The sequence below is a fragment of the Oncorhynchus masou genome, chromosome 18, assembly GCF_036934945.1.
Source record: "Oncorhynchus masou masou isolate Uvic2021 chromosome 18, UVic_Omas_1.1, whole genome shotgun sequence".
Lineage (NCBI taxonomy): Eukaryota > Metazoa > Chordata > Actinopteri > Salmoniformes > Salmonidae > Oncorhynchus > Oncorhynchus masou.
This window is the reverse complement of record NC_088229.1, coordinates 60,676,519-60,916,520: the sequence shown is the minus strand read 5'-3', so window position 1 is coordinate 60,916,520 and position 240,002 is coordinate 60,676,519. Positions and strand designations below refer to the sequence as shown.

General features: G+C 43.5%; 2 protein-coding genes and 1 long non-coding RNA gene across 6 annotated transcripts; all 3 read right to left on the bottom strand.

Annotated features, from left to right (window-relative positions):
- Positions 1 to 14,075: 14,075 nt before the first annotated feature.
- LOC135505036 (ATP-dependent RNA helicase DHX8-like) lies at positions 14,076 to 23,603 on the bottom strand. Its single transcript, XM_064924056.1, has 22 exons — positions 23,431 to 23,603; positions 22,971 to 23,056; positions 21,501 to 21,573; positions 20,738 to 20,829; positions 20,510 to 20,613; positions 20,042 to 20,404; positions 19,767 to 19,911; positions 19,367 to 19,570; positions 19,179 to 19,266; positions 18,982 to 19,079; positions 18,319 to 18,466; positions 17,519 to 17,700; positions 17,212 to 17,406; positions 16,905 to 17,090; positions 16,599 to 16,809; positions 16,113 to 16,435; positions 15,805 to 15,960; positions 15,553 to 15,690; positions 15,318 to 15,446; positions 14,916 to 15,112; positions 14,628 to 14,807; positions 14,076 to 14,511 (listed from the first exon to the last, which is right to left on the bottom strand). The coding sequence occupies exons 1-22, from the start codon at positions 23,579 to 23,581 to the stop codon at positions 14,292 to 14,294; spliced, it is 3,669 nt and encodes a 1,222-aa protein (XP_064780128.1). The 5' UTR covers positions 23,582 to 23,603; the 3' UTR covers positions 14,076 to 14,291.
- Positions 23,604 to 38,502: 14,899 nt separating this feature from the next.
- Positions 38,503 to 194,355, bottom strand: LOC135505040 (thyroid hormone receptor alpha-like). Of its 4 annotated transcripts, XM_064924062.1 has the most exons (12): positions 194,033 to 194,355; positions 164,685 to 164,742; positions 125,356 to 125,431; positions 76,114 to 76,364; positions 68,910 to 68,971; positions 67,713 to 67,751; positions 64,543 to 64,643; positions 57,687 to 57,834; positions 57,330 to 57,535; positions 48,209 to 48,355; positions 46,800 to 47,058; positions 38,503 to 46,525 (listed from the first exon to the last, which is right to left on the bottom strand). In XM_064924062.1, the coding sequence occupies exons 4-12, from the start codon at positions 76,167 to 76,169 to the stop codon at positions 46,275 to 46,277; spliced, it is 1,269 nt and encodes a 422-aa protein (XP_064780134.1). In that variant the 5' UTR covers positions 76,170 to 76,364; positions 125,356 to 125,431; positions 164,685 to 164,742; positions 194,033 to 194,355; the 3' UTR covers positions 38,503 to 46,274. The 4 variants fall into 4 exon arrangements, with proteins under 4 accessions (XP_064780134.1, XP_064780135.1, XP_064780132.1 ...); XM_064924063.1 differs by lacking the exon at positions 164,685 to 164,742; XM_064924060.1 differs by lacking the exons at positions 76,114 to 76,364; positions 125,356 to 125,431; positions 164,685 to 164,742; positions 194,033 to 194,355 and adding an exon at positions 72,680 to 72,844.
- On the bottom strand, positions 50,609 to 57,313 carry LOC135505042 (uncharacterized). Its single transcript, XR_010450202.1, has 4 exons — positions 54,353 to 57,313; positions 54,054 to 54,107; positions 53,582 to 53,722; positions 50,609 to 52,672 (listed from the first exon to the last, which is right to left on the bottom strand). It is a non-coding gene; the product is annotated as an uncharacterized LOC135505042 (long non-coding RNA).
- Positions 194,356 to 240,002: the final 45,647 nt, after the last annotated feature.

Sequence of the window (240,002 nt, the reverse complement as noted above, 5' to 3'; positions counted from 1 at the left end):
GAAACGACAGATCTGGCAATTGCTGACCTACAATCAAAGTCCCATCCATTTCCCTTGATATAAACTATTTACATGAGATCACTAGACTAATCGAACTCTGTGCATTGTGTCCTCAAAAACAGACAGACTTCCACTGGCTGATCAGATTACTGCCCTTCCTATTCACTTAATAGTTATTTATTTAAGGGAATCCCTGATGTTCGGTTTTAAGGTGATTTATACATTCAACTTCTTAAGTAAATCTAACTTTTGATTTCTATCTGAGGGGAGTAAGTTAACTGACATTGAACCATAAAACCGAATGACTCAAGGAACACAGAGAAGAACAATGGCCTGGTATGTATCAACCAATCAATGACTGTCTCCCTCTCTCTCTCTTGCTGTGGTGTGAGCCTGTGTGTAAGGGTAAAGGGATACACATCTATTTCCTGCAGAAGGTGCGGAAGATTCTCTATACGCTGGGCTCTTCGTAGCGGTTATAGAGGGGCTCGAGGCACTGCTGCGTCTTCTGTTTGATGCATTGTCAGCAGCATCTCATACACCAACCTGTCGATATTTAACCTTTATTTAACTAGGGAAGTCAGTTAAGAACAAATTCTCATTTACAATGACGGCCTACCCCGGCCAAAACCGGACAACGCTCGGCCAATTGTGTGCCATCCTATGGGACTCCCAATCACGGCCGGATGTGATACAGCCTGGATTCGAACCAGGGACTGTAGTGACGCCTCTTGCACTGAGATGCAGTGCCTTAGACTGCGATAAAGGGATGAAAGGAGTGGGGAAAATTAGGGTATAGAAGAGTATGTTTTGAATCTTTCTGGAGCTCTGTTCCCTGAGTATATATATTAAAAAGTAGCACAGTCTATACACTTACACTCTTTACTTCCAAAAATGGGTGGCCAACACGGAACAGTGGTGCCTTTCAAGACATATATGGTATATGCAAGGATTCCATTACATAGAGGCAACACTAGCCCCAGTAAAAATGTATGAAGGTTGCTCGTGACTATGCTAAGAGCCCCAATCGTTATAGACTCATAAATCAGGCTGATGTTGAACAGAGATCTGGAGAGTTGGATTTACACCACCTGCTGGTCAATGAGGGTACAGTAGCCTTCCCAGGGTTCCTTTCCAGCTGCATTCCGGAAGAAACCACTGCAGATTACCTTTTGTTTGAGCACTGTGGCCTTTCCACGTGGCACAGGTCAAAGTAACACTCCAATAATTCACCCTATGCCCAAATAATTGATACAAGTAGGCATATAGATTTTCTATGAAATCCATAAATGGGAATTAGATTAAGTTACATTTAGGCCCCAGAGATTGTGTCTTTGAGTCACAAGATTAATAAGATGCACAAGTAATAATACCAGTAGAGAACGTAACTGTTAACGGATGTAGAATGAATTTGAAGTTCTTATGATGAATGTCCAACCTGTCCATGATGCCCAGCATCTGTTTAAATAAACTGTTTGCATAAATGCAGGGCTCTGAGCAAGGAGCGAGTCTGGATAAAGTTCTCGAAGCACCAAGGGTTGGTGAACTTGTTCTTCCATCCAGGAGCTATAGACATTCAGCAGGGTAAGGTGGGATCCCTCGGCTTGGTGGAACGTGGCCTTCTTCTGGTCAGCCAGGGCCTGCTTGTCCCGGGGTGGCACAGAATAAAATTACAAAAGCGATGACTGGCCATCAACTGATCAACACCAATCACATTAGGCTACAACTGTCTCATTATGGTCTGAGGCTTCCACCAATATATGACAAGTTAGGGAAGTCAGTCAACCATCAACAAATGTGAAAGCTACGATAGCAGATGATTTTGGAAGTAAACCCATCATAACCCACCATGCACAAGGGTATCCAAATCCTACAGAGGGTACATGTACAGAGGGTACATGTGCACAAGGACTCGAGCATTTGCACGCAAAGTTGTACACTTCACCATGCATTTCAATAGAGAAAACAATCCAAATTTTAGTAAGCTAGTTAAACTACAGTTGAAGTCAGAAGTTTACATACACTTGTGTTGGAGTCATTAAAACTCGTTTTTCAACCACTCCACAAATATCTTGTAAAGAAACTATAGTTTTGGCAAATCGGTAAGGACATCTACTTTGTGCATGACACAAGTAATTTTTTCAACAATTGTTTACAAACAGATAATTTCACTTATAATTCACTGTTTCACAATTCCAGTGGGTCAGAAGTTTACATACACTAAGTTGACTGTGCCTTTAAACAGCTTGTAAAATTCCAGAAAATGATGGCATGGCTTTTGAAGCTTTTGATAGGCTAATTGACATCATTTGAGTCAACTGGAGGTGTACCTGTGGATGTATTTCAAGGCCTGCCTTCAAACTTAATGCCTCTTTGCTTGACATCATGGGGAAATCAAAAGAAATCAGCCAAGACCTCAGAAAAAAAATTGTAGACCCCCACAAGTCTGGTTCATCCTTGGGAACAATTTCCAAATGCCAAAAAGGTACCATGTTCATCTGTACAAACAATAGTACGCAAGTATAAACACCATGGGACCACACAGCCATCATACCGCTCAGGACGGAGACACGTTCTGAGATGAACGTACTTTAGTGCGAAAAGTGCAAATCAATCCCAGAACAACAGCAAAGGACCTTGTGAAGATGCTGGAGGAAACAGGTACAAAAGTATCTATATCCACAGTAAAACGAGTCCTATATCGACATAACCTGAAAGGCCGCTCAGCAAGGAGAAGCCACTGCTCCAAAACCGCCATAAAAAAGCCTGACTATAGTTTACAACTGCACATGGGGACAAAGATTGTACTTTTTGGAGAAATGTCCTCTGGTCTGATGAAACAAAAAAAAACTGTTTGGCCATAATGACCATCGTTATGTTTGGAGGAAAAGGGTGAAGGCTTGCAACCCGAAGAACACCATCCCAACCATGAAGTACGGGGGTGCTTTTACTGCAGGAAGGACTGGTGCAGTTCACAAAATAGATGGCATCATGAGGGAGTAAAATTATGCGGATATATTGAAGCAACATCTCAAGACATCAGTCAGGAAGTTAAAGCTTGGTCGCAAATGGGTCTTCCAAATGGACAATGACACCAAGTATACTTCCAAAGTTGTGACAAAATGGCTTAAATTCAAAATTTACCCAACTTATTGTGGGAAGTTTGTGGAAGGCTACCCGAAACGTTTGACCCAAGTTAAACAATTTAAAGGCAATGCTACCAAATACAATTGAGTGTATGTAAACTTCTGACCCACTGGGAATGAGATGAAAAAAATAAAAGCTTAAATAAATCATGCTCTCTACTATTACTCTGACATTTCATATTCTTAAAATAAAGTGGTGATCCTAACTGACCTAAAACAGGGAATTTTTACTAGGATTAAACGATAGGAATTGTGAAAAACAGAGTTTAAATATATTTCGCTAAGGTGTATGTAAACTTCCGACTTCAACTGTATGTCAACAAGTAGTAATATTATATTTTGTTAGCCAGCGAGACAAAAAATAACAGTTTTGTCCAACTGCAGTGAGTTACATTTTAATTTGATGCTAGCTTGTCATCTGCAAGCTAGCTCCCTAACATCAGTAGATATTAGCTAATATGTGTGCTGTATAACGAAGTTGGGATGTGCACATTTGAAACCAATTCGAGAGACATCAGGCAATTTAAGTAATGTATCAATACATTTATTATCAGCCAAAGCTAGCAGAATGTGGGGCTGACATTCAGGTCATTTTGATCGCTAGCTAACTCGAAAGCTAACAACATTAAACATGATGTTGACCCCGATGTTTTATGACAAAATAGTATTTGCAGACACAGCAGATACATTTATTGTAATTTGAATAGCTTTCACCATTGTAAAGCTCCAGAAGTTGATTTATTTTAACCGTGCATGTTCTTTCTGTGATTTTCACTTACACCACTCACTGGCCTGGAGGACATTAATAACAGCCATGGTTACACAGTATTTATGGACCTATGATCGGAGGTTTCTTGGGCCTGGAGAAGACGTTCTGCACAGGCAGCATGGACACAACGGTGAGCATCTCCTTACTGCAGCCCAGGTGGACGGACATGATCGGCTTCTTACACAGCATGGGCTCCAGAGGGATCTCAGCCCTCTGACACAAACAAAGAGACAGACAGAGGGAGAGGAGTGGGGAAGAGTGTAATATTATGGTTGGGGTCAAGGCAATTTTAACTCAGACTAGTCACTGACCATAAACTGACCAATTTTAAGTTAGCTTGTTGTTCCATACTCCATTTTATCCAGCGTACAAGGTGAGCGAGTAAACCTTTGTCAATCAAATGAAATTGTATTTGTCACACACACTGAATTCAACAGACCTTACAGTGAAATGCACCGGTTAGTCGAGGTAATTGAGGTAATATGTACATGTGGGTAGAGTTATTAGAGTGACTATGCAGTGACTATGCAGCGATAATAACAGAGAGTAGAAGCAGCGTTGAAGAAGAGGGCGGGGGGCAGTCTGGGTAGCCATTTGATTAGATGTTCAGGAGTCTTATGGCTTGGGGGTAGAAGCTATTTAGAAGCCTCTTGGACCTAGACTTGGCTCTCCGGTACCGCTTGCCGTGCGGTAGCAGAGAGAACAGTCGATGATTAGGGTGGCTGGAGTCTTTGACAATTTTCAGGGCCTTCCTCTGACACCTCCTGGTATAGAGTTCCTGGATGTCAGGAAGCTTGGCCCCGGTGATGTACTGGGCCGTACACACTACACTCTGTAGTGCCTTGCGGTCGGAGGCCAAACAGTTGCAATAGCAGGCAGTGATGCAACCCATCAGGATGCTCTCGATGGTGCAGCTGTAGAACCTCTTGAGGATCTGAGGACCCATGCCAAATATTTTCAGTCTCCTGAAGGGGAATAGGTTTTGTTTTGCCCTCTTCACGACTGTCTTGGTGTGCTTGGACCATGTTAGTTTGTTGGTGATGTGGACGCCAAGGAATTTGAAGCTCTCAACCTGCTCCACTACAGCCCCTTAGATGAGAATGGGGGTGTGCTCGGCCCTCCTTTTCCTTTATTCCACGATCAACTCCTTTATCTTGATCCCGTTGAAGGAAAGGTTGTTATCCTGGCACCACACGGCCAGGTCTCTGACCTCCTCGCTATAGGCTGTCTCATCGTTGTCGGTGATCAGGCCTACCGCTGTTGTGTCATCAGCAAACTTAAAGATGGTGTTGGAGTTGTGTTTGGCCAAGCAATTATGAGTGAACAGGGAGTACAGGAGGAGACTATAAGCACACACCACTGAGGGGCCCCTGCGTTGAGGATCAGCGTGGCGGATGTGTTGTTACCTACCCTTACCACCAGGGGCGGCCCGTCAGGAAGTCCAGGATCCAGTTGCAGAGAGAGGTGTTTAGTCCTAGGGTCCTTAGCTTAGTGATGAGCTTTGAGGGCAATATGGTGTTGAATTCTGAGCTGTCGTCAATAAATAGCATTCTCACATAGGTGTTTCTTTTGTCCAGGTGTGAAAGGGTAGTGTGGAGTGCAATAGAGATTGCACCATCTGTGGATCTGTTGGGGCAGTATGCAAATTGGAGTGGGTCTAGGGTTTCTGGGATAATGGTGTTGATGTGAGCCATGATCAGCATTTCAAAGCACTTCATGGTTACAGACATGAGTGCTATGGGTCGGTAGTCATTTACCTTAGTTTTCTTGGGCATAGGGACTATGGTGGTCTGCTTGAAACATTTTGATATTACAGACTCAGACAGGGAGAGGTTGAAAATGTCAGTGAAGACACTTGCCAGTTGGTCAGAGCATAGTCAGAGTACACGTCCTGGTAATCTATCTGGCCCTGTGGCCTTGTGAATGTTGACCTGTTTAAAGGTCTTGATCACATCGGCTGCGGAGAGCGTGATCACACAGTCATCCGGAACAGCTGGGTCCTGTAGTTTAGCATCTGCTTCATCTGACCACTTTGTTATTGACTGAGTCATGGGTGCTTCCTGCTTTAATTTTTGCTTGTAAGCAGGAATCAGGAAGATAGAGTTATGGTCAGATTTGCCAAATGGAGGACGAGGGAGAGCTTTGTACGTGGAGTAAAGGTGGTCTATAGTTTTTTTCCCATCTGGTTGCACATTTAACATACTGATAGAAATTTTGTATAACGGATTTAAGTTTCCCTGCAATAAAGTCCACGGCCACTAGGAGTGGCCTCTGGATAAGCGTTTTCCTGTTTGCCTATGGCGGTATACAGCTCATTGAGTGTGGTCTTAGTGCCAGCATCGGTCTGTGGTGGTATGTAGACAGCTACGAAAAATACAGATGAAAACTCTCTATGTAGATATTAATAGGTGCTGGCTAGCGGAGTAGAAAACTTGAAAATAAAAGAGAGCCACACGCTCGAGGAGCTCAGATGCAAAAATGTAATTATCAACGTTTCGACAGCCAAGCTGTCTTCATCAGGATAAGATAGTGTGGTCTACAGCTTATCATGAGATACTCTGCCTCAGGCGGGAAAAACCTTGAGACTTCCTTAGATATCGTGAACCAGCTGTTGTTTACAAATATACACAGACCGCCACCCCTTGTCTTACCAGAGGCTGCTGTTCTATGCTGCCGATAGAGTGTCCAACCTGCCAGCTGTATGTTATTCATGTAGTTGTTCAGCCACGATTTGGCGAAACATAAGATGTTACATTTTTAATGTCCCGTTTGTAGGATATACGTGCTTTTAACTCGTCCCATTTATTTTCCAGTGATTGTACGTTGGCTAATAATACGGATGGCAAAGGCAGATTAGCCACTCGTCACCCGATCCTCCTTCCGCGAAATATCAGTCTCTCACTTCTGCAAATGACGGGGATGAGGGCCTGTTCGGGTGTCTGGAGTAAATCGCTCTCGTCCGACTCATTAATGAAAAATTCTTCCTAAATTCAATGTGTGTAATCGCTGTTCTGATGTCCAGATGCTCTTTTCGTTCACAAGAGGCGGAAGCAGCAACATTATGTACAAAATAAGTTGCAACAAATGCAACAAAAAAAACTACAAAATAGCACGGTTGGATAAGAGCCAATAAAACATCAACCATCCTCTCCGGCACCATTACTCCAGATCCCCTAAAATGTAGAGCATCTCCGATCAAAAATGTCAGTGTTCCTTCTCCATGCATTATAAGGATATCTGCATGTACTGTAATAATTGTATCCATGGGAGGAAGTCAAATGAAGTCAACGATAGCAGGTCATTGATGCCCGTGGCCTTAAGGAAGTAAGGAGAGAGGGAAGTGAGTGGATGGCATTGGAAGAACAGGTCTGAGCAAATAAACCTGTACTAACGCAGGGTACTCTGGTGTTTTGCAGTGCTAATATGAGCATATAATCAGTAACTTTAGTGTCTGTATGTGTTAGGACATGCCAATTAGTGTCTGTATGTGTTAGGACATGCCAATTAGTGTCTGTATGTGTTAGGACATGCCAATTAGTGTCTGTATGTGTTAGGACATGCCAATTAGTGTCTGTATGTGTTAGGACATGCCAATTAGTGTATGTATGTGTTAGGACATGCCAATTAGTGTCTGTATGTGTTAGGACATGCCAATTAGTGTCTGTATGTGTTAGGACATGCCAATTAGTGTCTGTATGTGTTAGGACATGCCAATTAGTGTCTGTATGTGTTAGGACATGCCAATTAGTGTCTGTATGTGTTAGGACATGCCAATTAGTGTCTGTATGTGTTATGTATCTTGAGAGACAGCATGGTGCTGGACAGGTTAGTTATCTGGATCTCAGGCACATTGCTGGTGAACAACTCATCTCTGTATGCTCGCTCTGTAAACAGACGGTAGCATTAGTTCTTCCTGCTCTACCAGACTGCTGCTTAGCTTGGGCCTGAGAAAGATAAAGACAGTGATTCATTTTGATTGGATTTCAGTTTAATACTTTGGACAACACAAAGTATATTCATTATTAAAAATATATCCTTCTCCATGCATGATAAGGATATCTGCATATATCTATTCAGCCTACCTGGGATATGGGGGTCACCACTAGTTGGTCGCTGCCAGTTTTGGAATTGTAGACATTCTTCTTCACAAAGCCTGGGTCCACCATATAGTAAATCTCATCAATGGTTAGAGATGTCTCAGCAATGTTAGTGCCAATTATTACCTGCATAATCAAATAACACAAAATGATTAGGCTTAGGCCTTCCTCTGATATCGGGCATGTGTGGCAAAAGAAGAGTGTGTATGTGTTTTTGGGACCGTTCTGGTTTGTGTTAGGGTGGGCCCTTCTGGTACCTTCCTGCTGCCGGGGGGAGCAGGGTCAAAGATACGGGTCTGCATCTCGCTGGGCAGGGCGGAGTAGACCGGTAGGATGATGAGTTCAGGCACTTCAGGTCCCAGTGACTTCATCCGTTCATACAAGATCTCACAAGCGGTGTCGATCTCCTCCTGGCCCGTCAGAAACACCAGGACATCACCTGCAAAGAAGAAGCGAGAGAGGACAAAGAGTCACTGATGGCCGAATCCTAAACTTTTTGGGGGCGGCAGGGTAGCCTAGTGGTTAGAGTGTTGGTCTAGTAACTGGAAGGTTGCAAGTTCAAACCCCTGAGCTGACAAGGTACAAATCTATCGTTCTGCCCTTGAACAGGCAGTTAACCCACTGTTCCTAGGCTGTCATTGAAAATAAGAATTTGTTCTTAACTTGCCTAGTTAAACAAAGATAAAATAAAATAGTTGGTCTTGGGAGTTAGTCTGGGAGAAGTTATAGGAGAGCTGGGTGAGACAAACCCCCTCACTATGGTCATTGGTGGCAGTGTTTGTCTACATAACCTGGTTCAAGTATTCATGACATTACCCTGAAGAAAGGCACAGTGATGCCCAAACATTGGGGATTAACCCAGTAAATTGCTGGGAGTTTATATATGGAGTGTGTGCCTCTTTATTTTGATAGTTTATTCGCTGTTAGTCAGCACCTCCACACACAATCGTTTTTCCAGGTGTGCGCCAGCTCGTGTTTTTTATGAGACAAAAATAAAACAATGGAAACTGATGACCTGGAATAAAATAAAATAAACGTTTAGGCACGGGCCATTGTCTCTTCTACTTCATCTCGTTTTTATAATGTTAGTATAATATCAATATGAATGTTATGTAAAAAATTATGGAATTATTTATGACATTATGAGAATTATGAGAATTATGCCTTAATCAATTGACTTGATGGATCATCTTCTCACATAAGCTTTTATCGAGGGGTTAGTGGTTAGAAACATGTATCTTTATGATTCTGGGGGCCAATTACCTTCTGTCAAGCTATGGGAATGTGACGAGCATGATGAGTTTGCCGTTTGTGAAGAGAATAAAGACGTCCATTCTATCAAGACACGAGGAGAGCGCATGACAAGGACAGCTGGAGTGTGCCTGATTGGTAGGGCGAAGTATGAAGAGTAAAGTATGGTTAGTTTAGCTATTATGTCATCCAGTTTAGTCCGATTTTAATATTGCAAGGCTATATATTGTGGTTTGCGTAACATTGTGATGTTCTAACCTACAGCATTAGTTATTCAAATCGACAAAAACATGAAATGAGGTCTGATGGTATATTTGTTGAAAGTGACGAGCATTACAAGGCAGAAACATGGAGATAAGACAGATATTGTGCACTCCTCGCCAGCTGTTACTTCCATCCCAAGGCTGTGTTACTCCCGCCCCGCCGGCAGGTACAAAAGTAACGTTACGGTAGTTCTGTTCTCAGTCTATTTCATTTCAACTCACTGACCCTAGAAATGAAATGACAGTTGCTAATGGCAGAGGCCATATATAAGTTGATTGTCATAAAATAGGTTCTCTCTAGCTCTATCGATCTCAGGGGGAAAAAGAAGGGGAAAAAAGAGAAAGGAAGGAGATAGAGGCTGGGTAGCGAATGTTTTTTTTTTGGGGGGTTCTACTCAGCAGCGAGGCAGACTTTATTGCTTTGGAGTGGCTCTCACAGTGAAGGGTACTTGTTGGAGTCTCTCTGCCGAAGTACAATTGCTCAAACGAGGAGATATGTATTTAATTGCCTGGTTAAATAAAGGTTAAATAAACAAAGGTTAAATCAAGGTTAAATAAAATAAATAAATAAATAAATAAAGGTTAAATAAATAAATAAATAATTAAAGGTTAAATAAAGGTTGCATCTTATCGCAGGCGCTGAAGTGTAGACATTGTGGATGTATGCATTGTAACTATTTTTAACCGTACCTGGGGGCTCACTCATGAGGACCTGCATGACGGTGATGAGACTGGTATCCAGGTAGTCTGTCTCCGGCTCTTTGCAGTAGAGCACCTCCACTGGGAAAGTGCGTCCTGGGATGGTGAAGATGGGCGCCTCAAAGTAGTACTGGGAAAACTCAAGTCAAATCATAGGTTATTTGTCACATGCTTCAGAAGCAACAGGTGTAGACTAACATTGAAATGCTTACTTATGGACCCTTCCCAAAAACGAATAGAATTTTTTAAAACTTGTTTTTATATTTTTAACTTGAGAGCATCTGGTGTTGACGACGACACAATCAACATCATGTCTGGGCGTTTCTTGACAGAGAATTTAAAGCAATTAACACACCACTCATTATACTATTCTCAAAATGGAAGGAGTCAAGGAAATATTCAGACTGTTTTGCTGTTACGAACAAGACTATGTGCACCTTCTTGAGTAGATCAAAGAGCATGTCAGTATGGAGTCCTCTCGTGGGCCTCGTCAAGCATGATGAGGGTGTACTGACCCATGTCTGGGTCTCTTGGACATTCCCTCGGCAGCATACCATATGTCATGTACTTACTTGATCACCGTCTCAGGGCTGGTGCAGAACAGATGGTGTAGTCCACCTGGTGTGGAAAATAATTGAGAGGTGAGAAGTCCCTCATACACAAAGTCACTGACTAAAAGCAAATCCAAAAGGTTTACCAAGGTTAAACTGCTCACTCAACTCCTGGCCCAGACAGCAACCGTACTCTGCAGAGACTCTCTTGGCCACGGACATGGCTGCCACACGACGGGACTGAGTGCAGCCGATCTTCCCCCGAGTGGTGTAGCCTGCCTCGGCCAGGTACTGGGTGATCTGGGTGGTTTTCCCAGAGCCAGTCTCTCCAACCACAATCAATGGTCTGATTATTGTGGACAGCCTGTCACAATGAAAAATAGAGGTGACCAAAGCTGGATACCATGTATCATTTAAACCGTTGAAGTAATATTGAAGTCAGGTAACCTTACAAATAAAGCAATGTCTGACAAACAACTTTATTTCTCTCTATAGGGCAAGGACTATTGTTGACTTGTGTGAGCTTCTCCTTTAGTTTGTAGATGGGCAGGCTCTCTCTCTCTGCTCCAGGATGGTAAGCTGTCTTCTTGCCATAAGAGGCCTGGTTACCGCCAAAGGCATGTTTCTTCCACTCCGGGAAGCCATCTGGCATCATGCCAATGCCTCTGATGTTGGCTGCAATCTGCCTTCCATCAACTGTGTAAGAGGGAAGTGTGTTTAATTGAGATGAACTGGCATGATATTTAACCTCCACCCCTTCAGATGACTGGTCTCGGGCCCTGGCAGGAACCTTCCACCCACACAACCTCTCCTACCACCCTGGGCCATATAGGACACAGCACACTATAGCAGGCCACTCTATCCGGCCTGTTAGGATGCTAAAGGAAAGCAGATAACCATCTCCAGCCCTGCTAACCCTGAGGGCTACTGCTGCTACACTGGAGGAAGCCTGACGTCATCGGTCGTGCCTCAGACTGGGTTGTCTCCAGTTACCACAGCCACAAAGTCATAAACCCCGCCTATTTCTACAATTGAGCTTCATAAATTTGAATTTACACGTAACTCTAACCTTTACCACACAGCTAAACTTATGCCTAAACCTAACCTTAAAAAAAAGGTTAGGTTTAAAATGTGCTTTTAATCATAACTCTAACCATAACCTCACTGCTAACCTTATGCATTAACCTAACCTTAAATTAAGAACAATTTTGTGGCTGCAGTAACTAGTGGAAACCATCAGACTGGGCTTTGTTTTACTACGTGGTAGTTACCATTTAGAGGGCAGAAAGGACGCATGAGGTAGAAGCCCAGGCATAAATCACATGGTGGGAAAGCATACTGTATGTCTACATCTCTAACACAATGTTTGTGTGTGGCCAAGGCCCTTGCTTGTCGAGGTCAACAGGAATGCATCCATCTCATTTGATGAGCGTGGTTCTCCTTAGCCTTAGCACTCTGCATCATGGCTGTCTGGGACAGCGAGCCGTCTGGATTTTGACAGAGGGAAAGAGAGATTTAGTTGTTCACACTACTAAACAGGATGAAAACAGTAACTAAAATGTATGGTGAAAGTAGGGTGGGGAAAAGGGTAAAACATGTTCAAATCATCCTGATTGCGAAGCTCAACAACATCAGTTATAGATTTGAACATGATGCATGAAAAATGCTAATATCGCTACCGTGACCCGAATGGGATTTGTGCCTGAAATGCTAAAATGTTAGCATTTGGAAACAGTGCCAGGGAAACTAAACAAAAGTATGGATTGCTGTCATCCTTTGTCAATAGACTGCTTACAGGACAAGCAAACCAATGTGTAGTTTTGTAATTTGTGTGAACTATCCCTTTAAGTACCTTACTGTGATCATTTTCAATTAAAATGAGCTACTTAGCAAAGAGCAATTTCTCAATAAATAATTTTGATAGGACTGTCTGGGAGTGGTCTGAGTGGGGAGGGAAAAACAGAAAACTAGCTGTTAATGGCAGAGAAGTTCAGAAGTATCTTTCTTATTGGTCTATTATTAACTAATTTACCACCTGGTGATGGCACTAGGGATGCCAAAAGTCCCATCTCACCAAAACAGGATGACATTTCTGGCAGTCGTTTCAAACAGATCTTACACTAAAAGGACATTATCACTTTCACAGTATTATCCCAACATCATAGTGTGGAAATATAAAACACAGCAAAATCACATTTTTGACTGCACTGGGCCTTTAGGTTCTTCAACTCTGAAGTCTGCCATTCACGACAGCACAGGTGTCAAACTCATTCTACGGAGGGCAAAGTATGTGCGGGTTTTCGCTCCTCCCTCGAATAAAGGTCACTAATTAGTAAGGAACTTCCCACACCTGGTTATCTAGGACTTAATTGAAAGGAGAAATCTAAAACTTGCAGAAACTAGGCTCTCCATGGAATGAGTTTGACACCACTGCTCAACAGCATTTGTTTTGTTTTCAGAAAAAAACGCAGTTTTTAGTCAAGGTCCCCTTCTCTGATTTTACATGCATCAACTAATGGTCCAGAGCCACATCGACTATGCCGGCAGGCACCAGATTGCAATAAAACATGTGGTTAGCTAATATGTAAAATACCTATCCAGGCGTTCTAAGATCGGGCATGTGTCAGCAACACCTGGGCAGAGGAACGCTCCCATTGACAACAAGCACATTACATAATAAACTGAACTCCGTTCACACTTCTGGGTTCTGTGTGTAATACTTCAATTGTGTCACCAGGTGGGGCTAAAATCATTGTCAATATGACCAATTTAACCTACACCAGTGTGCCTGCCAATTACATTTTCTAAATTAAACATTGACAACAAAGAGAGCAATACAATATTTAATGAGGGCAGAAAGAGTAACGAGTACATTAGCACAGTGAAACAATCACTCAAAGCTAAATAAAGACAATGTCCGAGTACATAGTTCCATCTATTTCCCTTCGTTTTATAAAAGATAGCCTACTATAAAAGATAAACTCTGTTTTAGGAGAACAGTGCTCAGAGACAAACACATTCACCCACTTTTCAAATTCCTACCCAGCAACCTTCCTACTCAATTGGTCATTTTCTGAAGTTTTCACCACAGGTCAGATGTGACATTCAAATAAAACAGCTTCGTTGTCCTTGATGCTCAGATAGAAGATTGATTCTCCTCATGGGGATGAGACATTGACTCATATTACCCAAATAAGCCTGTAAGGACAGGGGAAGCAATGACCTGGCCCCTTAACCGTCTCACTTTGCTAGTCGTCTTCTATACAGATCAAGAGAGAATTAGGCCTATCAATACCTCAGTTCAAAATGAGTGGTTGAATAAAATCAGCTGAGCAGACACAAAACACATAATTTACACGTCCAAAACAAGTAGACAATGCCCCAGCTTGACCAATAAGTAAGAGTTAGTGAGACCTGTTGGCACAGGCACAATGTCTCTCCACAGTATTTCTCTACCAACTGATACAGGGACTGTGTCCATCGCTTCCTTTGTGTGGAGATACAGGATAGACATTCTAGCGCCGACGGAAGGCGCGGGAGATTCTCCATGCGTTGGGCTCTTCGTAGCGGTTGTAGAGGGGCTCGAGGCGCTGCTGCTTCTTCTGTTTGCTGAGGCGTGTTGGGTCGGACACTTTGAAGAAGGCCGGCGAGAACTCCACCAGCCAGCGTGGGTCAATGGTGGTCACTTCCCTCATGTACTCTTTCGTGGTCAGCACCAGCTCGTGGTACACCACCCTATGGGGCAAGAGGATAAGGATGTCCAAGATGTCTCAGTAACAGTTGACATTCAATGTAAAACTAGTGACTAATCCTTTAGTCCCCATGGTTATCAGAAAAGAGTGTTGACTCACCACTCAGGCTGGCGGTTGAACAGGGCACTGGAGGGGTGGATGTACACCACCTGCTGGTCAATGAGGGTACGGTAGCCTTCCTGGGGATCCTTTTTGGCTGCATTCCGGAAGAAACCACTGCAGATGGCCTTCTGTACACGCACTGTGGCCTTTCCACAAGTCACCACGTCCAGTTTATGTCTGAAAACAGATCAAAAAGTGTTCTGGGTTTGTGTGAGAAGATGTCCTGTGAGATGTCTTTGTCAGACGTACAATTCACTCCATTGTCGAATGGATAGAGGGTACTACCTGTCCATGATGCCCAACATCTGTTTGCGGATGTCCTGGGCTCTGCGCAAGGAGCGGGCCTGGATGAAGTTCTCGTAGCACCAAGGGTTGGAGAACTTGTTGTTCTTCCAGGAGTTATACACAGCCAGCAGGGTAAGGTGGTCTCCTTCGGCCTGGTGGAACTTGGCCTTCTTCTGGTCAGCCAGGGCCTGCTTGTCCTGAGACACAGAGAATAAAAAAGGACTGTTAGTCACCAAATGGTAAACAACGGCACACCGTAGAACTGCCTCAGTGAGTTCTCCACCCATAATGGTAAACCTCAACAGTAACCAGTGCTGCAAAGAAAAACAACATCTAATCAGGATTCCCAGAGGCGCGATATAACCATATTTCAGTGTTTACGAGTCCCGTGATTTGCTGTACCTTGGGCCTGTAGAAGACGTTCTGCACAGACAGCATGGAGACGATGGTGAGCATCTCTTCACTGCAGCCCAGGTGGACGGACATGATCAGCATCTTACACAGCATGGGCTCCAGAGGGAACTCTGCCATCTGACAGAGCGAGATGGGAAGGATTCATTAGTTGGTCGTGATTCCTCACTGTCACATTTCTTAACAATCGTCTCCTTTTTTTTTGGGGCTCTAAACTCAATCTTACCCTGCGTCCAAGGCGAGTGAGCAACCCTTCATCGTCCAGAGACCCCAGAGTGTAGAGCTGCTCCATGGCCGTGATCAGCGTCTCCATGGGTGGCGCGTCCATGAAGTCAAACGACAGCAGGTCATTGATGCCCATAGCCTGAAGAAAGTAAGGAGAGAGGGAGGTGAGCGGGTGACACAGGATGAGTAGGTCTGCACAGACAAGTACATATAATCACAGTGATGATTGCCACTTTTGTTACTGTGTGCATACCTTGAGAGACAGCACCGTGCTGGCCAAGTTAGTTCTCTGGATCTCAGGCACGTTGGTGGTGAGCATCTCGTCTCTGTAGGCTCTCTCTGTGTACAGCCTGTAGGTCTTCCCTGGACCAGTTCTTCCAGCTCTTCCAGCCCGCTGCTTGGCTTGGGCCTAACAGAGAAGATACATTGAACAGAGAGGTTACATTGAAGCCCTTAGTATACTAAATCCTAATTGCAAAGTACGCAAAGGGATTTAGACAGGCAGAGGGGTTACAATGTGGGAAACATTTAGAATATGAATTGAGTAATTAACCAGCCTACCTGTGAGATGGGGGTCACCACCAGCTGGTCAATACCAGTCTTGGAGTTGTACACCTTTTGCTTCACAAAGCCTGGGTCCACCACATAGTAGATACCGTCGATGGTCAGAGACGTCTCAGCAATGTTAGTGGCAATGACAACCTTCCTGCTGCCGGGGGGAGCAGGGTCAAAGATACGGGTCTGCATCTCGCTGGGCAGGGCGGAGTAGACCGGTAGGATGATGAGTTCAGGCACTTCAGGTCCCAGTGACTTCATCCGTTCATACAAGATCTCACAAGCGGTGTCGATCTCCTCCTGGCCCGTCAGAAACACCAGGACATCACCTGCAAAGAAGGAGCGAGAGAGGACAAAGTGAAGGTTGATATCCGTCGACAGTCAAGGTTGAATCTCAACCTGACATTTTAGAGCAATGGATTTTCATTTAGGTCAACGACTTTGAATTACAGTTTGACTATAGACTAGATATAAAAAACGTTAAAAACATACCTGGGGGCTCAGTCAGGTGGATCTGCATGACGGTGATGAGACTGGCATCCAGGTAGTCCGTCTCCGGCTCTTTGGTGTAGAGCACCTCCACTGGGTAGGTACGCCCTGGGATGGTGAAGATGGGCGCTTCGTAGAAGTACTGAGAGAACTTGACGGCATCAAGTGTGGCCGAAGTCACAATGAGTTTCATGTCCGTGCGTTTCTGCACCGTCTGAAAGAGGGAGAGGAGAAGGGTGTTTGTGTCTCCTTGACATTGTAGAGATGTTTAGAGCCTCAAGTCAAGGTGAAAACGAGGCCCTGGTATACCTTCTTGAGCAGACCGAAGAGTACGTCGGTATGGATGGTCCTCTCGTGGGCCTCATCCAACATGATAATGGCGTACTGGCCAAGGTCCGGATCTATCAGACACTCTCTCAGCAACATACCATCCGTCATGTACTTAATCACTGTCTCAGGGCTGGTGCAGTCCTCAAAACGAATGGTGTATCCAACCTGGAGTGGATGAACGAAGATAGAAATCACTAAATTCAGCATTGTTCTGCGATCAGATGTGTTAGACATCGCCTCATGGTCACGTGTGTTAAGATATATGCAGTGTGGAGCGATCACTCACCTCCTGGCCCAGACAGCAACCGTACTCTTCAGAGACTCTCTTGGCCACGGACATGGCTGCCACACGACGGGGCTGAGTGCAGCCGATCTTCCCCCGAGTGGTGTAGCCTGCCTCGGCCAGGTACTGGGTGATCTGGGTGGTTTTCCCAGAGCCAGTCTCTCCAATAACAATCAGGATCTGGTTATCGTGGACAGCCTGTAATAGTGGAGTACAGCTGTGAGCAAAATCAGATGGCAGGAAATGATTAAAAACGGTTGATGTTGTAAAAATAACCAGCAAGGTAACAGATGCTAACTGTTGCACAAACCTGTATGAGCTGCTCTTTCAGCTTGTAGATGGGCAGGCTCTCTCTCTGCTCCAGGATGGACATCGCTGTCTTTTTGCCATAAGAGGCCTTGTTGCCCCCAAAGGCATGTTTCTTCCACTCCGGGATGTCAGTTGGCATCATGCCGATGCCTCTCATGTTGGCTGCAATCTGTCTCCCATCAACTGTGTAAGAGGTTGTGTGTTTAATAGATATTTAAAGTAACTATCCAGTGAAAATTGTACTTTTAAAAGTTAATATTCTGTTAACTCATAACAACATTTATGTGGGTAACTCCTCCTACACAAAACTCCCACATCAAACAGACCGCTTCAAAATTGCTTGCCATTTCATTAAAGAGTATATCTTACTCCTTAGGAGGATGAGCTGGCCAATCAGCGGTCTACTCAACTGAATATTTCTAATGACCGGTATACACCCACACCATTCCAACACAGGAAAGCTGATTTTTAACATACGTAATAAAAACTGAGAAGGAAAACTATTTCACTCATATTGTAAGTAATTCCAGGTCATATTTCATTCACTTTAACATCCATCCCTTCAGATGACCAGTCTAGGGCCCTGGCAGGTACCCTCCACCCTGGGTCATTTAGGACACAGCACACTACAGCAGGCCACTCTATCCGGCCTGTTAGGATGCTAAAGGAAAGCAGATAACCATCTCCAGCCCTGCTAACCCTGAGGGCTACTGCTGCTACACTGGAGGAAGCCTGACGTAGGCGGTCGTGGCTCAGACCGGGCTGGGTTTTGGATTACTGTATGCTTCCACACTGACTTACCGTCAGGCAGGGGGTCTACCCAGTGTTTGTTCAGGCCCATGGGGATGGAGTCCATCTCAGCCTCTCGCTGACACTGCTTCACTTCCCTCCTCTCCTTAGCCAAAGCACTCTGCATCATGGCTGCCTGGGACAGCGAGCCGTCTGGATTCTGACAAAGGGAAACAGAGAGATTTAGTTGTTCACACTACTAAACAGGATGAAAACAGTAACTAAAATGTACGGTGAAAGTAGGGTGGGGAAAAGGGTAAAACATGTTCAAATCATCCTGATTGCGAAGCTCAACAACATCAGTTATAGATTTGAACATGATGCGTGAAAAATGCTAATATCGCTACCGTGACCTGAATGGGATTTGTGCCTGAAATGCTAAAATGTTAGCATTTGGAAACAGTGCCAGGGAAACTAAACAAAAGTATGGATTGCTGTCATCCTTTGTCAATAGACTGCTTACAGGGCAAGCAAACCAATGTGTAGTTTTGTAATTTGTGTGAACTATCCCTTTAAGTACCTTACTGTGACCGTTTTCAATTAAAATGAGCTACTTAGCAAAGAGCAATTTCTCAATAAATAATTTTGATTGGTTCACACTACTAAAAAAAGGATGAAAACAGTCAAACAAAATTGCCTTGAAAGTAGGATGGTCAAGGCCACACGGGAACATACCTTGACAATCTTGACAGGGCTCATGTCCATACTCTGTTTAGTATGTCCTCTCAGGAACGGAGGCTCCTCCTCCACCAGCTCAATCTCCAGGTCCTCGTCTGAAAGAAAGACACAAAGCTATTCAGAACCCAACGCACTGATGTGAATCTCAGCCGACACCCGTTTTATATACACAATAACAAAAGACATGTTTTTACCTTCTTCGTCATCTACTTTGGGGAGGATACCGGTCTCCTCATCAAAGTCAGGGAACTCCTCTTTAGAAAGAACATTAGCAGCAATCATCTGAGGGCAGATAATTTAAAAAAAAAAAGAGCATGATTAGATCAAAATTACATTAAAACAACAGCCACGATGTCTTGATAAGCTACGCGTGCACACATACCTGTTTGATCTCCCACTTCTCGGGGTCAGATATCTTGGTCAGCCTCTTGCGCTCCAGTGTGTCGTCTTCCAACTCAGGGGCGTGGCCCAAGTTGAGGTTGGTTGGGCGGTCGGGGTTCCTCATGATTTTCTCCTCCTCACCATCAGGGCCCTGGTTCCTCCTCCGGTTGGGGTTCAGGTCCTCCCCTGTTTCCTGGTCTACATCCTGGAAACCAAGAGGGGAACAAGTGTTTCAATAATTCAGAAATGTCTTTCATAGTTCTTTCCAAAAGTTTCAAAATCCTTTTTTTTTTTTTGCCAACATGATTATCAGAGCTTGTTGAGAGATGAAATGAAACCACATTTGCTCCATATAGTATAACACACCCAAAGGACCGTAGGCCTTGACATTCCCGCCTCACCTTCATACTGAGACTGGTCTTGGAGCCAGTGAAGGACAGCACCTTGATCTTGACCCTTTGACCTTTCTGGACCACATCAGCCACATTGGCAACGCGTCCCTCTCTGCGCAGCTCGGAGATGTGGACTAAGCCCTCCCAGCGTTTCCTACAATGCGAAACAAATAGGGATTTCAACACTGGCCACTCAAAAGCAAACCAAGTTCAAACACAAACTAGATCCATTACTATTGAACTAATGACCTTCGACATAGCATTAACCCAACTGATTTACTGACCTCAGCCCTTCCAGTTGCACGAAGCAGCCAAACTGCATGATGCTGGTGATTTTGCCATTGAAGATGTCCCCTACTGTAGGCTCCTCTGGTGGTGGACGGTCCACGTGTTTGTCCTTCCACCGGTCAGAGCCTTCCTTTGTGTCCCTGTCTCGGTCTCTGTGGGGGCTGGGGGTACGACTGCGCTCACTCCAGCGAGACGCACGTTTCTTACCACGGTCGCGGTCCCGCTCACGGTCTCTCTCTCTCTGACGGTCCCGGTCCCTAGAGCGAGACCTCGAGCGTGAGCGGGACCGAGAACGGTGACGCCGCCTCCTGTCCCGGTCTCGGCTCCGACTTCTGCTGTGCCTCCTCTTTTTGTCCGACCTGAGAAATACAAAACAGGTCACATAAGAGCTTCAACCGATGTAACAACTGAGAAAAACGTTGCACTTGAAACCAATAAGAATTTTACTGGTGAAAGCCCTTTACCTGCTCTTGCTCTTTGAGTCTGATCTGCTCACACTGGGCATGAACATCTCCAACTCCTTCATGGCAGCGTCGGCGATCTTCACATCGTCTTCATCCAATATGGCCTTGGGGGAGGGGGTCCGAAACGGTAGGCCAAATGTCAGCAGGTCAAAGTCAACCACAAAGTATAGCCCTATAATATACATTTCACCTGCGAATTAACCAGGTTATAACAACAGCAAAACGTACCTTGGGAGCAGGATCGTCTGGCCTGCATAATGCAGGAAACAATTCCTTCAGCTTGTCCTTGTCACTCTTCTGCTTGACCACAGGTTCAAAGGCTAAAGTCACAGAGTAAAGGGTCAGCAACTCAGCATATCATCAAGCCCACAACATTGTAACAATAGCACATGCACTGAGTGTACAACACATTAAGGACACCTGCCCTTTCCATGACAGACTGACCAGGTGAAAGCTAGGATCCTTTTTGATGTCACTTGTTAATCCACTTCAGTCAGTGTAGATGAAGGGGAGGAGACGGGTTAAAGAAGGATTTTTAAGTCATGAGACAATTGAGACATGGATTGTGTATGTGTGCAGTTCAGAGGGTGAATGGGCAAAGACAAAATATTCAAGTGTATTTGAACAGGGTTTGGTAGTAGGTGTGAGATGTACCGGTTTGTGTCAACTGCAACACTGCTGGGTTTTTCACAAACGGTTTCCCGTGTGTATTAAGAATGGTCCATCACCCAAAGGTCATCCAGCCACCTTGACAACTCTTTGAAGAATTGGAGTCAACATGGGCCAGCATCCCTGTGGAATGCTTGACACCTTGAAGACTCCACACCCTGACTAATTGAGGCTGTTCTGAGGGTGAGGTGTAACTCAATATTAGGAAGGTGCTCTTAATGTATTGTACACCGAGTCCACATAGCCCATACCTTCAAAAATGTGCGCTAAGTGAAAAGCACACATCACATCAGAGGATACAGGTGGAATACAGCTCACATACCTTTGCTTGTAGATGCCTTTGGTGGAGGCCGCATCGTTTGAATAAGTCTGAGCAAATTGCCGACGAGTGAATCCTGAAAGATGGAAAATAAATGTTACGTCTACATATCAGTTCCATAAACATCCATCTAGATCAGGGGTCTCCAACAGGTCGATCGATCGCGAACAACCAGTAGCCCACAGCCCAACTATGAGTAGCTCGCCAAACAATTCCGAAAGTAGAAGCAATTTCACGTGTTCCACCGCACAACTGTCATAAACAAATCTCACAAGTATCAGACCCCGTAAGCTCCCAGCTACTATCTAATCAACGTTGACATTATCCCAACCCTGGTTAGCCACTACTGGCTTAAAAAGCCAAATCTAACACAATATCTACCAATTAATATCCAGCCATATTGCCCGCGTCTGTCTGTGTGGTGCATGTGTTTGTGTGTAGCCAGTTGATGTGGGTTGACAGAAATACTTTCACCAAAGTCTTGTCAATTAACTGTTAACTGCAAAGTCGGCTTACCTGGCAGATGTATACTACTACTGTCCTTGTTTTTGAAAGAAAAGCACATTCTGTCCATTAAAATAACATCAAATTGTTCAGAAATACAGTGTAGACATTGTTAAAGTTGTAAATGACTATTGTGGCTGGATATTTTTTATGGAATATCTACATAGGCGTACAGAGGCCCATTATCGCAACCATCACCCCTGTGTTCCAATGGCAAAATGGTTTTCTAATGATCAATTAGCCTGACAACGTGCCATTGGAACACAGGAGTGATGTTTGCTGATAATGGGCCGCTGTACGCCTATTTAGATTATTCCATTAAAAACCAGCTGTTTCCAGCTACAATAGTCATTTATAACATTAACAATGTCTACACTGAATTTCTGATCAATTTGATGTTATTTCAAATGGACACCATTTTTTTTTTGCTTTTCTTTCAAAAACAAGGACATTTCTAAGGGATCCCAAACTTTTGAACGGTAGTGTATATAATTTGTATGGCAGAAGTATATCATGAGTAAGCATATTGTTTTATATCGATTTCTTGTTATTTGCAAACTTTGCCATGAAATGAGCAGCAGCTGTACAGAACCATCACTAGACCGGCACAGCCAGCACATTCCTTACTTGCTAGATGCACAATTAAAGGGCCAGATGCTCAATTAAAGGGCTAGATGCGCAATTAAAGGGCCAGATGCTCAATTAAAGTGGAATTACACACAATAATCAGACCTAAAACAATATTTAAGCATTGACATGGACTCAGAACATTCCAGTTTCTTGATTCTCAATTGTACTTTTCAGATTTAAAAAAATAAAATCACAGATTTTATAGAACCCCTCCTTAGAGTTGTTTATGAATCATTAATTTACCAGGTATATTGACAGACAACAGTGCACTACTTTCTCCTTTACACTAAGGATCAGGGGAGAGAAGAATGTGTCGATTTGAAAGCTGGAGAAACTTACTGTGAATTCTGCTCCATTTTTCAGCAGAAGTGATTTGAAGCCATCAAATGTTGGTTGCTTTTCAGCAAGGCTGATGACAAACTCAGCTGTAAAACAGCAAAGAAAATAACCACATTAGCCAAGTAACGTTAACTAGTCCTAAACATTTCGAGTGCAGCTTTGATTTGCTCGCTAAGATGGCTACTATAGCATGTCAGCTAGGGGCAGCGAGAAAGTTCGCATCGTTGTTAGTAACGTTATTAGCTGACTAAACTCAACTCCACGGTTTACTAGTTAGTTACCTAACTTTGCTACGCTGGTGAGAATCATTAGCTAGTTTAATAGCTAGCTGGTTTACCCGGGAAGATAACAACCTAACTGGACAGATGATCTCGAGTTGCTGCTAGCAAACGCGTCGCTAGCTGTTAGCCATTGTATTGCCAACTAACAAATATTATATTGAAAGTTCAGTTTTACATACCTAGATCTTTATCACTTATCCCCAAATGGTTGTCGAGTTCTGTACACACTTTGGATACCAACGAGAGGTATTCCAGTTGTTCTAGCTCGTTATCGCCGATGTGTGACATTATCCAAGAGACTGTTTTGTATTCAGAAGAAAACAGCAGCATTCATTTTTTTGGTAAGTGTCTCGTCAGCAACACCCAAAAAGTACTTCCGGGTCACTGAAGTTTGTAAATGTGTCAAATAAGAGTCCCCACGTAATAGTATAGCAGTGTCAATAACCTGTATTTATTCATGAAATCTGAAAAATACTTCTCTGAACATGAACAATTATTCATATTTGCTCATTTTTAAGTGACATTTGATTTAATGTGTTTTAAAACATGTCCCAGGGTTAAATAAATGCCTCCAATGCAAATTACTGTGCATGAAATATAATAATATATTATATTCCCTACGAAACTTTTACATAGCCACCTAGAATATTTTTTTTGCTCTATTAGGCTAAATGTATTCCATGATTTGGTGGAATAAAAGCCAGCAACACTCCATTCAGTGCCCCATGAAATGACACCATATATGGATTCTACTGACCCTACTGAGTATTCTACAATACTTTTACTGCGGCACCTATAATCGTTTTTTCAAATTATTATAAGCCCATGTGTAATGCATATACAATGATTTGCATTGTACCACATTGTCCAGGCACCCCACTGTAAGCTGTTTGTTCAAACTCTTGTATTCTAGGGACTTTAGAGAGTAGACTGGACCCTGGTTTTATGGACAAAAAATATATTGTTTTTCCTGTACAGTGCAAGTTGTTTGTGCTATACAACCAAAATACAATTCTCTTTAGTTTACATTTTCCCCCCATGTAGTTATAATTTCTTTAACATAATTTTAACATTATGCTCTGCAAAGCTGCAAAAAAATATTGATATTGTATCACATGTATAGCGTTTTACCGTGGACTTTTATTTTGAAGTCAACATCCGATCACCAGTCTTAGTGTGGATAGCTGGTGCTGCTGCCATGCCGCTATTACTTTTGTTGATGAAGGAGTATGACACCATTTCCGATTCTGCCGGAAATTACTATGTGTGGTGTAGTTCTTCAATTTTGTCGCCTGGTGGTGCTAAAACCATTCCCATCTGGACGCTCGTGGAGCATTTAAGCCCTGAACAGCGCCTGACAGGTGACATTGTCTCCAAGGCTGCGTGCCGCCTTCAAGACCAGAACCAAACGAATGAAGGAACGACGAGCCATGTTCAAACATATCCAGAAAGCTGAAGCATAGAGTAAAACATGTAATATAGCTAGCATCTTTCAAAATTAAGTCAACTTTATACTGATATTACACGGACTGTTTGTTAGCTAGAAGCTCACTTGGCTAGCTAGTCTTGTGAGCTAGCAGTTAGCTAGGTAGTCGTGTTAGTTAGCCACTGTAGTTAGTTTTTTGCTGGTTGTGAGCTTGCATAACTGATATGTGTATAATTATAATGGGCACTTCCTGTTTTATGGGTAATATTTACATGTACAGAACTCCATTCCTGGCAGGCTGATTAGATTAGCTTTCAGCCTCAGAGTTTGAGCAGGCTCAATAGCAGCTTTAGAGGCTGATAAGTCACAATGCTGCCTTGTAGGCTGTTTCATGGGAAAAGCTCCTTGCAGGCATATTAGCCGTTAAAAGTGCCTTATAGGCTGATGCCTATGATCCAGTGGGTAAGCTCTATTCCTGCCAGGCTGATCAGATGCAATAGCAGCCTCAGTGACTTATACATTAGGATGCTGCCTTTTTGGCTGTTTCATGAGCGCATTTTTTTCTGAATGGGGTCAACACTGCTACCTGACCTTAATTGTAGTCATTCTTCAAATCGGTGATTGGATGTACTACTTCAAAATGTAATTTGTCACATACACATGGTTAGCAGATGTTATTGCGAGTGTAACGAAATGCATGTGCTTCTAGTTCCAACAGTGCAGCAACATCAAGTAATCTAACAATTCCACAACAACTACCTAATACACACAATTCTAAGTAAAGGGATGGAATAAGATCTGCACTAAACAATGAATCAAGATGTTTATCTGTAATAACAAAATAACATCACAACGAAGTTGACTACAAATACAAAGTTGCCAATGTCTTTTCAATTGTTAAGCAAGTGAAGAACAAATTAATGCTTAAAATGGAAACAGAGATAACTGCATTAAAATATAAATAGTCTACAGTATAGGCCACACATACAGTAGGCCTATATAATTAAATATTATTGAACTCAATTTCACGTTCATTCAATTGAGTTCTATTTTGATAATTGTAGGCTACTGTCTGTTTTTTTTTTGCCTCAATACATTTCATCATGTGTCACAACAAGTGTACAATGGTGTGCCAAATCTTGATTTAGTGCATTGTTATAGGGTAAGCATTAGAATTAGCCGCCTCAGTATTTGTTTCTAGGAGCGGATCTGTCATCAGCATTGTGGAATAATTCTAATGTTAAGGTCAGATTTGTATGGAGAAAGCTGATCTGAGAACAGCGTTGCCTTTCTTTCGATCCTATCAGTATTGACACATGCCTCAACGACGCACTTAGCAAACTTTCTCTCTGCGTGGTGTTTTGGGAAACGTATGTATTTCATTGGCTGTTGTAGGAAAGATGCATCATTAAAACACTCTTAAGCCTAAGTGCCATTGCTATCGGGAAACCGGGCCTTGAGCAGTTTATTTTTAAGTGAACATTCCTGGCAAGTGAACATTCCTGGCAACGGTTTTTGACGATTATTTTTTATTTAAACAAAATACAGACAAGACAACCCTAAAAAATCGTAACACCTCTCTTTCTAGAAGCATGAAATAAATCTGTACTATAATCCTACAGTGCATTCGAAATGTATTCAGACCCCATGACCTTTTCCACATTTTATTAGATTACAGCCTTATTCTAAAGTGGATTAAATGTAAAAAATCTACACACAATACCCCATAATGACGAAGTGAAAACAGGTTTTTTTAAATAGAGAAATACCTTATTTACATAAGTATTCAGACCCTTTGCTATGAGACTCGAAATTGAGCTCAGGTGCATCCTGTTTCCATTGATCATCCTTGAGGTGTTTCAACAACTTGATTGGAGTCAACCTGTGGCAAATTCAATTGATTGGACATGATTTGGAAAGGCACACAACTGTCTATATAAGGTCCCACAGTTGACAGTTCATGTCAGAGCAAAAACCAAGCCATGAGATTGAAGGAATTGTCTGTAGAGCTACAGATCTGGGGAAGGGTACCAAAAAATGTCTGCAGCATTGAATGTCCCCAAGAACAGTGGCCTCCATCATTCTTAAATGGAAGAATTTTGGAACCACCAAGACTCTTCCTAGAGCTGGCCGCCCTGCCAAACAGCAATTGGGGGAGAAGGGCCTTGGTCAGTGAGGTGACCAAGAACCTGATAGTCACCCTGACAGCTACAGAGTTCCTCTGTGGAGATGAGAGAACCTTCCAGAAGGACAACCAACTCTACAGCACTCCACCAGTCAGGCCTTTATGGTAGATTGGATAGACTGAACCACTCAGTATAAGGCACATGACAGCCTGCTTGGAGTTTGCCAAAAGGCATCTAAAGGACTCTCAGACCATGAAACGAGATTCTCTGGTCTGATGAAACCACGATTGAACTCATTATCCTGAATGCCAAGCGTCACATCTGTAGGAAACCTGGCACCATCCCTACAGTGAAGCATGGTGGTGGCAGCATCATGCTGTGGGAATGTTTTTCAGCAGCAGGGATTGGGAGACTAATCAGGATTGAGGGAAAGATGAATGAAACAAAATACAGAGAGATCCTTGATGAAAACCTGTTCCAGAGCACTCAGGACCTCAGACTGGGGCAAAGGTTCACCTTCCAAGAGGACAACGACCCTAAGCACACAGCCAAGACAATGCAGGAGTGGCTTCGGGACAGGTCTCTGAATGTCCTTGAGTGGCCCAGCCAGAGCCTTGACGTGAACTCAATGGAACATCTCTGGAGAGACCTGAAAATAGCTGGGCAGCAATGCTCTCCATCCAACCTGACAGAGCTTGAGAGGATCTGATGAGAAGAATGGGATAAACTCCCCAACTACAGGGGTGCCAAGCTTGTAGCGCCATACCCAAGAAGACTCGAAGCTGTAATCGCTGCCAAAGGTGCTTCAACAAAGTATTGAGTAAAGGGTCTGAATAAACATGATATTTCAGTTTTTTTCCAAAATATATTTGCACACACTTCTGAAAACTTGTTTTTTCTTTGTCATTAGGGGTACTGTGTGTAGATTGAGGGGGGGAAATGATTTAATCCGTTTTAGAATAAGGCTGTAACGTAACAATGTGGAGAAAGTCAAGGGGTCTAAATACTTTCCGAATTCACCATGTCATTTTAAGACACAAAAACCTTTTGTGTTATACTTTTGTTATATTATATTAACAGTGAAATATAAAAAATAAGTGTCTTATGATTTTTAAAAAAGGTTGTGAAATGAATTCCAAACTAACCGAACATAGTTCACATCTTAATCATATCTAATAACTCGTTCTTCCCATTCACATTTAGAGACATCAGATTTCCTCATCAACATCCTCCCTTAATCAACAATTGACTAGACTCGACTGGTTCAAGTAAAATAAATGCTTTTAAGAAATGAAAACAAAATCTCCATATGCATGAGCTGTAGGTAGACTGGACTCCTGTAGGACTCCTTTAGAATTCTGGAACCCCAGGCTCAGGGCAGTAGAGGATCTCTAGCTTTGGGTATGGAAGGAAGAGAAATGGGACACACGGATCATATACAGCAAAACCTCAACAATACTATATTGTCTTCTTTTCAAGAAAGACACAATATGCAAGAGTTTACTATGCATGCAAATCTGTCCATTCTAATCTCAATAAAGGCCATATAGGCAACTAAGACAAGAGGTTGAGTAGAGACAAACACAACAGCATAGAACAGAGCAGTGAGACATACAATGAATGAGGAGAGAGAAGGGAAATTAGATACCATAATCTGCTAAGGGACAGATCAAAATTTACTGGGGGGAGGTGCCGGTCAAACTAAAGTTATCATTTAAAAAAATGCACCCCCCTCCCCAAAGTTACAAATATTTTCACATGACCCTCCCCTTGTACTGTAAAATCAATTAAAATAAATCCCCCCCCTCATATAATTAACTCTAAATAATGTTTACGACCACAAATAACAATAAATGTAGCGACTGTGTTTATAAATATGGATGTCGACTTTGCAACTTCAGCATGCTTTTGTGGCACAGTTGATGGGCCAGACGGATGATGCAAAACTGCTAATTTACTGCAATTCTACACATTTTGTCATAGGGGAACGAGCTCACCTTAAATGCAGAAGAATACTCTGATATCTCAGGTAAGCTTCATCAGTTGCACTGTCCTTTTAGAGATCAATAGACTGTCATGGAACTGAAAGTAGGAGTCTCATAATTTACTACCTAGCATATTTAAACAGTGCTTGTTTATAGCCATAGCAGTGTTGGATGACACAGGGAATCACCGCGCTATGGCAAAATGAGTAGAATTGCATGAATTATAAAATTGCAAAATCTTCTCTCCGGCCCATGACAAAATATGTAGGATTGCAGGAAATTTACTTTAGAAAGTCATTTAAAAATATATTTTCCGTCAAGAGGGGGGCCGCTATTACGAGGGGGGATACATTTGTGGGTGGCCCCCACACACATCAAAGTTGCCCATCCCATAGCTACATCACCATGGTTCAGAAGAGGGTGAGTAAAGAGAGAAACGTAAAGGGAGGTGGAGTGTGAGCAGTAGCTACATAGTGTGTGTAAAATAACACATGTGCAGAACGTGATCCGGATTCTAAGCTTTGAGAAAGAGGTTTCTGTAAGGGTGGGGCGGAGGGTGAAAACTCCATATTCGTAGCCAGGGCCTAGAGTTTACACCATAGAGTCAAATGAAAGAGGCCTCTAGTGGCCAGACAGCAGTATTATCATGGGCAGCGGGATTGAAGACTTCCACCATTTTAGTGTAGTCAACAGGGTGGGACTTCCAACTTCATTGGCTGAGGCCTCCTGGTGACTCTGTTGGAGTCCTGTCCAACTGGGTCATCAGGAGGGATCAGCCAATCATGAAGAAGAAAACTGACTACTTCAAAATGGAGATTGCCTCAATGGAGATTGCCTCAATGGCGCTGCCCATGCTGTCACAGACGCTATAATGGCACATATAGAAAGATCAGTCCTCTATCTATCTCTATGGTTTACACAATGTGTTGACCTACACACTCACATACACTTTGCTTTACACAGCAGTTCACACAGGGCCAGGGACCCGGTGAACTATGTGCGATTCATTGTAGAATTTGACAGTAGTTTTTTTTGTTGTTGCGGCATCTCATGTCCTGATAACAAGAAAGAGCCACAGAACATAGTCAATAGGAGAGACCTGCACTTTTTCTCTCGCTCTCCATCTTTCTCTCCCTCTCCCTGTTATGTAATAGATGGCCAGGAGAGGTTGTAGGCGTGATGTAACCTGACAGACGCGGCATCCTTCCTGCTCATCCCGGCATTACCCGCCCTTTTCCTCCCATTCCTCTCTCTGCACGTCCGCACTCACTGACCCAGTCCCAGGACCGCCTGCTTCCTCTCATCGTTCTGTCTGCTTACCCTCTCTCTCCCTGGGACATCGATGCAAGCAGAGTATAGCCTCACTGGCTGCCCCCTGCTGAGGCCTCCTGGATCTAAGCTCCTTATGCCCCGGCTAGCATATTCCCATAACCCACTCATAAACACACAGCAGCACTGAATCACTGCTATCTAAGATGAGCTGCAGCCACAAGTGCATCATCTCTCTTTCTCTGCACTCTCTTTTCAATGTGAGTTTTTACAACTCTAGGGAGTTGAATTGGTTTCCTTGTCTTACTTTGTTATGCTGAGTTACCCAGCTGCCCTGTTTTTCAAACCTTTTCTTTGCACTACCATCTCTGAGAACTCTCTCCTTCCCCTCAGGAGGCCTACTTGCTCCACCTCCTTTTCTAAAGTCTCTTCCCTTGTTAAGATTTTGTTGCGTCCTTTATCCCCCCTAATTCTCTACTAGTTCTCGCCCACTGCTCAGGCCCCAGCCAAAGGCTTTTATAAGGATCCCCACTCCCCTCTTCTCTATTCCAGTGTGGTGTAGCCTACATGTTCCTATATGTCACCTGACCCGGCAGAGTGGAGCTGAGGACAAGGGATGAAGTGGAGACTCTTGCGTAATGGACTTATACGTGTGCAGACGTGTGTGTTTAGCCTATGTGTATGAGAGCGAGAGGGATGGAGGGGGAGTAGAATGGGAGAGGGAGGGAGAGATGGAAAGTGACAAAGAGCGGGAGAGGAGTGTGGGAGAGAGAGAGCGGGCAAAGAGAGGGTACCACTGTCAGAGTCAATTCCTTGTTGCTTGTTTACAAGTGACCGGGAGAGGAAGGGGTGCGGGCTACAGGTAGTCATGCCCCTGTGTTTGGCTTTACGTTCCCCTGTTTAACCGTCATGGGGGAATTATCCACAGAATGCAGGGCTTTTTCCATGTTTATTTCTTGTCACTTCATCTGAGCGGTTTGCTGCATTAATGAGCCTGGGGCAAAACAGAGAGAGGAAGGATAGAGATCCAAATACATCTGTATGGTTGACTGACAGGCAGGAAGTAAATTCACAATGCCGTTACATGTTCAGTATGACAATGGCCGTGTTCGACAGCATCAAATCCACGATGCATCGTGGGTAAATGTTGACTGATCTACAAATAATAATGAGGAGTTATTTATGGTGCTAAAGGATTCGTAGATCAGTCAGGCAGTCGCCTGCGCCTACAATGTTGAACAAGCTCAAAATGTGTTTGGCAGGAAGCCCAATTCAGATTTTTTTTTTTTTTTTTAATTGGTCTTTTGACCCATAACATCAGATCTTTTCAAACCGGATTTGTTTCAGAGCTGATCTGATTGGTCAAAAGACCATTTAGTGAAAAAAGATCAGAATAAACACAGCCATAGTGTTGGAGAAAGAGTGCGTAAAGAGAGAGAGGGAAAGTTTCTGAATGCCCGTACATGTGAGTATATACTTGAATTGACAGCACAGCTGGCTGCAATGTTTGCTGCTGAGTGGAAAATTCCTACAACGGAGTATGAAGAGAGGGAAAATAGGGAAGAGGAGAGGAGGGGGCCACTAAGGGGGCAGGCAGGTCGAGGGTCGGAGAAGCAGCGGAGGGATTGGTTGGTAGGAAAGCTGCCATTGTGAGATCACAGCCCCCACAACAGCTTCCACCTACATGGTGATTGAGCGGGCTCCTTGCAAAAGATTCATAGCCAAGACAAGAAAAGTATCAATGAGAAAATGCTGCGTGTCTGCTATAATCTGTCAATTATGTGACTCTTTCAAATTGACTGGCTTTTGGGCTGACTTTCACATTGAAGAAAGTATAGGTTTTAGTAGAGCTAGGTTTTGTATATTGTTTATCCCACTTCTGATTCTTGTTAAATCATGGCAGGTATACATCTAGGTACAAAGCTTGCCCATACTGACCTGAAGCTGTGAAACCTGGGTAATGCAGTCCTTTTGCTGCCAGGCGGTGAACAGTCAGCCTGGCCATGTCCTCACCTGAGGGACCCCTCACACCGTGCTCTCTGGGAGTGTGAACACTTGGGATGATACCCTCCACATCAATTGTTTATAGGAAAGCACACCTGCAATCTAGTGCATTTAAATCATCCCTGTTTGTAAAAAAACAACATGAGACCTTTTTTAAAACCATATATGACACTTTGAAATCAAACATAGAGACATCCGAGTTGATCAGCCACCAAAGTGGAGAGAATTCAGTGTGACATGTAGCCCACTGATGTGACTTGTACTGAACAGTGTTAACAGCCCCATCCATTCAATCCCATAGCGATGTGACATGACAGGTTCTGTTTACTCATAATTTGCCGCAATTTCTGCATGACGCATTTCCATCCTTGGCTGACTGCAAACATAACTGAGCAAGTGTACATTTCCTACATCATTTTCCCCCCGAAAAAGCCTCCACTTTTCCACAAAACATTTTTTGAGATCGTGAACATTTCAAAACATAAAGGGCAGTGAAAATGTTTGTTTATACGTGTTCTTATTGCAGTGGAAAGATATGGAGTATGGAAATACAGAGATGCGTGCCAATCTGTTTTGGGTATATACAGTACGTGTTTCAGTAAAGCAGTGCAGTGTCTGGGAGGGATGGAGAGAGACGTTAGGGGTTCTGGTGGGGGGAGGGGACACTGACAAACACTACTTGCTTTTGTTTCCAGGCCTTTCTTTGTGTGTTAGACAAACAATCAGTCCGCTCCAGAATTCCCCTGTTTACGTTCCCTTGGCGGTGTCTTTTCCTCAGGACGGCGATGGGGGGTCACTGAATTGGGAAATGCAGACTGTTTCGATGTGTATATGTCAGGTAAACATGGTGAAGTCAGTGAAGTCCACACAACCCATCTCCCTTCCTTCCCAAGCATTCCTTCATAGTGGTGCCTGTCAACAGCTGTATCAGGTAAGGCCTGGATATAGCCTACTCAGTGTATCTAGCCGTGCTGCAGTAGACTACATTAACCACTGGATGGAACGTTTCACTTGTCCCCTACTCTCACAACTACTAATCATTAATTAAAGATAATAATCTGTTGTTTCTCTCCCCCCTTTCATTACCTGCCAATTACCATAGTTGGCTAAACTGAGACTAAGCATTTTGTTTTCCTGACACATTCGCTTACCCCGATGCTCAGGTAACACATTGTTAACAAAGGGATGGAGGAGGAGGCAATAACAGACCAGGGAGCAGGAGAATTTAAATTTAGTCACATATTTATTACATAAATATATAGTAAAATAGACCAGCAACAATTACCATAAAAATATCTTCCTTTAAAATCCTGACAAACAAAGATTTGAAAATCACACACTGACAATTACAAACACGCTGATTGTCTGGACCGGTCATAAGCAGCCCACCACAAAAACCTGACATCACACCACCCACTGGACTCTTATTGGAGAGGGAGGGTTCAGATGCTAGGGCGAGAAGGGGATAGGACGAAGGTACAGGTTCAGGAGGAAGGGGGTGGAGTTTGGTTTGGGGTTAGTTGGTTGGTGGTGGTGGTAGGTGTGATGACGGTGTGGGTGGTGTGAGAGGAAATCACAGTATATATATTCAGAGGTTTTGTGTGTGTATAAGAGAGTCTTTTGCCCAGAGCTTGCCTACTGCCTGCCTGTGTTTGACTACCTTGTGTTTGTCCCTGTGCTTTGTGGGAATTGATCCTGAATACTGTTTGTCATGTCCTTGTAACAGTGACTGCATCTGAGATAGAGGGAGAATCTCAATTGCATACTACTCGCGTCCGCTCTCCTTCTCTAAACCCATTGGATGGGAAATCCAGAGGTCCTTCCCCTCTGACCTTTTCCTCCAATAGGTTTTGAGGAGAGGACTCGAGGGGTATGCAATTGAGATTCTCCCAGAGAAACTGAGAGGAAGAGAAAGATGGAAAGAGAGAAAGTATCAGGTCCCAACTGGTGACAGTCTTTAGCCTGTTGAAGGCCACATGTTTGTCTGTGTACTTTGTCCCCGCTCTGACCACCACAAGTTACGGCAGTCTCAGATCAAGACCACAGCCTTGCAATATCCTTTCTTCAAAGTGTCTGTTGTACACTGCAATCACACATATCCAGACTGAACCTCAAGGTAAGAACTACAGGGTCATCTGGCTTTTTCCATTGGCTGCAGTCGCTTAAGAACCCCCCCGCAAAAAAAAAATCTAATTCTAGAGGCTCTGTTTAAAGTTGAGGTGCCACAGGGAACGTGTTCTGCAGTGTGTTCAAAGACAGGTATACTGTACAGACACAGGGTGTCATTACATAGACCTATGTGTTACGTGGCTGCCACAGACTGACCTCTGAACTGACCTTGCGAAATGTCATGGCCCCAGAGTGTCTGTGAAGCGCCCACCCTCATATCCTCCCTGCAGCCCTCAGCAATCGCAGTGAAGCAAGGAACCTAGATAAAGGTCAGTGATAGAAAAGTATACCAAAAAGTCTTAGTTGTAGTAGACAGCATTTTTTGTATGTTTTCTTTCATAAATTTTGACAGATTTGCATGTACTGCTGGCTGAAGGTTTTGAAGTCTGTTTTATGTATCAATAACCACAAATACACTGAGCAGTTGAACAATGGACTGGTTGAATTTGTTTTGTGTGTGTGTGAAACAAAAATGACTCAAAACAGAGAAAATAATTTCTAACCCATCGGTTTTGAGGCTCACAACTTTCCATTGGTCAAATTTGGTAAGACAAGTAAAACCCATAGCTTTGAATCAGGTGTCATACTTGAAGTGCATCGTCGAGATCTTTTGAATAAAATTGGCACGCGGCCCCTCTCTGGATCGCAAAAGTTCAGGTAATATACAGCGACACAAAGATCATACACAAACGTCTGCACAGCAATAACCTCACACAGAGTGCAGTCCCTATTCCAGGACTGGAGAACAGTTGTGATGCAGAGGCAGTTTGACATGGAGCCTTAGACTGAATTTAGTAGTGGGTAAGGTACTGTAGTACAGTACCATCCCACTGGGCACAGATGTCACTTCAACGTCTGTTCCACGTTGGTTCAATGTCATTTCATTGGGGGGAGAAAAAAAAAACCCGGAAAAAGAATGGAAACAACATTGATTCAACCAGTGTGTTCCTCGTTGAATGGGTCTTGTTGAATCTATGGGCTCAATTAGACCAGTCTGTTACTGTGAGAACATTTGGTCCCTTCGCTGGATTTCAAAACTAGCTTAACAGAGCATTTCTCGGGCTTTGCATACAATACAAGGCTTTAGTGGAGCGTTGGCCGATGGACTTGCAGGGTAATCTGCGCTAGGAGTGTACATGTCGGATCAGTGCCACGGGAAAGACAGGAGACAGCATGGGAAAAGGAGGGGTTAAGAAAAGAACCCTTTGAGGCCTCACTTTCAAACCTGAGCAGTCCTGACCGATCAAACCCGTTTTCTACCTGACAAACATTGCATATGTATTCATACAGATGGCTAATTATCTAATATATATATATATATATTTTGTGTTAATTAATTGTACATTCCTTGCTGCCTAGGGATATATTTTCCACCACACCTTTTACAAAAATATCTCCACGATTAGTCACCTCAATAGACATTGTACACACATAGGTAGCCCAAGCAGCATAATGCAGACCAATCAATTCACCAACTGTAATCACCTGCCGTCAAAAGCTCCTAAAGGTGTTACCTATTAGTGCTATTAATTCATTGGCAACAATTTGGTCCAGTAGTTAACAGACACAATACAGGCCAATCTGATGAGATCGCCAGAGCGATCGCTTCACCCCCGTTCATAGATCTTCACGGTTATAATATTTACAGCTCTCCATGTCTGAGGTAGTGACCAGGTCACAGCGCAGGTCAAGGAGCGGAGCTCCAAGGGCCATAGAAGCGTTATAGTGCTTTTCAATGACCATAGGTCAACATACTACTGTATACAAGCACATCAAGAGGAGGGTTTACCGATAGACACCTGACAGTCATGACTTTTAAAAGTCAATGCACTTCACAAAATGAAGTCGCACACAAGTACGTGCCCAACCTCTTTCTCTAGACCAAACACACACACACACACACACACACACACATACACACACACACACACTCCTTTTCCTGTAGTATAGTTATCATTGTATCATTGGCAGGATTAAAATGTCATAATATGTTTTTCAATAGATCCCTCTGAACTCAAGTTTTTCTTGCCTCTGTTGCATCAGAGTAGCCTTCACGTGGGTGTTGGCTCTAGTCAGTTCTAATCCTCTGTAACGATATCCTCATAAGGTTATTCTCCAAAAACGTAAGCTGGGAAAACATATTTCCCCCAAGTTCCCAACTCTATTACCTGCATTTTCTCAAAGCAAGCCAATGAACGCCCACACCAATCATCAATCTCTATACAAAATACCACAGTACAGTGTCACAGAGCAGCAATACAAAACGCAATCAACAAGGCAGCCGTTTCAGCACCTGCCATGCCCCTAGCGGCCAAAACAAGACAAACGGAACACTATTAACAGTCTGTTTTCCACTTGCAAGCTGAACGTCATTTCAGCCGAGCGCCTTAAGTATCACCCTGCTCGCATTCTGCACTCACGAGGTACAAGCCCCGCACACACCTCCTAACGGTTCCCAAGCCCCCCCCCCCCCCCCTAACCCTCTCCGCCCAGCTTATTGAACACTCTTGGTTACATTCTTCAAGGAAAATAATAATGGAAGTCTATGACAAGGCTCTGTTTTATAGAAACCTGTCTTGTACCGCGGCCTCAAAAGATGCTTAGGGAGTTGGGGAGAACAAAGAAGGTCCGTGCTTGGTCAGCACGGCAACCATTCACAACACACACAGAGGCACGTGCACACCCAAACAGACACAGAGGGACATACGCAACACACAACGTACATACACACACAACCTGCTGGGACAAAAACTGCTGGGACAAAAAACTGGTTGAATCAAAATCCAATGACATGGTGAATTTTGTTGGTTGATTTCACGTTGAATTCACGTTCTTTGACAACTCAACCAAATGTAAATCAAAACTAGAAGTTGAACTGATGTCTGTGCCCAGTGGTACACACATCCAACATAAACAAATTTGAGCCGTACCATGCTTCCAATGGATCACAAAGTATTGGACATTAAGCACACATCAATAGAACAGGTCATGACACAGGAGCAAAGCTTTTCCTCAGATGGTGAATTGCTGCCATATTGGATGGAAGCCATTCATGTGGACCATTAGCCAACTGTGTGGGGGAGCTGGGAAATGCTGCTTACTCTTTAGCTGTAAATTCATACACCAGAATATCAAGCAGGAATCCACTGTCTGTCATGGTTACAATTCATTTTATACACTGCATGTGTTTCTGTGTGTAGTAAGCAAAGGTGGGACATGTTCCTTCTGGACCATAGGGCATAATTGGTTTTGGGGCAAGGAACTGTCCCAAATACAGAAGACTCCTGTCTGAGTGCTCACCGTGTTGTCAGTGTTTATCACCAAACACGTGAACACATGCACCCACATTCAGCCACCCACCCACACTGAAACAGACAGATAGAGAGACAGACAGTAACACACACGGAAATATTCTCTCGTTTGGGTCTAACAAAGCTATGAGGGTACGGTGGTGTTTCTTTGCAGTAGGAGAAAGGATATGAGGAAATAAAATGGAAAAGGGTCGTTCCACCAATTCGGTGCCTTTTGTGAAGTGTACAAAAAAAATTGGGGGGGGATTTCACAAAATGTTTACCTTCTGTCATAAAGATCACATGTTCAACTTCATCATTTTTTTTTTATCCCATCTCAAAAGGTTGAATAAAAATGACCATAGTTAGTGCCTATTAAGTGCCAAATAAAGTAACAGGGTTGACAAATTCATCTTGAATCAGCCATGAATCCCCTTGAGACAGGGGGGATGGAAGCTTGTTCTGTGCAACAGGGAGGGGCAATTGAATTCAAGTATTTAATTATTTTTGTCAAAACATGCCCAGTCTATGTATTGGCAACAGGGTTGATGTGTTATGCTCATCCCAGACAGTTTTCCACCACAAATCACCAGAAAATGGCAAAGAGTAAAACCAGCTGACCTGCTTTTACACTATGATTTGACTGTTAATGTTCAATATTTATTCATATATATATATATACATACAGAATAGTTATTAAATTGAGAGTTCAGCTCACATCTTGCAGAATTTTGGCACTCAAGCAAGACTTTAAAATGGAAAATCTGATTTATTTAATTATCCATGTGATCTATATTAAAGGGCACTTAATTCAATATAACAGGCTTTTAAAAATGCAATATTGGAGCACAATTTCTACTTAAAATAGCAAAGGAATTGCATGGAACGATCCAAAACCAAAGAGCAGGAGAACAGGACTCAAACAGTACATACCATGACATTCTCCATCCAGAGAGCAAAAAAAGATGAGCTAACAATGGTGGTTCATCTAATGTTTATCATCATTTATTTAGAAAATGTTATTTTTTCCTGAGAGAATCCTTCAATAGCTTTCTTATCCAGTCCGGGAAACAAGTGTGTGTTTGCGATTGTGTGTGTGTGTGTGTGTGTGTAGAATGGGTCACTGTGTTCTAGCCAACACTCTCATGGGTGGGTGCATGTTAAAACTAATCATGCAAATTCATATTGTCTCACAGATAACAACCTAATAGGGTCTGACAAGACCAGCACCACTCACTCAGATATTTCACTTCATTAAAAGCTTACCCAGAAACATTGGTTAAACATTTTTTTTTTGTCAACAGCTGTGGCTTCCAGGCTACACCAACACTTATATAACGGTTCAACTAGTTCAAAGTAACAGTTCAAATGTAAGCGCTGTTTGGCCATTATCGGGTGCAATCAGTGTATTTAAAGTCTTCATGCTAACACAATCAACGACTACTTTTCTAGAATATTCTCCAGACAGCCTTTAGAATCTAGGCTATTGAGAGTGCATCACAACTACGTACATGCTGCTATGTCAGTGCACGGCCAGTTAAAGCGGTCTTGTTGATGTGGTAACTTGGCTCGTTCATCAGTGCATTCGCCTGTGTCTCGTGAGTTGCAGGTGTCTGACCATCATGAGGAGAGGTTAGAGGTCATCCTGCCAATCGCATCTCACCAACGTACGTAACTCACCTCCCACTGAGCACCATAATGTATTGAAGTACATTAATTTGGCCACTACCCACTAAGCACGGACTTACGCTGACGTCTTTTGGATTACTGGACTATACTTTACTTTACCCTCGGACCTCTTTTTTTGGTGCGGTTTTAACGTCCACGGACCAGAGCGAGTCTGAGCCAATCATAGACGTTTATGTTTGGTTTAGATTTGGTCTGGTCTGGACCGGCCTTTATTTGGCCCAAACAGACATCTATAATTGGTTCAGATTTGGTCCGGACCGGCGTTAATTTGGCTCAAACATATACGTCAGATTTGGTCTGAGCCAGACCAAATCTGAACCAATCAAAGACATCTATGATTCACAAGTTTGGAGAGCAAGTACAGCAGTGCACAGTACATTACAGTACAGTACAGTAGAGTACATTAAAGTAAAGAAGGGTAAAGTATAGTTTAGTACAGCACAGTAAAGTATAGTACAGTATAATATACTGTATTTTACCCTACATTACTCTAATATACTCTACTGAACTAAACTGTACTCTACCGTACTGTAGCTACTGTACTGTGCTGTAACGTACTGTTATGTTCCAACTTGTGAAACATAGCCTTGACATCTATGATTTGTTCAGATTAGGTGTGGTCCGGACCAACCAAATTTGTACTTGTTTGGGGGCGGAGCTCATTAGGGCTCCCGAGTAGTGCAGCGGTCTAAGGCACTGCATCTCAGTGCAAGAGGCGTCACTGCATTCCCAGGGTCGATTCCAGGCTGCATCACATCCGGCCGTGATCGGGAATCCCATAGTGCGGTGCACAATTGGCCCAGCGTCGTCCGGGTTTGGTCGGGGTAGGCTGTCATTGCAAATAATAATTTGTTCTTAACTTACTTGCCTAATTAAATAAAGGTTCAATTTTATATTTACAAATAACACACAGAATGCTTTGCAAGTGTCTGTTTTTACATTTAACATGTACATTTTGGTCATTCCACAGACTTACAGTCAACTAAGGTAGATAAACAACAACATATCACAGTCATAGCAAGAAAATAATATTTCTGTAACCGTGGTCTGCTGGTTTATTCTGTAGGTTGGAATGCTTGGAACATCAAGCTCACATAAACGCATGTGACCGGTGGAGGAAATAATAAATAATATTTGCTGCAATCTTCTGATGGCTCCTCTTTCCAATATTCAATTGATTTAATGTTATATAATTTATATAAAATGTTACATATTTTCAACTTCCATTCAGAATGGAAAATGAACCTTACTTCCACGTCTGGAAAATACGTACTTTCGACATCTCTTCAACGTAATTTTGCTTACTGGGTAGATTCAATATTTTAACGCTCAACCATGCAAGTGATGAATTTTTTCACTCTAATTTCTAAAAGAAAAACACAAAGACACAATTCACGTCTGAGGCTGCATGGGCCTTGTTTGGTAGCACTGAATTGATCCACCGAACCATGAGAGTGTTGTATCGTGTAGACAAATACTGTAACACAGATACAGCCATGCACGTACTCACGCACACGCACAGAGATTCTGGAGCAGTTTACAACAGCACAACTCTATCCAATCTTCTATGATATCAACATTGTCCTTCCAACTCCACTTGTCCTTTTGCCATCTCAACGAGTGGGCTTGCTGGTCCCCAGGCACCAACCGGTGAGCTAGGTCATGGTTGGAGAATGAAGACAAGGCCTTTGGGCATCCCGTCAAACCTGGGTCCATTCACTTGAAAGCCCTGAGCCTCGGCAAACACAGAGTAGCAAGGGTCTTTGCTCCCAGATCAAATAAGAATCACTGGGATTTATGCAGTTGAGTTGGGGGAATCCAGACAAGGTTGACACCGCTTTAATATAAGCATGGCTGGCAGGCTGGCTCGCCAGTAAAGGGAGCACGCTTTTGGAAGGGTTGGAGGGGAATTGCATAGACATCTTGCTACTTGCGTTTCTTTTTTTGTTTGGTAAAGGTGGAGCAAACAAAACCCCAAAAAACAAAACATCACAGACAATCCTGTCCCTCTTCCCATGTGTCAACCTGTTGGACTGAACCATGATAAGACAGCTGATGAATGAACAGGGGTGTTGGGGGATTCCATTTAATGGGCTTTCCTAAATGAATGTAGTGGGCAGTAGCCAGGCAAACTGATATATTGGGAATATTAGTGAAGTCTTGACATTCCCCTACCCTTTGTTATTTAAGGACTTTAGATCAATGATTCTCACTGTTTTTTTAATAAAAATAAATAAATACTCCAGGCTGACTTAAACGACTTAAACCAGGTAGAAAGTGTGATAATGAATTTAAATGTGTAAATGATTTAATCTCTGAAAATGTTTTCTTCAATATAGAGCTGTTAGCAGCACTATTTTGGTTGATTTTGTGGGTCTCAAGCCAGTGAGTTTATTAACATTCTTCATCAAGAATATGAGCAAAATTGTATTATTGACAATGAAAGAGGCGGGGGATGTGGTTCTCGTCATATAATAGTTTTCCAGATTGTATGTTGGCAATTATTTTTCGCGATGCAAATATTGGGTCGCGAGTGAGACAACCGGATTCATTTTGGGTCCCGGGACAAAACCAGTTGAGAACCACTGTTTAAGGTCAATACCCCCCCCCCCCCCACTCTCTACCCACTCTCATCATTAACCATGGAGAGACCAGTCTGTTGTAGGTAGACACACATTGTAGCCATGAAAGCATTAAGATTTGCTGCCTGGACATACTGTAGGGATGGCTAGCTATCTCCTTTCTGAGAACAAGAGGCACAGGGTCAGCTTAATAAAGTCATGGGGTAATTGTGAATATGGGTCGACATGTGAGAGTGCACACACAAGCACACACACAGATGTATGAAGCATTAATAGACGTTGCATTTTTTCTTACTTTACAAGATGGCGGGATGCAGGAGCTGGCAAGGAAGTGCTCAAGCCTCAACATCCAGTTTGTGAGTGTTGCATATGATTGTACATATACTGGTTTTTCATATTTCATTTTCTGAATTTACGTCCTTGGTTATGGCCAAAATCAAACAAAATAAAAATCAAACATAGTTTTTTTTGGGGGGGTGAAAAAGTATTGCACCTTGCAGATGGGCAATATTCTCAGTTTGTTTGTGTGTAACATCGATGTGACACCACCATCCGTTCTGCTGGTGAGCGGAAGTGAGGTTGTGGGTGCCGGGCTCAAATCCAGCCCCGTCCTGTCAGCTACATTCAATACCATAGAGCACTCAGCCATTACAAAAGACTTCCCCCAAGCTCTGGGCCATTCACATTTGGCTTCACTATCTATGGTCATGGAAATATCTGGGAGTGGCCAACTGCCAGCCAGCAATCCATTTCAGCATCTGATGATGATGCAAGACTTTACTAATGTTAGGTGTCCTATCCACGATCCTCCTAGAACCAATTTAATAGGTAGCAAGCGCAAAGGCTTGAGGGTAAGTCTTCTGTAATCACTGCATATGCGCACGGGCCACAAGCACATATCGTTTTGCGCACTTCCACATGCGCCCGTGAATCATCACTCCTCCCAAGTTCATTTGAGTTTTGTGTTGTGTGAGGTATGAGAAGATTGTGTTTCATTTTTTAAAACTTTTTTTTTTTTGGGTTGCATTATTTTTCCTGTTTGTGTTTTTTTTTTCAAAGTCGTCTTTCATTAAAAAAAAAAGGAAACAAAATATATATAAAAAGAAAATATTCCTGTTTTTGTTTGTTGTAAATTCCTCTTGATAAAAGGGACGGACAATCGGACAAATACACAGACAACAGAGAAGTCAACACAAACTATAGGTGATGTGAAAAATAAGTGACATTTCTGTCTACGTTACACTGCACGCATCGTCAAAAAGTGACTACGGCTGCTCTTTTTCCCCGTTTTACACAGAGCAGTCTAAGCGTCATAAACAAACATCAACAAAAAATAACATTGAGATAAAATGTAGAGAGAAAGAAACTGCTTATTCTCCAAGCGTTGAACTTTTGTTCAGGAGTCTTTTTAAAGTCATCTTTTTCCTCATTTCGCTTTTCTGGGTTCATAATCATATACTTCCCCCCCCCAAAAAACAAATTCCTCAGAAGGTAAAGCAGCATTTCAACCCCTATTGTCACACACATACCCAATCGGCTCACGAGAATGAAGGACATCACTATTGCGATAACTTTTTTTCTGTTATTGATTCTTTTTCAAAGAAGCTTGGAATTTAATCCATTGAGTGCCGATTCTGTTTCTCTTGCCGATCGTCTCCATTTGAAAGTTGGTGGTTCTCCTTATGGAAAGCTGAAGGGGGTATTTGTGGAAATTATGAGGGGGGGGATTAAATGTTACAATGCAGAAGTGAAGGGGGAGACCATCTGATATACTGCCATCTCCCCCTTCTCCAAGTTCACAAACGGTGCTTCGACAACGGGCGACGATCCCCCTCTAACCCATGCCAGATGAAGGATGGAAGGAAGTCTCTCTGTCCCGCTCCCTTCGCTCTCTCCTACTCTCTCGTTCACTCGCTCCCACTGCTGCTTCGCTGTTCACATTCATTCAGCGACGCCACCCTAAGTGAGCTGCTATGGCCATCCTTGTCTCACAAGGGAGAGGCCTAGATTCCGTTTGGTGTCCAGGGACGTCTCCTGCCCAGTGGGTAACGGTTGGAGGAAGGCTGTTGATTTAATACTGACAATGTGACGGGGTTGGTTGGGAGCCCCGTCCCAGTGGGCCTCCATTAGAGTAGGCCAGGACTCCCAGAGGAAGGTTCATGACTGACAGATGAGTTGGGGCTAGGTTGTGTAGTTGCTGATGAGGGTGGGGAGAGGGGTTTGGACCACTGCAGTAGTGCAAAACCCAGACCAGCGTTGCTTGGGCCAGGGCCGGGGGTGGGGAGACTAGTGGAGTGGGAGGGTGGGGCACTATGGAAGGGGATTCTGGCTGCTCCACCAGAGCGGTCTGAGGTCTGCTTGCAGTGGATTTCTTGGTTGACTCCTCCTCCAGTGGTTGAGGTTGAGTTTGGACTCCTCCTACGGCGGTTGAGGTCGAGGCAGCGACGCTTGGCCATCTGCTATGAGTACCCGCCATCCCGATTCCGCCCGTGTCTTCAGGCGTTCATCCACATGCTCCCGGGGTGCTGAAACCCATCCATCCATTCATCCCTCCCTCCCTCCCTCCGCCTCGTGCACTCGTTCAAAAACTACTGCTTGGCATTCAATAAAAATATGTTGTATTTGAACTTTTTCCCCCTCAAAAACAGTGGTAAACACAGCCAGTTACGGCCTGGCCACCTTGGGGTTCTACGCTTCCTCACGGTGTATCGCTCCTCTTCCAGGGCGACAGCTGGACTGTCCATTGTACTCCGTCACGTGATTGATTTGCTTCAGTTTCAACAGAAGAAAAAAAAGGAGAGTGATTCCAAATTCCAAATTGAGAAACTTGGTCCCACATAACAAAAAAGAGAAAAGCTGAACATAATGGTTACCATCCTCCCCTCCCCCAAAAAAGAGATAAGTGACCGTAGGGAAAGGCAGGCCCTCCTGTCTTCAGTGGTATTTCCTTTTGTCTGAGTGATAACACTGACATTGTGTATCCTGTGTTTGTGTGATTTGTCTTAATGTATGTGTGCCTACGAGTTCACACGTGCCTATGTGTGTTTGTTGAGTATCCTTAAAAGTGTGTGTGTGTGTATGTGTGTGTGTGTGTGTGTGTGTGGGAGGAGGCTGGGGGCAGCTGCCCTGTGTCCAGAGGTGAGGTAGAGCCTGGCGGCGCCCCAGCCTTGAGGGTGTGCCCACTTTGAGGTAAATGGCAGCCGTCATTGGCCTTGCCCTTTCTCAGTGACCCCTACAGTAACGACGACTGAGTATGGAGGCCTGAAGGGGCCATACTGAGCTGAGTCACACAGGCGCGGATTCAGACTTACTTACCCTGCAGGTCAGGGCTACAGCACAGCAGTATATACAGTAAATAAGGCTTTGAGTTTCTGAGGGTAGGTGTGTGTGTGTGTGTGTGTGTGTGTGTGTGTGTGTGTGTGTGTGTGTGTGTGTGTGTGTGTGTGTGTGTGTGTGTGTGTTTCAGGATGCTGTTCAGTCTCCAGGCACTGAATCTGCTTGCCAGCTATTAAATCTATATTTTCCCTCTCTCCCCTACTCCTCCCCTCTTCCCTCTCTCCCCCCTCTCATCTGAGAACTCCTGCCAGTGGCGCTTCTCCTTCTTTCTCTCTTTTGTTCACTGTTATGACCTTCCGTGGAGAGAAAAGGGCTCAATTGTCATTCATGAGAGGGTCTACTGTTGGCACCAGAAGCACAGGCAATGACAAGGCAGGTCTGCCCAGTGTGTGTGTGTGTGTGTTTGAGAGAGTGCCAGTCACAGGCGCTTGCCTAATGACAGAACCAAAGGTAGATACGGAGCCGTGGTCTGTAGTTTTACACATTTACACATTTCAGACAACTGGAGTAGCCTTATAATACAGCACCTGACTTGGTTAAAAACATGCTCACGGTCCAGTCTGAAAATGGCTCAGTTGTGTTCAGCCATGATTGTAGGTACTAGTAGCTTTGCTCTACGGTAGGAGTTATATGGCACACTCAGTACCTCTGTGTGTCCCGGTGTGTTGTCAGTGACGCATCTCCTGAATCATTGTCTTACACTAATTCGGGGAGTATAATTAACTGACCGGTTTTAAAAGATGGGTGCCATAAATTCAAACAGGTGCAAACCTGCAAAGAACACCATCTAGTGGCAATGTGTGACAACTGAGGTGCCTTCAATAGGGCTCTGAGAGGGGAGCCAGAGTGTGTGTGTCTGTGTGTGTTGGCCTTGGCAAAGGGCTGCAACTCCCACTGGATAAAACACCGTGCTCAGACAGGGAGGGCCGCCAAACTGATTCCCAAAAACAGGTATGAAGAGGTGGTTGGTCAAAAAAAATTAAATCCTGTTTGTTTGACTCCTGTTGCTGGTTGCGTTGTTTGTTGTTTACCACGTAAATGTCGGAAAAACACAAGTCCTGCCAAAATCCTTCCCAGCTTCAGAAAAACATCCCTTCCTTTCCCAAGATGCCTCAAGTTGCTCCACTACTTCCTCCGGGGGTGCCACTCACACTTCCTGGTCCTCGAAGACCTCTAGGAAGAGAGGGGGGAAAAGTTCCGTCGGACACTCCACCTTCATGTGGAGGAAGCGGCTGGCGTGGCACGCCCCGATCATGCGCAGGTCTGTCACCTTCATCAGCAGCTTGGGCCAGAAGTGGGGAATGTTGTGCTTGCGGTAGTTGATGTAGTGTTCAAACGCCAGCAGGTAGGTTTCCTGGCATTTCTCGATCTTGTCAATGTTCGTCAGGCCCGAGCGGTCTGTGGCCGGGGGCAACGGGAGGGAGGGAAAAAAAGTGTCAGTAAACGGAGAGGGTAAAATTCCACCTAGCCTTTCAGAGGGAAAGATGTAGGCCAAGTTGTTTTCAGCTAATAGTACAGCAGATTTTATTTATACTTACTTATAGTTCCTTCAGATCCACACAAAGTGCCTAGGTAGTAGTGGCTAGGGGGTGGATTTGGAACTCGGCCTGAATCCTCTGACCTGAATGACCTCAGTTGACCTCTGGCCATTGACCCTTGACCCCGTCCTCACCTGAGCTCATGAGCAGCACGGCCTGCAGCAGCGCCACCTCCGTGTCGTCCAGGTTGAACTGCGCCAGGCTCTTGCCCAGGTCGAAGATGGCGTCCGACACCACGCCCAGGCCGCCGTTCTTCAACTGCTCCCGCTTGACCGCCATCTCGCCACTAAGGGTCAGTGTCTCGCTCTCTGGGTCGTAGCGCACGGCGGCGCGCAGCGACATGATCTCCATACAACAGCCTTTCAATAGGATGATCTGGTCCTCACAAGGCAGCTGGACAGAGGAGAGGAGAGAGGGAGGGGGGAAACGACATGAGAGTAACAGCAGAGTTTATTGGTCGGTCACAGTAATAGGCTGAATTGTACACCAATATAAAAAACTAGATTTTCATCAAATAGTAAGATAGCACAGAGGTGTGTGTGTGTGTCTGTTTGGTTTTACTACTTTTACTAAAAAGGCTATTTTATGCTTAGGGGTGAGGTTAAGATTAAAATTAGGGTTAGAATTAAGGTTATGGTAAAGGGTTAGGTTTAGGAGTTAGGTTTGAAGTCAGAAGTCCCCACAATAATAGTAAACAAACAACAATTTCACCAACTGGGGACATTTTGTTGGTCCCCAAAAGGTCAAATGCTATTTCTAAAGGGGTTTAGGGTTAAGGTTAGAATTAGTGTTAGAATTAGGTTTATGGTTAGGAGCTAGGGTTAGTTTTAGGGTTAGGTTTGCGGGAAAGGTTAGGTTTTGGGGTTAAGGTTAGAGTTAAGGAAAATAGGATTTTGAATGGGAATTAATTGTATGTCCCCACAAGGTTAGCCGCGCAAGACTGTGTTTGTGTGTGTGTAATAGTAGGGTGCGTGCATTGATCAGTTCGATAGTGAATAGGATGGGTAAGATCTGGCAGCAGCCTGTTCATGTCATGTTCAGTTCAGAGAGAGAAAGGAGGAGAAAGGGAGGGCAAGAGAGACGGTTAAGGAATGTAAACAACATTAACTTGAAGGCCCTTTTCCATTCTTCGATTGAAATTTCAAAGGACATTTACGTAAGTCTACATACTTTCCAGCTGCAGTGGTGTAGGCTTCGTGTGTAATGTATGTAAAATAATGTTAATGTATGTAAAATTTAATGGTAAATGTTCAGCAGCAGTCACCAATTTGTAAGTCGCTCTGGATACCCATTAAAGCCATTTTGTTTGCCCTATGACCTTGTTCCTCAGGGTGTTGTCAGAGAAAATGTACATCATGCACATTATACACATTTCAACATGCACTTTCTGCATGCATAAACGTAGTGTATTCAAGATGCCAATATTCCCTCAAAGTTCCTATAGCAGGTCATTGTGGTGTGTATATTCCTTAGATGTGCTGTGATTCATACAGTGTGCTGAGGGGGCTTTACATTCCACGCCCACACACACACAGGGCTTTACCTCCGAGAACATGGGCAGTTTTTTGGCAAAGTCGACGACGCGGGTGATGGCAGGGGTGATAATCTTGGTAAACTCACTGAAGGCCTCCAGGTCCACCTTGTCTCCGTCCGATGTGGGGGCCACCGGAGACTGACCTATGTCCTCCGGCTAGGGGACAGGACAGGGGACACAGGGACACAAGTCAAGAAACTTGAGTTAAGTCCTTTGTTATGCCATGAGAGTGTGTTCACTTGGTTGCTAGTAAGATGCCATGAATTAAGCACATCCAATAAAAGTGTGAAATTAGATATAGCAGACATTACGACTGCATAGTAAAAAAAAACAAATGGTTGACATATTTGAGGAAGATGAGTAAACAACTTCTTAAAGTGCTAAAGAAAATCCACTTAAGAGATACAAAGCTCATGGTCATATGCAGAATACGTGGTTGGTTTACATGCACCACTAGCAGATGGGATTCTATGAGGCTCTATAAAAAGACACATCTGACTTAAACTCTTAACCTTAGTCCATCCCATTTCATTGTGAGTTGAGAAAAGGCTGAAATGTAAAATAACATAAGGCTTTGTCTTATTTTATATAATTAAGGACGCACAATCTATACAAAGCTTATGGATGGCGTGACTGTCAGGATTATGCGCCTGAGAGTCAGGTAATTACCTAAAATTGGAATAATACAATAATGCTTTGATTACAGCATATACGTTTTCCTCAGCCTAACTAAAGCTGGGTTTCAGTTGTTCAAGGACAGCTGTGTTTATGTTTCAGAATTGAGAAATAGTTCTATCTTGACAGAACAGAAAAACAAACTAATTTCAACTGAAAACATGCCACATTCTACAGCTCTGTAGTGAACTAACTCAAACCAACTGCAAAATGAACCTGTCTTGGTTTCAAAGGTTGACAAAGTCATTCAGGGGTTAAAGACGGTAAACCAAAGTATGTTAACCCTGTCTAAGCCGCTTGTTAAAATAGGTCAAAGATCATGCATTTACTGTCTTTTAAACCACTCTATTAGCACACTGAGGTTTGAAGCTAGGTTGGGTGACCAGACTGGCATTGCAGGGGGCACTGGTACACAAAAGTAATGTCAACAATCCATTGTAACCAATGCCCTCAAACAACCTCATCATCACTCAAGCAATTCAATTTGCAGAGGGGCTCTTTCCATCTTGACCTTCAATCAAATAGGTTAGACATAATATAATGGGTCCTCTGCAGGACACAAGGCTGGAGTTGGAGTGGACTGGAGCTTTTTGATTTGGCCGGTGATTTTGATTCCAAGTGGCTGGGCAGTAAAAGATAGTCTATGGCTTGTTAGCTACTGTTAAATGTAAGTTATTTACTAGTATACATTCTTGTCCAGAGCGACTTACAGCAAGTGCTAACAAAATGCATTACATACTGTAGAAAAGTTACATTAAAGAGAAAATTCACCACTAGACACTATCTGGGGTGTTTTTCCCAGTCTCCCTACATAATTATGAGTGATAAGAGGGTGTTTCAGACATAATTATGCATTATAGCTGTATTATTTTTTCCTTGCCAGGAGACGTCATTGGTTGATTGAGCCTGTTCATTAAATTACTTCACCAATCAGTGCGTATACAGCAGGCAAGCTAGTTGTTTACGTGCATGATGGACAGACAAGTGGGTTTGAGGAGGCTTGGAGCACTGGGCATTTGTTATGACATGCATTATATGGATTAGGTCCACAGAATTATACCTAGGAGCGGCTTCTATGGAGAAACGTTGACTGTCCTTTGAGCTAGCTCGTTATTAACGCGTCTTACCTTTCTGTAGTTAATCAATCCAACGTGAAAACTAGGCCTATGATATCCTTAACTAGCATTGAAAAAGTTAATTAGTTATTCTCAAGCTAATTAAAAATATATATATTCTGAATAAAGCTTCAATGTGACATCAGTAACCTATGGTTCGGGGGCAGGTAGTTTAAACACGCACAGGCAAAAGATTTTCAGCTTGCAGGCAGACAATGGAATAATACGTTTCTGGGTGGCAAGAGTGGGGACTTTGCATAGGTGCTTTGTTGCGTTTTGTTCTGGTAGTAGAAAAAAAATGCCTGGAACATAAAATAACGTTATTAACCGTTTTTTTGTCACAAACTGAAATTGGTCTTAGAATTTTAGCATCCAGGAAATGGCAGAGCGATTTCTGCATAGTGCATCTTATTTAGGCTTGCCATAACGTGTTTGAATTCTTATTGACTTTTTTAGACATTTGTAAAAATCTTGAAAAACATAATTCCACAATGGGATATTGTGTGTAAGGTGTGTGACAAAAAATATATATAAATGTAGTACATTTTCAATTCAGGCTGTAACAACAAAATGTGGAAAGTCAAGGGTGGAAATACTTTGAAGCCACTGTATGCAAGTATTCCGATTGTAGAACTAGTATTTATTATAAACATTAGTATATATTTTTCTACTGTATATACAGTATGTCATACATTGCCATAACTTCCTGCATGTAAACTCACCCCGGTCTCCAGAGCAAATAAACTTGGTCTTGAAGACAAATCGGTTTTATTTTAACATGTTTACTTGCCATCAAATTAAAGTTTAAATGATACACCAATGACCTTCATCATTTCTTTTAGCAGTAAGATTGAAGCTAGTTTACCCAAGTACATTTCATGAATATCACAATTAATTTAAAAAGTCAGCACTATTGGTTTCTGATGCAGCTGGAATCATTTAGTCACTTGTCAGTACACTTGTATAAAAAATATATATTAAAAAATGTATAAAACACCATTATATACAATGCTCAAAAAATAAAGGGAACACTTAAACAACACAATGTAACTCCAAGTCAATCAAACTTCTGTGAAATCAAACTGTCCACTTAGGAAGCAACACTGATTGACAATAAATTTCACATGCTGTTATGCAAATTGAATAGACAACAGGTGGAAATTATAGGCAATTAGCAAGACACCATAAATAAAGGAGTGGTTCTGCAGGTGGTGACCAGACCACTTCTCAGTTCCTATGCTTCATGGCTGATGTTTTGGTCACTTTTGAATGCTGGCGGTGCTTTCACTCTAGTGGTAGCATGAGACGGAGTCTACAACCCACACAAGTGGCTCAGGTCGTGCAGCTCATCCAGGATGGCACATCAATGCGAGCTGTGGCAAGAAGGTTTGCTGTGTCTGTCAGCGTAGTGTCCAGAGCATGGAGGTGCTACCAGGAGACAGGCCAGTACATCAGGAGATGTGGAGGAGGCCGTAGGAGGGCAACAACCCAGCAGCAGGACCGCTACCTCCGCCTTTGTGCAAGGAGGAGCACTGCCAGAGCCCTGCAAAATGACCTCCAGCAGGCCACAAATGTGCATGTGTCTGCTCAAACGGTCAGAAACAGTCTCCATGAGGGTGGTATGAGGGCCCAACGTCCACAGGAGGGGGTTGTGCTTACAGCCCAACACTGTGCAGGACGTTTGGCATTTGCCAGAGAACACCAAGATTGGCAAATTCGCCACTGGCGCCCTGTGCTCTTCACAGATGAAAGCAGGTTCACACTGAGCACATGACAGACGTGACAGTCTGGAGACGCCGTGGAGAACATTCTGCTGCCTGCAACATCCTCCAGCATGACTGGTTTGGTGGTGGGTCAGTCATGGTGTGGGGTGGCATTTCTTTGGGGGGCCTCACAGCCTTCCATGTGCTCGCCAGAGGTAGCCTGACTGCCATTAGGTACTGAGATGAGATCCTCAGACCCCTTGTGAGACCATATGCTGGTGCGGTTGGCCCTGGGTTCCTCCTAATGCAAGACAATGCTAGACCTCATGTTACTGGAGCGTGTCAGCAGTTCCTGCAAGAGGAAGGCATTGATGCTATGGACTGGCCCGCCTGTTCCCCAGGCCTGCCCAGGCATTGTAGGGAAGCCATACAGGCATGTGGAGGCCACACACACTACTGAGCCTCATTTTGCCTTGTTTTAAGGACATTACATCAAAGTTGGATCAGCCTGTAGTGTGGTTTTCCACTTTAATTTTGAGTGTTACTCCAAATCCAGACCTCCATGGGTTGATAAATTTGATTTCCATTGATAATGTGTGATTTTGTTGTCAGCACATTCAACTATGTAAAGAAAAAAGTATTTAATAAGATTATTATATTTCATTCAGATCTAGGATGTGTTATTTTAGTTTTCTCTTTATTTTTTGAGCAGTGTACATATGTTCAACAGCTAGCAATAACTATACCACAATGCAGTTCAGCATACTAGGCATTCTATATTATACTACAGCATCAGTCAAACTGTATATGGATGATTCGTTGGTTGAATGGTCCTGGCAGGTTCCAGAATATTCGTGTGCTGAACGTCTTCTTGTGTTGGGTAATGGCAGCTGGTTTAGCAGGCTTTGGCGCTGTGGTGATGTTCTCCACCACCCACTGCTTCGACCTCTTGCAGATGATTTCTATGTACTGCAAGTCTCCTTGAAAAGACATGAAGACTGATCATGAGAATGTGTAACCATACAATAAACCATGTTCATCTATAAACAAAAAAGGGTACAGTAGACTGGTATGTGTTTTTTTTTACACTTAAAGTCAATTGGGCATTGAGATGGGCTGTTAGCAAAGATGTGAAAAGTTTGAGGGGGGTATGACTTGTAGACCGTCTAGTCATTTATCGTTGAGTAGACAAGCACTGCCAACAATAGTGTGAATAGGCTAGAAGAGTATACTGACAGCCCCTCTCCCCATGACTTAGTTCCATTATTTATAAAAGTAATTGGACGAAGGTGTCTTCTGTAAGGGGGAGTTTTAAGAGCCTCGACGCTCCGTCTGAACATTAACACGCATCGCTTGCAGTACGGTTTTGGAAGCATAAGGACATCTTTCATATCAGCGAGAAATAATGTTAAAAAAACAATAGGTTAAATTGATTCACACCTTTATAGGGTTAGGTCTTCCTGTGCTAATTAGCTATCAGCGTCTTCGAACAGCTGTGTGTAAATGGAAGACAGACACCACAAAACGTCACCGAAAAAATAATGTTGGCTGGAGCTGTTTTAAAACAGGTTATGTGTATTTTGCATTTGTGATATGAAAGTATAGGGATATGTTTCTAGAACCGTACCACAATTGAGAATCGATTCACGTATAGATGGCGTATTTGGCTGTTTTAGCTTCCAGAGCCAATTCACCCTTTTAACAGAACATGTAAGGTCCTTGGACTAAAGAGTAACGCTAGCCTCCTTTGGTCCAATATTGGGCTACTCTCCCCATGCCAAATAACTGATTGCAAGGGTGTGAAACATTTGAGGGGCACTTGTCTTGTAGACAGTTTAGTGTATTGGTGATTTTGTTTTCTCAAGATGATATTGTGCTTTCATAAATACCATTGGCTGTCGTGGCATGGTTCAAAGTCAGATGATGTTGGCCTTGAGCTTATTCCAGGCTTAAAGTTGTCATCCAATGGGTCTAAAGCTGGTGTCATGGTCATGGTCGGCAGGATTAATTATCAGCAGCAGGATTAGTCTCTATGACACACAGTAGTCAGTGATTAGCCAACATTTTACTACTTTGTCCCCATCAATACACGCTCAAACAAGGTACTATATTCACCCCCCCTAACGTTAATGTATCATGCATACTAACCTTCACACACACGCAATAACCACCCCCAACAGACAATCAACACAAATTCCATAATACAGAGAACTTCAGTAGAGGTTGTAGCCTACTTGTAAAACACACCAACTATAACAAGACACGGACCATGTTTATGCCTAGCTCCAGTAGATTTATTTGCTCATCATGGAGTCATGGAAAGATTTGGTAGATTTTCGTATGGTATTTTAGGTGACTTACATTCGTTCCTGGTGCTGAGCTTGATGCCACTGCAGATGTTGTTGGAATTGGACTCTAAATTGAACACAACGTTAGTCTCTGCGGTAGTTAGTTAGCATTAGCTTCTTTAGGTTACGTTTTAGCTAGCTAACTTGCAAAGTTACAAATCACATTACCAGATAGCAGCTGGCTAATTACACATGGCATGCTTTGGAATGTCTAGCCAACGTTTTGTGATAGCCAGTTATCAAAATGTTGGTTTAGATAAAACATGTAGTTTGCTAGCTAGTTAGTTAGCTAGGTAATGTTAGCAACGTTACCTCAGCTTTACTTTTTTTTCTGCAGCGTTGATGTTGGCTGATCGGATCCCTTCCTCTTCGAAGTGAAGTAGGAAATTGATGGAATAGCATCACTTTTCAACAGTCGACGACATGGAAAAAAATCATCAGTTGAGACTTCAGTTCCGTTTTGAAACACTCTGGCTGAAAGTGCTGGTTACAAACACAGGCATTTGTATATTTCTCACATCAACTGGATACACCTCCACAGAGCGGTACCTACGTCCTGAAATCACTATGAAATCTGGATATTGTCGTTTGCTTTACAACCACGAAATGTAGCTTGCCCGTTTCTACCGGTGAGATGCAGAAACGCTCGTATTTGCGTGTAGTGAGGATTTTTCAAATATTTTTTATGACACATAGGATAAATTAACATATTAATGGACATATATAGTGAAATAGAGCAGCGGTGAAATGTCCCTTTAAGGACTAAACTAGGTTGTTATAAAACTGTTAGTTCTAATAGTGTTATGTATACTGTATGTATACTGTATACTGTGATACTGTAGCTAATAGTGTTATGTATTATTAGATACTGCAGCTAATAGTGTTATTCAAGGGGGGGGGGGGGGACTTTTTAAGCCTCATGTACATATTCTTCTGCTTATAATTTCTGACATTTGGAAGGCTATTTGTTAGCCAACTTGTCTATAATTAGATATGTGCAGCTTCTCTTCTGTCATTACTTAATGCTCGTCTAGAACTCCAAATAAGCACTTGCTCGCTAGAATGTCATAAATCGACAGAATGATCAATGAATCATCAACAATCTAGTTGAGATTGGTTAAATTTGAGGACATTTAGGGACCTGGGAGATTTCCAAATGACATCAGTTTAAAGGAAATGAAAAGCTGTGAAAACGATCAAACAACTGATAGTATTTCATTTAGTCTTGAATGTCAACTTTTATTCTCTCAAGATGCGGAAAGAAATAAATCATATTTCTCAACTCCTGTTCCCATTTGTATGCCATTTGATAAATGCAAAGAGACATCACTTACAAAACACCAAAATGTATGCATACACTGCTGTCCACTCGAGTCTCAGTCACACCACATTTTGGAGCGTATTCCACAAGTTCTCAAGTCTATTTGTTAATTTTTCATGCGACTGACATGCGGTAATGACAAATTAGAATCTTTGTTTTAATTATTGTGATATGTCCACATGTTTTACCAGTATGGCATACCCCTACTATTTATTTACTGGTACTCCATACCAGACCTGTTTCTATTTCAGTGTTAGAGGTGAAGTACTATATTCATCTGTTAGGTTAATCATATGACTTCAGGCTAGACGTGTGTTATCTTGGTAGTAGGTGTGGTTCAGGAATGCTCTCAGCATTCTTCTAATGCCCGGCATTTGAGTCCCATTAAATTAGCACTGCTGTGCCCAGAGCCACATGTGATTTGTATCGCTGTGCATTTCTGATGGGCCGTGTTGTAGGCTATTTTGGGAGTATATAAGTTGATAGGACATTTCTGTTATGGTGTGATGTCATTGCGTCATCACTTTTGCTGAGCTTTAAACACACACACACACACACACACACACACACACACACACACACACACACACACACACACACACACACACACACACACACACACACACACACACACACACACACACACACACACACACACACACACACACACACACACACACACCACAGCGCCAGAGAGAGACACACTATGTCACTGCTGTGGCCAACATGCAAGTACATATACATTTCACACACATACTTCTCACTCTCTCTGTCACTCACTCCCTCTCTCCACATTGAACCATTAGTACTTAGTTCTCCACAGTAAAACCATTGCTCCACCCTTGTAACACGCTATCCCAAACCTACAGTGTCTATAAGGTCCCTAGTCTAGAAACTCTAGGTTTATGGATGAGACATGTTTTAAATGTTATATGTGTTCAGGTATTTATAGAAGAGCTAAAGTTTCTCCGTGCACCAGTTTAAAGGCGTTATTTTATATATTGGCTGGTATAACCTGCAGCTTGCTCAAATCCAATGTTTGGTTTTGGGTTGGCAGTGCTTGGACACACCTCGTAATGGTTAGGGCTATTTAAACAAGCAAATTGACTGTGGCTTTGCGGGTTAATTGTTTGTGGTATGGGTGATTCTCTCAATCTAGAGCCTTTATGGGAGAATTGGGGCCTTACACTGGTGTGTATGTGTGTGTGCGTGCATGCACATGTGGGTGTACGAGAGGGACATTGTATCGTAAGTGTGTGTGAAAAAGAGTACATAGAAACATAATGTATCTTTAAGTGTGTGTACATGTGTGAAGAGGTAGCTTTATCGGTGTTTGTGTGTTGACTCCAAACGTCCCATTTCCTCCCCCTCACACCCCGCCACTTCCTGAACACGGTTGCCTAGCAACACCGACCACGACACCTGCTATACACAGTGAGCCTCTGGGACCCCTGCCCTTTTCCTCCCAGATAGATCACCCGTTCCTGGGGCACGTTGCTAATAAAACCCCCTGCTTATTTCCAGGGCTTAGTGTCAGCCATACTGTGAGTGAAGAAGCCAGCTGATAAGCCAGCACCCGCTAGGCCTAATCCCTGGCTAACACTTCCTGCCGCTGTGCGCCCAGAGCCACCTGGCCCATGGAAAACATATGGAAATCAGTAGTCCTACCAGTACTGCCACAGGGTATCCTGACAGGAATAGCCTGGACAACATGGGAACATACTGTAGTAGTAACAGTAGTAACTGATCGGCAGTCGAGATGATGGATGGCACTCAACATAAATGCTAACGGTGCTATTTAGCGTAAAGCCCAATTCATCACAAAGGAGTCTAAAACAGCCAGCCAGTCAACAAAACAGAGAACCAAACAAACACTTATGTAACCAGCCATTTAGCCAGCCAGTCAACCAGAATCTGGCAAAATTATCAGCCCTATTGGGGCGAGGCGAATGGTGCTCATCCTCTTACCAGGAACTTGCGTTTCTGTTTCCAGTGGGAGCCCTGTGCGTTGGTGTGGCGGTGGGCCTCGGTCAGCATGCGGATCAGCTCCCACTCCGAGCCGGTGGGCTCTGGCCGGTTCTGCAGGGTCTTCACCATCTCCTCCTTCTTCCTCTTCTCCCGGTTCTCCTCGATCAGACGCCGCTTGGCCACCCGCTTGGAGTCGTCCAGCACAACTGAGAGAGAAAAAGAGGGAAAGAAAAAAAACGAGGGAGAAATAAAATGATTTCAGTTACATCAAGGAGTCACAAGTCCAAGCATCCACATGACTTGTAAAATGTGTGTAATTGTGTAATGTGTGAGTGTGAATGTGTGAGAGACACTCACGGTCCATGGCCATGCCCACTGCGATGCACTTCTTGAAGCGGCACAGCTGGCACTGGTTGCGGGTGATCTTGTCGATGATGCAGCAGCCATCGTACTTACAGGAGTAGGCGGGGTGGAGGTTCTTCTGAATCGTCCGCCGAAAGAAACCCTGGGAGAGCGAGAGGGAAGAGATGAAGAGAGAGGGGGTGAGGGAGAGAGAGGGTGGAGACAAAATGGAGAGACAGAAAGGGAAGAAGGAAGAAAGATAGAGGGGAGGAAGGAGAGAGAAAAAAACGTGTTCAGCATAACACTGTTCAGTGCCACCTGTCATACAAGGAAATAAAGTGATGAAGAGAGCATCTTTGAATTCTCAACTTTCTCAGCTTGATAAAACACATCTAAAAAAACACAATCTTCCTTGTTATTTGCTTGAGCTGTTATGGATCCAGGCAGTGTGTGTATATGTGTGTGTGTGTGTGTGTGTGCGTGTGTGTGCACGTGTCTTTGTGGGTGTGTGTGGGTGTGTGTGTGTGTAAGGGGGAGGATTTGACAGGGACGGTGGGAGTTCACACAAGGCAAAAAGACAATGATGCAGGAGCGAGAGAGACAGACATCCTGGAATATACAAGGTCTGAGGTCATCTGCCTTTGGCCTAAAGAGCAGGAACCCAAGACTTCATCAAATCATTTTGAAATACAGACATTGTCATCCTACAAGAAACATGGTATAGAGATGGACCCACTGGTTGCCCTCAAGGTTACAGAGAGCTGGTAGTCCCATCCACCAAACTACTAGGTGTGAAACAGGGAAGAGACTCAGGGGTTATGCTAATTTGGTATAGAGCAGACCTAACCCGCTCTATTAAATTAGTCAAATCAGGAACATTTTACATTTGGCTAGAAATGAATAAGGAAATTATCTCAACAGAGAAAAATGTCCTCGTGTGCTACCCGGCAGGTAGCCTAGTGGTTAGAGCGTTGGGTCAAAACAACCAACAAAAACGGGTCACAACTCCTGCAGCTCAAGCATGCCGTGTCTGGTAGGCTTCAAGGGGACTCTTATGGTAGGTACACCTACAGCTCATTCCTTGGCAGTAGTACTGTAGATTACTTTATCACTGACCTTATCCCAGTCTCTCAGAGCGTTCACAGTCAGCCCACTGACACCCCTTTCAGATCACAGCAAAATCACAGTCTACTTGAACGGAGCAATACTCAATCATGAGGCATCAAAGCCAAAGGAACTGCATGAATCAAATCCAATTTTATTTGTCACATACACATAGTTAGCAGATGTTAATGCGAGTGTAGCGAAATGCTTGTGCTTCTAGCTCCCACCATGCAGTAATATCTAACAAGTACTCTAACACTTTCAAAACAATTACCTCATACACACAAGTGTAAAGGAATTAATAAGAATATGTACATAAAAATATATATGGATGAGCGATGGCCGAACGGCATAGGCAAGATGCAGTATAGAGTACAGTTTATACATATGAGCTGAGTAGTGTAGGGTATGTAAACATTATATAAATTGGCATAGTTTAAAGTGACTAGTGATACATGTATTTGTAATTATTAAAGTGGCTAGAGATTGAGTCACTATGTTGGCAGCAGCCACTCCATGTTAGTGATGGCTGTTTAACAGTCTGATGGCCTTGAGAATGAAGCTGTTTTTCAGTCTCTCGGTCCCAGGTTTGATGCATCTGTACTGACCTCGCCTTCTGAATGATAGCGGGGTGAACAGGTAGTGGCGAACAGGTAGTGGCTTGGGTGGTTGTTGTTCTTCATGATCCTTTTGGCCTTCCTGTTACATCGGGTGGTGTAGGTGTCATGGAGGGCAGGTAGTTTGCCCCTGGTGATGCGTTGTGCAGACCTCACTACACTCTGGAGAGCCTTACGGTTGTGGGCTGAGCAGTTGCCGTACCAGGCGGTGATACAGCCCGCCAGGATGCTCTCGATTGTGCATCTGTAAAAATTTGTGAGTGTTTTTGGTGACAAGCCGATTTTCTTCAGCCTCCTGAGGTTGAAGAGGTGCTTCTGCGCCTTCTTCACCACGCTGTCTGTGTGGGTGGACCATTTCAGTTTGTCCGTGATGTGTACGCCAAGGAACTTAAAACTTTCCACCTTCTCCACTACTGTCCTGTTGATGTGGATAGGGGGGTGCTCCCGCTGCTGTTTCCTGAAATCCACGATCTCCTCCATTGTTTTTTTGATGTTGAGTGTGAGGTTATTCTCCTGACACCACACTCCGAGCGCCTTCGCCTCCTCCCCGTAAGCCGTCTCGTAGTTTTTGGTAATCAAGCCTACCACTGTAGTGTCGTCTGCAAACTTGATGATTGAGTTGGAAGCGTGCATGGCCATGCAGTCATGGGTGAACAGGGAGTACAGGAGAGGGCTGAGAACGCACCATTGTGTGGCCCCAGTGTTGAGGATCAGCGGGGTGGAGATGTTGTTTCCTACCCTCACCACCTGGGGGCAGCCCGTCAGGAAGTCGAGGACTGGGCGGGGTCGAGAGCCTGATGACGAGTTTGGAGGGTACGGTGTGGTGTTAAATGCTGAGCTGTAGTCGATGAACAGCATTCTTACATAAGTATTCCTCTTGTCCAGATGGGATAGGGCAGTGTGCAGTGTGATTGTGATTGCGTCATCTGTGGACCTATTGGGGTGGTAAGCAAATTGGAGTGGGTCTAGGGTGTCAGGTAGGGGGGAGGTGTTATGATCCTTGACTAGTCTCTCAAAGCACTTCATGATGACGGAGGTGAGTGCTACGGGGCGATAGTCATTTAGTTCAGTTACCTTAGCTTTCTTGGGAACAGGAACAATGGTGGCCCTCTTGAAGCATGTGGGAACAGCAGACTGGTATAGGGATTGATTGAATATGTCCGTAAACACACCAGCCAGCTTGTCTGCGCTCTGAGGATGCGGCTAGGGATGCCGTCTGGGCCGGCAGCCTTGCGAGGGTTAACACGTTTAAATGTTTTACTCATGTTGGCCATGGTGAAGGAGAGCATGCAGGTTTTGGTAGCGGGCCGTGTTGTTGGCACTGTATTGTCCTCAAAGTGAGCAAAGAAGTTGTTTAGTTTGTCTGTGAGTAGGACATTGTGATCCACGACGGGGTTGGATTTCTTTTTGTAGTACGTGATTGACTGTAGACCCTGCCACATACCTCTCATGTCTGAGCTGTTGATTTGCGACTCTACTTTGTCTCTATACTGACGCTTAGCTTGTTTGATTGCCTTGCGGAGGGAATAGCTACACGGTTTGTATTCGGTATTTGGTTTCCAGTAGCCTTGCCCTGATTAAAAGCAGTGGTTCGCGCTTTCAGTTTTGCACGAATGCTGCCATCAATCCACGGTTTCTGGTTGGGAAGGTTTTAATAGTTGCTGTGGGTACAACATCACCGATGCACTTGCTAATAAACTCGCTCACCGAATCAGCGTATTCATCAATGTTATTGTCCGACGCTATGCGGACCCTATCCCAGTCCACGTGATCTAAGCAATCTTGAAGCGTGGAATCAGATTGGTTGCACCAGCGTAGAACAGACCTGACCACGGGCGTTTCCTGTTTTAGTTTCGGTCTATAGGCTGGGTGCAACAAAATGGAGTCTATTTTCCAAAAGGAGGGCGGGGCAGGGCTTTGTATGTGTCGCGGAAGTTAGAGTAACAATGGTCCAGGATTTTCTCCGCCCGGGTCGCGCATTCGATATGCTGATTCAATTTAGGGAGTCATGGTTTCAGATTAGCCTTGTTAAAATCCCCAGCTACAATGAATGCAGCCTCAGGATATGTGGTTTCCAGTTTATATAGAGTCCAATGAAGTTCATTCAGGGCCATCGATGTGTCTGCTTGGGGGGGATATATACGGCTGTGATTATAATCGAAGAGAATTCTCTTGGTAGATAATGCGGTCGACATTTGATTGTAAGGAATTCTAGGTCAGCTGAGCAAAAGGACTTGAGTTCCTGTATGTTGTCATGATCACAGCCCGTCTCGTCAATCATAGGGCATACCACCCCACCCTTCTTCTTAACAGAGAGATGATTGTTTCTGTCGGCGCGATGCGTGAAGAAACCAGGTGGCTGTACCGACTCCAATAGAATGTCTCGAGTGAGCCACGTTTCCGTGAAACAAAGAACGTTACAATCTCGGATGTCTCTCTGGAAGGCAACCCTTGCTCGGATTTCGTCTAACTTGTTCTCAAGAGACTGGATGTTGGTGAGTAGTAAACTCGGGAGCGGTGAGCGATGTTCCTGTCTACGGAGCCTGACCAGAAGACCGCTTCTTCTGCCCCTCCTGCAGCGCCGTTGTTTTGGGTCGCCGGCTGGGATCCAATCCATTGTCCTGGGTGGTGGACCAAAGAGAGGATCCGCTTCGGGAAAGTCGTATTCCTGGTCGTAATGTTGACGTTGCTCTTATATCCAATAGTTCCTCCCGACTGTATGTAATAAAACTTAAGATTTCCTTGGGTAACAATGTAACAATGTAAGAAATAATAAATAAATAAACTAAATAGTGCATAGTTTCCTGAGGATGTGAAGCGAGGCGGCCATCTCTGTTGGTCTGGATGGACGGATATTAACAAATGCTACAGATGGAAGGAAAGTAGTGTAAAAACCTACACATTTTTTGGGGGGCAACAACAATCTCTCCTAGACAACTTCCTGAACAAAACATTTCACTGCAATAGTGAAGGTGTAAACTTGGCAGTAGAAAAACTAAACAGTTTATTTGACCTCTCAGCTTCCCTATCAAATCAAAAAAACATTTCAAGCAGACAACCTAAGAAAATTATGACAAATGGACAATGACAAATGGTTTGATGAAGAATGCAAAAACCTAAGAAAGAAATTGAGAAACCTATTCAACCAAAAACATAAGAGACCCAGAAAACCTGAGCCTACGCCTTCACTATGGTGAATCACTAAAACAATACAGAAATACACTACGGAAAAAGAAGTTACAGCATGTCAGAAATCAGCTCAATGTAATTGAAGAATCCATAGAATCTAACCACTTCTGGGAAAATTGGAAAACACCAAACAAACAACATGTTATCTATCCAAAACAGAGCTGTATGGATAAACCACTTCTCCAATCTTTTTGGCTCTATAACAAAGAACAAACAGCGAAAACATATACATGATCAAACACAAATCTTAAAATCCCTATCAAAGACTACCAGAACCCACTGGATTCTCCAATTACATTGAATGAACTACAGGACAAAATACAAACCCTTCAACCCAAAAAGGCCTGTGGTGTTGATGAAATGTTAAAATATACTGACTGCAAATTCAAATAGGCTATTAGGTGTTGGGAGAAAAACAAACAACATTATGAAATCCATGAACACAAACAACAAGTGTGCAGTTAACACTGGTTAAAAAAAAACACACACAGGACAGCAACACAATTCGACCTAACCAAATCTTGAGAAAACAAAAAGGTAACAAAAAAAATAGAGCAAACAAGAATGCTATTTGGCCCTAAACAGAGAGTACACAGTGGCAGAGTGACTGACACAAAATTAAGCATAGCCTTGCTATTGAGAGATCCCGCCATCTTCTCTTGAGAGCCAGGTCGGCCTATGTGCAGACTGCCTACAAAATTAAGTGGAAACTGAGCTGCACTTCCTAACCTCTTGCCAAATGTATTACCATAATAGAGACACATATTTCCCCTGTTCCCACAAGAAAAGGGCAACCAATGAAGAAAAAACATAATTGTAAATAAATACAGCCCATATTTATGTTGATTTATTTACCCTTCTGTACTTTAACTATTTGCACATCGTTACAACACTGTATATATCCATAATATGATATTTGAAATGTCTCTATTCCTTTGGACTTTTGTGAGTGAAATGTTAACTGTTAATTTTTTATTTAACTTTTGTTTATTACCTATTTCACTTGCTTTGGCAATGTAAACACATGTTTCCTATGCCAATAAAGCCCTTTGAATTGAGTTGAAAGTTGAGAGAGACAGATAGACAGAGCGGGAGAATAGAGAGATAGAGAAGGATCTGAAGTTGGAAAGCAGAGGGAGGTTGTCAGGCTGTCACTTGGACTACAGTGAGGCAAACAGATGACATACTGTCAATATTGTGGAAGCTGTTACACTGCGTATGTGTGTGTCTGTCACACACCCACTTGCTCACTAAGGCACTTACTTAAATTTGCCTGTCAAAGGGAGTTAGCGAGTGAGTGAGGTAGAGAGTGAGTAAGGTAGCGAGTGAGTGACGTATCGTGTGAGTGAGTTGGTGAGTGAATGGGGTCGCATGTGAGTGAGGTACAGCGTAAGTGAGTTAGCGAGTGAGTGAGGTGGCGTGTGAGTGAGGTGGCATGTGAGTGAGGTAGCGAGTGAGAGAGTGAGGTACAGCGTAAGTAGGTTAGCGGGTGAGTGAGGGAGCGAGTGAGTGAGGTGGCGCGTGAGTGAGTGAGGTACAGCGTAAGTGAGTTAGCGAGTGAGAGAGTGAGGTAGCGAGTGAGAGCGTGAGGTAGCGAGTGAGAGCGTGAGAGAGTGAGGTAGTGAGTGAGAGAGATAGCGAGTGAGGTAGAGCGTGAGTGAGGTAGCGAGTGAGGTAGAGCATGAGTGAGGTAGAGCGTGAGTGAGGTAGAGCGTGAGTGTGTGCACAGTACAAAAGTATCCTTACTTGCCCGAATTCAAGGCAAATGCAGGTGAATACCCTTGTTAATTTGTGGTTAATGTTGAGATGAACTCTTCCCACACCTGAGCTTTGTATTTAGTGTCTCCTGACCTTGTCCCAACTTTCCCCACAAGTGACCCAGTGCTTGAAGTAAAAAGAAAAGGTGCAGGATCCATCCAAAAGTGGTGGCCTATAGGAAACGCATGCCCTGTGTGTCTCACCTTGCAGCCCTCACAGGTGATGCAGCGGTAATGGTAGCCAGTGGCCTTGTCTCCACACACCACACACGGTTCATCCTTCTCCAGGTAGCTGGGGATGTACCCTGCAACACACAGAGGTGGAGAAGGAGAGAGTATGACGTCAGGTCCTGAAGTCCACTCTATTGCCACGTAGTACTGATGCTGTACACATCAGAGGTCTCAAGATATGTGTAATAGATATCTCCCAATATATAAACCAGGTTTGCGTCAATTCTATTTCAATTCCAGATAGTTCAGGAAGTACACTGAAATTACAATTCCACTTCTTTTCAATTAGGAAAATGTGGAATTGGAATTTGGTTAACTTTCTGAAATGACTGGCTTTGAAATGGAATTGACCCCAAGCCTGGTCCAAACAGATACAATAGAAGACAGTCAAAGAAAAAAAGTAATGATCTTATCCTAAGACCTTGGCCTACGGACCCCATCACATGAGAGTCAGGAAACAAACCACTAGAGATGAGTGTGTGACTGTGTGTGTGTGTGTGTGTGTGTGTGTGTGTGTGTGTGTGTGTGTGTGTGTGTGTGTGTGTGTGTGTGTGTGTGTGTGTGTGTAAATGTGTGTGTGCGTCTGTTCGCCTGAGAGAGAGGTTATCCTATTCTGTACTGTCTGTCTTTTCCTGGCCTGTAATGGAGGTGTAGGTCCGTAAATACATCTCCTCGTTTGAGCAATTGTACTTGGGCAGAGAGACTCCAACAAGTACCCTTCATTTTGAGAGCCACTCCAAAGCAATAAAGTCTGCCTCGCTGCTGAGTAGAAATCCCCCCACAAAAAAACATTCACTACCCAGCCTCTATCTCCTTCCTCTTTCTTTCTCCTTCCTCTCTCTTTCTCCTCCCTTATTCAGCCCAGTGCTTTCTAGTCTTCACCAGCCACCTCGGGGAAAAAGTAATTTTTCCATACAGAACATTGAGATTTAGTGAGGGAGCGCATAGACACGCATTAAATAAAATCTATAGTTGTGAGACTGGGGGAGAAGGTTTACGCGTTACACAAACACATACACTGCCAATGAAAGATCCTTGGACGCAGTTTAGGGAGCCAAGAAGCGCTGTCTGTCTGTGTGGGTTCCTCTCTCTGCATTGCTGCATGGTGTAGGAATGTGTGTGTGTGTGTGTGGGACGAAAGTAACACTTTTTCCCCCTTCTTTTTCCCCCTGAGATCGATAGAGCTAGAGGGAACCTATTTTATGACAAACAACTTATATATGTCCTCTGCCATTAGCAACTGTCATTTCATTTCTAGGGTCAGTGAGTTGAAATGAAATAGACAGAGAACAGAACTACCGCAACGTTACTTTTGTACCTGCCGGCGGGGCGGGAGTAACACAGCCTTGGGATGGAAGTAACAACTGGCGAGGAGTGCACAATATCTGTCTTATCTCCATGTTTCTGCCTTGTAATGCTCGTCACTTTCAACAAATATACCATCAGACCTCATTTCATGTTTTTGTCGATTTGAATAACTAATGCTGTAGGTTAGAACATCGCAATGTTACGCAAACCACAATATTTAGCCTTACAATATTAAAATCGGACTAAACTGGATGACATAATAGCTAAATTAACCATACTTTACTCTTCATACTTCTCCCTACCAATCAGGCACGCTCCAGCTGTCCTTGTCATGCGCTCTCCTCGTGTCTTGATAGAATGGACGTCTTTATTCTCTTCACAAACGGCAAACTCATCATGCTCGTCACATTCCCATAGCTTGACAGAAGGTAATTGGCCCCCAGAATCATAAAGATACATGTTTCTAACCACTAACCCCTCAATAAAAGCTTATGTGAGAAGATGATCCATCAAGTCAATTGATTAAGGCATAATTCTCATAATTCTCATAATGTCATATATAATTCCATAATTTTTTACATAACATTCATATTGATATTATACTAACATTATAAAAACGAGATGAAGTAGGAGAGACAATGGCCCGTGCCTAAACGTTTATTTTATTTTATTTCAGGTCATCAGTTTCCATTCTTTTATTTTTGTCTCATAAAAAACATGAGCTGGCGCACACCTGGAAAAACGATTGTGTGTGGAGGTGCTGACTAACAGCGAATAAACTGTCAAAATAAAGAGGCACACACTCCATATATAAACTCCCAGCAATTTACTGGGTTAATCCCCAACGTTTGGGCATCACTGTGCCTTTCTTCAGGGTAATGTCATGAATACTTGAACCAGGTTATGTAGACAAACACTGCAATTAGTGCCACCAATGACCATAGTGAGGGGTTTTGTCTCACCCAGCTCTCCTATAACTTCTCCCAGGCTAACTCCCAAGACCAACTATTTTATGTTACCTTTGTTTAACTAGGCAAGTCGGTTAAGAACAAATTCTTATTTACAATGACAGCCTGGGAACAGTGGGTTAACTGCCTTGTTCAGGGGCAGAACGACATATATTTACCAGATTGTTACCTCTGCTCAGGGATTTGATCTAGCAACCTTTTGGTTACTGGCTCACCACTCTAACCACTGGGCTACCTGCCGCCCCAACTAGCATGATACTTGAAACCTATGCTGTCATTTAGTCACTAGATGGGTTAAGAAAAAATAAGTTTGGAGCCTAAAAACAACTAAACACAACTGTACAACCAAAAAACACTTCCGGGTCAGTTATTTTTACTTACATCGCTCAAAACCACTTTTTGTTGATAACTCTGCGAAACATGATTGGATTGGGCAGGGAGGGGGGAGGGGTCATCCTCCACATTAGGACTGTGCTGACTTCACTAAGTCATTCTAGCGTCTGTGTTATCTGAGAAAATGGGTGTGTTAATTTCGCCCCGTGTTACTTTAGTCCCGGCTCTCCCTAGAGAAAGTAAAAAGGTGTTTTATGTGTGTGTGTGTCGGGACCACACTGAGTACAGTCTTACAAGTGTCAGTCTGGCTCTCTCAGAGGCAGAGGAGTGGACACTGGACAGGGACAAGGCAGTACCGGACAGGGTAGGGATGCCCAGTCTCACAAGCCAGTCTGTGGGGGTTTTGATAGGAACCAGAGCCAAAATCAATTGTGCTGCTGAAGCCCACACCCCCTGCTATTGCTCCAATAGCTCAATTGATGTACAGTCCCATCTGTTGAAATGCTCTGACCCAAAAGGATGTATGTAACTGACCTGTATTCTCTGATCCAGTCTGTCCGTATCCCTTCATTTCTGTTTAGAAAAGAAAAGTGACATTTAAATCTATTTTCAATGAATGCAAAATGGAAGAGTCAATGCTCTCTTCATAGAAAAACACTCCACTTTATTTAAATACATTTAGATGAAATAAAGTCTTTCAAAATCAAATTCAGGCAAAATGACATACTGTATTTACTGACATACTGTTTTGGGGACAAACCACTTCTCTAAATCCTTTAAAAATATACTTTTACATGTTTCCTTCGTGGGTTCTTCAGATGATAAAACCCTATTGAAAAAGGTTGAGGGTGCCATGCCATGTGCCAATAGCACTTAGGCAATAAGAACCTGCACTATGCCCCACCACCCCTCAAAGTCCGGCTCAGACATAGTTTCCCAGCGGAGATGGACCATGGTGGGTCACATGATTCAGGTCTAGCTGGCTGAGAGCAAGGTGGGTTGTTGGGGGCTACGGGCTTCCTCATTGGTCTGTCCGTCCATAGGCCCGGGATGAGTATCGTGGCAAGGAAACAAAACAAGAGGCGGATTTCACTTCTTTAGGAAAACAGCCCTAATGTTGGAAACATTTATTTTCCAAGCTATAGCACACAATATTTTACATACAGCAGGTTTTCAAAAGGACCAAAAAGATTGGTACTGTATGCTTCGTGTTTGCTTTTTTTTTTCTTCATGGAAAAAATATTGCAATACTAGTATCGTCACAGCCCTATCTGCCCAGTTGGCGTTCAGGAGATGACAAGCGCAGATGTTTTCTAGCATCTCGGCAGATGACACAGATTCCTCTAAACTGTTTTTCTTGCTCTCTCTTTCAACTCCTGGCACTTTAAGATGTCAATCAGAGACTGTAGTCTACTGCAGGAAGAAAGATAGCAGAGCGGCCGGCTCTTGTTTACCGCTGAAAGATGTGGCTCAGGCTCCCTTGTTTCTCCTCATAGGTGATAAATACATACTCAAAATGTAAAAGGTGCCAGTGAATTATGAGCTGTGACATCTGTGTTTCCCACACAAGCACACAACGTACAAACCAGGCGACAGGTTGGGAACACAATTCAGGTTTGAGTTTTTGCAGAGTTGGAGACTCTGAGGCTGGAAAAATCGAACCTAACAGTACATTGCTTACATAGTGTCTTTGTTTGCAAATGGCTGTAAGTCTACCGTAACTGTACCTACCAGACATGCTCTTCACCGAACATGAGCTGCTCTTTCTTTTCCTTTTCGGGCCATCGATCCACCTGCAGAATGAGAAGAGAGAGAGAGAGAGAGAGAGAGAGAGAGAGAGAGGGGGAGAGAGAGTGTATGTGTAAAGGAGGAAGCAGGAATTTAAAACACAGGCAGAGTGGAGGGCATGTCTGCACATTTTATCCTTGAAACGGAAAAGGCGCAACGCTCGCTCACCATAAAAATGTATCGTTTTATTTAAGCAAGGTTAAAAGATTAACGTTTCAGCCCTTCAATGGGGATTTCATTTTTGGGTTGCACCTCGACTCACGTTGATTGAGCGCCCCCCACTTCTTTGCATGTTTCAACCTGTCAGTTCTCCAACTGGAACCTTTCAGGACTGTAGCAGTGCTCTAGTTAAGGGGGTGGAGAAAATGTCTGCCCTTCCACTTCAATTTACATTGGAGGGGAAAGCAAGAACAACAACCACACACACATACACCAATGCGCAAACACGCACATAGTCGGCAACACACAAATACACACCTACGATTTTCAATATCATTACATTTAAAAAATGTCAACATTTCCCAGGCGGCCATGTAGGCATTAATGAATCAATAATAGAATCATACAATCAATTTGACTTTGTTTTACCTACCATAACTACATAATGGTAATCATTTATTTGAATGGTAAATCTCTATTGATAAACTGGGTAAATTGTGTGTGTATGGAAACAATCTTACATTATCCTACTGACCAACAACATTTGCATAGAAGTAGAAAACCTCTTCTTTTATACGGTTTTTGGTTAAAATTTGTTAGCTTTAGCTGTAAGCTAGCTGGGAAGGTTAGCTTTCCGTGAATGTTGTTTATTATAGAGATAGCTAGCTAGCATGTTACCGGTATCTTCTGGCTTTGTAAAGTGTTGTAGCCTGTATGGACATCGTTTTGCCTAACAGAAAACAAATGAACTGTTTTAAAATGCAGTGTCGCATTATTCAAGTGTCTTCATTATGTACAGAATTAGTGAGGCACGAGCCAGAGATGCAGCCATTGGCTCAGAGCAATAAGTGAGTAAAACTGGTGTAGAAAAAGTTTCACCGGAGAGGCACAGGGCGCTCGAGCTATAAAGGGGACCTCGGCTGTGCCGATAGTCAATAGACTAGGAACTATTTATTTATTTAACCTTTATTTGAAGGAAAGGACTATATCGGCCAAAAATATAGTCCGAACCGAACGGTCGTTCACACACACACACACACACACACACACACACACACACACACACACACACACACACACACACACACACACACACACACACACACACACACACACACACACACACACACACACACACACACACACACACACACACACACCTCTGTAACAGGAGAACTTAGCACACTTAGCCTGGGAGAGAGTGCACTAATAAGTAACGCTGTAGGATCTATCAGACGTCAACACTAATGTTTCCCTACAGTCCCTCTGCAGCCCTCCAGACACTCCTGAGCACTTCAGCTTCTTGCACCATGAGAAGCTCTTTAATGCCAGCTCCAGGTCTGCTAGGGGAGTGGGTCTCCATAAAAGTGTATAAAACCTGATATAGCTTACTAAAGTGAATTTGGACACTCGTTTGTCTGAACTCTCTCTCCCTCTCTGCTCTCAGTAAATAGCGATCGTTGCTAAGGGAATCCTAAGGACATAAGTGGTTGTTTCACTGGCTTCCTAATTGGGATGAGTTGTTTTCAATGATAGTAACGTGGGTGCCACAGTGAGCCTAATCAAGCCTTAAAGGGGCAATCTTCCAGTTCAAATACTAACACTGTTTTGGTGAATAGCTGAGGGATGGGGCTGGAGAAATGTAACCACTCTCAAATTCTTAGACAGCGCCATGGATGCAAGGACTGACCATCCATTATATCAAAATGGCAGTTTAACCATGTTTTGAGGCTATACAGTGTTGGTTTATTTTAACTTTTTTTTTTACAAACATTGGACTAAAACAAGCTTATATTTGGGGTTCTGACAGGGTATATTATTCAAGAATAAATGGGTACACATCATTCATTTATACGTCCAAAAATGGATAGCAACTGCAGATAGCCCCTTTAAAGTATTGAACTAAAGGTATTAAAGGCAACTCTTAAATGTTTTATAGAGAAATAGAATAAAGGTATACTATTGCCGCCTGCCAAGCCTCCATATCTAAATCACCCTCACAGGCAATCAATTCAGAAATAACTTGAATGAAAACACAACCTCCACCATCACAGCCGACCCGACAGAGATGAATATGCTGAAAACCCTAGCGGAGCCCTCAGAAGTGGCTAGCCTAAACCTAGCGTCCAGCCCCCTCTCAACTCTCTGTTGTGCCGGCTATAAAAAGATGCCTTCAGAGCTTCACACACAGTTCAAGTCTTCTGCTGAGGCGAGAGTGAAATAGAAGGAAAAACCTACTCTGTGCACTGCTTTTCACCACAACAACAAAAAACATCAATTATTTCACACTCAAATGGAGGGAGGCCAAGTGGGGGGGGGCAAGTGCCTTTTAGGAACTCAATTCAAGGAGCCATTTGCAGTTTGCTTGGTTGCAGTGTAGGCTAATACCCACTAGTGTTTTGATGGAAAAAATATTGCGATACTTGGTACATGGCAAAAATGAACTCACGAAGCGGACAAACTATTTGGTCCTTTAAAAACCTGCTGTAATTAAAATACTGAGAGCTATAGCTTGGAAAATAAATACATGCGACTGGATGACAACATAACGATGTTTGTTTTCAACATTAGTGCGGTTTTCCTAAAGAAGTTAAATCCGCTTTGTGTTTTGTTTCCTTGCCACAATACTAACGAGTATCACAATACTGGTATCGTCCCGGGCCTACGGACGGACAGACCAACGACGAAGCCCGTAGCCCCCAAAAACCCAGCATGCGCTCAGCCAGCTAGACCTGAGTCATATGACCCACCATGGTCCATCTCCGCTGGGAAACTAAGTATCGCGAAACTGGTATCGTCCCGGGCATAATATCGGGCATAATATCCACCCTCTGTGGGTCGGAAACAGGGGAAATGGAAATGAAGCCTGTGAAGTGACTTCCATTGTCGGACGTTAATAAGGAGACATCTAACTCCTCCTCCACATTTACTGGATTGGTTCAACAGTGCAGACGAGAACCTCCCCTGACAGTTTGTTTTCCTTCTCGTCAGGACCTGCTCCATTAGGTTAGCTAATACCCAACGCCAGAAGCTGAGGAAACATTTTGTTGTGAATTTGTATGTACGTATGGTACGTCGCAGAGCTAAAGGGAAGCTTTTTGAAGTGCCCCTATCTTATGAAAACAATGCTTCATTTGGGTACAATTATGTAAGGAGTTGGCTGCGTGGCGGTCGAGCAGGTTTTAAACTGTGCCACACTGCTCGGGAATTACAGCACATAGCACTTTTGCAGAAACATACTGTACAACAGGACTAATTCATTAAAAAAAACATTTTTAACTGCAATATGATCTTACAAGTTCCAGCACATAGTTGTGTGAATCAGATAGCAAAATCAAAGTTTGATTCCCCAAGGTTTGATTCCCTAAGATTTGATTCCCAAAGGTTTGATTCCATAAAATTTGATTCCCCAAGGTTTGATTTTCTGCTCAAAAATCAAAGCAAGCAACATTACTGTAGCAATATACCATCCCTCAAAAACAACACAGGCACAATGCAATTAGTGACAGTCCAAAAGTGACAGTCCAAAATGTGAAAAAAAAAACATTTCTGACCTTATAACGCAGTGTGAGTGTAGAATATGCATTGCGAGAAGAGTGGCTGGCCTCTCAAACAGCTGGCAAATTGGAGAGACATCTACTGTACAGTGAACCTGCTGCCAGCCATGTTTTAGCTCTGAAAAGACTCTCTCTCTCCCTCTCATTTCTCTAAATAAACCCCTTCTCTCTCTCTCTCTCTCTCTCTCTCTCTCCCTCTAGCCCCGCCCCTGCTCTCTGATTGGACGTGGGACAGCCTCTCCACCTGAGGGTCTGACAACGGGTTTTGGGATGATTGATGGTGGGTTGATATGGCAACTAACAGGTAGCTATCAGGCAGGCTCTGACCACAAGGCGAGTCTATTTCTGTACTTCAGCAACAGAGCCGAAAGCGCAATGACTTGAAATGAGGGCGACTTACTTAAAGAGATTTAGAAACGTAGCTAATTTTCGACGACCCAACATTTACGAGGCAAAACAGAAATTGTCAATGCTCGAATGCAGAAATATCAAAGACATTACATTGACGGACCCCTTTAAAACTGGCTCAGGTGTCTTTTTATGAAGTAGCCCTATCATGTGACTAAAGTCTTCAGGGACTGAAATACTAAAGTAAACAAGTCGTGTACCTTTAATAGAAGCCTGACTTCAATCTATACCCCACCAGCCTATGCAGGACGTCGGGCCCTACATTTAGGTCCAGTACTACACAGTAGCTTATTGTTCCCAGTGAATTGCGCATACTAAAACCAGATTTGCATTGGATTTCAGGCGTGTAAAGTCTTGTTTGCTAGACAGGTTATTTACAAATAATGCCAGTGAAATCATAGATAGAAATTAGTGCCATGCACACACACACACCTCTCTCTCTCTTTCTTTCTCAGGTCAGTAATTACAAGCAATTATACTTCTGGCTGTGATAGAGGTCCCTGCCAAAAGGAAATCAAAACATTGTTTGTCTCACATGTCCAATGAATGCGTAACAAGATGACAATAGTGTACTACAGGCATTGTTGCTTCTCATACTGTTTCATAATGAAGCTGGGCATATCACATCCACTGCTATTCATCTTCCATATGACACAAGGAAGTCGTAAAAGCAATATTGATGTCATGAGAGGAAGGGAAAGCATAAATTGGGCCAAAATCGTCTATCCCACATTGGTTCAACCAGCGTGTGCCCAGTGAGCAGTGACCGCAATTGCATGACAGAAATGGCATTGTTTGGTATGGAAATTGAATTAAGAGTCACAGAGGCTGGAGAAATTCAAGAAGTCAAAATACAAGGTGTACAATGTCGGAAAGGGAAAATAAATACCCTGTTTGTACGGATCTCTCATTCGATAGTGAAGCCTGTCGGTTTCACACTGCAAACCTTATCTGAATAGAGAGGATGAGCGTGTGCGTTTGATAACGGATATGGGCACAACAGCTGTAAGAGAATAATCCAGCCCGTCTCTGTTCTCTACACCACTTCCATTTCCACCATCTTATCAGCAATTAGAACAGATTTGATCATCCAATTGCAGTGACTTCGTTGCAACAACAACAACGGTGTTGCCAAATAGCGCTCGGCAAACCATTGCCTACATAAGTAGAATAAGATCGGGCAGTGGCTTTTTTGGCAAGGTTGAGAACACTAAGGAAACAAAGAAAGCTGGTGCTAAGCCATTTGCTACCATCAGCAACCACAGCACCACAAGACATGAAATTACTGTGCGTCTCTCGTTTTATTCCTGCCTCGAGCAAGTGCAAGAGAAGAAGCGGGAGACTTCCCTGCACCAGCCCTGTATTACTTTCATCTACTCTCATCCGAACAGTGACGTTAAAAGGGACAGTTCAGAAAAGTTGCGTATTCAGATATTTGTTGCCTTACCTGAACAGCAGGAGTGACTGCAATCCACAGTTGCTAGGCTAAAGTCATTTCCTTGTTCACAGACTGCTTTCAAGGTAAGAAAACAAATGTATACATCTGTCATTTGGTTCAACTATCGGCAGTTTCACCTCAAAAGGTTCGCAAGGACAACACGGTGAAGGAGAGCTTTAATCACATTCACTACAGTATCAAACAGTTCAATCAACTCCAATGTGATTAGCAAACAGTCCAAAACAGGATCGAGCTCTTTAATTCCTCCCTGTCTTTAATTGACACAGTGACAGCAGGCTTAATTTAGCCCTGAGCCTTCACTACACACACGCACGCACAAGCCCAACTGCTAATCTACTGACAGGGGTCCATCGCGGCTGAGAAATGTTGTCTGGCTCCTGTGGCTTTCCTTTCATTTGCGCCTTTCATTTGCGGGTAATATGCCAAAGGGCTCAGCGCCGGGGAATTTGACACAGCATTCCAGGGAGCCGGAGACCCTCTCCGTGGCCCACGTGTCACAACCACGACACACAACGCACACAAGCACAATGTAGCATACACACACAAGGGCAAGCACAAGCAAATAAACACCCACACAAGCAAACACAGACTTTGATGCACTTATTGTATCCAACCGCTCTCAAACACACATCAGTATGCATAAATAATGTAGACACACGCACCACTGTAACAGAACACAAACACCACCACTATCAACCATATAAAACCATAGGCTATGCTACCAGAATGTGGTATCATTCTACCCTAGCCAGGCTGCTCTCTCTCTCTCTCTCTCTCTCTCGCTCTCTCTCTCCGAGGCAAATCAGACTGACTGATAGTTGTGCTCTTTGAGCAGGAGGAGGTTGCTCTTTGATAAAAGTCCTCGTTCCACTCTGACACAGCCTGACTGGTTGAGACAGAGGAGCTTCCATTTCACTGATGTTGTGTTCTAATGAATGATGACAAGGGAACGGCCTGTGTTTGTGTCTGGTGGACTGGCTCCGAGCAGTGCAGTTAGTAAGTTACACACTCACACGTGTTCAGGGTCGGGAAACCTGGAGGACTAGTTTTTAGGTTTCTTCGAAAACGAGATCACTTTTTTTGAGCTGTTTCAACTTGCAGGCAGTAGACAAAGAGGAAAGAGAGGGAAAGAGGAAAGAGAGCGAAAGAGGAAAGAGCGAGGGAGAGAGGAAAGAGAGGGAAAGAGAGGGAGAGAGGAAAGAGAGAGAGAGAGGAAAGAGAGAAAGAGGGAGAGGGAAGGGCGAGAAAGAGAGAGGAAAGTGAGAGAAAGAGAGGGAGAGAGTAAAGAGAGGGAGAGAACGAAGAGCAAGAAAGAGAGGGAGAAAGGGAAGAGAGAGAGAGAGAAAGAGCGAAGAGAGATGGATGAGAGAAAAGAAAGAGAAGCACAGCGAGAGAGGGAGCAGAGAGCAGACTTTCAAAACAAAAGGGTAAAACCCAGTAATTCAACACTTTCCCCAGAAGACCCCTAACCCATAAGACCATGTGATCCCTATCCACTGTGTGATGTTAGCGGCAGGGTTATAGCCTGTATGGTTGAGACCAGGAAGTGGGGGGCAGGACTCACCGTTTCTCTTCTCCCTCTGATAGGCTAGGGTCCTGCTCCTTGGGCATGTGTTCCATTCACCTTAATTCCATCCAACAGCCAATCATGCGAGACTGAGGCGGGCCCCACCCTCGGACGCTCGCTGGTCATTCGCAGGTAGGGGGGTCAGTCAGTGCGACATCACAGGGTCCCGGTCCGGGCGGGCTCTAGCCTCCGGAGCGACCCCCCTGTGCTGGCCCTAGGACTGACGAATGGACTGGACCGGACAAGATCTATCAATGAGAGAATATGATATATTCAGTTAGCAAGAACTCCACGTAAACAATCAGTTAGCATGACTTCCATATACAGTAAGCGACTTCCATACGTTTGGTTAGTATGACCTCCATGTATACATTCAGTTAGCTTGGCTAAATGTATACATTCCGTTAGCTTGGCTTAATGTATACATTCCGTTAGCTTGGCTAAATGTATACATTCCGTTAGCTTGGCTTAATATATACATTCCGTTAGCTTGGCTAATTGTATACATTCCGTTAGCTTGGCTAAATGTATACATTCCGTTAGCTTGGCTAAATATATACCTTCCGTTAGCTTAGCTTAAAGCGCACATTTCGTTAGCATTAGATGGATAGGTTATTGTCATGGGAGAGAAGCGAGAATAGAACAGAGGGAATATCATTGATTGCCAATCAACAAGTGGATACAAGGATTCTCGTTCCTTTTTCTCTGTCTCCCTCCTGTACCTAAATAGAACGGACTAGAACTACCATGATTTGAGATGACATGTCCTCGTGTTTCCGTAGGGTTCAGACCGTAACAGACTTGCCAGAGAGTGGTCTTCCATATGTTGCATTGGCCACATTGTTTATGCAACCTTTCCAACCGCATCGTGTGAGAAGGTCTCACACGTTGGCCTAACATGCGTGACCCCTGACTCCTGGCCACACGACGACAGGGCTTTCCAAGAGTTTCTGACAAACACACACACATTTACATATACACACACAAGCGACTTATTCAACCTTTTTGACCGCTCCTTCCTCAGCTCTATTCTTCCTTCTCTAATCCCTCGTTCAACGCCTTTCCAATCCCAAACAGAGGGATGGAACGATTGCGAGCACGAGATTGTTGTCAGCAATCGCTAATATAACAGTGGCACCGCGTAATTGCCACATAATAGTGCGAGTTGAAATGCTGCGATGTCAACGGTGTAATGGACTATATTGCTTCACCAAGCTTACTGTGTTCTATTTCACAGCACGCTTTAAAGCCGGGTTCTCGTGTCATTTTAAGGTAAGAAAGTGAAACCTATTGTGTCTTTCATGTATTCCGTTTTCCTCCAAGAGTGGCTGAATATTTTCCATGGAAAATAATTTGCTTGTGTATGAATCTTCTTCATTGTAAAATTACAGACAAAAATGATCATTGATTTATTTCGACATTTCCCTCTTCGAGGTCAAAAGCCCAAACCCATGAATCAAGGCGTGTGTACGTAACCCCAGCCTCCGTGTCACACTTAACGATTTACAAGATGTCGACTGATGCACAGGTGTGAGTTTTACTAGACAACTTCACCATTTACTATGTTAAACAAATGTTGCACCGCGGCATTAACAGCCTCTCTCAATCTATTTACAGCTTGAACACGCTCCGTGATAAGAGGAACTTGAGACAAACGCATACCAGCCGCACAGCATCATGGGGGAAAAAAGGGAGGGGTGTATGTTCGAGAAGTGGTCGGCCTCCTACAGTGATGTCCTGACCCTGATAGATAACGCTAATAGCTGACCATAATACAGCAGTCTATCTAGCCATTTATTATCAAGGTTATCGTGCAGAGGTGGGATGCAGGACTAGCCAGACCCCCGTGGACATAATATATATTTCATATTCTACAGCGAGTTCAAGGACATTTCAAGGCATTCTAGTCCAATGTACCATAATGTGATGCAGTGGTTCTTGTAATACTACGGTGGACTGTTAATAAGAACAAATATTAGAGCTCAGCTGGCCTATCACCTCACACGGCATGTGCTGGTTCAGAGCTGCTAACACGAGACACACACACACACACACACACACACACACACACACACACACACACACACACACACACACACACACACACACACACACTCCTTTTCCAGTAGTATAGTTATCATTGTAACATTGGCAGGATTAAAATGTCATAATATCCCTGTGCTGCTTCTGCATGTACCCGTTGGAACAATTTGTCCGCGGCAATAAAACAGACAGAGGCTAAAGGGACTCATTGTGTTACAGTCAAATGGAGAAAAACAATGCAACCACATCTTGAAGTTCAAGAACGATTTAAAATTGGTTAAATCTCCAATACGGTCCAATAGATTAGATTAGATAGAGAAATGTTCTTCTGTCTATGTGCGATGTCCCATTTTCACTCTATGCCCGACCGACCGCTAGCTCATATCTAGCCTCATCAGTGCTGTGGCCTTGCCTGCACCTACTCAGATATCCATGCGTATGCTGTCTCCCTATAGCCAAGGTCAACCCCATACAGACTATCAAACAGCCCACCCCTACTAAAGCATGTTTTATTATTACATAGGGTTCTTGAGAGAGAGAGAGAGAGATGATAAGATTATGGTAGTCAAGAAGAAAAGCAAGATGGAGCACGGGGAGAGGCTTTCAAAAGACAGAGTACAGCACACAGTAAATCTATACTTTCCTCTGAAAGTGCAGTAAAGGAGAGAGAAGAGAAACAGGAGAGAATGGGAACAAAGAGAGAGGGAGACAGAGGTAAATAGGGAACTTTAATTAGATCACAGTTGGTTGGCCTGAGGAGAGAAAATGAACTTAGTTTTTCGGGCTTACAAACCAATAACAGGAAAGGGAAAAGAAAACACTGAATAATACATTTAAGGTGGAACGGACAGCGTTTGACCTACTTTGCAGTACAATACAGACAATACAAACAGACAATCATATCAGTCAAAAATATCAAATTCCTCGTTTGTGCTACAAAACCAACTTTATAACTGGTTTTAAAAATAGGTTATGTTTGACTCAAAATTCCATGATGTACTGTAAGGCCTTGTGGGCAGAATAGATGTATGCAGTACAATGAATGATTTATATAATACACCAAGACATTTCTTGGTTGTCCAAAACATATTGCTATCAGGTTGTAAATCACAGCTGGTCTGGAACATAACTCAATATTTTGGAAAAAAATGTACAACTTTAATAACTAAGTCATAACATGGCTAATATGCTAGCGCACATGTCAAATACAAGGCCTGAGTATAAAGGAGTCAACAGTTGAGTCACATTCTTTATAAAATGACAGTCTGACGTGCTCTCATCTGTGAATTCAACTTCAATTGCGCTGCTTCTATGTGTCCCGTTTACAGCGCGCAGCAGAGGGGAAGTGTACAGACACAAGCTACAATCCTAGCTCGGCTACTTAAAATGTGCAGTCTGGCTTTGGTTTTTAAAGCTTGACAAGCAACATTTGAGCAGTAGCCTAGGCTGGCTACTCAACTACAAGACATTTTGAGTGCGCCATACAGCAATGCTGCATTCAACCGCAACAGTGACCCATGCAGTTGCAAACAAAGGCAAATCATGTTTTAAGTTATAGCTCTGATTTTGTTATTTGGAGTTATTAAATACTTTTTGATTAGGGTTGGAGCATATTATGGGCATCTGCAAGCACCGCAGCAAAGGCTGGACAAATAGTATTTATCTTTTCTTTTGTTTTAATATGTTAAAATGCTATACAAAGCATCCTGTGTGCATACAGTGCCTTCGAAAAGCTTTCAGACCATCTGCCTTCTTCCACATTTTGTTACCTTACAGCCTTATTCTAAAATGGATTAAATAAATAAAAATCCTCATAAATGTACACACAATACTCCATAATGTCAAAGCGAAAATAGTTTTTTTTTTAAATCTTAGCAAATTTATTAAAAATAAAAAACAGAAATACCTTATTTGCATAAGTATTCAGACCCTTTGCTATGCGACTCGACATTGAGCTCAGGTGCATCCTGTTTCCATTAATCATCCTTGAGATTTTCTACAACCTGATTGGAGTCCACCTGTGGTAAATTCAATTGATTGGACATGATTTGGAAAGGCACACACCTGTCTATATAAGGTCCCACAGTTAACAGTGCATGTCAGAGCAAAAACCAAGCCATGAGGTCAAAGGAATTGTTCGTAGAGCACCTAGACAGGATTGTGTCGAGGCACAACATTTCTGCAGCATTCAAGGTCCCCAAGAATTCTTAAATGGAAGAAGTTTGGAACCACCAAGACTCTTTCTAAAGCTGGTCGCACAGCCAAACTGAGCAATCAGGGGATTGTCACTGACAGAGCTTTAGAGTTCCTCTGTGGAGATGGAAGAAACTTCCAGAAGGACAACCATCTCTGCAGTACTCCATAATCAGGCCTTTATGGTAGAGTGGCCAGACGGAAGCCACTGCTCAGTAAAAGGTACATGAAATCCCACTTGGAGTTTGCCAAAAGGCACCTAAAGACTCACAGACCATGAAAAACATGATTCTCTGGTCTGATGAAACCAAGATCGAACACTTTGGCCTGAATGCCAAGCGTCACATCTGGAGGAATCCTGGTACCATCCCTACGGTGAAGCATGGTGATGGCAGCATCATGCTGTGGGGATGTTTTTCAGTGGCAGGGACTAGGAGACTAGTACTGTTATCATCTCCACCCGGCACAGCTAGAAGAGGACTGGCCACCCCTCAGAGCCTGGTTCCTCTCTAGGTTTCTTCCTAGGTTCCTGCCTTTTTAGGGAGTTTTTCCTAGCCACTGTGCTTCTACATTGGCATTTCTTGCTTTTTGGGGTTTTAGGCTGGGCTCAGGACCTCAGACTGGGTTGAAGGTTCACCTTCCAACAGGATAACGACCCTAAGCACACATCCAAGACAACACAGGAGTGGCTTCGGGACAAGTCTCTGAATACACTTCAGTGGCCCAGACAGAGCCCGGACTTGAACCCGATCTATCTCTGGAGAGACCTGGAAATAGCTGTACAGCGACACTCCCCATCCAACCTGACAGAGCTTGAGAGGATCTGCAGAGAAGAATGGGAGAAACTCTCCAAATACAGGTGTGCCAAGCTTGCACCCAAGAAGCCTCAAGGCTGTAACCGCTGCCAAAGATGCTTCAAGAAAGTACTGAGTGAAGGGTCTGATTACTTGTGTAAATGTGATATTTCAGATTTTGCACGTTTTTTGGTAAAAACAAATAGGCTATATCTGTCCCTAAAAATGCAAATTTTTCTCCTCATATCGTTTTTCAGTGGCTACAGCTGGAGAGACAGGTGTAATTCAGTTAGCAAGCAAGAAATGTGAATCATTTTTCTCGCTAGCTAGCTATGCTGAACTTTAACGACTGTTATCCACAGTTACTATATCTCTTAGTTGTCAATCAAATGTATTTAGCAGGCAGGCAAGATCCCATTCAACTGTCAAAACGTGCGTTGGGACCAGCATGCATTGGTAGGCAAACTGCGGAAGGACGAGCAGGCTACTATTCTCCATCGTTTATCAGTGCAATTGTGATGGCCAACGAGCTGAAAAAGTTTGAGAGGGTTTATCTTACGTTCCCTTGTTAAATTTGAGCTCATCTTGTTTGCATAATAGGCCAACTGTAGCTCTGATTGGCTCCGTAGACACCGGTCCTGGACAAGACAGATGTTTTTATTCAGTTTTGTTTACTGTAATTTCTATTAATTGTCCAAACACACAGCCGTTTTCCAACTTTATATTCTTATAGAATTTTCTTCTTCTTCCTGGGGGTGTATATGAAGAGATTTTAATAAAATTTCATGTTGCTAAAATGCTGTCTGTTCCACTTTAAGGGTTTCAGGTGGCTTATGCAAGTATGTGTGTGTGTGTGTGTGTATGTGTGTGAGTGAGGTGGGTTGTTTTGTGTGTTTGTGTGCATTTTTTGTGCTTGTACTGCATTTGTGTGCTGTGTGCTTACATGCGTGAGTGTGAGCGAAAATGTGTGCGTGTATATACACATAATCTTTTGTCACAGACGCTGTATCTCTGAGTCTGGCAAGCGTGACTAGCACATGTAACAAGAAACATAGGTATATACTGAATGTGCAGACAGTTACAGTATGGATCTAGTCAAGTGGGGGATGATTACTTGAGAATAATCAAATCCCATTTTATGGCACTAAGGACAACGCTGGAGATGAGAAGCAAGTACAGGGAGTGAACATTTAATGGAAAATGGACATCAAACAAAACAAGAACAGGGTCTGGGCGGGAGGAACAAAACGACATGACGACAATAATGCTGACGGGGAACAAACTGAGGAACAAACAGATATAGTAGGGGCAATCAACAACGTGAAGGAGTCCAGGTAAGTCCAGAGAGTGCTGGTGCGCGTAATGATGGTGACAGGTGTGAGTAATGAATGGCAGCCTGGCGCCCTCATGCATCAGAGAGGGGAAGCGGGAGCAGGCGTGACAGTCTCATACATGCCGAATATAACCTTGAAATGCTCACTTACGAGCCCCTAACCAGCAATGCAGAGTTTTTAAAAAGTAAGTAAGTGAAATTGGCTAAATAAATTAAAGGAAAAAAATAACAAGGCTTTATACAGGCGGTACCGGTACCGAGTCGATGTGCAGGGGTATGGGTTAGTAATTGAGGCAATATGTACATGTAGGTAGGGGTAAAGTGACTATGCATAGATAATAAACAGAGAGTAGCAGCAGCTTATGTGAGAAGTGTGAAGGAATGTGAATGTATGTGTGTGTGACGTCAATATGCATGTGTGTGTGTGTGTGTGTGTGTTGAATACATCTCTAAACAATGTGGGCCCGGCCATTTCTTCAGTCACTCTCACTCACATGGCCTGATCTGTTTCCCTGACAAATCAACCCTCCAACTTTTAATTGGGGCTTGAGAATCTGGGCTCGCTCCCGAGCTGCACTTTAATTGGCATACTATAAAATGCCAACTTTAAAACGCATGAGAAAGAAAAACGAGTGAACTTGTGATGTTGGCGCGTGGGGCAGCCTCTGTATCAATTAAACATCCCTCTATTTATTTAGTCTTTTAGTTCCCACCAATTTGATTGACGTCTCTCAGTTCTTTATTTGGGGGGGGGATGACAAAAGGGAGGAGCTGAGGGAGGAGAATTGCTCGGTTAAAAAGGAGGAGAGAGAGGGAGAAGAAGCTCTTGATGGAGGAAGAGAGGGAAGTTTAGATCAAGGACGTCTGAGGTTTAATGTGTAGTTGATGTGACGGAGTGAAATAGGTTGAACTGTAAAGAGGAACTTGACAGAGAGATCTAGGGCTGTCGACTTGTTCGGAGCTTGAAGAACTGCGGATGCTCGATCTGCTGCAGTGCAATCAGTGGAAGTCTCCTAAAACTCCTTTCCAAGTTGGTGTATAATTCACCCTGACTCGCCTTTTTGCAGTTGGTGAAAGTGATGTTAATCAATGCAATGAGGCTCCACTACTAAGGGCTTTATAGACCATACTTTTATTTTTGTATTTTTTATTTAACTTTTATTTAACCAGGTAGGCCAGTTGAGAACAAGTTCTCATTTACAACTGTGACCTGGCCAAGATAAAGCAAAGCAGTGTGACACAAACAACAACCCAGAGTTACACACAGGATAAACAAAAGTACAGCCAATAACACAATAGAAAAATCAATATACAGTGTGTGAAAATGAAGTATGGAGGTAAGGCAATAAATAGGCCAAAGTAGCGAAGTAATTACAATTTAGCAAATTAACACTGGAGTGATAGATGTGCAGATGATGATGTGCAAGTAGAAATACTGGTGTGCAAAAGAGCAAAAAAAGTAAATAAAAACAATATGGGGATGAAGTAGGTAGTTGGATGGGCTATTTACAGATGGGCTGTGTACAGCTGCAGCAATCGGTAAACTGCTCAGATAGCTGAGTGAGGGAGATAAAAGTCTCCAACTTCAGTGATTTTTGCAATTCGTTCCAGTCATTGGCAGCAGAGAGCTGGAAGGAAAGGCAGCCAAAGGAGGTGTTGCATTTGGGGATGACCAGTGTGCTGAGATAAGGCGGAGCTTTACCTAGCAAAGACTTATAGATGACCTGGAGCCAGTGGGTTTGGCAACGAATATGAGAGAGCCAGCAGACGAGAGCATACAGGTCGCAGTGGTATATGGGACTTTGGTGACAAAAACGGATGGCACTGTGATAGACTGCATCCAGTTTGCTGAGTAGAGTGGTGGAGGCTATTTTGTAAATGACATCGCCGAAGTCGAGGATCGGTAAGATGGTCAGTTTTACGAGGGTATGTTTGGCGCGTGAGTGAAGGAGGCTTTGTCTAAATTTAGTTTTGGATTGGAGATGCTTAATATGAGTCTGGAAGGAGAGTTTACAGTCTAGCCTGATATTAGTGTGTAAGTATGTACATCTCAGTGTCATCACCACCTTAAGGCAGAGAGAGAAAACCTGTGTGTGTGTGTGTGTGTGTGTACTCCTGAACCACGTGCCACACACACACTGCCCAGCCTACTCCAGTTGCATTACACTATGCAGGAGGACATAGAATCACTGTTCCCTCCGCTATAGCCCTAAGCCTGAATGTGCCCGTCATGAGGTAAACAAGTCACCTGGCAAAGAGACACACAGATGCCTTTTTTCGTTGTTTTTAACTGACTCGTCACTACATCCCCCCCCAACAGCCGTACGGTAACGTAGTGATCCTGCCACTTGACAGAACCCCTGGTATTCCAGATAGAGACTTGTTAGACAACAAATCACAATCAAATCAAATTGTATTGGTCACATGCACATATTTAGCAGATGTTACTGCGGGTGTAACGAAGTGTTCCTAGCTAGTGTTCCTAACAGTGCAGTAATATCTAAGCCACCCCATTAACATTCACCCCCGGACAACTGACTTGGGGTTGGATTTCTATACTCCCACTGGGGACCCTAACCATTATGAGGAATTTACATAGTTGACCTAAGACCAGTTGGTGAGGTTGAAAAGTAAAGAGAGTGGTGTGTGTGTGTGTGTGTGTATCAGTTGTCCTGGTGTATTTGATGTCCAGCTGGGGGGCACATTGACACTATCCTGATTACTTTCTAGTGGTCATTATAGGTCACAGCTAGCCACACACACACACACACACACACACACACACACACACACACACACACACACACACACACAAGCAAGCAGTATAAAGTAATCTATAGTAATATATTGCACTACAGAGACAATTGAGTATTGCAAGCACACATACATTACCTCATCCACATCCGCACACACCCTGTCCCCCAACCTTTCTCCCTCTGTGATGGGAACCGTGGAAGCAAACCCAACCTTGAACTCAGAGGATATTCCCTGCTGATTGTTGCTGTGTGTGTGTGTGTGTGTGTGTGTGTGTGTGTGTGTGTGTGTGTGTGTGTGTGTGTGTGTGACAAGGGCATATGGGACGTGCTGCAGAGCCTCTTCCCTAGGTACATTATGCAGAGCAGGGTAGGAACACTTGGCACCATGTTCTGTCTGTCTGTCTGTCTGTCTCTGTCTGTCTGTCTGTCTGTCTGTCTGTCTGTCTGTCTGTCTGTTTTCCTCTTTTATTTTATACTATTGAAAACAGTGATGAATAGAGAAATAAGCAAAAGCCTTAGGAAACTGTCTCTTCTACCACTCTGCAACAGTACACAAATTGTTTCACATTTTTCAACAACATTGCAGCAAGGCCCCCAAGGCAAAACGGAGCCTCAAATCACATGAAGTAATAAGGGACCTTTTATCCCAAACAACAGAGATGGTGTGGGGGTTAGAGAGAGGGTGCCTAGGGGTTATATATGTTGGGGTTATATATGAAGGGGTGCCTAGTCAGTGGGTGTCAATGTATGTAGGGTAGATAGACAATAAGATCTGGTTATATCTTGTTCTTGTGTACAGATCCAGGATTAGCTTATACATCCTGAATTCTAACCTTAAACATTAAGGGATGGGGGGGGGTTAAAACTGACATGAGATCAGTATCTTGGGCCAACATCCTTTGACTTGATAGACAGACAGGGGCAGCTGGCTGAGGGGGATACAGACAGAGGCACTGGGACTGATATGAAAGACAGATAGTGGCAGTTGTGGGACAGGGTGTGTGTGTATGTGCTGCACGTAGGTGTGTGTGCAGGGGGAGGGTGTCAGACGGCAGGCTGGAGTGGGTGACAGATAATAGTTGTAGGGTTCAACCCACAGGGGTGGAGATTATAAACAAGGCAGAGGCTGCCCCGCCCCCTCTTCCACAGAGCTAAAAATCCAAATTATGTTTTGGGCATTTGTTTCTTTACCTGTACGTTACGGACACATTTTTGTGGTCACCCTCCCTTCACACATTTCTCACTGTCGATGGTGAATGTTAAATCTTCAAGATTTACCGGTGAAACGTCCATGCAGTATCTGTTTGATCTCCATCAGTTTCATGGAAATATACATTTATATGTTCTGAGTTATATGTACACTGTCGTTTTGAAGTACAGTGCTGTTTTGGACAGTGAGTGAATGTTGGAGCAGATTGAGTTAAAACACTGTAGCATACCTGCGTTTTGGTTCAATCAAAGCATAGATTTTGCCTTGGGGCACATGTTGTTGTCGGACGATAGGAAAAAAAGGACAGTAATGCTCGGTTCTATAATTATTTGATCATTCAGACATTGAGTCAGCTTTGATCAACTCCATTAAACACCTTTCTCCATTCATCACTGAGATTGAGCAGAGTAGCTTGTTCTCTGGGCAGAAGAATGAGATGAGCAGAGACTGTGCGTACCGTAGAGAATATCACTCGTGCATAAGCTTTAAACCTTTAGCTATTGGGAAGAGGGTTCCAGAGATTTCGGATCCACAGCCACTCCATATAAAGGGGTTTACATAGACAATGGTAGTCAGGGCAGTTGTGGTAAATAGGTCGAATGTACAGTGTGGATGGAGGTACAAATACAGGTAAAAGAGTGGAAGTGCCATGATGTAAATAAGGTTATAATCCTGTCCTATAGCTCCCCTTCGCTCCCCTTCTTCACTTTTCTCTCCTCCCTCTCACCCCCCCCCCCATCCCCGTTCCAGCCTGTTTTGGCAAAGGCAAGTTAAGACGCTCCCAAGAATGTGACTAGCGTTCGGAAAACAAATCCAACTCTTTTTCTTTCTTCTACCCCACTGTCTTTTTTAAGGTAGATCTATCAAGCGTCTCAAGCCTGGGTACTTCCAAGAGGAAAATAAAGGGATTTGAATGGGTCAAACCTGCTACGGGTCAGCCCCCCTCCTTTCCGGTCCCTTGACTTGATGGAGCACAACATATTTTTCAACGCACCTAACCCCTTGACATGGTTGTTCTCCCACAGTCCACCTTAACAGAAAGCCATTGCGTGAAAACATACATTCTGTACTTAGTTTGTTTTTGTTCTGTTGTTGTTTTTATATGGCAACTTCCCACCCCTCTGTTCATCATTTCCGAACAGCAATTGGAAATTGTAGTGAACTACACTCAGGGAATGACTTCATATTTGTACCTTCAACAGTCTTTGGCAAACCCTGCTACGCTATTGGGCGATACGCCATAACTTTCCATTGGAACCAAATAGAGAGAGAGAGGGGACATTGAGTGTTCTTCTCAAGTTTCAACACAAAGAATCCCACTGTCTGACCGACTGCGTGTTTCTACAACAACGAGTTTGTTTATAGTTTGGATAAATCCATTTCACAAGACTCACTAAATCGCTGAATACAGTTGAGAACAAATATATTGCCACCCTTGCACTTTTGAAATGAAGCATTCTATGAAAATAACACCCTCTCTATAATCAAACATGGGGAGGTTTGATAATGCTGTGGGGTTGCTTTGCTGCCTCTGGTACTGGGGACATTGAATGTGCGCATGGCATCATGAAATCAGTAGATTCTCAAGGTGTTTTGTAGTGCAATGTTCAACCCAGTGTCCAAAAAACTAGGTCTATACTGAAGGTTGTGGGTCTTCCAGAACGACACCGACCTCAAACACACATCAAAAGCACCCTGGAATGGTTCAAGAAGAAACGCTGGACGGTTCTCGAGTGACCGTGAAAATTCCAGATCTGAACCACATCCATAAACTATGGGTGAGATCTGAAAACAGCAGTTGGTGGAGGGCACCCCTCAAACATTGAAAAATTAGAACAGTTTGCTGTTGCCAGTAGAATGGTGCAGCAAGCTCATTGACGGCTTCAAGAAGCATTTGTCTGCAGTTATATTGGCCAAAAGCTGTGCAACCAAGTACTAGCTCTGGGGTGCCAATAATTTTGTCCATGCCATTTCCATTTACTTTCTAAATTAAAATGGTAAACTTTACAAAAATACATTGGTTCTGCAATGTTGAAAATCCAATAACAAGGTGTGGTGACCTGAAGTTATTTTCAATTTCAAATTATTTTAGAAGAAATAGGGAATTTGCAAGGGGGCAGTATACAGTTGAAGTGGGAAGTTTACATACACCTTAGCCAAATACTTTTAAACTCAGTTTTTGACAATTACTGACATTTAATCTGAGTAAAAATTCCCTGTCTTAGGTCAGTTAGGATCAACACTTTACTTTAAGAATGTAAAATATCAGATTAATAGCAGAGTTAATTATTTAGTTCAGCTTTTATTTCTTTCATCACATTCCCAGTGGGTCGGAAGTTTACATACACTCAATTAGTATTTGGTAGCATTGCCTTTAAATTGTTAACTTTGGTCAAACGTTTTGGGTAGCCTTCCACAAGCTTCCCACAATAAGTTGGGTGAATTTTGGCCCATTCCTCCTGACAGAGCTGGTGTAACTGAGTCAGGTTTGTAGGCCTCCTTGCTCGCACACACTTTTTCAGTTCTGCCCACACATTTTCTATAGGATTGAGCACATTTCTCCAAAAAGAACGATCTTTGTCCCCATGTGCAGTTGCAAACCGTAGGCTTTTTTATGGCGGTTTTGGAGCAGTGGCTTCTTCCTTGCTGAGCAGCCTTTCAGGTTATGTCGATATAGGACTCGTTTTACTGTGGATATAGATCATTGTGTACCTCCAGTATCTTCACAAGGTCCTTTGCTGTTCTGGGATTGATTTGCACTTTTCACACCAAAGTACATCCATATCTAGGAGACAGAACACGTATCCTTCCTGAGAAGTATGACGGCTCCATGGTCCCATGGTGTTCATACTTGCATACTACTGTTTGTACAGATGAACGTCGTACCTTCAGGTGTTTGGAAAATGCTCCCAAGGATGAACCAGACTTGTGGAGGTCTACAATTGTTTTCCTAGGTCTTGGCTGATTTCTTTTGACTTTCCCATGATGTCAAGCAAAGTGGCACTGAGTTTGAAGGTAGGCCTTGAAATACATCCACAGGTACACCTCCGATTAACTCAAATGACTACAATTAGCCAATCAGAAGCTTCTAAAGCCATGACATAATTTGCTGGAATTTTCCAAGCTGTTTATAAAAGGCACAGTCAACTTAGTGTATGTAAACTTCTGACCCACTGGAATTGTGATACAGTGAATAAGTGAAAAAATCTGTCTGTAAACAATGTTGGAAAAATGACTTGTGTCATGCACAAAGTAGATGTTCTAACCGACTTGCCAAAAATATAGTTTGTTAACAATACATTTGTGGAGTGGTTGAAAAACAAGTTTTACGTTTTAATGACTCCAACCTAAGTGTGCGTAAACCTCTGACTTCAACTGTATTAGTCCACAACTGTATAATGCCTAAATTACATTAGATGAATAACAAACTAAACACTTTAAAAGCCTTCATCAAGATCATGGTTAGTGTGGATGACGGATCACCACCTCAAGCTGAACCTCGGCAAGACGGAGCTGCTCTTCCTCCCGGGGAAGGACTGCCCGTTCCATGATCTCGCCATCACGGTTGACAACTCCATTGTGTCCTCCTCCCAGAGCGCTAAGAACCTTGGCGTGATCCTGGACAACACCCTGTCGTTCTCAACCAACATCATGGCGGTGGCCCGTTCCTGTAGGTTCATGCTCTACAACATCCGCAGAGTACGACCCTGCCTCACACAGGAAGCGGTGGATTACTGCAACTCGCTGTTGGCTGGGCTCCCTGCCTGTGCCATTAAACCCCTACAACTCATCCAGAACGCCGCAGCCCGTCTGGTGTTCAACCTTCCCAAGTTCTCTCACGTCACCCCGCTCCTCCGCTCTCTCCACTGGCTTCCAGTTGAAGCTCGCATCCGCTACAAGACCATGGTGCTTGCCTACGGAGCTGTGAGGGGAACGGCACCGCAGTACCTCCAGGCTCTGATCAGGCCCTACACCCAAGCAAGGGCACTGCGTTCATCCACCTCTGGCCTGCTCGCCTCCCTACCATTGAGGAAGTACAGTTCCCGCTCAGCCCAGTCAAAACTGTTCGCTGCTCTGGCCCCCAATGGTGGAACAAACTCCCTCACGACGCCAGGACAGCGGAGTCAATCACCACCTTCCGGAGACACCTGAAACCCCACCTCTTCAAGGAATACCTAGGATAGGATAAGTAATCCTTCTCACCACCCCCCCCCCTTAATGATTTAGATGCACTATTGTAAAGTGGCTGTTCCACTGGATGTCAGAAGGTGAATTCATCAATTTGTAAGTCGCTCTGGATAAGAGCGTCTGCTAAATGACTTAAATGTAAATGTAATGTAAATGTTGCAAAATTCCAGGAACTTCCAATAAATTCCCTGCTTTTCCAGAAATCCTGGTTGGAGGATTCTGGATTTCCTGCTTATTCCTTCCTGATTCCGGGAATCCTCCAACTGGGATGTCGGGAAAACAATGGAATTTATTGAAAGTTCCTGGAATTTTGCAACCCTAACCATGGGGAGAACAGTGAATCAGGGACCAGATGTATTTCACCTCTGTGTATGTTCATCTCGCACAGTAATGGGGGTTGTCTCTCGTTCTATAAATCACACACACAAATCAATTGAATCACCTACATACACGTGTGCACCAACACACAAACTATATCCCATATCCTCATAGATGGGACAAGATAGAAGGACTGACATGACCTCTAAGGGAGGTCAGGACATGCAGGTACGCTATGCTTTATTGTGTGTCTTTATTTCATGGTCACAAAGTGGAGGCTAGCTGAGCATTGGCAGACACTCAGATCAGCAGGTACACTTTTATGAATGGGGTAGCCAGGCCAAGTTTCAGCATGGATACAAAGGGAATTCCTCCGCCAGTGTGTGTGTGTGTGTGAGTGATGTCATTAACAAGGGCAGCCATGGGTTTGTGTGTGTGTGTGACATCAGCCAGGTTGGGAATATGAGGCCGGGGGCTGTGCGGGGTATTCTTTTTTACAATATATAGTATCAGATTGACAATATCGCAATATTATTTTTGCGTTAGTTGGCTGTACCTGCACCAAAACCACAGTATGCCAATTTGTTTTCAGAAATTGTATTTCCCTGACTGATCAAAACTAATTTTCTCATTATTCTCTCATCCCTCAAAAGATATATAGTGAGCAATAATTTAGGACCATGGAATCGCAATAAAATCCCAGTCGCAATATATATATAAATATATTTTATTGCGATTCCATGGTCCTAAATTATTGCTCACTATATCTCTAGAATCGTGAGAATCACAATACATATCGTATCAGAACTTAAGTGGTTAGAGCGTTGGACTAGTAAACGAAAGGTTGCAAGTTCGAATCCCCGAGCTGACAAGGTACAAATCTGTCGTTCTGCCCCTGAACAGGCAGTTAACCCACTGTTCCTAGGCCGTCATTGAAAATAAGAATTTGTTCTTAACTGACTTGCCTAGTAAAATAAAGAAAAAATGTAAAAAGTATGGTGATAATATCGTATCGTGAAGTCACTGCCAACTGTGTGGGCCGAAAGCTTAAACCATGGCACGCTCACACACAGTAACCTCTTCTAACTGTGCCAGCGATCAAGGCAGTATGGGTTGACATGACGACAGCCCCAGGTGGTGACTCCATCTAGCCCACGCTGTGGGGTAGGAAGGATCTAGGGAAAGTCCCCTGGTCCATAACATGCCAACCAACACTCCCTTATTTACTAGGCAGATGTGAACAGAGCACAATAATGAATTTACTGCTGTCCCCGACTAAAAACAATCATCTTGGTCGACCGAGAGTAATCTGTTCTTTCGACCAATCGATTGGCCAACATTTTTAAACGTGTATTTTTCCATATATTAGACATATTCTTTGTGTTTTTATCCAATCAACTATATGCACTGAGCTTGTATGATGCTTTATGCACACTGTTTCATTAAATAATTAAGAAACACAAATGACAAGAGGGAATCCGACCACAATTGATTTGATTGTGCCGGGCCAGGCTCAGACTCTTCTGACTGAAACGTTCTGTTATCTAAATCCCTAATTTGTTTAGGAAAAACATTCCCTATTCCTTCAGCCCTTGCTCTCTTTACGGGACACATTTATGCATTGCCTTCATGTGACTAATAGGGCCTGACCTATAGCATGTCATAATTACATCAATACATTGGTTTTAACAAACTCCAGAACACGTGTGACAGCAAAATGGATGCAGAGGACGTGACAAATAAACTTGAAACTGGGGAATGTTTACTGGTTGCTCGGGAGGTAAAGGGGAAGTCGGATATATGGAATACATTTGAGTAGTAATGGAAAATACTGGTGATCAAGGAAACGAAGGAGCAAGGCCTGTGTGCATATTATGTGTGCCAAACAGGTGCTCTTCGATTACAATATAATTTTTCTGAAGATTTGGAACAATGTAAACAACAATAAATAAAGCATACGCGTACCAGAAAGTCTGTTGTAAAGTTGTTTTGCTTTTTTGTAAAGCCGTTATTACAGCAAAGACCAAAAACTGTCGCATTCATTTGTGAAAGCAATTTCTGAAATTGAATATTCATTGTGTACGCAAATTACTCACGGGCCTCTTCAATATTTTATTTTAAATCATGAATGACTCGAATGCTCTGTGATGATATGAACAAATTAATGATTGATACAGTAGCCTATAGAAGAATTGAAATGTAGGCCTAAGTAAGTTACGGTATCAAGACTAAACAGGATGCGCTCTTAGGCCTGGTGGTTATACAAGGCTGCTATAATAAGCCTAGCAATGATAACGACGTGACTTATTATTAGAATGATGATCATAACAACAATAGTAATCATAAAAATAAGAAGGACATCAAGAAAAAAAGAGGGTTATTATTGTTATTATTATAAATATTATGTTTCTGATCATTTGGAACAGTGTCAACAACACTAAATAAATTATAAGTAATAACAGAGAGGCTGTTCAAATGAAAAAACGTGTAAAGCCTTAATTACAGCATAGCAAAGATTAAAAACAGACAAACTTGTGAAATTGTTTATCCAACATGTTGTGGTTACGTTAGGCTTGGTGCTCACGGAATCAGTAGGCTATTAAACAAACACTCAAACAGAAGCAGGAGGTTTTATTTCTGTAGACATACAAAACCAGTCAAAAGATTGGATACAGCTACTCTTTCAAGGGTTTTTCTTTATTTTTACTATTTTCTACATGGTATAATAATAGTGAAAACATCAACACTATGAAATAGAACATATGGAATGGAAGTTAAAGTGTTAAACAAATCAAAATATATTTTATATTTTGAGATTCTTCGAAGTAGCCACCCTCTTCCTTGATGACAGCTTTGCACAGTCTTGGCATTCTCTCAACCAGCTTCATGAGGTAGTCACCTGGAATGCATTTCAAGTAACAGGTGTGCCTTGTTAAAAAGTTAATTTGTGGAATTTCTTTCCTTCTTAATGCATTTGGGCCAACCTGTTGTGTTGTGACAAGGTAGGGGTGGTATACAGAAGATAGCCCTATTTGAATAAAGACCCTGACCATATTATGGCAAAAACAGCTCAAATGAGCAAAGACAAACGACAGTCCATCATTACTTTAAGACATGAAGGTCAGTCAATATGGAACATTTCAAGAAATTGCAGTCGCAAAAACCATCAAGCTCTATGATGAAACTGGCTCTCATGAGGATCACCACAGGAAAGGAAGACACAGAGTTACCTCTGCTGCAGAGGATAATTATAATTACAAGAGTTACCAGCCTCAGAACTTGCAGCCCAAATAAATGCTTCAGAGTTCAAGTAGCAGACACATCTCAACATCAACTGTTCAGAGGAGAACATCATGAATCAGACCTTCATGGTCAAATTGCTGAAAATAAACCACTACTAAAGAACACCAGTAATAAGAATAGACTTGCTTGGGCCAAGAAACAGGAGCAACGGACATAAGACCTGTGGAAATCTGTCCTCTGGTCTGATGAGTCCAAATGGTCAATTTTTGGTTCCAACCGCCGTGTCTTTGTGAGACGCAGAGTAGTGTGGTTCCCACCGTGAAGCATGGAGGAGGTGGTGTGGGGGTGCTTTGCTGGTGACACTGTCTGTGATTAATTTAGAAATCAAGGCACACTTTATGAGCATGGCTACACACAGCGTTCTACAGCGATACGCCACCCCATCTAACTCCGCTGCTCCCTCTGCCACATTGTTCTCAACACCAATATGCTGGTTAACTTTGCTATTATGCACTTAGCAACATGGAAAAGGCGGCAATTCAACAGCGCACTGATGTTTCAGCGCTGCGGACAGCGAGTGCTATCCAATGCAGGAGAAAGAGCATTTGATATAAAATAATATTATTTGTATTAGTGTTGCACCATTGTTCTTATGTAACATAACCCTATACAATTTCAGTAGCACATATTAAGTGTGATGGACTGTGCCATCTACACGGCCTCCACAATGGATTTGTTCACTCAGAAAAGGCACTAATCAGAAAGGTGTCTTGTACAGTCGTGGCCAAAAGTTTTGAGAATGACTCAAATTTTAATTTGCAAAGTCTGCAGCCTCAGTTTGTATGATGGCAATTTGCATATACTCCAGAATGTTATGAAGAGTGATCAGATGAATTGCAATTAATTGCAAAGTCCCTCTCTGCCATGCAAATGAACTGAATCACAAAAAAACATTTCCACTGCATTTCAGCCCTGCCACAAAAGGACCAGCTGACATCATGTCAGTGATTCTCTCGTTAACACAGGTGTGAGTGTTGACGAGGACAAGGCTGGAGATCACTCTGTCATGCTGATTGAGTTCAAATAACAGACTGGAAGCTTCAAAAGGAGGGTGGTGCTTGGAATCATTGTTCTTCCTCTGTCAACCATGGTAACCACGTGCCGTCATCATTGCATTGCACAAAAAGGGCTTCACAGACAAGGATATTGGTGCCAGTAAGATTGCACCTAAATCAACCATTTATCAGATCATCAAGGAGAGCGGTTCAATTGTTGTGAAGAAGGCATCAGGGCACCCAAGAAAGCCAGGACCGTCTCCTAAAGGTGATTCAGCTGCAGGATCGGGGCACCACCAGTACAGAGCTTTCTCAGGAATGGCAGCAGGCAGGTGTGAGTGCATCTGCACGAACAGTGAGGTGAAGACTTTTGGAGGATGGCCTGGTGTCAAGAAGGGCAGCAAAGAAGCCACTTCTCTCCAGGAAAAACATCAGGGACAGACTGATATTCTGCAAAAGGTACAGGGAATGGACCGCTGAGGACTGGGGTAAAGACATTTTCTCTGAATCCCCTTTCCGATTGTTTGGGGAATCCAGAAAAAAGCTTGTCGGGAGAAGACAAGGTGATCGCTACCGTCAGTCCTGTGTCATGCCAACAGTAAAGCATCCTAAGACGATTCATGTGTGGGAATGCTCTCAGCCAAGGGAGTGGGCTCACTCACAATTTTGCCTAAGAACACAGCCATGAATGAAGAATGGTACCAACACATCCTTCGAAAGCAACTTCTCCCAACCATCCAGGAACAGTTTGGTGATGATCAATGCCTTTTCCAGCATGATGTAGCACCTTCCCATAAGGCAAAAGTAATAACTCAGTGGCTCTGGGAACAAAACACCAATATTTTGGGTCCATGGCCAGGAAACTCCCCAGACCTTAATCCTATTGAGAACTGGTGGTCAATCCTCAAGAGGCAGGTGGACAAACAAAAACTCACAAATGATGACAAACTCCAAGCATTGATTATGCAAAAATGGGCTGCCATCAGTCAGGATGTGGCCCAGAAGTTAATTGACAGCAAGCCAGGACAGATTGGAGAGGTCTTGAAAAAGAAGGACCAACACTGCAAATATTGACTCTTTGCATCAACTTCATGTAATTGTCAATAAAAGCCTTTGACACTTATGAAATGCTTGTAATTATACTTCAGTATTCCATAGTAACATCTGACAAAAATATCTAAAGACACTGAGGCAGCAGACTTTGTGAAAATTAATATTTGTGTCATTCTCAAAAAATTTGGCCACGACTGTACACAATTCTTTAAAAAAAAGTTGTTGCTACTGCTCGACCAAAGAAATCTCGGTCGACCAACAGCCTATCAACCAAACAATCGACCAGTCGACTAAATGGGGTCAGCCCTTAAATTAATTACAAGTGCGCACATAAATACACGTTTACAAACGCACTCTGACATTCTGACGCACAGCCACTTTTACAACGAACATTTGATTTACAGACATGTAAATTACACACATAAAATACACACACACACACACACACCCCACCATGAGCAGTCCACCAAGAAGTTGTCCAGGTCCCACAGTTACGGTGCAGTCCAGTGAAACACTACCAATTGTTCCTGTGCTGTGTGTACAAACAGGCCAGAGGAGCCAAACACAGGCCACAACTCAAAAAAAAAAAACAGGCTCGGGCCAAGAACATAAACATAAATAAATAAAATTATAGGAATAAATGTGTGTAAATGTATCAAGAAAAATAGAAAAACCTCGACAAATTGGGATGAGTTCGTGAGGTTTATCCAGGCAAGCCTCCAAGGAAGGGATTGAGACATTGCCCAGAGTTGTGAATTTTGCATCTCAGCCCTCTCAGGGTGTGTTTGTGTGTGTGTTGTCATTGTAAACAAGCGTACCCCACACAGATGCACTATCACTGGTCTATATCATACAGGTTAACATACAGTATACCACACACACACACCCTACAGCTCCTGTCACCTTTCAAAACAAAAAGGAGGCCACCTCTATAATGACCAATAAAAGATATATAGTAATAGTGCTGGTAGGAGGGGAAAATCCACACACACACACACACACACACACACACACACACACACACACACACACACACACACACACACACACACACACACACACACACACACACACACACACACACACACACACACACACACAGACAGCTGTAGAGCCCCCCGCCCAAGGGCCGGTTCCTACAGGGGATCGAGGTGTGTGTGTGTGTGTGTGTCCCGGTCCCTTCCCCTCTGGTGTGGATGTAAAGGATCCCAGTGAAAGGGAAGAAGGTGGTGGGCTTGGCAGGCGCAGGCGGTTGGAAGGTGATTTGCTTGGCAATGCTTGTGGATCAGGCCGGGGCGGACCACTCTCTCTCTAACGCCTGTGTGGTCCTGGATCAGATTAGCACCCCGGGCCTCTTAAAACACACACACACAAATAGACGCAGACTCGCAGGTATACACAGATGTGCGCACACACACAGACACTTTGATACACATACAAATCTGCTCTCAAACACACACCCACACTCAGAAATACAACAATAGACACACACACATGCACACACACACACTTTATCAACTCGGACAGATCACCGAACACATACTCTACAGTCAGACAGAGCGACCAATAGAAAACAAACAGACAGAGTGGCCAATAGAAAACAGATAACTGAGAAGAAAAGCAGAGGAAAGCAGATTTAGGAAGGAAAGCAAAGGGGACGAGGGTGGGGTTTTCATGGCAAATTGCCCTGAGGTTATTTAACCACCACTTTTCCATGCGTTCTCCTGTTCTCATTTCATGTCCCCCCCAGCCTGTGTGTGATTATGTGTGGCATTACATATGTATTTCAGAGTCGACACGTGTGTATACTGTCTGGTATTTTCTCTGTCTGTGATCTCCTATGTGTAGGAGTATACCTATATTTTTCCTGTCTTTCTGTGTGTGTGTGTGTTGGTGCTCGTGCAATGGTCTTCTACGTATTTGTTTGTGCATGGCTATTTGCTTAGAAAGCCTTGGGGGGGGGGGGGGGGCGCTGGCTATTTCCGGCACGTCCAGGTCTGTGTGAGCCTAATTCATGTCTGGGGTTGTATGTCAGGGCAAGTACAGCTCTGTGTGAAGAGTATGGGTCTATTTATTAATGTGGAAACACATTCTCTCTCCCCCCCCCTCCATGGATATTGAACTGCAGTGATATTGAACGGCCGCTATACCTAAGAGTGTGCTTGTCTTCCAGTTTCCTTCCCCAGCGCGCCAATGCAGCTGGACAGAAGGTTGTTGGCTAACGAGCGCTCGCTAACAACACGAGGAGCTATTGTTATGACATCAGTGGGTTCCGTTTGAAGGAATATGGATGGGAGGGGAAGGGATAGTTGGGGATTCCCAAAAGATTTGCGGTGAGACAGACAGCACTCGCTGTACACATGAAAAAACACTCTAGGAGCTCAGATGCAATAATTGAATGAGCTATTAACCAACGTTTTTGAAAGACAAGCTGTCTTCATTAGGGTATAATGACAAACACAGAGGGTCACTAGTTTATATAGTGTCAAAGGACACACACAGGTGTCTGTAATCATGGCCGGGTGTGGCCTGATATCATTGGGTAGCTCTCAGATATAAACAGAACATACAAAAAGCATGAATGGAAAGCAATACGATCATAAAATACACAATTTGCCTACATAGACCTACAAACATTTACAATGAATAGCAAAAACACAATAATCACCAAAATGGCTTCAGATCAAAGTCTACGTTGAGAGCGAAGGGAGCAAGGGTCTTTAAGTTAATGATCCAGGCAGCCTCTCGTTTTAACAATAAATTGTCAAGGTTACCCCCTCTCTGATATAACGTGGAGACGAAATCGAGCGGTTAGCTTCCAAAAAGTGGGCCGCAACTGGGTACGTCGAGTTTTTGCACCTAATGGTGCAACGATGCTCCGAGATTCGTACTTTTAATTTGCGCTTCGTTTCCCCCCACAGAATTTTTTACCACAGTTTTAAGATTTACCACAAGTTTTAAGATAAATAAGTGCCTTAGTGGAGCATGTGATAACACCTTTGATTGGGATCTGTTTCACTGTTTGGGGGTGTTTGAAGGATCTACATTTATAAGTGCCATTGCATTTGAGCACAGACATTACACTTGTAGTTTCCATCCGGTAGAGGCACAAATAGACAACGTTGTGCAGGGATATTTTGGGGTGGTAAATCAGAGTATGCCAATTGATCTCTGAGATTTCTACCCTGAGAGAATAGGACCAAGGAAGGGTTCGAAAACACATTACCAAGACTGTCATCGGATCAATGTTTGTGAACGATTCCCTTAATTTGTTCAGAGCACTTTGAATAGCGGGTAAAATAATGCTTTTTGCGAGACTGTCCTTGAAAGAGATCATGTCTCAATTTGTTGAGAATTTTCTCAACAGCAGTATTAACCCGACCCTTTTTCTACCACCTCTCCTTGAATTTTCTTTATGTCCTTTGACACTATATAAAGTAGTGACCCGCAGTGTTTGTCATTATACCCTGACGAAGACAGCTTGTCTGCCGAAAACGTTGGTTAATATTACATTTTTGCATCTGAGCTCCTAGAGTGTGTGGCTCTCCTTTTCTTTTTCAAGTGTTCTTCTCGCCAACCCGCACCTCGCCCCAACAGGTGTGCGTTTCCTTTGCCTCCAGAGCACTCCCTGTACAACCTTAATATTTTGGTGTTTGTGTGTGTGCGTTTGTACGCTCGGCATTGCCATGGCGACACATTAGCATCTCTGTAATGATCCTATGGTAGGCTGTCGTACCATGGTAAGCTGTGGCTCTAGGAAGACAACTATAGCTACTCTACAGTTCACTCTTCGCTAGGCCTATACCACATCAAAGGAATTCCTATATATGAGTGGCACAGGCTAACGCCAGCACAGCGAAACCAATGGCATAGCCTAGCGACAAGTAGCCTAGCAACAAGTAGCCTAGCGACAAGTAGCCCAGCGACAAGTAGCCTAGTGCAGTGTTTCCCAACCCTGGTCCTCCGGTACCCAACAACAAAACACAGATTCGTTGTAGCCCTTGACAAACACACCTCATTCAACTTATTGAGGGCTTGATGATTCGTTGACAAGTTGAATCAGGGGTGCTTGTCCAGGGTTAAAATCTAAATGGTGTTCTGTTGGGGGTACTGGAGGACCAGGGTTGGGAAACACTGGCCTAGCGTTTAAGAGTTTTGGACCAGTAACCGAAAGGTCACTAGTTTGAATCCCCGAGCCGACTAGGTTGAGAAATCTGTCGATGTGCCCTTGAGCAAGGCATTTAACCCTAATTGCTCCTGTAAGTCACTCTTGATAAGAGCGTCTGTTAAATGACCAAAATACAAATGGCCTACAGTACGGCAAACTAAACATACCCTTTAGACTCAATGTTCCAGACAAACCCACATTTAATTAGAATGAGGAAGGTTGGGAACAGAATGTACACAATTCAGTGTTCTTCCACACACACAAAACAGACGTGCTGGAATTCAATCAAAGGGTTTGAGTGAATTCAGCCCGCCGAGTCTGATAGCATTCAAATAAAAAATAATGACGTTGACAAAAGGTGAGTTTGTAATTGAAGAGCACATGAAGTTAATTAGGAGTGAAACTGCAACCTCTACTCAGTCTGCAGAGCAGCAGGTTTCTAGTACCGTCAGTCGCGAGCTGAATCACAGAGCAGTGGAGGGAGTTCTGCTGCTCGGCCAGGTGTGTGTGGGGGAGGTTGTGGAGATTGTGTGGGAGACATTGGGACGAGGTAGAAAGACTCCTTCAACCTAGGTAGCCTGGCGTTATCGGAAAGGAATCCCGCGCTGTTCTGCGGGCAGGCCGGACGGTTTTTGACAAGATCGAGTACAGCAGAAATGACTTTTCCTAGAAGGCGAGGAGAACTTACGCAGCAGGTTAGGAGAATGAACGTAGCAGGTTAGGAGAATGAGGTTACGGTTAGGAAAAGGGTCAGGGTTAGCTTAAATCATAGCCAGAAACAGGCCTTCTCTCGGAACAGCGTTTGTTTCCATGAACGCAATTCTGGGTAACCTGATTGTCATCAATTGTCATCTCACCACCAATAGAAAAGCTCTGACTCAGAGTAGGAATTCTTAAATGAGAGCTGACGGTGAGTTCCCACAGAGAAGAACCACTCAAACTAAGTAATTACAGGCACAGTAAAAAAAAATTGAGACGTCATATCACTACTAGAAAGTGAATTTGTCTTTCCCCAACCTTTACTACACGAGTGGCGCTTTATTTCACGGTAGAGAAATGACCAGGCATTTTCCTTTTGAATGACATGCTACAACTGTGATGATGAACAAACAGTTGTTCACATCGTTAAGTGAACACACATCATGTACACACACACACACACACACACACACAGAGCCAGGTCGTCATTCTAAATAAGAATTTGTTCTAATTGACTCGCCTGGATAAATAAAGGTTAAATAAACACTTTGTGAGATCTGTGTTCAAACGTGAACGCTTCAATAATGAAACATACAAACCTTTATGTAAACACACAAACCACCACAAACACTTGTGCAGGTGTGCATAAATCGAAACATGCACACACACAAACAGACATGTATAAGGGCTAAGGGTGTATTCACACACACAGCTATATGCAGTGCTGCCACACACACACTAAAAGGTCTGGGGGGTGAGTAAGCTCCAGTACATTGTTCTGCTTCACGGTCTGTCCTATTTACGATCTCGAGAGAAACAGTACATAGCTAGAGATCCAAACTTCCTCTCCCTGTCTCACAGACAGACAGACAGACAGACAGACAGACAGACAGACAGACAGACAGACAGACAGACAGACAGACAGACAGACAGAAACAGCAGTGTCAAGGCTGACAACCTTTTGATGTCCTCCTTAAACATGAACACACACACACACACAACCAACTCCCTTAGCCATTCACATAACTCCCAAATGAAAATACAGCTATGCCCTTGATAGCCGTGAAGCATTGGCATGAAAGATTCCTCCGTTCCATACCGTACTGTGTGACTAAATAACTCCCTGTCCACTTAACTAGGCCATGAACTGGCTGGCACATTTATCATCGCATTGGATAGGTGTGTTCTAACATTAGCATGCCAATCCATTCAACAAACTCATTGAACCTCATTCATCACTTTTGAGCAGTACGACTTTCCATGTAAAGGGCTTTTTTACTTAACAAGGTCTTCAGAAACCGAACAGGTAAGCACACAATTCCTGAAATGTGTGATTCATGTTAAGTGGGTTTTGTGAATACGTTTACCTACTTGATAAATGAGGCTGTTTAGCAGAGCTGAGGCGCCACAGTGTAATACCCTAACCTGACCTATAGGGGACAGTGTGGGGCAGGAGGAGGGGCGACCCTACCACAGCTCCACCTGTTGCAGCCCTGGTCAGTAGCCTGAGGAAATACTACCTAAATCCCAAATAGACCCCTAGCCTCTACTCCCTAGCCACTCCTTTAGATCTGAGAGGATTGAATGTGTGGTTGAAGTGGAAGCAAATTGGTGACAATTCCAGCCAGTCAACCACAAGGTCAGATTAGGCATATTACCATAATGCCCACCTACCCAATACTTTCTTGTCTACGGGATGACTAGGGTCTAGGGTTTGATATAGAATCCAGTAAAATAGAGAGGAATTTTGAAATTGACACAGAGTGACTAAAGCAGCAGCTCAAGCATCTATTTAATAAGTATTTCTCACGTCTCTGCATTATGTGTCCCTAATATACTTCGGGGTATTGCAGGCTAGATTTTCCCTCAGGCCTAACCCCTGCTAATGCAATGATATGGAGTCAGGTGGCATAATGTAGTGGGCCACTGGATCACTTGGGATCCGTCTCAAGCCAGCACAGAGATGGTACACAGCCTAAGCTCATTATTAGAGGGATATTGGCCCACGATAATCTTTGCAATACAGCTTATCCATGTGGGAGGAGAGGGGGATGAAGGGAGGGAAGTAGGGAGGGATGGAGAGAGGGAGTGGAGAGGTTTGGTTGGCTCGCTGGGGACAGAGGAGCAGCAGGCATGTGTGATATCTAGCAGGGAGGAGTGGGGGGAGAATACTGTCGCAATTGCAAGTCCGCTGCGCAGGAGAGGCACACACCGCACACACGCACACACGCACACACACACACACACACACACACACACACACACACACACACACACACACACACACACAGACACACACAGACACCCTGATGCTACACTGTGTGTGTGTGTGTGTGTGTGTGTGATCACAGAGACGCCCTGATGCTACACTGTGTGTGTGTGTGTGTGTGTGTGTGTGTGTGTGTGTGTGTGTGGGGGGTATCTATTTCTGAGCTAAATTGGTGCTGCTCTCTGCAAAAGAGAAAAAGAGAGAAAGAAAGAGAGAGAGGGAAAAGAGAGAAGCTTGGAGAGAAGCTCTTTCCCAGTTTCCCCAACTTCTACACATAGACACACACCGCCAGGAAGCAGCCACTGGACAGACCTGGGGAGCGAGACATTCTGGATCACACAGCCAGATCACACAGCCAGCCAGCCAGCCAGGCATCTGTAAACATCATCCATACTATACCACTCCCTCTCTCTCTCACTCCCTCCCTACCTCCCTTTTTACTGCTTACTCGCCAGGATGTGAACGCACAACGCAATGTCCAGTTGAACTATAGGCGGCACTAGGAGAGTTCCCCCTAAAAGGCAAGGGACTCACCACTGCCAACCCCCCCACCCCTCCCCTCCCCTCCTGGAAGGAAGAGAAGAGACTGAATTAGCCATCTGGAAAGCTTCAAGGTTAGTTCAAGTCTGTATGTAGACAATCAACATTAGCAACCCACTTCCAAATCCAAATAAAGACATATCACAAGAAATGAGAAGTCTGGCGAGGGGACATTGCTCTTTATAACAAGTATGACACACAGCCATAACAGAAACGCAAAGCTAACAAACTCCCTTCAACTCTCGCACATCTTTAATGTGTCCTGTCCTAAAAGAAAAAAAATAATCGATGCAAATATGCTCGCTCTCTCTCTCCATCCATCCCTCCCTCCTTCCCTCTTCACCCCTCCACAGAGGACACAGTCTCTTTTGCACTTTACACTGGTCTCTCCCACCTGAACAAGAGGGGAAGTAACTATGTGAGAATGCTGTTCATAGACTACAGATCAGTGTTCAACACTATAGTCCCCTCCAAGCTCATTACCAAGCTGGGGACTCTGGGACTGAACACCTCCCTCTGTAACTGGATCCTGGACTTCCTGACAGGACGGCCCCAGGTGGTGACAGTAGGCAACAACACCTCCGCCACGCTGACACTCAAGTCGGGCCTCTCAAGGGTGTATGCTTAGTCCTCTCCTGTGCAACCTGTTCACCCACGAGTGTGTGGCCGTGCACGACTCCAACACCGTCATCAAGATTGCAGACGACACTACAGTGGTAGGCCTGATCACTGACGTCGACGAGACAGCCCACAGGGAGGAGGTCAGAGACTTGGCAGTGTGGTGTCAGGACATCACATTGATCTGGTATTGGTACTCCCTGTACATAGTTTCAATTTTGTGTATTTTATTCCTCGTGTTCCTTTTATTATTAAGGGCTCGTAAGCAAGCATTTCAAGGTTTAGCCTACACCTGTTGTATTTGGCATGTAACCAATAACATTTGATTTGCCTAGCGTTAGCAGCAGGGTTGTCGCTAGCTAGATGTGAGGACTCGGGAGGACCCAGGTGTTTCTTTGAGCGCTTTAGGAAATAAAACCAAGTGTGCTCGTTTTAGCTCGACCCAGGCACCGGTTGGGCGGGGTTTGCACTTTGCACATTTGACACCATTCTATTGGTCAGAACATGAAAACTCGTGAAGGCTTGTGCAGAGATAACAGGAGATTCTCCTGTAGACCAGTTGCCCGGCAGGTTGGCTCTACATTACTTAAACAACAGACTATTTCCCTGTGGTACCTAAGAGTTGGATAAAGATACAGTACTTTTAAGAGGATTATAAACTGGCTGGTGTAGACAGGTGAACCGCCAGATATCCTGGGCTGCAGTGTTGGGGTTGTTAGCTACAGTAGGTGTGAGTGTGGTGAGAGTGTGTGTGTGTGTGTGTGTGTGTGTGTGTGTGTGTGTGTGTGTGTGTGTGTGTGTGTGTGTGTGTGTGTGTGTGTGTGTGTGTGTGTGTGCGTGCGCACGTAAGTAACTGCATGCTCGTGCGGCCGCACGTGTATCTCCGTCTCATACACACAGGTGTTCTTCCTCTCGCCTTTTCATGTCCCCGCCTCAGAGTGATAGGAGCGAGACTCTGACAGGGTGCGAAAGCCTACATGGAACACAGTGCACACGTGTGAAGGTACAAGCGTGGTGAAACACGTCCTCAGTTTAGGGACTGGCAATGGGTTTATTTCACACAAGAGCGAGGAAACTATTTGAAATGCAATGTGGGGAGGACATTTATAGGACAATCTATAGTAGATTATATAAGTGACACCTGGGATGTATAGGCCACATACACATTATGAACACCTGCTCTTTCCATGACTGACCAGGTGAATCTGGGTGAAAGCTATGATCCCTTATAGATGTCACCTGTTACCTATTAAATCCACTTCAATCAGGGGAGGAGGCAGGTTAAAGATGGATTTGTAAGCCTTGAGATAATTTGAGACATGGATTGTGTATGTGTGTCATTCAGAGGGTGAATGGGCAAGATAAAAGATTTAAGTGCCTTTGAACTGGGTATGCCAGGCACTGAAACGCAGCTGGGTTTTTCACACTCAACAGTTGCCCGTGTGTGTCAAGAATGGTCCACCACCCAAAGGACATCCAGCCAACTTGACACACCATGGGAAGCATTTTTTAATATTTTTTTTTAAACTTTATTTAACTAGGAAAGTAAGTTTTAGAACAAATTCTTATTTTCAATGACGGCCTAGGTACAGTGGGTTAACTGCCTGTTCAGGGGAAGAACGCCAGATTTGAACCTTGTCAGCTCGGGGATTTGAACTTGCAACCTTCCAATTACTAGTCCAACGCTCTAACCACTTGGCTACCCTGCCGCCCCATTGGATTCAACATAAGCCAGCATCCCTGTGGAACACTTTCAACACCTTGTCGAGTCCATACACCGACGAGTTGAGGCTGTTCTGAGGGCAAAAGGGGGGATGCAACTCAATATTAGGATGGTGTCCCTAAATGTTTGGTAGACTCAGCGTATGATACATCTCAAATGTATTGCGGTTATGTGTCCTTTGGTGCCTATTCTCCTGCCTATAACTTCATACTGTACTGCATAGTCTTCTCCATCTATAATGCTGACCGTTGTGAGAGAGCTAAAATGGCCTCTCCGTCCAAAGTGTTCCTTTGGTCAAGGGCAACATCATAAACAAACCCTGCAGAGCTTCCTTAACACTCCAGTGCAGCATTTCTGACGCCTGTACCTTCTACGGCTTAGAGTGGCACTTGTAATTCACACTGACAGACTTCTCCCTCGCGAGTGGGGGTAGAGTTGTTGACATGCCTACCATGTCATGACTCCACCCACACCTAAATAAAATAGGAAAACGATCTATAAAAAGGAAATTGGATGTAGGGTGATATTTGTTATATGGTCTATATCACCTGTAGTTTACTGTACTGGGTGGTATTTGTTATATAGTCTATATCACCTGTAGTTTACTGTACAGGGTGATATTTGCACAGGTTGATTAATCTTGTTATCAACAGCAGATTTGTCCCCAGTGAGATGAGGGCAGTGGAAGGTAGGCCCGTAAATGGCAGGTAATCCAAGAGGGAAAACAAGTAGGCTGCCAGTACATGCAGAGAACTATTTACAGATCATATATACAGTACACTGAATACATACAGTGAGCTCCAAAAATATTGGGACAGTGACACATTTTTAGTTGTTTTTTGCTCTGTACTCCAGCTCTTTGGATTTGACCATCACCATGAGGTTATGTGGGAGATTATCAGCTTTAATTTGAGGATATTTTCATCCATATCAGGTGAAATTCACTTGTGTCTATTAAAGTAGTAAAAGGTTCATTATTTGTGCGTCTGTCACGTTTGTAACAATGATTCGGGAGACAGGCGAGGGAATGCGTAATAGTTTCTTTTATTATACCCCAAATTACGAAGCGCCGTGTCAGGGCACGGGGACGAAGACCAAACAAACACGTAACAAAAACACGGTTGAAACCCAAACAAAAGAACGTGGAGTACCTCTAATAAATAACACACGCGCACAATGATTATCACCGGAGACGAGACACGTAATCATCTGCGCAATCCACAAGAACACCAAAGCCCAAAACACACAGCACAGGTACTCACACGCACCAACGGACATTGTAACAATAATCGACAGCACCACGGTGAACAAAGGGCACATATATACAAATACAATCAGTATCTGAGTAGCGTGGTGCGTAAAACACATGCTAGAAAAATCCGTGGGGAGCGACAGTATCTAGGAGGGGGATCCATTTCCCCTCTTTTTGTAGTAGCAAACAGCCAAAGTCACCCTCTCTCTCATTCCTCTTCACTTTCTCTATTGCTCAGAACTTTAGTTCATTGTGTTGGTGCTGGATGAGGCTCGTTCTCGTCCTTGCGTCTAATAGAGTTTTTGCGTTCCGTGATCCGTGTTCATAAAATCAGCACACAAGAGAGCGCTGTATTCAGCCCGAGACATACTGCTACAAATAACGTTATAATTCTTAGAAAAACATCTAAATACGAAGCTTGACCTTGTCATGTTGTGTACATGAAATGATTAATCCTCTCACTGAATGCTGGTCATAGTGAGACTTAATTCATAGAAAAACACTGAAGTGCATTATCCAAAATGACCATATACACACTAATAATCCCTCCCTATCTGAGTGAGTTGCTTTAGATTAGTCATATCTCAGTGTTGGGCCAGTAACCGAAAGGCCGCTGGTTCGAATCCCTGAGCTGACTAGGTGAAAAATCTCTCGATGTGCCCTTAAGCAAGGCTCTTAACACTAATTGCTGCTGTAAATCGCTCTGGATAAGAGTGCCAAATGACTCAAATGCCAAATGGATCTGTGGGTTGTTCCATGTCATTGCCTAAAAGGAATAGAGAGGGGGGGCTGTTTACTCCAGTGGAGGCTGGTGTCACTTTTTTTAAACATTTATTTTTGTACTTTTTACCCCCAATTGGTAGTCAGAGTCTTGTCCCATCACTGCAATTCCCATACAAAGGTTGAGAGCCATGCATCCTCCGAAACACAACCCTGCCAAGCCACATTGCTTCTTGACACACTGCTCGCTTAACCCGGAAGCCAGCTGCACCAATGTTGGAGGAAACACCGTACAGCTGGCGACCAAAGTCAAAGTGCGTGCGCGCGGCCTGCCACACGGAGTCACTAGAGTGCGATGGGTCAAGGACATTCAGGCCGGCCAAACCCTCCCCTAACCCGGACAGCGCTGGGCCAATTGTGCGCCGCCTCATGGGTCTCCCGGTCGAGGCCAGCTGCGACACAGCAGCGTTGCAGTTCTTGACACAAACCGGTGCGCCTGGCACCTACTACCATACCCAGTTCAAAGACACTCTTTTGTCTTGACAATTCACCCTCTGAATGGCACACATACACAATCCATGTCTCAATTGTCTCAAGGCTTAAAAATCGTTCTTTAACCCGTCTCCTCCCCTTCATCGACACGAATTGAAGTGGATTCAACAAGTGACATCAACAAGGGATCATAGCTTTCACCTCAATGTCATGGAATGTTTTGTGTACTCCGTGTATAGACGAGAGCGAGTATGCAAGGTCACGAGGGCCTGCTGGATGCTATGTTAATGACCCCAGGAATGCATAGTGAATGGATGGATTCGCTTTAGCACTGCGGTACCTTGTGGAACGTACTGCTGCATCGGGGACATCTAAGCCTTCCTGGCTTTCGTCGCGAAAGTCCCCTAGCCTCCGCCGCGCCACCCTAGCTGGCCTTTCTCTGACCCTACTGTCTGCATGCTATAGCTAATCACATTGTACTGGTATATGTAATTATATAGCTCATTAAGCTAAAGCCCAGGGGTCATTACCATTAACTAGCGTGTGCAACTGTTTTGCTACACCAGGCACATCTAAGGCCAATTAATAGAAAGTTCAATGGTTCCAGAGTTACCCGTTAGCCGTGTCATTCTGCGATTGAGCCTCTGCGTCTTCGACATTGTAATTCATTCGAGGTTGTTTGTTCGACCGGAGGCGAGCTACTGTAACTTGACGGCTAGTTTTGTCACCAGCATACAGATATGCTAAAACGGAGACGCCGTAAACAGACAGTAGAGTGTAAAGTGTGTGGTTGTTTGGTTTGTGTGGGGGAGTTCAGCATCTTCCTATGGATGTGAAGACATGACTGAGTCTACAAAACCACAAATAGACCTATAGGTTAATCTGTACACATATACACCTCCCATACACATAATAAACACACATCCACAGAACACATACACCCACCCACACACACCTCAGCACCTCCACATCTGACATGTGGACTAATAGCCAATAGGGAGGAACCCCTGGTCTGCTGCCCAGGCAAACAGGGAACAATAACATCAACGCACATACCATACCAGATAACAGCAGCCTTTTAAAGCAAGGACCACTGCCCAACACTCTGTAAACTACACCAATGTGGGCAAATATGACAGGAACGTGGGTACTACACATTGTAGGCAGACACATTGACTCATAAAGCTCTTTGAGTTTGTGCAAAGCACTCTATACTGTCAATGCAAATCATGAATCAATGTCAGTGCTGGACAGTACAGTGCCATGAATGTACATTTGGGTTATCACTGGGCAAGGCACGCCCTTCATTTTAGAAAGCATTGCAGAACTGCTATGTGCTGCTAAATGGAGTTGAACAGTACGGCCTGAGTCTCTGAGGCAGTAGCGGATTTAGGTAAAGGCGACGGGGGCAGGCGCCCTCACAAAAAAACAAAATATACAATTTGGAACGGTGACATTTGCGTGATTGGTTTTCTATCGCTCATTTGCAAATCACGTCAATGATATCACGTCACTGTGTGGGACTGTGGGTCAATTAACCTTGTCGGAGTGGGCGCCCTGATTCTAGTTTGTGAGCTAGGCAGGCTACTGCTTGGAAAGGTCTCCCACTCAGAAGTACAAGATGGGGAGGGGGTGGGGGTAGGGTGACCTCAGGTCTCCCCACTGGAAGCCAGAGGTAAGGGGAGTGGGGGAATCTATCAAATAGTGCACCACTAACTATGTACAGTACTAATGCAATTAGTAATGCAATTAGTAGTGCACTTTAATTTGTGTTTCTTGTTTGAGGTGTCTTATTTTTGTATATATTTGTATATTTATATAGTTTTAAATGTTATGATTATTTATTTGTGTTGTTCCAAATGTCTGAATAAAAATTATAATTAGTGGGGGGTTCCCCCAGGGAGCCATACAAGCTAGAACTGCCACTGTCCTGAGGTGTACCTTTACCTCTTTATTGACTTCCTGTCTCTCTCCCTAATCTCTGCAGAGAGAGAGGGAGAGGAGAGAGAAGAGAGGAAGAGAGAGAGAATGTGAGAGAGAGAGAGAGAGAGAACACAAGAGAGAAATAGAGCGAGAGAGAGAGAAGGAAAGCACGAGAGAGAGAAGGAAAGCGAGAGAGGGAGAGTGAAAGAGCGAGAGAGAGTGAAAGAGAGAGTGAAAGAGAGCGAGAGAGAGAAAGAGAGTGAGAGGGAGTGAGAGAGAGTGAGAGGGAGAGTGAAAGAGAGAGGGAGGTAATGAGATGGGAGAGAAAGAGTCCAGCCCTCCATATGGTTGTCGGCTTTTGAGCCACTAAATCAAACCCATTACATCAATTTCCTCTAATCTGGGCAAAGCCTGCCCCGAGCAGGAAATACCAGGCTCGGCGTGGGGCCCCAGAGAAAAGAAGCCATTGTGCCTGCATGCAAAGCATAAGCTGAGGAAGATCTGATTAGCTCACTGCTCTGCTGGGTGAGTGTTTCCGCCGCTGCCAATCAAGCCAGGCCTCCTCTCTTCTGCCCACGCTCCACTCGTCAACACACACCCACATGGACACACACACACACGGTTGAAGGACGCTGGTTCGAATCCTCGAGCCGACTAGGTGAACAACCTGTCAATGTACCCTTGAGCTAGGCAGACATCTGCTAAATGGCTACATTGTCAATGTAATGTAAATGCAATTGTAGCAGCACCATTCAAGTGAAACTGAATTTAACTGAACGGTATCAAATAGTCTTACTGTACGTTCTGCCGACTGGCTGCTGCTCATGACTTGATTTCCTTGTTTCTGCAACACGTGTGCCACAAGACAACATCCTGTTTAAGAACACATCCTGATTGGCCATGAGGGGTACACACCCCCGACATGCACACATTTCACTGTTTGTTGTGGCTTCTGCCTGCTGGCATCGGGCATGGCAACTGCAGTTCAGGTTTGCATGGTTTGCGCCTGCTGCACAGTGCACACCCACACAGCCTTGGCGCTATAGCAACATTAACGGTGTATGAGACCGACTGCTTGATCATCAGATTTAGGATGTCTCAAAGAGGATATCGACCAAGAGTGGTCATCACAACACATGCTATGCTTCTCCTGGCCTACTGTAATTCCTCTGTTCAAGGGAACCCTGCCCAGGAACCACGTGTAATGTCTAATGTGCAATGCGTTTGGAAAGTCATCAGATTCCTTGACTTTTTCTACGTTGTTACGTTGCAGCCTTATTCTAAAATGAATATTTCCTCATCAATCTACACACAATGCCCCATAATGACAAAGTGAAAACAGGAAGTCCCATAGGGCGGCGCACAATTGGCCCAGCGTTGTCCAGGTTAGGGGAGGTTATGGCCGGGGGGGCTTTACTTGGCTCATTGCGCTCTAGCGACTCCTTGTGGAGAGCCGGGCGCCTGCAGGCTGACTTCGGTCGTCATTTGAATGGTGTTTCCTCTGGCACATTGGTGCAGCTGGCTTCCGGGTTAAGCGGGCGGGCGTAAAGAAGCGTGGTTTGGCGGGTCATGTTTATGAGGACTTATGACTTGACCTTCGTCTCTCCCGAGCCAGTTGGGGAGTTGCAGTGACAAGACAAGATCGCAATTCGATATCATGAAATTGAAATTGGGGAGAAAAAGGGCAAAAAATAAATAAATTAATAACAGAAATACCTTATTTACATAAGTACTCAGACCCTTTAATATGAGACCTGAAATTGAGCTCAGGTGCATCCTGTTTCCACTGATCATCCTTGAAATGTTTCAGCAATGTCTAATGTATATCTTAGAGCAGGGATCATCAACTAGATTCAGCCGCGGGCCGATTTGTTCTTGTACAGTTGGTCGGGGGGCCGGAACATAATTACTAATAATTTGTAGACTCCAAATTGACTGCAAGAAGTCCAAACAGATATATTTTTTCACCAAAATATAATAATTTCAAACCTTGCTTACATTTATATACAATCATGTGTCTCTCTATTATGCATGGGAAGACTTGGGAACAGATTTCTTAAATTAAAATCACTTGGAGCTGATTTCCTGGTGTTTTTAACAGTCTTATGTCCAACAATAAACATTTTCCTATATACAGTATATATTATTATTCGTAATTTTTTCCCAGAAAACTTGAGAGGCCAAATAAAAAAAACCTGCGGGCTTGCCAGTTGGGGAACCCCATCTTATTGTTTATGTTCCTACTGTGTATCTTGTGTTTAATGTATTTGTTGACTTGTCTGTTGTTACTTGTGAATGATTTTGCAGCAAAAACCACTTTCCCCGCGGGGGACGATAAATCCATCTACTGACGACTGATGTTTATTGGCAGACACTGAAAGATCTGAATGAGTCATAGTGTTCTTGACAAGCAGATTGTCAAAGGAAAGACACAGTTAAATAGTTTCACAGATGCACAGAAAACAAAACGAATGACCTCTGTTTCAATGGACAATGGTTCCTTTATGCATATCCACATGTCCATATTTTGTGGCTTCTTCTAAGGGCCCACCCTGTGTCCACTGTCTTTAACGGTGGGACCACCTGTAAGAGCTATCCATCTTGACACCACTCCTCACCTCCGTGACGAGCTGTCCATAGGTCCGTAGTATGTGGTTTCTGTCTGTTGTTCATTCTGCTTGTCAGTTCTGCTTCTGCCCCTCGTTTAGATTTGCAGAAACGATCTTGCGGAAATGTAAAGATCCCCATTTACACAGTGTGCAAACACATAACCCTTTGTGCATAAGCACACAAGGGAATTCGCAATTCCCCCCAACTTCGGCTAACTTTATTGACGTTTAAGTTGTGAGCCGACGACGACATTGTCTCTCAAAGTTCTGGAATGTTAGTTTGTATTATTTATTTATTTTTTGTCTAGACAAAACGGGTGGCTATTTGGGAGTGGGGTCTTAAAATGCATGCATTGGGTCCTATGGCTCGGCAACCGCTTTTGATTTCAGATTGCCCCTTAAATCTGGGAAACCCACTAATTACGCAGTTGTTTGTTTTCCTGCTCTTTGGGTATTTGATGTAGGTTAAAGTTTAAGGCTATAATGCACTGGGTTGGAATTCCAGTTCCGCTTGCCATGTAATGACCCTAATCCTTCCGAGCAGGAACTGCTCCTACGCAAAGAATGGTAATTTGTTTCCCCAGTGTCACCCACACCAGCCAGAAGCATAGGTAACAGCGGCACGGAAACCATCAATTATGCTAATTAAAAGTGTGTGTGTGTGGGGGGGGGGGGTGTTTCTCATCCCGAAGAGCGGCAGAGGAGAAATGAAGGAGAAAGAGGGAGAGATGGGACAAATGATTGTTAACGATTGTTAAAGATAGAGAGGCGAAAAGATAGATGGTGGAAGAGTCTGAGAGCGAGTCATTTCTCATGCTTTCCAGTCAAAACAGTTTGGAAGAGTTGGTGCATATAATATGATAACATTTTGTGGCGTTTTTGTTTGTTTTGAACTTCCGTAAGGGTTTTGTCAGCTGTTCCGGCATCCAGAAATGTTTCTCGAGGCCAGCCGAAGTTTGGGAGTCCCCTTTGTCAGTCAACTGTAGGGATTCTTCAATAAAGTCTTTGTCATTCAACAAGAGATGACTCCTTTTCACGCACATTTTTTCATTGAGAAATAATGCACCAAAATCTTAGTTAGATGTAATATTGCGCGACTAAGATCTCCTCTGCAAAAACGTCAAAATTAATGACAGATTTCTTGAGTTATCTTTGATTCATTCTGACTATTTTGTTTTGAGGAAGTGAATACTGGCTATGGCGTCTCGAAACAGACAAACAGTACTATTGCTGATTTTTTCTCTCGTTCCTAAGCAACAGTTTTCGAAGGGAGCATGTGAGCACACTAGTTCAGTTCGCCCAGCCGGCATGCTGACGCCTTAAGGGGAAGCAGAAAAAAAAGAAACAGGGGGGGGGGTGAAAGGGGGAAGGAGAGGAAGAAAACAGAGAGATAGCCTGGTGACTCTCTCCATGTAGCCTTGTCTCTGGGGCACAATGTGTAATCAGTAATCAGAGTAATTAGCTGATTAAACAGATAGACAGTAACGGCCCTGAAATAGTCACCCAGCACTAATCCTCATCACCACAGGAGGCTCAGCTAAGCAAAGACCCCGGGTCAGTTTCCTGTAGTCACTTTGGGAGTTTGGGTCGCGGTTGTGCTGCTGAAAGCTGATCGTAAGACCTGTGTTTGTGGACAATGTCTCATTACAGTGTCAAAATGGCCTACGATGAATGTGGTAAAAGAGTATCCACACAACACAACTTACTAACCAAGTCCTATTGAACATCTTAGGCTCGCCATTCATTATTTTATCTCTATGTGAACCTTTGGCATGTAAAGTGAGTAACCAAGCAGTCCATTGACTTGATTGATCTGTAAATCTGAATTAGCAGATCTAAACCTAGCAAAAAAACATGCCTAAGATTTGCAATCCATGTCCCGTGTATTGGGCTATCAGCACAGTCCGGAGAACAGAGAACTGGCTGTACAGCACTAGAGCAACTCTTAATTGCTGCACTATTCCGCCTCCCACCTCAGACACTTACAACCTTGAGGTTATGACAATGGCCAGACAACAGTCACATTCAAGAGCCATTTTAAAGAAAAATAACAGATTTTAATAACCGCTCAGCATGTGTGAGAATGATGTCATCAACACTCGCCAGTCACCCAGGTGAATACTGTAACGCAGCTGGTTGGAGAATGCAGACTTTCCCCAGAAGGCTGGTTTCATGCTTCGTATTGATGGAGAAAGCGGCGCAACACATTTTGGAAGTGTAACAAAGACGTTATTATTTCCCTCGAGGGGTAGGGATCTTAAAAACATAAACGTTCCCGAAATGTTGCACATTTTGGTACTAAAAAGCAAAGCAGGAATATTTACAGTCTGTCACATTTGAGGCTATAACGGGCAGTAAATAGTTGGGAAGAAAACACCTGTATGTGTGGTTGAATGAATGCTCGCACAAATAAGCGCCCGCACACACACTCGCGGGCACGCAAGCACACAGACACGTGTGGTAGCTGTTTTTGGGTCGACTGCAGAACCAGCTCTCTCAATAAACAAGGATTTCACAGCAGGAAAGCAGTGTTTTATTAATGAAGTGAGATGATGGTGGCCATGTGAGGAGGAGTGTGGGATGGAGCAGAAGGAGGAGTAGAGATGTGAAGGCATTAACCTTCCCGCCATAAGAGAAGGAGAGAGGGAGTTCAAAACAATTGTCTCAGATTGAATTATCAACTTCTCTTTGGAAATGTATGGGAAGGATAAACAAACTCAGAGCTCTCTACATCTCTGGGCTAACATGCAATACTGTACAATTTTCCAACATGTGTGGGAGGAAGATTAATATTTTAATACAGTACGCTCTCTATTTTGCTAGTTTCATCCACATTAAGGCTATATGACGTTATGGCATGGAACCATGCCAATGGAAACAGCATGTCAAAACAGGCAGAGTAGAGGGGAGTGTTTCTAAGGTACATAAACATGTGAATGCTATAGGTTAGGCATTACCACCGAACAACCACCTTGTTGACACACACCGCCGTCGAGAGGATGATTACGTACCACCTTCAACGCTAGAACTATCATTAATATGATCTGGGCAGCGAAGAGAAAGCAAATAGGCCTAAAATAAGCATCAAAGGGGGATTTTTGACATTCCGAAAATAGAGATGAAATCCCAAGGGGAAATGACTGGGTTTGGGTTGAACCACAGACAGGCAGCAAAACTGGGCCTCGCTTGTGCGTGCCGCTGCAAATAAACACATACGCAAGCGCACCCACATCAGCACGCACATATGTGCACGTACACACGCACGCAAACAAGCAAAAACAGTCGCAAAGGTGTGGTGGCGGGTCATCAACCGTTTGGATGTTTTCCCCCTAATGTATTCGATCTTCCGTATTAGCCGCGCAAGGATAAAAAGGTTGCTTACATGACATGAGGTGTGGACTGAATTCTTCTAGCTAGGACACATCCATACAGTGCACACTCTGTACTGGCAGCGCTGGTCTGTTAACCAGGAAACCATTTCTTATTGCAGAGTGGCATATTGCACTGGGAGGAGGGTACAATCAATGGGCTGTGAAAGGGAGAAGTAAACCGCTAGCCCGCTAGGCGCTAACGCTTCTATACACTTCCTACTGGAGTTGAGCCTCAAATCAAATTGTATTGGTCACATGCGCCAAAAACAACAGTGAAATGCTTACTTGCGAACCCATTCCCAGCTGTGCAGAGTTAAAAAGTAACACAAAATGTAGGTAAATAAAAAAGGAAACAGATTTAAAGCAATAACGAGGCTATATACAAGGAGCCCCAGTACCGAGTCAATGTGCAGGGGTACGAGGTAATTGTGGTAATACAATATGTACATGTAGGTAGGGGTAAAAGTGACTAGGCAATCAGGATATATAATAAACAGAGTAGCAGCAGCATATGTAAAGTTTGCTGTACAGGCACCATTAGTCAGGCAGCCACAGCCTGGCTCTTTGGAGACTTTTCCACTTTAACGCACATAATGTATATCTTTGCACAACCAGTGTGTACAGACATACAACCAGAGGGTCCACAAACAGTACTTTACAAACCATACTGTTCTTTATCCTGCTTGCCTGACTGCCAGTGTGTGAGTGAGGGGAGGTGTGTGTCTGGGGTCGTGTGTGTATGGTTTGAGGCCGTGACTGTTTACTGTTGTGATATTGTGTGTGTGACTTGAAAGAGGTGTGTGTGTGTGTGTGTATGGTTTGAGGCCGTGACTGTTTACTGTTGTGATAGTGTGTGTGTGTGTGGGAGAGTATGTGCATGGGTGGCTTTGACCTGCCCTTACTGGGAGATCCTGCTCTGTGTGATCTGCGTGGGCATGTGAAAGGGGGAGAGGAGAGGGGTGTGGCTGGGGCAACCCTCTGCCTGAAGAGCTGCTGTTGGCAGGCTGGAGATCCTGCTCTGTTCTAACACACCTGGTTCAGCTAATCAGAGCCTGATGAGTAGCTCATTAGCAAAATGTGCTGTGTTAGAGCAGGGTCTAAGCACATAAGGGAAGGTAAGACCAGCGTACACACAGTAAGCTGTTTGGACCACACAGGAACCCAAAGCCAAACATACAGGGGATCTAGAAGGACAGATACATGCTTATAGACAACATCCCAGCTATACAGCAGTTCACTGAGGCCATATGCTATTATGTCCTTGATAAACCCAGCACCATTAGCCTACAAAAGAAATAGAAAAACACCAACATAGGAAGTGTTGCTAGTAAATGTTAGGCTGGTACCAGAGGAGGCTGGTGGGAGGACCTATAGGAGGATGGGCTTATTGTAAAGACTGGAATGGAATCAATGGAACGGTATTATCAAACATATGGAAACCACATGTTGGACTGCGTTCCATTTATTAAATTCCATCCATTACAATGAGCCTGTCCTCTTATAGCTCCTCCCACCAGCCTCCTCTGGCTGGTACAGCATTATGTTTTGTGTAAGTAAATTGCTGTATCCTACCTACAACACGGGTCATCCAATTATATTACACAACAGCATTGCCATGGTGACATTCTCTTGCTAGGATCAGAAGTGTGACCAATTTTGTGGTGAAAAAAAGAACCCCTGTGTCGTGGTAGGAAACTAAAATCATAACACTTGTTATAACATGGGGTCACTGTGGAGCAGTTTAAGGAGACCAGACGGTAGGGTATCTATCGATTAGCTAACGACATTGATCCACAGTGCCTCTTGCCATGGGTCATATATAGGTCTTCACGTTCACACATATACACACACACACACACACACACACACACACACACACACACACACACACACACACACACACACAAAGGGTGAATCTAAAGCATGATGCCAGGCTGTCGCTGACAAGTTAACAGTAAAATGCTTCGTGTTCAATACCAGGCCTTTACAATATTCTGTCCAGGTTGGAATGCTCTTCAGTTTATTTTCTGTGAAAAAGTAAGCTGCTTGCCTCCATACCAGGCCTGTTGAGAATAAATCAGAAGGGGCATCACTTTCTTGACCCAAATACTGTACATATTTATAGGTCAGGGGTGGGCAAATGGCAGCGGGGGGCCAAAAGTCTGGTAAAAACTTTCTTTGTTAAAAAGAAAACAAAATCACCAGGAATTCAGCTGAAAATGTGTTTAATTTAGGAAATCTGTTCCGAAGTATTCCCACGAATAAAAATGTAAAAAGAGACGTGACTGTGTCTCAATGTAATTAAGGTATGAGATTATTGTCATTTTCAAATACAATCTCTTTTTGGGTTTAGTTGTGGTGAATTTGCAGTGTACAAATTATTATAATTATGTTCCGGTCAGACAGTGGCCAAATCTAGTTGCCTACCCTTGTTATAAATCATCATGTACAGCTGAAGTCAGAAGTTTACTACATACACCTTAGCCAAATACATTTAAACTCAGTTTTTCACAATTCTGACATTTATTCCTAGTAAAAAATACCTGTCTTAGTTCAGTTAGGATCACCACTTTATTTTAAGAATGTGAAATGTCAGAATAATAGTAGAGAGAATTATTTATTTCAGCTTTTATTTCTTTCATCACATTCCCAGTGGGTCAGAAGTTTACATACACTCAATTAGTATTTGGTAGCATTGCCTTTAAATTGTTTAACTTGGGTCAAACGTTTTGGGTAGCCTTCCAGAGAGCCTTGACAGAGCTGGTGTAACTGAGTCAGGTTTGTAGGCCTCCTTGCTCGCACAAGCTTTTTCAGTTCTGCCCACAAATACTCTATAGGATTGAGGTCAGGGCATTGTGATGGCCACTCCAATACCTTGACTTTGTTGTCCTTAAGCCATTTTGCAACAACTTTGGAAGTATGCTTGGGGTCATTTAGAAGACCCATTTGTGACCAAGCTTTAACCTCCTGACTGATGTCTTGAGATATTGCTTCAATATATCCACATAATTGTCCTACCTCATGATGCCATCTATTTTGTGAAGTGCACCAGTCCCTCCTGCAGCAAAGCACCCGCACAACATGATGGTGCCACCCCTGTGCTTCATGGTTGGGATGGTGTTCTTTGACTTGCAAGACTCCCTGTTTTTCCTCCAAACATAACGATGGTCATTATGACAAAACAGTTCTATTTTTGTTCCAGAGGACATTTCTCCAAAAAGTACAATATTTGTCCCCATGTGCAGTTGTAAACCGTAGTCTTGCTTTTTTATGGTGGTTTTGGAGCAGTGGCTTCTTCCTTGCTGAGCGGCATTTCATTTTATGTCGATATAGTACTTGTTTTACTGTGGATATAGATACTTTTGTACCCGTTTTCCTCCAGCATCTTCACAAGGTCCTTTGCTGTTGTTCGGGGATTGATTTGCACTTTTCGCACCATAGTACGTTCATCTCTAGGAGACAGAACGTGTCTCCTTCCTGAGCGGTATGACGGCTGCATAGTCCCATGTTGTTTATACTTGCGCACTATTGTTTGTACAAATGAACGTGGTACCTTCAAGCATTTGGAAATTGCTCCCAAGGATGAACCAGATGTGTGGAGGTTTACAATTTTTTTCTGAGGTCTTGGCTGATTTCTTTTGATTTTCCCATTATGTCAAGCAAAGAGGCACTGAGATTGAAGGTAGGCCTTGAAATACATCCACAGGTACACCTACAATTGACTCAAATTTTGTCAATTAGCCTATCAGAAGCTTCTAAAGCCATGACATCATTTTCTGGAATTTTCCATGCTGTTTATTAAAGGCACAGTCAACTTAGTGCATGTAAACTTCTGACCCACTGGAATTGTGATACAGTGAATTATAAGTGAAATAATCTGTCTGTAAACAATTGTTGGAAAAATGACTTGTGTCATGCACAAAGTAGATGTCCTAACTGGCTTGGCAAAACAATAGTTTGTTAACAAGAAATTTGTGGAGTGGTTGAAAAACGAGTTTTAATGACTCCAACCTAAGTGTATGTAAACTTCTGACTTCAACTGTAGCCAGATTGTCTGTCTGTTTATCTCTGTCTGTCTGTCTTTCTGTCTGTCTGCCTGTCTGTTATAATATGATTCCTTATTTAGTGGATTGATTATTTGCCCAGCACCAGTATTCATTTTGGGATTAACTTTGTTTGAGTAATGGAGCCCAACAGATTATCTATCAAAGAATGAGCTCAATCATTTCAATTCTGCACCAATCTTGCTGCTGAGAGTGTGTGTGTGTGTGTGTGTGTGCGATGAGCATGCGTGCATGTGTGTGTGTGTGTGAGAGTGCTCGTGCGTGCCGTGTGTATGAGTCAGAAGAGGCTGGTGGGAGGAGCTATAGGAGGAAGGCACGTTTTATTGGCTGGAATGAAATAAATGGAACGGTATCAAACACATCCAACATATGGAAACCACATGTTTGACTGTAGGCCTAAGTGGGTGTGCACGACACATGCGGGCGATGCGTGTGTGTATGAACGTTAGCGCGTGTGCACGACACGTACATGTGTGCACAAACACTGCAGACTTTGTCAGCAGCAGCCTTGCTGCAACAGGTGAGATTCATGAGGTGTTAAGAATGTTCGCCTGTAACCCAGCAATGGGACTCTGGGATTCCGGGGGCTGCTGCATACGCCTCTACCTAACACCCCCCCCACACACTCACACCCCACCCTCCTTGAAATCCTAAAGCGTGAGCTTCTGATGTCTTGTAACACCAATACAACCCCCTTACGTCCTCCTCCCCCCATTTCAGGCAAAACACACCTTCTAAATGATCCCCCAGACACATTCAGCTTCCCCTTTTCTCTCTCGAATGACCAAGTATCTCCTCCTATGGGAGGATAGTAAATACATCTCACTGTCATTGACGGCAGCGTCGGTTACTATTGAAAAAAAAAAACATCTGAAGAGAACGATAGTTACCCCTATCCCTAATGTCACAGTTCACGCCATACAAAGAGTACTTTTAGTGGCGTCCACTTGCCACATCCATCAAATAGGCATATGACATTACTTCAAATGGTGAAACCCATCCGTAGGTATTACTGTACGTGCAGATGTCTAACATTCCACACGAGGACCCAGTTAAATGAAGACCGAAAAGCAAACCATTCACCTTCAGTCCCACAGCCATCTCTGGCCATGGCCAAAATGGCCATTCTAATGCTTCCTATGCAAAACGGGCTCAATGTTTCAACCCCTCACCTCGCCACTGTCTTCACCATCCCTCCTAGTTGCTGACTCAAACGGTATTTGCTGAAAGCTTATGTACCACTCCGCTGCAGCCATTAAGATGTATTACCCACCCAACATCTGTCCAACAATCCTCAGATCAATGTTCCGCTTGTTTCCGCCTCTTTCCTAATTCGTTCACCAGCATTACACTATGATTACACACTTCTATCCCTTTCTCCCTCCCTCTCTCTCGCTCTCCCATTTACCCAGCTGGAGAGGAGAGGAAAGAGGAAAGGAAAGAGGAGAGGAGAGGAAAGAGGAAGAGGAGAGGGAAGAGGAGAGGAAAGAGGAAGAGGAGAGGAAAGAGGAAGAGGAGGGGAAAGAGGAAGAGGAGGGAAAGAGGAAAGAGGAGAGGAGTGGAGAGAAGGGGAGAGGAGAGGAGAGGAGAGGGAGAGGAAAGAGGAGAGGAGAGGAGAGGTGCTCCAACAACAGGCAGTAACAAAAACACTGTCAGACCGGCATTATAACCAGGGTTGAGTTCAATTCCATTTCAACTCTGTGGAGCCATACCAACGACCACTTACTTAAACCTAAGGTTGAAACTTTCTCTCTGTAACAAATTCCACATCAGCCAATTAAAAATAGGTCAACTTTGCCACCAGGGAGATATTTTGAACCTCCAAAATCAAGGTCTAGGTCATTCCGCTTGGTTTGTAACCAGTGAAGTGTGCCAATATACAGTATATTGCATGGTGAATCCTTGACTAGGCTACTAAAAGTTGGACAAAATTCCAAAGGCACATTTTCACATACATACGTTTCGGATTATGCGTTTCACACACATCCATGTGCTTTTACAGAATACATATATAGGATGTCTTTACAACATATTCACACGTCGTATATAAAAATGAGCAAAAGAGCCTTTTGGTCTTGTCATGTACCCTCATTACTATGCAGTCAGGTGGTGTACAACACTAAGGTGCTTAAGCTCAGAATCTTCAGTAACTGCGCATTCAAGTCGGGTGTGGTCCAAAAAGTGTTTGACCACGCCCAGCTACGTTAATGCTTTTAATTAGCTCGGAAATAATCACGCGCTTGTCAGCTGGTTGTGGTAGCCAGGTGGCTAATTGTACCATGTTATTCACGGAGAAAAGCTAACACCTAGCATATTCAATTCAAATTCAACTCATGAAGAGAAAAGTCCACGTAGGACACGAATGTCCAATTTCAACCACAACCTGCATTATAGTTCTAAACTGTCCGGTCTTAATGTTTACTACAGTTCCACCAGACACTGTATCAGGACGCAAAGTGAAAGTCTTAAATTGCAATGCCGGTCAAAACAAAAACAATATACACATACCCTAGACAGGGAATTTGGATTTATGTATCCCTAGACACAGTGATCCCATAATATTCCCATATTCCAGAGTGGGAGTAGGGGGCGTGAGTCGGGCAGACACACAAGGCCCCGGCTCAGGGACACACCATGGAATGCTGGGAATGTGCCTCTTTGATTTCCTGCACTGGGCTGGTGGGAACAGTTACCGTTAATATCAGGTCCCTGACTTTAACACCACACTGCAAACACACACACCATTCTGGAAAGAGAGAGAGAGAGAGAGAGAGAGAGAGAGAGAGAGAGAGAGAGAGAGAGAGAGAGAGAGAGAGAGAGAGAGAGAGAGAGAGAGACAGAGACAGCGAGACAGAGAGAGACAGACAGACAGAGACAGAGACAGAGAGACAGACAGACAGACAGACAGAGACAGACAGACAGACAGAGACAGACAGACAGACAGACAGACAGAGACAGAGACAGAGACACAGACAGACAGACAGACAGACAGACAGACAGACAGACAGACAGACAGACAGACAGAGAGAGACAGAGACAGACAGAGAGAGACAGAGACAGACAGAGACAGACAAAGAGAGGGAGGGAGAGAGAGAGACAGAGAGACAGATGGAGAGACAGAGAATCGTACATATTTTCACATTAGGATGAAGGCAGCATAAGACCCTATTTGGAATTACTTGGCATTCGATCAGTGGGAGTCGATACATCTTACTGTAGACTGGGCTATAAGTTATACTGCCTGAGTATGTGTGTGTGTGTGTGTGTGTGTGTGTGTGTGTGTGTGTGTGTGTGTACACAGATGTTTGTGTGCATCTGTGTAGAGGGCTGATCCCTCGCAGTGCGGAAGCGGACGGGAGGTCAGACAGACAACATTCAAATTAAAATATATTTTTGTCCCGCAGCTTAAGCTACTTGGAAACGGTTGTGTTATTGTTCGTCCGATGTGGCAGGGCTTGCAAACACACCAAGACAGTCGTGAAGAATGAAGAACCCCCCCCCCCCTTGCTACTACAACAGCCTCCACTCTTCTGGGAAGGCTTTCCACTAGATGTTGGAACATTGCTGTGCAGACTTGCTTCCATTCAAATCAAATGTTAATGGTCACATACACATTCCCAGATTCACAGCAGTCTAAGGCACTGCATCTCAATGCAAGAGGCGCCATTGCAGTCTCTGGTTCGAATCCAGGCTCCATTACATCCGGGCGTGATTGGGAGTACCATAAGGCGGAGCACAATTGGCCCAGCATCGTCTGGTTTTGGCCCGGGTAGGCCGTCATTGTAAATAAGAATTTGTTCTTAACGGACTTGCCTAGTTAAATAAATAAATAAAACATGGTGAAGATAAATGTATCATCCCAGAGAAGGTGTTTCCACTGCTCTAGAGTCCAATGGCGGTGAGCTTTACACAACTCCAGCTGGTGCTTGGCATTGTGCATGGTGATCTTAGGCTTGTGTGCAGCTGCTCGGCCATTGAAACCCATTTCATGAAGCTCCTGACGAACAGTTATTGTGCTTGTGTGCTCTACCACTTCGCGGCTGAGCCATTGTTGCTCCTTCTCAAAAACCACACTTAGTTGACCAGGGCAGAAATTTGACTAACTGACTTGTCGGAAAGGTTGCATCCTATGACGGTGCCTCGTTGAAAGTCACTGAGCTCTTCAGTAAGGCCATTCTACTGCCAATGTTTGTCTATAGAGATTGCATGGCTGTGTGCTCGATTTTATACACCTGTCAGCAATGGGTGTGGCTGAAATAGCCGAAACCACTAATTTGAAGGGGTGTCCACATCCTAGTGGCCATGTCGTGTAATGGGCCACGTGAGAATCTTTGGTAACTTAACCTATTTTTTGGCACATTTTGATATTGCCTATAAGGTGCAAAATTGCTAGGACTATGGCTGCCAAGCAAGCTGCATCACATACAGTATGCCTAAAATAACATTTGCGGGACTGCGGTCGGGTTCGGGACCAATTCTTGCTGGAGCGGATGAAGAAATCAGTCCTGCGCAGACCTCTACATCCGTGTGCATGTATGTGTGCGTACAGTACACAGACATACCGCATATAGCTATAGGGGGCGAGAAGCAGCCAGTAAAACCTACCAGTATCCTGTTGTGTGTGGAGGTTAATGATATCCCCAGGCCTGTAGTTTGTTCTGTGTGACCGTTGGCCTCCGCCCTGTGAGAAATAAACAGACGATTGTTCAGAAGAGGGCGAGAAGGAGTGGAGGTACAGCACAGTGGGAGGGGAGGGATACAAGCATATGGAAAACAAACAGTGCAAGGAAGGTCGTACACAGACGAATAGGGACAAGACTCTTACTCTCTAACAAGACTATGTCCCGCATGCAGACATTAAAGGTTTCCCCCATATATTTACAGCACAACACAGCTCCAAACAACGGACACGACACAGCTCTCTCTATGGATCTCCCCTCTCCATGCTTCTCTCCTGTAATAGCGCCATGTTACTGTAGCTCCAAGCTCCAGAGGCAAGCGCTAACACGCATGGTCTCAATCTCCCTACCGCCTGTAGTACTCTGCTCTAATCTGCTGCTAATGTCCGCCATACCTGTTGCCTGCGGTCGTATCTGTGGCCCATGCAAAGCCTGCTTAATGGGGCCACAGACTGTGCTACGCAGAACAACAACGTGTTCGGAAATAGACATTCTTGCATGTTTGCTGAGGATTTACACCAGACTTTTCTGTTTCCGTCGACGCGGGCCGTCATCTGTGTCGCGGGCCCGTCATCTGTGTCGCGGGCCCGGCATCTGTGTCGCAGGCCCGGCATCTGTGTCTCAGGCCACTGGTACTTTTCAGCTGGCATTTACATAACAATGGTGAACCGTGAACTTCCAACACCTTCTCACAGAGCAACAATCTTGAACGATAAAGAGGTCGTTGATAACACGAGAGCGCACATTAACATAGAACGCTGGCGGCCCACTCGTGTGGGGGTAAGTCTTAAGGGAAGGGTAGCACAGCGAGCTAGCTGGCTGGGGCCTGGGATTTCAGATCTGGGCTCTTAGATATGGGGCTTAATATGATTATGTAATCAGCTCTTGTGAAAACAGGACTCCTGTTGTTGTAGATCCCGGGCCTTTACAGCGTCGTTTGCATTACTGTTAATTAATTGGGCCCAAAAAAAATGAAAGACACAGAACTCTGAGAGGAGGAAGGAGGAAGGAGAGGGGAAAAAGAGAGGAGAAGAAGGTATGGGCACAGAGTGGAAACTGTTCCACGGTTCGCCGGGAGGAGGAAGCTGTTAATGTCATTACGGTCCCATCCGAAGGGAAGCGCCGGGAGGAGGGCGTGTGTGTGTGCCTGTGTATGTGTGCGTGCATGCATGCCTGTTTGTGTTGGGGTGGGGGAATCCCTCCCTCATGGCAAGAGCTGCTTCTGTGGAAATGGGATGGTGGGAGTGGGGTGTTGGAGGTAGGGGGCGTCCTCTCGACATGCCTAATTTGTGCCTGATTAGACAGGGTCAGGGGTCGGGTGCTATGTTTGCTCAGAGGGCCTCATGGGCTTGTAGACAAAGACCTGGAGGGGGGGGGGGTACTTTTGGGGTGGATGGTTGTTTGTGTATCTGTGTGGGTGGGTGTGGTTGGTGGTGGGGGGTGGGTGGGTGTAGTTGAGGAATAGAGGTCAGACATGCCGTGAAAAAGGACTGCACCCAGCTCACTGAGAATAACTCCACCATGTGTTCATGACGAGGCGAGCAGCATATGAGAACAGGGTGAGAGAAGGCTGGCTTGAATTCCTCCACCCCTCTTGTCACAGACAGTATGTGACAAGAGTCATCAGTCATCCACCAACATCAGTGGTGTTAAAAGACCAGATAGATGGAGGAATACAGGGACAGAGCAAAGTGAAAAGCAGGAAGAGCTGGAGGGCTGAGCACCCTATTGAGTCAAGGAGAGGAGGGCCTGTCTTCTGGTAAAAGACACAGGCTTCAAAGTCAAGTCTCGGGTGCTTTACTTTCAGAATGAGGCGGACAGTGCCGACTCCCCTGTTCTCACGTCAGCCCTGTGGAAGGCCGCCTTTGACTGAAAGTCGTGAATTAGTGGGCTCTTCCCCTGCTGAGAGCTATCGAGAGAAAAAAACAACCAACGAAAAGAAAAAAGGCAGCACTTTGGGATTGACGGGAGGGAAGAATTCACGCAATAAAAAGAGAGGTCCTATGATGCCCTCTGCTAGAGCTGAGTCGATCTGCTAAGAGGGGTTCGGCCATTAAAAGATACAATGAGAAAGCTCTGCCTATTAAGAAAGCGATCAAAGTATCCTACTGCCAAAGGCACTCGAGGCCTGTAGCTACACAGTTACAGTGCATCCATGTTCTAAGCTGATAAGCTGAAGCTACAGGCTTATAACTCTATCCAACGTAGATAGGAATCTCCCTGCCGGCTGCTGTTTAGACCGACTTGTCAGGGATGAGTAGCTTCCGTATTGGATTGGAACAGTTACCTGCTCCCTCGCCATCTGACATCTGCAGCTGGGCGTATGTGTATGGCTGTGCCGGGCCCCGTGGGGTTCGTTAGTACAGTGACTCGCTCAAGCTGCAGATTCACAACGCCTGCCAAGTGTGCTTTCGCTGCTGCGGACTACTGAACACTGGGTACAGCTTCCTTGCCAAACACGGCGATCGGCACTTCCGTATTGACGCAGAACAACAGAAATACAGAGTATGTGTAGTGTCTGTATGGTGAGTGTGCACTATTTGAGAATGTAGGTGCACTTGTGCGCTGGTAAACGCAAGAGCTTGTGTACGTGGAGACGCGTGTTATTCTTTTGATAATGTGGCAGACGATTGTATGCTCATGCAATTTTTGCACTCATAGCAATATCATGTACATGTCCAGGTTGTCCATCTGTAGAGACCTCGGTCTAATTAAGGCTAGACCTGAGATATACACTGAGTAAGCAAAACATTGAGAACACCTGCTCTCAACTCAATATTAGTAAGGTGTTCCTAATGTTTGGTAGACTCGGTGTACAACTAACCTTTTGAAACGTAAACAATAACAACGTCCTGGTACCAAAGCATAAACGGATGCCATGGTAAACAACCAGGTTACACAGGATTGCAAAAGGAGGTTATGTTTGTGTACCAGACGGTTGCTTCAGAGGTAGACCTGACGGTACTTCTTTAGAACAAACAGAAGAAATCACACTAGTTTCTATAGAGATGTAAATCTACTTTAGCTAATGTTGTTCTCCCTGCAGACGACAAGCAATGGAACATGGAGTGCACCACGGAAAGCTGACACCTGTTTCCTATCCCACTATTATGTGTCATGCATTTTCTTGATCATACTAATTGAATTTCCTAAACACAGCAGATGCGTCTGACGCACTGGTTCTATAGGCTGCAAATGGGTCCGTTGAAAAAGGAGGACAACCATTAACAATGACCTAAGCTATAATGGGGCCAGCACTGACAACAGCATATATCAAACAAGGTCAATTGTACTCTGAGCTTCTTTCTGGCTCGAATCTGTGGTCTAGAAATAGAACTTGGTACTTTAATTTGAAACTGCTCTCGACTCTGCAATAATTCACAACTTCAAAAAGGGCAAGACGACAAGATAAAGAGGGAGTTCAGGTCTCTCCGCGATAAGACATGTGGATGTGGAATCCTCCCAAGGCTACTCGTCAACACGCATGAGAGTGGAGCCCAGGACAGGGGAGGAGTTGTGGGAGAGTACAGTAGGCCTTGGGATAAAAGCTAAGTACTCGACGACCTCAGCGTCAACGGAATCCAAACCTCAATCGGTTCTGAGAAAAAGAACGAGGAGGGTGATGTCATCAGGGCGACTTCAAAAGGTTTGTGTCCTGTTCACCCTGACAGATCCTTACGATGACAATCTAGCTGACCTCAGACAAGCCTAGGGGCACGAGGTCGCGCCCTGCAACCTTTAGACCTGTCATACTCTACACTGAAGGAAGCTGTTAAACGCTCCCTATGAAAACAGCTTTACTTCTTTTAAAGTGATCTGTTGCCGCCCTCTCAATCGATTTCATTGAAGTCTAACACAAAGCAGACCTTTCGAAATAGTAGGCCTTGATGCATCGTCTGTGCACGACATTATCTCCAATCTGAGGAAAGAGGCCCTCCCTGTTCGCGTGAACGCGATAGCAACAGTAACTCTGCTTCCTTTCCAAGCAGCTCACTCTCCACGCATAACAATCAATCACAAGTGCAACCCAAGCTGCAGTTTAACAGACAGTCTTCACCTTTTAACATTTCCAAGAGAGTGCCTCTGCAGGTTACGAGATTCCTGGTTACAAGACGGCTATACTTTTCGTGGGGATTCGTTTCCCCCTCGCTACTGACTAAGGAAGGTGTTGGGTTGTGGGGAAACACATCACACCCCTGCCAAGAGGATAACATCGGATCGCATGAGCATAAGGTACAAGGTGTGTCTGTTTCAACTGAAAACACCTTGGGGCTAGACTCGGTAGGGGCCCAAGTTCTCCCCGCCTGAAAAGGCCCCTTCTCTGGTGGCAAGGCTTTGATGTTGTAAAGGTAATTCACTGGCCTGTCACATGGTTCAGTGACTGATGGTGGGGATTGAGGAGATCAGAGCCTGCCTCGAGGGATATGCCCCTTGCATGCAGGGCTTGAGACGGAGCTGTGCAGGGCCAAACATATTAAGATATCTAGCAGCAGGGTGACTGGAAATTGCATATGCTGCGATGGACCAATTATGGCTTGTGACCAATGTTCCCTGAAAAATAATTCTGGCACTGAGCAAATTTCAGGTCTGCTGAGCGGCAACTTGAACATGGTGAAAATTCTGTGCAACTTCCGGCGCATGTTTACTGTGAACACTGAGGCTGTACCCACTTTAAGTTACAGTTTTAACAGTGGCCAAGTAGGCTACTGTGGCTTTTTTGATCATAACGCAGGCCTGCCAGAGTGGCCTACTATAAAAACAATGGAGAAAATGCATCCCATAACATTTTAACATGGAAATAGCTGTTCTATCATTCAGCCTACCGTAGCAGCCAATGTGTTTAATGTTCTGCAGCCCTACATTCCATGAAACTTTTGAAAGAAAGTAAAAAAACATGTAGGACTTGACATTAACCTGTTTATCCACTTGTCCTTCAGACAAGGAGGTGACTGAAAATGTTGTTCTTTGATGAAAAAAAAAAGTTCAAAATATATATATATTATTCCTATACCATTATTACAGAGAATCAGACAAACTAGGCTACCCTCTGCCTATAGGCTACTTGGTTTATTCAAGACCGTCTCAAAATACAACACTGCCCCTTTAAGAGATAAAAAAGCTATTTACCTGACTCGCTTTTCAAATATGGCTAGAAATGTACACATTCTGTGCTCTTGTTGGAAGCAACTACTCCCCCATTGTTTACTAGAAATGAGCTATAACTGGGCTAATAACTCACTAACTAGCAAACAATATGAACAAATGTGCACAGGTGGCTACATGCAGCTCTCGCGTTGACCTCAAAACAAGCATCTACTCAGGACCGCTCAGGCAATCCAGTTCAAAGTGAATGGCACAGATCGATATATGGCAATGGCCATTTGCATTTGGGCCTACTGCAGCTCTGATTGTTTATGACGCACCGTTCTGTCTAGAGTACGGGCCTGAGTCATACATGTCAATGCAATAGAATCCTACTCCAATACGTGCTGCCTACAAGAAAATCTGTTGCACAGTTAGTTTTGCATATACTGTATGTTAGATTGAAAGTGGTTAATATTGCATTGATTTGAGCACAATTCCCACAGCAGATCAAAACGTAGTGTTGACTGAAGGGGAAATCTCTAGAAAGTTTAGTAAAGTTCGATATCGTGCTTCTCTGCGCGGGCTGATACTTAATCTGCACGGCAGTCCGAGGGGAGCTGTGCGCACCTTAGAGGGAACATTGCTAGTGACTACTTGTGCAAGTGTGGTAACCAGGAATCATAAGCAGACGTCAAGGGTGTTGATCAATTTCAAGTAGTTAAAGTTAACTACCTTTTTCCTGAACTCATAAGTGAAGTACTGATCAGCAGAGATACAATTTTTTAAATGGGCGGCACTTGTTTTGATCCAGCTCATGGGTCCAGGAAGCACATATTTGATCCAGCTCATGGGTCCAAGAAGCACGTATTTGATCCAGCTCATGGGTCCAGGAAGCACATATTTGATCCAGCTCATGGGTCCAGGAAGCACGTATTTGATCCAGCTCATGGGCCCAGGATCCAGCTCAGCACATATTTGATCCAGCTCATGGGTCCAGGAAGCACGTATTTAATCCAGCTCATGGGTCCAGGAAGCACGTATTTGATCCAGCTCATGGGTCCAGGAAGCACGTATTTGATCCAGCTCATGGGCCCAGGAAGCACGTATTTGATCCAGCTCATGGGTCCAGGAAGCACGTATTTGATCCAGCTCATGGGTCCAGGAAGCACGTATTTGATCCAGCTCATGGGTCCAGGAAGCACGTATTTGATCCAGCTCATGGGTCCAGGAAGCACGTATTTGATCCAGCATGGGTCCAGGAAGCACGATCCAGCTCATGGGTGATCCAGCTCATGGCTCAGGAATGCACGTATTTGATCCAGCCATGGGTCCAGGAAGCACGTATTTGATCCAGCTCATGGGTCCAGGAAGCACGTATTTGATCCAGCTCATGGGTCCAGGAAGCACGTATTGATGATCCAGCTCATGGGTCCCACGATTTGATCCAGCTCATGGGTATTTGATCCAGCTCATGGGCCCAGGAAGCACGTATTTGATCCAGCTCATGGGTCCAGGAAGCACGTATTTGATCCAGCTCATGGGTCCAGGAAGCACGTATTTGATCCAGCTCATGGGTCCAGGGAGCTTGTATTTAATACAGCTCATGGGTCAAGGGAGCTTGCATTTAATACAGCTCATGGGTCAAGGGAGCTTGTATTTGTTCCAGCTCATGGTTCAAGGGAGCTTGTATTTAATACAGCTCATGGGTCAAGGGAGCTTGTATTTGATACAGCTCATGGGTCACAGGAGCTTGTATTTGATACAGCTCATGGGTCAAGGGAGCTTGTATTTGATACAGCTCATGGGTCCAGGGAGCTTGTATTGTTTGATTAGATATGCACTTTGAAGCTCTTGCATCCTTCATGTGAAACCAGGTCTGTTGCATCATGGGAGCTTTGGCAGTTGACGACTACTCTCTGAGCTCAGACTCTGAAGCCAATCAGCTATGGTTAGTGCTATCCGGAATCCTTGGGACGTCCCTAGGCTAAACCCTAACCCTTAATCCCTAGCCTTACCCTAACCATTTTAAAGTTCGACTTCAATTGGGTAGGGAGTAGGGACATTCCAAGGACCCTGGATAGTAAGGACCAATCAGCTAAGGAGCATGACGTGTGCATCCCTGGCATTGGCCTTGGAGTGTTATCATGGTCACTGGACTGGTTATGTTGTTGAACTCTGACCTCCATTATCACGTAAAAACTAACACACTAACCATTCACTAATTTCATACTTCCCTTGAGACAATTGAGAAAGCAAACTGGCAAAGAAAGTTGCTTTTTGTCTAATCCCAGTCAAACAGAGAGTAGGTTAGGTTATGAATGGGAAATGTTATCAGGAAACAATGACAATGCTCTGTTTTCATACCAGCAGTCTGGGGGGCGAATGGCTCCCCTGCAAGAGTAGGCAGGGCAGCGATGGGGGGTAAGCATCCATCGTCAGTAAGACACTAAGTGCCTCTGTAAATGAATAGAAATAGGGGGTCTCTGTTTTTGTTTCTGTGTGCAGCTTCAGGGGGTTGAGAGGGGACTGGGGAGCCAGGCCATCTTTCAGTATTATGAAATGTAATATATTGTATTGATATTGTTATATATCCCAAAAACCAGCGAAGTATAAAACTAAATAAATAATAATAAGCCTAATGAAACAAATATAGATGTATAGTCCAATGAATATAAATACAGATATTAAAGCCACAAAACAAGATATGATGCAAACAAGTGTATCTCATGAAAGAGAAACAAAACCAGTTGTATGGTTTTAAAGCTGATCTAAAGAAAGTATCGTGGCATCTGTACATCTGGCATCAATAGAGATTCAGGCTATTAACACACATTGATACAATTCTAGCAGTTATCTGATCTAATACATGCCTTAAAAGGAACTGTTTCAAAATGAAGCCATGGCGTTACGATCACCATGTCCGGTATATCAGATGGTCACTCTTGCGCTTGCATGACTAACACGTGCAAAACTCTCTATATCCCATCATCTTCAGCTACAAGCCATTGTGGCTAGAGGACAAAAGCACACACACACATGCCCATCTGTGACCTACAGCCCATCTGTGACCTACAGCCCATCTGTGACCTACAGCCCATCTGTGTGTCCAAACTAGCCAGAGAAAGAAAGAAAAAACACAACATGTTCATGGTGTCATTCCAAGGGCGGCCGTTTAGAGCCACTGAAAGACTCCATTCACATTGTATAACACACAGCACTCAGAGGGAGAGAGAAACGAGAGAGACAGACAGAGAGAGAGAGACAGACAGACAGAGACATACAGAGAGAGAAACAAGAGACAGAGAGAGAAATGAGACAGACAGACAGAGAGAGAGAGAGAAACGAGACAGACAGACAGAGAGAGAGAGAGAGAAACAGACAGACAGAGAGAGAGAGAGAGAAACGAGACAGACAGTCAGAGAGAGAGAGAGAAACGAGACAGACAGAGAGAGAGAAACAAGACAGACAGACAGAGAGAAACGAGAGACAGACAGACAGAGAGAAATGACAGACAGACAGACAGACAGACAGACAGACAGACAGACAGACAGACAGACAGACAGACAGATAAAGACAAGGCCAAGTTGATGAGCAGCTGCATAACTGTGCAGCTCGCAGAGAGAGGCAGATGAAAGGGAGGAGGGAAAGACAATTCAGACGGCTTGTCAAAACTCAAATGTATTGCCGGTCAAGCAGCGAACAGCAGTGGCCTGGAGTTAATTTGCATGGAAGATGGGTCGGGAAGGAGGGAAAGAGCGAGGGAGCGGCTATTGGGCCGGTGTGTTTAAATGCAGTAATTGTGAGCATGACAGAGGGAGGGGGGAAATATCTGGGCTGGGAATAACAGGTTCTTAGCACACTGAACACATTATGCTTAAGCTCATAGAAGAGCGAATGTGATGGAGAGAAACACATCCCTTGAATGATAATTATATGGAATCGCTTTCCTTTATAAGGGTTCGGGTCTAACTCACACTCATGATTGGATGGACCCTGGGTGTTGTTGGTCCATGTTAAATTATTGGTGATGTTCAACTTCGACGCACAGTTATTACTGTTGGATAAATAAACCAATGAGATCATCTGAACTGGACACATGTCAAAGGAACCCTCTGGTTTCTAGTAACATCATGTCCCTTCTAAGCCGCTCTTACCGGTAAGATCAGGTCCAATACATGGAACAATGCTGTAAGCCCTACTATCCCTGTGCTGTCTTGTTAGGACCCTTGTATTGGGGTAGGCAGACTGCCTCCACGACTACCTCTGTGCCTTCCCTAGTATTCACCACTGTGCCCCCTACGTCAAGCCCAATCACAGCTTGCTTGGTGTGAGGCGTACTGTATGGTAAGCCCCCTGTAACATTCCTGTTGTGGCTACAGTAGAGCACGCATGTGAAGGCCCACACACTACCCTGTCCCGTGTCCATCCCGCGTGTCTCTTTCAACATGGTTCTGTTACCAACACCTCAGTTACATTTGTAGTAAGATTTAAATCTTAAATCAAATTTGCAAGGTTGATATTTAGTCAGTGGATCCCCAAATTTGCAAGCTAAGGCAGAGAGGGTTTCTTTACCTAATTTAGAGCTCATCAGATGAAGGCCCGTGCATTCTGGAAGAGGAGCAACGGGTGCCTGGCAACAACTTGTGGTGTGACACAGCATCCATTCACACTGTTAAAGACCAGAGAACAGGGCCAAGGAGCTAGCGTCGGGTGCTGAGCGCCATTAGCACCCATCCTGACACATCCATCGGCTGCTTAGCGGAGGTGACTCATGCGATTCGGGGATTACTCCGTGCAGGACAGGGGAGGAAAATCAAAGGGCCGTATGAAGTCGGTGGAAGAGAGAGGAGAGAGGAAAGGAGGGCTATCAAAGGGGGAAAGAAGGGAACGAAAAGGGGAGCGAGCCGTGAGGCAGAGCTAATAACACTCGTCCATAATTAAAGAAGACAGCTCCTTTGTGCTTCCATGTCATTAAAACAAGCTCCCACACTGCAGGTAAGATGGGCCTTCTGAGTTCACAGTCGAAGCGTAAAAGCTGGGAGACAAGTCAGAATACCACAACTTTGATTCCGCTGCATGAATATTTCAAGGCTCAAAGTCCCATTCATTCCACTGAAAATGAGCTCATGCATCAAAGTTCTGTCGTTCATTTACTGTACATGCAAGGTCATATCAATACACAGGTATCAACAGCCCAAACAGACCATAATACGTCAAAGTACTATTAATAGAGTTAGCATCAGAAACAGCACAACAGCTTTGTTGGAATCGATTTGTCATCTATTTATACGATAGGGCTGGGAATTGACAGGGACCTCATATTATCATGATACTTAAGTGCCGATACGATATGTATTGCGATTCTCACGATTCTATACGTATCGAGATTCGATGCAGCGATTTTATTCCGATTTGATGTTCCAAACATATTGCCGACTAGATGTCTGCCGAAGAGAGACGAGAGAGAGCATGAGAAAATGTGTCTCATCAGTCGTGAAAACAAAAGAGATGAAAACATGTTGGCTCACTATTTCAAAAGAAGATGGAGAACAAGCCAAATGATCCAAATCAAATCAAATGTTATTTGTCAGATGCGCTTGAACACAACAGTTGTAGACTTCACCGGGAAATGCTTAGTACTGAGCCCTTTCCCAACAACGCAGTTAAAAAGTATGAATATGTTCCCCCAAAATGTTAATATTAACACAATAAATAACAATAACAAGGCTATAAACCAGGCGTACCGGTACCGAGTCAATGTGCAGGGGGGAGGAGGTAGTTGAGGGTATATACAGTGCCTTCAGAAAGTATTCCTACCCCTTGACTAATTTCACATTTTGTTGTGTCCAAATTTAGAGTCAGTGAAAAAGTCTCAATACAATAGTCCGGGTAGCCATTTGATTAACTGTTCAGCGGTCTTATGGTTTGAAGGTAGAAGCTGTTCAGGTGCCTCTTGCCCGTGACTTGGTGCTCCGGTACTGCTTGCCATGCGATAGCAGAGTGATCGGTCTATGGCTTGGGTGGCTTGGGTCTCTGACAATTTTCCAGGCCTTCCTCAGACACCTCCTGGTATAGAGTGGCGCAGTGGTCTAAGCCACTGCATCTCAGTGCTAGAGGCGTCACTACAGACCCTGGTTCTTTTCCAGGCTGTATCATAACCGGGCCGTGATTGGGAGACTCGTAGGGCGGCGCACAATTGGCCCAACGTAACCCGGGTCGGGTTAAGGTTTGGCCGGGGTAGGCCGCCATTGTCAATAAGAATTTGTTCTTAACTGAGTTGCCTAGTTAAATAAAGGTTATATAAAATACATTAAAAAATAGAATAAATAGAAGTCCTGGATGGCAGGGAGCTCGGCCCAGGTGATTTACTGGGCCATCCGCTCCACCCTCTGTAGCGCCATGTGATCAAGGGCGGTGCAGTTGCTATACCAAGCGGTGTTGCAGCCAGTTGAGATGCTCTCAATGGTGCAGCTCTATAACCTTTTGAGGATCTGAGAGCCATGCCAAATCTTTTCAACCTCGTGATGGGGAAGAGGTGCTGTCGCCCCTTCTTCACGACTGTGTTGGTGTGAGAGGACCAGGGCATAAAATTAACACCCATCCGCCAAATGTGAGAATTTAAGTGTTGGACGGTAAGAATGTATATTTCACCAGCCACGTTGGCGGATGGTCAATTTGCCAGGCTCTACAGCGCAAGCATTACATTCACAAATAAAAATAGTCAAAAGTCAAGTATGAGCACAAAATGCTGCTGTAGCTGTATCAAAGTATTTCTGCTGTTTTGTTTCATAGATGCTATTCGCACAAAGAAATCCAAATCCTATATCCCACCTCAAGCAGCAACACTGCCTGACAGGAGAGCTGTGCGCTCCAAGTGAAGTGCTGAAAGATTCATTTTTGGAGGCTCTGCGCACAGACATAAAAGTTGGTGTAATTTACTCAAAAGTCTTGTCCTCGTGTTTGTTGGCTATTTACATAGTTTTGGTCAGAAGCTCAGTTGTTTTTCAACGTTAATTTGAGTTTGCTGCTTTAACTGATAGCAAAGAGACGCCCTAATTAGATCCCAAATCTCACAGACACAGTGACACAACTTGAGTGGCCCCGTTACCACGGTAACCCCTTCCCTTAAAGGGCCAGCTGAACATTCTGCCTCATCTGATATTTTGGTAAAAAGACTCGGTTCACAAAATGTTTTATTAAATTGAACAATATACACACATTACTTCTTACTAATAAATGTATTGTTTTAGAAACATTACAAAGCATGGTCATCAGTATGTTTTTTTTTTTTTTTTTTACGTAAGTATGGCCAAAATTATTTTGGCTGGTCAATTCTTTTTTTATCTACCTGCCACAGTGGCTGGTGGACCAAAAATAAAATGTTAGGCCCTGGAGAGGACCATGTTCATTCCTTGGTGATGTGGGCACAGAGGAACTTAAATCTCTCGACCCGCCCCACTATATCTCTGTTGATGTGTATGGGGGTGTACCCTCTGTTTGGGGTGTGTGCCCTCGTCCCTCTGTTTCCCGTAGTCCACGATCAGCTCCTTTGTCTTTCTGACATTGAGGGAGAGGTTCTTGTCCTGACACCACACTGCCAGGTCTCTGACCTCCTCCCTTTAAGCTGTATCATCGTCGTCGGTTATCAGGCCTAACACTGTTGTGTCGTCAGCAAACTTGATAATGGTTTTGGAGTTGGACGTGGCACACAGTCATGGGTGAACAGAGAGTACAGGAGGGGACTAAGCACACACCCCTGAGGGGCCTCCGTGTTGAGGGTCAGATGGGTTGTTTACCTACCCTCACCAACTTGGGGCAGCCCGTCAGAAAGTCCAGGATCCAGTTGCTGAGGGAGGTGTTCAGTCCCAGGGCCCAGAGCTTGGTGATGAGCTTGAAGAGGACTATGGCATTGAATGCTGAGCTGTAGTCAATGAAAAGCATTCTCACATAGGTATTCATCTTGTCCAGGTGGGAGAGAGCAGTGTGGAGTGCAAAGTTATTTCTTCATCTGTGGATCTGATGGGGTGGTATGCGAATTGGAGTGGGTCCAGGTTATCTGGGATGATGTGTTGCTGTGTGTCATGACCAGCCAAAGCATTTTGTGGTTTCAGATGTGAGTGCTACAGGATGATAGGTGTTTGGACAGGTTATCTAAGAGTTCTGAGGAACAGGGACAATGATGGTCTGCTTGAAACATGTTGGGATTAGACTGGGACAAGGAGATGTTGAAAATGTCCGTGAAGACACTTGCCAGCTGGTCTGTGCATGTTCTGAGAACGCGCCCTGGTATTCTGTCTGGCCCGGAGGCATTTCGAGTGTTAACCTGTTTAAAAGTCTTACATCGGCCATGGAGCTGTGAGTAATAACTACAGCCGGCTGACGCTACCTAGTGTACTTTTTACAAATCGATACTTGGAGTCATAAAAATCATCTAAAATAATATTGCGATATGTAACTGTATCTTTTTGCCTGCATCACTATTATACTAACACACACACCCAACACATATGCAACACAATGACAGCCAACGACTCCCTGGATAGATCACGCTTGTCAAGACCATCGGGTTCTACTGATGTCCCGTTGAGAAACATTGATTGTCCTGGGGCTGGGCGGTATACCATATTTTACGATATACCTGTATTAATGCACTGACCAGTTTGGGTTTTTACTTGTCGTCATGTCAAACACGGTATTCAAAGTGCCCACTATTATAGTTTAACTATAGAATTAGAATAATAATTATATTTCCATGATTCCAACAGTTCACCAAAGTGTTTTGCTCTAAATCACAAGTCAAATCGCAATTGCAACATTTGGTTAAAAATAAGGGCCAGATTTTGCCCTTATCGTGGAGCCCTACGTGGCAATGTGGAAATGATCTCAAATTAGTGGAGGAAATGCAAAAATTGGTGAAAATGTAATTGAAAAGTATAAAACAAATAGAATGGAGAAAGACACATTGAAATCACTTAGAATTTGTGTTGCCACCCCAGGATCCCTCACTACTTATAAAGCAAATGTACAACTTTTATTATTCAAAAACATAAAATAACATCATACCATTTAATCATTAAAATACCGTGATGAAATATTTTGGCCATATCGCCCAGCTCTAGATTGCCCCAATTAAAACAACAGTAATGTAAGAGAAAAAAAATGGTGATTTACAACACTCTATGTAACCTCTAGGGACGGCCTTAGGGTCAAGTTAGCCACTGGTTGTCGTATGTACTGTTGCCAATCCAGGGTCAGTGTATAGGCCAACAGCAGGCTGTATGAATGCCCGTGCACATTGACAGTTGAACTTTGTCTCCCCTTCTTCAATGTGCAGACACTCTCTTTGTGCATTTTGTTTTCACTTCGTCTATCTGTTTAGGCTATTTCTTTCCTCCACCCCTTCTCTTCCTCTCCTTCAGGGAATAAATTGTGAGTGGTCATATTACTCATTCAAGCGGAACGGCACAGTCATCACACACCTGGGTTCACAGAATGGGTACACACACAAACACAACTCACACTCACTTTTGTGGATAAATAAAACATCTTTGAAATAAAGCCAGGCATTTGAGTGAACAGCCCAGTGTGGGTAGTAGTTTGTACTCTGAGAGGACCATGGCTAGAAAGTATACAGCTTTTGTGAGATTAACATCAAAATACTATTTTATTTAGCATTTTAGCTAACCCTTTACCTAACATTAACCTAATTATCCTAACCTGCTTTGTGAATTATCCTAACATGCTGCGTAAGTTCTCCTAACCTGCAACGAAAAGTCAAATCTGACAAAAGCTGTATCCCATCTAGTCAAAACCCTCTGACAGTGTGTCTGGTGGGGCAAGAGAGAGCACGCCCCCTAGAGAGTAGAGAAAGCACCTCCCCAAATGCCCAGCTCACCCTCCTATTCACACAATCACATCTGATTCCCACTGACAGGCCCAGGCAGATGGGCGCAAACACACACAAATCCACGGAGGCGCAAAGAGGCTTTGGGAGAGGTAATAGAAAAGAGAGTATGTGGTGGTGTCAGTGCATGTCTGCTCAATGTGCTCCTCTCCATTTGTCAATGTGTGTCTTTCTGTATATGTAAGAGTGCAGCAGTGCTATGCTCTCTCTCTCTCTCTCTCCTTCACGTGAATGCTCACTCACATGCCCCCTGCAGACACAATGAGAGGGAGAGGATGAGAGAGTGAGCGCTGTTTGCGACGCATGGCCCCGGCTGCAGAAATCAGAAAGAGAGAGGGAGAAAACTCTGTCCCCGTGACTGACCCAAACTTAAGGAAAGCTTTGACTATGTACAGCCTCGGTGAGCATAGCCTTGCTATTGAGAAAGGCCACCGTAGGCAGACGTGGCTCTCATGAGAAGACAGGCTATGTGCACACTGCCTCACAAAATGAGGTGGAAACTGAGATGCACTTCCTAACCTCCTGCCCAATGTATGACCATATTAGAGACACATATTTCCCTCAGATTACACAGATCAACAAAGAATTCGAAAAGAAACCCAATTTGGATAAACTCCCATATCTCCTGGGTGAAATTCCACAGTCTGCCATCACAGCAGCATGATTTGTGACCTGTTGCCACAAGAAAAGGGCAACCAGTGAAGAACAAACACCACTGTAAATACAACCCATATTTATGCTTATTTATTTTCTCTTGTGTACTTTAACCATTTGTACATTGTTACAACACTGTATAGATATAGATATATATAATATGACATTTGTAATGTCTTTATTGTTTTGAAACTTCTGTATGTGTAATGTTTACTGTAGATTTTGATTATTTATTTCACTTTTGTATATTATCTACCTCACTTGCTTAGGCAATATGAACCCTATGCCAATAAAGGCCCTTGAATTGAATTGAGAAAACTAGGGGAAATAGGGAAAGGGAAAATAAGGTCTGTTTTGGAGCGTGTTGAGTCCATACCCTATAGAGAAAACACAGACATTCTGTTCTGCAAACTTATGGTGGAGGGTCTGTCACTGCTGAGATATATTCTCGGTCTGTGTTATATTAAGGCCACATGCCCTATTAGCTGATTTGCTTGATGATTAATGCTCCCATTAAGCTGTCATGTAATAATAGCATACTTTCCTTCCAGAACCATTGGAGAAAATACATAGACACACCCTTATTTGTGTTAGCTCAGCTCCAGTACACCCACTGTGTGTGTGTGTGTGTGTGTGTGTGTGTGTGTGTGTGTGTGTGTGTGTGTGTGTGTGTGTGTGTGTGTGTGTGTGTGTGTGTGTGTGTGTGTGTGTGTGTGAAGAGCATCTGTGAGTGTGTGTCAGCGTATGTGCTAATCTGAGCGTGTGTGTGTGTGTGTGTGTGTGTGTGTGTAATGTACACGATGTACTTACCATGACATGATACAATGCCAGGCCATTGCGTAATCTGTCGCTCTATTCCCTGCCTGCCCTGCTGCCTACCAGGCTGGTTGTTTGTCTGGTTCAGATGCGGGACAATAGAAGGGAGAATGGCCTCTGCCTATTTGTCTATGTGCTCTGATGTTTAAAGGCATTGTCCTTGTGGAGAGGCGACACCAATGGATCTATACCATGAACAGAGGGGGCTTTATCGGGTGAAGTCACAAGCCTGCCTTTGTCTTTTAGCTCATTGGCGGGGTAAAGGCCTCCCTTAGCCTTTAGCATGTGTGATGGAGAGAAAGAGTGGAGGCATGGAGGGAGTGAGGGGTGTTGAAGGAGAGCCAAAATCAAATTGTTCGTAGCAGACGGCCATGAGATTGAAACATTGTCCGTTTACAGCCTCCCCAGAGCCAATAACATCTCATGTATAAGGAGTTCAAGGCCAATCCAGTCCTGAGGGCTAAAAACATGCTAAGCTAATAACAACTCTCAACAATAAAGTTATATCATAAAGAAAAGCTTTAGGTGGCTAAATGGTCACTGCTGAACCCTAAAGGGTAGAGGTCAATGCGATATTTTCCTAGAAACCACAAAACTCTGCTTGCTACGATTACAAGAAATCCTTGCTACGATGGCTAACGCTACAGTACAGAGGTAGGCCTAGCATAGGCTAACCTAGCCTCCTGTCTTTCTCAATTTTTAATAAATATTTAGCCTGAAGACCTAGCTGAATGGAGTCAGACCTATAAAAACAAGAATATGCAGGCCTGACATATGCAGCAGCCCAGCTCCGGAGCTTCCACTGTTTTCACAAGACCTGATTACTTTCTGCTCACCAGGCCGCGGTTAATGGCAGAGGGAGAGAGCTACACTACTGCGCAATACTGTACCTGGCCTGTCCTCACGTGAACCTGCCGTTCAGTAGCCATTTTGTTCTTAAAAGGCAATGCTGTTCCACCCATAAAAGCAGAGTTATAAATTCTAGCATGTGAGAGCTGGTGCTTGAGCCGGAGCCTAATCAACTAAGAGGGATATTATCAAATGAATAGGGTCGGGTTGTGACTGAGTCAGGTGAAGTTTTGGGAATTGGTACATTTATTAGGGACTTAATTCTTGGCAATGGCCAGGTGACCGTTGGTAAAAGATAGGCCTAGTTCCAATCCATATTAAATGAGCAATCTTTCTAAAGAAAAAAATTGACTAGAGACAACAGTGACGTAGATGTATTGGTACATTAGCATGGATATTGATTGCGATAGATATTCATAATTGGAGGAGCAGCGACTCGATGAATCATTTCTGGCTCGCTGTAGGGGAGTTGAGGTAAGTTGAGCCACCCTTGTTTCTAGGAAACCATACACAAAATTAATAATTTGACCAAATATTTAGGAAGAGGTGACCATTTCCTGGAGTCTGTGAAGGAAGAATCCACATGGAAAAAGTGGTAAGCAAGTTGGTAAAAAAAATATATATATTTTTTACCAAGTCAAATAAATGTATTGTGTTAGAAGCTTCATGAGGTTTGTATCTAAACCAAAGTAGATTATTTTAAGATTTTTCTATACATCAGTGGCTATAATCTTCAATATGAGGTCCTAAACCTAGCATGAAAGTGCAGCCTTTTAGCTTTGTGAGCTAATATAGTCAAAATGTTTGCCTTGTGGTAAATTGAGCCAATGGTTGAGCCAATGCCAAGTTGAGCATATTGAAGTGTTTTCTTCCCAGGCGTAATGCAAGACATTAACGCTGGGATATGAGGTAAGAACACGGTCTGGCCTCTATTAATAGTGTTAAGCCTGTGTTAAAAGATGATGAAAAGGAAAGACAAAAAAAGTGATTGTGTTGAATTGTGTTTGGGAAATAAAGATAAACATGGTTTTTAAAAGGTAGTGGTAATATTTCATTAAGTACAGAAATGTGTAAGCGGCTTAGCTTATCCTGTCCTGCGACTCAACTTACCCCATACTCCATTGGTAAGTTATGCCAAGAGATCACATTTTTGGGACAAGCTACAGTATGTTTTCAAAGCTGTAATGTTTACAAGAATTCAGATTATTTCCAGGGATACACAACATCCTGAAATATATGTAGACATCTTTGTTAGAAATAATACTATATTTCCCTTGACGGAGTCATGCTGAATGTAAAAAAAAAATGGCTCAGCTTACAACCACTCTCCCCTACTGCCCAGCTGATCGTGCCTAAGTTCATCATTAAGTCAAATCCATTTCCTCTCCCCCACACCCTGCCTCAACCTTTCTCTCTCCCTCCCCCCTTACCGGATAACCGCAACAACAGTCAACTAGGGCTGGCAGGGGAACAAACACGCGGCCGCCAGCACAGCATCAACATTGTCAGTTTCCCCGCCCTCAATTCCCCACGCCAGATTCTCTAATTGCGTACATGTGCTCTGCTGCAGTGGTTTCCTCAAGTCTAAAACACAGCCACACACAGCAACACCGCTGTGGGGACACCGCTGTGGGGACACCGCTGTGGGGATAACGCTGTGGGGACACCGCTGTGGGCACTTGGGACACAGAGGGATACAGTTCTGTTCCTGTGGCTTGACACATCGATGCGCTTGAGAAATCAGAGCGATTCGACATCCTGGATGGGGATCTTGTCCCCATTGGTACATGTTATAGGAAATCTAGCTTGATGGTTCCCTTGGTAACTGTCCCCCCAAAAAGCATGGAGTGGGTTAGGAGAGTGAGGGAAGGGGAGGTGGGAGTGGGGGCCGAGGGTGAGTGCCTCACACCGTTTTACAGCTGTGGGGCTAATGGATCCTGTGACAGGTGCTGTTAAACTTACGCAGCTGGCAGACCACCAGCGTAGCCCATCGCACATAACAAACACACCTAAGAAGGAAGCCAATCCACAGAGGCTGAGTGGCCTTTTACAGTCAACTCCATGTGACTTCAGAGCCGCAAGAGACAATATGGTCCCCGACATTCAGAGCAGCCCCATAGGAACCAAACCATTGGATCCCCCACAACCAAAACAAAACTTGACGCCATAAACTGTACATTATTGATGGTGAAACACATGAACTACAGTGTAGCAGCAGATCAGGTCAATCTGTGAGTCCGGTATTTAGAAGGCACTCCAAGGACAGTAATGGTATGCAACCTTTTGTGCAACTTCGAGTCAGAGAGGTAGATGGTTTACAAGAGCTGTGATGAAATCATTGATAAAGTGGTTACACTTTCCGTGACCTATCACTGAAGCCTTCTCGATGAAGCCTGCTTTCTTCAGGGGTAGTGCACGGCCTGAGGCTATAATGAGTTATAGCCTAACAAGTATGTCCTACTGTAACAACAAAATAGTGATACCAGTTTATGCCAAACTGAGATGAGACACTAGCACTTTACAACTCGTCAAGTTTGTTGGTTTGAAAACATTTGATAGTTATCCATTAATCAAGGGGGCGTACTGTGTGTTAAGATACAGTGCTTTCAGAAAGTATTCACACCCCTTGACTTTGTTGTGTTACAGCCTGAAATTTAAAAAAATATATTTAAAATGTTTTAGTTTTTTTGTCACTGGCATACCTCATAATGTAAGTACGTATTTCAATATTTTTTATAATGGTCTTGAGTCAATAGGTATTCAGCCACTTTGTTACGGAAAGCCTCAGTAAGTTCAGGAGTAAAAATGTGCTTGACATGTCACGCAATAAGATGCATGGACTCATGGACTAGTGTTTAATATGATGCTGGAATGACTACCTCATCTCTGTACCCTACACAAATAATTATCTGTAAGGTTCCTCAGTCGAGCAGTGAATTTCAAACACATATTCAACCACAAAGACCAGGGAGGTTTTCCAATGCCTCGCAAAGAAGGGCACCTATTGGTAGATGGGTAAAAAATAAAAAATAAAGCAGACATTGAATATCCCTTTGAGCATGGTGAAGTTATTAATTACACTTTGGATGGTGTATCAATATACCCAGTCACTACAAAGATACAGGCGTCCTTCCTAACTCAGTTACTGGAGAGGAAGGATTTCCCCATGAGGCCAATGGTGACTCAAATAATGACAGAGTTTAATGGCTATGATCGGAGAAAACGGGGGATGGATCAACAACACTGTAGTTACTCCACAATACGAACCTAAATGATATAGTGAAAAAAAGGAAGCCTGTACAGTTTTGGAATATACATGTATTTTGGAATTAACATGCATCCTGTTTGCAATAAGGCACTGAAGTAAAACAAAAAAAAATGATTGGCAATGAAAGAAATATAATGTCCTGAACACAAAGTAGAGGTCGACCGATTAATCGGAATGGGCCGATTTCAAGTTTTCATAACAATTGGAAATATTTTTTTTTTTTTTTTTTACAACTTTATTTATCCTTTATTTAACTTGGCAAGTCGGTTAAGAACACATTCTTATTTTCAATGACAGCCTTGGAACGGTGGGTTAACTGCCTCAGGGGCAGAATGACAGATTTTTACCTTGGTCAGCTCGGGGACTCAATCTTGCAACCTTACAGTTAACTAGTCCAATGCTCGAACCACCTGATTACATTGCACTCCACGAGGAGACTGCCTGTTACGTGAATGCAGTAAGAAGCCAAGGTAAGGTTGCTAGCTAGCATTAAACTCATCTTGTAAAAAACAAACAATCAATCATAATCACTAGTTAACTACACATGGTTGATGATATTACTAGTTTATCTAGCGTGTCCTGCGTTGCATATAATCGATGTGGTGCATATTCATGAAAAAGGACTGTCTTGCTCCAATGTGTACCTAACCATAAACATCAATGCCTTTCTTAAAATCAATACACAAGTATATATTTTTTAAACCTGCATATTTAGTTATATTGCCTGCTAACCTGGCTCGTTGCGAACTCTGAGCTTTGAGCTATTTATGACTTCAAGCCTATCAACTCCCGAGATTAGGCTGGTGTAACCGATGTGAAATGGCTAGCTAGTTAGCGGGGTTCACTACTTGGAGTAGTTATTCCCCTTGCTCTGCATGGGTAACGCTGCTTCGAGGGTGGCTGTTGTTGGTGTTCCTGGTTCGAGCCCAGGTAGGAGCGAGGAGAGGGTCGGAAGCTATACTGTTACACTGGCAATACTAAAGTGCCTATAAGAACATCCAATAGTCAAAGGTATATTAAATACAAATCGTATAGAGAGAAATTGTCCTATAATTCCTATAATAACTACAACCTAAAACTTCTTACCTTGGAATATTGAAGACTCCTATTAAAAAGAACCACCAGCTTTCATATGTTCTGAGCAAGGAATGTTAGCTTTCTTACATGGCACATATTGCACTTTTACTTTCTTCTCCAACACTTTGTTTTTGCATTATTTAAACCAAATTGAACATGTTCATTATTTATTTGAGGCTAAATTGATTTTATTGATGTATTATATTAAGTTAAAATACGTGTTCATTCAGCATTGTTCTAATTGTCATTATTACAAATAAAATAAAACATTTAAAATCGGCTGTTTAATCGGTATCGGCTTTTTTTGGTCCTCCAATAATCGGTATCGGCGTTGAAAAATCATCAATCGGTCGATCTGTTTGGGGTAAACCCAACACAGTAAAAGGAAAACCTGGTTCAGTCTGCTTTCCAACACTGGGAGACAGTGATTGTGGCATAGTTACAGTTTTGACTTAAATCGGCTTGAAAATCTATGGCAAGAACTGATAACGGCAGTCTGGCAATGATCAACCACCAACTTGACATCACTTTGAAGAATTTTAAAATATTGTACAATCCAGGTGTGCAAAGCTCTTACAGACTTACCCTGAACGACTCACAGCTTCTAACATGTATTGACTCAGGGATGTGAATAGTTATAGAAATAAGATATTTCTGTATTTCATTTTCAATACGTTTGCAAAAATTTCTAAAAACATGTTTTCACTTTATCAGTGAGGTTTTGTGTGTAGATGGTCCAAAAAATATATTAAGTCCATTTTTAATTCAGGCTGTAACACAACAAAATGTGTAATAAGTCAAGGGGTGACTATTAGCTATTAGCTTACACAATAAGTACTTGTGTACAGAGCATTCGGTAGTGATGGAAAGATTTGCTTCCCGAAGACATATGTTAACACCAAAAAGCAGGTCCAAAAGAACACACAAGCAAAAAAAACACTGTTTAAATCCTTGTGTTAAACAACTGTGATACATAAAAATACCTGATGCTATTTCATAAAGACATAAAAAGACCATCTGATGCAATTTCATCCAAAGCAGTGTCATTTAATGATATAATGTACATTCAATGCCAGGTCAAAAAGCATTTGACTGCACTACAACACAGACTGCTATTGAACTCATAGAGAGGGGAGTGGGACTGGTATGGTCAAAGACGATTGGCCAAGACCTAGGAAGTGACGACAACGTTTTCAGAGATGATAAAAACAGATAAAAACATTACACTAAAAAACAGATATGCCTATACAGAAAGGCCTATACAGAAAGTGCAAATAATAACAAAAGAGAATCTAGCTACAGAAAATACAGCAACAATACAGCATTTCACAATACAGCATTTGTTAGCTTCTAAATGCCATTCTGTTTTGGTTAGACAAGCTACTTTGAACCAAGTGCTGCTCCATATTTTCTGCAATTAAATTGGAGGGTTGAGACCAGCAACTCCCCCTGCCACTTTCAGTAGTCTCAATGTTGATGTGTAATGTCCAAACCCCTTCAATCCACATACTCCTCCTCAAAAATGCAGAATTTCCATTCTGTCTTCGCCACCAGATTATTTTGATTCTCATACCTGTGCGGCTGAATGTACGTATGCTCGTAAAACCCATGTGCAACACCAGGACCAACATGGCCCTTTGGAATGATGGTAATCAGAACCTTAATATTGGTCTTGATTTTTGTTTGGGGGATTTTCTTTGTTGTGTTATTCAAGTAAAAAAAAAACACATTCAGTAAGCGCTACCAAAAGGAGAAACGGTGATGTTGCACAATGAAAACCGTTGGGGATGAAAGATGTGTATTTCCACAGCAAGCAAAACATCAAAGATCTGTCTGTTACAAAACCCACATGCCTTGATTCCACTAAATCCCTGGTGCTTCGTGTGAGAATAAGTACAGTGAACGACATTACAGTTTGACTGGATGTTACAAGGAATCTAAAGGCTTTCTTCTTCCCAGCAAGCCCACAACAAGCACATCCGGTCTGCACGTCTCCCTTAAAAAAGAGCCACAAGGCTGAGAATCCAGCCCAGACCCAAAACAATGGACAAAAGCTCAATGGTGACATTTGCAGTGCAGGGATGAAGGAGTGTGGGGAGGGGGGGGCAGTGCTACGGCCAAAGTCAGTAAATCATTACGGTAATGTGCAGCAGGCCTGCCATCTGAGCATCATACACAGCTGGGAGCCCCAGAGGCTGCCTGGCTAACAAACACTGGGCCCACAGAAGAGCTACAATCACACAAAACGTTGTGGACATGCATAAACACAAACACACACATTCACAGCGGTACTCACAAATGCACGCACACACATAAAACATCCAGGCACGCACAGACAGAGACACACACTGATAGACACATACACAAAAGCACTCAAAGTGCATGTCAACAGATAATAATGAATCAATTAGGGTTTTGTTAATTGACATGCATGTATAATGGCTGGTGAGTTCAAGGGCTGCTGGTGCCACGAAGAAAGGTATCATCAAATGCAATCCTCCTTAATTCAAAAGAACAAATTAGTGGTAGCAGACACAGAGAGAGAGAGAACAGACAGAGAGAGAGGGAGAGGGAGAACAAGGGAGAGATAAAGGGGGGGAGAGAGAGACAGAGACAGACAGAGAGGAACGACAAGGGTAATCAGACGGAAGGGTCATATGAAGGTATAGGATAAAAAGAGAAGCAGACATGCCAGAGGGAGGGGGAGGAGTGTGATCCCCTGTCCAACAAAAGCACTGATCCACAGACATCTGTATAACACATTTTTACAGCCTGAGTAGTCTTTTTTCTCCCTCTCTCATCTCCAATGGTAGACCAGGGACAAGACCAGAGGCAGGGCAGCCAGAGAGGGGTGGAGAAGAGAGGGGGTACTGTATTAGAGGAAGCCTCCAAAACACACTCACAGCCACAGCCACGCACAGAAACACAACGTCATTCTGTTTGTATGACGAGGCCTATGACAATCTGGACCGTCTATTCCTGAAACTATCCGCCGCCATTGTCGCAACCCCTATTACCAGCCTGTTCAACCTCTCTTTCATATCGTCTGAGATCCCCAAGGATTGGAAAGCAGCCGCAGTCATTCCCCTCTTCAAAGGGGGAGACACCCTGGACCCAAACTGTTACAGACCTATATCCATCCTGCCCTGCCTATCTGAGGTCTTCGAAAACCAAGTCAACAAACAGATCACTGACCATCTCGAATCCCACCGTACCTTCTCCGCTGTGCAATCTGGTTTCCGAGCCGGTCACGGGTGCACCTCAGCCATGCTCAAGGTACTAAACGATATCTTAACCGCCATCGATAAAAGACAGTACTGTGCAGCCGTCTTCATCGACCTGGCCAAGGCTTTCGACTCTGTCAATCGCCATATTCTTATCTGCAGACTCAGTAGCCTTGGTTTTTCTAATGACTGCCATGCCTGGTTCACCAACTACTTTGCAGACAGAGTTCAGTGTGTCAAATCGGAGGGCATGTTGTCCGGTCCTCTGCCAGTCTCTATGGGGGTGCCACAGGGTTCAATTCTCAGGCCGACTCTTTTCTCTGTATATATCAATGATGTTGCTCTTGCTGCGGGCCATTCCCTGATCCACCTCTACGCAGACAACACCATTCTGTATACTTCTGGCCCTTCCTTGGACACTGTGCTATCTAACCTCCGATCTAACCTCCGAACAAGCTTCAATGCCATACAACACTCCTTCCGTGGCCTCCAACTGCTCTTAAACGCTAGTAAAACCAATGCTTTTCAACCGTTCGCTGCCTGCATCCGCACGCCCGACTAACATCACCACCCTGGATAGTTCCGACCTAGAATATGTGGACATCTATAAGTATCTAGGTGTCTGGCTAGACTGTAAACTCTCCTTCCAGACTCATATCAAACATCTCCAATCTAAAATCAAATCTAGAGTCGGCTTTCTATTCCGCAACAAAGCCTCCTTCACTCACGCCGCCAAACTTACCCTAGTAAAACTGACTATCCTACCGATCCTCGACTTTGGCGATGTCATCTACAAAATAGCTTCCAATACTCTACTCAGTAAACTGGATGCAGTTTATCACAGTGCCATCCGTTTTGTTACTAAAGCACCTTATACCACCCACCACTGCGACCTGTATGCTCTAGTCGGTTGGCCCTCGCTACATACTCGTCACCAGACCCACTGGCTCCAGGTCATCTACAAGTCCATGCTAGGTAAAGCTCCGCCTTATCTCAGTTCACTGGTCATGATGGCAACACCCATCCGTAGCACACGCTCCAGCAGGTGTATCTCACTGATCATCCCTAAAGCCAACACCTCATTTGGCCGCCTTTCCTTCCAGTTCTCTGCTGCCTGTGACTGGAACGAATTGCAAAAATCGCTGGGTTGATACCGAAATGTTGATATTGATTGTTGTTTGACTGTTGTAAAACTTAATTAATCCTCCTTTATTTCATTCTGAGTGAAAAGTGTAACACTTTTTTAGGACGCATTCACCATCACATGTACTTGAAATGATCTCGTGAAATACATTTGAATTGTTAATAAAAAATGATTCCACTGTCTCAAGTACCATTTACCTTTTTATGAAATTGAGCACATTGAACAGATATTAAGTCAACTTTGAATATGACCGTAATATAAACTGTACAGCCTTCGGACTTTGATGTTTGTCTTCATTGGAGAATACATGTGCTGGAGGACATCTGCAAGATGATGCTGGCTGTAAGGTTCTGCTTTTATTTTCTTAGTCAACCTTATGTGCTTTTTCTTTGTGTTCTTGAACGTAGCCCTGTTTCTTTGTGTTCTTGAACGTAGCCCTGTTTCTTTGTGTTCTGGAACGTAGCCCTGTTTCTTTGTGTTCTGGAGTAGCCCTGTTTCTTTGTGTTCTGGAACGTAGCCCTGTCTTTGTGTTTCAGCCCTGTCTTTCATTTTTGTTCATTGATTTCACCTGTGTTTGTTTCTCACCTGGTCTCATCAGCTCCCTATTGAGTTCAGTTCTTTCTGTTTGTACAGTTGTTAGGTATTGTTTGTTTTTGACTGCCTACCTGTTTTTGACCATTGCCTGCGACCACGATTCCTGCCTTCTGCGAAGGCTTAATAAACATCTGCCGCACTCTGCGCGTGAATCTACACCTTATTCTCCCTGAGTATACATTACAGAATACCTCAACTAAATACAGAATAGATTCAGCGGAGCTACAGCGGTACCTAACCCAGCAAGAGGAGCTTATGGAGGAAATTTGTCATGTTCTCCGCCAGCCTATCCCTACTCCTCCGATACCAGGTATCGTAACCCATAGCCCTCCTTCGTTCATACCCATGGCTGGAAAGTATGACGGTTCACCTGGGAAATGTCAGGGATTTCTGATGCAATTCGGCAAATAAACTGAGCACGACCCCATTAACTTCGCCACCGACAAGAGCAGGGTGGATTTAGTTGTGTCTCTACTCACAGGCAAAGCCCTGGATTGGGCCACCGCCACATGGACTGCCAACAGCACAGAACTCTGTTCCGAGACCCATTTCCACACCCTCTTCAAAGAGGTATTCGATCACTCTGCCTCCGGTCGTCCTATAGGAGACCTCCTCATAGAACTTCAACAAGGATGCAATTCAGCTGCCTAGTATGCCCTCGAGTTCTGCACCATGGCTGCAGGGAGTGGATGGAGTGAGGCTGCTCTACTTACCTTCTACTGAAGAGGGCTCAAAAGGGAACTTCAGGCGGAGCTGGCCTGTGGAGGTGACCTTCAGGATTCAAATTAATACCATCGTATGTCCATCTCTTCCGGCGGTCGGCGAGGAGGTGGTCGATGAACTCTGCCACCCAGGAACCCGAAACCTTCTCTTTCCGTGATTCTTACGGATAGGCCTTAAATCCGAATGGTTTGGGATAGGCTTAAAACAAAAATCTCAAAAACAACTTTCTATCGCTGGATTCAAAATTGCAGCCTTTGGAATCGGAGGCAGATGCTTACATCCGTCCACATCCACAGCACCCTAGCAAAACCAAAACCTACTTGAAGGTAACAGCACTCACTGTTGCCCCTAGTGGCCGGTTTCCGCACTCTCCAGACGTCAGACATGGACGGATGTCGAATACTGACTCGTATCACGGGTAACCTAGCTGTCCTCTCTGCTTTCGTGTGTGTGTGTGTGGCGCACAGTACATGGCATGACTGTTTGTGTGGAGTGGTGGATTTTAAGTACTGTACGTTGAAGAAGCCAATTGGATACACAATATGTCAAGGCAAGAGAGAGCCAGGGAGAGAGAAGGAGAGAGAAAGTGAGTGAAAGGGAAAGCGAATGGGGGAGAGAGAGAAAAAAAAAATAAGATCATAAAAGGGGATTACAGTGCAGTTAAAGGAGGCTGGATGTCAGCCAAGGGTCGGGCCCCTTTCCAGCTGCAAATGTACAGGGGTGGAAAGAGCTACACAAACTGCACTGGGTAACCAAGGAGGTATGAGGCCCACAGGAAAAGGAAAATGAGACTCAACACCTAAGGGTGGATGAGATCAGATACAGAGGGATGAGATCTCATTCCACCCAGTTTACCACCATTGCATGTTAATGCTCAGCTTTAAAAAGGTCCAATGCAGCCGTTTTTTTATCTCAATATCAAATAATTTCTGTGTAACAATTAAGTACCTTACTGTGACTGTTTTCCATTTAAAATGGTCAAAAAGAAACAAAAATAACGTCTCTACAAAGAGCAAATTCTCAAGTGAGAATTTAGATAGGACTGTCTGGGAGTGGTTTGAGAGGAAAAACAAAAAATGTGCTGTTTTTAGGAGAGGTTTGGAACTCTTTTTCTTATTGGTCTATTAACTATGGTGATGTCACCATGGAATGCCAAAACTCCCTCCCAGCAAAACAGGCTGAAAATTCAAGTGGTCTTTTCAAACAGCTCTTAAACTAAAAGGGCATTATCATAATTTAGACAATTTCACAGTATTATTCCAACCAAACATATATAAAACTGCAATGGGCCATTAAATAGCTGGTTGATCCATCCACATGCTCTTTATAAGCTGAGGCAATTAGTCTGGCTATAGATGTATCCCCTATTCAAAGAAAGCCACCTCGCCCCTCCTGCTCTTCCCACTCAAAGTGCACCTTCCTGGTGTTTCCCCCCGACCTCCCCCCAATCCCTGTGTAACAACTGAATTAATGTTTGCAGACCGGGTAAGCCCTGTTCAGGCTGACATTTGACTTGCGCTAGCTACATAGCCTAGCCTTACTAGCCTAGAGCACACTCAGTAGGCTACAGCCTGGTTAGGCTAAATGTCATCACCTTGACTGACCTATTTAGTGTAGCCTACCTAGCCTAAGCGCTAGTGGACTCTTACCTAACAGCCTGGGCTACATCATCAACTTGACTGACATGTCCTATTTAGCCTAGCATACCTAGCGAATAACAGCTTCAAACAGCACCGGTGTGGCGGGATGAAGCAAGATCCTTTTCTTCCCCTTTATCAGCACCTTCTATTAATAGTACCGTTGCTGTGATGTTTGAGTCCAGTATGTTCCACCAAACACAAGCCGGACCACATCCCAGAGGCATGTCTGGCAGCTAGCGTGCTCACTGAACACTAATGTATGGACGTGTATGTTGTAAATATGCAGGGCAGAGGCAGATACCAGGGGGAGGAAAGGGGGCAAGCTGAGAAGGTATTTCAGAAACATAGCTAGCTGTTCAAAGGGTCTGAAGGTGAGGGGCCAATCCAAATTGAAGAGTTTACAGACAGGCCAAGGGGTTATTCTCAGACATTTGCTGTGAGGGTTGGATACTGTAACACAGGGTTCCCCAACTGACGGCCCATGATTTTATTTGGCCCCTAAGTTTTCTGAGCAAACAACAAAATGATAAAAGATCCCAGAATGGTTCCACACGCACAAAAAGCTTATTTCTCTTACATTTTGCGCACAAATGTATTTGTTTAGGACAACATTCCACAATCAACAGCCTTATCCACTCTATGCGAAGGAGATGTGTCGTGCTGCATGAAGCAAATGGTGGTCACACCAGATACTGACTGGTTTTACTTATTTGGCACCATAATTTGCAATTTCATAAAAAATCCTACAATGTGATTTTCTGGATTTTTTTTCTCATTTTGTCTGTCATAGTTGAAGTGTACCTATGATGAAAATTACAGGCCTCTCATCTTTTTAAGTGGGAGAACTTGCACAATTGGTGGCTGACTAAATACTTTTTTGCCCCACTGTATATACAGTATATACACTGTATATACAGTATATATACACACACACACACACACACACACACACACACACACACACGTTCAAAAGTTTGGGGTCACTTAGAAATGTCCTAGTTTTTGAAAGAAAAGCAAATCAGCTCCAAGTGATTTTAAAGTAAGATATATGTGATTGTATACGGATGTAAGGAAGGCTTGAATTTATTATGTTTTAGTCAAATATTATATCTGTTTGGGCTCCTTGCGGTCAACTTGCAGTCTACAAATCATTTGTGATGATCTTCTGGCCTCCTGACCATCCGCTCAAGAAAAGAATTGGCCTGCGTCTAGTTGATGATCCCTGCTGTAGCAGGACAAACACACACACACACACTGAATCAGCAGCAAGGGACACACACTCACTCTCAGGGGTGTGGCACCGACAGTGGCACACTTTGCACCCGGCTAACCTTGGCAGGGATTAAATGAGGTGCTTTGCCAAAAGGCACGTGGGGCACTCTATTGGCTGAAGGGTTATGCAATGATGATAACACACCGGAGCTGGCAGGCAGAGCGTAGAAAGAGAGGGCGGAAGAGCGAGTGAGGGGGGTCCAGAAATGACAGGAACACCATTAACCATGGGCCTGTCCTCCTTTATAGCGGGCTCTGGCAGGAAGCTGGAATGGATAAAGGATCATGAATAAAGGATATTATACCACCAGACCCACGGTGACAAAGGTCTAAGTTTAATGAGAAGGTGCAGAACATGGCTGACTGATTTGGAACATTTCCAAATACCAAAGTTAGGTTATCCATTCATCTCTCCCCTGCCTGTGTGGGGAAAACAAATACGGATGTGTGATTTTGGTTTTTACTATCCTCGTAGGGACCAGAAGTCCTTACAAGGATAGTAAAACAAGGACAATATGCCGGTCCCCACAAGCAAAAATGTTATTTTAGGCTTAGGGGTTAGATTTGGGGTTAGAGTTACAATGGGATAGGGTTAGAATTAGGGTTAGGGGATAGGTTTAGGAGTTAGGGTTAAGGGTTAAAGTTAGGGTTAGGTTAAGTATTAGGAACAGAGCTCCGAGTGCTAGATGCACCTTACAATGACAATGCATGAACCCCTGGGAGAATGCACTCTGCTTTGTGACAGGCAGGATGAGGAACCCTGACCCACACCCACAAGCCTCAGGGAACACAGGTCACCATAGAAGATTAGGGTTAAGCACCACCTCAAAAGGTTAAGGTGAGGCACCCCACCCCAAAAGTTAAGGTGAGGCACCCCACCCCAAAGGTTAAGGTGAGTCACCCCACCCCAGTAAGGTTAAGGCTAGAGTTCAGGCCAAGAAGAACGGGAGACATGCGAGGGCGCCGACAGTAACAGGGAGAGAACCCTCACAGTGTCCGTTATGTCCTCCCTTCCAAAAGGTCAGCTACGGTTACAAAGAAGGGTCATCAGGTGAAAGCAGCAGTTGGCCACACAACCGCCACCTCTGACAGGTGACTTCAGTGTCTGGGTTTTTTTTCTTCCCCCCAACTGTTAGATGCATCCCTTCTATGATCCATGCATGAATCAGTGGCACTCCGCTTGACCGTCAACACACCGGAGAATGAGAGCCCAAGCGTGGACTATTCGGCCCCCTATTGTTCCAGTCTAGATGTATATACCCACCCAGAAAGGTCAGATGGAGAGCCGCACCATTGTTATGCCCCCTGCCTGCTTTGAGAGCGAGCCACTGAGCCCGCAAGCCCTTGTGTGCGTGTCTGCCTGTCTAGCTATCCGTCGGGTGGCCCCTCCCTCGCCGCAACCTAAGCCCGAGCTCCTTGAAACTCAGCAACAGACTGACCACGCAGCGCGCCCACACACCCACATACACACACAACGTGGCCCCTTAGGACCAAAACATTGCCTTTCCTGTGTCTGCACATGTCTGCACATGTCTGTGTGGCTGAGTGGAGCCAGTGGGAAGGAAGGTGAGTAAGTAGAGGAGAGAGAAAAGAGAAAAAGAAGGGAAATGGAAAAACACAACAAGCAAAAAAGAAAAAAACTCAGGGCAAGCACCTGTCTACCTTATGGCTATCACCTCGGCGGAGGAGTCGAGCTGCAACGCGTTTCGGCCTTCTCCTCCTCCTCAGGTAGCAGAGAAACAACATCTATCTACAAAAAAACTCAAACTAAATATAGGTGACGGTAAAAAAAAGTTGCCAAATTGGCCCAAAGTGCAGAAGGTCCACTGTGAAGAAACAGAAGAATTGGTGCTAATCCCATCCAGTAAGAAAACAATTAGAGGTTGGAGAAAGCAGCTCTTCTCTCCTTGACGGTTGGGGAAAATAGGTTTTTGTTTGGTCCCCTCAAGGATTGTGTGTGTGTGTGTGTGTGTGTGTACAAAAGTCCACAAATAGATAGTAAAACAAGGAAGACAAGGAAGTGGGGGACATTTCCCAGGTCTCCATGAGAAAAAAAGGGTTAGGGTTGTAACCCTATTTTAGGGTTAGGGTTACAATTAGTATTGGAGTTAAGGGTTAAGGGTTAGGTTTAGGGGTTAATGCTTGGGTTAGGGCAAGGGTTAGGCTTACGGTTAGGGAAAATAGGATGCTGTGTCTTGTGTGTGCTTTTACGTGTTCATCTGCCTGTGTTATCCACTGTGCCAAATGAGTCGTTCCCTCCCATGGCTTTGCCTGGATGTACAGAAAACCTATCCCACATGCTCTTAACAACTCCAAACAGAAACTATTAACCGACGGACCTCTGTGTGCATACCATACGGGTTACTGGATGTGTTAGTGACCCTGTGTGTTAGCGCGGCCTCTCTCTCTCCTTCCTCCCTCTGTGTGTGAATTAAAGCGCTTCCCTCGATTCTTCTTGCGGCGCTGTGAACTACAGCAACCCTTTTTACTGGAGGGTTCCACAGCTCATTTGTGTGGTGAGCGTGTTGGAGGGAGGCTGAGGAAGCGGAATACTTGTGGCTGTCAACAAAAGACACGGAATGCCCTCTCTAAACTAGCAAGCTAACGATGCCCACCGCTAGCCTCCAGTTGCCACATACGTCCCTTATCTCTGCCCTCCCCCTCCCTCTTTTCCTTTATCCCCCCCCCCCTGCCTTCTCTTTAACTTGGGTTACTAGTCTGGTCTTGATTACAGCGGTGTACACTGTATACAAAGCATTGTGACTCTGTTTATTACAGTTTGGACGCAACAAACACGCTAATTACGGATATCCTAGCTGTACAAAATAGCCCAAAGTGACCCTGACCACAATGTGTCTTTTCTTGGTGGAATCAAGCGTTTGAAATCAAGACCAGCACTTTGCACCATCACTGCACTTTTCATTATTACTCAAGCAAGGAACAGTGTTTCGCCGAGCCCTCAATCCCTTACACACACACACACGCGCGCACGCACACGCACAGAGTGAGCCAGCATGTTCTTACGTCTCAGGGTAAAATTACCCAGTTCTTCCCCGATTATTTCCAGACTTACTGTATTACTTATCTACAGAGAGTGTTACTTATAAAGATTCACTGTTAAACAGCAACGGACCCTCTTTTGTCCTCAGCTACACACAATAGGTACTTATCCATGCTATGATATCCTTATCTCTAATCCTATAAGGCTGAGCCCACACAAAGTCAAAAGGAAAACACACATTGCAATCGGGAGTAGGGACACTGAAAGCAGAGTGGTCCAACCAGGTCCCACTCTCCAAACAGTTCCTTTTATTCTGTTCAAAGACAAGACTAGACTGATTGTATAGCGTGGTCGCCCGACTGTTTAAGCAGGGTCTCAAGTTCATATCACTCCATCCCGGCTGCAGAGCAACTTTGTTGGCGTGGGTTCTTATTGAACACGAGGCAGAATTGTTGGAATGTGATCAATATGACACATTGAATGTATGCAATTGTGCAACAAAAAAAGTTATGGTTAATAAGTAATGTTTTATAAATAAATAAATATAAACTCACCAACAACCACGAGACGAGACCATAGTCTTGATGAGCATAACAAAGCAGGTTAGTGTCTTTGAGGTACACTGCATTATTTTGTAAAGCGGCAGAAGGCATATTTCTTTTTTTTCTTTCTTTTTTTTTTTCTTTTTTTTACTTTGTCAGCCGAACAAAATAGCACTATTGTTTATGTTATATGACTGGAACTACTCATCTTTCAAATATATATTAATAATGACCTTTTGGAAATCCTCCACATTGTTAGGAATTACCGTTGGATGATGGATGGGGAGGAAGGTAGACTAATGTTTAGGAGCGTTGGGACAGTAACCATAAGGTTGATGGTTCAAATCCCGAGATGTCTAGGTAAAAAAAAATCTGCTGATGTGCCCTTGAGCAAGGCACTTAACCCTAATTACTCTGGATAAGATCATCTGAGTAGAACACTTGGAAAAGAAAAGGAGAGCTGCACACTCTAGGAGCTCATTTAGACAGACAGACAGACAGTCTTCATCCTCTGTGGAGATGGAGGAACCTTCCTGAAGGACAATCATCTCTAGAGCACTCCAACAATCAGGCCTTTATGGTAGAGTGGCCAGACGGAAGCCACTGCTCAGTTAAAGGCACATGACAACCAACTTGGAGTTTGACAAAAGGCACCTAAAGGACTCTCAGACCATGAGAAACAAGATTCTCTGGTCTGATGAAAGCAAGATTGAACTTTATGGCCTGAATGCCAAGTGTCACATTTGGAGGAAACCTGGTAACATCCCTACGGTGAAGTATGGTGGTGGCAGCATCATGCTGTGGGGATGTTTTTCAGCGGCAGGGACTGGGAGACTAGTCAGGATCGAAAGAAAGATGAACGGAGAGATCCTTGATGTAAACCTGCTCCAGAGCGCTCAGGACCTCAAACTGGGGCGAAGGTTCACCTTCCAACAAGACAAAGACCCTAAGCACACAGCCAAGACAACGCAGGAGTGGCTTTAGGACAAGTCTCTGAATGTTCTTGAGTGGCCAAGCCAGAGCCCGGACTTGAACCCGATCGAACATCTCCGGAGAGACCTGAAAATAGCTCTGCAGCGATGCTCCCCATCCAACCTGACAGAGCATCTACAGAGAAGAATGGGAGGAACTCCCCAAATACAGGTGTGCCAAGCTTGTATCGTCATACCCAAGAAGACTCAATGCTGTAATCACTGCCAAAGGTGCATCAACAAAGTAGTGAGTAAAGGGTCTGAATACTTATATAAATGTGATATTTTCATTAATTTTTTTATACGTTTATACGCTTTTAGCGAGCACCGCTAACTAGCTAGGCATTTCACACCAGTTACACTTACACACAAGTGTTGTTATTGTCGGTCAGTCATAGCTGCACTACAGTCAGAGGCTCCATGTGTAGCAGGTAAAGTGGGAGATTTCTAATCAATACAAAATATAGTTACAATTATGGAATTAAGTTGGCGAAATGAGAAGGAGTAGGCTACAATGATCAACCAACAGGTAGGCTGTTGTCCGGCTTTGTGGTTTTAATGGCTGTCAATCTCGTGAGCTAGCATGGACGTTTCTACCTTGAGAGACAGAGCGGTATAGTGTCAGCAATGAGTGGTTGAAGGCCCCTCAAAATAAATGAGGTGTGGGGGCAGAGTGGTGAGGGCCTGGCTCCAAAATAATGTGTTTGACCTCATTCTGACCCCAGAGCTTTTAAGTATTTGCAATTCAAGAAAAACATGCTGTTGTAGCAGAAATTCTCATGTAATTGTTAGCCTATATAAGGCGGTAAGTAGCCTAGAGGTTAGAGCGTTGGGCCAGTAAACGAAAGGTTGGTGGATCGAATCCCCAAGCTGACAAGGTAAAAATCTGTCGTTCAGCCCCTGAACAAGGCAGTTAACCCACTGTTCCTAGAATTTGTTCTTAACTGACTTGCCTTGTTAAAAAAAAGAGCTGTAGCTTCAGTTTAACTTATGGATGTTCTCAAAGAGGGGGAAAGGGCTGAATGGAAGTGAACAACTTCCTTTTGACGTGGAAAAACAAACAACTACCCCACCGGAAAGGATACCAGGCTCTGGGGGAGGGCACTCGCCATGACAACCAGGCACCAGCAGCTGTTCCAGAGCTCATAAGCCCCTTATGAAGAGGGCCTCAAAGGACGGGTGATGTGGTGTCAAGGCAACCCTAGCTAGTCCCATGGTAGGGTGGGTATTGCTTGCCCATTATGCCCCATTTCCATAATGTAATGATTTTCACACATTGACTTTAACATTGACACTTAAGTCCAATCAAAAAGATACCATTTCAGCCTGAGACCATATGAGATTAACAGAATGGAAGATCATATTTCCATTATACTATCTAGTTGCATGACATTGTACATAGAATGAAAGAGACTTGATAATGGCTCCATGGCACAACCCATTTAATAAAACAACTGTTTCTGATATTTCCCATAGCAGACACAAGCTTTCATTTCACTTAAAAGGCTGCCGTTGTTGGTCTTTTTCTGGGCTAGTCTAGTGGCAACAGGAAGTTGCAGCGGTAACAAAAGTTACGTTTGAACTCGACGACTGCAGTGTCTTAGCAAACCGTGGGTTCACGGACTCAACCAACTTCTTTATGACCCATGTCACACGGCCTACTCCGCAACCAAAAGAAAGTGAAAACATGTAAATGGGTTGTAAGCAGAGGAGAAGCATAGTGTCATCTGTCATTGCGCTTTATGTTAAAGCACAGTGTGTACTGTGTCAATATGACATAGCAGATTAGGTGCAATTGACGCCATACCTCCCATGGGTTTGTAGACTAAACAAAGTAGTCATTGTCTTTCCATCACCACTTTGTGGCTTACTAGGCCCCATCTCCAGACGTTAACCTCAACAAAATGATCTTGAACTAACCGTGACCCCGGACCATCCCAGCCAATCAGCTCAGGTTACAATAAAAATAGAGCCGTGAAAGTGAAGCTATCATAACAAAGAATAAAATGACTCAACGCTACACCGTAAGCACTCCATCTACCAACCAACAGTTTACTCTTCATCTGGTGCTCTCTGGTTGACCCATATTTCTTTACTGCTCTAATACTTTTGTTGACTGCTGACTGTGGGGAGAGGCAGACAAGCCAACCACTTCCCTCTGTTCAATGACGGAGCTGACAAATAAAACCACAATACTAGTCAACAGCACCCACTGCCTTGCCTCACTCCAACCTAACATTATAGCATTATAGCATTGCACTATTGAGCCTGCTCTGCAACCTAACATTATAGCATTATAGCATTGCACTATTGAGCCAGCTCTGCAACCTAACATTATAGCATTGCACTGTTGATCCGACACTGCAACCTAACATTATAGCATTGCACTATTGAGCCTGCTCTGCAACCTAACATTATAGCATTGCACTATTGAGCCTGCTCTGCAACCTAACATTATAGCATCCCACTGTTGATCTGACACTGCAACCTAACATTATAGCATTGCACTGTTGATCCTACACTACTCAGAACCTTCATCATTGTAACCACTTGCTCTGCATGCACAGATCAACTAAATTTCATATGCCGATAATACTTTCAGCACACTGCAACCAAAACATATATTACAGGTGTATTACCAATATACAGTGCTTTAGGAAAATATTCAGACCTCTTGACTTTTTCCACATTTTGTTACAATACAGCCTTATTCTAAAATGGATTAAATAAATAAAAATCCTCGGCAATCTACACACAATACACCATGATGAAAAAGCAAAAACAGGTTTTTAGAAATGTTTGCAAATCTATAAAACATAAAAAACAGATACCTTATTTACATAAGTATTCAACCACTTTGCTATGAGACATGAAATTGAGCTCAGGTGCATCCTGTTTCCATTGATCATCCTTGAGATGTTTCTACAACTTGATTGGAGTCCTCCTGAGGTAAATTCAATTGATTGGTCATGATTTGAAAGGCACACACCTGTCTATACAATGTCCCACAGTTGACTGTGCATGTTAGATCAAGAACCAAGCCATGAGGTGGAAGGAATTGTCCGTAGAGCTCCAAGACAGGATTGTGTCGAGGCAGAGATCTGGGGAAGGGTAGCAAAACATTTCTGCAGTGTTGAAGGTCCCCAAGAACACAGTGGCCTCTATCATTCTTAAATGGAAGATGTTAGGAACCACCAAGACTCTTCCTAGATCTGGCCACCCGGCCAAACTGAGCAATTAGGGGAGAAGAGCCTTGGTCAGGGAGGTGACCAAGAACCTGATGGTCACTCTGACAGAGCTGTAGATTTCCTCTGTAGAGATGGGAGAACCTTCCAGAAGGACAACGATTTCTGCAGCACTCCACCAATTTTATTTGTATTATTTGACCTTTATTTATCCAGGTAGGCCAGTTGAGAACAAGTTATCATTTACAACTGCGACCTGGCCAAGATAAAGCAAAGCAGTGTGACACAAACAACACAGAGTTACACATGAAATAAACAAACATACAGTCAATAACACAATAGAAAAATTGATATACAGTGTGTGCAAATGTAGTAAGACTAGGGAGGTTAGCAAAAAATAGGCCATAGTGGTGAAATAATTACAATTTAGCATTAACACTGAAGTGATAGATGTGCAGAAGACAATGTGCAAGTAGAGATACTGGGCTACAAAGGAGCAAAAAAAATAATGATATGGGGTTGAGGTAGTTGGGTGGGCTATTTACAGATGGCTGTAGCATGAATGCCAAGAATCATGTCTGGAAGAAACCTGGCACAATCCCTACGGTGAAGCATGGTGGTGGCAGCATTTTGCTGTGGAGATGTTTTTCAGCAGCAGGGACTGAGAGACTAATTAGGATCGAGGCAAAGGTGAATGGAGCAAAGTACAGAGAGATCCTTGATGAAAATCTGCTCCAGAGCACTCAGGACCTCAGACTTACCTTCCAACAGGACAACAACCCTAAGAACACAGCCAAGACAACGCAGGAGTGGCTTCGGGACTAGTCTCTGAATGTCCTTGAGTGGCCCAGCCAGAGCCTGGACTTGAACCCGATCAAACATCTCTGGAGAAACCTGAAAATAGCTGTGCAGCAACGCTCCCCATCCAACCTGACAGAGCTTGAGAGTATCTGCATAGAAGAATGTGAGAAACTCCCCAAATACAGGTGTGCCAAGTTTGTGGCGTCATACCCAAGAAGACTTGATGCTGTAATCGCTGCCAAAGGTGATTCAACAAAGGACTGAGTACTTACATAAATGTGATATTTCATTTTATTTTATACATTTGCACAAATTTCTAAAAACCTGGTTTTGCTTTTTCATTGTAGGGTATTGTGTGTAGATTGATGAGGAAAACAATTTAATACATTTTAGAATAAGGCTGTAACGTAACAAAATGTGGAAGAAGTCAATGGGTCTGAATACTTTTTAAGAGAACCTCTTAAATAATTATTATTTCCTGTCTTGACAAAAAAAAATAACTTACCAGAAACAATTGGATCCACTTGATTTCCAGGTGAAATTTCTTGTTAAAATGTCACAACCTGGAATAGAAATGACAATTACATTTAAATGCCACTGAAGTATGTATTTGTGTGGATATATCCCCATAGCTTTGGTTTAAATGTCACAGTCTCTAAGCATTGTAATGCAGCAGGAAAAAAATACATCTGTGTAAGTGTCTTTCCAGTAAAGTATAGACTTAAAATGCCCATCTGAAAAATGAATTTCTCTCAAGTGTAGAGTCAAGGTTCAGAATGCATCCGGTCCAAAAATATCCACTGGGATTACAGTGAGCCATGTGGTGAATCATACAGTTGGAGATTCAGGCAACCCAGAGACTGGCATCACTCCCACTGTATGCTAAATGCATCCTAAGTCAGTTCTACTGAAAAAATACTGTAGCTTGCTTCCTCCATTGTCCCAACTGAGAGAAGAGGTGAGTGTACAAGGAAACAGGTTTTTTTTCTGGATCAAACAGGGTCTTCAGTGGTGTCCGTGGCAAGGGGCTTGTTTGGCCTGGCTGAATTTTAGAAAACACTTTCTCAAATTTCTCCATGGAGGATTAAAATAAAATTAAGTTTGGACTTAAACGACCTGAAAAAACATAAAACCTTCTTTTTAATCGCTCAGGCGGCCTGCCCAAGGATTTCAATGGAAGCGAAATCCCTGGGAGAGAACGAGAGAGTAAGTAATGCTAACAGCGCCAATAGTGACAGATGGGCAGGGAGTGGCAATACACTTTGACACTCCCACCTGAGAGGCACGAGTGAGGGATCTGTGTCAACACTGCTCCATCCTCCGGCGCCTGTCCTCTCATTGTCTCTGACAGATGCTCCACTACAGTCAAACAACATTCACTTTGAACTGCACCCACTCCCACTCTTCTCCCTCTGAAAACACACATCAAGCTGTTTCTCACCAACTACAACCGCTAGCTATTCGCTAACACATTCCTGCACCACACTACACTGCACATACAACATGCTAACTGTTCCATATAGCCCAGTGACTTCTCATTTTGTCACACGATGTTCGAAATATAAAGAATGCTATTTTTCCAACAAATGAGAAAACTATTCAAGATGAATGCTAGACATTCACCAAACTGCTCACTGTGCCGTCAGGGGGATCCTCGCACATTTATTTATATGGTTTTGATGATATCCTCACGTTGGCAGGCTCCTAATTCCTTAAACAGACAGCAGTGCCTGCTGCCATTCATGGGCAATATTCACATGAAAATATCTGTAGCACATATGCATGGTGCTAGTGTAGAGCAGACAAGGTGACCCATGGTCATGGCCAAAGATAGCTCCTTGTGCTGTGCATTTGTGTGCTACGCAAACATGTCAATGACCTTATGCCCATACAGGCAGCAAAGCTCCCACTAAACCCATCCCACTCCCTCCTCCCCATTTCCAACCACCAAAACCTGATATCTGCACCTGTGGAGTCATAAACACTGCCCTAGAACAGGGGAAAATAAAACCCTCCCTCCCTTCTGCCTTTTATTCTGGTCTACTGTACTAACATATCTCACAGATATGTCAAGTAGTTCTCTCTAGCAAAAGGATTAGTGGCCTCAGAGACGCATAGAACGACAACTGTTGAAAAACAATCCACACGATTAAACAGCTCAATACGCCTGTGGTATGAAAGGTCAAGTGTCCTCCAGACACACTATACATTCAATAAGGACAAGAGTTAGCTGAAGAAACTTGATGTCGGTGATCCGTGTGTGTTCTGGCTAGCCAGGGACAGGCAACAAGTAGTTGAAGGTTCAGGAGGGGTGGCAATCAGAGGGAGCTGCAAAGGGTGGGGTTTGAAGGGGGGTGGTGGGGTCTGCTGGTCAAAGCAAACCTCTACAGTGAATTTCATGTGGCCAGCTTTCCTCAAAAAGGCTTTCCATCTTAATCCTCCAGCCAAATGGAGGTGTCTAACCTAACACTCAGTCTATTGCTTGTCTTAGGTACATTTGTTCAGTAATGTAAGTGGATGGTGCAGCCTGCAAAGGATTTATACAGGATTTACGTTATATATTATATTCCCCAATCGTCTCTCAGTCCACTGCTCGCTGCTACTATAATAATATATCTTCCCTGCCACTACTGGATCATTGAGAGCTGCAAACGTGTCATTTTAACAAATTAACTTACATAAGAACAATTACAGTGCTTGTGCAACTCAATAAATACCCTTTCAACTTTGAATAACCCAGTTTTTGAAATTCTGAATGTACAGACAAAGTATCTCACATATCAACATGGATACAGTGGCCGTCTATACCAAGGCCTGATACCTTCATTAGGTTCAGACTGAGTACGAATCTATATGCAGATATACATTTTATCATCAGTATCTGATTTGGCAAATGTACCAACATAATGCAATTTAGTCAGGACAGTAGAGTACACTTTATATACTCTCATTATTCAATGGCCCCTTTTTGTTTTTGGCCATTATGGCTTTGCACATCTGATGACATTCATTTATATTCACTGCCAAGAAGGTCACGGGCACTCTTGGGATGCCACTTGATGTGGCAGCCACAGAAGGTGAGTCCACTCCTACCTATTCAGAAGATAATGAAACAATTCCAATGTCTACGCTTCGTTAAGTTTACACGTGTAACAAACTCTTTTGCCTTTTGATCCTGGCTTTGGCTTGCCAACTTCGTCAATGATCCAGCTGGCTTCAGATGGATTCTTGGCCAATTAATCAACTGTTCAACAAGACTTTGCACAGCAATAGTGTCAGAAATGTAATGACCTGTCTGAAAGTTTGAAGGGGCTCTCCCTTACTGTTGAGAGACCATTAATTTAAAAAAATGCATCTCTTGACCAATGGGTAAAATAATATCTTACATTGTGTAAAGAATCATGTAAAGAATCATCTAAGAATCATCTAAGAAAATCAATGGTCCAAATGTCCCTATCATAATCCGTTCAGAACTTTTTGGAGTTTCTACCCTCATCAAGGACAACAACCACACAAGCCACTGCCTGTTCACAACCGCTACCATCCAGAAGGTGAGGGTCAGTACAGCTGGGAACAAGAGGCTGCTGCCCTAATATAATATATATATAGACTTGAAATAACTGGCCACTTTAAAAAATTGGAACACTAGTCAATTGAATAATGTTTACATATTTTGCATTACTCAACTCACATGTATATACTGTATTCTTTCCTATTCTGCTGTATCTTAGTCTATGCCGCTCTGACATTGCTCATCCAGATATTTATATATTCTTAATTCCATACCTTTAGATTGTGTGTATTGTTAGATATTACTTGTTAGATATTACTGCACCACTGGAGCTAGAAACACAAGCATTTCACTACACCCGCAATAACATCTGATAAACACGTGTATGTGACAAATCCAATTTGATTTGATTTGTAGGATGGCCAAAAGTAGGGCAACTAAATCAATGGAGGCCAGAGAAAAAAAATGGTCATGAAAATGGCATCACGTCAACGAGGCTGGATGCTGGGAAAGAATTAAGGCTACAGGACAGGCTTACCATTGAACTTGTCATCCTTCTTCTCAAATACGGAGGACATAAAACAATAAAGAGGTAGAATAGATATACATTTTGAGACATGACGTGGTATTTTCATATTGTAAAATATGATGTTCATATTAACGCAAAGTTCCTGTTCTTTTTCATAGTTTTCTCACAAAAAAAAACATGTGTATCTCTGTTAAATGTCAATGAGCTTTTTTTAAAGCCTCTTACATTTAATTCGGCTCATTTCATGCTAATTTAACTATTTGCGACCCGCGGAAACAACTTTGAAGACGACGAACACAAAATGTAAAATCCTAAAAAGTTTTGGTGATAAAGTTGCACTGCTCTGAACAGAGCTCGGTGCATATTATCGGGTGCATTAGGTTAAGAAATCCTACTTTTTTGTATATAATGTTAATGATTTGTTAGAGAAAGAGCCCACTGAACAATTCAGAACATTAAAAATGTCTTGGTAAAATGTATTTAGAAACATAAGGAAGTGAAATAGCATCACCAAAGCATGTTTTCTCTCACTCTGGGCAGAGTCACCTGAATTCATTGCGGGTGCATTGAAATCAGAAAACACTGTTGGCACTCATGTATGTTACTCCCTTGAGGGGCACTGTTTATATTAGCAAAGGCAACTAACACACTATACACTTAATACCTGGAATAAGCAGTCAATCGCTTGTCAACACATAAACCTGTACTGCCTCCCATCTTTAGAGGCTCCGAAAGCTCTTTAAAAGGATAGTTCAGGATTTTGGCAATGACGCCATTGGCAAATCACTCAGACCCCTTGAATTTTTCCACATTTTGTTACGTTACAGCCTTAATCTAAAATGGATTTTAAAAAGTGAAATATCACATTTACATAAGTATTCAGACCTTTTCTCAGAACTTTGTTGAAGCACCTTTGTCAGCGATTACAGCCTTGAGTCTTGGGTTTGACGCTTACAAGCTTGGCACACCTGTATTTGGTGTGCAGATCAGCAGGTCCTCTCAAGCTTTGTCGGGTTGGATGGGGAGCATCGCTGCATAGCTATTGTCAGATCTCTCCAGAGATGTTCAATTGAGTTCAAGTCCAGGCTCTGGCTGGGCCACTCAAGGACATTCAAAAACTTGTCCTGAAGCCACTCCTGTGTTGTCTTGGCTGTGTGCTTAGGGTTGTTGTCCTGTTGGAAGGGGAACATTCACTTCTGTCTGAGGTCCTGAGTGCTCTGGAGCAGGTTTTCATCAAGGATCTCTCTGTACTTTGCTCCAATCATCTTTACATCGATCCTGACTAGTCTCCCAGTCTCTGCCACTGAAAAACATCCCCACAGCAAGATTCTGCCACCACCATGCTTCACCGTAGGGATGGTGGCAGGTTTCCTCCATATGTGACGCTTAGCATTCAGGCTAACGAGTTCAATCTTGGTTTCATCAGACCAGAAAATCTTGATTCTCATGGTCAGAGTCCTTTAGGTGCCTTTTGGAAAACTCCAAGTGGGCTGTCATTTTCCTTTTACTGAGGAGTGGCTTCAGTCCGGCCACTCTACCATAAAGGCCTGATTGGTGGAGTCCTGCAGAGATGTTTGTCCTTCTGAAAGGTTCTCCCATCTCCACAGACAAACTCTGGAGCTCTGTCAGAGTGACCATCGGGTTCTTGGTCACCTCCCTGACCAAGGCCTTATCCCCCAAGTGCTCAGTTTGGCCAGGCTGCCAGTTCTAGGAAGAGTCTTGGTGGTTCCAAAATTCTTCCATTCAAGAATGATAGAGGCCACTGTGTTCTTGGGGACCTTCAACACTGCAGAAATGTTTTGCTACCCTTCCCCAGATCTGTGCCTCAACACATTCCTGTCTCAGAGCTCTACGGACAATTCCTTCGACCACATGGCTTGGTTTTTGCTCTGAGAGGCACTGTTAACTGTGGGACATTATATAGACAAATGTGTGCCTTTCCAAATCATATCCAACCCAAATGTGGGAAAAATAATCAAGGAGTCTGAATACTTCTCTAGTCAGCTGAACTCGTGGATACCCTTTTTATGTCTCTGCTTCCAGTACAAAGGAATTTAGCGGTAGTTTTGCGAGCCATTCGTAACTAGTTTAGCAGCTCCTAATCTCCCGAACTACCACTTTAAGCTTTTCATGGACAAGAGGCAAAAGGGGTTTTCATAACTACGTACATTTTTAAGTGTTTTTGATTTGAAACCACATTTTACACCCGTAGGGAAATACCTGAAAAGTGCAAACATGAATTCAGCAGCAGCATCTACAGACTTAGACAACAACTCAACCCCTGATCTCTACCCACAGCCCAGGGTCAGGGGTCAGCAGTGCATTGTGAAGCCCTGATAATTCCAACAAACTGTAGTCACTGTCGTCCAGAGCTGTCGCCGATATCAAATGTTGGTTTCACACACACTAACGGTACCTTTTTAAAGCAGTGCACAGTGGCTATGGCTGTTTGGTGTTGCCTTGCATAAGATTGTCATGCTATTCCTTACGCTAAGGTAGCAACGGGCTGTTGACATGCCTCTCAGAGAGGGATAAATATGCACCGGCACAGGCTGGCCAGATAAGGTCAGCTGTGGACTGGTAGGGTTCAAACGGTCAGTGGCCCAGGCCTCCCGTGCCCTTCATTTTACACAAACAGGAGGACAGCAGGAAGGATTTAAGAGTTCACTCGGCGGTAAACGGCTAATAACGTTCCAACCTCCCGTTCAGGGTCAGTCAAGCCTCTTATTGCGGTCTGTGGGGGAGGTCGACTAGCAGCGATACTTCAATCCCTGGGTCGTCTGTCACTTCTTTTGCAAGCTGTTTCTCCCTGGCGCTTTCTGTAGAATTGTGCGGGCGGTTCACCGTGTGTCTATGTGTGACTGCGGGGGTGTGCGTGCTGGGTGTGTATCTGTGCGTGTGTGTGTGTGTGTGTGTGTGTGTGAGTTAGGAGAGCAGTGAGAGGAGAGAGCAGCACATCTTATAAGCTAAGTCAACAACATTATATCTGCCTCATTTGTTTAGGCAAAGATGGTAGTTAGCAGGGTTAACAGTGAAAGGGGAGATTGGGAAATGCCTCTCAGTGTGGAAACCCTGGCATTCAAGTATACTGTAATTTCCATTCCTACATGGATGGTTGCGCACACTGATAATGCCATGCTTAACAATATTTCAGGCTAACACAGATGGCCAGCAATGGACGAATATATGTATGGCCTAACAGTAGACAGTATAACAATATAAACACAATAGAGAACAGAACTGTAGTCCTTAAATACCTAACCGGACCAAACTATAACAACAAAACCTTGGCTGGATGGAACTTTGAACCACACAGATAATGCAGCCTGTGTCTGAAGCAGCTTGACTGTGGTCGTTACTATAAACACCTGTCTTCCGTGTGGGATGACAAGTGGGAGCTAGTCATGCCATCGTAAGGCTGATGGATAAGAAGGCATGGTTTGAAATGTAGGTAGCCTATACCATATCCTCCTTTCCACTCATTCCAGCCAAAACTCAATTTAAAAAAAAACAAATGGGCCTCTGCCTGGACGCTAACTTAAAGTAACAGTATACCTGGATGTTTCTGGCAAAGCAATTTCGCTCTAATATACAACTATCAGTTTTCAGACTTTCCCAGAGGAGCCAAAGTCAGTGAGTCAGTTAGCGACGCCTCACCAGAGTAGCCAAGCCAAAACCAACCCCCAGAGAGAGTTTGCCAAACCTCACTCTTGAATCATAGCCTTCTGTTTGCATATTATGGAAATCGGTGGAGCTATATTAATCTATGGGTGTAAATTACGAATAACATGCGGTGCAGGGTAAACAAGCCCATGGGGGGTATGCAAATGACGACTCTCTCTGACACAAAGTTGCTGGCTTGGAACATTAAATACAATCAGGTCCATAATTACTGACACCCTTACTAAAGATGAGAACAAAAGACTGTATAAAATAAATAACACATATACTGAGCTATATTGTACGCTATACAAATTTGGGGAAATTAAATTTTATACTAATAAAATTGCCCAAGTAATAGAAAAACTCTCAAACGATAGGGGTCAAAGTTATTGGCACCCCTGTTGTCAATACTCCGGGACTCTCCCCCTGCTAGGATAACATCACTGAGCCTTTATCAAAACATCTTTATGAGATTGGAGAACATATTGGGATGGATCTTAGACCATACCTCCATACAGCATATTGAGGACATTGAGGTACTTTTCTACATAAGCTTCCGATTTTTAAACGCCAAACGCACCACTGGTGTGCGTGGCCAAAGATCTCTATTTTCATGTCATCTGACCAGAGCACCACCTGGAGTTTGATAAACAGCATTGGCACTTGGATTGGAACCGCTGCTATGGTCAGATGACATGAAAAGAGGCTATTCCATTCGGTTCTAGTCCATTTGTTTTCTAATAATAATACATAAATTATTTGGCGAGTACATATATATGTTATTTCATTACCCCTCTTGAACTAAAACCAATATCTTTGTGTTTTAAAGTCACTTTAATCTATGAGTGGCCAGTTGCTGTGCATAGTTTATAGAGCTGCGCATAGTTTATAAGTGCTAAGCTGTAGCGAACACACACACACACACACACACACACACACACACACACACACACACACACACACACACACACACACACACACACACACACACACACACACACACACTAACCAAGCCAATGTGGAGATTAATCAGCTGGGGCCTGTCAAAAATGGGGCCCATCCTTCGCAGGCAGGGCAAGCCAAATAACTCTCCTTGTACTTTCTCTGCACTCTCTAATGCCCAGAGAGAGAAACGTAGAGAAAGAAGGGAGAGAGAAACATAGAGAAAGAAGGGAGAGCGAAATGTAGAGAAAGAAAGTACTTTTTTTGTCTGGTTTCTGTATAAGCACTTTTGTGACATCTGCTGACGTAAAAAGTGTTTTATAAATACATTTGATTTGATCAAAAAGGGGCTTAAGTGGTGGGCGTGACAGGGGTGTGGCAGGAAGCACGGTTCGGCCCATCAGCGTGGCAGAATTTTCTAGTCGATTTTAGAGGCCCCAGAGGTGTAGAGACATTTTTAAGCCGATTTCCTACACTTCTATACATTTCTCCATGGAGCTGAGACAATGTTGCAGTTTTAAAAGCACATTTCCTGCAATTCTACATATTTTGCCATGCAGCTGAGAGAAAGTATTGCCGTTTTTAAAGCGAATTTCCTGCGATCCTATGCATTTTGCCATGGCTAACACAATGGGCTTTTGCTCAAACATAATAAACAATCAAATCTATTGTTAAATTCATTGTTTCTTTAAAAAAATGTATTATCCCTGACTGTCTAGCCTTTATTTTGGTGATGGTTAGTTCTGAAAGATATATATATATATAACCAACCAAAGGACATCCAGCCAACTTGACACAACTATAGGAAGCACCGGAGTCAACATGCGCCAGGAACCCTGTGGAACGCTTTTGACGTCTTGTAAAGTCCATGCCCTGACGAACTGAGGCTGTTCTGAGGGCAAATAGGAGTGCATCTCAATATTAGTACACTCAGTGTATCTTTTCTACATATTATATAGCTGGTCTAAGTCATTTAAGCTTTACTCTGAAAGCATTTTGTCATCCCCAGAATGTATTTCAGGATGGACTTAGGCGCGGTGTGGATTTAGGAGAAAAAAATCCCAGAAAGAAAAAGAAAAGAAAAGAAAGCCAGAGATCCTGGTAAGGTCGGATAGCATTCTGACACCCTTTTTAGAAAAAGGAATGCCTGACCTAATTCTCTGCCTTTCCCATTCCCTCTCAGTTCTGTGTTACAGAGGAAAGAGAGTATCTGGCTGTTATAGGCGGCCATTGCAGAGATGGACAAGTAGATCTTGTGATTTGTGTTTATTGTCCTTTACAAGAAATGCCAACAGCTGATGAGAAGTCTTGTTGACATCCTCAGAATAGCCCATGCCTGAACTGTGAGCATGCGCGTGTGTGCACGTCCTCAAATCCGGTTCAATAATCAATTATTTCATTGGAACATTCACGCACACACACGCACACACACACTATCTCTCTGGGGCCACACGGACAGCCTTAGCCCCATAGCGTACTCCAGATGTGGAATGCAGGGACGCACAGGGGACAGTTGGACACGTCCCAACCTGGACAAGGGTCAAGGACTCAACCGAGGCAAGGTGGAAATGGAGTATCTGTTTGGAACATATCCCACGAGCCAACTCTACTGTACCGATTTGCTACTCAGTCATAGAGTTCAACTCAATTTACAGGCTCTTAGGGCAAGAACAGCTGCACAGAAGACAGTTATCTATATTAACACTTGTTGTCCAAGTTGTCAAAACATATATGTGTGTGTGTGTGTGTGTGTGTGTGTGTGTGTGTGTGTGTGTAGGTGTAAGAGTGCTGCTTACAAATGCATGGAGGACTATCTGTACTTGTATGTATGCATTCATATGGGTGTGTGTACTCTGTCCCGGTCAGTGAGTCTATTGCTCTAAAGGTCTGGTCACGTGCAGTAATCACAGATCCATTGCATCATGAGGATAATGTTTCCTCACACCAGGGAACTATAGAGAGATATTCACATGATCCTGAACTCTGCCCTTTCATATGAGTACATAAACACCGACACAGCCAGCTGCACTTAAACATATGTCAAAATCTTAAAGGCGTACTGTACATTGATGCATAACACCATCCAAAATGCACAAGTACACCCCTAATAGACTCTAGAGGGTTTTCAATTACTGTTCACAAAACAATGTCCATACAGGCTAGAACACTTTACAATGGAAGAAGACACCGGTAGAAAGCTAATATCAATTAACTACCCTAGTACTTTGTTTGTGTTAATATGCAAACCATCATGCAAAAAATACTTATTTCAAAGCTGTTTGCCACCAAAAACTTTATTCATTCACTTATTCTCTCTCACAAAGACTATCTAGTATTGCCTCAGTGAACTGACTGCCTTGTGAATGACATCATTACTGGTTAAAGAGACAGCGCACATTTTTTATAAAGAAAGCTCCTTCTAGGCTTGGGCAGTATACCGTATATACTGTATACTGGGGTACTTGGAAAAAGCCACGGGATGGTTTTTCAATATCGTCAATACCGTCAAAACTATTTCTTTGAAGATTTTCAATAATTGTGAATATTTGTAGATACTTTTTAAAGTTATTACCAGCAGTGCAATAACTTAGGAGATAAAGCAGATTGCGTTCTTCATTTCACCTGTCACATTATTTTAAATGATGAAGCTTACCATAGTTCTCCCAGAACAGGTGAGACACTCTCACGTGTTGGTTTGTAAATAGCACAACAGGAGAAAGCGAGCTGGTGAGTCCATAGCGTTCTATATCAATCAGTGAGTCTCTGTTGTGCAGCGCACATGAGTTGATGAAGTTACACTTGAAAGCAATTTACTTCTAAATGTTTGCTATCAGATACATTATTTATACAACAGCCTGTTGAAACCACTTCAAATTAGTGGATTAGTGCTATTTCAGCCCCACCCGTTGCTGACAAGGTGTATAAAATCAAGCACACAGCCATGCAATCGCCAAAGACAAACATTGGCAGTAGAATAGCCCTACTGAAGAGCTCAGTGACTTGCAACGTGGCACCGTCATAGGATGCCACCTTTCCAACAAGTCAGTTTGTGAAATTTCGACCCTGCTAGCGCTGGGGGGGACCAACTCCATATTAATGCCCATGATTTTGGAATGAGATGTTCAACGAGCAGGTGTCCACATACTTTTGGTCATGCAGTGAATCTTATAATGGATTTCTGCCAGAAATCAAAGAGCTCTGGATGAGTTCTGTACAGCTGCCATTTTTCTTTGTGCTTCCTACAAGTTTTAGTTCCCCTGTGCTTACTACTAGCGTTCTACTAATTTCTGCTCTGTGTACTACACATGCTGCTCTTCCTCAGAAAAGCATGCATCACAACTTTGTTCACTTGTGCAATTTCTCCAGTTCACTTTCGCTTGAAAATGTCCACACTCACTGAAAATGACATTCGGTAGAGACTAGCTATGCTTATATAACTTTATGAGTTGGATTTGCCTGTTTTTGCAATTTGTTTGTTTGTTTTCGCTCGTTAGCATTTAGCTAACATTGTCTATGTGATTTCGCTATTAGTTTATGCTAATTGTTTTAGCATTCTGGTGTGCTATGCCGGTAATACCATAAATCGCAGTATAAGAGAAGGATGGTATGACAATATGAAAATCAGGATGCTGCCCAAGCGTAGCTACTTCTATGCAAATGTTGTTTATCAGTACAATAAAATAAGTCCCAAATAGAAGGGAAACCGATTGTTTGTCATCTGTAGCCCCATGAAATCACCTAAAACAAGCTCAGTAACTCAATGCATGCACACACTCCTTTTGAAAGTGCATTCACCTGATTTGTGGATAGGCCTAGGCGACATCTTAATTTACCCCGTTTATCAATAGAGATTTACCATTCAAATAAATGATTACCATTATGTAGTTAGATTTACTTTTTATTTTTTTACCAAAGTCAAATTGATTGTATGACTGTATAATTGACTCATTAATGCATACATGGCAGTCTGAAAAAATGTTGATGTATAGAAATTCAAACTCAAAAGCTGCCCAAAGTTTGAACAGAGCAGTAGCTGATTTCATATTTTTGGATCAAGGTCCATTCTGTGACTTTGGCTAATATTCCTTATTTTTTGCCGTGGTATCGTTTTGGTATTGAGTATCGTGATATTATTGTGTATTGTGATACTAAACCTGGTATAGGTCAAAATTCTGGTATCGTGACAACACTACCCTACATTGGGGCTCCCAAGTGGCGTAGCGGTCTAAGGCATGGCATCTCAGTGCTAGAGGTGTAACTACAGACCCTGGTTCGATTCCAGGCTGTATCACAACCGGCTGTGATTGGGAGTCCCATAGAGTGGTGCAGTGTTTTCTGGGTTAGGGTTTTGCCTAGTTAAACAAAGGAAAAATAAAAATAAATAAAACATTGCTCCAAACTGTTTTTGTGCATTAATTAGGTTGGAAATAACTTATTGGTGTTGTACAGAGTTCTTCTTCGAAAGCGAGATCAATGACGGTCTTGTAATGACACGGCACTCTATAAATATATGAAACAAGTGTCAACAAGCTGTCGGCTAATGGACATCCTGGTAACTCCAAATCAAATCAAACAGTCATCAGGGGTTGGAATATAAATTCATTTCTAATCGTTTCGTTCTGAATAGAACCATATATTTTTCTTCCCCGTTACACTGTTCTGACAACAAAATAAAGTTCTGAACCGGTTGTAACCCCCAAAAATGTACAGTTTACATTGTTCCTTTCTGTCCCTTTTTAAAGCTGCAATATGTAAGTTTTTGGGTGACCCAACAAAATTCAGATAGAAATGTGAGTTATAGATCTGTCACTCATTAAAACCCTATGAAGCGGTAGATCTGTTTTAAGTGCCTTAGTTCCATGCCTTCCATTTTTAAGTTACTTTTTTTGCGTCTTTAGCTTTCGGTTTTGTACACCAGCTTCAAACAGCTGAAAATATTTTTGGTTATGGAAAATATACTTCATAGCAGTTTAGATTAGAGGTCGACCGATTATGATTTTTTTAACGCCGATACCGATACAGATTATTGGAGGACAGAAAAAGCCGATACCGATTATTTGGCCGATTTTTTTAAAATGTATTTGTAATAATGACAATTACAGCAATACTGAATGAACACTTATTTTAACTTAATATAATACATCAATAAAATCAATTTAGCCTCAAATAAATAATGAAACATGTTCAATTTGGTTGAAATAATGCAAAAACAAAGTGTTGGAGAAGAAAGTAAAAGTGCAATATGTGCCATGTAAGAAAGATAACATTTAAGTTCCTTGCTCAGAACATGAGAACATATGAAAGCTGGTGGTTCCTTTTAACATGAGTCTTCAATATTCCCAGGTAAGAAGTTTTAGGTTGTAGTTAGGGGAATAACTACTCCAAGTCTCAGAGCGAGTGACGTTTGAAACGCTATTAGCGTGCACCCCGCTAACTAGCTAGCCATTTCACATCACATCGTTACACCAGCCTAATCTTGGGAGTTGATAGGCTTGAAGTCATCAACAGCAAAGCTGCTGGCAAAACTCACAAAAGTGCTGTTTGAATGAATGCTTATGAGCCTGCTGGTGCCTACCATCGCTCAGTCAGACTGCTCTATCAAATCATAGACTTAATTATAACATAATAACACACAGAAAGAGACATTCCGATTAATCGGTCGAGCTCTAGTTTAGATGGTACAACGATTCTCTACATTATACTTACTTGTTTGGTCAAACTATTACAATTTTAGCAACCAGGAAATGTCAGGGGAATTTCTGCATAGTGCATCTTTAAATCTCTGAAATATCCCCCAAAAAAATGTACATTTAGCTTGACAGTAAATTACTTCAGCAATCAGTGCTGATAGGGCAACTTGCTGTGGATCGGGTATGTGATTTAATTATATATATTTTTTTACCTTTATTTTACTAGGCAAGTCAGTTAAGAACAAAATCTTATTTTCAATGACGGCCTAGGAACAGTGGGTTAACTGCCTGTTCAGGGGCAGAATGACAGATTTGTACCTTGTCAGCTCGGGGAATTGAACTTGCAACCTTTTGGTTACTAGTCCAATGCTCTAACCACTAGGCTACGCTGCCGCCCTAAAGGGAAGTTGTTTAGAGCAAATGCTATTTTAAGGGGGAGGAGATAACGAGAGAGGGTGGAGGAAGCTTGCCTTGAAGCGCTGGGCATCTTCTTATGACATGCATTATCTGAATTGGCCCACAGAATTACACCTATGGAGGCGAGCGGCTTCTATCGAGGAACTTTGAATGTCTTTGGTTTAACGTTGGACCAGAGCAAGCGCTAGCTAGCCAAAACTAACAAACTTGTGTGTGAAGAGAATTAACTAGAATTAATAACACATCTTACTTTTTTGTAGTTAATAAATCCAATGTGAAACAACTTGCACTTGTAATATTGTCAGTGTGTGAAGTAGTCTATAGTAACCTATTTTTATTTTTATTTTATTTATTTAACCAGGCAAGTCAGTTAAGAACAAATTCTTATTTTCAATAACGGCCTGGGAACAGTGGTTTAACTGCATGTTCAGGGGCAGAACGACAGATTTGTACCTTGTCAGCTCGGGGGTTTGAACTTGCAACCTTCCGGTTACTAGACCAACGCTCTAACCACTAGGCTACCCTGCCACCCCTATGTAGGCTATAGTAACCTATGTAGGCTATAGTAACCTATGTAGGCTATAGTAACCTATGTAGGCTATAGTAACCTATGTAGGCTATAGTAACCTAGGCAAAGATTTCCAGCTGGCAGGCAGAGGCTGGAATAAGATTCTGAGTGACAGAGTGAGGGCTTTGCATAGGCACTTTGCTGCGATTTATGTGGAACTGGAAAAAAATGCCAGGAACATAAAATAATGTTATTAACGGTTCCCATGCTTTTAAAATAACAGTTCTGTTCTGGAACAGTATAGATCACTTAGATCGCTCTAGTTTTCGGATCGGCTTCTGCTCCTCCAATAATTGTACTATTTTCCTTTTTTTTTGGTTCTGTTCCCTGAACCGGTTCCAACCCTTGACAGTCATGGTGTATCACAGTCAAAGACACGGACGGTGACGTTTCTACTTGTTGGTAATAGTATACCTGGCAAACAACAATCTCAATTTCTTGACGGGAAAAGTGCGTATTGTTTAAATGCATCCACACCCATGAGGACACAATGGGAATTCACACAGACATGCACACAAACGCACGTACGGGCATACAAACACACACAAACACACCCAAGTCCCCTTGAGCCATGACTTCATTGTGACATGCACCCAACCACTGCCTCTTCACAGACACACACACACACACACACTCTCACAAAAGAATATCAAGAGGCCTTCTCATGGCCAAGTCACCTGATGCATGAAGTAACAGGTGTGCAGGACGGGAGAGGGAGGGAGTGACGGGGGTTAAGTTGAGAGCTGAGATAACAATCGGGACAAGATGACAAATGGAGGTAGAATCAGCAGCAGCGGACACGGCAGCGTCAACAAACAGAGGAGTGTTTTGTGTCGTGGAGTTTCCTACTTCCTGTGTGCAGGGCACCCTTCGCCGGTTGGGTTGCTAGCACGGTTGCTAATCTTCCGGAGGGGAACTCCTGCAAGCCCTCATTACAGGATCTCACCTTGGCTAGCAACCCAGCCCCAGCCCTGCCCTATTCCCAGCTATTCATCCCTCACCTATCTAATCAATCAACACAGTTCACAGAGTACATTGGTTGCCCATTCGCTGCATACTGACTACAATAGATCATTGGAAATCATCTCCATACCGGGGGTATTTTGACACAGAATTTGAACCAATACTGTATCATGTTCATGTGATGCCTTAATTGGTATCACAAGTCGTATGATAATATCAGTGATAGTGATACATTACTGTGGTTGTTCAATTAATTACTGTGGTTTATGAGATTATTTCACCACAGGAATAAAAACAAAACAAAACCAGTAACTGCCCCAGGCTTGGCTTACTGTTGAATGTACAGAAACTCAGTCAGAGTGTAATCATGTGAAGCTGAACAATATGATTCAGGAAAGTTCATCTTTCAGATGTCTCTCGTCAGACAAACATTGAACCTTGGGACTGGGATTGCGGCTCACTGGGTAAAGGGTCATGTCTTGTCCCCCCAAAAAATGGAGGGAAAACATCAACACTTCAGTTTTTCAGTGCAAGACACAAACAAATAAACTGTAGTTATTCTCTGTCTCTCTCTGTAGCCAAATGAATATTTTACACACATCTCTCTGTTCATCGCTCCAGGGAAACTGATGTGGGACTATGTGTTAAGGGAGAGAGCCAGAAGTGTGATCAAAAACTTGGGCGCTCTCCAACTGAAGCAGCTTGCAGTAAATTAACATGTAAGCCTTGTAGTGACAGTCAAAAGGAGGCAGGATGTCATAGCCCAGCACAGTAAAAGCTTAATAAGGCCTACTCTCTCACACACACATTATCCCAAAGTAAATTCACTTCCCCACACACACACACACACACACACACACACACACAAACACACACGCATTATCCCAAAATCCATTCACTTCCCCATACTTGGAATTCCACAGCCTGTCTTGGGTGAAAAGCCGGGGCTTTAACGAAAAGCCACGTTTCTATTTTAAGGGCCAACTGTGCAACAAGGAGCTCTTATTTGGCCTTGTATATGTTAGCCAGTTAGCGTTAAAAATAAAATAGGACCCTAGTGTAAGAAGCGGCCTTAAATTTGAAAGGCTCAATGAAGAGGTGGACGGACTGCTGCTTGGGACCTGCTGAGTTCCTGGAATAAGTCCATCGAAAGTTCCTGAAGCGTGAAAGATTACAAAAACAGGGCAATAAAAGGGCAGTGTTTCTTCACCATAGACACCCATTTATTCTCCCCACCCTGATTGGCAGTTCTGTGGAGGCTTCGGGAGGGCAGAGCTAAGATCGTGGCCATCTTATGTAAACTTCCGTGCTCGTTTGTAATTTCCTTCCCATTCTGTTGCAGTTTGATGATTGTTCTGAGGCAGTATGCTGACTCGGCACGCTAACTGAGTAAGTGTTTCTTGACAAAGTAAAAAATAATGGGTAAGATAAAAATATATATATATAATAATAATTGAATGTTAATAAACAAATTTAGCAGTTCAATTTTCATTTAAGCAATAAAACGATGACCTATTTACAGATAGCAAGGTACAATAGCTGAATAGAACTTGGTCCGCTGCCAACATTCTAATCATCCCTTTTAATTCGGTCTAGCCGATATGGCCAAAATGTCAAGATTTTTTTTTACAGGACTGTTTTTGACAAGTTCTTAATTTCTACATTTGCTTTATGAGTAGTGCGTGACCCTACGGTGAGACCACATACATTCTAAGTGACTTCAATGGGTCTTTCTCCATTCTGATTGTTTTATACTGTTCCATCAAACTTCAACCAAAAATGTATTTCCACACTGCCACGTAGGGCTGCACGATACGGGCAAAACATCTAGGCCTTACTTTTAACAAAATATTGCAATTATAATTTGACTTGTGATTTACATCGAAACACTTGGCTAAACTGTCAGAATCATTCTAATCCTATAGTTAGAACGTAGTGCCCACCACAGTCTGGGTTGACATGACACCAAATTAAAAAGCTTTTTCATTCAGGTCAAACAACACCATATTCAAAGTGCCCACTATTACATTCTATCTATACATTTAGAATACTCATAGGGTCTTTATGTGGAGGCATTATTGGACGCGTTCGATTGGATAACTTTTGTCAAGTCGGTGTCATTGCCGGTGTCAAAACTCCAGTGATCACAGTTTATGCAGTTCTTTATGAAGTCGCCTTCAATTCACTGCAGTTGCTTCTCACCAACTGCAACTTGCAGCCTTCGCCTGCATTGTGGGAGGCACTACTTGTCAACCAATCATTAGGGTGGTTTTGTTTGACCCACGTTCACATGGCCAAAGACGTGAGTGAAACAGGAACCAACTTTGCCGCGATTACAAAGCTACAGGGGGTGAAAATGAAAGTGACATGAGACTTCTCTCTAACTAATTAATTGTACACAAGGTTCGCCGTTTGTGAGTGTGTGATATAGGGGTATATACAAGTTTATTTATACAGAAAACCTATATAAAACAATAGCATTTATGTTGACACTGCCATGTTGATCTGAGCCTTGCTGTTTGAAGCATTCATAACTACAAGGAAACAATTATACCTTAGGGACTATTTTGTAAAAAAAAAAAGAGTCAAGATTAGACTACTACTTGTGGTTTAAATGATGATATTGATATTCTGAGCAGATTAAACTACAGTAGTTGTAGTCCAGAGAAGACCGGTGTATATTTATACTGAATCATGCTACGCCATTCAGGGTTGCTACTCTGCTTGCCTGTGACATCTCCGCAAATCCGTCACGACTTCATTTCTCTCCCAGTGTGTAAACACAAACAGAGAGGCTACTAAAATGGGCCCATGCCAGACAGTGTCAGATGGACTCCGACTCGTAAAGCCGTCGCCCTGGCAAAAATAATGCTCCCGCGCCGCGCGCCAAATCTTCCAGCTCATGAAAGAGGTTGTAGAGCTGGAGGGAACAAGCAGTCGTAACCAGGGCTACATGACTGCTTTTGATATGTGTAAAAACAGCCTCAACTCCCCCTGTCCAATAAAGGGACATTTTATTCCTTATCGTGTCCCTGTGAGCTGAAGTCAGCTGCAGATTAAGACAGAAAGAGAGAGAGGGGCAGAGAGAGAGAGAGGCAGAGAGAGAGAGAGAGGCAGAGAGAGAGAGGCAGTGAGAGAGAGAGAGAGAGGCAGAGAGAGAGAGGCAGTGAGAGAGAGAGAGGCAGAGAGAGAGAGGCAGTGAGAGAGAGGCAGGCAGAGAGAGAGAGGGGCAGAGAGAGAGAGGCAGAGAGAGAGAGGCAGAGAGAGAGAGAGAGAGAGAGAGGCAGAGAGAGAGAGGCAGAGAGAGAGAGAGAGGCAGAGAGAGAGGCAGAGAGAGAGGGGCAGAGAGAGAGAGCAGAGAGAGAGAGAGAGAAGAGAGAGGCAGAGAGAGAGGCAGAGAGAGAGAGAGGCAGAGAGAGAGAGAGAGAGAGGCAGAGAGAGAGAGGCAGAGAGAGAGGAGGAGAGAGAGAGGGCAGCAGAGAGAGAAGAGAGAGAGAGGCAGAGAGAGAGAGAGGCAGAGAGAGAGAGAGAGAGGAGAGAGAGAGAGAGAAGAGGCAGAAGAGAGAGAAAGCAGAGAGAAAGAGAGAGAGAGCAGCAGAGAGAGAGAGAGGCAGAGAGAGAGAGAGAGGCAGAGAGAGAGAGAGAGGCAGAGAGAGAGAGAGAGGCAGAGAGAGAGAGGCAGAGAGAGAGAGAGGCAGAGAGAGAGAGGCAGAGAGAGAGAGAGGCAGAGAGAGAGAGGCAGAGAGAGAGAGCGGCAGAGAGAGAGAGCGGCAGAGAGAGAGAGCGGCAGAGAGAGAGAGAAAGAAAGAGAGAAAGAAAGAGAGCGAGGCAGAGAGAGAGAAAGAAAGAGAGAGGCTTTTGTATATTATCTACTTCACTTGCTTTGGCAATGTTAACATATGTTTCCCATGCCAATAAAGCCCCTTGAATTGAATTGAGAGAGAGGCCCTGAGGCAGAGAGTGGGCTCATGGAAGTCTCGCAGTCATGATCATACTAGGAGTGGCAAGAGAGGTGGAGGAGTGCGCTGTCTGGCATCCATTTGCATGGAAATCCCAGCCGAGAAGAAAAAGCAAATAAAAACGAGCAGAGACAGAAAAGTTATGGGGACCCTGCCTGCTAGGAAATGAAGAGAGGAGGCTTGGCTTAGCTTGGCTGGAGCTGAAAGAACAGAGACGAAAAAATCTTTGGAAAGCCACACATTTGCCTCTGAAGGCGAGACGCAGGCGGTTTGTTGGTAGTGGTCTGTTTGTGTGCGCGCGTTGTCGTCTGTGGTAGTGTGCGTTATCTCAAAGACGCCAGGCAAGCTTATCAGCAGTTAGGGGGCTGCGTTGTCCTCTGAACAGGCTGAAAGCAGCCAGTCAAAGTTCAGCTTCATTAGTAGTGTAAGGAACTCAGCCGCCACTTCACTCAAGTTCACACTGAGAGGTGAACAGGTACCTACGGTTCATGAAGTTCATTGTATGTGGGCTGAAAAAGTTTGTTGCCCAAAATCAATCATTGCATTCAAGAAGAAAAGCATCATAGAACAATTTGTCACTTTTTGGGAGACCTGACCAAATTCACATAGAATGTGTTATAGATTGGTCATTCTACTTGAAAGCAAGTCTAAGAAGTAGTGGATCTGTTCTATGTCTGCTATTTCTATGCTTCTTGTTCTTAAGTTTTGCTTTTGAGTCTTTTACGTTCAGTTTTGTACACCCGCTTCAAACAGCTGAAACAACAATATTTGTGGTTATGGAAAATATATTTCAGAGGTTCAGATGGTACAATGATTCTCTACACTATACTATCTTATTTTGTCACAAACTGAAATTAGGTGAACTATTATAGTTTTAACAACCAGGAAATGGTGGAGCGGTTTCTGCATAGTGCAACTTTAAGCTTGGGGTGACGTCGAAGCTCAACTGAAATGGTGCCTGAGGAAAACCATTGGCCACACAGAAATGACAACCCGCACTCAGTAAATAGCCCCGTCTTCACCTCAGCCAATGGCGAGTCACAATGACAACCCTAAACCATTTAAGTCTCATCTGACCTCATGTCATTTGACCCCTATCTACTGGTTAAACCATAGACGAGTGGTCAACAACCTTTTCTGAGTCAAGATCACTTTTGCAGTCAAAAAGCAAGCCGAGATCTACCATAAAAACATGAACCTAATAAAAACAGTTCTGTAGGAATGAGGTTTGAACAGTAGGTTTAATACATTATCACAGAATATTGGCTACATGCCTGGCCTGCCAATATTGTTCTTCTCAGACCGTATTACATTTAAAAACTCAAAATTTGATTAGGAAATAGATGAGTTTGTGTAGCACCTGCGAGTTCCCAGTTGTCTTGAACACACTGAAGTCGGAGATTTCCGAGTTCCCAGTTGTCTTGAACAAGGTATTAGTCTCAACAGAGGGAGGGAGAGATTAGCAGAGGGTCCGCCTCTCACGAGCCCTGCTCTCTCCTTCCTTTCCTCCGGTGAGACTGACCAGGAGAGGGGACACCGTCTTGTCTTCGACCTGATGGCGAAACTCGAGTCGGTAACACATCTGCCTCAGGCACAAATTCACGTTGTTCCTATGACCAGAGAAAGTGAAATACTCCTCAATATTAAAAAAGACACAACGAGCTGCTAATAATAGTACAAACGAAGGGCTATCGATACACTTGGCTACGCATTCATGCAGTTGCAGAGAGAAGTAGAGAGAAGTGTGTTTTATGTTTTGTAATAGTGTTGAATAATCTTTTTGGGGGCAGTGCTGAATAAAAACTTAAACATGAACTCGCTCATTAAAACAGCAGCTCTTTGCTGTAGTTATTCTTTGATAGTCTATGTATAGTAATTGTTTTAAAAGAAATCGCTATCTATAGTAATTGTTTTTATGAAATAGCTGTGGCCAGGGTCATGGAAGCTTTAGGTAGGCACAGTTTTTTTAGCAATCCGATTGGCCAGCGCAGTTGGCACACTCAATTTATTTAGCCACAGATCTCCCGGTCCGCCTGGTAAGCGGAGTTTGTCTTTTCAGACAAAGGAAATGGCTAAAAAATGGGAACTTTTGAATCAAGTGCACCTACTGTGCTCGACTGGTTGGTGACCACTGCCATAGACCGTAAAATGAATCGACAAAGCCATCAATGACGCCACCCCATTGTTTCCTATGTGAAGTCTCAGTGGGCATTTGAAGATCAGGAAGTGTCGTTTTAGTGCGTTGCCATCTTGCTTTACGGAGGAGTTTTTGGAAACATTGCACAGATTAAGCTATTCTAGGAAGTGACTTTCCAGGCAAGCTCAGTGCTGTCCCCTCTGAGTATCTCAAATTGAAGACCGACCGAGGTACTGCAGGCTGCAACTTATCCTTAACTTCTGTGTGCAATTTTCAAATAATTGGTTAAAGGAAATACATCTGGTGAAATAGAAACAAGTATTGGTACCATGATTGTGTATGAAAAATGTTTTGTATCCACAAATATTCACCACCATACTCTTTTGACCTATAATGGGGGATATTGCTTTTTGATAACATTGCCTTTGTGTACTCTGGTGCACTTCACACATTGTCCTTGCTAGAGTGGAATAACTACAGAAGCGTGATTAATCTAGAGTTGAGATTGAAATTTCAGAAAGTTTTCAGATTTCACAGAAAATAAATGAACAGAAATATAGTTGCTAGACAGGATAAAAAGCTGTTACTATTGACTAGAAATCAATGGGAGTGTGTCAAACACAGAAGTATGGTGAAGAGAGTATAAAGGGATTATAAACTGGCTGGTTCGAGCCCTAAATGCTGATTGACTGACATCCATGGCATATCAGACAGTGTATCACGGGTATGACAAAACATGTATTTTTACTGCTCTAATTACATTGGTAACCTGTTTATGATAGCAATAAGGCACCTCGGGGGTTTGTGGTATATGGCCTATATACCACGGCTAAGGGCTGTATCCAGGCACTCCGCACCGTGGTGCATAAGAACAACCCTTAGCCGTGGTATATTGGCCATATACCACAAACCCCCAGGGGGACCTTGTTGCTTAAAGATAGTCACTTGTTGGTAACTGCACAAAATGACCTCTAATGCATCGGGCCAGGACATGTTTCAACTCTACCTCTGGGAGAAAGATGACATTTTGGTCAACCGTGTTAATAAAATAAAAATGGTAAACGTTGGCATTGTCACACACTGTTATAACACTAATTTATCAAAAGCGCACATTTAAAGCCTTTGGGAGAAGGTCAGTCCAATTCAATTCAACCCGGCGGATCAACAAATTGGATGCACAATGGTATGTGAGCATATCTCAGGACAGACAACGCTGGCTATTGTTTAGCCAGTCAAACAATCTCAATTGTTATCCGCTCACATCTATGGGACCAACTCTACATTACCTTCATCTTAATCATTCAAATGGACTTTGATATAAAAAGGTTTTGAGAGAAGTTTATCTGTCGTAAAGACGATGTGCCCCAAATGCTGTCATTCGCAGAGCGAAAACATACAGATCAGCTGATGGTATTTTGTGCTGGACTGCCTGCACCTTTCTGAACGGAGACCACGAGAGCAACCTGTGAGCGCATGGCATAAATCGGTGACATAATCTAATTAGTCATAAACATGAGCAGGGACAATCACGCGAGAGCACTCCGGGGACATGTGTGGGATGACTAACTCTGCTGCACTGTATTCAGGTCAAGTCGACATGAAAACCATTCACTGTCAAAGCGACGAACATTGTAACCCAAACAAATATATTTCTCAAAGACAGTACATTGTCCAGTCTTAGTCGACATTGTAGAAGTAAGTAAAGGAATCCGGACAAATTCCAGTCTGGCCCCATTGCCCACTCTCACCCTCAGCCTAGACTGTTCAGGAAAGGGCTCAACGTGTTTGACTACCCAGCATTTCACGGTCTCTCTGTAGTCTCCTCTTCTCTGCTCTCTCTGACATCATTATAGAGTGGATTCAGATCAGGACATCGGCTGCACTGCATAGCCTGCTTATATAACTGAACTCCATCTCACTTTATCTAAGCTTCCAGCACCACTGCCCCATACAGAGAGAGACCGAGGGGCAAATGAGGAGGAAAAGCTGAAATGTCTTGAGTCAATAAGTATTCAATCCCTTTGTTATGGCAAGCCTAAATACAAATTTGCTTAACAAGTCACATAATGCGTTACATGGACTCACTCTGTGTGCAATAATAGTGTTTAACATAATTTTTTATGAATACCTAATCTCTGTACCCCACACACATACAGTTATCTGTAAGGTTCCTTAGTCAAGCAGTGAATTTCAAACACAGATTCTACCACAAAGACCAGGGAGGTTTTCCAATGGCTCGAAAAGAAGGGCCCCTATTGGGAGATGGGTAAAAAAATACATTGAATATCCCTTTGAGCATGGTGAAGTTAGTAATTACACTTTGGATGGTGTGGCTCAGTTGGTAGAGCAAGGAGCTTGCAATGCCAGGGTTGTGGGTTAGATTCCCATGGGGGACCAGTAAAAAAACTGTATGCACTCACTTCTGTAAGCCACTCTGGATAAAAGCATCTGATAAATGACTAAAATATCAATGCAAGTGTATCAATACATCCAGTCACTACAAAGATACCGTTGACAGAGAGGAAGGAAACCGGGATTTCACCATCCGGCCAATGGTGTCTTTAAAACAGTTACAGAGTTGAATGGCTGTGAGAGGAGAAAACATTGTAGTTACTCCTTAATACTGACCTAAATGACAGAGTGAAAAGAAGGAAGCCTGTACAGAATAAAATGATTCCAAAACATGCATCCTGTTTGAAGTTAGGCACTAAAGTAAAACTGACAAAAATATGCAAAGAAATTAACTCTATGTCCCGAATACAAAGCGTTATGTTTGGGGATAATCCAGCACATCACCGAGTACCACTCTTCATATTTTCAAGAATGGTAGTGGCTGCATCATGTTATGGCTATGCTTGTCATCGGCAAGGACTAAGGAGATATTTAGGATAAAAAGAAACAGAATAGAGCTAAGCACAGGCAAAATCCTAGAGGAAAACCTGGTTTAGTATCCTTTCCAACAGACACTGGGAAACAAATCCACCTTTCAGCAGGATAATAACTTAAAACACAAGGCCAAATATACACTTGAGTTGCTTACAAAGATGACATTGAATGTTGCTGAGTGGCCCAGTTACAGTTATGACTTAAATCAGCTAGAACATCTACAGCAAGACTTGAAAATGGCTTTCTAACTTGGCAGAGGTATAAAAAAAATATGCTAATATTGTAAAATCAAGGTGTGGAAAGCTCTTAGAGACTTACCCAGAAATACTCACAGCTATAATTACTGCTAAAAGTGATTCTAACATGTATTGACTCAAGGGTGTGAATACAGTACTAGTCAAAAGTTTGGACACACCTACTCATTCAAGGGTTTTTCATTATTTTACACATTGTAGAATAATAGTGAAGACACCAACACTATGAAATAACACATACGGAATCATGTAGTAACCAAAAAAGTGTGAAAAAAATTCAAATATATTTTATATTTCAGATTCTTCCAAGTAGCCACCCATTGACTTGATGAAAGCTTTGCACACTCTTGGCATTCTCTCAACCAGCTTCATGAAGTAGTTAGGTTCGTGCCATGGGGGAGATCTTCATAAGCTATACTCAGCCCTGTCTCAGGGTAGTAAGTTGGTGTTTTGCGGATATCCCTCTAGTGGTGTGGGGCTGTGCTCTGGCAAAGTGGGTGGGGTTATATCCTGCCTGGTTGGCCCTGTCCGGGGGTATCGTCGTACGGGGCCACAGTGTCTCCCAACCCCTCCTGTCTCAGCCTCCAGTATCTATGCTGAAATAGTGTATGTGTCGGGGGGCTAGGGTCAGTCTGTTATATCTGGTGTAATTCTCTTGTCTTATACAGCGTCCTGTTTGAATGTAGGTACACTCCCTCTAATTCTCTCTCTCACTCCCGGAGGACCTGAGCCCTAGGACCATGCCTCAGGACTACCTGGCCTGATGACTCCTTGCTGTCCCCAGTCCACCTGGTCGTGCTGCTGCTCCAGCTTCAACTGTTCCGCCTGTGGCTATGGAACCCTTACCTGTTCACCGGACGTGCTACCTTGTCCCGGACCTGCTGTTTTCGACTCTCTCTCTCTACAGCACCTGCTGTCTCAAACTCTGAATGCTCGGCTATGAAAAGCCAACTGACATTTACTCCTGAGGTGCTGACCTTTTGCACCCTCTACAACCACTGTGATTATTATTATTTGACCCTGCTGGTCATCTATGAACGTTTGAACATCTTGGCCATGTACTGTTATAATCTCCATCCGGCACAGCCAGAAGAGGACTGTTCACCCCTCAGAGCCTGGTTCCTCTCTAGATTTCTTCCTAGGCTCCCGCCTTTCTAGGGAGTTGTTCCTAGCCACCGTGCTTCTTCATCTGCATTGCTTGCTGTTTGGGGTTTTAGGCTGGGTTTCTGTAAAAGCACTTTGTGACATCTGCTGATGTAAAAAGGGCTTTATAATTACATTTGACTGATTGATTGACTGATAGTTACCTAGAATGCATTTCAATTAACAAGAGTGTCTTGTTAAAATGTAATTTGTGGAATTTATTTCCTTCTTAATTCATTTGAGCCAATCAGTTTTGTTGTGACAGGGTAAGGTTGGTATAAAGAAGATAGCCCTATTTAAAAGACCAAGTCCATATTATGGCAAGGACAGCTCATATAAGCAAAGATAAACGAAAGTCCATCATTACTTTAAGACATGAAGGTCAGTCAATCTTACTGATATCCCCCCCCCCGAACTAAACATAAACAGTATGCACTAATACACACATAATAAACCATGTAAACCTGTACACATTAGTGCATTTTTGTTGTTGTTGTATCTTTAACTCTTATTTTACCAGGTAAATTGAGTGAGAACAGATTCTCATTTACAGCAACGACCTGGGGAATAGTTCCAGGAGAGAGTAGGGGGGATGAATGAGCCAATTAGAAGCCTGGGATGATTCGGTGGCCATGATGGTATGAGGGCCAGATTGTGAATTTAGCCAGGACACCGGGATTAACACCCTTACTTTTACGATAAGTGGCATGGGATCTTTGGTGACCGCAGACAGTCAGGACACCCTTTTATCATCCCATCTGAAAGTGACGGAACCCAAAATGTAGGAGGCTGAGTTACTGTACACAAATGAAATCATTGAAATGCAGAAACCTTCCAAAGCCCACACAGGGTTTATTTGCTTTCAGAAAAATGTTTATGGTGTAATGTCTGATTTGGCCAAGGGCCAAGGCTAATCAACAGAGGCAAAGAAGACAGAGTTTTAAACACCTAGGTAATGATTAATGTGTAGGTGGAAATCTGGATGAAAGTCAAGGACTCGATGTATTAGGTTTTATCATAGAGCTGGGAAATATCTCCCTCCCAAATGTAAACAGCTATCAGTATCCCTGATATTTGCTCTACCACTTGTATGGCGTTGTTCTGAAACCACTGCCCCCAAGTCATTGTGACATCGTCAAGTTCACCACCCCCACCCCGTCCATTGGTCTGCCCTTAATGGAGATTGTGCGCGCCCGGTCGAGCGTGTGTAGCAAGCTAATTAGTTTAAATATCAACAGTACTGCCACAGCAGCATAACATTTGATTAACACTTGATAACACTTGATTTACATCACCATCAATATTCGGCCTGGTTGGCTGATAGCACTTAATCATTTCCTTAGCTGCGGGAAAGTTGCTGGAGGTGCTGCAGCACCCCTGATAAATGTAAATACATGTGCCAAAGTTATAGAATTACTGCTGTCTGTTCAGAAAGAAATGACATTTTCAGAATAGCCTAATGTACCCGAGTAGTCCTATAATGTAGCCACAGAGGATCAATAGCTTTTTATTTTTTATTGCCAAGATGTGGTTGGAAAGCAAAATGGCTCCTGCTGAAGAGAGAAGACTCTAATCTGTCTGCTTTAAGCTACCTTAATATTTAATCAACTTCCAAATAGGCCTATTGAGCAAACATTGTTTTAAGTAAAACAAGAGAGAAGTAGGCTTTGGCACGAGCGCATTGCGAGCTGTGCATTATTGGGCGAGTCAGTGAAACTGAAAAGCTTTTTTAGGACTATAATTTTCTTGTCATATTGTACAATATGTGTGTCTCCACACACACCTAGGCCCAGGCTATTGATGGATTCAAGACAAGGTTGTTTTTATTGATCTCTGATTCTCAGTTGGTCAGTGTCAAAGTAGCCTGTCATTTCCATCAGTTGTGCCATATTACAAAAGTATCCAGTCCTGCACAATGATGTATAATTGCATGAAATGCGCTTATAAAAAAAAGGCCACATTTTTCCTGGACCCTAGGCTACTAAAAATGCCATCAGTGATTGGATCATTTCGAACCAATCAGAGTATCAAAGCCAATGACACATTTTCAAAAACACCGCTTTACCCATGTGTGTTCGGGGTCTGGCCCAACCCATCCGTTTCTGGGACCAATCAGAAGGTCTAGAATGGATTTGCTCAAGGGGGGGGGGGCATTCCTGCAGAGCCAGGAATGGCCAGATGCAGGAACGCCCTGAATTGCGGGCTGCAGTTGTACACTATTGACTCATTGAGGAGAAGAAACTTTAATGTCCATGGGCGTGGTGTCGCGTATGGCCAGAGCATAGAGTTTGGATAGCCAGGCAACATTTAAAAACATTTAAATGGACATTACTGTATGACAGCGCTAAGAAAACAGACACATTTATTATAATAGAATAGTAAGTAACGTTGTACCAAGCTATTGACATTACACAGGAATTTCCCAAACGAGACTAAATGATATGGCTGTGCGTAACTGTCATGTGTCCCATGATATTTCCCAGGCCCATATTGTTGGTATGCCCTATGACTGTCAGAAATCAATATTCATGGCGCTATAGGCCTAGAATTATCCGTTTCATTCTGCGGTATCATAGCAAATGTGATGTGTAGTTTGTACTGTAACCCTTAGAAGTTGGCAGTTAGCCAAAGTATTTGCTGCAACTGTGCTACAAACATACCTGCACCAGATTTGAACAATATGACACTTACTTGCTAAAATAATATTTGAACCTCCTACACACAAAGCCACACAACCTGCACAATAATAGACAGATGCGCGCGCGCGTGTTGTGTGTGTGTGTGTGTGTGTGCGTGTGTGTGTGTGTGTGTGTGTGTGTGTGTGTGTGTGTGTGTGTGTGTGTGTGTGTGTGTGTGTGTGTGTGTGTGTGTGTGTGTAGTATCATAAATTAATAAATACAAGTTAGGCCCCTCAGTTGATTACGTGAATACATTTCACACGGACTATCTGCATCGACAACTGCATCAGACAATAAATTAAATAAACAGTACAACAGTAATTGCGGCGAATTATATTTTAGCACGCAAACTGTAGGAGGCCAAGGTGAAGCTATACTGTAGCCTACATAACGCTGCTGATCTGTCAAACCATGCAGCTACTGGGGCTAGCTTGGACAGAAAAATACGCACAAATGCGACATGCAAGGTGGGTAGAACACGTTTGAAAGTAAATATGTGCCAATGAGACTCACCGTCAGGTTCTTCTACTGTTTTGGACGGGAATACGGTTGCTTTGAGACAAACGAGGATGAAAAAGTCAAAGCCACTCCGTATAAAGCGCAAGTGGAGTGGTAGGGTATGCAACTGCACAGTACCGGGCTTTTCTATTTTAAAAATTCCTCTGCAAAGCGCCGCTTGCCGTCAAAACGTCTCGTGCGGTTCCTAATTTGCACTTAAACAAAGTCACAAGGTGCTCGTTATTTGGGATTTCCCATGAGGTGTGTGTAAAAAGGTGCTCCAGTAACGTTTCGGTAGGCTGCCACGACAGGGAAATGGAATCAAGAGATATACTATTGCTCCTCCCTCCGCATATGTACAGTATGGGGCGCACACTGCTCTGGGCCAATGCAATGCTCTGGGCCCGCATAAAACAATTTAATAAAACTAGCTATCTACCGCTCTCTACAGGACTACCACTCTCTACAGGACTAACAGTGTAAAGTACAAACACATCTACCTCTGATTCTAAAAACGTCTTTAAAAGTAGCAATATTCGCTTTGAATGTGAGACCATGAGAATGAAGTGTAGCCTAGTGTGGCGATGTTGAGCATCCCCTGGCATTCATTCATACAAGTCTGGCGTGGTGCGTTATTCTCGTCCTCATATAGGCTAGGTTCACCGAGGACGCGGTCCAGCTCCTCCCTTCACAAAGAAGAATGAAAGACCTCAAGTACCTGACTTGCCTAACCCGATGGGAGATGAGGTTAGGTGAGGACCATGAGCTTTTCTCAATAAGACAAAAACATTTTCAATCAAACCATTAAATACCCTAAAATAAATTACACCAATGAGATGAAAATATTAAGGCTATTAATAAAATATAACAATTCTTATCACATGCCATGCGTATTGTCTGCTTATAATGATACACCTTGAAGGTATTCTATAGTCTATACAGCAGTTTTGTATGGACCCTGAAAACCTACGCATCTGACTGACAATATTTTGGACCGAACGCTGAGTGAGGACTTGGAGACAGGGCTCAACACTTGGGCAATGTTAAATACTCTACAGATAGCAGATGGGAAATTGTTATTAATAATGTGAGAAAGCCTGTCTGCAAAGCAGAAGTTTGGGTCGTATCCAAGAGCAATATGGGAGTGGATTGCATTTTCTGTCATATTGTATCAGTAGGAAGAGCTCCACATGTTACTGCCTAGAGACAACAAACTGGCTAGCTTATATAAGGATTTGATTTAATAACGTCCAAAATATGTATTTTACCATGACCCCAATGATGATGATTCCAAAACTGTCCATTGCTTTATATTAAGGTGACGTGCTAAAACATGACAACTTTTGCTTCCATTCGGCCTAAATAATCCCCCTATTTTTCCCATTAAACAGAACACTAAGATTTATATCATGACTGACAGATATTTCCATCAATAGCATATGGATCATTTCCTAGGTGGTAAGAGCTCATATATAATAATTATGCTATTTCTGCTGTTAGAGAGAACTCACACATTAAATGGCACAGGGTTTGAGAAATCATGAGGCATGATGATATATGCTTCCAAGGCATCAACGATGATTCAGAAAAATTCCATCTATTTCACCCATTTCCATCTCATCTAAGAGCTGCAAGGACATGGCTGAGCAGAATGTATGCTTACTGGCTCGGTTCAGTCAAACATCAGTCACATCATCTAATCTTCCAGACAAATATGTTTAGAGAAAAGAACACTATCAGGTGTATTAGGATGTGTTTTTTCAGAACATTTAATGCTAGCACTTGTGACATGTACATTGGATGGAATCAACTATCGATTGAAATCACCCGTGTGAGGGAATAAAGATGGATCCTTCGTTGCTAAACCCTTGTCAACATGGTGTTTGCCTGACTGATGTACAGCAGATGGGATCTGGGAGGTTTGATATGGGGAGTTGCTGTCTTTGATGGCAGCACCCTACACATTTCCGTTTGATCACTTTGAGCAACAGTGTTTTCCCCCGGAACAAAGCAGCTCGTCCGTCATAGGCTCATCTGACAGTCTGATCGAATTTATGTGTGTGTGTGTGTGCATGTGTGTAGGGGATTGAAGGGGAAAAGTGGAGGACTAGAGTGCCGAAAGGGCAATAGTAATTATTTTAGCTTCCATCGTGTGTTCAAATGACATGTAAACAAAGCATTCAGTCCAATCACTGACTAGAGCACCCAACTGTTGTTCAATCCCTCTTGATATTCAATTGGAGATCTTTTCAGTCTGAGTTATTTTTATTTTGACACCAGCCACTGCGCAATGTCATCCATAACCTTGTGTTACTATATTAAGGATGTCCGTAGCTTACGCCTGCCTATAGCATAATCCTACTGCCACCATGGGGCACTCTGTTCACAACGCCATACTCGTGGTCTGCGGTTGTGAGGCCGGTGGGACGTATTGTCAAATTCTCTAAAACATAGTTGGAGGTGGCTTATGGTAGAGAGATTAAGATTGATTTTTTTTGCAACAGCTGTGTGCAAAGTTTTCATCAAGGCAAAGGGTGGCTACTTTGAAGAATCTCAAATATAAAATATGTTACACTTTTTTAGTTACTAGATGATTCAATATGTGTTATTTCATAGTTTGGATGTCTTCACTATTATTCTACAGTGTAGAAAATAGTTTAAACATTTTTTAAACCTGGAATAGTAGGTGTGTCCAAACTTTTGACTGGTACCGTATATATAATTTTATAGACAGTATACATATAAGGAGCCTGCGTCAGTCTTCGGAGGTGGAACCTCAACAAGCAATTCAGCTCTAGAACAGGAATTATATAGAAATAGGGGCGGGCATTTCCCTCAGGTGGGGTCCTTTTAATACTTTTTGTACTGAATTACAACAAAAAATGGACTCTGAATATCTCATTGTGGAATGATACATGTTTGATGTGATCTGCAAAATTGGGAATACTACCAGGGAGTAGAATTATTAACCTTTATTTAACTAGGCAAGTCAGTTAAGAACAAATTCTTCTTTTCAATGACAGCCTAGGAACAGTGGGTTAGCTGCCTGTTCAGACAGATTTGACATCCAGGGATGATGGTTTAGGCGGGATACAGTAGGTAAAGACTATAATTGGATCATGTGAGACATGCAAAGAAAGGAATGTCCACTTCCCGCCATCAAACCACACAGTACACAAGCATTTCGCTACACCCGCGATAACATCTGCTAAATAAGTGTATGTGTAACAGTATAGCTTTAGTCCGTCCCCTCGCCCATTCCCAGGCTCGAACCAGGGACTCTCTGCACACATCAACAACTGACACCCACGAAGCATCGTTACCCGAACCTCCACAAAAGCCACGGCCCTTGCAGAGCAAAGGGAACCACTACTTCAAGGTCTCAGAGCAAGTGATGTCACCGGTTGAAACGCTATTAGCGCGCACCACCGCTAACTAGCTAGCCATTTCACATCCGTTACATATGCAACCGATAAAATTTGATTTGTGTTAACCGTGACAAGCGCTATGTAAATACTTGACCTTAATGACAAGTCTACAGCTTGTAAACTCTAATCCAATAAATGAATGGGATAGTAAAACCCCTCTTAAAAGGAATCCAAAACACACACGCGCGCACAAAAGGACAGTGCACACTCACAGTCAGCTTTCAATTCCTATAATCCAATTACAAATGTCCACTTTTAGATTATTTTTAATTATGTCGCACACACACACACACACACACACACACACACACACACACACACACACACACACACACACACACACACACACACACACACACACACACAAAGCCCCTTGACAAAGATGCAGTGGGGGGAAAAAACATGTCTCAGTTCAAACCATTACCTTCCTTATCTGTTATTGTCCTATTGCTTTAATTGTTACTTTACTGTCCTTAAACAACACTCAATTTCAGGTTATGTGCACTGAACCTTGATCAGACGTGTTCAAGCGTATTTGCAGTGGTGTAAAGTAACTAGGTAAAAATACTTTGAAGTACTACTTACATTAAACCATACAATCCCAATATCCCCCAAAATCTACACAGAAAGAAGAGAAAGGAAAGATGTGGAAATTTGAGACACATTTGGCAGGGCACCATATGTATGATATACAGTATATTTCTTGGTAAATATACAGTTACATTTCTATACAGTTATATTTCTGTATTTCACAGATCACTGCAAAGACAGGTATATGTTTAAGTGTTACAAATTCGGAGTTACTGGACAACAAACAACATCCTCTTTGCTAAGCATCCCCTGCAAGATCAGCTCATTAATTTCAGGGAATTTAACAAAATCTGCGTTGAAAACAATGAACCATTCTCCAACTTATGCATGGTGAGTTATGTTGATTGAGGTCCTGAATTAAAGTGAGTGTGGATTGATTGAGGCCAAATTCTTTCTGTCTATTATTGAGAAAGGGTGAATCCTCAGTGAGAATTGTAGCCTAATTAACACTTTGGCTTTCACCTGAGGAGGACACTCATTGACCTGGAAGCAGTTGTAATTACTAAAAAGCCTTTCTAAATGATGAATATCAATGGCTCATATTATGCATCAACATAAATAGTGGGCTAACCTCCCTCCTCCTGCCTACACTTGGGTAAGAGAGCAGTCCCATGAATATTTACAAAAGTAAATTAGCACAATCAATCTAATGTAATGATGTTGATTTAGAACTCTGATGTACTGTATGTAAAGGCTGATAGGAACAAAATTCCTGAAATCCATTTTACATTGAAATTTTAGTCATTTAGCAGAAGCTCTTATTCTAGCGACTTACAGTAGTGACTGCATACATGTTTTCTTTCCATCCATTAGCATATGTAAATCATTGTGGACCATTAAGCAAAAATGTTCCCAGTGACTAGCCTATCAGTGATGCGAGGAACTGGTGCTCTGCGTGATACAATCAACATGATAGGAACCCGAGGGGTTAACATGGTTCACCACAAAATAAGCAGTGGTGGAAAAAGTACTCAATTGTCATACTTGAGTAAAAGTAAAGGTACCTTAATAGAAAATAACTTAAGTCATGATTAAAAGTCTAAAAGTATCTGGTTTTAAATGTACTTTAGTACAGTGGTGGAAAAAGTACTAAATTGTCATACTTGATTAAAAGTTCAAGTAAATGCTATACATCAAAATCCTTACATTAACCAAACAGACGGCACAATTTCTTTTCTTTTTTTAATGGACAGCCAGGGGCACACTCCAACACTCAGGGACCATTTGCAAACTCAGTATTTGTGTTAAGTGAGTCCACCGGATCAGAGGCTGTAGGATGAAATTGCGTTATATTGACAGCTGTGTGAATTTGACCATTTTGCTGTCCTGCCTAAGCATTAGACATGTAACGAGTACTTGTGGATGTCAGGGGAAAAGGATGGGAGTAAAAAGCACATTATTTTCTTTAGGATTGTAGTAGAGTAAAAGTAGAAGTTGCCAAAAATACAAATAGTATAGTAAAGTATAGATACCCCACAAAATGACTTAAGAGAAGTCCTGCAGTGGCCAGTGTTTGTGACATTTTCTTTGGGAAACCCTATTGAGGAAGTGAAAATTGCAACAATTTGAGTGAAGAAAGGCCCAGGGCAGCTACAGCAACATACTGTGCCTTCAGAAAGTGTTCACACCCCTTGACTTTTTCCACATTTTGTTGTGTTACAGCCTGAATTTAAAAAGGATTAATTTGAGATTTGTGTCACTGGCAATGATGTCAAAGTGGAATTATGTTTTTAGAATGAATTACAAATTAATACAAAATGAAAAGCTGGAAAGTCTTGCGTCCATAAGTATTCAAGCCCTTTGTTATGACAAGCCTAAATAAGTTCAGGAGTAAACATGGTCTTAACAAGTTACATAATAAGTAGCATGGACTCACTGTCACATTCTGACCATAGTTCTTGTGTGTTTTCCTTGTTTTTGTGTTGGTCAGGACGTGAGCTGGGTGGGCATTCTATGTTGTGTGTCTGGTTTGTCTGTTTCTGTGTTTGGCCTGATATGGTTCTCAATCAGAGGCAGGTGTTAGTCATTGTCTCAGATTGGGAACCGTATTTAGGTAGCCTGTTTTGTGTTGGGTTTTGTGGGTGGTTGTCTCATGTGTCAGTGTTTGTGTCACATGGGACTGTTTTGGGTTTTCATGTTTCTTGTTTTATAGTTTATTACATGTATAGTTTCGTTATTAAAGAACCGTGAATTATAACCACGCTGCGTTTTAGTCTGCCTCTCTTTCACCAGAAGAAAACCGTTACACTCACTGTGTGCAATAATAGTGTTTAATATTATTTTTTATGTACCCCACACATACAACTATCTGTAAGGTCCCTCAGTCGAACAGTGAATTTCAAACCCAGATTCAACCACATCACAAAGACGGGCACCTATTGGTAGATGGGTAAAAAAAAACACAAAAAACAGACATTGAATATACCTTTGAGCATGGGCTTTTCACAGTCCCCAGGTCCAGAACCAATTCAAGGAAATGTATAGTATTGTACAAAGCCATGAGTGCATAGAACTCCCTTCCACCTTAGTGAACAGTAAATTTGGTTTAAAAAAACATAAAGCAACACCTCACGGCACAACGCCTCTCCCCCATGTGACCTACTTGTTGTGTATATGAACTGACAGGTAAACTATTTTTACCAAAAGTAGTATGGACACCTGCTCATCGAACATTGAATGTTCCTTAGTGACCAAGTTACAGTTTTGACTTAAATCGGCTTGAAAATCTATGGCAAGACATGAAAATGGCTGTCTAGCGATGATAAACAACCAACTTGAGTTTGACATTTTTTAACAAGAATGTGTGTGTGTGTGTGTGTGTGTGTGTGTGTGTGCGTGCGTGCGTGCGTGTGTGTGTGTGTGTGTGTGCGGCTTACGCGCGTGTCCACAATAATGTGTGCGTGTGTGTATGTGTTTATTGCTGTGCGTATGTGTGCGTGCGTGTAAGTGCGCATTTGTGGTTCAAACGAGGGTAGCTTATACGGCAACCAACTAGCCTTTACAATTTACTATTCTCCCTTTGTACTCTCAGAGAGGAATGCTAACAAATGAGAGTTCATGTAGCAAATGCATATTAGGGGCTGATATTACAGAGGTTTGTCTGCTCTGCTCAGAATAATGGATTGGGTCGTCTACAGCTGTCCACTCCCTAAACGGCGCCAGCTCGTAATCTGCCTCATGATGTATTTCCCCCTGATTTAAGTTAGCATGTTTTCCTCTGGGGCAACACAGACCCTCCAAATTAAACACTAATGTGATAATGATATACTGCAAAAGCAGCTGTAACACAGCACAGGCAATAGTTTCACAAAATGAAAGACCCTTTCTATAAGATGCTGTTTTTAGTGTGTGGTTTAAAGTGAGTGGTGACGAGCCAAGGCGGAGAGGGTGTGAAGTGAAAAGCAATATGTAGCCAAGATGACTGTGGCCACGGAGAACCGTGCAACAACAAAAACTGATCCAAGCTGTATCCGGAGAAATGATATTCCCCTATGGGTTTTCATTCTGTCACAGTATGAACACGAGGGGCTAATCCAATGTTAATTAAGAAGGCAGATGAACCCAAGTTGCTGCTAGTACACAGTATATCACGTCCCCTTGTTGACATGGAAGCCCCATTCATTGTCATGGCAACCGAAAAACCTGTCATGACTAGGAAAACCTCCAACAGGTTAAACTGTGAATAGTCTCGTGCTAAGACAATACCTAAAGGGTAATGATTATGATTATGATACATTTGTTCTACTTGGTTCTTCAAATGAGGCATACAGATGTAGGAACTTAATTTGAGCCAGTTTGCTACAGCAGGAAAATAATCCTACAGCTACAGTAATGTGAATTATTATATGGATTATAATTAATGGACATCATCTGAAATTTCTAAGTGGAACTTACAAACTTCAGAAGCCTTTTTAAACCTTAAATACACTACAATATTTGAATTTCCTACATTGCAGGTAAGTTCTGTAACAGAGAACTCCGATTAAGAGCCTACTGTACATATGTAAGAGTATGCTTAGGACTCAAATTTGTTAATGCTGATTTTGCAGTTTCGTGAGTAACTCATATGGCTGTTGTATATTGTTGGCTTATGGTCTTGTTATTGTTTTTGTTCACTTTCCTGCATTGCGTTTTTATTTTTTCATTTAAGCATCCATATCTGAAATGTGCTATATAAATCAAGTTTGATTGGATAATTAATCGCTTTTTTCATGCTTACACATGCATGTAGAACAAAAAAAACCTGCGTGTTCGACAGTCGTGTTTAGCTGAGTCACTTGCCGGTGTGTAGCTGAAAAACACTCACTGAGGACTGAATTCTATGTACAACTATATGGGGGCTGTATTCTAATTCTAATGGTTAAACAAACATGTGATGTGCCATGTTGAAGACACGACATCAGCCTCAGCTTTCGAAGGAATATTTATGAGGCATTCTCAGTATTACCTTTGACTTGTATTACCCAGGTCGCCATGGGAACCTATGTTGCAACTAGAAACTAATGGGTACCTGGCTCTCGAAAGGAAGGAAATGGCTGAATGAAGACAGGCATTATGGGTTAAGGCACTTATGGTGTAACTAATAACACATAGACATGTTGCTAGCTGTAATGGGCAAAGATTGATGTTTTTTTACCCCCCCAAGCACTATTACATTGCTCTGCTAAACCCATTAACCCCATTACCGAAAAGTTTATTTCATACAGTCAGTCCCAAGCAAAATCATAAAATCTCCTGACTCTATGAGACAAGCAGATGTTTCGAGGAAGTCAATACTTTTCAGAAGAAGACACAACAGGAGATTCTCAATTGGTCAAAATGCCTGTCCTCTCTTTGGCTCCTCCGTCCTCCTCTCCTCCGTGACCCAGAAACCATTAAGTGTTCGCCGTATGAAGGAGAGTGTCAATTTGTTAATAGGCGAATGGAGGAGTTTGCTCCAATGCTCGATTGCCTCATCCGACAGAGAATATATTATAATATATATATATATAATAATATTCTACCGCAGAAGAGTTTTGAAGTCCACCCCACCCCTTTGAAACAGCTTGTTGAGAAAAGCATGCACACATTTATTCAAAACAATATGCTTCTAATTCTTTAATTTATACAATGCACAAGAAGATACATTTGTTTTGATACACACACCCCCTCTGTTAACATAATTTGCCTGATGATGCGCTAGTGGAGATCTTATTTCAAACAAGCACATTTGTTTCCACATTTCATTTCCTTGCCACCTCTCTTCGATGAACTTTTACCTTTTTCAAAAGGTGGCAAGGAGAGGGCAGAGGAGAGGAGGTGAGGAATGGAGGAAATCTCATTGTAATTCTCCCAATGTCTTTAAATCCTAATCCTTAATGGCGCCCAAATGATCTCTCATGTCCTCCTGGTAATACGAGAATGGCTGTGCTCGACCCACTGTCTGGTTAATACTTGGTAAATCCCCTTAAATCCCCTTTCTCTCTCTGGCATAATCTGATGAGAGAATCTGTTCTCAACCCAGCGTCACATCTCTGGCATCTACCGCTGATGGAGTTCATGAGCTGGGCCCCTCTGAACTGGATCTCTCTGAGCTGACGTCTGTCTGTGTGTGTGTGTGTGTGTGTGTGTGTGTGTGTGTGTGTGTGTGTGTGTGTGTGTGTGTGTGTGTGTGTGTGTGTGTGTGTGTGTGTGTGTGTGTGTGTGCGTGTGCGTGTGCGTGTGCGTGCGTGCGCGTGCGTGCGTGCGTGTAAAATACATAAAAAAGAAACGTCCTCTCACTGTCAATTGCGTTTATTTTCAGCAAATTTAACGTGTTAACGTCTTTCTGAAAAAGGGACAATTCTTGTTTTTGCTGAGTTTATACAGTATACCTATGGTGTATGTAGGTACCTGAGCTGAGCAGTAAGAGAAACTGGGTTAGGGGGGGTAATGTCCAACCTCCCCCCACACACAAACTCTTTTGATATGAAATCACCATCACCCACTAATTAATTAGTACTTTTGCAGATTAAAAGTGTTAGAGCTAGTAATGCAATATTTATTTATTTTAAATTAGCTGATATTGCCATCTAATACTGTATACAGTGGAAGTCGGAAGTTTACATACACCTTAGCCAAATACATTTAAACTCAGTTTTTCACAATTCCTGACATTTCAGCCCAGCAAAAATTCCCTGTTGTAGGTCAGTTAGGATCACCACTTTATTTTAAGAATCTGAAATGTCAGAACAATAGTAGAGAGAATGATTTATTTAAGCATAAATTTATTTAATCACATCCTCAGTGAGTCAGCAGCTTACATACAATCAATTAGTATTTGGTAGCATTGCCTTTAAGGTGTTTAACTTAGGTCAAACGTTTCGGGTAGCCTTCCACAAGCTTCCCACAATAAGTTGGGTGAATTTTGGCCCATTCCTCCTGACAGAGCTGGTGTAACTAAGTCAGGTTTGTAGGCCTCCTTGCTCGCGCACGTTTTACAGTTTTGTCCACAAATTTTCCATAGGATTGAGATCAGGTCTTTGTGATGTCCACTCCAATAACTTGACTTTGTTGTCCTTAAGCCATTTTGCCACAACTTTGGAAGTATGCTTGGGGTCATTGTCCATTTGGAAGACCAATTTGCAACCAAGCTTTAACTTCCTGACTGATGTCTTGAGATGTTGCTTCAATATATCTACATAATTTTCCTACCTCATGATGCCATCTATTTTGTGAAGTGCACCTTTCCCTCCTGCAGCAAAGCACCCCCACAACATAATGCTGCCACCCCCGTGCTTCACAGTTGGGATGGTGTTCTTCGGCTTGCAAGCCTCCACCTTTTTCCTCCAAACATAACGATGGTCATTATGGCCAATAGGTTCTATTTTTGTTTCATCAGACCAGAGGACATTTCTCCTAAAAGTGAGATATTTGTCCTCATGTGCAGTTGCAAACCGTAGTCTGGCTTTTTAATTGCGGTTTTGCAGCAGTGGCTTCTTCCTTGCTGAGCGGCATTTCAGGTTATGTCGATATAGGAGTCGTTTTACTGTGGATATACTTTTGTACCTGTTTCTTCCAGCATCTTCACAAGGTCCTTTGCTGTTGTTCTGGGATTGATTTGCACTTTTCACGCCAAAGTACGGTCATCTCTAGGAGACAGAACGCGTCTCCTTCCTGAGTGGTATGATTGCTGCGTGGTCCCATGGTGTTTATACTTGTGTACTACTGTTTGTACAGATGAACATGGTACCTTCAGGCGTTTGGAAATTGCTCCCAAGGATGAACCAGACTTGTGGAGGTTTACAATTTTTTTTCTGAGGTCTTGGCTGATTTCTTTTGTGTTTCCCATGATGTCAAGCAAAGAGCCACTGAGATTAAAGGTATGCCTTGAAATACATCCACAGGTACACCTCCAATTGACTCAAATGATGTCAATTAGCCTATCAGAAGCTTCTAAAGCCATGACATAATTTTCTGGAATTTTCCAAGATGTTTAAAGGCACAGTCAACTTAGTGCATGTAAACTTCTGACCCACTGGCATTGTGATACAATGAATTATAAGTGAAATAATCTGTCTGTAAACAATTGTTGGAAAAACTTGTGTCATGCACAAAGTAGATGTCCTAGCCGACTTGCCAAAACTATAGTTTGTTATGAAATGTGTGGAGTGGTTGAAAAATGAGTTTTAATGAGTCCAACCTAAGGGTATGTAAATGTTCAACTTCAACTGTATATAGCACAACTTTGGATTTCACCCCCATCTCATTTTCAAATGGTTTAGACCGTTTGGAAGTTTTGACTAGGGGTGAGCTTCTCTTCTTCTCCTGCTTGGACCATGCAGTTCAGGTAGCAAAAATGATTGCTGTCCTCATTATAAAACTATTAACTAACTATGTAAGCTCAGCAAAAAAAGAAACATCCTCTCACTGTCAACTGCTTTTATTTTTTTAGCAAACTTGTGTAAATATATGTATGAACATAACAAGATTGAACAACTGAGGCATAAACTGAAGCATAAACAGACATGTGACTAACAGAAATTGAAAAATGTGTCCCTGAACAAAGGGGGAGGGGGTCAAAATCAAAAGTAACAGTCAGTATCTGGTGTGCCCACCAGCTGCATTAAGTACTGCAGTGCATCTCCTCCTCATGGACTGCACCAGATTTGCCAGTTCTTGCTGTGAGATGTTACCCCACTCTTCCACCAAGGCACCTGCAAGTTCCTGGACATTTCTGGGGGGAATGGCCCTGGCCCTAGCCCTCACCTTCCGATCCAACAGGTCCCAGACGTGCTCAATGGGATTGCGATCCGGGCTCTTCGCTGGCCATGGCAGAACACTGACATTCCTGTCTTGCAGGAAATCACAGACAGAACGAGCAGTATGGCTGGTGGCATTGTCATGCTAGAGGGTCATGTTAGAATGAGCCTGCAGGAAGGGTACCACATGAGGGAGGAGAATGTCTTCCCTGCAACGCACAGTGTTGAGATTGCCTGCAAAACAAGCTCAATCCAATGATGCTGTGACACACCACCCCAGACCATGACGGACCCTCCACCTAAAAATCGATCCCACTCCATAGTACAGGCCTTGGTGCAACGCTCATTCCTTCGACGATAAACGAGAATCTGACCATCACCCCTGGTGAGACAAAACCGCTACTCGTCAGTGAAGAGCACTTTTTGCCTGTCCTGTCTGGTCCAGCGACGGTGGGTTTGTGCCCATAGATGACATTGTTGCCAGTGATGTCTGGTGAGGACCTGCCTTACAACAGGCCTACAAGCCCTCAGTCCAGCCTCTCTCAGCCTATTGCGAACAGTCTGAGTACTGATGGAGGGATTGTGCGTTCCTGTTGTAACTTGGGCAGTTGTTGTTTCCATCTTGTACCTGTCCCGCAGGTGTGATGTTCAGATGTACCGATCCTGTGCAGGTGTTGTTACACGTGGTCTGCCACTGCGAGGATGATCAGCTGTCCGTCCTGTCTCCCTATAGCGCTGTCTTAGGTGTTTCACAGTATGGACATTGCCATTTATTGCCCTGGCCACATCTGCAGTCCTCATGCCTCCTTGCAGCATGCCTAAGGCACATTCACGCAGATGAACAGGGACCCTGAGCATCTTTCTTTTGGTGTTTTTCAGCATCAGTAGAAAGGCATCTTTAGTGTCCTAAGTTTTCATAACTGTGACTTACTTGCCTACCGTCTGTAAACTGTTGTCTTATCGACTGTTCCACAGGTGCATGTTCATTAATTGTTTATGGTTCATTGAACAAGCATGGGAAACAGTGTTTAAACCCTTTACAGTGAAGATCTGTGAAGTTATATGGATTTTTACGAATTATCTTTGAAAGACAGGGTCCTGAAAAAGGGACATTTCATTTTTTGCTGAGTTCATATCTAAAAATGACCATATAGCCTAATTGTCACACCCTACTCTGTTTCACTTGTCTTTGTGATTGTCTCCACCCCCCCCCCCCCCCCAAGTGTCGCCCATCTTCTCCATTATCCCCTGTGTATTTATACCTGTGTTTTTGTTTGTCTGTTGCCAGTTCGTCTTGTTTGTCAAGCCACCCAGCGTTTTTGTGTCAGCTCCTGTTTTTCCCCAGTCTCTCATTTCTCATCCTCCTAATTTTTGACCCTTGCCTGTCCTGACCCTGTACCCAACCGCCTGCCCGATCTGTCTGCTCCTGAACTTGAGCCTGCTTGCCGTCCTGTACCTTTGCCCCACCTCTGGATTACCGACCTCTGCCTGGCCTGACCCTGAGCCTGCCTGCCTGCCATCCCATATCTTTCCCCCTGTTGCTATAATAAACATTGATACTTCAACACGGTCTGCATCTGGGTCTTACCTTGATACCTGATACTAATTGTTTAAAGCAAAACTATCAAAACTATTGCTGATGGTGAACTTGAAAAATCAAAATCAAATCTAATGTAATCCCCAATCAGAATGGAGCCTACCTACAGCCAGATGAGAGTTGTCTCTGATGGTAACTTAGGCTACTTTTATGCCGGTAAAACACAATTTTCAATAGCACATTTGATCAAAATAACCTAGCAAATTACATGGGTTGTCACTCAACTAATGGCCTAATATTGTGCAAGTAATTTTACAAAAATGTGAATGCTGAAGGTGACACACAGATGTGACAGATGAGGAATAGGCCTACCTCTCGTTAGTCAGCATGCGAGCTGCGTTCAGTCCGCAATTTGACTATGTTATTAATATTAACTGGGTTTGTTCGGGCATGCAAAATAACTTGTAGATCAATGACTGCCAACCTAATTACATGCTTAGTTTGAGAGGACGCAGTTGTCACAAATGGTGAGAGGTATTTTTGGAAGGTAGAAAGAAAGTAACTTGAGCAACCAAAAAAAGTGTGATCCGGCGAATCTTTACTTTTGAATCGATTTGCTGGCCGATTTGCTGCTACAATTTGAATGGTTTGGGTTCCTGCTGACAGATGCACTCATATCTTAAACATTTTAACCTGGGACCGATGCGTATCGGTTACTTCTCTAAATGAATACCCATTGATGGTGCGTCACAGACACTGCGTACTTTTTGGAGACAGCGCTATGGTAGTTTGAAAAAGATTGGTAGGTGTGGTTGCTCACTAACTGTAAGCTAACGGTGTGGTGAAACAATTCACTTGTTTTCCATTAGTTAGCGGTGCTTCACTCTTTGCTAGCAAATGAAGGCTGTCTCGAAAACGGACAAATCCAATTCTGTTTATACTGTTGAAGTTTGTAATGTCTCCACTTTCCAAGTGTATTGCTCGCCATCATTACTTGAGAGTTGGTTATTGTTGAAGCATCATTGCTATTTCCACCAGATCTCAACCAAACCTAAGATGTGTTTATTTCTGGTGTGTATGTTACGTGTGTAGAAGACACAATCATCATGTTCAATGAAAATATAACAGAGTACAAGGGAACAGCAATGAGAAGCCTGGACATCCTGAATGCATACCGATTGACATACTGAATACTGAATGACAGCCATCTCTGAACAGTCACCACTCCAGATTCGAGAGCAGGTAATTCAATTCCCCATGGCTACTCCAGATATTTTCACAGTCTTGCACTCACCATAAGCTTTCAAACACACACTTCATTTAACTATCTGCTCCTTCAAACGAAGCATTAGCATATTCCAGTTGCCGAGAGTGTCACATTCATTTGCACATTTTATGGCCCTTATTAAGGGCTGAGTTTAGTGTCTCTGCATTAGCCTGCTGCATCACATGATTCGGGCAAAACAGAAGGCACATTTTCATTAGGCCCTCAAAGACGAGGTTTAAATCAGAAGCAGCAAAAATTGTGTATTCTTTTTATGTTACTAAGGCAAGACCACCACAAAAGGGCAATTTCTGTAAAAAGAAATTGACTGGTTAAATCATAAGACTAAAGCAATTGATTAGTGTCGCTAATAAAATGGCTGCCGCTCACTCATGACTTTACAATTAAATGGGGGTTGTACCATAATGTGTAAACAATTCTGGACCTGGTTGGTATATATACATTTTTACATTATGTGTTAGACAGTTAGAAGACGTTCTTATCCAGAATAACTTACATGACCGATTAGGGATAAATGCCTTGTTCAAGGGCACATGAACAGATTTTTCACCTAATTGGCTATGGGATTCCGAACCAACAACCTTTCGGTTGTTACTGACCACAACATGCAACCCTCAGTCTTCCTTGTGAGGTTATTTACGTGGTATTACGCAGTGGCTGGGACATATTCTCACCTCCTGCATTTCAATAGCTCTTCACACAAACACTCATGGAGTGTGGAAATGACAAGGTGACATTGTAAAACAACAGATGAGAGTGCATCATTTTTTTTATGAAGGGAGATCTATTATTCATAGGCAACCTATATTTGACTTTGTGTATACATAAAATGTTATCACAATGAATATTCTCTCCGAAGTTAATTTCATTCTAGTTTTGACAGCATTTGCATACAAATATCGCAGGTTGGCGTTTATTGTCATGAATCTTGCCCTGGAGGCAGAACTGAGTGATTTCCTCTAGATGGGCCAACTGAAAAGTAAAAATTGTCTATATCGTAAGAATGATAGAAAACAAAAATGTGCTTTTTGGTCTTACTTTAAGGTTAGGGTTAGTGTTTTATTACTTTGTGGCTGTCTCCAGGCCAAGATTCATGACAATAAATGCCAACCTTCAAAAATATGGGTTTTACGGAAGAGTGGTCAGAAAAAAAGCCATTTCTTAGAGAAAGAAATATGCAAACACTTTTGGTGTTCCCCAAAAGGCATGTGGGAGACTCCCCAAACATATGGAGGAAGTTACTCTGGTCAGATGAGACAAAAAATGTTGCTTTTTGGCCATCAAGGAAAGCTCTATGCCTGATGCAAACCCAACAACGCTCATCACCCAGAGAACACCACCCCCACAATGGAGCATGGTGTTGGCAGCATCATGCTGTGGGGATGTTTTTCATCGGCAGCAACTGGGAAACTGGTCAGAATTGAAGGAATGATGGATGGCGCTAAATACAGGGAAATTCTTGAGGGAAACCTGTTTCAGTCTTCCAGAGATTTGAGACTGGGATGGAGGTTCACCTTCCAGCAGGACAATGATCCTAAGCATACTGTTGAAGTAACACTCGAGCGGTTTAAGGGGAAACATTTAAATGTCTTGGAATAGCCTAGTCAAAACCCAGACCTCAATCCAATTGAGAATCTGTGGTATGACTTAAAGATTGCTGTACACCAGCAGAACACATCCAACTTGAAGGAGCTGGAGCTGTTTTGCCTTGAAGAATGGGCAAAAATCCCAGTGGCTAGACGTGCGAAGCTTATAGAGACATACCCCAAGAAACTTGCAGCTGTAATTGCTGCAAAAGGTGGCTCTACAAAGTATTGACTTTGGAAGGGGGAATAGTTATGCACGCTGAAGTTTTCTGTTTTTTTTGTCTTATTTCTTGTTTGTTTCACAATAAAAAATAATTTGCATCTTCAATGTGGTAGGCATGTTAGGCAAATCAAATGATACAAACCCCTCAAAAATCAATTTTAATTCGAGGTTGTAGGGCAACAAAATAGGATAAATGTCAAGGGGGTGAATACATTCGCAACCTACCTAATTCTGTTCTCCCCATCGACGACCGTTGGTGAGCAGGCAAGACGTGAGGCTGGGGTTGAGGTCTTTGCCAGAGTCACATTGATGTGTATATCAGCGGAGATTAGCTCCTGACCCCTCATCAAAAATACTGGTCGATCACACACACACACACACACACACACACACACACACACACACACACACACACACACACACACACACACACACACACACACACACACACACACACACGGTGATTACATTGTCAATGGTGGTTATGATTAGCCTGGTGGACCCAACCTGATCGTCGAGTTCACCTTAGAATTTAATTTCAGATATCATAAAATGTGAAGTGAAATAGAATGGTGAACACAGCGATCAGGTTGGTTCCACCAGGCTACGTTATTCCCTGGACATTATATGCATCTAATAAGTAGAAAATAAGCAACAAAGAGACAGCCAATTCCATTATGTTCCAAAGAAATGACAAAGCTTTTTGCACTTCTTAACCAAAATGACACTACTAGTTGTATCTGCTTGGCTGGGGAATTAGCTTACTATTTTGTCAAGCTGGGTATTTTTTTAATACAACTTTTCACATAACACACATTACCTGTCTTTGCTGATGAAGCTGTTTGTGTCATCAGGGCAGTAACTCGGGCCACTATCAGAGGCCTCATGATGGCATGTCCTTTCTATAGGAGTCGAAGGAGACTGGCAACAACAGAAGAGGTGTCACAAGTGTATTTGTGTTGCATGGCAAGAGGTCTTGCCTGACAAGCTGTAAAAATAGTAAGTGAACAGTGAATTAATTTTTGGAGGTCTCTAAACCATTGCAATCACATTGCTGTACATACTCAAACCAACCTTTGCTCCTTTTGGTAGGTTCCGGCATCCATTCATGACCAGGGGATCAGTCTGTGCACTTTGTCTAACAGAAAAACATGGTCAACAATTGTCATCATCCCTTATAAACATAACTTGAGAAATAACGTAATCTCATTTGGAAGCTAATTCTATGCTTTACAGATGTATACTGACTGGCTCCAGATTGGATTACATTCTTGCCGGTGTGACGACCCTCCCACTCCGTCTGCTGTATTCTGTTTGTTCTTGTTTCCTTACTAGGATGCCGGTGGGCGGAGTTGGGGAGGGTCGTCAGCTACATGGGAAACACCTGGGCCAGGTGTGTCCCAGGATAAATAGACCTCTTCCACATTCATGGAGGAGACTCTCTCCATGCAGACACCATTGTAGATTGTGTTGTGGTTCTTGGTGGCCTTTTGTTTGTTTGCATTGGCACCTTTCAATACCCTGCATTATCACATTCATGCATCCAAAACACTCACTTACACTACTGATTACTGATTACACACACCATTGTATATTTTCCTTAGTTGCTTTAGTTAATAAATATATATTTTGTTACTCCTTATCTCCACGTTGTCTCCCTTTGTTACGGGCTTTGAGCCGGTTCGTGACACTGGTGACATCATTACGCTATGCAATCCACTGTGATATGTTTTAATATGGCCCTAGGTTGGTTTGAATTTGTTTCTGCTAGATAGTACACTGTTGAAGTCAGACATGAGTTAGCTAATACCACCATAGCTGCATCCATATATTTATTTGTGCCCTAGAGACATGGATTGCACCTCGGAGACTGTTTAGTCTAAATTACATTAACTTAGAGTGGCATGGAAATACGATTACATTGCTAAAGTAGGGAAATAATTAGTAGGAAACAGCTTTGCCATGTTATGATGTCATCAAATTTACTTTAGAGAGATGGCAATGTTGCCATTACTGTTCCTAGCAAAGTTTGTCAAAAATTGATAGCAATGCTACTGTTAGCTGGCAAAAAAATAGAGTGGTCCCCTCAATCTTAGTTAGCTGGCTAAAGTTATACTGCATCTAAAGTCAATCTGGCAACATCACAATCATGACAAAAGGGTTTCCTACAAGTTGTAATGTGGTAGAATAATGTTAGCCAGGTAGCTAGCTAGTTGGTAGCTAGCAGTGGCAGTCAGTGCTGTTTAAGAGGAAGGAGGACAATTTGTTTTTCATGAGCATGGCCTTATTTCTATTATAGCATATTGGATGACTGTCATTCATATTCCCTTCACCCAGTTCAATGTAACAACTATAGGTTTAGGCTACTACATGATACTCAAATTTTCCCTATACCCATCATGAGGTTGCTACAACCAAGTCTATGAATGACAGTTTACAACGTAGGTGCACATTTGAGGTGACAGACAGTGGCACATGGACATACAGTGACATTCAATACCGCCTAGCACACTCTTGCCTGCATCTAGCTGATATAGGGTGTAATCATTAGTCCAGCAGTTGCAAATGAGAGTTTCTATTGGACATATTCAGGTATCTTTATCCCCGTTTTTCAATAGAATCGGAGGAATGAATGCACCCATGATCACGCATAAACACAGTTCACTTTCATAGCAGCCACGTTGTATTCCTTATCGCATATATGCACTCTCCTCCTCTCACCTCTTTCCTTCGCTTGTCGACTTCAATGCACAACACATCAGCTGTATGTGACCAGGCGTAAAAAAACATTCTAAGCCAAACCGCTACACACCGCCTACACCGTTGTCGCCATATTAGCTAAAGCAATGTCATAGTAAGCATAGCTAATAGAACTAATGTGTTAGTAAACCCGCAACAATCATGCAGTAATGTTAGAGTGTACAGTCAGTAAGCAGTTACACAGGCAGTCCCGTTGGCAATAAACTAGTAAAAACAAAAGCTTACTTTGACTTGGAAGAGTTCCAGTGATGTGTTGGAAAGTTTGAATTTTGAACTCCAATCACCTACAGTATTCTGCATGATAGGGTCCTTCTGCAGGGCATGCAAACCATATTGTTGGCTGTGCATCCTGCTGGAAGTATGCATTGCATGGTCAATCCCTAAAGGGCTTTTTTGTCTCAAACAGCAGTGATCCTTTGAATGTGTTGGTTGGGGGCGATGAAACAACGGAGCCCCATTCAATGAAGGGAAGCGTAAGACCTTGGTGTGTCCCTGCAGGCTGACCTTGAGGCTCCCCCAGGTAGTATGGCCATGTGGCGTGGAGTGTGTTGAGATCAATTAGATCTGGCCCAGCTGTTGATTTATTCATCAATAAGCAGTGGAGTGGTAGGTCTGCAGTGGTGGCAGGAAACTGAAGCCTCCTGTAGGGTTAATATTTAAAGGGGCCCTTTGACTCTCAGACTCTCTGGTCAAGTGAGGGCCACACTGGGCTCTTACAGTATGTTCACTCTGCTGAAGTTGGACAATATGCCCATTTTGTTCCTTGAATTGTTAAAATGACATGTGTTTGAAGTCTAACTTAACAGTTACTTTATATCGGTAAGTTAATGACATTTCAATATCTTTGGTAATAACAGTGCAATTCAGATGTTTCCCATAAACAGATGTTTTACTCACTCAGAATAAAATAATAATCTACATCCACTTCATAATGTTGAGTAATTATGTTGTAGTTACCACAGTAATTAAAGAGTATTAAGTATTCTGTCCCTAATTACCTCACATTCTGAAGCATAAATTAGATTTTGATGTTTCTAGCCTATTAAAAGTGAATGAATTAAAAAAGCTGCAAAAAGCTATTATGTCCCTGGATGCTACTTTGGTTAAGAATGACTGTGTGCATTGAGCTTAATGTTTGTTTTCAAAGACAATACGTCCTCCCGTGAGCATCATTTCACAATTCCGTAAAGCTTTAAGACCTCATTTCCTCTTTCTTGGCTTCTGTAACAACACGACTTGTATCTGGGTTTAGAAACAAACCCAAAGGTCTTTGAAGAAAATCAGTCAACTGATTTCCTAACTTCTTGGGCTGTCTAAATGTATCTATTCCTTTTGTGCAATGTTCTTGAGGTAGATAGGCTGGAACTCACGTTGTATGTCAGCACACTGGGAGATTTTCATTTCCTATTTTTCTGATGTATTTTTCCCTTCAAAGAAGAGGCGCTTTGATGTCCCTCAAATCTCATTAGTGTTGGGGAACGGTGGCGGCAGAGGCCGATTTCCACCGGTTGGCCAGCTCCCCGAGAACGAGATGAGAGAGACAAATCCCTGCAGAGCAGAATCAAAACGGACGTGGCCCGCCGAGAGGGGGTGCACGTTGCCGACCTCCTTGCTCTGTGGCGGAGGCGTAGCTTGTTTAGCGGTGATGAGCAACACCCAGCATGGCGGGGTGAGTCATTCCCGCTACCACTCACTGCACACAAACGGAAACATCAGCTGGTAAACATATTTGCTCTCTCACACTCTCCCACCACAGACCCAGGCACAATGACAAACTATTTTGTTTTGGTAATGACAGACTTTCTGAGGATGTTTTCTGATTAGTTCTCTCTACCTGTCTGGTCCTTCTTCCTAGAATTGGTGGGTAATGGTTTAAGTACTGACTTCATGCTGAGAGCAAATCCTGTTCAAAGCTGGTAGAGTTTCCAGATTAGACGATGCTGTTCCTCGTGGCGCTACAAAGCAGACCTGTATGAGAAAGTCTCAAGACCTCATCATCCATCAGCGGACAACCTGCCGAGAAGCCCATATCGGCCATCCAACAACAGAACCACAGCTGAAGCACCATGGTCATTTGATATCTTCCCTCCACTTTATCCGTTCCTAATGAGGATACGGCTGAGATCAGCCTCAAATGATGTTCAATATTCTCACTAAGTATATCCTCGTTACACTGATGAATCAATCCTTGTGCCCTCAAACCATGTAAGGCCGAAGTGAGGCTGCGGTGTCTGATTGGACTAATGTGTTACGGTTATGACTGGGTTATGCTTATGATTTATGAAGAGTGGGGGAGTATCCGAGTCAGTGCCAAATGCGGGCTCTCTGTACAGAGGGGTGTCTGTTTGCATTACAGTGTTTGTGATGGTATGGACTGTTTATGGGTGCTGTACTGTGAACGCCCGCTCTGCTCTCGCTCTCGCTCTGTTTACGTTAGTTAATGTTGAGATTTCCATGCTGCGTGGATGTCAGTATCTGCCAATGGGCAGCATATGGAAGTATGTAAGTCCATGGCCAGTGCGGTCGGACCACAAGGTTCAAGGCTTCTAGAGATGCTCTTAGACCGCTAGCTCAGATACTTACAGAAAACAAACATTTATTCAACCGTTCCTCACCAGAGTGCGTTTAAGAGAGCAGAGCCATTTAGACACTGATGAAAGCAGGCTGCTCTTTACAGCGCCACGTCTCACCAACAAACTATATAGCTGCGGTGTAATGGCTGGAAAATGTCTCTCTCTCTATTTCTATCTCGCTATAAACACACTCACAGTATGCTTCCTTTACGTCTCCTTACCCTCTCACACTAAATATGTCCCTCCCGCCTCTACATCAACTAACCTGACAGGCAGTCACACACACACACACACACACACACACACACACACACACACACACACACACACACACACACACACACACACACATACATGGTGATTACATTGGCTGGATTCACTCTCAGCATGCTGCTACTGAATCGCATTCCCTGCAGTTGGCCAAGCGTCGTCCGGTTTGGGGAGGGTTCTCATAACAAATTAGGGTGTTTAGTATTTATTAGGATCCCGGCAGCAGCTATTCTTCCTGGGGGTCCAAACAGGATTAAAACAATTCCATAACACATCATTAATAAAACCATACAGTATACAAGACATGATTACATTATTACTGTGTTATTACAAATGTACAATATAAAATGTACATTACAGGGCCTCCCGAGTGGCGCAGCGGTCTAAGGCACTGAATCGCATTGCTTGAGGCTTTGCTTTTGCAGTTGGCCCAGCGTCGTCCGGGTTAGGGGAGGGTTTGGCCAAGGGGGCTTGGCTCATTGCACTCAAGCGACTTCTTGTGGCAGGCCAGCAGCCTGCCGGCTGACTTTGGGCGTCAGTTGACCGGTGTTTCCTCCGACACATTCCGGATTGAGTGGGCAGGTGTTAAATAGCGCGGTTTGGCGGGTCATGTTTCGGAGGACATATGACTCGACCTTCGTCTCTCCCGAGCCCGTTGGGGAGTTGCAGCAATGAGACAAGATTGTAATTGGATAGCATGAAATTTAGGAGAGAAAGGGGGTAGAATACAAAAGAAAGATGTATACAAATAAAATGTACAATACTACAATATCACAGTAATACAATGTGTGTGCAGAGTGTTAGTGTGTGTGCGTAAGCGTGTGTGTGTGTGTGTGTCTCTTCACAGTCTGCGTTCTACCGTGAGTTGTTGTTTCATCTGGGGGGGGGGTATTTTAGATCTGATTTTACTCCTCGCTTTAGATACTTGATGTGGAAGAGAGTTCCATGTAGTCATGGCTCTATGTAGTACTGTGCATTTCACAGAGTCTGTTCTGGATTTGGGGACTGTGAAGAGACCCCTGGTGGCATGTCTTGTGGGGTATGTATGGGTGTCTGAACTGTGTGCTAGTCATTTGAACAGATCAATGCCTCTCACAAAGACAAGTATGATGCAGTCAATCTCTCCCCTATTTGAGCGAGGAGAGATTGACATGCATGTTATTGATATTAGTCCTCCGTGTACATTTAAGGACCGGTCTGTTCTCTCCTGGGCCACCTGAAATTTGCCTATGTCCTTCTTTGTGGCACTTGGCAATATAACTGGGAAGTAGTCCAGGTGTGAAAAGATTAGGGACTGGTCTGTTGATTGTGTATGTTTGCGTATGATTTGCATGGAGGCCCTGATCACCGGCTGATCTAGGAGCTGTGAAAGCAGTGGAGCTCTGAGTCTAGAGCACACGTGTTGTAAGGTCTCATGGACACAGAACTGCTGTCACTGGTACTGTTATACAGGAAGACCCGAGGAGACACCAGGTGTAGGAAAAAAAGGAACTGAGACTAAAGACTGTTGTTCAGAGAGAGACAGGGCGAGAAGAAGTAGGGAGTGAGGGTTATATGAGGAATGAAGGGAGCAGATGATGATAGAGATGGTAGCATAAGTGAAGAAATTCTCCAAAATAAAGCAATTCATTCCGAATGGAGAAGATCAAGCAATCTGACAGTCTTGATATTTCGTAAACAACTGGTACGTTTTTAAAAATCTCACCATTCTAGTTCCACTCAAAGTCTCATTGATAGATTTTGATAAAACAATAAGTCACATATTATTGAGCTTGAAACAGATAACATGCTGACTACACCGGTCATGGGGGTTCATCCACGTGCGCCATCGTGCACATGTTGATTTGTATATTCCCACCAGACGTGATCATGACACACAGGTTAAAATACCAAAATCAACTGTCAATCAATTAGGTTACTTCTGGGGCAGGTAGAAATACATAACATCTTCATGGACATTTAGCTAGCTAGCTGATGATAATTCATTTGTCCTGGGAGTTGGGGTATTATTTTACCTGACATCCATATGGTCCTCTTCTTTGTAGAATTTTGAACTGGGTGTCATACAAAATCCTCTGTTTCTCTACTCCTGCGATTGATCCACAGATAAAAAGGGAAACCTAGTTCATTTTTAGTTAGCTGTCTTTAATTATTCTCTCCTCGTTTGTATCTTCCTGAGGGCACTTCAAATCAAATCGAAGTTTATTGGTCCCGTACACAGTTTAGCAGATGTTATATCGATACAGCGAAATGGTTATGTCGCTAGCTCAAACACCTAAAATGTAAATAAATACAAAAAAAGAAAGGCAAGAAATCAAGAACAAATCAATCCAATTAACAACCCAAATAGCACTGTAGCAGTATCAAAATGCAATCTATACATACGTACACCGAGGAAATTCACACAAGCTAAACAAAAAAATGATACACTATATATACACAAAGGTATGTGGACATCCCTTCAAATTAGTGGATTCAGCTATTTCATCCGCACCCGTTGATGACAGGTGTATAAAATCGAGCTCACAGCAATGCAGTCTCCATAGACAAACAATGACAGGAGAATGGCCTTACTGAAGAGCTTGTGACTTTCATCATGGCACCGTCATAGGCTGCCACCTATCCAACAAGTCAGTTCATCAAATTTTGCCCTGCTAGAGCTGCCCCGGTCAACTGTTAGTGCTGCTATTGTGAAGTGGAAACGTTGAGGAGCAACAACAGCTCAGCTGTCAAGTGGTAGGCCACCCAAGCTCACAGAACGTCACCGCCAAGTACTGAAGCGCATAGCGCGTAAAAATTGTCTGCCCTCGGTTGCAACACTCACCACCTATTTCCAAACTGCCTCTGGATGTAATGTCAGCACAAAAACTGTTCACCGGGAGCTTCAAGAAATGGATTTCCATGGCCGAGCAGCTGTACACAAGCCTAAGATCACCATGCACAATGACGGCTGGAGAGTTGGCTGGAGTGGTGTAAATCGTGCCTCCATTGGACTCTGGAGCACTGGAAACACTTTCTCTGGAGTTATGAATCACGCTTCACCCTCTGGCAGTCCGACGGACAAATCTGAGTTTTGCGGATGCCAGGAGAATGCTACCTGCACGAATGCACAGTACCAACTGTAAAGTTTGGTGGAGGAGGAATAATGGTCTGGGGCTATTTTTCATGGTTCGGGCTATACCCCTTAGTTCCAGTGAAGGGAAATCTTAACACTACAGCATACAATGACATTCTAGACGATTCTGTGCCTTCGACTTAATGGCAAAAGTTTGGGGAAGGCCCTTTCCTGTTTCAGCATAACAATGCCCTCGTGCACAAAGTGAGGTCTATACAGAAATTGTTTGTCGAGATTGGTGTGGGATGAATTTGGTACGCCGACTGCGAGCCAGGCTTAATCGGCCAACATCAGTGCACAACCTCACTAATGCTCTTGTGGCTGAATGGAAGCAAGTCTCCGCAGCAATGTAACCAACATTTAGTGGAAAGCCTTCTGAGAAGAGTGGAGGCTGTTATAGTAGCAAAGGGGGAAGCAACTCTATAATAATGTGCATGATTTTGGAATGAGATGTCAGACGAGCAGGTGTCCACATACTTTTGTGGTCATGTCGTGCATCTACAGCAGTAAACGTAATTAGAGTGAGTTATGTCGATAATACAGTATATAAATAAATATGTGGTTTGTATACCATGTATGTGTACATTTATTAACGTGTGCACACGCAATGTTTGCACGGTTTGCATGTAAGAGTGGAGTGGAGATGAGATGATCAGCCTCAATCCTTGCTACAGTGGCAGGGCTGATCCTTATTAAGGTGAAATGATCAAAGCAGTTGATATACAGCTGAGTCGTGAAGGATGCACTTTTGCTAAGTGCAAACTAGTTGCTGTGTATTGATGTGTGTTGTCGTGATGTTGTGCTAAACCTCCGTGGCTTCTTTACGCTTTATGGGATCCCTTCAGTTGATAACATCCTCATACAGTGTATAGAGAATGAACAGGAATACCGCTATGTTATCTTGTATCGAGTGTATGGAAAGTAGGCCTATATATCACACATATGACTTCAATGTCTTGCTGGATTTTGTGAAGGTGAAATATCACTGTTGAATATTTTTTTCACCATCGCCTGAGCTTGGGATCCTCCTTTCTTTTCCTTTAGGTTTAGACACATCAAGTGAAGTCTTGCTTACCCAAACCGCTGAGGCAGTTCACAGCATACTGCTGTTCGATATCGCTTCCATTACCTGCGGTGCGTCAACATTAGCATTACCTCAATTATCCACTTGTGACGATGTGACGATTTCCTCTGAATTATAACGTGGCCAATTTCGGGTTTGTGTTCTTCACTTTCTGAAATAGCTTTTTCAATCACAATTCCAAATGGATACTGTAACGAGTGGTCAGATTTATTTCCATTCTCTTTGAATAAAAACTGAAAGCCAATGAGGTGGATACCATCAGATATGGAACTAAATGGAAAAAAAATATAAACGCAACATGTAAAGTGTTGGTCCCATGTTTCATGAGCTGGAAAAAAAGATCCCTGAATTTTTCCATACTCACAAAAAGCTTATGTCTTTCTTATTTTATGCACAAATTTGCTTACATCCCTGTTAGTGAGCAATTCTCCTTTGCCAAGAAAATCTATCCACATGACCGGTGTGGCATTTCAAGAAGCTGATTAAACAGCATGATCATTACACAGGTAAACCTTGTGCTGGGGACAATAAAAGGTCACTCTTAAATGTGCAGTTTGGTCACACAACATAATGCCACAGATGTCTCAAGTTTTGAGGGAGCGTGCAATTGGCATGCTGACTTGCAGGAATGTCCACCAGAGCTGTTTCCATAGAATTTAACGTTAGTTTCTCTACCATAAGCCGTCTACAATGTCGTTTTAGAGAATTTGGTAGTACTTTGAACCGGCCTCACAACCGCAGACCACGTGTAACCACGCCAGCCCAGGACCTCCACATCCGGCTTCACATGCAAACGGACACCTGATGAAACTGAGGAGGAGTATGTCTGTAATAAGCCCTTGTGGGTGAAAACTCATTCTGATTGGCTGGGCATGTCTCCCCAGTCGGTAAGCCTATACCCTCCCAGGCCCACCCATGGCTGGGTCCCTGCCCAGTCATTTGAAATCCATAGATTAGGGCCTATTGAATTTATTTCAATTGACTGATTTCCTTACATGAACTGTAACTCAGTAAAATCGTTGAACTTGTTGCATGTTGCGTTTATAATTTTGTTCAGTGTATAGTATGATGTTGCACTTAAAGCTCTTTCTTTCTGCGTTCTGTACCTATTCAACCCCAGCGCCCCAAATCCGGATGGGGTAACAACATATTGAAACTTTCTCTTTGAAGGCCTCTTTCAGGTGAAGCATCGAATCGAAAGCTCAAGTGACCTGACAATGGTCCGCTCAGCTCAGGGTGCAACAGTGATACCCAGTGATCTCCCTGCAGCACATTTCACAGTCTGCAGCCCACCCTAATCACACACTCAATGGGCCACCAGGAGCCAGCCTGGGTTATACAGTAGGGTACGTACAACAACACACAGAGCACAGACCAGCAAGGAGCAGCGTTTAATTTGACCTATATAGAGACAATAAATAAGGGTGTGTGTGGGGGTGGATTTGTGGTGTGTGTGTGGGGGTGGATTTGTGGTGTGTGTGTGTGTGTGTGTGTGTGTGTGTGTGTGTGTGTGTGTGTGTGTGTGTGTGTGTGTGTGTGTGTGTGTGTGTGTGTGTGTGTGTGTGTGCGTGAGTGAGAGAGAGAGAGAGAGAGAGAGAGAGAGAGAGAGGAAGTGAGAGAGAAAGTGAGAGAGCAATGTGCTGAGAATGTAACAGGTAGCATGTCCTGTAAAGAGCATAATGCATTGCTGACTGCGAGATCTTCCACATAGGTTGAACATGTAGGCAGGTTTTCTTTACTTTATATTTGTGTGTGTGTCTGTACAGTATGTTAAATGTAGATATTCGTATTGTCCCATAAACCATGTCAACTGGATTTGCTGAGAATCTTCACAACATCCGAAGAGAACCCACATCGAAACCCCCGTTGTGGAACGAATATAGCTGTTCCACTGTTCTAAATTCTTAGGAAGAAAGGTGCTATCTAGAACCTAAAAGGTTTCTTTGGCTGTCCCCATAGGAGAACCCTTGGAAGAACCCTTTTGGTTCTAGGTAGAACCCTTTCCACAGAGTGTTCTACACAGAACTCAAAATAGTTCTACCTGGAATCAAAAATTGTTCTCCTTTGGGAACAGCCGAAGAACCCCTTTGGACAGCTTTTTTTCTAACAGTGTATACTGTAGTGTCCATCCCACATGTATCCCAGTCTCTCTTGGAACACTGCATAGCCACATGTATATGATGTACAAGGCCAGCGGTGACTGGATCTGGAGGTTGTGATGTACAAGCTTTCTGCCTCAATAAAATACATAGGGATGTGTGTGTGTGTGTGTGTGTGCATATGTTTGTGTGCCGGAGTGATCCCGAATGCTCTGAAGCACATGTGCCCACTCAGTGTTATGAACTTGAGTGAAGACCCAAAAGCGGTTTTAACAGAAAACAGAGTTCTTTAATGAAAAACAGGAATGGCATAAATCCTCTTCCAACGTTGTCAGCGGAACAAAAAGAACGTTAGTATAGTGCAGGATGCACCTGCCAGGCAGACTCCGACAGGACAGGACAAGGTGGAAGCAAACGAGACGACAGCTTGCTTCTGGCATCAAAAACACAAACAAGAATCAGACACTGAAAGTAGCAGGAACAGAGAGAAATAGAGACCTAATCAGAGGGGAAGAGAGAACAGGTGGGGAAGAGTGAATGAGCTAGTTAGGGGAGATGTAGAACAGCTGAAGAATGAGAGACAGAGAAGGTAACCTAAAAAGACCAGCAGAGAGAGACAGAGTGAAGAGAAAGGACAGGAACAGACATAACAAGACATGACAGTACCCCCACTCACCGAGCGCCTCCTGGCGCACTCGAGGAGGAAACCTGGCGGCAACGGAGGAAATCATCGATCAGCGAACGGTCCAGCACGTCCCGAGAGGGAACCCAACTCCTCTCCTCAGGACCGTACCCCTCCCAATCCACTAGGTACTGATGACCACGGCCCCGAGGGCGCATGTCCAAAATCTTACGAACCCTGTAGATGGGTGCGCCCTCGACAAGGATGGGGGGAGGGACGAGCGGGGGCGCGAAGAACGGGCTTAACACAGGAGACATGGAAGACCGGGTGAACGCGACGAAGATAGCGCGGGAGAATAAGTCGCACTGCGACAGGATTAATGACCTGAGAAATACGGAACGGACCAATGAACCGCGGGGCCAACTTGCGAGAAGCTGTCTTAAGGGGAAGGTTCTGAGTGGAGAGCCATACTCTCTGACCGCAACAATATCTAGGACTCTTGGTCCTACGCTTATTAGCGGCCCTCACAGTCTGCGCCCTATTACGGCAAAGTGCCGACCTGACCCCCTTCCAGGTGCGCTCGCAACGCTGGACAAAAGCCTGAGCGGAGGGGACGCAGGACTCGGCGAGCTGAGATGAGAACAGCGGAGGCTGGTACCCGAGGCTACTCTGAAAAGGGGATAGACCGGTAGCAGACGAGGGAGCGAGTTGTGGGCGTACTCTGCCCAGGGGAGCTGTTCTGACCAAGACGCAGGGTTACGAAAAGAAAGACTGCGTAAAATGCGACCAACAGTCTGATTGGCCCGTTCGGCTTGACCGTTAGACTGGGGATGAAAGCCGGACGAGAGACTGACGGAAGCCCCAATCAAACGGCAAAACTCCCTCCAAAATTGAGACGTGAACTGCGGGCCTCTGTCGGAAACGACGTCAGACGGAAGGCCATGAATTCGGAAAACATTCTCGATAATGATCTGAGCCGTCTCCTTAGCAGAAGGGAGCTTATCGAGAGGAATGAAATGAGCCGCCTTAGAGAATCTATCGACAACCGTAAGAATAACTGTCTTCCCCGCTGATGAAGGCAGTCCGGTGATAAAATCTAAAGCGATGTGAGACCACGGTCGAGAGGGAATGGGAAGCGGTCTGAGACGGCCGGCAGGAGGAGAGTTCCCAGATTTAGTCTGCGCGCAGACCGAACAAGCGGCGACAAATCGACGCGTCACGTTCCCGAGTGGGCCACCAGAAACGCTGGCGAATGGAAGCGAGCGTACCCGAACGCCGGGGTGGCCGGCTAACTTGGCAGAGTGGGCCCACTGAAGAACGGCCGGACGAGTAGGAACGGGAACGAACAGAAGGTTCCTAGGACAAGCTCGCGGCGACGGAGTGTGAGCGAGTGCTTGCTTTACCTGCCTCTCAATTCCCCAGACAGTCAACCCGACAACACGCCCCTCAGGGAGAATCCCATCGGGGTCGGTGGAGACCTCAGAAGAACTGAAGAGACGAGATAAAGCATCAGGTTTGGTGTTTTTGAGCCCGGACGATAAGAAATAACAAACTCGAAACGAAGCGAAAAACAGAGCCCAACGAGCCTGACGCGCATTAAGTCGTTTGGCTGAATGGATGTACTCAAGGTTCCTATGGTCAGTCCAAACGACAAAGGAACGGTCGCCCCCTCCAACCACTGTCGCCATTCGCCTAGGGCTAAGCGGATGGCGAGCAGTTCCCGCGATTACCAACATCATAGTTACGTTCTGACGGCGATAAGCGATGAGAGAAAACGCGCAAGGATGGACCTTGCCGTCAGAGAGAGAGCGCTGAGAAAGAATGGCTCCCACGCCCACCTCTGACGCGTCAACCTCAACAACAAACTGTCTAGAGATGTCAGGTGTAACAAGAATAGGTGCGGATGTAAAACGATTCTTAAGAAGATCAAAAGCTCCCTGGGCGGAAACGGACCACTTAAAGCACGTCTTAACAGAAGTAAGGGCTGTGAGAGGAGCTGCCACCTGACCGAAATTACGGATGAAACGACGATAGAAATTAGCGAAGCCCAGAAAGCGCTGCAGCTCGACGCGTGACTTAGGAACGGGCCAATCAATGACAGCCTGGACCTTAGCGGGATCCATCTTAATGCCCTCAGCGGAAATAACGGAACCGAGAAAGGGACAGAGGCGGCATGAAAAGTGCACTTCTCAGCCTTCACATAAAGACAGTTCTCCAAAAGGCGCTGGAGGACGCGTCGCACGTGCTGAACATGAATCGAGAGAGACGGTGAAAAAATCAGGATATCGTCCATGTAAACGAAAACAAAAATGTTCAGCATGTCTCTCAGGACGTCGTTAACTAGTGCCTGAAAGACAGCTGGAGCGTTAACGAGGCCGAAAGGAAGAACCCGGTATTCAAAGTGCCCTAACGGAGTGTTAAACGCCGTCTTCCACTCGTCCCCCCTCCCTGATGCGCACGAGATGGTAGGCATTACGAAGGTCCAATTTGGTGAAAAACCTGGCTCCCTGCAGGATCTCGAAGGCTGAAGACATAAGAGGAAGCGGATAACGATTCTTAACTGTTATGTCATTCAGCCCTCGATAATCCACGCATGGGCGCAGGGACCCGTCCTTCTTCTGAACAAAAAAAAACCCCGCTCCGGCGGGAGAGGAGGAGGAGACTATGGTACCGGCGTCGAGCGAAACCGACAAATAATCCTCGAGAGCCTTACGTTCTGGAGCCGACAGAGAGTATAATCTACCCCGGGGGGGAGTAGTTCCCGGAAGGAGATCAATACTACAGTCATACGACCGGTGTGGAGGGAGAGAAGTGGCCTTGGAACGACTGAACACCGTGCGCAGATCGTGATACTCCTCCGGCACCCCTGTCAAATCGCTCCTCCTGTGAAGAAGAGACAGAGGAAACAGGAGGGATAGCAGACATTAAACAGGTTACATGACAAGAAACATTCCAGGATAGGATAGTATTACTAGACCAATTAATAGAAGGGTTATGGCGCACTAGCCAGGGATGACCCAAAACAACAGGTGTAAAAGGTGAACGAAAAATTAAAAAAGAAATGGTTTCGCTATGATTACCAGAGACAGTGAGGGTTAAAGGCAGCGTCTCACGCTGAATCTTGGGGAGAGAACTACCATCTAAAGCGAACAAGGCCGTGGGCTCCCCTAACTGTCTGAGAGGAATGTCATGTTCCCGAGCCCAGGTCTCGTCCATAAAACAGCCCTCCGCCCCAGAGTCTATCAAGGCACTGCAGGAAGCAGATGAACCGGGCCAGCGGAGATGGACCGGAAAGGTAGTGCGTGATCCAGAAGGAGAGGCCTGAGTAGTTGCGCTCACCAGTAGCCCTCCTCTTACTGATGAGCTCTGGCTTTTACTGGACATGAGGTGACAAAATGACCAGCGGAGCCGCAGTAGAGACAAAGGCGATTGGTGATTCTCCGTTCCCTCTCCTTGGCCGAGATGCGGATACCCCCAGCTGCATAGGCTCAGCATCCGAGCCGGCGGAGGAGGGTGGCAGTGATGCGGCAGGTGGCAGTGATGTGGAGAGGGGAGCAACGGAGAACGCGAGCTCCTTTCCACGAGCTCGGCGACGAAGATCAAACCGTCGCTCTATGCGAATAGCGAGCTATTAAGGAGTCCAGACTGGATGGAACCTCCCGGGAGAGGATCTCATCCTTAACCTCGACGAGGAGACCCTCCAGAAAACGAGCGAGCAAAGCCGGCTCGTTCCAGTCACTAGAGGCAGCGAGAGTGCGAAACTCAATAGAATAATCCGTTATGGATCGATTCCCCTGACAAAGGGAAGACAGGGCCCTGGAAGCCTCCTCGCCAAAAACAGAACGGTCAAAAACCCGTATCATCTCCTCCTTAAAGTCCTGATACTGGTTAATACACTCAGCCCTCGCCTCCCAGACTGCCGTGCCCCACTCACGCGCCCGTCCGGTAAGGAGAGAAATGACGTAGGCGATGCGGGCTGCGCTCCTGGAGTAAGTGTTGGGCTGGAGAGAGAACACCACATCACACTGAGTGAGGAATGAGCGGCACTCAGTGGGCTCCCCAGAGTAACACGGCGGGTTGTTGATCCTGGGCTCCGGAGACTCGGAAACCCTGGAAGTGGGCGGTGGATCGAGGTGGAGTTGGTGAACCTGTCTTGTGAGGTCGGAGACTTGGACGGCCAGGGTCTCAACGGCATGTTGAGCAGCAGACAATTCCTCCTCGTGTCTGCCTAGCATCGCTCCCTGGATCTCGACGGCGGAGTGAAAAGGGTCCGGAGCCGCTGGGTCCATTCGTGGTCTGATTCTTCTGTTATGAACTTGAGTGAAGACCCAAAAGCGGTTTTAACAGAAAACAGAGTTCTTTAATGAAAAACAGGAATGGCATAAATCCTCTTCCAACGTTGTCAGCGGAACAAAAAGAACGTTAGTATAGTGCAGGATGCACCTGCCAGGCAGACTCCGACAGGACAGGACAAGGTGGAAGCAAACGAGACGACAGCTTGCTTCTGGCATCAAAAACACAAACAAGAATCAGACACTGAAAGTAGCAGGAACAGAGAGAGAAATAGAGACCTAATCAGAGGGGGAAGAGAGAACAGGTGGGGAAGAGTGAATGAGCTAGTTAGGGGAGATGTAGAACAGCTGAAGAATGAGAGACAGAGAAGGTAACCTAAAAAGACCAGCAGAGAGAGACAGAGTGAAGAGAAAGGACAGGAACAGACATAACAAGACATGACACTCAGGCATCACATCCAAGCCCATTACCTCTGCAAGGTTCCCTTACTCTTGATCAGTGGCTATTTTAGCATGTAAATCTTGGTGGGGCAAACCAGCAAAAAAGAAATGCATGAATGCCAGCAAAGCATCTACACAACAAATCACAGTACATTCATTTCACTATAACAGTGACAAGCGGTGCCCACAAAACTGCTAGGGCCCACATAAAGGTTTCTCAACAGCAGAGTCCCGACACGTTACCACTGCTACACCTGGATACCTTGTCTGGCAGTGAAACAGTTCATTCAGCCTCATTTACTGCCTTTTAAAAAAACATAGCTGATATAGCTGACTTGCTTAAACAAATGTGGTTTCTACTGACAATTGATATGTACAAACTATGACATAAGAGGACAACGAGCGGATAAGAGGCAATCTGAAATTTTGATTAAGACTTTAATGAGTGAGCTAGGACAGACGTAGTCAATATAACCATTTTTTCATCACTTTGAAATGTACAGTGACAGAATTCAGAACATGGGCCATACTTACAGTATTCTCCCTGTACAATAAAGTCAGAACCGTAGGATAAATGAAGTGGGCATATAAGCAGACAATGAAAACTCTTACAATATTGGATGATGACATTTCTCTAAAACAGGCTATAGGCTACATTTGCTCCACCAACAGCTAACAACATACACTTAGTATTACTTTCTTAGCTACAGTATACATATCTCCCTGGCATATAAGATAATTTATGCAGCAGCATACAATAGATTTTTGGACTCATATAGATTGTTGTGCTGTGCTCACTTGAACAGGAAGGTGGCGCGGTGGTCCTTTGTTGGCAAATTGTGTCTACTTTGTCATCAAAGTCTGGCATTCTCTGGATTTATGGTGCTCTCACAAAAACTGGGAACTCTGAAAAAAATAAGGTGGAATCATGATGACGTCAGTGATCTTCATGTCGGAGCTCTAGAAAGAGGCCTGAGTTCCCAACTTGCAATTCCGAGTTGGATGACCGTTCAAAGCGTATTTTCCCAGTCTGAGCTCGTTTTTTTCAGAGTTCCCAGTTGTCTTGAACGCACTATAGTCAGATTTCCCAGTTCCAAGTTTCCAGTTGTTTTGAGCGTGGCAGAAGTCATGTTGGATTGACAGCAAGGCCAATGTTGAATGTTTATCCTTTTAAGCTTGGAAAAGAGACCCTTAAACAAAGACTTAGGACCACATACCAACTACACTGAATAGCAGGCTAGTGATTGCTTTGCAATGCTTGCAGATAGCCACTGATTCCTTCCATACCACTCATTGTTGAATTTGCAATTTCCAACTTCTTGTGTAATGTTTATGTCCAATGGCCAATGAGCACCAATACGTTATATCTTTAATTTCTCTTCATTATTTATCTTCATAGAACAAGGATTGAAAACTTGATTCATGATGATCACTGCTTGTCTAGCTTGCTACAGTAGCTAAGATTTTTAAAGTATGATGTTGCCATTGTTAGTTTTTTTGCTTTGTTTGTAACTAAATTTTTTTAAACTTATGTTGTACATAATGTTGCTGCTACCGTCTCTTACGACCAAAAATAACTTCTGTACATCAGAACAAGTCCGATGCAAAGGATATACTGCTTTCTCGGGAACGGGCCCAAATCCCTGTCATTTGTGTGAAGAAAAGACAGAGAAAAAGGGGGCAGAGATCGGGCTGCTCTCTGAGAATCTGTTTGTGAATAAACTTCCACTACCATCCGTTTTATTGGCCAATGTGCAATCATTGGAAACCAAAATGGATGATATATGATCAAGACTATTCTACCAACGGGACATTAAAAATGGCAATATCTTATGTTTCCAGTGTCGTGGCAGAATGATGACACAGATAATATAGAGCTGGCGGGATTTTCCATGCATCGGCAGGACAGAGAAGCTCCGTCTGGTAAGACGAGGGGCGTGGGTGTGTGTCTATTTGTTTACAATGACGGCCTACCCCGACCAAACCCGGACAACTGTGTGCCGCCCCTGTGCCCAAGGAAGTGAAGGTAACCTGCCTAAACGATTACCGTCCCGTAGCACTCACGTCGGTAACCATGAAGTGCTTTGAAAGGCTGGTCATGGCTTCAATTCGCATACCTCCCCAACAGATCCACAGATGATGCAATCTCAATCTCACTCCACACTGCCCTTTCCTACCTGGACAAAGGGAACACCTATGTGAGAATGCTGTTCATTGACTACAGCTCAGCGTTCAACACCACAGTGCCCACCAAGCTCATCACTAAGCTAAGGACCCTGGGAGTTAACACCTCCCTCTGCAACTGGATCCTGGACTTCCTGATGGGCCGCCCCCAGGTGGTAAGGGTAGGCAACAACACGTCTGCCATGCTGATCCTCAACACTGCGGCCCCTCAAGGAGGTGCTTAGTCCCCTCCTGTACTCCCTGTTCACCCACGACTGCATGGCCAAACACGACCCCAACACCATCATTAAGTTTCCTGACGACACATCAGTGGTAGGCCTGATTACCGACAATGATAAGACAGACTATAGGGAGGAGGTCAGAGACCTGGGAGTGTGGTGCCAGGACAACAACCTCTCCCTAAATGTGAGCAAGACAAAGGAGCTGATCATGGACTACAGGAAAATGCGGGCCATAGTGGAGCGGGTGGAGAGTTTCAAGATCATTGTTGTCCACATCACCAACAAACTATCATGGTCCAAACACACCAAAACAGTCATGACAAGGGCACGACAACACCCTTTCCCCCTCAGGAGACTGAAAAGACTTGGCATGGGTCCTCAGATCCTCAAAATAGTTCTAAGGCTGCACCATCGAGAGCATTCTGACCGGTTGCATCACCGCCTGGTATAGCAACTGCTCGGCATCTGACCGTAAGGCGCTACAGAGGGTAGTGCGTACGGCCCAGTACATCACTGGGGCCAGGCTTCCTTCCATTAACTAAGGGCTTGTAAGTAAGCATTTCACGTTAAGGTCTTAACCTGCTGTATTCGGCACATGTGACAAATAAAGTTTGATTAGATTTAATTAGATCAGTCCAATCAAAGTTACTGTAGATATAACGTGTTTTGACGTCATTTTATTTTGTGGCCAACAACATTGAGCCTTCTTGGATGAGCCTTCTTGGATGGGCACTTCTAATGTAACTCTATGGCAGCACCCAAGGGGCATGCCTTTGAGCTCCACCCTTAGATTTTGTGGTGACGTAGTGTCCCCATGAGTGACAGACCACTGAGACAATCACGGCGCAACTAGAAAACAATACCCATCCCTACGCACCAAATTTTCCGTTGGCTGCCCCACCACCACAGAAAGCACTGAGCTCGGCTGAAACACCTGCATTTTGGAGCTGCCTTACTCAAGTAAGCAAAAAAGAGACCAAGTTTGTATGCGGCTTTATTAACTCAATTGTGTTTTTTTTTTTAAAGGTTTTATTATTGTTTACAAACTGATATGTGACAAAAATAACATGCAAAACAGACGGGGCTCCACGGCAAACACAAAAGAGTGTATGGCCAACGACCTCAAGTTCAGATTAAGATCCATTGAGAATTTTAGTATCTTTGTGATTGCTGAAAGACACCTTCTGTGTGCTTACAGCTGTGCTGGCACACAAGTACTCACACATGCACAAGCATACGCAGGCACAGGCACACACACACACTCCACCACTCCCATCCCAAAAGTTTGTGAAAACAGTTTGTGGAAACACAAGGCATATTTCAACAAATGACCCAGCTATACAATGTTTATGCATTGGTAGCATGCACTTCACAAAGAGTAAAATATGCCCGCTCATAAACTGATGTACAAGATAAACACTGCATTCACATCACCCCACCTGCAACAAAGTCCTCGCCATAGTTGCCGCTAGGATTCGACAGTGTGGAGGATCAAAGTCTCAGGCTCTCGCTGCAGGCGCAAGCGATTTAACATGACGAGGTAGCCCTGATAAATCCTGTTCAATATTCATAAGAGAAGATCAAATACGAATGTTTCTCCAAAAGCTTGCTTCCCTGCCTAACTTAGAAGCTGTCTAAAATGACTGGGAAACTTCTCCTAATTCGCAATTTGGGCTACTGAACCCTCCTGTTGCACAGTTCCCCATCATGCCTCTATGCACTCAGCTTGAATGACAAACCTGCTGGCTCAACACCAAAAAAGGTATAGATGTGAAAGGTATAGATGTGTCTGCAGGTGCTGCGGTGCTGAGTAATCCAACTGTTACGAATGAAAACCGCCCGCAGCATTCACAAATATAGCCATTTCTTCAGCTTTTATTGTGTAATTATAGTTGCAATAAATGCATAATCTGGTAGCATTTTATAATAACTTCACGTAATGAAGCATTTATAATGGATTAGTAAATCGTTTATTCATCATTTATGAATTGTAAACGTTGGTAACCTAGTTATTCACACATTTATAAACAATTTTTTAACTGTTTAATAATGATTCACAAGATCATTCATTCAATGTTCAATGAAGGTCCTTGTAAACCATTTACTAATCATTAGTTAAGTATTTTTGCGTGGCCTCATCTAAAGTGTGGGCTATTTTTACTTTATAAATGTTTTGTGTTTCGAATGTAATTTATCACAAAAATATGGATATGCCATTAGCAGACATTCCAGCAGTAGGGGAGAGTGGGGTAAGTCATGCCAAAGGGTTATTTGAGCCACCCCTTGCTTCTAGGACACCATACACAAAATGAATCATGTGACCAAATATTTAGGAAGCGATCTTCATTTCATGTCTGTAAAGGAAGAAACCACTTGGGAAAAGTGTTAAGCAAGTTAGGTAAAAAAAGAAAGATTTTCACAAAGGCAAAAGTGTTAGTTTTAGTTTAGTTTAGTTAGTTTAGTTTTCATGACGCTTCTATCTGACTGTTTTATTCATCAGTTGGGGTCTCCATAAGGTGTCAGGCTTTAAACATGAAAGTGCATCTTTGTAGCTGTGTGGGCTAATATAGTTAGAATGGTTGCTTTGGGGTAAATTGTGCCATTTAGCCAAGGGCAAGTCGAGCCAATGGATAATCAATAAACCCCATACAAATGATGATTACGTTTGCTCAGTTCTATGAATAATATGCATAGTATTTTAATGAGACCTCGCATTTGTGTGATTAGTTGAGTTCAAGTGATGAAAAATGCCTTCCTCAGTTGGGTTCGGCCCCCCTCTTGGCCACAATTGAAGTGTTTTCTTCATCAGCATAATTATTGCTGGGATATGAGGTTACACCAAGGCCTGAGTCTATGTTAAAAGTGTTCAAAAAGTACAGTGTTAGACATGTGTTGTGCCAAGAGACCAGTTTTTTTTGGACAAGCTATGTTTTCATGAATTCTGGTTACTTCCAGTGATAAACAAAATCTTGAAATATATTTAGATATTTATATTTCCCTTGACGTTATGGTGCTGAATGTAAAAAATGTCTCAGCATACCCAATTCTCCCCTACCGATGCTCCTTAAGGTCTCAAAAAGTCCCCTAGGACATAATGGTTAAGATGGTCTAAGTTACCCCGGGAAGGGGCACATTTCTAACACTTTGTACTTTTAAAAACACTTTAAACATAAGCACACAATACAGAGGATTTAAGAAAATGTATTGAACATGTATTATTCCAAAACAGTCCCACTGCTGTGATGTGTAACTTGAGAGATTATGACTGCTTACAAGGTAAGGAAACACATATCTGAATACATTATTTAGCTGAACTATCCCATGAAATTTAAAGGTCCAGTTGAGGTGCTGCCAAACAAAACCATGTGTGAAAATAGTCTGCGGCTAAAAGACTGAAACACTGGAAGCATTTAAAGGTTATACATGACAAATTTATACCTGCAAATTATACATGCGACATTTCTACCTCAATCACATGACCCTAAGCATAATGGGATGTTAATTGCTTAATTGACTCAGGAACCACACCTGTGTGTAAGCACCTGCTTTCAATATACTTCGTATCCCTTGTTTACTTAAGCGTTTCTGTTATCTTGGCAGTTACCTGTATATAGTATTTCTACCTAAATCACATATCAGTAGTAATGAAGGAATAAACATCCACGAGAGAAAAACTTAGCGGTCCAGTCAGCTGTTGTGTAAAGGTTACATGAGGGATCATCAAGTAGATTCTGCCGCGGGTCTGTTTTTTCTGGAACTAATGGTCAGGGGGCCGGAACATAATTACTAATCATTTGTAGACTGCAAATTGACCGCAAGATGCCCAAACAGATATAATGTTTGACTAAATTATAATCGTTTCAAACCTTGCTTATGTTTGTATATGATCATGTGTCTCTCTATCATGCGTGGGAACAGATTTCTTAATCTAAAATCACTTGGAGCTGATTTCCTGGTGATTTGACAGTCTTTAATGTTCAACAATGAAAATTCTTCACAAATTCCAGAAAACTTGGGTGGCCAAATAAAAGCAGTCAGGGAACCCTGGGTTACATCTTTTTGTTTTATGATTAGTTTGTAATTAATGCAAATTAATTACTTAAAAATCATACAATGTGATTTTCTGGATTTTTGTTTTAGATTCCATCTCTCACAGTTGAAGTGTACCTATGATAAAAATTACAGACCTCTACATGCTTTGTAAGTAGGAAAACCTGCAAAATCGGCAGTGTATTAAATACTTGTTCTCCCCACTGTATATGGGCTTTTGGATGGGTGTTCTTAAGGTGATTCCACAGGTTGGTGGTATTGTTTGATTTAGCCGTTGCTGACCCCATGTTTACTTCTTTATCACTAATAAGACACCTTGCTTTCCCTGGTGCCAATTCCATGTAATAGTCCCACACTGGTGCTCTGCTTTTCCCTGCCATCTGTAAAACACACACACACACACACACACACAGCTCTGAAGTGACAATGATACTGAAGAGTCTGCTTAGGAGACAAATACTCTCAACTGTTTAAATAAAAATAAGTTTAAGTTACCTGTGATGAATGTTGAAAACAAAAACTGTAATTTCTATATGCAGGAAATCCGATTTTAATAATGGACATGGTAAGAATTGACTACCAAAGTGCGAGTCATAATTCCCATGACACCTTCTAGCAAAATCTGAAAAGCGGTTCCTTCATTAATTTATTCCATAGGATATTTTTAGATGAACTTAAAATAAGGTCTGTGTTTCATGTAGGCTTACACCACCTTGCCAATTTTATAACTGTGTAGATCTCCATAGGACAAGGTTACTGATCAATATTGGCTAAATATAAGCGAAGATCTTTTTTTTTGTAGAGCGGATTTATGAAAATATTTTGACAAACGTTACCTTATCCTAGTGAGATTTACACGGGTATCAAAATGCCGAGGCGGTTTAAGCACGAAACACAGACCTTATTTGAAGTAGATCAAGACATTCTCTATGGAGGATATGAACGGTAAAATAATGAAGGAACCCCTTTCAAGTTCAGCCACAAGTTATTACAGAAATTATAACGCGGTGACTATTTCTCTCTAAACCATATACCTTTGACTATTACGAGCCTGCTGCTGTCTACCACCCCTCAGTCAGACTGCTCTATCAAATATCAAATCATAGACTTAACTATAATAAACACACAGAAATACGAGCCTTCGGTCAAATCCGGAAACTATCACCTCGAAAACTAAACGTTTATTCCGTTCCGTATTTTATCTAACGGGTGGCATCCATCAGTCTAAATATTCCTGTTACATTGCACAACCTTCAATGTTATGTCATAATTAAGTAAAATTCTGGCAAATAATTTCGCAAAGAGCCAGGCGGCCCAAAATGTTGCATATACCCTGACTCTGCGTGCAATGAACACAAGAGAAGTGACACAATTTCACCTGGTTAATATTGCCTGCTAACCTGGATTTCTTTTAGCCTGAATATGCAGGTTTAAAAATATATACTTGTGTATTGATTTTAAGAAAGGCATTGATGTTTCTGGTTAAGTACACATTGGTGCAGCGACTGTCGTTGATTGATTGTTTTTTATAAGATAAGTTGAATGCTAGCTAGCAACTTACCTTGGCTTACTGCATTCGCGTAACAGGCGGGCTAATCGTGAGGCAGGTGGTTAGAGAGTTGAACTAGTTAACTGTAAGGTTGCAAGATTGAATCCCCCGAGCTGACAAGGTAAAAATCTGTCGTTCTGCCTCGTTCCTAGGCCGTCATTGAAAATAAGAATGTGTTCTGAACTGACTTGCCTAGTTACATAAAGATTAAATAAAGGTGTAAAAAAAATAATAATTAAATTGGCAAAATCGGCGCCCAAAAATACTGATATCCGATTGTTATGAAAACTTGAAATCGGCCCTAATTAATCGGCCATTCCGATTAATCGGTCGACCTCTACTCTCTATACACCAAGTCACTCGGCTCCTTCATATCCTCACATGCTCTCTCCTATCATTGATAACACAGATAACACAACTACTTTTCTCTTTCCCACCTTCGGACACCCAGGTGGCGACATATATCTCTGCATACCTGGCAGATATCTCAGCTTGGATGTCGGCCCACCACCTCAAGCTCAACCTCGGGATGACAGAGCTGCTCTTCCTCCTGGGGAAGGCCTGCCCGCTCCAAGACCTCTCCATTGGGGTTGACAACACCACGGTGTCCACCTCCTAGAGCGCAAAGAACCTTGGCGTGACCCTGGACAACACCCTGTTGTTCTCTGCAATCAAAGCAGTGACAGTGTATATCCTACAGGTTTGTTCTCTACAACATCCATAGAGTAGGACCCTTCCTCACACAGGAAGCGGCGCAGGTCCTAAACAAGACACTTGTCATCTGCAACTCGCTGTTGCCTGGGCTCCCGTTTTGGCATCAAGCCCCTGCAACCTATCCAGAACGCTGCAGCCCGCCTGGTGTTCAACCTTCCCAAGTTCCCCCATGTCACTCTGCTGCACTGCACACGCCACTGGCTTCCAGTTAAAGCTCACATCCATTACAAGACCATGGTACTTGCCTACGGAGCCTACTACAACCCCCCCCCACCCCTACCCCTCTCGTGAGGTTAGCTTGTGAGATTAGCCTCGACGTAGTCCCCCAATCATTTCTCAATGGGAGATTAAGCACTTGACACAATAATTCACAATAATTCAAACAAAACTGACAGCATGTGGCCCATAGCAATACAATAATGGCCTTCACTCCTTTTGGGTAACACTTTTGTTTTTGACTAATTCTCTATCTATAGGTTTTCATTTTATTGAAAGACCCATGTGGCAATGATGCAACCCAATTGGTGTTGAACTCAATATAGTGCCTGTGAGCAATAGCCTCCTCTTCATCTTTAAATCTCCACGATGTTTAGTAGTAGGGAACATGATGTACCTATCTGTTGACAATTGACACTGAATGACAAGTCTTCGGGGGTACTTCCATCAATCTTGGTTAGAGTTAGAGAGAGGGTGAGGGTGAGCGCCAGGTGATGTTTCATCATATTTGAAAGCAGCAAAGAACGCTTTATCATAAGTGCTGCATCTTACTATGTAGAGTCTCAGAGGAATATTTGTTTCTTGGGAATTTAGTGTGTTTTCTCTCACTCTATGTCTCTAGTTTTCTGGTTCAAAAACATGGGTGTCAAGCCTTCTTCAAAATGTCTCCCCCCCTTCATCTACACTGATTTGAAGTGGATTTAACATCAAGTGACATCAATAAGGGATCATAGCTTTCACCTGGATTCACCTGGTCAGTCTATGTCATAATATTTTGTACACTCAGTGTATATCAGTAGAATTTATTATTGATTTGTTGTTGATTTATTGTCACTTGTTATGACCTATGACTTTTTATGACCTAAACATTTTTGTGATGTACAAGTCAAAACGAACTCAGACTCCTCACTGTACTGTGGGTTATTTAACAGGGCTCTTAATGCCTGCGTCCCAAACAACACCCTATTCCTTATGTAGTGCACTACTTTTAAACAGGACCCATAGTGTAGTGCACTAAGGGAATATGGCATAATTTGGGACGTATATTATTCTACGCAGGCCTGGGAAAACAGAGCTTGAAGGGCCAAGGAGGAAAGCATAGCGCTATCAGAGTTATGTGAGGGAGGTGTGAGTAGCGTTTATTTCTCATGTATTGTGCCAAACCAAATGTCTTTGTAAAGCTTTTGTCTTTACTCGTTTAAACTGGGCTCACTTGTTAGCGGCAGGCCCATTGTATTGTCAAGATATCAATCATATTGAGCAGAAACAAACACTAGATTGTAGTATGTTCCGGAAATGGAATTACAGCATAACCATTATTTGATGATGTGAAATACTTGTTATCAAATGGATTGTATATTCACTGCAATGCCTGACTACACGTATAAGAAATACAAAAGCAATCATACAGGGGGTTCCAAGCGGGTCAAAGCGGGTCCAAGCGGGTCAACGCGGGTCAAAGCGGGTCAACATAGCAGCGCTGTCGTTATGTCGAGTTTATTTACTGCTAATCAAACTCTTCTACTCATTCTTTTTCCAACAGCCATCCAAGTTAACATTATATTGGTTATGCATGGATTGAGGATTTATTCCCATGCCTGCCTACATAATCATGGTATGAGCCAAACAAAGTCAAATGATGGGTCAAAGAGGGTCAGGATAGTTTCTAATGAATGTGTTCAACTCTTTCTGATTCTACCGACCAAACAACAGTGACACGGTGCTACTTTCTGTTCTAATTAGTGTTTAGTAATTAGTTGATGGGGGGTTAATTAGTAGTCAACAACTCATTGCTGCAGTGATTGACTAAATGTTGAAGTTAATGCAATTCGCTGTGTGGATAGGGTTTTTGTAGGTATTAAATGTAGCATTGCTGTTGATAATACTTGTACTATGTTGCTAGTGATGAGGATACAGTGCAAGCTGATATTGAATCCTTTCCATGAATCCTTTTCCCTGCTTCTATTCTAGCGATGGAGCATCTGAGAGGAGCACCTGAGATTCAGGTCACATTGCAAACCCAGAGTGTTCGCAGACGTGCCTTTGAACCATGTTACCGTACATGATCTCTCGCTCTCTCTTTCTCTCACTCTTTCTCTCACTCTCTGTCTCTCGCGCTCTCTCTCATTCTCGCTCTCTCTCTCATACTCCTTTTCTCTAAATCTCTCTTGCCTTTTCTCTCGTCCGCCTGGCCAAGTTTTTTCACTCATCCATTCACTATCTTTACCTATTAATCTCTTTATATTGGTCCCGCGCTCTCTCTATCCCTCTGCCTCTCTCTATCCCTCTGCCTCTCTCTATCCCTCTGCCTCTCTCTATCCCTCTGCCTCTCTCTATCCCTCTGCCTCTCTCTATCCCTCTGCCTCTCTCTATCCCTCTGCCTCTCTCTATCTTTCTGCCTCTCTCTATCCCTCTGCCTCTCTCTATCCCTCTGCCTCTCTCTATCCCTCTGCCTCTCTCTATCCCTCTGCCTCTCTCTATCCCTCTGCCTCACTCTGTCCCTTCATCTTTGTTGCCAGGACAGCGCAATATATACTGTGATATGCGGTGCTGTGTTGTGTCTTCATCGTCATTGACGCAGGACTCTTGGCACTGCTGAACTCCCCACATTGCAAATTCTCCCGATGCTTGGCATGTTCCCTGACCCAAGCCTGACATCCCTGTATTGCACTCTAGAACTCCAAATGCAATCTCACCCAGTATAGGAATACACCTATGAATGTCTCTCTCCCTCTTTCTTTCTCTCTCTCTGTCTTTCTTCTACTTCCCTCTCCCACGCAACCTCTCTCTCTCTCACTGCCCCATCTCTCTCTCTCTCCTCTCCCTTTCTTTTGCATTGCAGGGGTTTTAGCCTTTCTCTTCCAGTGTCCTGGTCCTAGAGCATGTCCAGTTAGTGATTAGAGCACTCAGCGCATTCCTGCGCCTG

Excerpts from the sequence above, each read along its gene's own strand:
- LOC135505036 (XM_064924056.1), bottom strand. The coding sequence starts at position 23,581 with ATGCTGCTGTTTTCTTCTGAATACAAAACAGTCTCTTGGATAATGTCA. Across the intron at positions 19,571-19,766 it reads AGACCAGTCTCAGTATGAAG|GATGTAGACCAGGAAACAGG; the intron begins GTGAGGCGGGAA and ends CTTGGTTTCCAG. Across the intron at positions 19,080-19,178 it reads CAAAGTAGATGACGAAGAAG|ACGAGGACCTGGAGATTGAG; the intron begins GTAAAAACATGT and ends TCTTTCTTTCAG.
- LOC135505040 (XM_064924060.1), bottom strand. The coding sequence starts at position 72,828 with ATGAGAGGGAGAGAGAGAGTCTTTTCAGAGCTAAAACATGGCTGGCAG. Across the intron at positions 48,356-57,329 it reads AACAGAAACGCAAGTTCCTG|CCGGAGGACATAGGTCAGTC; the intron begins GTAAGAGGATGA and ends CCTGTCCCCTAG. Across the intron at positions 46,526-46,799 it reads CGTGCTGCTCATGAGCTCAG|ACCGCTCGGGCCTGACGAAC; the intron begins GTGAGGACGGGG and ends CCCCGGCCACAG.